General features: G+C 36.5%; 1 protein-coding gene and 1 long non-coding RNA gene across 4 annotated transcripts; one reads left to right on the top strand and one right to left on the bottom strand.

Annotated features, from left to right (window-relative positions):
* The first annotated feature begins 115,351 nt into the window (after positions 1–115,351).
* LOC132342942 (uncharacterized) lies at positions 115,352–215,367 on the top strand. Of its 2 annotated transcripts, none has more exons than XR_009491494.1 (3): positions 115,352–115,653; positions 163,216–163,309; positions 214,728–215,367. It is a non-coding gene; the product is annotated as an uncharacterized lncRNA (long non-coding RNA). The 2 variants fall into 2 exon arrangements; XR_009491495.1 differs by lacking the exon at positions 214,728–215,367 and adding an exon at positions 171,134–171,222.
* CALCRL (calcitonin receptor like receptor) lies at positions 156,327–285,047 on the bottom strand. Of its 2 annotated transcripts, XM_024975202.2 has the most exons (16): positions 284,839–285,047; positions 260,867–260,934; positions 207,829–207,919; positions 207,565–207,653; positions 206,253–206,344; positions 203,819–203,954; positions 200,773–200,883; positions 200,569–200,681; positions 199,104–199,195; positions 174,416–174,542; positions 171,199–171,352; positions 167,552–167,612; positions 167,402–167,468; positions 163,154–163,372; positions 162,956–162,997; positions 156,332–159,365 (listed from the first exon to the last, which is right to left on the bottom strand). In XM_024975202.2, the coding sequence occupies exons 5-16, from the start codon at positions 206,304–206,306 to the stop codon at positions 159,150–159,152; spliced, it is 1,392 nt and encodes a 463-aa protein (XP_024830970.1). In that variant the 5' UTR covers positions 206,307–206,344; positions 207,565–207,653; positions 207,829–207,919; positions 260,867–260,934; positions 284,839–285,047; the 3' UTR covers positions 156,332–159,149.
* Between the last annotated feature and the right edge of the window lie 3,311 nt (positions 285,048–288,358).

The raw sequence follows: 288,358 nt of genomic DNA, 5'->3' as shown, positions 1-288,358 counted from the left end.
TTTAAAAATTTTAAAGCAATATAAATACATTCTAGAATGATAGGAATAAGTTATATTAGTAAGACTAGTTCCAATTTTTCTAGCATTGTTTTAATGTAGCCAAATGGCTCGATTTAAATGTCTTTATCACTCAGTAAGTTATAGAGATCAAAACTTTGGATTACAACTACTTCCTTAAATGAGTTTAAGTGATTTTTTCATTGTTAATTAAGGGAATAGAATGTGTCAGAGAATGAGATATTGTTTCAACTTTCAGAGATCTTGCTCCTATACTTACTTAAAATATGCATATAGTAAAATTTACTAAACTATAAAACTGCAAATCCACAACCATCTCATCTTGCTTGAGACATAACTCTAAAGTGAGGTGGGTTGTTAAATGGGGAAAATTAAAAAAAATAATAAAATGTGTGCATATGTGTTTGGTTTAGTATGTGAGCTACTTTATATTTGGAATCATTTATTGAATAAAAAATCAAGTAAAAATAGAGCTTCAACATATTGTAAAACAGTAAGTATGACTCATTAGTATATGTCAAATGTATTACCTATTACATATACTCAGTACTTTTTAGGTTTTTAACTGAGGCCAAAGTCGATCTTCTGTGTACCTGTAAACTTACTGAAATTTTAATAAAAACTGTTTTGTGTCCATTAAAAATACATTTTCCTGGGAAAAAGTTCTTTAGATTTTATCAGCTTGAAAAAAAGGTTAGCGGTTACTACATTCTGTGTCCTGACTGTTCAATATCAATTAAAAAAAAAAAAAAAAAGCTAAAACATTGATGTGATCATTTCCAGAAAGTTAGTATTAAATAATAAGCTAATTAGAGTCTTTTTAAAACTGGAATGGAATTACTGAAATGTGCAATATAGAAGCAAATATTAGCCCATAGCAACATGGATAAAGTTTTCCCAGAAACCTAATAACCAAGGAGAAAAGGAATGTGATCATAAATTGAAAATGATTAAAGTGGTGGTCTCCAATGGAAAGAGACTCATTTTTACAATATTTTGTACTATTTCTATTGGAATTAGATTTTTCTGCCCAGTTTAATGTTGTGTTAGTTGTGGTGACCCAAGGACGAAAGAGCAGATAAAACCCAGGAGGGTCTTGGAATTCAGGAACAGAAAAAACAGAACCTTATTGTCCTTCCCTCCCCCATGTTGTAACTATTAATGGATTTCAGGTCCTCCTGAGCAGTATAACCTGTCTCCCCTCCTACCCCAAGGGAGAAGGTTATTCCCTTACTCTTCCCTCCACCCAGTATACGTGCCTCATCCAATCAGCAAATGACCTGCAAGACCCTATCCCACTCCTTGTACCCTGGGTATAAAAGTGGACTAAGGACCCTGTTCAACTCAGTTCTCCCTTGAGCTGGCCTGCTGTTCTAACAGTGTTTCCCACTCTAATAAACTTTATTCTCCTTTCATTCTGCCTCATGTCTAGAAATTCTTTTCCAACCCACTCCTGGACCACGACATTAATTTGTTGCACGACCAGTATAATCTGGAAGGAATATAAATGTGAAATTGTTGGTGATGATTAATTAGGTAGAGGTTGTCCTTTATTTGTTAGACTATTAAAATATGGAAACAAAGTTATGTTTTAAAAATGTGATTTATGGTTGCCAAATATGTTATAAGATGCTTAGTTAAATTTGAATTTCAGATAAATGGTGAATATTCCTTAGTACAATTATGTTCTAAGTATTGCATGGGACATACTTATACTAAAAACTTACAAGCTGTTTATCTAAAATTGAGATATAACTGTGTGTACTGTATTTTTATTTGCTAAATATAATAACCCTATATGTATATTAAATACTAAAAATCTTTTCAGAGGCAAAAGTAAATAACTTTGTTGTATTAAATCTTAAAATAAGCAGTATAAAGAAGAAATTCCCTTGAGAGTTAATATTCTTTTACCAAAATATAAAAGTAAATGCTTTCTATCTGTCTAAAACAGTACATTAATATATCCAGTAAAAAAAGTAACAACAAATTTCGTTTTTAAATAGAGATGTATTATTATGTTTGGGGAAGGAAGGATTCAAATGTTACATTTCATAGGACTCTACATCTTTTGCATTGTAAAAAGATGCCCTCTAAAACTGAAATTGATTTGAGGATTGGAGTTTTGTGTCCAGAAATGTTTCTGGTAGGTAGAATGCAAGAAAAGATGAATAAAATGTTGGACCTTTACTAAATAAGGATTGTCATGATTATATTTAAATTAGTGGTCATAGAGCTTTACATAGAACATGTAAAGAAAGGGAAGAAAAATGCATTGGAAGAGGAAAATATTGATGGGTACTTGAAAATTGAAGGAGAGAGAAGCTAAAGGAGCAAAAGAAAATCTTGGCATTGAAAGGGCAAGGAAAAAGGAATTGCAAACTCAAAGTTTAACAAGAAGTTAAATTAGAAAGTTGGATTGAGAATGTTTTATTTGAGAAAGAAGAGGAAATACATTTATAGAATTGCTCAAGTTTGAAGAGCCAGTTGAGAAAGACAGGCAGAAATGTGGAGGAGGGTCGGCAGCAATATTCATGCAGATTCCAGATGGGTTGTGTCAGATAGCAGCACGATGTGTAATTGCAGATCATACAGTTGAGGCTATAGTTGTTAGGAGGTGGGTTTTAAGTGAGTAATGTGATGAGCTGAATGTATCATACACACATGGCCTTAGTTGTTAGCAATAGTTTTGGTAAGAATATGTGATTATTATGGCCAGTTAGTGGTTGCTATGTGTGTATACCAAATAAAGCTGTTTTTATTGGATAACATAATACGAGATGTCTAAACTGCATGCTTGGCCCACTCTTTTGCACCTTGTTTGGGTGAAAGAAGGTGTGAGGGAGTTTTGTTCTTCTACACACAGAAGAGTAACCCTATTCAGTGAAAAAAATGTGGTGACCTCCTTAAAATTCTATGTGAAATAAAAGTTTTGTTTTTTTAAATAAAGAACTGATATAATTTAAAAGAGAATGAAACAAGCTTATAGAAACTCATACTGAGGTAATTCTAAAGAAAACACAAATCATTTGGAATAAGAAATTATTGAAGAGCTTATATATTTTGAAGAATTTGAAAGTAAATACCCCTTCACCTATGTTCCCAGAACTATCCAGCTGGTTGTAACTCAGATAGCTGTAACACATGTTCATTTAAATTTGATGTTTTTGAAGATATTCTTATCATTTTCTAGACACTATCTTTATTAGGAGTGCCTTGATTCTAATTTAACTCATTTATACCTAATATTGATGTACAAGGAAAAAATAAAATAAGATGCAAGGATATATATTTTTATGTTCTTTAGATGAGGAAAGTTTTAAATGTCTGACAATATCAAATGTTGGCAGATTGTTGGTGGATGAAAATTGCTGTTGCGAGTCAAAGTTTGTTCAACTATTTTCAAAGCAGTTGAGCTCCATTGTAAAAATATCTTTTGTACTTGTTCCTAGAAAGCCCTTTGTACAAGTGCACTGTAAAACATGTACAAGAATATTTTAGCTGCATAATTTGCAAATGGAAAGCACTGGAAGCAAACCAAATCTGCACTGACAAAATTAATCTTAAAAATTATAATGTTTTCACAAAACGGAGCACTTAAGAAAATGAATGAACTGTGGTGTTATGTGTAGTATGCCACCAGATTCTCTCAGTCACTGAGACACTCCTCCTTCCAGCTTCTAGGAGTACTAATTGCTCAGGGATAATAGCTGTATTGCTCCCAGGCAATCATCCTGGGTTGAAGATGGCTGCCTACCCAGAGGCAGTTCATCCTAAGAGGCTATGAAGACCCGGCAATCTTGTTTCCGTGTGGGACTTTTCTCAAGGGCCACCCTAACTTCAGAGCTTCCCTTGGGTTGACCCAACATCTCTGTTGCAACTGCATTGCAGTTCAATTTCTCTCTTACCCAATTCTCCTTTCCTCATATCTTACAGATGTGATTCTTGAGAGCATTCCCCAATATACCATTTTCATATAAATTTTTCCAGTCTGTTTTCTAGGAACTTGAACTATGGTAGATGGTATCAAGAGTAGTGTTGGAGATATACACAAAATGGGAATTTTGTAGCTGGATCACTAGTTGGTCAGTTGGCAATGAGGACCTCGTACTGGTAGTAGATGGAATACTTATACATCAGGCATGATATAGTGCTAAAATTGTTAGGTTTCACTGGCTTTGAACAGAAAATAGGGGTATCAGTGTATGAAATGTACTACAAATATAATATCTCAGTACTGAAAAGGTTCAGAGGAAGTATGAGTGAGTGTTAGTTGCTCAATGATGACTCTTTGTGACCTAATGAACCATAGGCCCCCAGGTTTCCCTGTCCGTGGAATTCTCCAGGCAAGAATACTAGAGTGGGTAGGCTTTCCCTTCTCCGGGGGATCTTCCTGATTCAGGGATCAAACCTAGGTCTCCTGCATTGCAGGCAGACTCTTTACCATCTGAGCCACCAGGGAAGCACTCAGAGGAAGTATAATAAATAACAACTATGGAATGAGAAGCCTGTTGAGGCAGGGAGTGATTGGTGGAAATCAGTGCATGGGAGGAAGAATACATTTATCCTTGAAAACTAAGACACTGATGAAAGAAATTGACAAAGACAAATGGAAAGATGCCTTGTGTCTTTGGATTGAACAAGTTAATATTGTGAAAATGTTCATACTACACAAAGCATTCTAGAGGTTCAATGCAATCCCTAAAATTCCAATGGCATTTTTCACAGAAATATAAAAAAATCCTAAAATTTATGTGGAACCACAAAAACCCAATAGCCAAAATAATCTTAAGAACAAAGTAAGAGGGATCACACTTCCTGATTTCAAACTTTATTACAAAGCTATAACAATAAAAACAATATGGTCCCAGTATAAAGTAGACACATAGAGGAATGGAATAGAAGAGAGAGCCTAGAAATAAACACACATATATGGTCAATTAATCTATGACAAGGATGCCAACAATGAACAACAGGGCATTCAATAAATGGTTCTGGGGAAAGTGAATATCCACATGCAAAAGAAGGAAATTGGACATTTGTACCATATATAAAAATAGACTCAAAATTGATTAAAAATTTAAATGTAAGACTTGAATCTGTGAGGACTTATATGAAAACATAAAGATAGAACCCCTTGATATTCATCTTGGCAATGAGTTTTTGGATATGACACCAAAATCAAAAGCGAAAAAAGAAAAAATAAACAAGTTGAACTTCCATAAACGAAAAGCTCCAGCACAGCAAAAGAAACAATCAAGAAAATGAAAACAGAGCCTATGAAATGAGAGAAAATATCTAGCAACCATATATCTCATCAGGATTTAATATCCAAAATATGTAAGGAACTTATACAACTAATAGCAAAAAAAGCAAATAACCAAATTAAAAATGGACGGAAGAACCTAGTAGACATTTTTCCAAAGAAGAGAAAAATGAATGGCCAACAGTTACATATGAAGATGTGCTCAACAACATAAAATGTAAATCAAACCATAATTAGATATCACCTCAAACTCGTTAGAATGGCTTTTCTCAAAAACACAAGATATTACAAGTGTTGCTGAGAGTATGGGGGAAGAAAGGAACAATGGTACATTATTGATGAGAATGAAATTGGTATAGCCAATTTGGAAAACAGTACAGGGCTTCCTCAAAAAAAGAGGAACTACCAAATGATCTAGCAATATCAATACTGGTCATATATCCAAAGAAAATGAAATCAGTATCTCAAAGAGATATTTGTACTCCCATATTCATTGCAGCATTATTTATAATAGTCAAAATATGGATGTCCTTTGTTGTATGAGTCCATAAGTAAAATGTGGTATATATGGAATCTAAGTAAGTCAAACTCATAGAACTAGAGAGTATAATAGTAGCTACTAGGGGCTTGGTAGTGGGGAAAATGGGAAGATGTTTACGAAAAGGGTGCAAACTTTCAGTTGTAAGATGCGTAAGCCCTGCATATTTAATAATAAGGTAACTATGGTTAATAATACTGTATTTTATAATTGAAATTTGCTGAGAGTAGATCATAAGTGTTCTTACCACAATGAAGGGGGAAAAATACATGTGTGAATTAACTTGATTGTGGTAATCATTTCACAATGTATGCATTTGTCAATCAATCATGTTGTACATCAAATATGTACAAATTTTGTCAGCTGTACCTCAACAAAGCTGGAAAAATTTTAAATAAATTTACAGTCTTACCCCAGGACTATTTAAAATTTTTCTATCCTCTGTCAGCTATAGACTGGATTTCTGTAAGACATCATTTTGGCTCATTATATGTATAGAATGATGATTATCTCCGCCCCCCCCCCGCCTCCCGTACACAACAAGAACTTTTGTAAGACACTTGCATGCAAGAGAGTGCGGTGTAGCCTAATAAAGATACAAGGGGCTGCTACAACACTAAAATTGGTGGGGAGTGGAGGGAATGTCCAGTGGTTTGGAGGATTCAAGGTCATCCTGGAATGAAGAATCTGGAATAAAAATAAATTTAAACTCTTCCTTAAATTCTTTGGTCATTCCTCTGGGTTACCAGTGAGCCTCTTTTTCTGGGGGGGCCTCTTCTAAGAGAAAGGTTAATACTGATAGAGGATCACAATGCAACTTGTGGGATAAATAGGTAATAAAAGTAAATAGGCAACAAACCCAAAGTTCTACAAAACAACTGAATTATACACTTAAAAAACTTTAAGATTATAAGATACAAGGAATACAGAAAAACGTACAGATTGAAGGAGAGTAAATGACATGACAAGTAAGTGCACGCATCATTCTGTACTGGGTCAGGAACTGTGCGTGTGTGTGTGCTAAGTCTCTTCAGTCGTGTCCGACTCTTCGCACCACATGGGCTGTAGCCCACCAGGTGCCTCTGTCCATGGGCTTCTCCAGGCAAGAGTACTGGAGTGGGTAGCCGTGTCCTCCTCCAGAGGGTCTTCCCTACCCAGGGATCGAACCTGGTCTTTCACGTCTCCTGCACTGGCAGGCAGGTTCTTTACCGCTAGCATTACCTGGAAAGCCCATGAAGCGTAGGTATTTAGAATCCCCTCCCTTTTTTCACTATGGAGAATATTATTGGAACAATTGCCAAAATTTGACTAAACTTGTGGATGAATGTTGGTATTATATCGATCTTGGTTTTCTGATTTTGATGCACTCTAGTTATGTAATAACGTATCTTTGTATTTTAAGAAATACATACTAAACTTTTTATTTTAAAAAATTTAGATATGCTTTATATATGACAATGGATTTGTTTCAGTGGTATAATAACATAATTTTATATTTGTATATATTACAAAATGATCATCACAATAAGTCTAATTACCACTGGCCACCACACACAGCTAAAAAAAGGACTCTTTTTCTTCCTGTGATGAGAGCTTTTAAGATTTACTCTTTTAGAAACTTTCAAATATATAATATAGCATTGTTAACTATATTCACCCTGCTTTATATTACATCTCCATGACTTATTTTATAACTGCAAGTGTGTACCTTTCAAACTCCTTCACACCTTTTACTCATTCCTCAATCCCCACCTATGGCAACAACCAATGTTTTCTATCGATGAGCTCAGCAGTTTTTTCGCTTATTTTTTATATTTTTTAGATTCTATGTATAAGTGGTCTGCCTACAGTATTTGTCTTTTTCTATCTTACTTACTGCACTAAGCACAGTACCCTCCACGTCCATCCATGTTGTTGCAAATAGCAAAATTTCATTCTTTTTACGGCTGAGTAATATTCCATTATATACAGTTCCACTCCACTCACTAGCAAAGTAATGCTCAAAATTCTCCAAGCTAGGCTTCAGGAATTCGTGAACTGAGAACTTCCAGATGTTCAAGCTGGATTTAGAAAAGGCAGAGAAAACAGAGATCAAATTGCCAAAATCTACTGGTTCATAGAAAAAGCAAGAGAATTCCAGAAAAATATCCACTTCTGCTTCATTGACTACACTAAAATATTTGACTGTGTGGGTCACAAAAAACTGCAGAGATGAGAATACCAGATCACATTACCTGCCTCCTCAGAAACCTGTATGTAGGTCAAGAAGCAACAGTTAGAATCTTACATGGCACAATGGACTGGTTCCAAATTGGGAAAGGAATACATCAAGGCTGTATATTGTCACCTTGCTTATTTAACTTATATGCATAACTTATTTAACTTATATGCATAACTTGTTTAACTTATATGCAGAAGACATCATGAGAGATGCTGGGCTGGTGAATTACAAGCTGGAATCAAGATTTCTGGGAGAAATGTCAAAACCTCAAGATATGCAGATGATACCACACTTATGGCAGAAGATGCAGAGGAACAAAAGAGCCTCTTGATGAAAGTGAAAGAGGAGAGTGAAAAAGTTGGCTTAAAGCTCAACATTCAAAAAACAAAGACCATGGCATCCAGTCCCATCACTTCATGGCAAATAGATGGAGAAACAGTGGAAACGGTGACAGACTTTATATTCTTGGGCTCCAAAATCACTGCAGATGGTGACTGCTGCCATGAAATTAAAAGACACTTCCTCCTTGAAATAAAAGCTATGGCAAACCTAGACAGAATATTAAAAAGCAGAGATATTACTTTGTTGAAAGGTCCATCTAATCAAAGCTATGGTTTTTCCAATAGTCATGTATGGATGTGAAAGTTGGACCATAAAGAAAGCTGAGTGCCAAAGAATCAATGCTTTTGAACTGTGGTGTTGGAGAAGCCTCTTGAGAGTGCCTTGGACAGCAAGATCAAATCAGTCAATCCTAAAGGAAATCAGTCCTGAATATTCATTGGAAAGACTGATGCTGAAGGTCCAATACTTTGGCCACCTGATGTCAAGAGCTGACTCATTAGAAAAGACCCTGCTGCTGGAAAAGATTGAAGGCAGGAGGAAAAGGGGACGATAGAGGATGAGATGGTTGGATGGCATCACTTACTCAAAAGACATGAGTTTGAGCAAGCTCTGGGAGATATTGAAGGACAGGGATCCCTGCTGTGCTGCAGTCTATGGGGTGGCAGAGTTGGACACGACTGAGTGACTGAACAACAACAATATATATATTGCTGCAATCTTGATTTCAGCTTGTACATCACCCAGCCTGGCATTTCACATGATGTACTCTGCATAGTAGTTAAATATACAGCCTTGATATACTCCTTTCCCAATTTGGAACTTGACAATATACAGCCTTGATGTACTCCTTTCCCAATTTGGAACCAGTCTATTGTTCCATGTCCTTTTCTAACTGTTCTTGACCTGCATACAGGTTTCTGAGGAGGCAGGTAAGATGATCTGGTATTCCTATCTCTTTAAGAATTTTCCACAGTTTTTTGTGATCCATGCCATCAAAGACTAGTCAATGAAGCATAAGTAGATTTTTTTAAAACATCCTTATATAAAATATATATATATGTAAATTAAATCTTTTTTATCTATTCATCTGTTGTTGGAGGGCTTCCCTGATGGCTTGGTGGGTAAAGGATCCGCTTACAATGCAGAAGACCTGTGTTGGATCCCTGGATCAGGAAGATCCCCTGGCTTCCCATGTGGTTCAGCTGGCAAGGAATCTGCCTGCAATGTGGGAGACCCGAGTTTGATCCCTGGGTTGGGAAGATCCCCTGGAGAAGGGAAAGGCTACCCACTCCAGTATTCTGACCTGGAGAATTCCATGGACTGTGTAGTCCATGTGGTTGCAAAGAGTCAGACATGACTGAGCAACTTTCACACATCTATTTTTGGGCATTTAAGTTGCTTCCAAGTCTTGACTATTATAAATAATGCTGCAATGAACATCAGTTCAGTTCAGTCACTTAGTCATGTCCGACTCTTTATGAGTCCATGGACTGCTTCACTCCAGGCTTCCCTGCCCATCACCAACTCCAGAGCTTGCTCAAACTCATGTCCATCAAGTTGGTGAATCCATCCGACCATCTCATCCTCTGTCATCCCCTTCTCTTCCTGCCTTCAATCTTTCCCAGCATCAGGGTCTTTACCAATGAGTCAGTTCTTCACAACATGGGGGTGCAGAAATTTTTTGTTTTAGTGTTTTTATATTCTTTGAGAATACAGAAATGAATTATTGGTAGATTATATAGTAATTCTATTTTTAAGTTTTTGAGAAACCTCTGCTGCTTTCTGTAGTGACTACACCAATTTACATTCTCACCAACAGCAGGCAAAGGTTCTTTTCTTCCAATACTCTGATGATTAGCAATGTTGAATATCTTTTCATGAACCTATTGGCCATCTGTGCCTCTTTACAAAAATATCTACTCAAATATTCTGTCCATTCTCATACTGAAATATTTAGCAGTAATAAAGCATCAAGTCTGCAACTTATGTTCCAGTGGTTTATAAAAATTATATAGGTATAATTTATGAAAATAATATGTAATATACAATTGTATACCATTTTATATTATAATAAGCATATAAAAGATGGGCAGGGAGAGAAAAAATCAAGTATTTTAAATGTTGACGATTAGGGGATTGTGTGATTGTAAAGGGAATTCTATGGGCTACTGTAATATTTCTATAAATTTACAATCATTTTAAAATAATTTAAAAAGTGAATTTCTTTAAAATGACATTTTAAAATGAGATTTAGAGACATTTAAATCTCATTTAAAGACATAGATGTATAATAATTTGAAAACTGAGATTCAGAACAACAAATGAGAGGTTAGATTTGATTTGTCTGTACAAGCACATAAGCTGGTGCCTTATTAATTTTTCAGTGAACCTCAAAACAGATCAGGCATTCCATTTTGCTATTGGAAAGCAAGACTATAGGATTTGGATTTTGTTCACGATATTATTTTGGGGTCTGTGTTTCTAATTCACATGCAGTTTCATAAATTCACCATGATACATAGTTTTTTGTTCATGTTTCCCAACTGATGAGACTAAGTTTATAAAATCTCATAAGTCAGAATTCATGAAGTGGAACCAAATTTGTTTACTGATTCCTTTATTTTACTGAGCCAAATTTAATATTTAGGACTGCTAAGTTTCTTTAAGTTAAAATTAAACATAAATCAAATTGAGGGGATACAAATGAACTTGGATAGAAATTGTCTAAAGAATTTTTGTGAACAAAACTACCAGCTCAGTTAAATAGTACATTTTAAAACAGCAAATATGAAGAACCAAAATAGTGACCATCTGCAGACTCCAATTGGTTCTGATTATGTCAAATCAACTATACAGCAATACCTTAAAGAAAAATACCTAAAATGAGTAAATTAATCCTACCATTTATCCAAATACATCTGAAAAGTTATTCAAGTAATATTTCAACCTCCAAACAGGAAACATCTCATATATGTCCAAGTCTGTAGTTTTTTGAAGACTTACTACTCTACAAACATCGATGGGAACCTTTTCCACAAGGTGCTCCTTCTTATTATTGGCAAAGACTCTCATAATTATCTTCCTCCTCCCCTCCCTCCCTCTCCAATTCCCCTTCTCTTCTTTCCCCTTTGTTTATTCTTCTCTTTCTCCCTTTAAGAATAATCTTATTTTCACAATAGCTGGGTCTTGATGAAAGGCATAGGATTAACATAATTGCCAGATTTATTTCTTTTATTGGATAAATCCAATATGGACTTGGAAATGGAAATTTCCAAATGGAATGGAATGGAAATGGAAAACTGTTGTTGAAGGTGGCTATAAATTCTCCTGATCTAAATTTCTAGTAAACTCTATGAGAAATGATGAATGCTTTGTTTGTAAGATTTGCATTGGTCTGCCTTTTCCAAAACCATATGAGTACAGAATAGAATGTTTACTTGGTTTATTAGATCAACAGAGGCAAAGTTTTTCCACAAAATGATATGAAAGGAAAATGAAAGTCATTCAGTCATGTCCAACTCTTTGGGAGCCCGTGGGCTATACAACCTATGGAATTCTCTAGGCCAGAATACTGGAGTGGGCAGCCTTTCCCGTCTCCAGAGGATCTTCTCAACCCAGGGATTGAACCCAAGTCTCCTGCATTGCAAGCAGATTCTTTACCAGCTGAGCCACAACGGAAGCCCAATCTTGGCTAGATTACATGGAGATTTCTATCAATTATTCCCAAATCTTTCACTGTACAGATATGGAACCTAAAAGAGTAGAAAATTTAGCTTGGAGCCTCATTGTGTATGTGTAGGGGTGTGGGGTAGAGGTGCAGCTGATAACCATACTGCGAAAGTTGATGAATAAGGTATCCAAAGAGCAGTGTCAAGGATGTTTGGCTGGAAACCAAGATTCATTAAAATGAAGTTTACAGTAAGGCTAGAGAAAAGTGACAGCAAGTATATTAGCTTTGGGTCAGAAGAGACTAGGTTTTTAATTTAGTTTTAATAACAAATGTGATATGTTAATGAAAATGAAAGTTAAGCAGGAGTCAAGGAAGATTTAAGGAGAAGAGGAAGTAGGGAGATAGGAGTCAAAAACACATTCCTCCAAGAATTACTTATAAACATTGATTAGTATTTTTTTTCTACAGGATTTTATCAAACAGTGCTTATCTATGAACCTTAGTTACTTACTCATATTATTCTAAACCAAATTACTCTCCCTCTCTCCAGTGCTATAAAAGAGTTAAACATAAATTGTGTACATCACCCTAGTAAACATAATTTAAAATGTGCACTAAAGGAATGTCTTTCTCTTTTTAACTTTTCAAGTGAGTCTCTACTAGGGGAAAAAAATCAGTGAGAATGTAATCCATATGAAAAATGTGCCTGAGAAAACAATTACACAGTAACTATGTTCAAAGAGTTGTGTGTCTCATCTTAACATTTTGAGCAGCTTTGATTTATTGGGGAGTTGACCAGTAAATCATGACAATGGTAGGAAGTACGCTGGGATCAGAGGCTCCTCCAGTGTTACTGTAATTCCTACAAAGTGTTTCCTCTTTCATACTACTTGTTTGTGACAGATAGTTTAAGACTATTCATTGCTTCAGGCATAGCAAATAGAGTTCCCCCATTTCTTTTCCAATTCCTTAGAAGAAACTTTCTTAATAATCTCTGATTGTTTAGTAAATGTTAGTTCATGTGACAAAGTCTGGTTTATTCATAAAGTACTTTAGCCTCTATTTATGTGTTAGTTTAAGCTTTATTGAAGTTTGATGTTTTAATGATCTACATATTTCTGCTTTCACTCTTAACCACATTCTATCTTTGGTTACCTTTATTTCTTCTTTTTAGATCTTCTACCAATGAAGAAAAACATGGCATTTTTAATCCTTTTTTAAATGGCAAAGTTCTGGGGGTTACACACTGGTAATAAACCCATTTGGGAAATGAAACTGATTTTGTGAAAACCTGCCACAAATTTGTTTTAGCCTGCTGCTGCTGCTGCTGCTAAGTCGCTTCAGTCGTGTCTGACTCTGTGCGACCCTATAGATGGCAGCCCACCAGGCTCCCCCATCCCTGGGATTCTCCAGGCAAGAACACTGGAGTGGGTTGCCATTTCCTTCTCCAATGCACAGAAGTGAAAAGTGAGAGTGAAGTCGCTCAGTCATGTCTGACTCTTAGCAACCCCATGGACTGCAGCCTACCAGGCTCCTCCGTCCATGGATTTTCCAGGCAAGAGTACTGGAGTAGGGTGCCATTGCCTTCTCTGTGTTTTAGGCTAATGCCTTTTAAATAATTCAAAATGAGAACTTTAAAACTGAATCTTGTAGATCCCTTTTGAACTTTGTTATGGGAGGGTAAAATAATCTGATTCTGTGAGCTAGATACTATGTAACCCTAGGCCTTTATACACTCTGGTCCTCACTTGATTCACAGAGTGAGAAAATTAGACTACGTGATCCCATGTAGCTCTGTAGCTCTGTGAGTCTATAATTTGCCTCTTACAGCTTCATGAGCATGATTCTAATATGTTTAAGCAAAAACATGTCAAAGGTATAAATTCACGTCTAGGACATTGTGAGATACTGGTATTAATAAATAGCTGAATAAATCTATAAAGAGTACTTTGAAAGGGAATCAATATAATTTAAGCCTGTGTCTTTGAGCTTGTTTTTCTCTCTACTTGGAATTCCTTTCCCCCATTCTTTACATGGCAGATTCGTTGCAGTTCTAATATCACTTTCCTCTATGTTGCCTTTTCTGGCCACCTGTCCCAGGTAAATTGTGAAAAATACTTTATAAAGGTTCAGTTATCCCCTGAAAAATGCATTTGTAAAACTTCTCCAGAAGGTTTATTTTAGGAAAGTTATTTAATGATTCTTATATCTACAACATATTACTTGAATATAATGAGTAAAAGAGTGTACTAGAAGAAACTGAACATTCAAATGTAATGAGTTTAATTGATAAAAGAGAGTGTTCTTTTGGGATTAAGCAGTAATTTCAGATGTTGAATTCACTGCTTGAAAATGTGTGTATATTCAAGGGACTTAAAGTTTGAAAGCATTTGATTGATTGTTAAACACTGTCTTAGAATTGATTCAATTCATTTTTGTTTGGTCCAGCACATAACATCTATAAAAAAGAATGAATACATTAATAACTTATTTAAGTAGTAATTTTATCCTTATAATGTTGAGGGAGTAACTCTGATAAGCGTTGGAATATTCTAGACTGTGAATTTCCTAGTTTTTTGATAAACTTGCAGTTTTGAGGAGTGCTGGTCAGGAATTTCATAGAATGTTTCTCAACTTGAGTTTATCTAATGTTTTTCTCATAATTAGACTATGGCTATTAGTCTCAGGGAGAATGACCAAAGAAATGAAATGTCATTTTCACATAATAGAGGTATTCTGTTCATCCTGATAAGGCATCATTCTATATAATTATCTGATATTATATATATAGACTACATATTATTTATATCAGAGATTTTGTTGATAAATTTGTTATCTGCTTCCAATAAAACAGAAGGTCAGATCCACAAAAACAACTATTTGGCTATCTTGCTCATCACTTTGTACCTAGAGTCTTGAAGAGTGTGTTTATCTAATAGGAGTGTGATAAACATTTGTTGATGAGTGAATAAGTGAATGCATGTATCTAACGCATAGATAGCTGAATTTCACCTCAACTCCAATCATATTCTGTGGCTAACATACAGAATAACATACTATGAAAATGACTCTGTATTTGGGTATAATGTCAAGAAGAAGTAACACTTTGAGCTTTAAAACAAATTAATACATAGTAAAAGAAAGACTTGTTTGGTAGTCCAGTGGCTAAGACCCCATACTCCCAATGCAGAGGGCCTGCATTCAATCCCTCATCAGGGAACTAGATCCCACACATCACAACTAAAAGTTCATGTGCTGCAACTAAAGATTCTGCATGCCACCATTATGACCCAGTACAGACAAACACACACACACATATACACACACACAGTAGCAGAGTTTAGTCATCTATCAGTTTAGTTCAGTCGCTCAGTCGTGTCCGACTCTTTGCAACCCCATGAATCATAGCACGCCAGGCTTTCCTGTCCATCACCAACTCCCAGAGTTCACCGAAACTCACATGCATCAAGTCGGTGATGCCATCCAGCCATCTCATCCTCTGTTGTCGCCTTCTCCTCCTGCCCCCAATCCCTCCCAGCATCAGGTTCTTTTCCAATGAGTCAACTCTTCACATGAAGTGGCCAAAGTACTGGAGTTTCAGCCTCAGGATCAGTCCTTCCAATGAACACCCAAGACTGATCTTATTTAGGATGGGCTGGTTGGATCTCCTTGCAGTCCAAGGGACTCGCAAGAGTCTATAGAGTACCCTAATGTAAGACGTGGTTTTAGATTAGCATATTTTTCCCTAAATCAAATCAGGAATATCAGGGTTTTCTCAAATTTAGTCAGAGAGAACAATGAGTATACTTTGGGAGGTGTATCAAGTTAGTATCCAATAAGAACAATGAAAACAGAAGTAACTTAATACTAGAAATTGGCTACTAAGATGTTAGAAGTTTAAAAAATAAACAAAAAGGTGAAAATTAGGAACATCGGGATAATGTTATTCCATGAAGCTGGAGAAGCAACAGGGAAAACTTTATTATCCATTGCTTGTGATCTCTATGCTAATGAGACTGTTGTTCCTGGAGCTGAACAGTCTGTGAGGAAGCCTGGAATACATACTGTATTTGCCTGCTATTGCTGTTTCTGCTTCCACTGTAGCCACTGCTAAAGGCACTGCCAGAGCCGGAAAAACGGCTTCTGCCTTCTTCCTACCTTTCAATCTTCTGTCAGTGCCTCTGTAGACAAGTGACTGACAGGTAGTCATATCTGGCAAGGGGTCTAGGCAGTGCATTTACAGGCTTTCTGTGACAAGAATACACAGAAAGCTTAGGTGAGAGGCACTAATCACAATGTACACTGGAGGAAAGACTGAATCGAGATTTTATAAAGTCAATAAGGTCATTAAACTACTGAACAAATATGAAAAAGGTACACAAAATGTAAACAAGATGCCATGCTAAAAGTTTGGGAAACCCCAAACTTTTATAAGATTTATAAAGCCAGGCTTATAAATATATAAGATACAAGCCCTGGCTGCTATTAGTACTATTGTAGCAGGAACAGATACATTCATAATTAAAAATATGCAAGGCAGATAGTAACAAATAGTCCACTAGGAATGTAAAAAAAGTAGTAAATGACAAAAAAGAAAATCACTAGCTGGGGAAACCTTTTGTTCAAAGGGTGGAAGTATATATGTAATCTAATTGTATTGGTTGAAATTCCGATTCTGCTGTTTCCTTTCTATATGACTGTAGGCAAGATTTTCAACCTATTTATGCTTCACTTTCCTCCTCTGTAAAATAAGAATAATACTGAAAATAATAGTACTAATTTTCAAAAGATTATGAGAATAAAATATGGTCATCCATATAAAGCTGAAAATAAAGTATAATAACAGTCCTGGGACCAAATAAAGGTCCATAAATATTTATTAGTTTCATGTAAATATTTTGATTATGAGTTTAGAAAAGAACAAAGAAAAGGAAATGGATATTTTCCAGTGATCTGTGTGCTTCCCATATGACCTGGGGACACACTGTTTTGATTGTTAAATGCAAGTATTCTAGATTCCTAGGCATAGTGGAAAATCCAATTTTACAAATAAAAAATCCAAATTTGACATATAATAGACAATTTATCTTTAGATCTGTGATTTTATTTTTGCACAACATCGTAGGTATATTGAAAATCTAACTCTGGTTTCTCCCAGTACATTTAATATTGAAGATATCCTGTTGTATTTCTTTAAGGTTGAATAAAATAGCTGCTAAGTATATTGTGAAAATTGTATATTTTGTGTAAACTTGTGTAAATTGTATATTTGTATATTGTGAAATCATGAAATTATAGATATACACAAGCTTCTAAAGATTATTGTCCAATTTTACTCTGCTCCCAAAGCTCAGAAAAGTGAAGAAGCATTTCCAATAGCTAGCAGCTCTTTAGCTAGGCATTAGCAAAGCTCAGAGCACATGGAAGTGTGAAAGTGTTACTTGCTTAGTCATGTCCAACTCTTTGTGACCCCATGGACTGGAGCCCACCAGGCTCCTCTGTCCATGGGATTCTCCAGGCAAGAATACTGGACTGGGTTGCCATTTCTTCTTGTAGGGATCAAACCTGGGTCTCCTGCCTTGCAGGCAGATTCTTTACCATCCGAGCCATCAAGGAAGAACCAGAATAGATGAGGTCTCCCATTTTCTGTAACTGTGGGTCTTCCACTTTTTAACCTTCTCACTGCTTGTATTTCTTTCTTTCTAGACTGGAAAAGTTTCCTTTAATGATCCTCTGACTATGAGTCTTCAGTTCAGTTCATTTCAGTTCAGTCGCTCAGTCATGTCCGACTCTGCGACCCCATGAATCACAGCACGCCAGGCCTCCCTGTCCATCACCAACTCCCGGAGGTCACTTAAACTCATGTCCATCGAGTCAGTGATGCTATCCAGCCGTCTCATCCTCTGTCATCCCCTTCTTTTCCTGCCCTCAATCTTTGCCAGCATCAAGGTCTTTTCCAGTGAGTCAACTCTTCACATGAGGTGGCCAAAGTATTGGAGTTTCAGCTTCAACATCAGTCCTTCCAACGAACACCCAGGACTGATCTCCTTTAGGATGAACTGGTTGGATCTCCTTGCAGTCCAAGGGACTCTCAAAAGTCTTCTTCAACACCATAGTTTAAAAGCATCAATTCTTGGGCACTCAGCATTCTTCACAGTCCAACTCTCATATCCATACATGACCACTGGAAAAACCATGGTCCGCCTTGACTAGACGGACGTTTGTTGGCAAAGTAATGTCTCTGCTTTTGAAAATGCTATCTAGGTTGGTCATAACTTTCCTTCCAAGGAGTAAGCGTCTTTTAATTTCATGGGTACAATCACCATCTGCAGTGATTTTGGAGCCCCAAAAAATAAAGTTAGCCACTGTTTCCCCATCTATTTCCCATGTAATTTTTCACAACTCTGAATTATAGGAATTATTTTGCCTTCCCCTAGTTGAAGTGAGGGGCTATGCTTCTCAAGAGATAGAATACCCATTCTCTGCATTCAGAAGTCAAGCAATTCTAGCACATACTTACTGTCTTTTCTAGAATACTGTTGTGCATATGGCAGGATGCCAATTAATTTTCTATTTATACTTAAACATAATTACAATGATAAAAGTAAAAATTTCCCACATCTCGGGTAAACTGTATCTTAAGTCTTAAACTCAATAGTCAGTAATAGAGGTTAAACACATTATTGGAAATGTAAATTGACACATAAATCCATTTCATAAAGGCATGTTAATTTTTCAAAAGGAATAATTTTGAATATCACTCATTTTATTGGTATTCAGTAAGGACAGCTTTCAGTGACTTGAGACAGCTGTAATAACCAGGAATGTTTGGCCTTTTTAAATATGAAGAATAAGTGAAGAAACAATGTCACTTAGGAATAATTTTACTAAAATAATGAAGGCTTTAGATGTGTTCAAATAAAGTATTTGTGAAGCACAGTGAAGTAATGTTTTTTGAGGGGAATGGCAAATAAGCTAAAACATTTGTGAACAGGGTTGACTAATAATTCAAACATCACTCCCTCTCTCCACCTCCATAAAAACTTTCTTCACTGACTTTCCTATAAAGAGTAAATCTTTATTCCTTGTGACACTATCCTACTTTTGAATTACGTCCAATGTACCATGTATCACATTTATTTTATTTACTGCCTCTACCTTTCTCACAGGTGGGGAGGGCACTAAGGACAGATATGTCTTTCATTCATTCATCTATTCACTAGTACGTCCATCCATCCAGACATTCATCCATTTCTTCTTGTGTTCAGAAGATATCTTTTGAGGCAGTTGGGCAGACAAGTTGAGGCTCATTGTACATACTTGGAGTTTGAAGTCTATAACTTACAAAATAGGATCCAGGAAATAAAAATGGAGCACACATTTCAGGTAGTTGCCACGGTTCACTACACATTATTTACATGACCCACTGGTCCATCCGTCCCATCGCAGGAAAAACAAAACAGTGAACTCCATATACTCTGAGATGCTCATACGCTAAGCTTCTGCTTTTTGTGACAAGCACTATCATACTAGAAAATGAAATCCAGAAATACTCAGGATACTTAGAATCCAGAATGTGTACCCTGGCTGTGGAAGGCTTTTCGATACTAGAAACCAAAGGAATTTTCTACATAGTAAACTTGAATTATACCCTGCATAATTATCATATGTGTCTATTTGCTTTCAGGGCCAGAGGCTAGAGAATTTATTGCTATCGATCAAATTGCACTGAGCATTTTGAGAAATTAATTCCTCTCCTCCCGCTGAATCTTACCTTTTTTCACTATTGACCTAATTCAGGGTGAAAGTAACATTTTCTCATGCTTGCTCCTTCTATGATATCTTTGTATGAATTATAGTGCCCCTTGGAATTCTAGGTGCCTAAAACCTCATTCAGGTACAGTATGGAGACAGCTTTTCAGACATTCTTGTGTCAATTTGAACATTCTGTAATGCCCTTTAAACTGTGTGATGTCTTGGCCATATGTCAAAGTTTCAACCTTTGAATTGAGGATTGCTAGTAAATCTAGAATATATCTTGATGTTTCTCCTCACAGAAAAGAAGTGGATATTTTTGTCTCACAAATAACCACTTACCTTGTTGGTCATGAGAGTTAATAGTAATTCGATTTCTGGCCCAACACTGTGCCTTTAAAGGCACAGAGGTGGCGTCCTCCATACACCTTTATCTAGCCGACATAACTATTTCTTACTAGACAAAAAATCTGTTAGACAGGAAACCTCTGGAATATAAAATATTCAGTGGTTTCAGAATGTGTTTATCTATGTTTCATTTGTCTCCTCTTACTACTACTTTTCGACTGTACGAAACAGACCAACATGCTTTCACAATAAATGTAAAAATTTAATGTACCTTGGCTATGCAAGGATTCAAAATCATATCCCAAATTCCACCATTATATCATAAAAACATTTATACAAAAAAAAAAAAAACTTGATTTATAAAAAGAGACCTATGTATCAGACACTGTTCTTCAATAAATTAAAATGCTCCATTTTATGAAAGAAGTTGATTAGATATCAAGAGTACTTTTGAAGCATGGAGCCATTAATTTTAAAATGTGACTCCATGACAGTGAAATCTGGAAAATAAAATTTAGGAGATTTCAGATAGACTCAAAAGTTCAGAAACCCTGGAGGATATTGAGCAGGAAGTGGCATGAACTGACATGCTTTTGTTGCATAAATTTTAAGGGCAAAGGAAATTTATGGAGGCTATTATAAAATTATTAAAATAATCCAGGTCAGAGATGTGAAAAGTGGTTGGGTCCTAGGTTTGTTTTGAAGGTAAAGCAGACAGGATTTACCAATGGATTGGATGTAAGTGAAAGGGAAAAGGAGAAGTCAAGAATTACCACAATCTCTAATGGCTTAAGCAACTGAAAGATAGAGGCTGCCATATTTTACATGGAGAAGATGGTAGAAACAAAAGTTTTTAAGGATAGCTTAGGATTTCAATTTTGGACTCATTGAGTTTGTTGTGGCTATTAAACATGTAAGTGAAGGTGTCAAGTGGGCATCTGAATGTGGGAGTCAAGTTCAGAGTCATGATCTGGACCAGATGTATACATGTGATAACTGCTAGAATATAGCCGGTATTTAAATCCATATGACCCAAAAAGATTACCTAGGGAGTGAAAGCAGATGACATAACCCTTATGGAAGAAAGTGAAGAAGAACTAAAGAGCCTCTTGATGAAAGTGTAAAAAGAGAGTGAAAAAGTTGGTTTAAAACTCAACATTCAGAAAACTAAGATCATGGCATCTGGTCCCATCACTTCATGGCAAATAGATGGGGAAACAATGGAAACAGTGACAGACTTTATTTTGGGGGGATCCAAAATCATTTCAGATGGTGACTGCAGCCATGAAATTAAAAGATGCTTGCTCCTTGGAAGAATAGTTATGACCAAACTAGACAGCATGTTAAAAAGCAGAGACATTACTTTGCTGATAAAGGTCCATCTAGTCAAAGCTATGATTTTTCCAGTAGTCATGTATGGATGTGAGAGTTGGACTATAAAGAAAGGTGAGAGCCAAAAAATCGATGCTTTTGAAGTGTGGTATTGGAGAAGACTCTTGAGAGTCCCATGGACTGCAAGGAGATCCCACCAGTCAATCCTAAAGGAAATCAGTCCTGAATATTCATTGGAAGTACTGATGCTGAGGCCGAAACTCCAATATTTTGTCCACCTGACATGAAGAACTCATCTGAAAACACCCTGATGCTGGGAAAGATTGAAGGTGGGAGGAGAAGGGGACAACAGAGGATGAGATGGTTGGACGGCATCACTGACTCAATGGGCATGAGTTTGAGTAAACTCCGGGAGTTGGTGATGGACACGGAGGCCTGGCGTGCTGCAGTCCATGGGGTTGCAAAGAGACAGACACGACTGAGCAACTGAACTGAACTGAGGGAGTGAAAGTAGATAGGAAAGTTTAGAGGATGAGAAGTGAAGCACTTTGCAACTTACAGGTTAGAGAAATGAGGGAAAATCAACAAAATGGATTGAGGAGAAACCCGTAAAGTATGTGGACAACTAAAAGAGTGTGGTGTCTTAGGATCCAACAGCACAGTCCAAGGAGAAAGGAATGATCAATGGTACCAAATGCTGCTACTTTAGGTTTAGTGAAGAGAGAGAATTGATCATGAAATCCAAGTTATTGCTGTATAGTTTAGAGCATTATTATAAATTTTAAACTACATGTATCTGTGGACAATTTTTTTCATAGAATTGGCTATGATCTCAACAAATCCTTTTGTCATTTTCAAATATTCTGAATAACAGAATCTTTTCAAGTATTGCTATAGTCAATATTTAGACTGTGAACTTAACCTATTACAATTAAGATTTTGGTATCAAAGAACAAGTCCTGTGTCTTAGAGAAAGCTACATTATCATGGCTTGTTTCTATCTGGTTAGATTATAGATTTCAGTAACATGAAGAAGAAACTTTTTTTTCCCATAAAATGACCCCCACCCCCCACATTTGCTTGAAGGTTTACTACTGCCTTTTTCAATTTGATTTAAGAAAATTTTCTGTTTTAACTAATTACCCTAGGAACCTCAAGTTTCGGATAGTCCAAATTATTTATATTCAGTATTCCTTTGGCAACTCTAATACATAGAATTAGATGTATATATTTTTCTAACAAATGGTCCTGAGCTATATATAAAATCTCATTTATATAAATGCAACTGTGATGAAACCCTTAAGCATGACATAAATGGTGTATTTAAAACTAGAGATGCTATATAGAATATTTACCCCTATTAAACAGTTAAAATATTGTATAACATAGGTAGAAATTTTCACAATTAGAAATTTAGGGAAAATCACATATTTTAAATTTAGTTTGAAACGCCTATTTTATCTTTTATTATTTGTCAAAACTATATTTATTTGTTCAGTCACATCAGTAATGAAATACATACATTTGCTTGTTTTTATTTTCTTCTTTGGGAGACATGGCTACAAATGGAGAAGTGAGTCACTTGAATATTTTATGCAAGAATAAATTTTGTGGATGCAACTAGAGATTATCATAGTAAGTGAAATAAGTCAGAAAGAGAAAAACAAATACCATATGATATTACTTAAATGTGGAATCTAAAATATGACACAAATGCACCTATCTATGAAACAGAAATAGAATCAGAGACATATAGAGTAGGCTGGTGGTTGCCAAGGGAAAGTGGGGTGGAAAAAAGTTGGATTGGGATTTGGGACTAGCAGATGCAAACTGGTATGTATAGAACAGATAAGCAAGGTCCAATTGTATAGCACAGGGAACAATGTTCAGTATCCTGGGTCAGCAGATGCAAACTGGTGTGTATAGAACAGGTAAGCAAGGTCCAGCTGTACAGCACAGGGAACTTTGGTCAATATACTGAGATCATACATAATGGAAAAGAATGTGTAACTGAGTCACTTTGCTGTAAAGCATTAATTCACATAACATTGCAATTGAACTATACGTCAATTAAAAATGAATTTAAAAAAGAATAAATTTTGTAACCTCAAACAATGTTAAAATATGCTTTACTTTTATCTGTTGTTGTCAATTTGTGTAATTAGGGCATGGAGACACAGGGCAGAGGACTACATATATGTAAATAATTAATTATAACATGGAAGACCTATTGTATTGCTATGGGCAGCATTTTATAATATTCCAGTTGATATCTGACCTTAGGTTCCTCCACTGAGGAATCAGTATAGAAAGGTAAGGCCTTATTTCAGGGCTCCACCCAAAGCTACTAATGATTCCATTTTCAAAAGATTTCCTCCACAGATTTTCCACTGCCTTCACAGGAGCTCTGAAGCACTTGGGATGAGACACAATTTCCTTTATTTACGGGAAGTGTTGCTAAGTTGGGGCCTCTATACTTACCATGACATTTTGCTTCAGAAAGATAGCAGAAAGAAAAATAACCAAGACTTTTGGCAGATGGTTTCTGCATGATTATACAGCAGAGTTACCTGAGAAGTGATGTGTCCTAGGAGAATAGCAAGAGTAGAAACAGGATACTTACAAGGTAATAATTGTTTCTAGATATTCTAGACAACTTTTAATAGAGGAATTTCGAACTTTATTTCAAATACCATTGTTATAATACTTTAAATAAACTGTTGCACAAATATGAGGTAGTATTAAATTATGGTTTCCTATGAATAAGGCAATGACTCATTAAGTCAACTGACTACTCTTGATTTCAGCTACATCTGAGAAATGACACGAGAGGCCAATCAGGAGACCAAAATCAACATAGCAAAAAAATTACATTTCTTCCCATTTGAATCTTCTATTTGCTCTAAAAATGCATAGAAATATTTCATTGCTTAAGGAAGAACTTCTACACAGATATTTGGAAAACCCAAGGATTATCCTTCCTTTGTATTGTGCATGTTTTGCTACATGTCAATACTACTTAGCTCAAATTATTCTGCCCTGGAGGACATTTGGGTTTAATTTTGGGATTTCCAAAGAAATTATTAGCAACAAAAAATAAATTGTGAAAACAACAGTCTTTTTTTTCCACTGCTATTGCTAAGTCACTTCAGTCATGTCCGACTCTGTGTGACCCCATAGACGGCAGCCCACCAGGCTCCCCATCCCTGGGATTCTCCAGGCAAGAACACTGGAGTGGGTTGCCATTTCCTTCTCCAATACATGAAAGTGAAAAGTGAAAGTAAGGTCACTCAGTCGTGTCCGACCCTCAGTGACCCCATGGACTGCAGCCTTCCAGGCTCCTCTGTCCATGGGATTTTCTAGGCAAGAGTACTGGAGTGGGGTGCCATTGCCTTCTGCATTTTTTCCATAAAGAATTAATAAAATTGAAGATGACATTTAAAATTTCTATTTAAAAGAAATTCAACTCGTATATTTTATTTTTGCAGTAACATGAAATAATACTTATTTTTACCATAATTATTAAAAATACAAAAATAATTGCTAAAAGGATAAAATTTTGTATTTAAATAAACTCTTCATTTGTCATTTACTTAACTCTAGATCTAGTACAAGAGTTCATACTACATAGTGGAAAAGAAAAAAAAAAAGGAATTTGATCTACATAGTGATAAGACCAGATTTTCTTGAACACAACTGAGAGTGATTATACTAACATAGTTCAGTTCAGTTCAGTTGCTCAGTTGTGTCCAACTCTTTGGGACCCCATGGACTGCAGCAGGGCAGGCCTCCCTGTCCATCACCAACTCCCAGAGTTTACTCAGACTTATGAGTCAATGATGTCATCCAACCATCTCATCTTCTGTTGTCCCCTTCTCCTCCCACCTTCAATCTTTCCCAGCATCAGGATCTTTTCAGATGAGCTCTTCACATCAAGTGGACAAAATATTGGAGTTTCAGCTTCAGCATCAGTACTTCCAATGAATATTCAGGACTGATTTCCTTTAGGATTGACTGGTGGGATCTCCTTGCAGTCCAAAGGACTTTCAAGAGTCTTCTCCAACACCACAGTTCAAAAGCATCGATTTTTTGGCTCTCACCTTTCTTTATAGTCCAACTCTCACATCCATACATGACTAATGGAAAAACCATAGCTTTGACTAGATGGACCTTTATCAACAAAGTAATGTCTCTGCTTTTTAACATGCTGTCTAGATTAGTCATAACTATTCTCCAAGGAGCAAATGTCTTTTAATTTCATGGCTACAGTGATTTTGTGATCATCATTTGCAGTGATTTTGGAACCCTCCCCCAAATAAAGTCTGTCACTGTTTCCACTGTTTCCCCATCTATTTGCCATGAAGTGATGGGACCAGATGCCATGATCTTAGTTTTCTGAATGTTGAGTTTTAAGCCAACTTTTTCACTCTCCTCTTTCACTTTCATCAAGTGGCTCTTTAGTTCTTCTTCACTTTCTGCCATAAGTGTGGTGTCATCTGCATATCTGAGGTTATTGATATTATTAACATAACTTTTAAAAACCTAAATGGCTAGAAAATATATAAAGACAAAAATTAAGATTACTTACTGGAGAGACTACCAAATGTACTCAAAATAGATTTATTTAACCTCTCCTACATTATGTTATTTAATTTAATAAAATAAAATTTAATAAAATTTAAATCACATTAGCACTGAGAGAAATGACTTGTACTAATCGAAGAACCAATGGAAACTTCTAAGTCACTGGTGTGATGAATGACACATTTGACTGGAGATGAATTGCCTAATGATCATTTGGAAGTTACTAAAAAACATCAAAATTATGTGATAGAGCAGAGATAACACATACAAATGAGAATACACAATTATTCAGTGACCCAAATCCACCTGTAAAATTATCTTTTTTCCTAGAAAAATATGTGAATAAACTAATCCTAGTTTCCTTGAAATACAAAAATGACTAAAAGCATTTTAGTCTTTTAACTAGACTTCTGGAGAGAAGGAAGAGAAGATTAAAGAGAAGAAAGAATTACAATGAGAGGAGAAAGTTACACATAGCAAGAGAGAAGACTAAAAGGAGACAGAAAATGAGGTGGAAAACTCTCAAGTGTGCCAGATACAGAGTTCTAAGTGAAAGAGTCAGGAGAGTACCAAAATTTAGGAGGAAAACACAGGGGAAATCTAAGTAGTTTCAAGATCAGTTTAAGATCAGTCAGTGTTGTTTATTTGGACTTTGTACTTTTGAGAGCATAATTGATAAGCACTGTTCATAATAATAAAGATGGTGATGATTAGAGCTAACCTTTCAAAACATTTACTGTCTGAGGAACTGCACTGAGTACTTTACATGTATTGTCTCTTAGAATATTTACAATAACTGTATAAGAGTCTACAGATGAATAAACTAATGTTCAAAGAGATTAGGAAATTTGTTCTTGGCCACAAGGCTAGTACGAGTTTATAAAGAGAGATTACACAAAACCTGGGTCATTATGCTTTTGTTACATCTCTCCAAAGGTTCTTCAAAGGAAAGGGCCTGTCCTAAAATAAATAATAAATTTAACCCATGTATTTTTTTTTTTTCCTTTTAGAATGTTGAAGCACTCATGCCTCTAGCTTTGGTTGACAACAGAATTACAGATCAGAGGCAAATGTTTGCACACCTCTTTTATAAGGTATCCCTGAGGGTTACACCTGAAAGGATGTTTGTAAACAGGAGGGGAGGCAGGGCAAATAGGCACTCAGCTTTGCAAAATGATGATAGGAAGAAAGGCAAAGGAGGGAAAAGCAAGAGAGAAGAGGACAAAAAGAAGGAAACCAAGGCAGTGAAGCGAAAGTTAAAAAAAAAAAAAAGATATTGAAAATTATTTGAATGGTAGAGATATTCTCTAATAAGAAGAGGCTTGCATAACTGAAGTTTGATACCAACAGTGCATAGTTATGTGAGATAAAGAATATCTATGAAATAATAGCAAATACCTAATACATAAATTAGATACTTTCCTAACTTTTAAGAGTATTAATCAGTTTAAAGGAAATAAATACTATAAACTGGGTCCTACTATGATTCCTACTTAACAGAGAAGGAAACAGTATCTCAAAAAGACAGCCATCAAAGAGACAAAGCTGGGATATTAAAACTGGGTTGGCTTCAGAGTTCATGGTCTAAAAAGGCCCTACAAAATATAAAAATGCAAATATTAATTACTGCCAATAAATCTCTTTATTCCCTCCACTCAAGCATAGTAGGTTTGAGTGGGGCTAGACCAATTCTTTTCAAATATTAATATGTATGTAAGTCACTTACAGACCTTGTTATAATCCAGATTCTGATTGATAAATCTCGAGTGGGGCCTAAGATACTGCATGTCTAATAACCTCTGTTAAAAAATAACTAAAGAAGACATTTTAGGCAATATGAACAATCTGTAACACTTCATGAAACAGATTGTCCTTTGGGAGAATGGCAAAACAGAGCATAAGGCAGAAACCTTTTATATGATAAAGAATAAAGAACAAGAAAGAGACAAGAGAAAATATCTGATTGCCTGGGGGCCACAGATCGACTTTGTTTAGAGTAAGAAGGAACAGGGAAATAAGTACAGAGCCCAGAGTCGGCTTGGTGTTTGGGGATTGGCTGACTGGATATACTGCACTTCTGGTCAAGTGGAACACTACTATAAAGGCCTGAAAGTTATTTAAGTTTCAGTTTGCTGATGTGGCAGCCGCTGACAGGAGCAGCTCCATCTTGGTTCTAGAGAGTTTTGTTCAGCAGTTCCTATTTGATTCTGATGCTGTTGGTCCCCACACCAACACTATGTCATGAGGATTTAAAACTCTTCTGTAGGCTCCTGAAAGGAATGGGGTGAGGGTAATGTGAAATGACAGGGAAAATGGTAAGGAAGGATTCGAGCACCAAGATGCAATTAAAACACACAATAATTCATAGATCTTTAGAGATGAGGTTATCACATTGAGTAATTTATTCTAAGAATAAAGTCATGCTTGAAGGGACCTCATTGGTTAACACAGCAAGTTCCTCAGCCTTTGTTTATTTTGCTGCAGCAATTCTGAAAGATGTCACTCTCATGGTATGACTTAACAATTAAGGAGGATTAATCATGCCTACTTTTTAAAAAAAGGATTTGAGAACCTTGTCTTTTAATCTTCATTAAAATATATTTCTGATTTGAAGAAATGTGGTTATAAAGGAAAGGAAAGGGTGTTGTATTAGAGTTCTTCAGAGAAACAGATGCCTCCCCCCACCCCACAACACAGACATCTATGCATACACATGCTCACATACAAAGAAATTTATTATAAGGAAATGGTTTCGGCAATCGTAGAAGCTAAGAAAGTCCCAAGATCTGCAGTGGACAAGTTGGAGACCTAGGATTGAGAAGGCTTAAATTCCAGTGCAAAAGCAAGCAGATTTGAGACCCAAGAAAAACTGCTGTTTTCAGTTTGAGTTCAAAGTCCAAAAGAAACCCATGTTGCAGCTCTAAGCAGTCAGTCAGGTGGGAGGAGTTTGCTCTTATTCTGGAGAGGGTTAGACTTTCCCTTCTATACACGCCTTCAACTAACTGAATGAGAAGGACCCACGCTGGGGAGGACAATCTGCTTTACTTAGTCTACTAATTCAAATGTTAATTTCATCTAAAAACAAAACAAAACAAAAAAAACCCTTACAGACACACTCAGCATAACCTTTGATCTGAGTACCTTGTGGCCCAGTCAGATTGCCACTAAAATCATTCATCACAGGCTTTGGAAATTTGGCTTAATATATTAGAGACAGTTTATGAAGAAATTTGTCAGTTTTGTAGACACACTTAAGTCTTGGATGAACCAAGGCTATAAACATCCTGACAAACCATACCTGTCTAATTCCATGACTTGTGAGCCGTCAGCCCTGGGAACATATTCTTGTTCTTCAGGTGCCCAACAGGCGATGCTGTGCATTAATTTACTGTTAAGAGTGCTAGGGCGGGGATGATTATGCTGGTGACGATGATTTACTTGCCTCTTTCTGTGAAGAAAAATAAATATAGTAACCTTAGTTTAGCAATAAGTTGAAAAACAAATTATTCATAATCCAGTAGCTATTTAAGTCTCAGTTTTCCTACCTCGAAGCTCTTTGACTTTATAGGAAAGTTACCTCACCTCTGAAATTGTAGTTTATGCCTCTTATAATGTGGAAGATAAATAGAACCTTTACCTTGTGATAATTAATTGATACAGTACATAAGAAGGCCCCATCCCAGTGTCTAGTACTTAATAAAATATTAGCAAATGCCACCAATTGCTGCTATCATTTCTAATTTTTTTTATAAAATAAAGTACTCTTCTCATATTTAGCATATATGGCATATGCTTTCTTTAATATATGCTTCACATTTGAAAAAAGTCCTCAAAGAACTTCTACCTGAAGAAAACATATTAAGTTGTTATATTCACTAGTAAGAAAGATCTTTTTGAATAAATTTCTAATGTGTTATATAGTATTTTACATGGATATTTTATAACCAGCTCTTTAATAATATCTCATTGTTAGTATGTACTTTGCATTTAACAAACTTATACTTGTGTGTAGATTCTTTTATCCCTTACTCTTGCCATTAGTGATTTAATTCTGTTCATTCTGCTTCTGAAGGGAAAATCATAATGATAAACTTGAAATGAATAAGAATATGTGATTTAGGATAACTTTGTGTTTGGCATTATTTAACCATGACTATTCTTGCTACAGAGAAAGCAATGGCACCCCACTCCAGTACTCTTGCCTGGAAAATCCCATGGGCGGAGGAGCCTGGTAGGCTGCAGTCCATGGGGTCGCTAAAGTCGGACACGACTGAGCGACTTCACTTTCACTTTTCACTTTCATGCATTGGAGAAGGAAATGGCAACCCACTCCAGTGTTCTTGCCTGGAGAATCCCAGGGACGGGAAGCCTGGTGGGCTGCCGTCTATGGGGTCGCACAGAGTTGGACACGACTAAAGCGATACAGCAGCAGCAGCAGCATTCTTGCTTAAGAATTCTGAGGATGAAGACTGCCAATTTGTTGAAAAGAATAATTATCATGTTAAATTCCTCATGAAATATCCTATAGATTATAATTAAAATGTTAAGCTAATGACATATTATATTTCTGCTCTTCTGTTAAATTTATCAGTTAATATGGCAAAAGATATTTACTGATAAGAACTGATTTACTTTGGCGTCTTAGCAATATTCCAATGTGGCACTGAGTTTTTGTCAGAATGCCCTAGAACTCTAAATATTTGACAGTAACTATTGTTTTATCAGAGCTTCCCTTGTGACTCAGATGGTAAAGAACCTGCCTGCAATGTAGGAGATGTGGGTTCAATCCCTGGCTTGGGAAGATCTGGAGGAGGAAATGGCAACCCACTCCAGTATTCTTGCCTGGAGAATCCCGTGGACAGAGGAGCCTGGTGGGCTACAGTCTATAGGGTCGCAAAGAGTTTGCTGAGCCGCTTTCACATCACATTATTCTATCAATGACTTTTAATTATAAAGGAAGTCTGTATCTGCTCATTTGGCATTTAACAAAAGACATTGCTATATTGTAACCAAGTCCTGTGTTCTTGCCTGGCAAATCCCATGGACAGAGGAGCCTGTCAGGGCTACAGTGCATGGGGTCACAAAGACTTGGATACGACTTAGCGACTGGGCAACGACAACAACTGATCCTTCAAGAAAAGAGCAGAGTGAGATATATATCTGAAAGCAGTCCTATGGTTGAGGACTGAAAAGTGGATGACGAGCTAGGGGTTTCAAATTCCAGTTGGCCTAGGCAACTCTCTTACATTTTGACGTTGAATAAAAACTTCATTATGTGCCTAAATGTCCCCCATTTTAAAGAGATAGATCATTATCAACAGCATACACTGGGAATGTAAACCTACCTTCCTAGCTACCTAAGTCCCTTGGTTTAAAAAGAAAACATGTATTTTATGAAGACTAAATCCCTAGTGAGATTGCAAGAAAGTCTCTGGACCACAAATGTTGAAACCATTTGAAGATATGGATTGATGAAGGAAATCATGGCCCTAAATTCATAAATGAATGTCTACTTAGGAGGATTTCTGTGGCTTTAGGTGCAGTTCATTCATGTCTTAAGGACAGTGATCTTGAAAGAAAGAGGATAGTCTTAGGACAAGGATATTGAACTGTATATATTCATGTGGAGAGCACAGATAAGATCCCTCCCATACCCAGGCTCCAATCGTTAAGATGAACTGTTTTCTCATGAGGTGAAACACGGAGTCTGAGCATTTGGATTCACTGCCCCAGACACTCAGTGTCCCAGAAGGAAGCGATCTCCAAAACAGAAGATAAGCTATTGTCTCAATTTTCCAATAGAATATTCAACTTGTCTACATTGTCACAGGGGACATGCTACTGTAAACAAAATCAGTATTCACAAAAAGGGAAATGCGTATTCTCAAAATGATATATCGACTAAATCAGTGTCGTGAACTATTTGAAGAATGCAGTGAAAGAGAGAGACAACTAGGGCTATTCCCAAGACAATCCACTGAATAGACGATGTTAAAATTGTGTGTCTACAAGAAAAGAACAGTTAGAGATCCTAGAGATAAAAAAAATAAGATCATTAAAATTAGGGTTTGAAAGAAGGGCTAAAAGGAATAGTTATAGATGCTGAGTAAATTATTAATTGAAAACTGAACTCTAGGCACCTCCCAGAACAAGTTAAAGAGGTTGGCAGTGTGGCATGAAAGTTAAGGGAAGTGGAGGAAATCTCTAAAAGTTTCAACATACCTCTAGGAGGAGTTTCAGAAGGGAATAACAGAGAAAAATGGTAGACAAGAAACAAATAAATCATAGAAGACATTTCCCAGGACTGAAGAAAGATTAAAAGGCATCAACTTTTGAAAAAGGAGGTTGAACATTGTCCTGAGCAAGTGAGTGAAGTATTAGGCCACAACAAACAAAAGGAGATATTCCTAATAGTTTTCAGAAAGGAAAATCAGGTTACCTACAAAAAATAAAAATCAGTTTTGGCATCAGATGTCTGATCATTAAGACTAGTTGTTAGAACACAGTGAAGCTGTATCATCAAAGCACTAACAAGAAATTACATTGGACCTCATTTCTCATGCCCAGGAAAACATTAGCATTCGGGTGAAATGGAAAAATAGATATGTCTCCAGAGTTTACCCACTCTCAGGCCTTACTTGATATAATTACATAAGTATGCACACCAATAAAATGAAAACTGAATTAAAGGCTGAGGATGATGTATTCTTGGAAGTGTGGTGGACAACAGCAACAACAAATGAACTGTAAAATCAATCTGTGGTTAAGTCTAAGCTACTACTGATGCATAGCATTAAAACAACACAAGGCAATGACTAACAACTAACATCTTGGTAGTTTTAGCACAGGAGTACATGTATATGCCTAAATGTGTACAGGTATGAGTGTGGAGTGGGGGATTTAAAGGCCCAAGAAGACTCTGATCCTGTTTAATGCGAAGTCAAAGACTGATTAACGGTAGATTTTGATAGAAAATATAATATTAAATGAGTGTGAAAAGTTTTAGCATAACCACTGATCAAGATCGAAATAGAATATTTCCAAACTATTGAGGTGCAAGAGCCAAAATACTTCAAACTGACTAGAAGAAACCACACAGAAGATATTCTATAGGATACACATAAAATAGGATGGCTAGAACTAATGGAAATAAGTCGGTATTCACAATAAAAAAAAGTGGACTGCTTAATTCCCACAAGTCAATAAACCTTACGTGGGATAAAATTATAAACTTGGTTATTGGTTTTTAATAGGCAGAGTTAGTCCAGGAAAATGTCATTTTATACCTGGTGCTATATTTTCTTCATAAAAGTTCTGTACCTTGGGGAAGTATTAAACAGCTTATGAAAGAGAGGAAAGTTTCAATATTTGCACATTAGCAAGGTCATTCTGGCAATATATGAAGGAAGGATTGAAGAAAAGGACAGTTAAAATACTCTAGAAGTTCTGAAGTTATTGTTTCACTCAAAGATCAACTAAGACAGTATATTGAATCACAGTAATACTGAGTTCCATGAAAACAATTCTGTTAAATTCTATGGTAGAAAAGTATGGTATGTGGCTAAGTGCTGTGCTGTACTTAGTCACTCAGTCATAACTGATTCTTTGTGACCCCATGGACTGTAACCCGCCAGGCTTCTCTGTCCATGGGATTCTCCAGGCAAGAATACTGGAGTGGGTTTCCATGCCCTCCTCCAGGGGATCTTCCCAACCCAGGGATCGAACCCAGTTCTCCTGCATTGCAGGTGGATTCTTTCCCATCTGAGCCATGAGGGAAGCCCAAGAATACTGGAGTGGATAGCCTATCCTTTCTCCAGGCTATGATATATGAAGAGGGACTATAATGACCTGTGGGTAAAGAAAATTTCCCGGAGAATGTAACTTTAGATTGTTTCCTTCATAATTCACAAGGATTAGCTGGGGGACATGGGGTTGAAGAAGAAAGCAGAGTGCCCTGGGAAAGGGAATAGGACATGGAAAGAAACACGGTTCTGGAACAGAAAAATTACCACTGTAATGGTAGGAGAGATAGGCAGAGTTTCAGTTAAGGATTTTTTTACCTTAAATTTATTGACGCATAGTTGATTTGCAATGTTGTGTTTCTTCTGTGTAGCACAGTGAATCAGTTATGCATATACATATATCCACTGTTTATTAGATTCCTTTCCAATATAAGTCATTATAAAGTAGTGAGTAGAGTTTCCTGTGCTATATAGAAGGTCGTTATTAGTTATCTATTTTATATATAGTGTGCGTGTATGTCAATTCCAATTTCCCAATTTATCCCTGCTCTTCTTTTCCCCTTGATAATGATAACTTTGACATTGCCAAAGAATGCTCAAACTACCACACAATTACACTCATTTCACACACTAGTAAAGTAATGCTCAAAATTCTCCAAGCCAGGCTTCAACAGTAAGTGATCCATGAACTTCCACATGATCAAGCTGGTTTTAGAAAAGGCAGAGGAACCAGAGATCAAATTGCGAAAATCCTCTGGATCATAGAAAAAGCAAGAGAGTTCCAGAAAAACATCTATTTCTGCTTTGTTGACTATGCCAAAGCCTTTGACTGTGTGGATCACCAAAAAATGTGGAAAATTCGGAAAGAGATGGGAATACCAGACCACCTGACCCGCCACTTGAGAAACCTGTATGCAGGTCAGGAAGCACAGTTAGAACTGGACATGGAACAACAGACTGGTTCCAAATAGGAAAAGGAGTACGTCAAGGATGTATATTGTCACCCTGCTGATTTAACTTATATGCAGATTACATCATGAGAAACACTGGGTTGAATGAAGCACAAGCTGGAATCAAGATTGCTGGGAGAAATATCAATAACCTCAGATATGCAGATGACACCACCCTTATGGCAGAAAGTGAAGAAGAATTAAAGAGCCTCTTGATGAAAGTGAAAGAGGAGAGTGAAAAATTTGGCTTAAAGCTCAACATTCAGAAAACGAAGATCATTGTATCTGGTCCCATCACTTCATGGCAAATAGACAGGAAACAGTGGAAACAGCGGCTGACTTTTTTTTTTTTTTTTTTTTTTGCGGGCAGTGGGGGGAGCTCCAAAATCACTGCAGATGGTGCCTGCAGCCATGAAATAAAAAGATGCTTACTCCTTGGAAGAAAAGTTATGACCAACCTAGACAGCATATTCAAAAGCAGAGACATTACTTTGCCAACAAAGGTCCATCTATTCAAGGCTATGGTTTTTCCAGTAGTCATGTATGGATGTGAGAATTGGACTATAAAGAAAGCTGAGAGCCGAAGAATTGATGCTTTTGAACTGTGGTGTTGGAGAAGACTCTTGAGAGTCCCTTGGACTGCAAGGAGATCCAACCAGTCCATCCTAAAGGAAATCAATCCTGAATGTTCATTGAAAGGACTGATGTTGAAGCTGAAATTCCAACACTTTGGCCACCTGATGCAAGGAACTGACTCATTTGAAAAGACCCTGATGCTGGGAAAGATTGAAGGCAAGGGGAGAAGGGGATGACAGAGGGTGAGATGGTTGGATGGTGTCATCGACTCGATGGTCATGAGTTTGGGTAAACTCCGGGAGCTGGTGATGGACAGGGAGGCCTAGCGTGCTGCAGTCCATGGGGTCACAAAGAGTTGGACATGACTGAGCGGCTGAGTTGAACAGAAATGAAAAATGATAGCTTATGGTGAATGATGTCAGAGTCGTGATCTCTGAAGATATAGCTTTGGGACCAGGGACCAGGCTTGATCACTCTAGAGCTTTTGTGTAGCAGAGTTTTATTATAGAATGAAAAGGGACTGAGAAAGCTTCTGACATAGACATCAGAAGGGGGACGGAGAGTGCCCCCCTCGCTAGTCTAAGCAGGGGCAGTGGTGGTGGTTTAGTCACTACTTCGTGTCCAACTCTTGCGATCCCATGGACTGGGAACCTTCCAGGCTCCTCTGTCCATGGAACTCTCCAGGCAAGAATACTGGAGTGGGTTGCCATTTCTTTCACTTTTTAAATTAGTTATTATAATAAATCAAAAGAATGTCTCAAGGTTGTAAACATTTTGCCAGACCCACTCTCACAATTTACATTTTAAGATGACAGGATTAGTCACAAAGTTTTCAGGAGTGAGAAACTGTCCTCAAACAGGATACATTGTTGTTATATAATCCTTAGTATAGAGTTTAAAGTGACTTGTTTTTTGTGTAGTCATTAGTTCCGGACTTAAAGAAAAAAACGTTTTATGTGACTAAGACTAAGGAACGTAGAGAGAGAAAAAAAAAGACGTTTGTCCTTTCCTCCTCCTTGAGAGTTTCAGACCCCCATCTCCTCTTCGAGAGCCCCAGACCCTCTCTCCTCCTTGGGAAGTCCGGACTTCTTATCAAAGTGTTAGTTGCTCAGTCGTGCCAGACTGTTTGCAACCCCATGGACTGCAGCCCACTAGGCTCCTCTGTCCATGGGATTTTCCAGGCAAGGATACTGGAGTGAGTTGCCATTTCCTTCTCCAGGGGATTTTTCCGACCCAGGGATTGAACCCAGGTCTCCTGCACTGCAGGGAAATTCTTTACTGACTGAGCTACAAGGAAGCCCTAAAGAATTGAGAGAGGAATTGAGTCTCTCAGTAACCATAAGTTTATTTTCTACATCTGTTGAAAAAATTGTGCTTTGAAAGTAATGAGAAGTAATTGTAGGTTTTAAAGCAGAGGAAGTTTGATAAGAATAGAATTATGTCTTTAAAAAAGACCCCCTAGTTTCTATGTAAAGAATAGACAGTTAAGAGGATATGTCAGCAGGAAATTTGAAGTCTAGGTGAGAAAAGATGGCGACTTAGATCAGGATGGTGGTTAATGAGATGGAAAGTAGACAAATTTGTAAGTACAGAATAGAATCAACAGAAATTGGTGGCGTTGGGGTTTGAGTATGCTAGTTTTCTATTGCATAACAAATTACCAATTTAACAACCTAATACCCATTTGCTTGCTCACAGTTCTGTAGGTCAGAAGTCCAGCATGTTGTGGCTGGAAATTTTATTTAGGAATCACAAGGCTGAAATCAGGGATTTCTTAGTTCTTATTTGGAGTTTCTAGGGAAAATGCACTTCCAAGCTCGCTCAAGTTGTTGGCAAAACAACTTTTCTCAGGGTTCTAAAATTGAGGCCCCATATTTTACTGCCTGTCAGTTGGGGACTGTTCTTAGCAACCAGAAGGTGCTTGAATTCCTTGCCAAGTAACAACTGTATTTTGAAACCTACAGTACAGAATCTCCCTCCTGTGGAGTGTCCCTCTACACTTCAGATCACTTTTGGCGCAAAGTTCCTATCCTTGTGAGGATGGTCTCCCTTTCTCACAGTCAACTGTGCCACACAATATAGCATAATCATGGAAATAATATCTCATTATACTAACTGGTTCTTCCACAGTCTCAGGAAGGAGATTTGAAAAGGGCCTGGGTCATCTGGGACATTTTAGAATTCTACCTGCCACAGTGAGATTTAGGGACACATCAAGGATAACAGCAAACCTCTGGCCTTGGCTCATTGATTAAATGATGGTGACGTTTTCTGGGATATCATTTGATAGCATGAGTCAGTGTGGGACATTTTTGAATGTGAGAACATTTGTCTATAGAAGTGTTCAGGTGGTCATATTGGTATGAATATGTGAATCAAGTGCTTGGAATGCTAATGTGCATTATGAATATTCAAGTGTATACAACCTTTTCCAAACACATTTGATTAAAGAAACTTGATTTCACAGAGCTTTGAAGGACTAGTGCTATATGGGGAAAATCACCTTGAGGTATACTTTAGAAGAGTGAATACAAGGAAAGTCATCAGTCACAGGGAGACTAAAGATTATATGTCTATAAAGGAAATGAAGCAGAGATGCTATGCTCTATCACAAGAAGTTTGCAAGGATACTGTATAATTTAGACAAGAAGTAATCGCTCAAGAAGTTTATTGTCTTTTGCATTATCTTGGTTTATAAAGTAAATATAGTTCCAGAGTTTATTTCACTGGATGAGTTTGAATACCATAAAATTTTCCGAGATTTTAGAGTGAAAGAAATTTTTGGCTTTTTTCTTTCCCTTTTAGGAAGCTCATATTTGTTATTTAGTATGGCTTTTTATATGTAATTGCTGACAATTAATGGAAATATGCTGAAGTGAAAACAGAAAAACAATCCTAAAGGATACGTCTTGTTAATTAAGAGAAATGTATAATGAGTGATATGGAACAAAAGAAACCAAGTAAGAAGAAATAAGAGTTCAGGGATCTGTTTACTCCCCTTAAGTCAGTAAAGTTTATGTAGGAAAGAAAAATAATACACACAGATAAAGGAGAGGATGTCCAACAATACTTGAAGTGATGTTGGCTTTTATGAGTATATGAGCCATGAAAGTCCATGGGGATGTAAATTGTATGATTTATATCCTTTACACATCTGAATACAAATAATAGATGGTATCAGGGAGAGTGAAAGTGCACCCTTGATAGGAATATAATGCGGCAAGGAAAAATGAACAAGTTCTCAATCCCCCAAACAAAGAGATGTTTTCTTCAATTAAAATTAGATAAAGTCAGTTAACATTCAAAAATTGTAAATCCAATGACTGTGTTCAATGTAATTCTTCTGTGCTTTATGAGGAAAACATTTAAAAATTAACAATATATATGTATGGTCATAGTTTTTCCTCTGTCATATCATGGATGTTGTTGGCTCAGATGGTAAAGAATCTGCCTGCAATGTAGGAGACCTGGGTTTGATCCCTGGGTTGGGAAGATCTCCTGAAGAATGGAATGGCTACCCACTCCAATATTCTTGCCTGGAAAATTCCATGGAGAGAGGAACCTGATGGACTACAGTCCATAGGGTCAAAACTGAACGACTAACACCTATACTTTTCACTTTCATCATGGATGCTAAGCAAACAAGCAATACAAAATCATGTGATTTGTAACTCTTCAGTCTCTGACTCATGTCCAATTATTTGTGACCCCATGGAGTGTAGCCCACCAGGCTCCTGTGTCCATGGGATTTCCCAAGCAAGAATACTGGAGTGGGTTGCCATTTCCTTCTCTAGGGGATTTTCCCAACCCAGGGATCAAACTTGCATCTCCTATGTTGGCTGGTGGATTCTTTACCACTGAGCCACCAAGGAAGCCCAGTTTATGACTCTATTATTCTTAAAAGCCAATGAATTGAGAAGTGTTGAAAATTAGTTTATATTAGATAGCCACACTTTCGTTATAAAACTAGAAAAAGGTATGTGAATTCACAAAGTTATTTTTCACAGTTCTGGGGTTTATGTCTGTAGATGACTACTGTCGTATTTCACTAATGTGTCATTCACAAGTAGAATTGGTCATGACTTTGTTGAATGAGTAGTCTATGCCTGTCTGCCTAAGCACCATTGGTAGGCTCTATCCATGTTAAAGGAGGTGATGCTGTTGATTCAATTTCATTTTATTGAATCAAGTAATCAAAAATCCTGCAAGCAGTTTTAACTCCTGTGTTAATGTGTGCCCAACTTTTTCCTTCTTAACAGAAGACTAGTATTTCTGTGTCTTAATGAGTTGTGACAAATTAGATTAACTGAGACTCTTTCTCCTTTTTCAACAATTGAATAATTCGATAATAATTTAGGCCTTAGTGTTTCTGTAAGTATATTGACCTGGGCAAGAAAAGAACAAAAAATGGAAAATATGTCAAAGATTTTGAGACCAGCAGATTATATTGAATTACTGATGTGAATCATCCTGTAGACAGGTCTCTATTTTATAGCTTAGAAAGATGCTTTAAGCAGGAAGGTCAATGCTTTGGTATTTATGCTGTTGTGGGTGTGCAAACCTTGTAGAAACAGTAGTTTTATCAATGTTATCTTCTTTGAACAGGTGCTATTCAGTGTGGGTAGAAAAAGATTGTGGCCTCAGGTAACTACAACTTGTGTTTCAATTGTTGAAGCTGCATTTACAATTTGTCTAAACTTATGAAATATTCTTAGTCTTTAAGGCCTAGATTTCTTTGCACTGAATTTGGAGCTCAAAGGTTGCTATAGGAAATAAAAAATAGAGGAGGAGAGCCAGGAATATAGTTATGTACAATAATGATCATTATTAGAGACCAGTTTTTTATCTTCAATATACCATGCTTCTCATTCTACACAGTTTTCCTGGGTAATTATGTGTAAATCTAAACCATACATATTTTTTATAATATTCAAATTTATATCTTAGACCCAGAGTGCTAAGATTCAGACTCTTATTTGCAATTTATAAATTTTCATTTCTTTATAAACACCTTTTCTTTTTCTAAAAAATTAATAGTAACGATGTTTTTTGTTGTTGTTGTTGTTATTTATTTGTTTGTCTGTTTTGGTTAGAGGAAAGGCCCAGTCCATCTTATGAACAGTATCCAAAGTTTTCTAGAATGTTCATTGAGATATCCCACTCGGGGTAACAGAACTGCATCTTCATGCCTACATATAGCTTTTTAAAAAATATTCTGTCTATATATTTTCTTTCATACTAGAAAACCTGGATCTCTTCTGATTTCCTTAAGTCCTTCACCATTGTACTCAGTCACTGTCATTTGTTCAATGATGCATCTGTGGTTTTTTTTTTTTATAACCAAAGAAAATCTCAAGAGTTTTGTGAAATTTCGGTATAAAAATGAAGCTCCTGTTTTATATATGTTTAGAATTGCAAGATTGTGAGAGTGGAGCTCTGTCACTACATCGTTGCTGTTCAAAGACTAACTCATATCTGACACTTTGCTACCCCATGGACTACATCATGCCAGGCTTCCCTGTCCTTCACTATCTCCTGGAGTTTGCTCAAACTCACATCCATCGAGTCAGTGATGCCATCCAAACATCTCAACCTCTGTCACCCCCTTCTCCTCCTGCCCTCAATCTTTCCCAGCATCAGGGTGTTTTCTAATGAAGTCAGCTCTTCACATCAGGTGGCCAAAGGATTGGAGTTTCAGCTTCAGCATCAGTCCTTCCAATGAATATTCAGGATCGATTTCCTTTAGGATTGACTGGTTGGATCTCCTTGCAGTCCAAGGGACTCTCAAGAATCTTCTCCAGCATCACAGTTCAAAAGCATCACTTCTTCAGTGCTCAGCCTTCTTTATGGTTCAACTCTCACATCCATACATGACTACTGGAAAAATCATAGCTTTGGCTCTATGGACCTTTATTGACAAAGTGATGTCTTTGCTTTTTAATATGTTGTCTAGGCTTGTCACAGTTTTTTTCCCAAGGAGCAAGCCTCTTTTAATTTCATGGCTACACTCACCATCTACAGTGATTTTGGAGCCTATGAGAGAGAAAAAAATATGCCTGAAGATAGAGCTAAATTGGGGGAAGCATATTTGGGATTTGGAGCCAAAGCAATGCATGATGGTGTAATCATTAGTACCCCTTATCAATTTGTGCTTATACTCAGGCTTTTTGTTCCTGTTTTGCTTATGCATTTTGGATTTGGCTCTCTGGCACTTGAAACAGTAATTCCTGACTCATTTGCATGAATCTCTATTTCCATCATTTTTGCTTTAGTTCAGGATTTCATCACCTCTTCCATGGATTGATCTAAAGCCTCCCTCTTGATCTACCCTGTTATCATACTTCTTATCAGCTCTGTACTCCACATGGGTCTCAGAATGACTTACCTAGCCCACAGCCATGATTGGGTCATATATCTGCTTAAAACATATTTTCTGGTTATAGAATAATGGCCAATATTTTTAACTTTGTGTGTGAACCTCTGTAAGATGAAGACCCCACCTAACTATGACCTAATTTATTATCCTATTTCCCTTCTTAATATTTGTATGTCATCAGCAAAGAACAGCTAGTATATTTCCTTTATATACACATTGTGTGTTTTTCATTGATTTAACCTTATTCAAGTTTTTCTTTTATCTAGAATACTTTTTCATTTTGCCTGTTGCAGATTCTAACTACTACAATTTATTCTCCTGTTAAGAATAAGATTACTTATGAAAACTCTTCTGACTTAACTTGTACTCCTCCAAACCTGGGCAAGATGCTCTTAATCTGAGTTTTCAGAGCCCATATGTTACTTTCATTATTGGATTCACTATATTATATTCTAAGCATCTGCTCATCTCTAATGAACCCCCTTTCTCCAACCATCATCTAACCCACATATATGACCAAGTCCTATTTTTCTTTGAATCTTTATACCTTTTTAAGTTCCTAGCAATTTAGCCCAATAAATAATTACTGACCAAATGAACATGTAAGAGAAAAGCACCACCTTGCTACTTGGATCCTACACTAAAGGACTTTGTTGTTGAGCAGAGACCATAGAAATATATTTCCAAAGAAAAAAATATTAAGAGACCCAGATAATCATGATGGTGTGATCACTCACCTAGAGTCAGACAACCTGAAATGTGAAGTCAAGTGGGCCTTAGGAAGCATCACTACAAACAAAGCTGGTGGAGGTGATGGAATTCCAATTGAGCTATTATAAATCCTAAAAGATGATGCTGTGAAAGTGCTGCACTCAATATGCCAGCACATTTGGAAAACTCAGCAGTGGCCACAGGACTGGAAAAGGTCAGTTTTCATTCCAATCCCAAAGAAAAGCAATGCCAAAGAATGCTCAGACTACTGCACAATTACCCTCATCTCACATGCTAGTAAAGTAATGCTCAAAATTCTTCAAGCCAGGCTTCAGCAATACGTGAACCGTGAACTTCCAGATGTCCAAGCTGGTTTTAGAAAAGGCAGAGGAACCAGAGATCAAATTGCCAACATCTGCTGGATCATAGAAAAAGCAAGAGAGTTCCAGAAAAACATTCGTTTCTGCTTTATTGAGTATGCCACAGCCTTTGATTGTGTGGATCACAATAAACTGTGGAAAATCCTGAAAGAGATGGGCACACCTGACCTGCCTCTTGAGAAACCTGTATGCAGGTCAGGAAGCCACAGTTAGAACTGGACATAGAACAACAGACTGGTTCCAAATAGGAAAAGGAGTATGTCAAGGCTGTATATTGTCACCTTGCTTATTTAACTTATATGCAGAGCACATCATGAGAAATGCTGAGCTGGTTGAAGCACAAGCTGGAGTCAAGATTGCTGGGAGAAATATCAATAACCTCAAATATGCAGATGATACCACCCTTATGGCAGAAACCGAAGAGGAACTAGAGAATCTCTTGATGAAAGTGAAAGAGGAGAGTGAAAAAGTTGTCTTAAAACTCAACATTCAGAAAACTAAGATCATGGCATCTGTTCCCATGACTTGACGCAAATAGATGGGTAAACAGTGGAAACAGTGTCAGACTTTATTTTTTGGGGCTCCAAAATCACTGCAGATGGTGATTGCAGCCATGAAATTAAAAGATGCTTACTCCTTGGAAAAAAAGTTATGACCAGCCTAGAGAGCATATTAAAAAGCAAAGACATTAGTTTGCCAACAAAGGCCCATCTAGTTAAGGCTATGTTTTTTCCCGTAGTCATGTATGGATGTGAGAGTTGAACTATAAAGAAAGCTGAATGCTGAAAAATTGATGCTTTTGAACTGTGGTGTTGGAGAACACTCTTGAGAGTTCCTTTGACAGCAAGGAGATCCAACCAGTTCATCCTAAAGGAAATCAATTCTGAATATTCATTGGAAGGACTGATGTTGAAGCTGAAACTCCAGCACTTTGGCCACCTGATGTGAAAAACTGACTCATTTAAAAAGATCCTGATGCTGGGAAAGATTGAGGATGGGAGGTGAAGGGGATGACAGAGGATGAGATGGTTGGATGGCATCACCAGCTCAACTGGCATGAGTTTGGGTAAACTCCGGGAGTTGGTGATGGACAGGGAGGCCTGGCGTGCTGCAGTCCATGGGGTTGCAAAGAGTCGGAGAGAACTGAGCGACTGAACTTGTCTGACTAAACCTCAGTATACAAAATATAGTATCAAAAGAAGTTTTTCTGTCCCAAATCACCTTAGAAACTGTCATATATAATTCTTCAGAAGAAGAGAATTAAATATGCTGGCCCAGTTTAACAGAGGTTGAATTTGTGCATCAACTTAGAAATGAAGTTTACACTAATTTTCCTTTGTAGATGAATATATATTCAATATTCAATCTATTAAAGTCAAAATGACACTTCTGTTTTCTATTGAGGTAATGTATTGCATTAAAATTTCCTAAATTTATTATAACTTACTGGCAGCCTAATGACTAGTATATTTCAATTTTATAAGAACGGAAAGTACAGGAGGCTTTTCAAATTTTTATTTGATATACCTCTTTCCAGATGGCCACAAGAACTACATTTTCCCTTGTTGTTCCAGTGGGGAATTTTTTTCCTCTTCCTTTTTAGTTCCTCCTTTCATTTACAGCAAAAGCCACTGCTACCCTGTCTCCAGTTCTCCCAAATTTCCACCCATAATACATCCAATCCTTATTCTTCACTTGATCTCAGAATTATTCCAGCACACTGGATTATTATTTCAGACATTGGATTAGGATGCAATGTCAAAGGACTTGCAGGATTCTGGGTGAGGAAAATGTGGAACAAAGTCTGTGTGGTGCTTGATCCTTGGACTAATCTTTCCTCCAATAGAGCCCCAGTCGGACTGCAGTGCTAGAGCCACTGGCATCATTCAAAACACCACTCTATCTCTTTGCATTTTGATTCTTAGATGTTTGTAGATAGACAAATGGAACTCTTAAACTAAAATCAACTGAGATCAAAACATGTTCTCCCTCTCTTTTCCCGTATTATTATTGCAAGCTAGATATTTATTCCAGATTCTTTGAACTTTAGGAAAAGAAATTTCTCTCTCTTTGTGCCTTTCTCTATTGCTGCTGTTTTATCTCCTCATTCCAGTCAAAAGCTGTGAAAACATAGACTCATACCTCTCCTCTTTTTTCTTTCATCCATCCTTTTATCATTAATCTTATTGTGAGATATAGACTACATAAAAAGAGTGTAGAAGACATATATGTTCATTTGAAAAACAACCATAAAGAAAACACCATGTTACCACCATCCTGGTCAACATGACAACGCCCAGCATGCTGGAAGTTTAAGGTGCCTCTCTGCAATCATGAAGCCCTATTCCTTCTAACAGTTATCCACTATTTTGATTTTCATAGATTTACTACATTGTATATATACATAAAATAGTTATTTTTATGTTTTATACCAATGTAGTCAAAGTATATGCATTTTTCACACCATATAATGTTTGTGACATTCACCAATGTGTCCTATATTGCTATATTTGTTCATTTTTACTTCTGCACATCTTACTAATGATGGAAAAGATAAATATCTTGATATATATTCGGTTTCATGTTCAAAAGTTTCTTTTGATTATACACCTAGAAAAGAATTGCTGCCTTTTCCAAAATGTCATGTAGTTGGAATCATATATAGCCTTTCAGACTAGTTTTCTTAGCAATAGACATAGGTAATAGCAATAAGCACAAGACTCCTCTATATTTTTAAGGCTTGACAGCTCATTTCTTTACAGAGGTCACTAATATCACATTGTCTAAATGTGCCACAGTTTGTTTATCCATTCACTTGTTGGCAGTGAATGTTGGCTTCCAGTTTGTGACAATTTTGAATAAAGCTACTATAAAAAACACATGTGCAGGTTTTGAGTGGACATCGTTTTCAACTCAGTTCGATAAACACATGGTGGTGCAATTGCTGGATCCTGTGGTAAGACCCAGTTTAGCTTTATAGTTCAGTTCAGTTCCTTTCAGTAGCTCAGTCATGGCCAACTCTTTGTGACCCCGTGAATCGCAGCACGTCCCTGTCCATCACCAACTCCCAGAGTTCACTCAAACTCACATCCATCGAGTCGGTGATGCCATCCAGCCATCTTATCCTCTGTCCTCCCCTTCTCCTCCCGCCCCCAATCCCTCCCAGCATCAGAATCTTTTCCAATGAGTCAACACTTTGCATTAGGTGGCCAAAGTACTGGAGTTTCAGCTTCAGCATCATTCCTTCCAAAGAACACCCAGGACTGATCTTCTTTAGAGTGGACTGGTTGGATCTCCTTGAAGTCCAAGGGACTCTCAAGAGTCTTCTCCAACACCACAGTTCAAAAGCATCAATTCTTCAGTGCTCAGCTTTCTTCACAGTCCAACTCTCATATCCATACATAGCCACTGGAAAAACCATAGCCTTGACTAGATGGACCTTTGTTGGCAAAGTAATGTCTCTGCTTTTGAATATGCTATCTAGGTTGGTCATAACTTTCCTTCCAAGGAGTAAGCGTCTTTTAATTTCATGGCTGCAATTACCATCTGCAGTGATTTTGGAGCCCAGAAAAATAAAGTCAGCCACTGTTTCCACTGTTTCCCCATCTATTTGCCATGAAGTGATGGGAATATGCTGTCTAGGTTGGTCATAACTTTTCTTCCAAGGAGAAAGCGTCTTTTAAGTTCATGGCTGCAATCACCATCTGCAGTGAATATGGAGCCCCGCCCACCACCCCCCGCCCCAACCAAATAAAGTCAGCCACTTAGCTTTGTAAGAAATTGCCAAAATGTCTTCCAAAATGGTTATACCATTTTCCATTTCTCTCAGCAATGAGTGAGTGTTCCTGTTGCTGTATATTTTCACCATTATTTGTTTTTGTCAGTTTTATGGATTTTGGCCATTCTAATAGGTGTGGTCTTCCCAGGCTGCTCAGTGGTAAAGAATTTGCTTGTAATGCAGAATGTCTGGGTTTGATCCCTGTGTCAGGAAGATACCCTGGAGAAGGAAATGGTAACCCATTCCAATATTCTTGCCTGGGAAATCCTATGGACAGAGCAATCTGGTGGGCAACAGTCCATGGGGTTGCAAAAGGGTTGAATGTGACTGAGTACACACACACACACAGGCATATGTAACTGATTCACTTTGTTGCACAGCAGAAACTTATACATTAAGAAGTATAAACTATAGTATAAACTATACTCCAATAAAGCCTTTGACTGTGTGGATCACAACAAATTGTGGAAAATTCTTAAAGAGATGGGAGTAACAGAGCACCTTACCTGTCTTCTGAGAAACCCATGTGCAGGACAAGAAGCAACAGAACTGAACATGGAACCGCAGACTGGTTCAAAATAGGGAAAGAAGTATGTCAAAGCTGTATACTGTCACCCTGCTTGTTAACTTATATATTGAGTACATCATGCAAAATGCCAGGCTGGGTGACTCACAAGCTGAAATCAAGATTTCTGGGAGAATCATCAACAACTTGATACCACGCTAATGGCAGAGAGAAGAGGAACTCAAGAGCCTCTTCAGTTCAGTTCAGTTCAGTCACTAAGTCGTGTCCGACTCTTTTTGACCCCATGAATGGCAGCACACCAGGCCTCCCTGTCCATCACCAACTCCCGGAGTTTACCCAAACTTATGTCCATCAAGTTGGTGATGCCATCCAACCATCTCATCCTCTGTCGTCCCCTTCTCCTCCTGCCCCCATTCCCTCCCAGCATCAGGGTCTTTTCCAATGAGTCAACTCTTTGCATGAGATGGCCAAAGTATTGGAGTTTCAGCTTCAGGATCAGTTCTTCCAATGAACACTCAGGACTGATCTCCTTTAAGATGGACTGGTTGGACCTCCTTGCAGTCCAAGGGACTCTCAAGAGTCTTCTCCAACACCACACTTCAAAAGCATCAATTCTTCAGCACTCAGCTTTCTTCACAGTCCAACTCTCATATCCATACATAGCCACTGGAAAAACCATAGCCTTGACTAGATGGACCTTTGTTGGCAAAGTAATGTCTCTGCTTTTGAATATGCTATCTAGGTTGGTCATAACTTTCCTTCCAAGGAGTAAGCGTCTTTTAATTTCATGGCTGCAGTCACCATCTGCAGTGATTTTGGAGCCCAGAAAAATAAAGTCTGACACTGTTTCCCCATCTATTTCCTGTGAAGTGATGGGACCAGATGCCATGATCTTCATTTTCTGAATGTTGAGTTTTAAGCCACTTTTTCACTCTCCTCTTTCACTTTCATCAAGAGGCTTTTGAGTTCCTCTTCACTTTCTGCCATAAGGGTGGTGTCAATCTGCATATCTGAGGTTATTGATATTTCTCCCGGCAATCTTGACTCCAGCTTGTGTTTCTTCCAGCCCAGTGTTTCTCATGATGTACTCTGCATATAAGTTAAATAAGCAGGGTGACAATATACAGCCTCAACGCACTCCTTTTCCTATTTGGAACCAGTCTGTTGTTCCATGTCCAGTTCTAACTGTGGCTTCCTGACCTGCATACAGGTTTCTTAAGAGGCAGGTCAGGTGGTCTGGTATTCCCATCTCTTTCAGAATTTTCCAGTTTATTGTGATCCACACAGTCAAAGGCTTTGGCATAGTCAATAAAGCAGAAATAGAAGTTTTTTCTGGAACACTCTTGCTTTTTCAATGATCAGCGGATGTTGGCAATTTGTTCTCTGGTTTTTCTGCCCTCTCTAAAACCAGCTGGAAAATCTGGAAGTTCACGGTTCACGTACTGCTGAAGCCTGGCTTGGAGAATTTTGAGCATTACTTTACTAGAGTGTGAGATGAGTGCGATTGTGTGGTAGTTTGAGCATTTTTTGGCATTGCCTTTCTTTGGAATTGGAATGAAAACTGACCTTTCACAGTCCTGTGGCCACTGCTGAGTTTTCCAAATGTTCTGGCGTATTGAGTGCAGCACTTTCACGGCATCATCTTTCAGGATTTGAAATAGCTCAACTGGAATTCCATCACCTCCACTAGCTTTGCTTGTAGTGATGCTTACTAAGGCCCACTTAACTTCACATTCCAGGATATCTGGCTTTAGGTGAGTAATCACACCATGGTGATTATCTGCATCGTGAAGCTCTTTTTTGTACACTTCTCCTGTGTATTCTTGCCACCTCTTCTTAATATATTCTGCTTGTTAGGTCCATACCATTTCTGTCCTTTATCAAGCCCATCTTTGCATGAAGTGTTCCCTTGGCCTGAAATCAGGGAAGAAGGCTGAGAAGAGCAACCCCACGTCCAAAGAGTGGTGGCTGTGCACGCAGGTGCAGGGGGGCCGAGAGGAGCTACTCTACATTCAAGGTCAGGAGGGGTGGCTGTGTGGAGGTACCCCTCGTCCAAGGTAAGGGGCAATGGCTGAGCTTTGCTGGAGTAGCCGTGAAGAGATACCCCACATCCAAGGTAAGAACAATCCATGTAAGATGGTAGGTGTTGCAAGAGGGCATCAGAGGGCAGACACACTGAAACCATAATCACAGGAAACTTGCCATTCTGATCACACGGACCACAGCCTTGTCTAACTCAATGAAACTAAGCCATGCCGTATGGGGCCACCTAGGACAGGCGGGTCATGGTGGAGAGGTTGACAGAATGTGGTCCACTGGAGAAGGGAAGGGCAAACCACTTCAATATTCTTGCCTTGAGAACCCCATGAACAGTATGAAAAGGCAAAATGATAGGATACAGAAGGAGGAACTCCCTGGGTTGGCAGGTGCCCAGTATGCTACTGGAGATCAGTGGAGAAATAACTGCAGAAAGAATGAAGGGATGAAGCCAAAGCAAAAACAACCCAGCTGTGGATGTGACTGGTGATAGAAGCAAGGTTCAATGCTGTAAAGAGCAATGTTGCATAGGAACCTGGAATGTCAGGTCCATGAATCAAGGCAAATTGGAAGTAGTCAAACAGGAGATGGCAAGAGTGAATGTTGACATTCTAGGAATCAGAGAACTAAGATGGACTGGCATGGGTGAATTTAACTCAAATGACCATTATATCTACTAGTGTGGGCAGGAACCCCTTAGAAGAAATGGAGTAGCCATCATTGTCCACAAAAGGGTCTGAAATGTAGTACTTGGATGCAATCTCAAAAACAACAGAATGATCTCTGTTCGTTTGCAAGGTAAGCCATTCAATATCATGGTAATCTAAGCCTATGCCCCAACCAGTAACGCTGAAGAAGCTGAAGTTGAATGGTTCTATGAAGACCTACAAGACTTTTTAGAACTAATACCCCAAAAAGATGTCCTTTTCATTATAGGGGACTGGAATGCAAAAGTAGGAAGTCAAGAAACACCTGGAGTAACAGGCAAATTTGGCCTTGGAGTATGGAATGAAGCATGGCAAAGGCTAATAGAGTTTTGCCAAGAGAATGCACTGGTCATGGCAAACACCCTCTTCCAACAACACAAGAGAAGACTCTATACATGGCCGTTACGAGATGGTCAACACTGAAATCAGATTGATTATATTCTTTGCAGCCAAAGATGGAGAAGCTCTATACAGTCAGCAAAAACAAGACCAGGAGCTGACTGTGGCTCAGATCATGAACTCCTTATTGCCAAATTCAGACTTAAGTTGAAGAATGCAGGGAAAACCACTAGACCATTCAGGTATGACCTAAATCAAATCCCTTATGATTATACAGTGGAAGTGAGAAATAGATTTAAGGGACTAGATCTGATAAAGCGCCTGATGAACTATGGACAGAGGTTTGTGACATTGTACAGGAGACAGGGATCAAGACCATCCCCATGGAAAGGAAATGCAAAAAAGCAAAATGGCTGTCTGGGGAGGCCTTACAAATAGCTGTGAAAAGAAGAGAAGTGAAAAGCAAAGGAGAAAAGGAAAGATATAAGCATCTGAATGCAGAGTTCCAAAGAATAGGAAGAAGAGACAAGAAAGCCTTCCTCAGTGATCAATGCAAAGAAATCGAGGAAAACAACAGAATGGGAGACTAGAGATCTCTTAAAGAAAATTAGAGATACCAAGAGAAAATTTCATGCAAGAGCCTCTTAGTAGGGGTTAAAGAGGAGAATGAAAAAGCTGGCTTAAACCTCAACATTCAAAGAAAGAATATCATGGCATCTAGTCCCATCGTTTCATGGCAAATAGATGTGAAAAAGGTGGAAACAGTGACAGATTTTGTTTTCTTGGGCTCCAAAATCACTGCATACAGTGACTGCAACCACGAAATTAAAAGAGCCTCTTGATGAAAGTGAAAGAGCAGAGTGAAAAATTTGCCTTAAAGCTCAACATTCAGAAAACTAAGATCATGACATCTGGTCCCATCACTTCATGGCAAATAGGTGGGGAAACAATGGAAATGATGACAGACTTTATTTTCTTGGGCTCCAAATCACGGCAGGTGGTGAATGCAGCCTTGAAATTTAAAGATGCTTGCTCCTTGAAGAAAAGCTAAGACAAACCTACGCAGCATATAAAAAACCAGAGATATCACTTTGCCACCAAGTTTGCTAGTCAACGCTATGATTTTTCCAGTAGTCATGTACAATGTGAGAGATCATTCATTAAGAAGGCTGAATTCTAAAGAATTGATGCTGGAGAAGACTCTTGAGAGTAAACTGGATGACAAAGAGATCAAACCAATCAACCCTAAAGGAAATCAACCCTGAATATTCATTGGAAGGACACATACTGAAGCTGAAACTACAATACTTTGGCCACCTGATGCAAAGAGCTGACTCATTGGAAAAGACCCTGAGGCTGGAGAAGGGGACGACAGATGATGAAATGGTAGGATGGTATCATTGACTCAATGGACATGAGTTTAAGCAAACTCTGGAAGATGGTGAAAAACAGGGAAATCTGGTGTGCTCCAGTTCATGGGGTCACAAAGAGTCAGATACAACTTAAGGACTACACAACAAATACTCCAAAAAAAAGAAGAAGAAGAAGAAAGCCTGGGAAAGTGTTAAGGATAAATTGCCAAAATAGGAAATGAAAATGCTGTAAATGGAAATTAGAATTATAGTAAGATGTGTCATCTCTACCCTCTGCAAATAAAATTAAGACCATAGTTCATAGTTACCATCTCTGTCTTGCTCACTATCTAACGGAGTAACCATTTAATTGTTCATCATGAACCCTGTAGGTTTTTAATAGGTAGATAGTTTTTAGTTTAGTAAATAGTGTTAGTAGAGTTTACCAAACTAAGGAAGTTCCATCGTATTCTCAGTTTGTTTCTTTAGTCACTATTGAGCATTGATTTTTATTATTATTCATTTTGTATCAAGTGAAATAATCATACCTTTTTTTTTTCTTTTACTCTGTTAATGAGGTGAATCCGAGTTACTGATGTTCAAATGCTGAACAAGCCTTGGATCAGTGAGATAAACCCCACTATTTATGAAATCTTTCTAGGGTCTGTAGATTCAATTTCCTATTTTTAAGAAATATTTGCATCTATATAAAAAAGCATATAGATAAGCAAACTTACTTTTGTTATATTGTTTTAACATTTGGTATCAGAATTTTACTGGACTTCTCAGTTCAGTTCATTCAGTTGTGTCCAACTCTTTGTGACCCCATGGACTGTGGCACACCAGGCTTCCCCGTCCATCACCAACTCCTGGAGCTTGCTCAAACTCATGTCCATCAAGTCTGTAATGTCATCCAACCACTTCATCGTCTATTGTCCCCTTCTCCTCCCTCCTTCAGTCTTTCCCAGCATCAGGGTCTTTTCCAAGGAGTCAGTTCTACACATCAGGTAGTCAAAGTATTGGAGTTTCAGCTTCAACATCATCCCTTCCAATGAATACTCAGGATTGATTTCCTTTAGGATTGACTGTTTGGATCTCCTTGCAGTCCAAGGGACTCTCAAGCATCTTCTCCAACACCACAGTTCAAAAGCATCAATTTTTTGGCTCTCACCTTTCTTTATAGTCCAACTCTCACATTCATACATGACTACTGGAAAAAACATAGCCTTGATGAGAAGGACCTTTGTTGGCAAAGTAATGTCTCTGCTTTTTAATATGCTGTCTAGATTTGTCATAGCTTTTCTTCCAAGGAGCAAGTATCTTTTAATTTCATGGCTACAATCACCATCTGAGTGATCTTGGAGCCCAAGAAAATAAAATCTGTCACTGTTTCCCCATCTATTTTCCAGGAAGTGATGGGACTGGATGTCATGAACATTCAAAAACTGGACTTCTACAGAGTTTTTAAAAAATTGGAAGTGAATAGTTCACCACAAATACAACTTGCACTAGATTTTTATATTTGGGAAGTTTGTAAATTACAGAAGTAATTTACTTATATTAATATTAAGACTAATTATATTTTAAATTTCTTCTTTTGTCAATATTCAATGTAAATTTGCTCAATAATTTATTTTTCTTAAACTATTGTTTATTAGAGTATGGCAGATTAACAATGTGGTGATAGTTTCAAGTGGACTGCAAAGGCACTCAGCCATACGTATATCTATATCCATTCGAATAAAGTTTAGTAATAAATGAAATTTGTTATCTTTATTGTTTCTAGTTTAATTCTATTATGATTAGAGAATATAGTTTGTATAATTTCATTTCTTTGAAAAATTTTGAGGCTTGCTTTATTTGCCAGCATATGGTCCATTTTAGCAGCTATTTGGTATATACTGGGAAGGAAAAAAAATATTGCTTTGCTGTTATTGAGTGTTGTATGCTATATATGTCAACTAAGTAAAGTTGGTAAATCATAATGAACACACTTTTATCCTAGCTAAGTTTTGTCTGCTTATTCTGGAAATTGCTGAGAGAAATGGGATAAAATTTCCAATGATGTCTATTATACAATCTTTGCTTTTAATTACATTAACATTTGCTTTAAATTTTTTGAGCTATATGAAAATTTCTTTTATCTTTAGTGTTATGTATTGCTTTAAAGAACAACACAATGCAATGATCAACATAAACTTTTCTAGTCTTACTTCATTCCATTCATTTGTTGTTTGCATATATTAGCACATTTAATAATTACAACAACCCTATGAGATAATTGTTTTCAATATTTCAGTTCTACAGATAAGTTAACTGAGGCCCAGAGCAACTTGCAATTTCATGTAAGTCGTGGGTAGTGGCAATGACATTTGAACCCAACTAGTCTAGATTCAAATGGTTTTAATGGCTCTAGAACACTGACTTACATTTTCATGCCACATTAAAAAAAATACTCTAAAATCAGCTTCTGGAAAACTGTTTTTGTTGTTATTAAGGGCCAAAAAATAAATACTTTAGGCTTTTGTGGCACATGCAATTTTTTTTTAAAAGACACTTTAAAAATATAAAAACATTCTTAGCTCACAGACCAGATGAAAATAAATTGTTTGCTAGGTATATTAATATTATGAACAACTTTTAACTGGAGGGAACAGACAAACTACCATCTACCCCGTATGATGCTGCTGCTACTAAGTCGCTTCAGTCGTGTCTGACTCTGTGTGATCCCATAGATGGCAGCCCACCAGGCTCCCCCATCCCTGGGATTCTCCAGGAAGGAACACTGGAGTGGGTTGCCATTTCCTTCTCCAATGCATGAAAGTGAAAAGTGAAAGTAAAGTCGCTCAGTCGTGTCTGTCTGATCCTTAGCTACCCCATGGACTGCAGCCTACCAGGCTTCTCCGTCCATGGGGGTTTCCAGGCAAGAATACTGGAGTGGGGTGCCATTGCCTTCTCCGTCTATCCCATATACATACACACACACATATATATATATATATATATATATATATATATATATATATAGCAACCCAAACTGTAGGATATCCAAAAAGAGAGAGGAAAAAAAAAAGAGCGAGAGAGAACTTTCCCATGAAAAACTCTAACCTAAGGCACTGCTGGGCCGCTCATAGAAAATGATTGAGCTAATACCAGGGGAGAGTTACCCAGCTGCGGACTGGCCCATCCCCCACCAGAGGCAGGCAGGCAACAGCCAGAGGCAGAAGGCAAGGGGCATCTTGGCCCCAGAGACAGCATCGTCTACCAACAGGGAGCAGGCTCCCAGTTGCTAACCAAGTCTTCCTGGGATCCTGGACGGTTGACATCTGCCAGGAGGGCTGCAGTCAGAGATCAGCTCTCCAGAGGTGATACATGGCACACCTGAGACGGCGCTCCCACTGCGCACCCAGGAAACCGAGCGGCTGGAACTGGGGAGGCAACAAGAGGCACCTCACAACTGGGGAGACTGTGCTCACCAAGCACCTGGTTGCCTGAGTTGCTCACACATGGGAAGGGCACAAAACTCAGGCCCAACTGAGTCTGTGCCTTTGTGGAGTACCTGAGAACCTGAACCTGAGCAGCTTAGACCTTGGAAGGGCATGCAACCCAGGGCCCGCTTTAGACAGTTCCCCTGCAGAGACACCTGGAGCCTGAACAGTGTAGACTGGGAAAGCACGCACGCCATGAGCGGGGGCAAACTCAGTGTGGCCCAGACACTGCGAGCACTCCCCACACACGCCAGTGATATTTGTTTGCAGTGTTCCTCCCTCCCCACAGCACGACTGGGCAAATGAGCCTAAATAAGTGACCACCTTCGCCCCCTTGTGTCAGGGCAGAAATTAGACACTGAAGAGACTTACAAACAGAGGAAGCCAAAATAAACAAAGAGGGAACCACTTTGGAAGTGACAGGTGCAACAGATTAAAACCCTGTAGTTAGCACCGACTACATTGGAAGGGGCCTATAGACCTTGAGAAGAAGTATAAGATGGAACAAGAAACTATCAGAAAATGAACTGACCCCACATTGCCCTCAACAGTTCCAGAGAAATTCCTAGATATATTTTACTATTATATTTTTTTAATAAAAATTAAAAAAAAATTTAAGTTCTTTATTACTCCTTTAATTATCATTTTTATAACCTACTACTACTTAAATCTAGAGGTTAGACTCAAAAATATAATATTAAAAAAAATCACAAAAAATTATAAAATATATATATGAAATGTGCTTTAAAAATAAGGTCTCTTTCTTTGCAAAAAAAGACCTTATTTTTAAAGCACATTTCATATATATATTTTATAATTTTTTGTGATTTTTTTTTTAATATTATATTTTTGAGAGTCTAACCTCTAGATTTTTAATCTTTGCTTTTTGGTATTTGTTATAAATTTTGTACCTTTAAGAATACAATCTTCAGTACCCATTTTTACTTAGGAGTGTGATTACTGGCTGGACTTCCCTCTTCCCCTTTGGACTCCTTTTTCTCCCCCAGGTCACCTCTATCTCCTCCTTCCCCCTTCTCTTCTCTACCTGACTCTGTGAATCTCTGGGTATTCCAGGCTGTGGAGAACACTTAGGGAACTGATTACTGGCTAAATCTGTCTCTCTCCTTTTGATTCCCCTCTTCTCCTCATAGTCATCTCTGTCTCCTTCCTCCCTCTTCTCTTCTCCATGTAACTCTGTGAACCTCTCTGGTTGTCCCTCACTGTGGAGAATCTTTTCTCCATTAATCTACATGTTTTATCATTGGTGTGGTATGGATGGAGAAGTCTTGAGGCTACTGTAATAATAAGACTGAAAACCAGAGGCAGGAGGCTTAAATCCAAAACTTGAGAACACCAGAAAACTCCTGACTCCAGGAAACATTAATTGACAAGAGCTCATCCAAAAGCCTCCATATCTACACAGAAACCAAGCTCCACACAAGAGCCAACAAGTTTCAGAGCAAGACATACCAAGCTAATTCTCCAGCAACTCATGAACTTAACCCTAAGCATTAAAATACAGGCAGCAAAAAGTCACACCAAACCCATAACAACCTCAAAACTCACTACTAGATACTTCATTGCACTCCAAGAGAAGAGATCCAGCACCACCCACCAAAACACTGATGCAAGGTTCCCTAACCAGGAAACCTTGACAAGCCACTCATCCAACCCCACCCACAGGGTGGACCTTCCACAACAAAGAGGAACCACAAACTTCTAGCATACAGAAAGGCCACCCCAAACACAACAATCTAAACAAGATGAAAAGGCAGAGAAATACTCAGCAGTAAAGGAACATGATAAAAGCCAACCAAACCAAACAAAAAGGAGGAGATAGGGAGTCTACCTGAAAAATAGTTTAGAATTATGATAGTAAAAATGACCCAAAAATTTCAAAACAAAATGGAGTTACAGAGAAATAATTTGGAGACAAGGATTGAGAAGATGCAAGAAAAGTTTAACAAGGACCTAGAAGAAATAAAGAAGACTCTATCATTAAAGAATAATCCAATAACTGAGATCAAAAGCACTCTGGAAGGAACTAACAGTAGAATAACTGAGGCAGAAGATAGGATAAGTGAGGTGGAAGATATAATGGTGGAAATAAATGAAGCAGAGAAATAAAAAAGGAATTAAAAGAAATGAGGACAACCTCAGAGACCTCTGGGACAATATCAAACACCCCAACATTCGAATCATAGGAGTCCCAGAGGAAGAAGACAAAAAGAAAGGTAATGAGAAAATGCTTGAGGAGATAATAGTTGAAAACTTCCCTGAAATGAGGAAGGAAATAGCCACCCAAGTTCAAGAAACCCGGAGAGCACCAAACAGGATAAACCCAAGGTGAAACATCCCAAAACACATTTTAATCAAATTAACAAAGATCAAACACAAAGAACAAATATTAAAAGCAGCAAGGGAAAAACAACAAATAACACACAAGGGGATTCCCATAAGGATAACAGCTGATCTTTCACTAGAAACTCTTCAGGCCAGAAGGGAATGGCAGGACAGACTTACAGTGATGAAAGAGAAAAACCTACAACCCAGATTACCGTACCCAGCAAGGATCTCATTCAAATATGAAGGAGAAATCAAAATTTTACAGACAAGCAAAAGCTGACAGAATTCAGCACCACCAAACCAGCTCTTCAACAAATGTTAAAGGATCTTCTCTAGGCAGGGAACATGGACCAGATCAGATCAGTCGCTCAGTCGTGTCCGACTCTTTGCCACCCCCATGAATCGTGACATGCCAGGCCTCCCTGTCCATCACCAACTCCCGGAGTTCACTCAGACTCACGTCCATCGAGTCAGTGATGCCATTCAGCCATCTCATCCTCTGTCGTCCCCTTCTCCTCCTGATCCCAATCCCTCCCAGTATCAGTGTCTTTTCCAATGAGTCAACTCTTCACATGGGGTGGCCAAAGTACTGGAGTTTCAGCTTCAGCATCATTCCTTCCAAAGAAAGCCCAGGGCTGATCTCCTTTAGAATGGACTGGTTGGATCTCCTTGCAGTCCAAGGGACTCTCAAGAGTCTTCTCCAACGCCACAGTCAAAAGCATCAATTCTTCAGCGCTCAGCCTTCTTCACAGTCCAACTCTCACATCCATACATGACCACAGGAAAAACCATAGCCTTGACTAGACAAACCTTTGTTGGCAAAGTAATGTCTTTGCTTTTGAATATGCTATCTACGTTGGTCATAACTTTCCTTCCAAGGAGTAAGCATCTTTTAATTTCATGGCTGCAGTCACCATCTGCAGTGATTTTGGAGCCCCCCAAAAATACAGTCTGACACTGTTTCCACTGTTTCCCCATCTATTTCCCATGAAGTGATGGGGCCAGATGCCATGATCTTCGTTTTCTGAATGTTGAGCTTTAAGCCAACTTTTTCACTCTCCACTTTCATTTTCATCAAGGGGCTTTTGAGTTCCTCTTCACTTTCTGCCATAAGGGTGGTGTCATCTGCATATCTGAGGTTATTGATATTTCTCCCAGCAATCTTGATTCCAGCTTGTTTCTTCCAGTCCAGCGTTTCTCATGAAGTACTCTGCATATAAGTTAAATAAACAGGGTGACAATATACAGCCTTGACAAACTCCTTTTCCATTTTGGAACCAGTCTATTGTTCCATGTCCAGTTCTAACTGTTGCTTCCTGACCTGCATACAAATTTCTCAAGAGGCAGGTCAGGTGGTCTGGTATTCCCATCTCTTTCAGAATTTCCCACAGTTGATTGTGATCCACACAGTCAAAGGCTTTGGCATAGTCAATAAAGCAGAAATAGATGCTTTTCTGGAACTCTCTTGCTTTTTCGATGATCCAGCAGATTTTGGCAATTTGATCTCTGGTTCCTCTGCCTTTTCTAAATCCAGCTTGAACATCAGGAAGTTCACGGTTCACATATTGCTGAAGCCTGGCTTGGAGAATTTTGAGCATTACTTTACTAGCGTGTGCGATGAGAGCAATTGTGAGGTAGTTTGAGCATTCTTTGGCATTGCCTTTCTTAGGGATTGGAACGAAAGCTGACCTTTTCCAGTCCTGTTGCCACTGCTGAGTTTTCCAAATGTGCTAGCATATTGAGTGCAGCACTTTCACGGCATCATCTTCCAGGATTTGGAATAGCTCAACTGGAGTTCTATCACCTCCACTAGCTTTGTTCATAGTGATGCTTTCTAAGGCCCACTTGACTTCACATTCCACGATGTCTGGCTCTAGATCAGTGATCACACCATCGTGATTATCTGGGTCATGAAGATCTTTTTTGTACAGTTCTTCTGTGTATTCTTGCCATCTCTTCTTAATATCTTCTGCTTCTGTTAGGTCCATACCATTTCTGTCCTTTATCGAGCCCATCTTTGCATGAAATGTTCCTTTGGTATCTCTGATTTTCTTGAAGAGATCCCTAGTCTTTCCCATTCTGTTGTTTTCCTCTATTTCTTTGCATTGATCACTGAAGAAGGCGTTCTTATCTCTTCTTGCTATTCTTTGGAACTCTGCATTCAGATGCTTATATCTTTCCTTTTCTCCTTTGCTTTTCGCTTCTTTTATTTTCACAGCTATTTGTAAGGCCTCCCCCAGACAGCCATTTTGCTTTTTTGCATTTCTTTTCCATGGGTATGGTCTTGATCCCTGTCTCCTGTACAATGTCATGAACCTTATTCCATAGTTCATCAGGCACTCTATCTATCAGATCTAGGCCCTTAAATCTATTTCTCACTTTCACTGTATAATCATAAGGGATTTGATTTATATCATACCTGAATGGTCTAGTGGTTTTCCCTACTTTCTTCAATTTAAGTCATGGAAAAGGTGTATAAACTCGAACCCAAAACAACAAAGTAAATGGCAATGGGGTTATACTTATCAATAATTATCTTAAATGTAAATGGGTTGAATGCCTCAACCAAAAGACAGAGACTGGATGAATGGATACAAAAACAAGATCCCTATATATGCTGTCTACAAGAGACCCACCTCAAAACAAGGGATGCATACAGACTGAAAGTGAAGGGCTGGAAAAAGATATTTCACACAAATGGAAACCAAAAGAAAGCAGGAGTAGCAATACTCATATCAGATAAAACAGACTTTAAAACAAAGGCTGTGAAAAGAGACTAAAAAGGACACTACATAATGATCAAAGGATCAATCCAAGGAGAAAACAGCAATTATAAATATATATGCACCCAACATAGGAGCACCGCAATATGTAAGGCAAATGCTAACAAGTATGAAAGGGGAAATTAGCTGTAACAGAATAATAGTGGGAGACTTTAATACCCCCACTCACACCTATGGATAGATCAACTAAACAGAAAATTAGCAAGGAAACACAAACTTTAAATGATACAGCAGACCAGTTAGACCTACTTGATATCTATAGGACATTTCACCCCAAAACAATGAAATTCACCTTTTTCTCAAGTGCACTCGGAACTTTCTCCAGGATAGATCACATCCTGGGCCATAAATCTAACCTTCATAAATTAAAAAGAATTGAAATCATTCCAAGTATCTTTTCTGTTCACAATGTGGTGAGATTAGATGTCAACTACAGGGGGAAAAATAACTATTAAAAATACAAATATATGGAGGCTAAACAACACGCTTCTAAATAACCAACAAATCACAAAAGAAATCAAAAGAGAAATCAAAATATGCATAGAAACGAAATGAAAACACAACAATCCAAAACCTGTGGGATTCATTAAAAGCAGTGCTAAGGGGAAGGTTCATAGAAATACAGCTTACTTCAAGAAACAAGAGAAAAATCAAATAAATAACCTAACTCTACACCTAAAGCAACTAGAAAAAGAAGAAATGAAAAACCCCAGGGTTAGTAGAGGAAAGAAATAATAAAAATTAGGGCAGAAATAAATGGAAAAAAAAAAAAAAAAGAAAAGGTGACCATCGCAAAAATAAACAAAACTAAAAGCTGGTTCTTTGAGAAGATAAATAAAATAGACAAACAATTAGCTAGACTCATCAAGGAAAAAAGGGAGAAGAATCAAATTAACAAAATTAGAAATGAAATTGGAAAAATCACAACAGACAACACAGAAATACAAAGGATCATAAGTCACTGCTATCAGCAACTATATGCCAATAAAATGGACAACTTGGAAGAAATGGACAAATTCTTAGAAAAGTATAACTTTCCAAAAATGAATCGGTAGGAAGTGAAAATCTTAACAGACCCATCACAAGCACGGAAATTGAAACTGTAATCAGAAATCTTCCAGCAAACAAAAGCCCAGGACCAGACGGCTTCACAGCTGAATTCTACCAAAAATTTAGAGAAGAGCTAACACCTATCCTACTCAAACTCTTCCAGAAAATTGCAGAGGAAGGTAAACTTCCAGACTCATTCTATATGGTCACCATCTCCCGAATACCAAAACCTGACAAAGATCCCACAAAAAAAGAAAACTACAGGCCAATATCACTGATGAACATAGATGCAAAAGTCCTTAACAAAATTCTAGCAAACAGAATCCAACAACATATTTAAAAGGTCACACATCATAACCAAGGGGGATTTATCCCAGGGATTCAAGGATTCTTCAATATTTGCAAATTAATCAATGTGATACACCATGTTAACAAATTGAAAGATAAAAACCATATGATTATCTCAATAGATGCAGAGAAAGCCTTTGACAAAATTCAACATCCACTTATGATAAAAACCCTCCAGAAAGCAGGAATAGAAGGAACATACCTCAACATAATAAAAGCTATATATGATAAACCCACAGCAAACATTATCCTCAATGATGAAAAATTGAAAGCATTTCCCATAAAGTCAGGAAGAAGACAAGGGTGCCCACTCTCAGCACTAATATTCAACATAGTTTTGGAAGTTTTAGCCACAGCAATCAGAGCAGAAAAAGAAATAAAAGGAATCCAGATTGGAAAAGAGGTAAAACTCTCACTGTTTGCAGATGACATGATCCTCTACATAGAAAACCCTAAAGACTCCACCAGAAAATTACTAGAGCTAATCAATAAATACAGTAAAGTTGCAGGATATAAAATTAATACACAGAAATCCCTTGCATTCCTATACACTAAAAATGAGAAAACAGAGAAATTAAGGGAATAATTCCATTCACCATTGCAATGGTAAGAATAAAATACTTAGGAATAAATCTACCTAAAGAAACAAAAGACCTATATATCGAAAACTATAAAACACTACTGAAAGAAATCAAAGATGACACAAATAGATGGAAAAATATACCATGCTCATGGATTGGAAGAATCAACACAGTGAAAATGAGTATACTACCCAAAGGAATCTATAGATTCAATTAATCCCTATCAAGCTACCAACGGTATTTTTCACAGAACTAGAACAAATAATTTCACAATTTGTATGGAAATACAAAAAACTTCGAATAGCCAAAAGAATCTTGAGAAAGAAGACTGGAACTGGAAGAATCAACTTGCCTGACTTAGTTCAGTTCAGTTCAGTCGCTCAGTCATATCCAACTTTTTGCGACCCCATGAATCACAGCACACCAGGCCTCCCTGTCCATCACCAACTTCCGGAGTTCACTCAGACTCACGTCCATCGAGTCAGTGATGCCATCCAGCCATCTCATCCTCTGTCGTCCCCTTCTCCTCCTGCTCCCAATCCCTCCCAGCATCAGAGTCTTTTCCAATGAGTCAACTCTTCGCTTGAGGTGGCCAAAGTACTGGAGTTTCAGCTTTAGCATTATTCCTTCCAAAGAAATCCCAGGCTGATCTCCTATAAAGCTACAGTCATCAAGACAGTATGGTTCTGGCACAAGGACACAAATATAGATCAATGGAACAAAATAGAAAGCCCAGAGATAAATCCACAAACCTATGGACACCTTATCTTTGACAAAGGAGGCAAGAATATACAATGGAGAAAAGACAATTTCTTTAACAAGTGGTGCTGGGAAAACTGGTCAACCACTTGTAAAAGAATGAAACTAGAACATTCTCTAACACCATACACAAAAATAAACTCAGAAGAATTAAAGATCTAAATGTAAGATCAGAAACTGTAAAACTACTTGAGGAAAACATAGGCAAAACATTCTCTGATGTAAAGCACGGCAGGATCCTCTATGACCCACCTCCTAGAATATTGGAAATAAAAGCAAAAAGAAATAAATGGGACCTAAGTAAAATTAAAAGCTTTTAAACAATGAAGGGAACTATGAGCAAGGTGAAAAGAGAGCCTTCAGAATGAGAGCAAATAATAGCAAATGAAGCAACTGACAAAGAATTAATCTCAAAAATACACAAGCAACTCCTGCAGCTCAATTCCAGAAAAATAAACGACGCAATCAAAAAATGGGCCAAAGAACTAAACAGACATTTCTCCAAAGAAGACATCCAGATGGCTAACAAACACATGAAAAGATGCTCAACATCATTCATTATCAGAGAAATGCAAATCAAAATGACAATGAGTTACCATCTCACCCCAGTCAGAATGGCTGCTATCAAAAAGTCTACAAACAATAAATGCTGGAGAGGGTGTGGAGAAAAAGGAACCCTTTTACACTGTTGGTGGGAATGCAAACTAGTACAGCCACTAGGGAGAAAAGTGTGGATATTCTTTAAAAACCTGGAAATAGAACTGGCGTATGACCCAGAAATCCCACTGCTGGGCATATACACTGAGGAAATCAGAACTGAAAGAGACACGTGTACTCCAATGTTCATTGCAGCACTCTTTACAATAGCCAGGACATGGAAGTGACCTAGATGTCCATCGGCAGACAAATGGATAAGAAAGCAGTGGTACATATACACAATGGAGTATTACTCAGCCATTAAAAAGAATGCATTTGAATCAGTTCTAATGAGGTGGATGAAACTCGAGCCTATTATACAGAGTGAAGTAAGTCAGAACAAAAAACAGCCATACAGTATGCTAACACATATATATGGAATTTAGAAAGATCGTAACAATGACCCTGTATGTGAGACAGAAGAAAAAGACACAAATGTAAAGAACAGTCTTTTGGACTCTGTGGAGAAGGCGAGGGTGGGATGATTTGAGAGAATAGCATTGAAACATGTATATTATCATATGAGAAACAGATCGCCAATCCAGGTTCAATGCATGATACAGGATCCTTGGGGCTGGTGCACAGGGATTATCCAGAGGGATGGGATGGGAAGGGAGGTGGGAGGGGGTTCAGGATGGGGAACGCATGTACACCTGTGGCTGATTCATGTCAATGTATGGCAAAAACACTACAATATTGTAAAGTAGTCAGCCTCTAATTAAAATAAATTAATTAAAACATATATATGGAGAAGGCAATGGCACCCCACTCCAGTACTCTTGCCTGGAAAATCCCATGGATGGAGGAGCCTGGTAGGCTGCAGTCCATGGGGTCGCAAAGAGTTGGACACGACTGAGCGACTCCCCTTTCACTTTTCACTTTCATGCATTGGAGAAGGAAATGGCAACCCACTCCAGTGTTCTTGCCTGGAGAATCCCAGGAAACATTTTATAATTTATACAAATTATCTATAATTTCTAAATTATTTTGTACTCTTCTTTATTGACCTTGCCAAAGAGTCTATTATTATTTTCCAAGAGAGATTAATTTTGGAGAATTCAATTTTTTTTTCATTTTATGAGTTTGAAATTATGTATTATTTAGTTATTTCATTCTAACTGAGGGATAAGGGCAGAGAATAAATTCTGTGTAAAATCAGTTCTCTGAATTTTGCTGAATGTTGTTTTATAGCTTATGCTGACCAAATTTATATTATATGTTTGTTTGAGTTCAAAAGTATCATATAGATATTAGATAGTATTCTATACATATCTGTTGATCAAGAATGCTAATTGTGTTATTCATGTCATCTATAGTCTTAAAATGTGAAGTCATTTTCATACAAAAATTGGTTATCCTTCCTCAACATTAATTTGATCAAACTGCAAAATATTTTTGCAATTATTCACAAATGAAGGAGGCATTGTATAATTGGCTTTTAATGTTTTTTATTGTATAGTTATTTAATGTTTCCAAGTTTCATTATTGTTGATATTTTTTGTGATGTCAGTAATTGCATTAAATTTCCAAAATGTATAAAATGGCAAAATTGATCCTTTTTGGTGAAAAATATAGATCATGGTTTATTTTTTCATGAGTTAGCTGTTTTAGATATCATTTGTATTTAGTTTTAAATATTGGAGATTTATTATTGTCTTAAATTTATACTACTAAGGTTTTATCATGAACTATTTTAACCATTGATTATATCAAGATTGAATGGTTCTTCTTGAGAGTTATTCATTAAATCTATTAATGAGATGAGTAGTCAATTCAAGCTTGAAAGGAGACAAATTTGAGATATCTACAATTTTATGTCACTCTTCTGCCCAGAGCCCCAGAACATTTTACAAAGGACAAATACAGAGCAGCAGAAGATTAAATGTAGAATTCAATAGTTTAACAGCCTAAGAATTCTGAAAGACATAAAATATATCACCTAAACACAATACATGTCATTATAGAAATAAGAAAGCAGGCTGGAGCATTGATGCTAATAATATCTTTTATTGAGCATGACCCTGCCCATCAGAGCAAGATCCAATTTCCCCTTCAGTCAGTCTCTCCCATCAAGAAGCTTCCATAAACCTCTTATCCTTCTCCATCAGAGAGCAGACAGACTGAAAACCACAATCACAGAAACTAACCAATCTGATCACATGGACCACAGCCTTGTCTAACTCAATGAAACTATGAGTCATGCCATGAAGGGCCACCCAAGATGGACAGGTCATGGTGGAGAGTTCTGACAAAATATAGTCCACTGGGGAAGGGAATGGCAAACTACTTTAGTATTCTTGCCTTGAGAATCCCATGAACAGCATGAAAAGGCAAAAAGACAGGACACTAAAAGATGAACTCCCCAGGTCAGTATGTGCCCAATATGCTACTGGAGATCAGGGGAGAACTAACTCCAGAAAGAATGAAGAGACAGAGCCAAAGCAAAGCAACATCCAGCTGTGGATATGACTGGTAATGGAGGTAAACTCTGATGCTGTAAAGAGCAATATTGCATAGGAACCTGAAATGTTAGGTCCACGAATTAAGGCAAATTGGAAGTGGTCAAACAGGAGACGGCAAGAGTGAATGTCTACAGTGTAGGGATCAGTGAACTAAGATGGATTGGAATGAGTGAGTTTAACTCAGATGACCATTATATCTACTACTCTGGGCAGGAATCCCTTAGAAGAAATGGAGTAGCCATCATAGTCAACAAAAGAGTCTGAAATGCAGTACAGCCAGGCTTCAACAATACGTGAACCATGAACTTCAAAGGCAGAGGAACCAGAGATCAAATTGCCAAAATCTTTTGGGTCATTGAAAAAGCAAGAAAGTTTCAGAAAAACACCTACTTCTACTTTATGGACTATGCCAAAACCTTTGACTGTGGATCACAACAAATTGGAAAATTCTGAAAGAGATGGGAATACCAGGCCACCTGTCCTGCCTCTTGAGAAATCTGTATGCAGGTCAAGAAGCAATTGTTAGAACTGGACATGAAACAGCAGACTGGTTCCAAATAGGGAAAGGAGTACGTCAAGGCTATACTATATATTGTCACCATGCTTATTTAACATATATGCAGAGTACATCTTGAGAAACGCTGGACTGGATGAAGCACAAGCTGGAATCAAGATTGCTGGGAGAAATATCATAACCTCATATATGCATATGACACCACCCTTATGGCAGAAACCAAAGAAGAACTAGAGAGCCTCTTGAAGAAAGTGAAAGAGAGTGAAAAAGTTGTCTCAAAACTCAACATTCAGAAAACTAAGATCATGGCATCTGTTCCCATCACTTCATGTTAAATAGATGAGGAACCAGTTGAAACAGTGACAGTTTATTTTAGGGGCTCCAAAATCACTGCAGATGGTGACTGCAACCATGAAATTAAAAGACAGTCCTTTGAAGAAAAGTTATGACCAACCTATACAGCATATTAAAAAGCAGAGATATTACTTTACCAACAAAGGTCCATCTTGTCAAAGCTATGGTTTTTCCAGTAGTCATGTATTAATGTGAGATTTGAACTATAAAGAAAACTGAGCACCGAAGAATCGATGCTTTTGAACTGTGGTGTTGGAGAAGACTCGAGAGTTCCTTGAAGTGCAAGGAGATTCAACCAGTCAATCCTAAAGGAAATCAGTCCTGAATATTCATTGGAAGGACTGATCCTGAAGCAGAAACTCCAATGCTTTGGCCACCTGATGCAAAGAACTGACTCATTTGAAATTACCCTGATGTTGGGAAAGATTGAAGGTGGGAGAAGGGGACAACAGAGGATGAGATGGTTGGATGGCATCACCGACTCGATGGATATGAGTTTGAGCAAACTCCAGTGGTTGGTGATGGAGATGGAGGCTTGGCATGCTGCAGTCCATGGGGTTGCAAAGAGTTGGACATGACTGAGTGACTAAACGGAACTGAACTTAAGGGACTTCCCTAGTGATCCAGTGGTTAAGAATCCATTCTTCTATTGCAAGGGTGGTGGTTTGATCCCTGGATGGGAAACTAAGATCCCATATACTGTGTAGTGTAGCCAAAATAAAATAAAATAAACTTTGAAAATAAATACATTAAATAATGATAAATTCCTTCATCAATTTGATATGTTCTTAATTTTGAAAAATATTATAGGACAAGAAAGATTGTTGAACTATAGTATTGGGAAATTACCTTATCGAAAAATAATGTCTGACAATAAAAAATGAGTAATACCCTGGCCAGCCTTATTGTGTTTTAAATGTGTATTGTTGCATAAATTATTTCAGTCACATTATTTCCACTTTCTTGAACTCTTGGCCAATTTATCTTCTTTGTTACTTTGCTATGCTGAATAATCTAAACCACATTCTGGTCAACTTTCCTAGTATTATATTACACTAGAGCGTTTTTGTGCATCTCATTCTCAACCCAAAGTGAATTGCTTGATGCTCCCTGTTTATATTTCCTTCTCTTTTCTGTTCTTGCGCCTGTTTATACTGTTCTTTTGTGGCCTTTGAAATGATCTTCATCTTCGGTTGTTTTTGTCTTTTCAATATTTATCTTAGATATCACCACTTTCACAAAAGCTTTTTTTGATTCCCATTTGGAGACTTGGAATCTCTTTTCTTTCTCTAACTTGTATAATATTTTAACTAGATTCATGTAATGGTATAAGTTCCATTTTCATGTGTGCATGCTCTGTCACTTCAGTCATGTCTGACTCTGCGACCCCGTGGACTGTAGCCTGCCAGTCTCCCCTAACCATGGGATTCTCCAGGCAAGAATACTGGAATGGGCTGCCATTCCCTCCTCCAGGAGATCTTCCCAACCCAGGAAGGTTATTTAGAAAACATCAGATCTCCACTACTTGATTTGCTGTTCCTTCAAGGCAAAATAAGTGTCCTGTTGTTTTATCACTCATGGTGCCTAGTATCTAGCACAGGCTCAACAAATATGGTTGATTAAATGAATGAAAAATTTAAAGTCATACATTATGGTATATTGAAAAGGTTTCACATTCAAAACAATTACGTTAATCAGTGTAAAGAAACTGAAAAATATAAAATTTAACATTATTGAAGACTGTATTAATTAGATTTCATCAGCTGGGAAAAGATGCTCAACATCACTCATTATCAGAGAAATGCAAATCAAAACCACAAGAGGTACCATTTCACGCCAGTAAGAATGGCTGCGATCCAAAAGTCTATAAGCAATAAATGCTGGAGAAGGTGGGGAGAAAAGGGAACCCTCTTACACTGTTGGTCAGAATGCAAACTAGTACAGCCACTATGGAGAACAGTGTGGAGATTCCTTAAAAAACTGGAAGTAGAACTGCCTTATGACCCACAATCCCACTGCTGGGCATACACACCGAGGAAATCAGAATTGAAAGAGACACATATACCTCAATGTTCATCGCAGCACTGTTTATAATAGCCAGGACATGGAAGCAACCTAGATGTCCATCAGCAGATGAATGGATAAGAAAGCAGTGGTACATATACACAATGGAGTATTACTCAGCCATTAAAAAGAATACATTTGAATCAGTTCTAATGAGGAGGATGAAACTGGAACCTATTATACAGAGTCAAGTAAGCCAGAAAGAAAAACACCAATACAGTATATTAATGCATATATATGGAATTTAGAAAGATGGTAACGATAACCCTGTATGCGAGACAGCGAAAGAGACACAGATGTATAGAACAATCTTTTGGACTCTGTGGGAGACGGCAAGGGTGGGATGATTTGGGCGAATGGCATTGAAACATGTATAATATCACATGTGAAACGAATTGCCAGCCCAGGTTCAATGCATGATACAGGATGCTCGGGGCTGATGCACTGGGATGACCCAGAGGGATGGGATGGGGAGGGAGGTGAGAGGGGGGTTCAGTATGGGGAACACGTGTACACCCATGGCAGACTCATGTTGATGTATGGCAAAACCAATGCAATATTGTAAAGTAATTAGCCCCCAATTAAAATACATAAATTTATATCAAACAATTTCATCTGCTAAATTAATAGGTATTTAAAATTCATATGGTATAATTGCATAATTCAGAATTTTGCAACTCTCATCTTTTAAAATTTGTAAGGCCTATAAAAGTACTTCAATGTTATTATTTTGTGATAGTTTTAGCTTTCCCTGACTATTGAACTTTAAACCACTAGATTTCACCCCAAGTGATTGCTTAAACTCAACAGCTTTATATAAACAATTTATAAGAAATTTCAAGTCCTTCATCAAGCCTAGAAATTGTTTAATATTCTCTTAGTCCATCTAAATGTATTTTCAGAATTGTTTTCCAAAGAAAATGTTGTAATAGTAATTATGAATTTAACTAAAGCAAATATAAACAGGAAAATCCCTCCTCTAGGAAAAGAAAATAAGTCTGTATTTGAGAAAAATTGCTTTTTTCATTCTAAAATTGACTTACCATTAAAAGTTTAATGCCATTGTAGGTCATGTATTTGGAAACAAAACAAAAGAAATATAATAATCAAAAACATTTGTGAAATGTGAGCAATTATTTTTGAAAGCACATCCCAGTAAATAGAGGATTGTAGGGGACTATTTTATAATATTTCTCAGGCTATAATGTTTTATATGTAGTGTTAGAAATAATTTACTATTCTTTAGATAAATGGAAAAAATCTTCTAATGAATTATATTTTTAAATGTCAAAATATATGACAAATCATTATCTTAAGATTACTTTGTGATGTTATTTTATTATTTGCTCCTATTGGATATAATAAACAAAATTCTTTTAAAAAGTTATTGCTTTATATCTCAAACACAAAGGTAGGTATTCTGATTTTTTAAATTATGATGTTTTACATATTACTGGCATTAGAAAATGTTGTCTGAGCTACCAAAAGGAGCTTCTGCCCTCACTTTCAAACCTACTGTCTGAGAGAATTCCAGCCAAATGCAGCTTTGTTAACTTTGCCAGATTTCTTTAAGCTTTGTGCCTTAGAACTGCTCCAGATAGAGCCTCCACTGTATACCTGGGTTGGAGCAGTAAATTCACTGATTCTTAAAGTCACTTAACACTAGAAAAGTAAAAAATCAGATCTTTTGAATTCCAGTTTGTTGTTTTTCTACATCCAAAGTCTCTCACACTATAGAGTCTGAGGAAAATTATAAAGTCAGAGAGAATTAGTGTTTTGTATTTAACTAAGCAAGCCATAAATCAAATGATTTGATAATAAAAATCCCTTGGCACTAGATTAATGAATCAGTAGCTACTAAAAAGATGCATTGTGATAAGATCCATAATGAGATTCAGAGTGAAGAAAGATGCAGTCTATTCAAATGGTTCAGCTGTTCCATCAGGGACAGTAGATAAAAGGATTTACAAACATTGGTTCTTGGACTGACTGTCGTTTCATTCAAGCAACTGGACCTCTTGATCTCTTTAAGACTGGCTTTTCTGTACCTTCAGTGGACATGGACACAGGGAGGATATTAATGTGAATATTCTTGTAACTAGAATGTGATCAAGTGCTGACGTAGAAATATGGTTGCTTCACAAGAAATTTTAACATCCCTGAATAATGTATATCTAAGAGTTTTGAGTTAAAAAATCATGGCCGGAAGTTTAAAATGTTTCATTTTATTTTATATTTCTTATGCAATTAACTGATATTTTCTAAATCCCTTAAAATTCACATTTTATGCAAACACTTCTATATTTTCTATACTGTTCTCATAACAAGGAATTTCAATCATACATGTTAGTACAGGATTAGTGAAATAAAAGCTCTAGTCCAAAGACTTGGGGAGAAAGTATTAAATTTAAACAGTTTTGTTCTGGTTTTAAATACTGATTATTAAAAACCATTTTTAAAAATTAAATATGGGTGGTGCTTAAATATTTTATTTGTCATTTCAGATATAGTAATATATACTCTTTAGGTGTCCATAAAGATTCTTAATATTCTTTTTGATTAATAAGTTTCCTTTCTGCTTGAGTGATATTTTGTGTTCCTTACACAGGCTATTGGTGTTTCTATTGTTAAATTCAGATGAGTTCAGTCACATAGTACTGTCGGACTTTTTGTGACCCCACGGACTGCAGCATGCCAGGCTTCCCTGTCCATCACCGGGAGCTTGCTCAAACTCATGTCCATCAAGTTGGTGATGCTATCCAACCATCTCATCCTCTGTTGTCCCCTTCAGCTCCCACCTTCAATCTTTCCCAGCATTAGGCTCTTTTCTAATGAGTCAGTTCACATCAGGTGGCCAAAATATTGGAGTTTCAGCTTCAGCATCAGTCCTTCCAATGAATATTCAGGATTGACTTCCTTTGGGATGGACTTGTTGAATCTTCTTGCAGTCCAAGAGACTCTCAAGAGTCTTCTCCAACACCACAGTTCAAAAGCATCAATTCTTGGGCGCTCAGCTTTCTTTATAGCACAACTCTCACATCCATACATGACTACTGGAAAAACCATAGCTTTGACTAGATGGACCTTTGTTGGCAAAGTAATGTCTCTGTTTTTTAATATGCTTTTTCTTCCAAGGAGCAAGTGTATTTTAATTTCATGGCTACAGGCACCATCTGCAATGATTTTGGATCCCCAAAAAAATAAAGTCTGTCACTGTTTCCCCATCTATTTCCCATGAAGTGATGGGACCAGATGCCATGATCTTAGTTTTCTGAATGTTGAGTTTTAAGCCAACTTTTTCACTCTCCTCTTTCACTTTCATCAAGAGGCTCCTTAGTTCTTCTTCACTTTCTGCCATAAGGGTGGTGTCATCTGAGGTTATTGATATTTCTCCCAGAAATCTTGATTCCAGCTTGTGCTTCATCCAGCCTGAAATTTTGCATGGTGTACTCTGCATATAAATAAGCATGGTGACAATGTACAGCCTTGACATACTCCTTTCCCTATTTGGAACCAGTCTGTTGTTTCATGTCCAGTTCTAACAGCTTCTTCTTGACCTGCATACAGATTTCTCAGGAGGCAGGTCAGGTGGTCTGAAACTCCCATCTCTTGAAAAATTTTCCACAGCTTATTGTGATCCACACAGTCAAAGGCTTTGGTATAGTCAATAAAGCAGAAGTAGATGTTTTTCTGGTATTCTCTTGTTTCTTCTATGATTGAACAGGTATTGGCATTTTGATCTGTGGTTCCTCTGCCTTTTCTAAATCCAGCTTGAACATCTAGAAGTCACGGTTCCTGTACTATTGAAACCTAGCTTGGAGAATTTACAGCATTCCTTTGCTAGCATTGAGATGAGTGCAATTGTGAGGTAGTTTGATCATTCTTTGGCATTGCCTTTCTTTGGGATTGGAATGAAAACTGACCTTTTCCAGTCCTGTGGCCACTTCCAAGTTTTCCAAATTTGCTAGCATACTGAGTGCAGCACTTTCACAGCATCATCGTTTAGGATTTGAAATCACTCAGCTGAAATGCCATCACCTCCACTAGCTTTGTTCATAGTGATGCTTCCTAAGGTCCACTTGACTTTGCATTCCAGGATGTCTAGCTCAAGGTGAGTGATCACACCAACGTGGTTATCTGATTCATGAAAATCTTTTCTGTTTAGTTATTCCGTGTATTATTGCCACCTCTTCTTAATATCTTCTGCTTCTGTTAGGTCATACTATTTCTTCCCTTGTTTGTGCCCTTCTTTGCATGAAATATTCTATTGTAAGCCATGGTTATTTGTTTTACTCTTTTTTTTTTTTCAGCTTTTCTGTTAAACCTTCCTCTTTTCATCTACTTCTTACCTCAGGCTTATCTTTTGATTTCTCTATAGAAAACCATTTATTTGTTTGAAGTTCAGATAGATTCTTATTTATGAAGTCTTCACTTATAATTGAAAGTTAATTTAATTCAACAGGATGTGTTGTGAACATTCTGTAATTTATTTTTAATTATATTCAGATTACCACTCCATTTTATGCAATCTTGCACTGTGCTATAATTCTTCCTTGTACATGTGTATCTTCTTTTTCAAATAAGATTACCAGTAATTAGAAGTTTGAAATTAAATTAACAGCATTCCACATACATCTTATATTTACAGATGTGCTTGACATATTGCAGATAATTTATTTTACCCCAGAAATAGTTTTATTTTAGACTCTTTTTTGTGCTTTGTATATGTTTCTGAAACATACTTTTGTAGAAAATTTACTTAGCAGGTAACATCAGCAAAATGGTGGAGTAGGAGAGACCATCCGTTGTCCACACACACACAAAATTAATTAGATGGCTATCTAATAAAAAGGAGTTCTATAATGATAGCTAAAAATTGTTAAATTCAGTGACAAGTATTTTGAGGTCTTGTTCTTTGGTGGAATTGAGAATTCTCTTTTTCATAGACTTGTGCACAGAAATGCCATCTAACAACACTTGTATTTCCTGTTAGTGAGTTTATAAGGTTAAGTCCTACAAGGATAAAAGTCCCTTGTTATTTCAAAGGATTTGCCCACAATATATGCCACCTTTGAAAATGTACATGGTTAGAGAATGATCTGTTTTAACACTGTGACAAGCAAATGATATCTGTGAAACCACAACTTTGATATACTGGTCTTATTTTTGAATATACGTAAAATAAACATATAAATAGTATTATAGTATTCATCCTTTTATTCCCCAAAATTATTTTATTCTTATATGCATTATAACAACCATAAATGTTTATTAGTTTTATTCATCTGATAGTTGAAGAAATGTGATTTACTCATTATATTCATTTAACGTTTCCCAGTGGAAAGTAGATTCAAGTTAAGTGAGATACAGAATCAACGATAACAAATAGGGCTTCAGTTCAGTTCAGTCACTCAGTCATGTCCGACTCTTTGCGACTCCATGAACGGCAGCACACCAGGCCTCCCTGTCCATCGCCAACTCCTGGAGTGTACCCAAACCCATGTCCATGAGTCAGTGATGCCATCCAGCCATCTCATTCTCTGTCATCCCCTTCTTCTCCTGCCCTAAATCTTTCCCAGCATCAGGGTCTTTTCAAATGAGTTAGCTCTTCACATCAGGTGGCCAAAGTATTGGAATTTCAGCTTCAACATCAGTCCTCCCAATGAACACCCAAAACTGATCTCCCTTAGGATGGACTGGTTGGATCTCTTTGCAGTCAAGGGACTCTCAAGAGTCTTCTCCAACACCACAGTTCAAAAGCATCAATTCTTTGGCGCTTAGCCTTCTTCACAGTCCAACTCTCACATCCATACATGATCACTGGAAAAACCATAGCCTTGACTAGATGGACCTTTGTTGATAAAGTAATGTCTCTGCTTTTTAATATGCTGTCTAGGTTGGTCATAACTTTCCTTCCAAGGAGTAAGTGTCTTTTAATTTCATGGCTGCAGTCACCATCTGCAGTGATTTTGGAGCCCAGAAAAATAAAGTCAGCCACTGTTTCCACTGTTTCCCCATCTATTTTCCATGAAGTGATGGGACCGGATGCCATGATCTTCGTTTTCTGAATGTTGAGCTTTAAGACAACTTTTTCACTCTCCTCTTTCACTTTCATCAAGAGGCTCTTTAGTTCTTCTTAGCTTACAGATACCTTATTTGAGACAAAAAACCAATTTTGTACTCTTAATCTTCTAGTTCCTTAATGTCTTAGCTATTCAAGTTTGTGGAATGGCTTGCTGTGCATTGTGGTTTGAGGACTTTGAGGACCTCAAATTAATCTCCAAATATTTGTTTTCTAGATCTAGGTAATGCAGCTGTTCCACCCCACATGGCCTGACGGCTTCCCCCTTATAGCAAGTAGATAGTGAAATATAAGAAAATATTTGTATTAAGGAATGGAAATGAACATGGAAAGAGATTTTGGAGAAGTTGAGGGCATTTTTAAAACATGGTAAGTTATGGAGAAGGATTTCCCTTGAGATACAGCTTGGAAACAAATTGAATGGTGAGGTGACTAGAAAGGGGGATTGAAAGAGCAGCTCAGGAAAACTTTTCATCAGGCTGGATGCAAATCCTGTACTAAGGAAACATTTCTTTCAGACATCTAGGATACTTAACATATTCAGCTCAGGACCTTTAGGCATACTGCTTTAGGGACTAGCCAAACTAACAGTGATTGATTGAACTAACAGGGCAGAATGTCTTAAGCATCATCTTAGGCATCACAGGTGAAATAGCTGGGGCAAAGCATTGTACTGTTTATTTCTAGGAGATATAAACTTTGTCTCTCTTCTCTCCTTGGGCAGGAATAACTTATGTTCTACACTGTATGTATCTTGTGTTTCAGTCAGGAGAGAAAGGCGTCTTTAGTGCTCTAGTACTATAGAGAGTTCTCATGGGAAAAGAAAACATTGGCCCAGGGAGTTAGAACAGCCAGATTAAATGATTAAAATCTATTGTATGACTTTCTGAGTCCACCCAATTATGTCATGGGACAGGAAATACATGTGTATACAATGGAATCAGTATTTATTATAAGCATTTCTTTCTTCTTTTTTTTTCTTGACTGTTTTCAATATATAAACAGTAGAGGTTCATTTGTGTGTGTGTGTGTGTGTTTGCTGAATATGTACACAGAGATTACTGCAAAAAAAGATATAATTCAATATAGTATATACTAGGTCAAAGTGTCATTAGAAGTTTTGCTCCTTCCAAAATTATAAGTGTGAACATTTAGAAATTATATTGGACTGGTCTTGAAATATTCATATTATACTTTAAGATTTTCATGATGAACAATGGTATTAACAGTACTTTTCTTTCCTGGCTATATCAAGAGCTTTTGTTCTTTTCTATCAGATGGAAAGAGCAAACAGGCTGTATTTCAGCTTATAAAGCTGTTAGTGCATAATTTCACATCATTTAGAAGTACATAAAAGTTGTCAATTTATTTTTCTGTCATCTTTTTCAGCTTAGTTTTAAAAATCTATGCTAAAAGAATGTTATATAGTGGTAATGGTGACAGTATTTGTACAATATGGTATAATTCCTAAAACTATATTTTTGTTTCTTAGAAAGGTAATGTTTCCCTAGATTTTATCTAAGTAAATTATTATTTGTCATTCTGTGTTCTGATACCTAAAATGCATAGAAAGTCTTTTTTTTCCCCATGCTTTGTGGCTTGTCAGATCTTAGTTCCTTGACCTGGGATCGAACCCGGATAGTGAAATCACAAAATCCTAACCACTGGACTGCCAAGAAATTCCCATCAAAACTCATTTTAATTAAACTTTTAAATTTTATTTATTTTTGGTTTCAAGAAACTAAGTCTCAATTAATTTTGGAGACTATAGGTTTGTTGGAAAGACATATATCCATAGAAAATCCAGAAAAAGCTGGATACATAATATCTTGTTAAAATTGAGCTACATATAGATCTTTGAACCAGTAACATTTTTTTGCCATAAATTAATTGAGACACAGCTCCACATTTCCATATTCCTGTCTCTATTCCTTGGTTTCTTTTATCCGCTTCTCTGTATCTTTTCTCTACCTCGTTGGTTTTGCTTACTTATAATTTTGATAGCCTTATAACTTCGGTTTATCAAGCCATTTACAACCCAGTTGTCACTCTGCACTCTCTTCCTTAATACTGTTTAGTTTTTGCATCTATTGATACCCTCATTTGATACACTTGGGCCCCAAACCTAATAAACTATTGGCTAATCTCACCTTTCATTCTAGACTCACAAATGGCTGTTTAATCTGAAAATTATTTCCTTATTGTAGGAATATTTAGATAATATTAATTCTTCCAATTTGAGAGCACTGAATATCTTTCCATTTCTTTGTATCATCTTCAATTTCCTTCATCAATGTTTTATAATTTTCAGCATATAAGTCCTTCACCCCCTTGGTTGTTTATTGAAAGTGAAAGTGAAAGTCACTCAGTCATGCCCAGCTCTTTGTGACCCTATGGACTATACAGTCCACGGAATTCTCCAGGTCAAAATATAGGAGTGGATAGCCTTTCCCTTCTCCAGGGAATCTTCCCAAGCCAGGGATCGAACCCAGGTCTCCCACATTGCAGGTGGATTCTTTACCAGCTGAGCTATCAGGGAAGACAGGGAAGCTATCAGGGAAGATTGTTTATTACTATATATTTTTATTTTTTTATGATTTTAAATGATTTAAAAAAATTTGATTCTGTTAGTTCATTATTTATATATAGAAACACAGTAAATTTCTGTATATTAATATACATCACTACAACTTTGCTGAATTCATTTGTTAGTTCTAATAATTTTGGGGTGGAGACAGTTTTTTAAAGTATCACATAATCTGCAGATAGTGACACTTTTACTTCTTCCCTTCCTATTTGAATGCCTTTTATTTCTTATTCTTATCTGATTGCTGTGGATAGTATTTCCAATGCTATGTTAAATAGAAGTAGCAAGAATGGGCATCCTTATCTTGTTCCTGAGTTTAGAAGAAAAGCTTTCAGCTTTTCACTGTTGAGAAGGATGCAGCTTTGCCATAATGCGCTCTATTATGTTGAGAAATGTTTCCTATATACCCACTCTGATGAGAGTTGTAATCATGAGTGAAGGTTGAATTCTGTCAAGTGCTTTTTTTGCATCTGTTGAGAAGATTATTAGATTTTTATCCTTCTTACATTGATTGATTTGAAAATGTTGAACCATCCTTTTGATCCTGGGATAAATCTGACTTGATCATGGTATATGATCTTTTAATACATTGCTGAATTTGGATTGCTAATATTTTGTTGAGAATCTTTTGCATCTATATTCATCAAATATATTGGCCTGTAAGGGAGGCAAGAACATACAATGGAGAAAAGACAAGTGGTGCTGGGAAAATTGGATAGTAGAGATTAGAACATTACCTGATACTATATACAAAAATAAACTCAAAATGGTTTAAAGACCTAAATATAAGACCAATATAGATCATAGAAATATTTTTTTGGTTCTGTCTTCTAAGTCAAAAGAACTAAAAGCAAAAATAAACAAATGAGATCTAATTACACTTAAAAGCTTTTGCACAACAAAGGAAATCATAGACAAAATGAAAAGGAAACCTGTGCTATCAGAGAATATATTTGTAAAAGATACAGCTGATAAAAGGGTTAATATTCAAAATGTATAAATAGTCCATGCAACTTAACATCAAAAATAACAATTACAAAATAGGAAGAAAACCTGAACAGATATTTTTTCAAATAGAATAGATATATAGATGGGCAATAAAAACATGAAAAGACACTCAGTATCACTAAGTCTCAGGGAAATGCAAATCAAAACTACAGTTAGCTATCACCTCACACCTATCAGAATGGCTATCATCAAAAAGAGTACAAATAAGAAATGTTGGAGAGGATGTTAAAAAAGGGAACTCTTGTACACTGTGGGTGGGAATGCAAATTTGTGCAGCTACTATGGTGGTTTCTCAAAAACTAAAAATAGAACTACCATGTGATCCAACATTTCTATTCCTGGTTATATATCTGGAAATAACAAAAACAACTAATTTGAAAAGATATGTGCACCCTGATGTTCAAAGCAGCATTACTTAATAGCCAAGATATGGAAAAACTCCAAATGCCAATCAACAGATGAATGGATAAAGAAGATGTGATATTACTCAGATTATGGCTAAGTAATATTCCACACAGACTGGAATACTGCTCAGCCATAAAAAGAATGAGATTCTGCCATTTTCAGCAAGATGAGTGGACCTAGAAAATATTATGCTTAGTGAACTATATCAGAGAAAGACAAAAGGTCTATAACACTTATACATGGAATCTTAAAAATAATACAAATGAATGTATATGCAAAAGAGAAACACACTCACAAATATAGAAAACAAACTAGTAGTTACCAAAGAGGAGAGGGAAGTGGGCACAAATTAGGGGTATGGTGTTAACAGATACAAACTTCCATGTATTAGATATATAAGCAACAAAGATATATTCTATAGCACAGGAAATTATAGCCATTATCTTGTAATAACTTTTAATTAATCATAATCTGTAAAATATTGAATCACTATGCTGTATATCCAAAACTAATATAATACTGTATATTAACTACAATTATAAAGTTGAAGACTGGCTGCCCTAAATCATACATTTATTTGCCATCCAAACTGTGGCAAGGGCAAGGTCATGTGAGTTTAAATATGAGTGAACTTTTTTTTGGTGGGAAAGCTAAGGGCTTTTTCCTTTAGGAGAAACTATGCTTGAAGGCACAATAATTGGAACATCTGAGATATTATAAAAGATTCTGTCTTTTATAATATCTTAATTTAGTCTAAAATGTATTGGATTTTATAACTCTTCCTAATCCAAGAAAAAGGATACTTTATAAGAGTTGATTAAGTGATAACTTTATCAAAGTTATCAATGAGACTGATGGATGATATGCCCCCTGAAAACCAGGTCATATGAGCTTATATTCTACATTTTATAGGATGATTGCCTCAATCCCATCTATTATCATTAGGAACTTTGCCTGCTGGTAGGCATGTATTTCTTTAAGGATCAAACTCTCCTTGGTATATTGCATTCTGAGTATATCAGTAATGACTTTTACATGTGCCTTGGTGCAGTGGAAATTTTGTGTTTTTTCTACTCCAGGGTTTTCTTGGTATATTTGGGCATGACACTACTGTTGACATTCGGTTCAGTTCAGTTCAGTCACTCAGTTATGTCTGACTCTTTGCGACCCCATGAATCACAGCACACCAGGCCTCCCTGTCCAACTCCTGGAGTTCACCCAGACTCACGTCCATCGAGTCGGTGATGCCATCCAGCCATCTCATCCTCTGTTGTCCCCTTCTCCTCCTGCCCCAATCCCTCCCAGCATCAGGGTCTTCTCCAATGAGTCAACTCTTCGCATGAGGTGGTCAAAGTATTGGAGTTTCAGCTTCAGCATCAGTCCTTCCAATGAACACCCAGGACTGACTTCCTTTAAGATGGACTGGTTGGATCTCCACTGTTGACATTAGTATCACATTTTCTCATCTTAGTTTTAATTTCTATATGTTCTTGATATTCATTGCTACAATGAATTTTTTAATAATCAGTAGATGACAGTTTTTAATTGTTTGCTTACTTATTTCCCATAAAAGAGAAAATAAGTCCTCTATGTGATATGCATTCTGATAAGATTTATATTGATGATGAAGCTACATAGCTATTTTTAGCAATTGGGTGACATTCTAATCTTCGATTGTATAAATTAAACTTATTTTAGAGCATTAGATGTGTTGTACAGTTACTTTAAAGTTTTAACATAGAAACTGTAAACATATAATCACCTAATTCAACATTATCAAATTTTAACCTGATTTTATAATTATGATCTCAATTTGCAATTCATTCATTCACTGGTCCCATAAATATTATTTGAAACCCAATTATGTTTTGGGCTCTTATACTAGATGTTGGAGATACAGATGTTAAAATAAGTATTCCAGAGTTTTCAGAGGGATTCATAATTTCTTTAGTGCTTGGCAAGACGATAGAATAAGTGTTATGAAAAGAGTTAATGTGTGTTATATGGAAGTTCACATATGGCCACTTAGACCAGGGAGAGAAGAGTTGATGAAGAGCTTCCATTTGGAATCATTTTTAGTCAATTTATTGGGGTATAATTTATGTACAATAAAATGGATTAATTAACTCTACAGTTATCTGACAAACATACACACTTGTGTAAACTCCACCCAATTAAGATATAGAACTTTAAGTATTCAACAAAATTCTCTTGACTCTTTTCACTCCTTCCTTGCAGACCTTTCCCCATTGCCCTCCTAGCATCCGTAATTTTTGAAATGTGTTTTTAAGAGGCCTGTGAGTTGTTATTAACAATTAACCATGTCAGAAAAAGGAGAAGGGAAAGCACTTGACTGAAATTAGGGCTTCTATCACAAGAGTGTAGAAAGATGAGGCTAGAGAAGTTAGAATTAAATTATAGAGACCCTGAAAGCCATTTTAAGGTTTTCAATTTTATCCTTAGGGTAAAGGAGAGTCTTTGAATAAGTGAGTCATAATAACAGTGGTCAAGTTAAAAGTTAATGATTCCCCAGGGGAGGCACTGGGCACCGGGTGGGGGGATCCAGGCTCTTAGCCACGTCCAGCCAGCCCGGGCAGGTGCCAAACAGGACTCTGACCTAGAGGTGGGAAAACGCAACACTGCCACGCACTGTCTTTTAGGGCCGCGTAGCCATCGGCTACTAAATGGGGAGGCTGCTCCATCCACTCCTGGGTCTGCGTGCTGATATTTGAGTTTATGGACCTGCTTGTGTAATTCCTTCTCCAGCTTCCAAATAATGGGTAAGCACTTAACATGCAAGAGTTAATTTAACTCTGTAAAGGAGGATACTTATCTAATCCAGTAAAAATGTGAGAAGGTAGAACCTCAGAAGTATTAAACGAATTACAGATTCAAAATCAGAAAGAACTCCTGAGAGGATTTTACACAAAAGCCCATGTCATTTCACTTTCAATATAAAGTGTTTTAAAAACATTAACAGTAAGTGGAAAAATTGAAATCAGTGGGGATAGTAGCAAAAGTAAAATACAAATGAGAAATAATGAGGCCTGTACACTGGAGGAGAGAAAATGTCCAATTTCAGAGCTAAATAGGAGATGGAATCTATAGGACTTAATCATAAACGGTGGGGGAAGGATACAGTGAATAGAGTACTGAGGTGGTGTGATAGAATAGTGTGATTACCTAGAATACTGAGGCTAGAAAAAGAAATGGCAATGCAAATGATGGCCTGGCTGATTTTAGGTATCTATATGACTTCCAAGTCTTAAAGTCTGGCTGCTGCTACTGCTGCTGCTAAGTCACTTCAGTCGTGTCCAACTCTGTGCGACCCCATAGATGGCAGCCCACCAGGATCCCCTGCCCCTGGGATTCTCCAGGCAAGAATGCTGGAGTGGGGTGTCATTTCCTCCACCAGGGGGTCTTCTCGACCCAGGGATTAAAGCCATGTCTCTTGCATCTCCTGCATTGGCATGCACTTTATCTTTGCATCTTTACCACTTGCATCACCTGGGAAGCCCTAGTCACTGGATAAAGTGACTGAGTGTAGGTTGGAGAGCAGGCATTTGTAGTTGAGACAATTTTCCTAACTCTGTGTTTATGGCAGGTCAGAGTATGACTGTCCTCCTTTGGTGGTGTGGGGTCGGGAACTGCAAGGAAAATCGTGCACTCTGAGGTTCACTTAAGGAAAGTATGGTGGGCAGCATCCTATAATGAGGTGCAGAGTTAGAGGTGATATTTATGATGAAATTAGTGCTACAGAAGACACAGTGAAAGTTTTTTGAGAAGGAGGATCTGTTCATTTGGATCCTTCTGTTTTAAAATCTTACTCCATGAAGCATCACTTCCAAGTGCAGAAACCTAGGTGGCCTCTAATTGTTACTAATCACTTCTCAAGAGCAGTACCTGCTTCCTCCTATTAAGCGTGTGTTTGTGCATGTGCTATTCTATTGCTTAGACTATTTTCTGTGGCTCTTCCTATTGCTTTTTCATTGAAATTTTGTATCTTTGCTCACATTTGTTTCCTTGTGATAGACCAGAGCTCAGGCGTCCCAAATCCTTCAGTAGCTAACTACATTATACTACTTTTGCTGAAAACATTTTTGTTTGTTTAGTTTGGGGGAAGAGCTGCCAGTAAACTTTTATCTTCTGTCACTTTTTCTTCCTAAAATTTTAATGCTGACATTTCAGATAACATGGGCAAGAGTTCATAGACCCGTTTTTTTTTTTTTTCCCCCTGATTTTTAATATATGTAAACAACATGGTTCAGCAGGTAAAGAATCCATCTGCAATGTAGGAGACACAGGAGATGCTGGTTTGATTTCTGGGTCAGGAAGATCCCCTGGAGATGGAAATGGCAACCCACTCCAGTATTCTTGCCTGGAGAATCCCATGGACAGAGGAGCCTGGTGGGATACATGTCCTCGGGATTGCAAAGAGTTGAACATGACTGAGTGACTAAGCACAGTACACACAACAGAAAATTAATGGTTAGACTTATACCATAAATTCAAGAAGTTAAAAAAGAGCACACACTTCCCAATAAAATTTGAGGAAATTTAAGAGCTTAGTTTTCAATTCCAGTGGGAAATATTCTTTTTGTGAAATAGACAAAAGTTTTCTGTGACATGTAAAGTGAACTGCTTTTATAAGCATGGGAATAGATTTTATAGTAACATAAACATCATAAAATAAGTAGAATACAAAATCATTGTATGAGAAAGGTCAGTGCCAGTTAGAAATCGTGAAAAAAGTTAACTTATCCAACTAGATCCTCTGCTTTATTAATTTAAAGGATTCAGCTAAGTTTTTAATTTTGGTTATGTAGTCTTCTCAGAGCAGAATGGGTTTCTTTGCTTTTGAGAGCAGGCAAAGATTTCACAGTATATTCATAAAACATGATACAAGCTTTTCTATTCAAAAATAGGGTAATTCTTTAATAGTGTACACATTTGTTTGAAAGTATCTGCAATTTTAAGAGTGATTATGCTTGAGACGTATAGTGGGTATATAGAAAACAATTGAGAAAGAGCCCTCCATCAATTCCCACCCTTTTTATTTATCACTTCTATGGCAATTCCTCACAAGATTCTTGTTTTTCTAAACAATAGTACTCTGATTTATTTATTTATCCTCAACATTTAGCACAGTGCCCATGAGGTAATAAATTCTCAACGAATGTTTGTTGGATAATGAATCAAATTGGGGCAAAATGTTCTAATTCAATTTGGCAAGTTTTTAGGTAGAATTTTTAGAGATGAATGAGATTTGATTTTGAGTCTTGGACAAAACAAAACTTAATTAAAACAATGTCAGTTTTTAAGTTGTATCTGAAAATGTTAATTACATAATTAGTTCATGTTCAATTCAAAGAACAGCCTATTTTACTAAACAGTGGTTACTTGTTTGGAAACAGGAAACTATACCATTTCTTTTGGAGTGAAAGTCCTCACTGAACTGTTATAACTTTTCTTTACTATGAACAATGCCATAAAAATACTATATACGCAAGTGTGTGTGTGCGTCTATGTGTCTGCTCAGTCATGTCCGACTCTTTACTACCCCATGGACTATAGCCTGACAGGCTCCTCTATCCATGGGATTCTCCAGGCAAGAATACTGGAGTGGGTAGCCATGCCCTCTTCAAGGGATCCTCCTGACCCAGGAATTCAACCCTTGTGTCCTGCATCTCCTTCGTTGACAGATTGTTTACTGCTAAGCCACCTTGGAAGCCCATATATATGCTATGTCCTCATATTTCCAAATACTTCATTTCCAAAAAGAGATTTTCTGGGAAGAAGAGTTTCCCATATTAATGTTTTTGATGCACATTTGGTTGGCAAGGTCACTTTTCTTTGCTTTTTCAACCAACAGTTAAGTAGGGAAAGACCCTAGAAAATCTTTATTACTACCTTTATTTCCCCATCAATGAAGTGACACTCATCAATTCTGTCTGAGCTTCGATAAATTCTGTGATAGAAAACTAATTTGCATGGACATGACATTTTTGTTTATTTTAAATGATGACAATTCTGCAGTTTGATGGTAAGAGGTATCAGTTAGGAATAATAAATGATTATATAAAAAATTCTTGTTTAAAAATTGAACTATTGTAATTGGTCTCCTGTTATGACTTTTCTTGTTTAAGTTGCTAAATTATTTAACTTTAAACTTGTAAAAATCTTCATGAAAGAATCCTATTTTATTATGACCTTACATTTGTAATGGGTTGCCCAAAATGTGTTTGTAAAAAAATGAGCTTTTTAGCCAATCCAATGTAAGAAAATTCCAGAAAAAGCATCTTCTTTGGCTTTAATGACTATGCTAAAACCTTTGACTGTGTGGATCACAACAAACTGTGGAAAATTCTAAAGAGATTGAAATACCTGACCACCTTACCTGTCTCCAGAGAAAGCTGTATGCAGGTCAAGAAACAATAGTTAGAACCTTTCATGGGACAACTGACTGGTTCTAATTGGGAAAGGAGTATGTCAAGGCTGTATATTGTTTCCTTATTTACTTAACTTACATGCAAAGTACATCATGTGAAATGCTAGACTGGATGTATCACCAGCTGGAATCAAATTTCTGGGAGAAATATCAACAACCTCATATATGCAGATGATACTACTCTAATGGCAGAAAGTGAAGAGGAACTGAAGAGCCTCCTGATAAAGGTGAAAGAGGAGTAAAAAAATTGGCTTAAAACTTAGCATTTAAAAAACTAAGATCATGGCATCTGATTCCGTCACCTGATGGCAAAAAAGAAGGGGAAACATTGGAAGCAGTAACATATTTCATTTTCTTCATCTCCAAAATCACTGCAGATGGTGACTGCAGACATGAAATTAAAAGACGCTTGCTCTTGGAAGAAAAGCTATGACAAACCTAGACAGCATATTTAAAAGCAGAGACATCACTTTGCCGACAAAGGTCCATCTAGTCAAAGGTATGGTTTTTCCAGTAGCCATGTACAATTGTGAGAGTTGGACCCCTAAAGAAGGCTGAGCACCAAAAAATTGATGCTTTTGAACTGTGGTGTTGAAGAAGACTCTTGAGAGTCCCTTGGACTGCAAGGAGATCCAACTAGTCCATCCTAAAGGAGATCAGTCCTGGGTGTTCATTGAAAGGACTGATGTTGAAGCTTAAACTCCAGTATTTTGGCCACCTGATGCGAAGAACTGACTCATTGGAAAAGACCCTGATGCTAGGAGGAATTGAGGGCAGGAGGAGAAGAGGACAACAGAAGATGAAATGATTGAATGGCATCACCGACTCAATGGACATGAGTTTGGGTGGACTCCGGGATTTGGTGATGGACAGGGAGGCCTGGTGTGCTGCGGTTCCTGGAGTCGCAAAGAGTCGGACAGGACTGAGTGACGGAACTGAATGGAACTTTTAATCTTTTTAATCCTTTGTTCCCTTTCCTGGACAGTCCCTGGTGCCTGATTGGTTTTGCTGTATGCAATTAGGGCATATGCCAGAGACCAATCATGGAAGGTGGTTTGTTGGGCACATTTGCTGTCATGTGTCAATGTCACCTTCACACAGGTGCATTGTTTTTCTTTTCCTTGGTTTTTTCTCCCTTTCTTTGTTCACCTGCTGCGTGTGTGATCTCTTAGCCACCACTTCCTATGACTGCCATTTTGAACCCCTTTCCCCTACTCTAACTGCCTACAATTCCAAAGTGAGATATACCTTATGATTTTAGGTTTTCAAGGCTTCCATTTCAAAGAGCTTTAATCCCAGGAACTATAGTGTTTCATACATAAAGTATTGCTAAACTGACATTTATAATATTAGTTGTAATGATATTGTTTTTCACACTTTAAGCTATAAAATGGAATATTTCAAAGTGGTTTATAAGAACAAATGTCTACAGCATCAGTTCCCAGTTGAGTAAAGAGTTTTGGCTAATGGGTGCACATCATATCAATTGCTATTCTTGAGACAAAATGAAAAAAAAAAGGAAAGAGAAATTCACTTTCTTAGTATGTCATTGTCAGATAGAAATTGTACTGTGTTTGTACATTTCCTAGTATTTTATGAGTGATTTCCATTGTTCTTTTCCTAAGCCTTTAAGAAAAATATTTATGAATTCTCTATCCCAAATAAAAGCAATAAATCCCACCTAAAGATTAATTCTGGGCGCAATGAATTTCTCTTCTTTCAAGATAAAATCATGACAATTTTGTGTGCAATTAAAGAATGGTTTTCTATACTCGAAAGAAAGTGTGTTAATATATTTAGATAGCATTTTAATTTATGATTTAAAATCAAGTGAATAATGATATCTAAAATTCAAAATGATGTGAGGCGGAATATTATCACATATGATTTTAATCAAACCAGGAGACTAATTGGATCCATCCCTCAAATCTTAGTTGATTGCTTCTGACTTCTGAAAGAGCAAACACAGTTTTTAAAGTTCTCAGTTGGAGGAAGAAGTATTCTTATTTAGTTTTATTATCACCATGGAAATTGGATCAGAGGTTGAGATTAGAGGATCAATTATTTTTCCTGTCTTGTGGTTACAAACATATACTGCAGTAGAATTAATACCAACCTTGGAATCACAAGAACAGATTCAAGTTCCCAGTCACATTTTATGAAGTGCATAAGCTTAAAACACAAGTCACTTTTAACCTTCGCATTCCAGTTTCTCATCTGCGAACTAATGAGAATAGTGCCTATCTCATAATAATGAAACTAAATTAGTACCTTTTATTAAGTCGGACACGACTGAGTGACTTCACTTTCACTTTTCACTTTCATGCATTGGAGAAGGAAATGGCAACCCAATCCAGTATTCTTACCTAGAGACCCAGGGACGGGGAGCCTTGTGGGCTGCTGTCTATAGGGTCCCACAGAGTCGTACATGACTGAAGCAACTTAGCAGCAGCAGCTGTAGCATAATTAATAATATTATACAGAAATAAATTATTATTCTGTAAGTCTCTGAGTTCCTGTAAATGCATCTTTTGCTTGAAACAAGTTAGATTTTTGTAAATCATAATATCATATTGCTTATACATGATGTGTGGAGAAATGAAATTTTGCACAAAGCTGTTTCAAAGCACAGAAAACTTGAAAAACATGACTGTTGAGAGTGATGCAGTGCCCTTGTTTATGGGCACCGCATCCTAATCAAGAAGATGAACTTGATTCTACTTTATTGCCATCTTTAATCAATTTGATTCTATTACAGCAAGGGATATTGGGATTTAATTAATCTGAAAAATAATGTGAAAACCCTGGCTCAGGATATCTTTTCCTTGTTTAATCTTTCCTGTGTTGGTACAGAGTCCAAGCAGAAGCTATACTAAGTATGATGTTTTTCTTCTCAAAACTTTTTAGAATGATAGAGATGACCCCAGCTTTTTCTATCCCCAGATTTCCTCTAATAAAGGTAGAATAATATGCTAATTTGAGAAGGATGTTTGATTCATAATACCTGGTCATATGTCTACAAGTTAAACTTCTCTTACATGCTAAGCACGTAAGAGAAATGTCTCTTCTCTCCTTAAACATTCCCCTGTGTCCTTTTCCTTCATCTCTTTATCAGACTTAAAGAAAATGGCTAATCTTTTGATTTTGATTCACCTTTTAGTTAACTTCTCTAATCCTATTTTCTTTTGAATTCATTAGGCCAGGTTTCTTCTTATCAGGATCTTCAACTTCTCACTCTCCAGTTCTCTCTTTTAAAATTAAACCTGTTTTTAAGAGTCTCATCCTATAAAAATATTTTTTGTTTATTCTATAATTTTATTTATTTATTTTTTTGGCCTCACTGTGAGGCATGTGGGATCTTAGTTCCCTGACCAGGGGTCAACCAGAACTACCTGTATTGGAAGTGTAGAGTCTTATTAAACACTGGAATATCAGGGAAGACCCTGTCTATGATTTTTTAAAAAATGATTCTGTGTGTAAACTTTTATTTAAGCCTCTTGATAGTCTATAGTTACTTGTCTTGCTTCCTCACAAATCATAAACAACTTGATTTTGGCTTTTACTGTCACTTCTCTAGTGAAATCTATTTATGAAAGTTTAAGATGCTTTTTGCTTGAAACAAGTTAGCTTTTTGTAAATCATAAGGATATCATATTGCTTATACATGATGTGTGGAGAAATGTTGCACAAAGCTGTTTCAAAGCACAGAAAACTTGCTTTCAGTTATCATCCTCTTTGAATTGTTAACAGCATCCGTTACTGTTAGCTGCTTGATATGTGCTTTGATGGGCTTTGATAATATTTAAGTAGATCTCTGAATCCTGCTTTGCCAATCACCCTTCTTGATATTTTCTAAACGAGCAAAATCTAATGAATGATAGTGAATGGGAAACAGATTATTACATTAATTTAGCTAAATTAGTGCCAATAATTTCCATTTCTAAGCACGTATGTATTATTATAATTTCCATCCCTATAGGCTATATGCATGTGTACATGCTCAGTTGCTTCAGTCGTGTCTGACTGTGACCTTATAAACTGTAGCCCATCAGTCTCCTCTGTCCATGGGATTATTTAGGCAAGAATACTGAAGTGGGTTGCCATGTCCTTCTCCAGGGGATCAAACCTGCATTTCCTGCATTGCAGGCAGATTCTTTTACTGCCGAGCCACCAGAGAAGCCTCCAATAGCCTATAATCACCTCTTTTTATGACTCCAAGCTCAATAGAAAAAAAAAGAAGAAAAAATCCCAAATATCACATAAAGATAGTAAAGTTCTCAAAAAGAAACTTCTCTTCTTTGGATAAAGTTCCAAACTAACTAAAATTCACTCTCTTTTTCTTTCTGTCTTATTTCATTCATCCAGACAGATTTTCACTCAGATATCTGGGTGGTCTGAATTCCTTCTATACCATTTGCAACAAGGGCCATTTTCACTGGAATTGGTGTGGCCATTTCAGTACATCCAAATTTGATTTATTTATTCCCATTTCTTATGTGTTCCACTTTTCCAGAATTTCAAGAATAACCAGATTCACAAAAATATCCCTAAACTCAATAAATTTAGAATGCAAGAAAGAAATGCAATATATAAATGTATTATCTAAGCTCCAATTCTAGTCCACCAGGGAAAAATAATGTACCCAGGGCCAATAACTAGTACATGCTCTTCTTGTTTTAGTCAATCATAGACCACAGGTAAGGCTCAAAGTTATTTGGAATAAAGAGGATACACAGAGCACATATAATACAACAATAGCAACAGCACCAACAATCCAAAGAAACAAACTCTAAAATCTTCTTGGTTTCTGCTTCTTTGGGATAATGGTCAGTTCATGCCAGTTTTCCAAAAGCCATGATTTGTGGACTTAAACTACACTGGTGGAAGTCTCCCTTCAAAAAGTTGATGATCTTTTTATAGAAACTTTTGTTTTTCTCAGCTTTGAAGGGATATCCATAGAAATATTTGAAATCTAGAGACTCAGAGGAAATTCCAATGAGAAGTAGCATTACATCCTTCCAAAATCTGCTTATCAGAGTTTTAATTACCTAGGTCCTGATTACTTTTCAATATGACAATCTTTTTCCATCATCTTTTCCCCCCCTTCAGTTACAGAATCTCATGTTCTAACAGAGAAAAATAATATTCCTTATGTTGCTCAGTTGCTAAGTTGTGTCCAACTCTTTGCAACCTCATGGTCTGTAGCATGCCAGGCTCTTCTGTCCTCCATTATCTCCTGGTGTTTGCTCAAATTCATGTCCATTGAGTCAGTGACACTATCTAACCATCTCATCTGCCCCCTTATCCTCTTGTCTTCAATCTTTCCCAGCATCAGGGTCTCTTCCAATGAGTTGGCTCTTTGCATCAGGTGGCCAAAGTATTGGAGTTTCAGTATCAGTCCTTCCAATGAATATTTAAGGTTGTTTTCCTTTAAGATTGACTGGCTTGACCTCCTTGCTGTCCAAGGGACTCTCAAGAGTCTTATCCAGCACCATAGTTCGAAGTATCAATTCTTTGGCTCTCAGTCTTGTTTATGGTCCAACTCTCACATCCATACATGACTACTGAAAAAACCATAGCTTTGACTACATGGACCTTTGTTGACAAAGTAATATTTCTGCTTTTTAATACGCTGTCTGGATTTGTACTATGTCTGAGCTTGAACTGGTTCATTGGTGAACTAGTTCCTGTGGGGGTAAGCCTACCCTAGATGGAGTTAGTTCGTTTGTTTTATAAGGTAATTTTATTAACCTGAGTTGGGAACCAGTTCAGTTGGAACCAGTTATTGCGGAACTAGTTCTTGTGGGGTCAGCCTACCCTGATTGGAATTAGTTCTTTGGTTTGTAGGGTAAGTTTTGGGAGTTAGGAACCAATTTATTGGTGTATTGACGCTGTAATATTTTGTGGGATTTTTTATATTGGAATTTGTATGCATCTTTTGTGTTGTGTGGTCATCCTTTTAAAAATGAGAAATATTCCATCTATAAATGGGAATTACTCCATCTATCTTGAAGGAGAGCCCTTTGGGGGGTATATAATGGATAAATGGGCAAAGTATAATTGTAAGCCTATGACCATGCTATTGTAATAGGGTCTGGACCCAATATATACTAGGATCAGAAGAGCAATGACCTCTGAACGACTCACTCAACTATTATGCAATCTCACAGTTGGAAGTGTTTTATAAAAGAGCAGGGAAAAAAGATGAGATACCATATGTAGAAGCATTTATCCTATTGTATCAGGAGAAAAAGGTGTCAGGACTACCACCTTATGGTACAGAAGTCTGAGAGAAAACCCAGTGGGACACCTAGACAAAAGAGCTTAAGTTAAATTCAGGAGATAAAACCAACTAAGGATCCATCAGAGTTTCTAGAAAGGATTTATCAAGTTTATAGGTGCTATACAGATACAGACCCCAAGGCTCCTGAGAATGTAAACATGATAAATATGACCTTCTTCAGGCAAAGTGCTCCAGAGATTAAAAAATTATAGAAATTAGATGATATATTTGAAATGAATACTTCTCAATTAGTAGCTGTTGTTTTTAGATTATTCAACAACAGGGAACAATGGCAGAAGCAAGGAGATGCAAAACAGAATGCAGCTTTTCTGGTAGCAGCACTAAAAGTGAGTAACCTAAAGCAGGGCTCCAGGTGGCTCAGGGGTAAAGAATCTGCCAGCCAATGTAGGAGATGCGGGTTCGGTCCCTAGGTCGGGAAGGTCTCCTGGAGAAGGAAATGGCAACCCACTTTAGTATTCTTGCCTGGAAAATCCCACGGACAGAGGAACCTGGCAGGCTATGGAGTCCATGGACTATAGGAGCTCCTATGGGCTATAGGAGTTCATGGACTATAGGAGCTCTTAGGGGCTATAGGAGTTCATGGAATCGCAAAGAGTTGGACATGACCAAGACTGAACACAGCAGATTTGTCATAGCTTTTCTTCCAAGGAGCAAGTGTCTTAATTTCATGGTTGCAGTCACATGAAGTAATGGGATCAGATGCCATCTTGGCATAAGTCCTTTTGGAGGAGGTCGCCTTAACTGCCATTACCCTTACCATAGTTTGGCCTCAGGCCAAACATCCATACATGATTACAGGAAAAACCATAGCTATGACTATGCAGACTTTTGTCACAAAGTGATGTCTCTGCTTTTTAATTTACTGTCTAGGTTTGTCATAGCTTTTCTTCCAAGGAGCAAGCATGTTTTAATTTAATGGTTGCAGTCACTGCCTGCAGTGACTTTGCTGTTGTTTTTCAGTTGCTTCATCGTGTCTGACTCTTTACAACCTCATGGACTGCAGCAGGTCAGGCCTCCCTGTCCTTCACCATCTCCTGAAGTCTTCCCAATTTCATGTCCATTGCATCAGTGATGTCATTCAGCCATCTCATCCTCTGATGCCCTCTTCTCCTCCTGCCCTCAACCTTTCCCAGCATCAGGGACTTTTCCAATGAGTCAGCTGTTCATATCAGGTGACCAAAATACTGGAGCTTCCACATCAGTCCTTTCAATGAGTATTCAGTGTTGATTTCCCTTGAGATTGACTGGTCTGATCTCCTCACTGTCCAAGGGTGATTGGATTGCAGTGATTTAGGAACCCAGGAAAATAAAAGAAGTCACTGATTTCACTTTTTCTGCTTCTGTTTATCATTAAGTGATGGGATCAGATGCATGATCTCAGTTTTTTTGAATGTTGAGTTTTAAGCCAGCTTTTTCACTCTGCTCTTTCACCGTTATCAAGAGGCTATTTAGTTCTTCATTTTCTGCCATTAGAGTTGTATCATCTGCATGTCTGAGGCTGTTGCTGTTTCTCCCGGCAATCTTGATTCCAGCTGGTGAGACATCCAGCCCAGTCTTTCTCATGATGTACGCTGCATAGAAGTTAAATAAGCAGGGTGACAACATACAGCCTTGTTGTATTCCTCTCCCAGTTTTGAACCAGTCAGTTGTTCAAGGTCCAATTCAAACTGTTGCTTCTTGACTAACATACAACTTTCTCAGGAGACAGGTGGTAAGGTGGTCTGGTACTCTCATCTCTTTAAGAATCTTCCACAATTTGTTGTGATCCACACAGTCAAAGGCCTTGCTGTAGTATATGACTATTCCTTTAGTCCTATGTAAATACTGAAGGAAATTTTTAAAAAAGAGAGAAACTATCTCAAGCAAACTGATCTTGGAGCATCCATTCTGATGTTTCTTATCAATTCACATCACTTATTGAGACGCTGGTTAAAATCTCATGACCTAGACTTCGGCTCAAGATTAGTCAGTGTGGACAGCAGCTGTTGTTGAGAATACATCTGTAAACTAAAGATAGGTATATTTTAAGATAATCATTCATTTCCTTAGCAAGGTCTTAACTTTTCTACAGAGGGCTGCAAAATCTTGAAAAATGGAGTGCCTCCATCAGTACTCTTTTACCACAAATACTAACTGCAATCACACATAATTCTCTTTTTAACCCAGAGCTACTAAACATTTTGGGCCTTAAATATACCTATGTAGTACTGGTATGCAGATAGTAGTCTATGAATATGACATTAGAGAGTCTATTTAGATATATATGAGAAAAAAGGGTGAGATTTTGATGAAATTTAAGCTAAGAATTACTTCTATATGCTGGATAGTGTGTCTTGTCTCATGTATAAATGATTATCCATTTATACTCTTTATCACTGGGCCTGGAGGGTGGAAAACTAATTTAACACTACCTAGTTCCAAGCTCTTATGTTTTTCTAAGAAAAGGAGAGGAAATAACAGCTCTCCAGCATCTCAGCCTCAGACTTGATAAGCTTTTCTCCTTTTTCTTTTCCAGCACCATTTATATCATTTGGTCTTTCCCTGCTACCAAAAGCTTTGTAACAAATTTTATTACTTAAATCATCACTGTCTACTGGATTTGCTATTATTATTTTCTCCTGACTGAACATTGATCAATAGAGTTCTTGGTATAAGAAATGAAACAAAGAAACGTATCCACGCAAAAGATAGGCATCTAGGAATTGTGATTTGATCTAATTGGATTTAAATGTAGTGATGATCTTACTGCTAGTGGAAAATTGGAGGCTGGTGGTCAAAATCATGCAGTGGAAAAATAGTTATGCAAATAACTTTCTGTGGTTGTCTTGTATTAAGTTCCTAATGAAGAGAAAATCTGGGGAGACCGAGAGTCTGCTGCACTTGATTGTAATCGAGTAAAAGATGACTAACTGGAGGGTTAGGCAATTGCCTTTGACTCAACCTGGGAGACTATGGAAGTAAAATATCAAGCTGACTATTTTAATCAGCTCAAGTCATTGTCAGACAACCAGAGAGCTTCTAGAATTGCCCTAAAATTATTTTTCCTCTAATTGCTGCAAGGCTGCTGAAGATAGAAATAAGGCTCCAAACTTGATTCTGTGGATAAACAAAAACAATGTAACTTGAATTCACAGCATTGCAAGATTTTATTTGAAGGTGTAAACCTAGGAAGATGTAGATTATACACAGTATAATGGCACTAATTCTGTAAGCAAAAAAATGCCCAATTTTTATTTTGGTAGGAACTTGAAGAATACGTACAGGAAATTTTTTCTAAGGCTATTACAACAAAGAGAGTAAAACATGGAATTTGTGTCAAATTTATCAATATTATCATACTACCCAGAGATTCTTGGATTAATATGTTATCGTGAGCAGCAGTTCTAATATTTTGCTCAGTTGACTGATTGAAACTGTAACCCATTTTCAGTGAGGTTTAGCTCCCTGAATTTGCTTCTATATAGCACTTTAGATTAACAAAAGAGTCTCCTGAAGCCTATGATCATAGGAGCATTAGAATGAATTTATCATGTGTGACATTCACTGTGATCCACAGCAGGTCCAAAGGGCATTCCATTCACCAGTGAATTAAAAAATCTTGAAAATGTTTTTATCGCTTGAAATTTGATGGTGAAAATTCAAGGTCAAGCTAAAAAAATATATTATCTGATTTCAACAGAAATGGTAGAAATGGCAAAGCCTAAGAAATTGTGGTATTTAACTGAGAAGAGTCATGGTAGGAATGGTTATTCCAAAGGACAGAATGGATTGGATGGCTACCAGAATTTAAGAATGATATTTCCGTTAGTACTGGCTAATTGCTCAGTTTCTAGGACTGAAATAGATGAACAGCCTTCTGAAATACTGTGTGTGTGTGTGTGTGTGTGTGTGTACTTAGTGGCTAAGTCATGTCTGACTCTTTATGGTGCCATGGACTGTGGCCCACCACATTCCCCTGCCCACGGGATTTTCCAGGCAAGAATACTGGAGGGAGTTGCCATTTCCTCTTCCAGGGGATCTTCCCACCCAGGGATCAAACCCGAATTTCCTGCATCTCTTGTATTGGCAGGTGGATTCTTTACCATGAACCACCTGGGAAGCCCCTCTAAAATGTTGATCTATATTTTTAAAAACCAAAAAACACAACTAATTCCAGGCTTTACTTCTATCATAAAAACCGAGATAGTACAGTTTCAAGAACCTAGCAATTTTACAGACATTTGCAAGAATGAAGACTCAGAATCTCTCGAATGAAGGTGAGCCTAACACTTTGAAAATGGATGTGAAATATCATTACAAGTATGTACCAAAGACCTACAATTTCTTTTTCTCCACTTTCTTCAATTTGAGCCTGAATTTTGCAATATGAACCTCATGATCTGAGTCAGAGTCAGCTCCAGGTCTTGTTTTTACTGACTGTTTAGAGCTTCTCCATCTTTGGCTGCAAAGAATAATATCAATCTGCAAAGAATATAATCAATCCAGATGAACCTAATCACCTTAAAAATGGATGTGATGTATTGCTACAAGTATGTACTGTTAACTTTTCTCTATGCTTTTCCCAAAGGGTCTAATGACCATATTTCAGAATTATTTTTATAGTGCAAAAATGGAAATATACCTTAATTGGAGCACTAGAAACTTTGAATTGGTTTTAATCACTGGAGGTCTGAAACATCATTATGATCCACTTGTCAGAGAGGGGAACAACTGATGGAAGTGAAAGTCCCTCCATCATGTCCAATTCTTTGAGGCTTCATGGACTGTAGCCCACCAGGCTCCTTTGTCTGTGAAATTCTCCAGGCATGAACACTGGAGTGGGTTGCCATATACTTCTCCAACAATTAATGAAGGATAATAAATGTCAATTGGAATATAGTGGATTCAGTGCATCTATGAAAGAAAAGTATGGCTGTTTTCCTTATCTGAATTGAAGTGTTGACAACATGTATCTAGAGACAGGCACAATGCCCATGTGGCTTCCCAATCTGTGGAGTAAGAGCTGTTACAAAAAGACTGATCGTTTAAAAAGTTTTGAAATGACCCTTCCTAACTGAATAATGATAATAATGATGCCTGCAGCATGCCTCTTTTCTACCTCCGTCCTGTATTTAAGTGATGGGGACTGGGCTGCGTTACAAATATGCCATTTTTTAAAAAAATTCAACCAAAAAAGATGTAACCATAAACAATAGTCTCTCCTGGGTGGAACTGAGAAATCTGTACCCATCCTTGAAATTTGAAAGGTGCATGTACGATTACAATCAGATTTTAATTTACGCAGTTATTTAGCATGCAAAATAATTACCTGCAAAATAAATATATTAAAAGACGTCTTGAAAATTGCATTTAACAATCACAAAATTAGTCAAATTATGTATGCTATTCCAAATATGATTTCTTTACTAGACAAATCAACACTGTCTTATTTGTATGTGCTGTTTTTTTATTCCCATGATTCTATCAAGATTCTTGCCTGGATCACAGCAAACTGTGGAAAATTCTTAAAGAGATAGCAATACCAGAACACCTAACTTGCCTCTTGAGAAATCTGTATGCAGGTCAGGAAGCAACAGTTAGAATTGGGCATGGAATGACAGACTGGTTCCAAATAGGGAAAGGAGTACATCAAGGCTGTATATTGTCACCATGCTTACTTATATGCAGAGTACATCGTGAGAAATGCTGGGCTGGATGAAGCATAAGCTGTAATCAAGATTGCTGGAAGAAATATCAATAACCTCAGATATGCAGATGACACCACCCTTATGGCAGAAAGTGAAGAGGAACTAAAAAGCCTCTTGATGAAAATGAAAGAGGAGAGTGAAAAAGTTGGCTTAAAGCTCAACATTCAGAACACTAAGATCATGGCATCTGTTCCCATCACTTCATGGAAAATAGATGGGGAAACAGTGACAGACTGTATTTTTTTGGACTCCAAAATCCCTGCAGATGGTGACTGCAGCCATGAAATTAAAAGATGCTTGCTCCTTGGAAGTAAAGTTATGACCAACCTAGACAACATATTAAAAAGCAGAGATATTACTTTGCCAACAAAGGTCCATCTACTCAAAGCTATGGTTTTTCCTGTAGTCACGTGTGGATGTGAAAGTTGTACTATAAAGAAAGCTGAATGCCAAAGAATTGATGCTTTTAAACTGTGGTGTTGGAGAAGACTCTTGAGAGTCCCTCAGACTGCAAGGAGATCCAACCAGTCCATCCTAAAGGAAATCAGTCCTGAATATTCATTGGAAGGACTGATGCTGAAGCGGAAACGCCAATCCTTTGGCCACCTGATGTGAAGAACTGACTCATTTGAAATTACCCTGATGCCGGGAAAGATTGAAGGTGGGAGGAGAAGGGAACGACAGAGGATGAGATGGTTGGATGGCATCACCAACTCAATGGACATAAGTTTGAGTAAACTTTGGGACTTGGTGATGGACAGGGAGGCATGGCGTGCTGCAGTCCATGTTGTCGCAAAGAGTCGGACACGACTGAACGACTGAACTGAACTGAACATGATTCTATCTCCTGCATTCTTGAACAGCACTAGTAGCAGAACCTCCTTTTGCTCAGACATGTCTCTGGATAGTCTAGCTGAAGCTATTTCTTTTGTATCCCCCTCTCTGTTTTTGCACTTTATTATTATTATATTAATTTCCTTGCATTTGTAAAATATTTCACAATTTGCAAAGAGTTCTCTCATGCATTCGCTTTGTCTTTAAACTTATTTTGTAGTAGATATTTGATTTTCCCAATGAGTAGTACATATATAAAATCTCCTTCATAGTTTTCTCATATAGATTTAATAACTTTCCTAAGAGCAAAAGTGTAGCTAACTAAGAAGAAGAAACTTCAATTCAGATTTTCCCAAGTGAATCCAGATTCTGTGTGTGTTCACTGACAAAAGAGCAAAGGGCAGGTGAGAGGTGCACTGATGCCTGCACCCTGCCTTCAGTAGAAATACATCTCCCTATGGAATTACAAATTAGGAAGAACCAGAAGGACTTCAAGGATCCAACCCACTCATTTTACAAACAAAGAAACTGTTATAAGCAGTTTGAAAAGCATGACAAGTAAACACTAAGAGGACAAAAATTTCTTTTCCTAATCTAGTATATAAAACTCTATAAGAAAACAAATGGTTGATTTTTCAGTGATTCTGGTATATGGCTCTTATTCACAAAGATAGTATATTTTAATAATATGTCATCCCTAAAATATTTCTTAAGCTTCAGTTATTATTATTGTTTTGGCTATTTCTAACTCTGTGTAAGTAAAGCAATATAAGTGGCACTGAAGAGATCAAAATAAAGTAAATACAATTAATTTTTGTTGTTCAATATGTCAGGATCCTCAGTGATGAATTCAGACCTCTTTCCCTCCTGAAATAGTTGCAAGAAGCTAAGGCAAACAAATGGCAATTAAATGCTATATGGATTCAAGACAGCTGTTATTTGTTAACAGTATTCACAGGTCATATTAAAGTCAGTGGGAAGAAGCAATGGGTGGGGAAATTTCTTCTTTCCAGATGGCTTCTGCAGCTTAGCCTGTCATAATTAAAGCCTGATGATGGAATATGAGTGTGTACATTAAGGCTTGAAGCTTTGAGTGGACAGGAAGATGTTCCCTAATACCTTGGGCCCGTTTTTTATATTGTTTGTCCGTTGTGGAAAGAACACAGAAATTAGCATGCAAAGACTTAGGTTCCATTCCTGTCTGTGTGGTCTTGAGCAAGTGCTTTCTACTTTAGGCAAAGGAAAAGAAAGAAAAAAAATAAGATTAGTAGAAATATTATGTGCCTAAGGTTAGATAGTGGTTGTGAAATTGTGAAATATTAATTATCTCTTAAAATTTAATTTAATAAATGTTGCATACCCATATGTACATAATGGATACACACTAAGGATGCATCTTTTCTAAGTATTTCAAATCTATATTAGCAACTTCTAAAAATAATTGAATTGCTAGTTGTAGTGGCTGCCACCATAAATAATCTAAAAATTGGAGTTAATGTTAAATAATTGTTTTCAAATTTTGAACAAAAATTGCAAATATATCTAAGATAAAGGAAACAAAAGGGATAAACCCCAGAAGAGTTGGTTTTCTGGATGCACTTTCTAGATGTCAGCACAGAGATGGAAAGTCCAAATAGGAGAATAGCGATCATGCTGAACAAAGGAAACAGGCTGGTCATTTAAAGTATTGAAGTGGCTGGAATTGGTGGGATAAAGAGTAAAGAAAACTTTGTAGAGGAACAACAGGAGAACTGAGAATAGGAAGTAGTCAACCACTGAGTCTGTAACTTGCTCTAAGTATTTAAATCAATCACACACCATAAAAAGAAATCTACTTGAACAATTTTTTGTTTAGTCATCACCGAGATACATCAGAATATCCGGTCTTCTGATTCTTTATGGATTTGGGACATCTAAATCTCAATTCGTCACTCCTACTTTGACTTTTGAGAAAATCTCATACCATTGTTCTAAAAAGAGAAGCATACGGTGAAAAAAATAATCTAAGTCTCTGGGTCCAAAGGATGGCTGAATCAGTATGTTAAACAATCATAATTCAGATTTTCTTATGAAAATACTCAAAATCTTAGTTTTCATGTCTCTTAAACTTGTGCTTCTGTGAAATAGTACCTGTGTCATGAGTATGAGTGTCATGACAAATGGCTATTACTAATCTTTGTATTCACAAACCATAACATCAAGTGCCAAAGCTTCCATGTAAATATTTTAAAATTATTTTTCAATTAGCTAACATTTATGTACTGATTTTTCTATTTTCATGTTCATTAAAAAAATATGAACTACATCGAGTATACAAAGAAGTAAAAGAGGAAAAATAAAAAACAAGTTTCATAATGCAGTGATTAAGAACAAGGCCTCAAGAGACAAAATGCATGGGTTTAAACCCAGTTCAACCTTTATTTACTGTGTAATTTTTAGGCAGCCTATTTAATTCTCCTGCCTCTGTTTTTGTTCTATAAAATGGAAAGAACACAGTACTTTTCTTATGCGTGCATGCATGCTAAGTCACTTCAGTCTTGTTTGGCTCCTTGCGACCCCATGAACTGTAGCCCACCAGGCTCCTCTGTCCATGGGATTCTCCAGGCCAGAATACTGGAGTGGGTTACCATGCCCCCTTCACTTTTTTTATAGGTTGTTCTAATAATAGACATAATGCAATTAATGGTATTAGTAACACTTCAGTAGATAGGAGGTGTTTTAATACATAATAGTTTTGTCAAATTTTTATACTTGGCTGTATTTGTTTTAGATACCTGTCTCATTTTTAAGAGTTAAAATATGATTTGTATTTTTCCTCCCACAGGTAGTAAATGAATTTGGCTTTCATCATTCTCATGACCATTGTGATTTTTATATATTTATGAAACTATAATTAATATATATTGTTTTATATACTAAATTTAAAATTCCACACTTAGTGCCAGTTTTAATAAATGAGAATCCTGATTTTTCAAAATGTGTTTATATCACCTTTAGAAAGGAAAATCATACAATTGTATCTTCTATTGAGCAAAGGTACAGCTTTTTATAACTTGATGTACCAAAGAAAAGATCAGAAAAGCAAACAGTCTTATGTTATTTCTCAAAGTGTATGTTATACTTTTCATTTGTTAAAATGTCCCACAGTTACAAAGTGATTAAATTCTAAGCACAACTTAACTCTTTAGTGACTTAGAACTGGAAAGCATTTGTTTTTAAATGATCTTGGACAAATACAATTGATTCATATCAAGCTGAGAAATGAGGTTTCAGTATTGAGGTTCACATGAGGAACTGATGAGAAATTGGATATTGCTAACTGAAAAAAAAATCAATTACATACTGTAATACTTAAGTAATAGCTGCGAGAGAGAAGGATAGGAAGAGGCAAGGTGAAAGGGGAGAGAAAGAGAGAAGAAAAGGAGAAACAGCTTCAGCTAGACTATCCAGAGACGTGTCTTAGCAAAATGAGCTTCTGTTACTAGTGCTGTTCAAGAATGCAGAAGATGGATATCATGGGAATAAAGAAAACAGTGTCTGAATGGTGCATCAGTTTGACTTGATGGACCCCTAGGGCTTTCTTGTTCTTGTATGAGAATGTGCTTCTGTGTTCATTCATCAAAGGGGGTGCTATAGCGTTTCATCATAACAGAAACATGGTATTTTAAAATTGAGCTCTCATGGAATCTGTTATAAATGGTCTCTTCATAAGACGCATATGGTTTTCTGTTTCTGTTTCCAAGGTGATTGTCTTATGTAACTCACCTTGAATTTCATTTACCCTACTTAACCACAATCACATAATATATGGGATTTTACATGCCAGAAAACACTGGCCTAATGAGGTCTTAAGAATCAAAACAATGAAAGCTTCAAGCCAACACACATTTCTTGTTTCAATTTTTCCCATTTGAATGATTTTAAAATTAGTATTTTTTCCTTCTTCTATCTCTTCTTTTTTCTCTTTCTCTCCCACACTGTTATTATTTTCTGAAAACTGTTTTAGACAAAGACTTGTGCTAGGGAATTGAAATGGCTAAAATAGCAAATTATATACACCATGTATTCAGGTATATTTTAATCTAAGCATAGAGGGTTCAGGCAAACACATAAAGAACTGTGCATATAACTTAAAGATATTAAAAATCTTACTAGAGAATAAACAAACTAGTATGAGAACACTGAGAAGGGTAAGGAACATGCACTGATCATAGTATAGGACTGAGAAAAAACCAAAACTAAGATAGTTCAGAAAAAAATTGTAGAAATTCAGTAATTGCAGGTGGATGAGAAGTAGGACCATCCATGGTGATTTTAGATAGTGGTGATGAAATCCACTTTGGCTGCTGTAAGAGTTGTGAGGAGTAGCAGAAAGAGTAAAATAAAAGCTGACCTAGGGAATCCTAAACACTCAAAGTCTGAATTTCACTGGCCAACAGGAAATATTCTAAGAATTTGAATAGCTAATAGGATAAGCTTTAGAGAAAGCTTCCATTTTGAAAATATTTGAAATTTTCTTTGTGTCTTTAAAATTTGGGAAATTGCATGTTTATGTATGGATGTGGAATAATTCCAGAAATGTCTGTATTCTGTTCATTATTTTGGTACTGGTTTCTAGTATATTGCATTGTGTGATATTCAATATGCAATTCTGATCTCTCCCCTTGTTTTCCACTTTCTACTGTTTCATTTAAGACTTAAATGTACCTTGTAGATATGTCTCAATTATTCTGCCTTCTGATCCCCTAGTCTAATTGCCACTGTCATAGCATCCTCCACTTTAGCCTATCAGCCAAGCAGTAGTTAGAAATTCTATTCTAAAATGCTATTTTGATCTACTAACAATCATATAATGATTGCCCCTTGCTTACTTGCTTACAGGTTTAAATCAAGGTCTTTTTAACAAGAATTCAAGTACCTTTATTATCTGACTCATCCCTTTCATTTCAGCCTCATTTCCTATGTCTCAGAATTTTTTTTCCCTATGTAATGGGCATGAAGAAGTTATTCTTTCGATGGCATGCATTTATGTCTTTGAATTTGCCATTGTCTCTATCAAGAGTGTTTTTATCCTCTTTGCCCTTATATATATTATATCCTTCCTTGTTAGTGCACTGTATCCAGGAGGGATTTTTTTTCTGACTTCTGTAGGCACAATTACTTTACCTTCCTCTATAATTTTTTCACATAAATCTCTGATCACTTTGGTTTTTCATATGCAACTATCTGAGGACCTATGTATCTATTTCACTAGATTATAAACTCTTTGAGTCAATGCCTTCCTTATTATAGGATAGTAGCAGATATAGAGAAAACAAATTTTTGTTGATTGAATGAATGAATAAATTATCCATTCTAGAGGATAGTATTGGGTACATAATAAAATAAATATCTGTTGAGTGGATGAATGACATGTTAGGATTTTTGTACCCCCCTAAGTAAAAATCTTATGTTGGTTATTAGTATATATGCCTATTTATATTTTCATCTTGAATCCTCATTTAATTACAGATCATTTGTGAAATTTGTCATAGTTGAACTGGTCATGGAAATAGGATAACTTTTCTGCTTCCATAAATTTAGATAATTACAGTGCTTTATCCTATAATTGTATATTCAGTATGCTTCAGCACAATGCAAATCGCAATTATTAATATAGACATGGATATAAAAAAATGGCAGTAGTAGAACCTGAAAAGAATTAATTCTAGAGAGTATAAAAATTGATTCTTTTATGCCAGATCAAAACCATGACAGTAGGTCAGAAAAGGGCAGCAAAGTACAGCCCAGGTCAGAAATCTAGACGTGACAAAATGGTCTGCAGTGATGAGAAGTATGTCTGGACAAACAGTGGAAGGTGCATGTAACATTTCAGTTCAGTTCAGTCGCTCAGTCGTGTCCGACTCTTTGCGACCCCATGAATCGCAGCACACCAGGCCTCCCTGTCCATCACCAACTCCCAGAGTTCACCTAGACTCACGTCCATCAAGTCAGTGATGCCATCCAACCATCTCATCCTCTGTCGTCCCCTTCTCCTCCTGCCCCCAATCCCTCCCAGCATCAGAGTCTTTTCCAATGAGTCAACTCTTTGCATGAGGTGGCCAAAGTACTGGAGTTTCAGCTTTAGCATCATTCCTTCCAAAGAAATCCCAGGGCTGATCTCCTTTAGAATGGACTAGTTGGATCTCCTTGCAGTCCAAGGGACTCTCAAGAGTCTTCTGCTTACCACATTCTAATTTTGAAAAATTCTGTGTGGTATAGCTCACTAGAAAGACATAATACTCAAAGAGGGAACCACTGGGAAAGAAAAGAGCCAAGACTTTTCTCAGATAGCCCAACTAAGATGAAGGTAAGGAAGTCAGATGGACAGAGGTAGAGACAGTAAGGTGTCAACATAGAAGGCAAGGGCCAAGAACAAGGGCCCAGTTAGAAGAAGCAAAATGAGTGACAGGAGGCTATAATTGGGATACAGATGGAGATTCTCCATGCAAAATAGCTTTTGTAAAGGGATGGTGGGGATGGAGTCTGAAGTCTTGGATAGCATTCTTCCCGGTTAAATATGCTTTGTTATGCTCAGAATCGGTGTAAGATCTTGTCTGGTTGGAAATCAAATCTTTTGACATCTCTTCAATGCCCATAGTTGCACAGCATGGCAGTAATGTTGAGTATAATTTTTTAATAACTTAGCCATCTAAGTCCCAATGCTTTCTTCCTGTCTGGTGCACCTACAATATTTTACATAGATTTTTCTTGTATAATTTTAAACAGTATATTAAATTTTATGAAACATCTCCTGTTTCTTGTCCTGTCATCCCTTACCAAGTTTGAGCTGCTCAAGAATGGAATAGTACAGTATAATAGGCTTCCCTTGTAGCTCAGCTGGTAAATAATCTGCCTGCAATGTGGAAGACCTGGGTTCAATCCCTGGGTTGGGAAGATCCCCTGGAGAAGGGAAGGGCTCCCCACTCCCGTATTCTGGCCTGGAGAATTCCATGGACCATATAGTCCATGAGATCATGAAGAGTGAGCATGACTAAGAGACTTTCACTATAAAAGCAATTTTTGCTAAATGCATACTCATCTAATATAGATGCTTTTTTTTTTTTTTAGCACTGTCATAGAGTAGAAAGTTTTGTAGTTTAATTGGCGTTCTCCTTCTACTGGTTAACTAAGGTGATCATTACAGCCAAAATTGGTGTAATTCTTTTCCTGTTGCAATGGTAGAAGGATTCTCTGAATTGGAGCCTTTTCTTAGAAGAAGTAGGTGTTGAGAGGCTTCATCTACTGCATAAGTCTGTCAGAAAACTGCCACTGTAGAGACTTTCAAAATTTTTGCCATCATATTTACAGTTACACAAGGGTGCAGTCAGAAGGCCACTCTGAAAAATACACATTGTGGGTACTTTCCTACCCATCTTTCCTTCCCTTCCCCGTTTCTTTCCCATTTTCTCTTTCTTTAATTTTTTGAAGCCCTATAGGCAAAAGCGAAATTTTTTCTTACCAAATAAAACTGTCATCATTTCCCTTTTATTCATAAACATTTTTCCCTTGGACTACAGGCAATGTAAATATTTGCTTTCTTAATTATTTGAGTTACATTTTGTGCTTTCTAATTATTCACAATTTTCTATATCTTAAATTTAATCAATGTATATTATACCCAGCAAAGCAGCATGTCTAACTCTTATTGTGAGATTGAAAATCAGTGTTGCTCAGTTAGAAGAATTAATTATTGAAGACAGTTTTATTCACTCCATTGCTCATTCTAACTGACTTAATAGCAAGCTCATATACCTATATCATGGTTGAAAGGCTTATATGAACAATATTATTTTAACCATTCAATACAAAAAGTTTACCACCAAAGTCATTGTCTAATTTTGTATCTTTATTTTTAACACATATCATAGTATAGTATGGATTCATCAGTTTCTCTAAGGAAATTTTCTTTTGTTTCTAGCTGTTATAACACAGACTTCTGAAATTACTAAAAAGTAATCATTTTAGTGGAACAAAAAACAAAATCTGTTTCTAATACTTGTACTTTAATCAAGTCTGTAGTTCTTTTAAATAATTATCTGGACAATGACCATGTAATTAAAATTTTCAAATGACAAAACCAAAATCTGCATGGTTTAAAAAAAAGAATTTTCAAATTCAATAACAATACATCTATAATGTGTGCTTAATCATGGAATGTTCAAGCACAATCCCTACAATTTAGTTGGCAAATTGAGGATATATATATGTGTGTGTGTGTGTCTTTGGGAAATAGTATAATTTCTACTTCCAGAATATAAACATTGGAAAAAAATGTTTCCAACTAGAACTAAAATATTTTATATTTGATTCCAAAATTTTCTATAGAGAATCATCTAGTAAAATCATATTTCTACTAATTTCAGAAATATATATTAACATAGAAAAATAACTTGAAATGAAAATAAAAATTTGACCCAAGGAAAGAAAAATAATTCTCTTTAAGTTTTTTTCACTACATCTTTTGTAATACTTTAATTTTTTTTTCTGTTATTAGGGGGAAAGAATGGGTAAATATTACAAACGTCGTGTTGATATTAGAAACAGATATCCATTCACTACAATGTGTATTATTTTTAGAGCTTTGATTTGGCAAGGCTTTTTTGTAGTTTTTTAAAAAAGCAAAATATTATTTAGTGTATGCATGTGGACAACAGCACCTCCATTTAGAAACAACACAAACAAGTGATCCTCGAAGAGTGCCTTTCTGTGTGTGCTAGCTCTGTATGGCGAAAGTTCAAAAACAGCAGGACTCTCCCATCTGTTTGCAAGCTGCCCTGGACAGGTTGATTCACAGAAATTCCATTTTCTTTCGGGAAAGAGCATTTTTTTCCAAGATCTGAAGAGAAATTTCAGTGATGCTCAGAAGGAGAAATAGGTAGAAATAGTAAAACTAATAATCCTTTATTTGGTAATAATAATCATTTTACTTTAAAAACAAAATATAATCACCAATAGTGTTATTGATTGAAGAACTCAGAAGAAGCAAAAAAAAAAAGAATGATTTGGGATCATTTGAAATCACAGTATTCATGTGATAAAATGTATTACAAAATATGTAGAGGATTCAGTCAATCATTGACAGCTTTTTGGAGAGATGTGTGCACACGCACACACACGGACACACACACATTTCCTTTACACAGTGGAAATATTGCCCTTGTATTTAGTACCCAGTTTTATCCCATTGTTTTTGAAGACCAGGATGTGATTCATTCTAAAAATAGCCCTCTTTGGTATAAAGTGTCTGAATATAAATAGATTGTTGTTATATTCAGGAAATTCTAAAGACCTTGTGTTTGTGTGTGCCTGTGTATGTGTATGTGTGTTAACACTCAGCAGCCTCATAACACTGCTAAAAATTAACCAGGTAGTGAAGTATTACACACAGAAGAATCACTTAAAGACTTGAGATGTTAAGGACATGAATGAAATATGTTGGTTTTTAGATATGGTTTTCTGATTTATGGATCAGTCTTTTCTATTAACAAATAATTTATTTCACTTTAATGCCTTTTAATAATAATAACCTGGTCATATTTTACATAAACTTTTAAAGTAATACACTTTTTCCCCTTTTAATGTATTTTGTATGTTTTGATGTATCAGCAGTCTCCAACCATTTTGGCACCAAGCACCAGTTTTGTGGAAGAAGATTTTTCCATGGACTGGGGCAGGGGGCATGGTTTGAGAATGACTCAACTGCATTACATTCCTTGTGCACTTTATTTCTGTTATTATTACATTAGCTCCACCTCAGATCATCAGGCATTAGATCCTGGAGGTTAGGGACCCAGAATTTAGGTGAATCAATATCCCACTAGAGAATGTTTCCACATTTAATGTTTCTTAAATATTTAATGTTCCTACATTTAATGTTTCTAATGACATTGTTTATTATATGATTTTGTAATGATTCTTTATTTTCAACAACTTTTTATAAAAGAAAAAGACTTCATGGCAAAAGCAAGGCAAAGAAAATGAGAAATTACTTGACTGTGAGTACTTCTTGTTGTGTTATTTTATTTGTTTATTTTGTTTTAAATGAGATTGTACTTAATTTTATATTACACCAAGAGTTTTTTTGAGCTTTGTTTCTGAATTCAACAATACTGTTTACCAAATGTCTCAATTATGTTAAATAAAATATCCATATAGTAGTTTTTTAAAAGCTTTTCATCTCACCCAGGAATCATAATTTACCTGAAAAAAAGTTCTACTCAGCAAAACAAATAACAACTTTAATGTTATTAAGAACAATGTGTTAACAATGAAGCGTATCTTATTTTCAGTAATTCAGTTCTGTTCAGTAGCTCAGTCGTGTACGACTCCTTGCGGCCCCATGAATCGCAGCATGCCAGGCCTCCCTGTCCATCACCATCTCCCGGAGTTCACTCAAACTCACGTCCATCAAGTCCGTGATGCCATCCAGCCATCTCATCCTCTGTAATCCCCTTCTCCTCCTGCCCCCAATCCCCCCCAGCATCAGAGTCTTTTCCAATGAGTCAACTCTTCGCATGAGGTGGCCAAAGTACTGGAGTTTCAGCTTTAACATCATTCCTTCCAAAGAAATCCCAGGGCTGATCTCCTTTAGAATGGACTGGTTGGATCTCCTTGCAGTCCAAGGGACTCTCAAGAGTCTTCTCCAACACCACAGTTCAAAAGCATCAATTCTTTGGCGCTCAGCTTTCTTCATGGATTACTCCTTGGAAGGAAAGTTATGACCAACCTAGATAGCATATTCAAAAGGAGAGACATTACTTTGTCAACAAGGGTCCGTCTAGTCAAGGCTATGGTTTTTCCTGTGGTCATGTATGGATGTGAGTGTTGGAATGTGAAGAAGGCTGAGCGCCGAAGAATTGATGCTTTTGAATTGTGGTGTTGGAGAAGACTCTTGAGAGTCCCTTGGACTGCAAGGAGATCCAACCAGTCCATTCTAAAGGAAATCAGTCCTGGGTGTTCTTTGGAAGGAATTTTCTGAGATTAAATTTTTTGAATGATTTTTATAATCACACTGTTTCATACCTCTTCAATCATTTTTCTTCCTCCTCTTTACAGGTGTTTTCTTTCAGTAATACCCTACTAGTGTAATTCAGTTTTCAAACACAGAAAGCAATCAGTAAGAGCTGGCCAAATTGTCATATATTAAAAGAGCTGAAAGTTTTCCTTGTCATTCTATCTTTGCAAATAGTGATGAATATTCATTAAGCTAGAGAAAGACTTGCCAGCTACAAATCTTTGCAAGGTACCCCAGTTCTCCAAGCCAAAGAGAAAACAAAAATGATAAAAAGTTTATTTATGTGCATCATAAAGTATGAAGAAAATAATCTAATAAAATATTCTCAGGGAAGAAGAATGTTCTATCTCATATATTAGAGGAATATGTACATTTTGTATGAAACTGTGATTTTCAGGTATTTTTCCCCAATACCATCTTAGAATGACAAAATGGGAAGGATATTTTATAATTATACTAACACTTAATTTTACCTCCCTTCTGTTATACTATAGGGATCGAGATAAAGACTAAGCTTTTGTGTTTTTCTTAACAAATTGTGAAACTCTTCAAAGTAGCCAGCACCTTATATTATATTTAGCCAATGTGAATGAGGATGGTACACTTCTGCCTTATAGAAATCTGTGTTAAATTCTTGAATATTAAAATATTTGAGTTAATTTTGTATCTTCTTCTGGTGAAATGACCACATTTAAACTGAAAAGAATTACTCTAATATGTTTGAAAAATGTTGCATGTATTTATTTTGAATCAAATGTATTTTCAGGATTTATACTTCTTTAGCTAAGAATGCTCCTACATTTTAATATATCAACCTAAAATGCAAAATTTAAAAATTTTAGCTTCACTTTTCTCTATACTTCAGTGAGTCTATTATCTTTTAAATCTATGTTAATTTGAATTAAATCTGTTCACTTTATGTCATAATGAGGAGTAAAACTATTATTTTGTTCTCAAAATTTTTATTTTTTAATGAAAGTTATTAAAAAGCTTTCCTCTTAGAAAACAAAAAACAATAGTTTCCCACAACCAACAGTAGCTTACTGATTGCTTGGAGCCATTTGGTTATACCACATCATTCCATGGTCCAATTTTTGACAATTTGCATTAAGACACTTATATAGAACTGGCAATGTCTGTTTTCCTAAATAATTGCTGTTCAATTGGTTATTCTTGCTAAATTGAATGTGAAAGTTGCTCAGTCGTGTCCGATTCTTTGCGAACGGATGGACTATACAGTCCATAGACTCCTTTAGGCCAGAATACTGGAGTAGGTAGCCTTTTCCTTCTCCAGGGGATCTTCCCAACCCAGGGATTGAAACCAGGGCTCCTGCATTGTGGGCAGATTCTTTACCAGATGAGCCACAAGGGAAGCCCAAGAATACTGGAGTGGGTAGCCTATCCCTTTTTCAGTGGTTCTTTCTCCACTAAAAAAAATCATTGTGATGTAATTTATATAAAACATTGTGCATGTTTAAGTTATACACTGGTGGATATATTGTATATTGCAATGTGATTTTCATCAAAGTAATAGCTGACACTTCTTTCATGCCACACAATCATCTTTTTTTTTCTTTTTTGTAGTGGGAACAATTAAGATCTTGTCTCTTAGTAAGTTTGAATTTATATTACAGTGTTTTTCTCTATCATTACCATGCTTCATATTAGATCTCCAGGACTAATCTACTGGTATGAGTTGGTACCTTAAATAATATCTCCCCAATTCCCCCAAATCCTACCACTGCCAGGATAACCACCATTCTATTCTTGTCTCTCTTTTCATGATTTTTGACTTTGATAAATTGATCAGTCTTAAGGACAGATGTTCAAGTTGGCTTTAGAAAAGGCAGAGGAACCAGAGATAAAATTGTCAACATCCGCTGGATCATTGAAAAAGCAAGAGAGTTCCAGAAAAGCATCTATTTCTGCTTTATTGATTATGCCAAACCCTTTGACTGTGTGGATCACAATAAACAGTGGAAAATTCTTAAAGAGATGGGAATACCAGACCACCTGACCTGTCTCTTGAGAAACCTATATGCAGGTCAGGAAGCAACAGTTAGAACTGGACATGGAACAACAGACTGGTTCCAAATAGGAAAAGGAGTATGTCAAGGCTGTATATTGTCACCCTACTTATTTAACTTATATGCAGAGTACATCATGAGAAACGCTAGGCTAGAAGAAGCACAAGCTGGAATCAAGATTGCTGGGAGAAATATCAATAACCTCAGATATGCAGATGACACCACCCTTATGGCAGAAAGTGAAGAGGCACTAAAAAGCCTCTTGATGAAAGTGAAAGAGGAGAGTGAAAAAGTTGGCTCAAAGCTCAACATTCAGAAAACTAAGATCATGGCAACTGGTCCCATCACTTCATGGAAAATAGATGGGGAAACAGTGGAAACAGTGTCAGACTTTATTTTTCTGGGCTCCAAAATCACTGCAGATGGTGACTGCAGCCATGAAATTAAAAGACGCTTACTCCTTGGAAGCAAAGTTATGACCAACCTAGATAGCATATTCAAAAGCAGAGACATTACTTTGCCAACAAAGGTCCGTCTAGTCAGGGCTATGGTTTTTCCAGTGGTCATGTATGGATGTGAGAGTTGGACTGTGAAGAAAGCTGAGTGCCAAAGAATTGATGCTTTTGAACTGTGGTGTTGGAGAAGACTCTTGAGAGTCCCTTGGACTGCAAGGAGATCCAACCAGTCCATTCTAAAGGAGATCAGTCCTGGGTATTCTTTGTAAGGACTGATGCTAAAGCTGAAACTCCAGTACTTTGGCCACCTCATGCAAAGAGTTGACTCACTGGAAAAGACTCTGATGCTGGGAGGGATTGGGGGCAGGAGAAAAAGGGGATGACAGAGGATGAGATGGCTGGATGGCATCACTGACTCGATGGACGTGATTTTGAGTGAACTCTGGGAGCTGGTGATGGACAGGGAGGCCTGGTGTGCTGCAATTCATGGGGTCGCAAAGAGTTGGACACGACTGAGTGACTGAACTGAACTGAAGGAGAATTCTCTGACTGCCTATCATTTTGTGCGAACTTGAAGTGTCAATATTCTACCTTCATGAAAATGAAAAACAGATCCATTTCTGGGAAGAGTGGAGATTTTCTGTTTGTAAAAGTATGCTCCATGTTCTAAGATTCTATGATTCATTGGCTATAAAATCACAGTTCAATTAGGTTGAAAGGGCTCTTAACCTATACTTGGAAACATTTTTATTTTTATAGATTATATGGAAGATACTGCTGACAATTTTTTTTTTTTTCCTCTATAATGTACTTGTGGCCTTCCTGGTTGGCTCAATGGTAAAGAATCCACCTTCAGTACAATAGATACAGGTTCATTCTCTGGGTCAGGAAGATCCCCTAGACAAGGGAATGGCAACCCACTCCAGTATTCTTGCCTGGAAAATTCCATGGACAGAGGAACCTTGCAGGGTACAGTCTATGGGGTCACAAAGAGTTGGACATGACTTAAACAATAGCAATGTACTTGTATATATGCATAAATTTTTAGAGAATCATTTTAAATATAGTACAGAATATGTAAAATAGATTTCAAATTTAACTGAATTTCCAAATCTAAATCACTCTTCTTGGAACAATCTCCCTGCTGCCTCTTACCTGCTTGTTTGGCTTCCTTAGAGCTCACTCTGTGACTTTCACAGGGAGTCTTTGCTATCCTCCTTTCCCCTTTCCAAGCCTAGGTGAGATACCACCTGTATTTCCTTTTTAATAGTACATGATACAATCTTTATTGTTTGGTTGGTACTTATAATCCACCCTTCCCACAAACACATTGTAATGATGGTATTTCTATCCATCTTACCCATGCTGTATCTTGAGCACCTAGCCAGTTGACTGACATGAAGTACTCAATAAGCATTTGTTGAGTCAATAAGTAAATGCATGAACTTTTTAATTTTACTGTTGAAATAACTCAGTTATATTGATTTTTAGTTTCATGCTCACATAAGTTACCTGATTAGCATATCTTTACAAGTTGCCTCCAGTAACTGGTGAAACAAAAAGTAGGTAGACAATTATGGCCACAGCAGCAAATTAGAATAACAACAGCTAACTAAACAAGTCTTCCATATCATTATCACCAGTCATTATTACGGGCATTCATCCGTTCATTTGTTTAAGCAAAGCTTACTGAGCATTTATCTCTAAGCGCGAGGGAGACCACTGTCTGAAGACAGAAAATCTCCCTGACCTTATGGAGTCCACATTTCAGTGGACGCAAACACACCTTTAATATGTAAGCAAGTAAATGAAAAGATAAAAATGATTGAATAAACCAAACAGGCTAACAGGATGATGAATAACTAAATAGGGAAAAGGAATGGGAAGATGCTTTGAGAGACTGCTTTGAGGAAGTGATATTTGTGCTAATTCACGAGGAGTTAGTCAATAAACTTGTTATATCAAAAAATTCTACTTTTTTCTAAGATCTTTAATAAAATAGCTGATGGCAGGAGACACACCTGAAAGACATTTTAATCATTCATTCATTTAGTCCACAAACTATGGTTTTTCAAAATAGGACCTTGAGAGTAATTATAAATTTAAAACTATTAATTAGTTTGTAAATTAAATTAAGTAAAAAAAGTTCATTTTTTTTTCGGGATCTTATCAAAGAATTTGAGAGATCTATTTTTTCTTTCTCTTTTTTAGTATTTCCTCAATGGCCATGTTATCATCCATAGGAGAGGGCAATGGCAACCCGCTCCAGTACTCTTGCCTGGAAAATCCCACGGACGGAGAAGCCTGGTGGGCTGAAGTCCATGGGGTCGTGAAGAGTTTCACTTTCATGCACTGGAGAAGGAAATGGCAACCCACTCCAGTATTCTTGCCTGCAGAATCCCAGGGATGGGAGCCTGGTGGGCTGCTGTCTATGGGGTCGTACAGAGTTGGACACGGCTGACGTGACTTAGCAGCAGCAGCAATGGCCATGTTATCATCCATAGGAAAATGTTTTTCCTTACAGACAATTGAAAATAATGATGTTATCATTTATGGTACTTGCTATGTGTATTGGTCATATGAAAAGGATAGAAGATGGAAAAGATAATCTGGTCAGTTTAGTTACTGCCAAACATGGGAAAACCTTAATATGGAGTTAATGGAATTAATAACATCAAAGGAACTTCTCACAATTTCTAACTCAGAGAAGAACTGAATGGTAAAATGTCTAATATTTGCTTGGACTCTAAGTTTTATTTATGAATAAAAATTTAAATGTTAGCTAGCATGTTTCAAGTCTGTCATTTATGTTTAGCAAGAACAGTTTTTGTAAGAATCATGTCACTTTTTAATGTTTTTAGTTATATCTACATAAATTGTGATTCAGAATTTTTATATCATTATTGCAACATAAGGAAGAAGCACCAATTGATAAAGAAATACAGTGTTAAACATGAAACTGCATCTCTGTACTCTCAGAAAGTGAGAAAAAAAAAGCTGGAATGGTTTATATGACTATTTATAGCTGGTATTAATTTCACTGATATTTGTATTTTCAAGAGTTACAATTCAGACTGTATCAGAGAGCAAAAGGGCATCTTCCTCTCTTTGTCTTCCGTTTGTCTGCATATTTAGGTACATTCACCCTTTGAATGTTTAAAATTAGACATTCTCACAGTCTTTCTTGGCATTTCAGTGTTCGATATGAAAATATCAATGGTAGTCAACGGTGTTCTTAATTTAACCACTCTTTGATTTGATAGTTGCAATCTTTTCCCTTACCTGTGATGGATTCATTTTGATATTTGGCAAAACTAATACAATTATGTAAAGTTTAAAAATAAAATAAAATTTAAAAAAAATAAAATAAAATAAAAAATAAAAATCGTAAAATATGAATATAAATAAGCTGTCTCTGTGTTATGTTTTGTTTTGTTGGTAGAGGTTGGGTTGCAAACAAAAATACCCACTCCTTATCCTGTTTAATTTACTGTTTCTTTAAATGGTCAACATTTTCTTTACTTCAGACCTCTGCAGGCTTGTAGAACCATGACAAGGGTACTAAGTCTCCTTTATTAAGTTGCACAAAGTCAGTACAATGTATTTACTGATAGCACAGGCTCCAGAGGCAGAGGACCTCCATGCAAATCCTGGATCTGTTGACTGTATCCCTGGAAACTTCTGAAAACTACTTACCTGCTCCGTACCTTTCTTCACTCGTCAGTAAAATGAGGATCATACTGTGGCATTCACTTCATTAAGCTGCTGTGAGTACTGACTGAACTAATGTACGTAGAGTGCTTGGCAATAGCCTGGTGTAGAGAAGCACTAACCTAAATGCTTGCTGCTGTTATTGTTCTCACTTCCCTCCATTGGCAGGAAGGGACCTATGTAGAGCATGCTATCCCATTTCTATTGGTGGGCCTCTGGGTAATTAAAGGACACATGAGGGAATGAAATTGTATTAACAGAGAAATTGTCAAGATTATGTTGTAGAGCACTTAGAGGAGTACTTGATATGGAGAACATGTAAATAAATGTATTTGCCTATTTTTCCTTAGTGTATATGTTATGGATTATTTTTTATTGAAGGATAACTGATATGTCCACTGTGCTGTGCTGTGCTTAGTTGCTCAGTCATGTTCCATTCTTTGTAACCCCATGGACTATAGCCCACCAGGCTCCTTTGTCCATGGGGATTCTCCAGGCAAGGATACTGGAGTGGGTTGCCATGCCCTCCTTCAGAGACCTTCGCAACCCAGGAATCAAACCCAGGTCTCGTGCATTGCAGACAGATTCTTTACCATATAAGCCACGAGGGGAGCCCAAGAATACTGGAGTGGGCAGCCTATCCCTTCTCCAGGGGATCTTCCCTACCCAGGATTCAAACTGGGGTCTCCTGCATTGCAGGCGGATTCTTTACTGGCTGAACTACCAGGGAACCCTAACTGAATATAGCATTATATTAATTTCAGGTGTGCAAAGTATGATTAAATGTTTTCATGTATTAAAAAATGATTATCATAGTAAGTCTAGTTAATATCTCATCATAGTAACAAATATTTTCTAACTATGTATAGATCATTTTTGATTCATTTACTTTTTAACTAAAATAGTGTAGAGTTGAATGGTGAACAAGCAGCTGAGAGATTTGATTTTTCTGTTTATTTCAGAAAGGTCTTTCAGCATTGATTGACCTAGGAATTTAAAATATATATATATATATTGAATGTTTCTGGCCAGTCATCTCTGAGATGGATGCCTGTGCTATTTCCTAGTTATGTGATCTTTGACAAAAGCTCTGTGAACCTGTTTCCCATCTGCAAAATGGAGACATAATAACTGAAAAATGTATTGTGAAGATTAAAAGAGTAGATTTAAAAAGCAGCATCATGTCAGGCACTTAGAGTAACACTAACTAAGTGATATTAGCTGTTTTCTAATTTTTTTCCTAACGTCTAAATGATACTTCACTGTCTAGTTGACCTCCATTTTTCTTTTTTTACACGGCCATTCTTCTTCCCTATCAAGTCAAATGAGGTAACATGCCCATGAAAACACTGGTGACATAAAATGTACTATACACATGTTATAATTTTTAAATTAGCATTAATAACTTCTCTACTATGCCTATTTTCATGTTTGACCTTAGACCATCTGTTTTCCTTTAAATGTTCTTTCACTATTCTGTCCCTTGCATGACTTCAGTGATCATCCTTCCAGGCCCTTGGGCATAAAATTTCAGTCTTCCCCTTCTCCTCCTTCTCTCTCTTTTCATAATAAAAATCTCACAAAATATTTCTTTGCATTTGTCTGTGAAAAATTTTTATTCGTTCCCTTTTATCTATTCTAGTAGGATAATCCTTGGTGAAAGTTTTAGTCACATCATGCAAATTTCTTTCCAATCAATGCTCTTTTATTCTTGATAAAAACCCTCCACCAAACCCGTTGATTCTTATTCTTGGACTTACAAGTTCATTGCTGAGTACCTCAGAGTCCTATACTTCCTCCTTATCTATATGACTTTTCCCTTTCTTTTTGCCTCCACACATACACACACACATACCTTTATCCTTCAGTTTTTTTTTCAGAGAATTGAGTAATTTTAAGTTCATTGAAATTATTGATCATTTTCTATTATCATCAGTGGTGTAAATATGATTTTAATTTGTATTGAATAATATTATTAATATTTCTTTGAAAATTGAGAAATATAAAAATCAACAATTTTTATTTGTTGAAATCTAGTAAAATTCTAACTCAAGACACAATCATTTTAACATTAAATATCTCTCAGAAACTGTTGTCTAGAATAAATGTACATGAATATATTTATAATGATGTAATAACCACAGTATTTAAGCAAAACTAAAGAACATGATTTTAATACACATGAAAAGCCACATACACAAAAGCAAAAATGTTTTCTGGCTACATATGTGTTTGTTGAACTCACTGGACAAACAGTGGCTGGGAAAGTACAATTCAATCTGTGATCCCTTTAAAATTGGGAGTGATTCCAATTTGATGAAAAAAGAAAGGGGAGTAGGGGATATGAAAAGTTTGAAAAATGTTTTTCCAGTGGCATTTTACTTCATTGCTAACCTTAATTTTTGCTACAACAGATTCATAAACATGACATTGTGCGTTGGATTGAGTTCAGCTGTTTAGAGGAAAGTAATTATGACTATTGTCCTCAAGCCAAGATAACAACACACCAATTGTGACTCGCCAAGAAGGCTGGAATTCACAAACCGCCTTATATTTATTTATTTCTTAATGTTGGCTATTTATCAGAAAGTGACTTCAGTAAAGATGAGCTGTAATTCATTTATTAAGTAAACTCTCAAAACTCTGAGAAAGATGGCACATATTCTATATTCAAAAACTACTTTCTCAAAATATGTAGGTGTTATTGCATGTAATTTGACTTACACTTTTTAATCACTTAAAAAGTGATTAAAATCACTTTTTTGATATTTTAAAAAATCACTTGAAAAATAGATCATGATATGAGTGAATTTATTTTTTTAATTTCTGTTTCTGAAACACATTCTTGATCTATATAGAATACTTAATTTACGATAGTAAATATAATTATGATATAGAATACGAATCATAATTTCAGGCATCCTTAAGAGCAAAATTCAAAGTAAAGTTTATATGAATAAACCAAAGACAAATCTTGACTGAGATGACTTTGATAATTGTAGATATAAAATACCTTCCCAAAAGTTGTTTGTAGCAATTGCTAAAACATCTAAACGACAGGGGAAGTTTTCTGTTTCAGTTACCTCTTTATCTCTATTCCAAATAGTAAACAAAATAGCAGCATTTTTGAAAGCTAATTATATTTGTAAATGTTCTATTTAATTTTAGAATTCTACAAACAAAAAAAAATTGGCTCTCAAAAGTACTCCTAATTATTGCCTTGGAAATGTTTTATTTCTGATTTTGTTCTCTCTCTCTCTCACTCTCCTTTTTGGGTTCTTAAACTTCTGGATAATTATAGGTTCCTTGGAGAATCTGATGATTGTTATCAACTCTTTTTCCATTAAAAATACTGCAAATTATTTTGTGTCCTAAAACCAATCCTTGGGGCTCACATTAAGTACCCTGGTTTTTCTGTCTCACTCTTCTTTCTCATCTTTATACCTAAATGCATATTAGCAAACAAAATAAGGTCTAAGAACTCACCTCTAACACCCTACTTGCCATAGGGCAAAGAGACTTGATGATCATATGCATTAGAATTGCCTTGAAAACTGTACTTCTTCTTAAGAGTGTCTGTGTACAGTTTGGGACTGTATTTTACATGTATATTCACACTGTCAGGGAAAATTTATTTGGAGGCAAAGAATAAGAAAATAAAATTCCTTTACCTTTTATATATTTCTAATATGAGTTTATTGAATTTGTCAAAGTTGCTTTTTCTTTAAGACAGATAATCTGGTGGTAAAATCTTATAAGTATTAATAAGCCACTCACCTCCTATATATGCTTTAAAACCATCATGCCCCACTTATTTATTTTTGATGTTGTTTAGTTGCTAGGTTGTGTCTGACTCTTGCAACTCCACGGACTATTGCCTGCCAGTTTCTTCTGTCCATGGGATTTCACAGGCAATAATACTGGAATGGATTGCCATTTCCTTCTCCATATGATATTTCCTGACCCAGGAATCAAACCCACATCTCCTGCATTCGCAGATGGATTCCTATTTGTTACTTATTTATTAGCTATTTTAACTACTGAATTTCCTAACTTTTTTCTCTTTCATCACACATAGCATACGGCACACACACATACATAAAACATTTTCTTTTATCTGAAATTCTGATTAATAATAAGGCTTTTTTAAAATTTAACTTTTCATTTTATTGGGGTATAGCCAATTAACAATATTGAGATAGTCTTAGGTGAACAGTGAAGGGCTTGGTCATACATATACATGTATCCATCTCCCCCAAACTCCCTTCCCATCTAGGCTGCTATATAAGATTGAGCAGAGTTCCCTGTGCTCTACAGTAGGTCCGTATTGGCTATCCATTTTAAACATAGCAGGGTGCTTTCCAGGTGGTGCTAGGGGTAAAGAACCCACCTCCCAATGCAGGAGATGTAAGAGACTTGGGTTCAATTACTGGGTGGGAAGATCCCCTGGAGGAGGGCATGGCAACTCACTGCAGTATTCTTGCCTGGAGAATCCCATGGACAGAGGAGCCTGGCAGGCTACAGTCTATAGGGTCACACAGAGTAAGACACGACTGAGGGAACTTACCACACAAGGTGTACTATTGTTGTTTTTCAGTCACTCAGACATGTCCGACTCTTTGAGACCCCATGGACCGTAGCACGCCAGGCTTCCCAGTCTGTCACCAACTCCTGGAGCTTGCTCAAAGTCATGTACATCAAGTCAGTGATGCCATCCAACTATCTCATCCTCTGTTGTCCCCTTCTCCTCTTGCCTTCAATCTTTCCCAGTATTAAGAGCATTTTCTAATAAGTCAGCTCTTCACATCAGGTGGCCAAAGTATTGGAGCTTCAGCTTCAGCATTCAGGGTTAATTTCCTTTAGGATGGACTGGTTTGATCTCCTTGCAGTCCAAGGGACTCTCAAGAGTCTTCTCCAGCACCACAGTTCAAAAGGATCAGTTTTTCAGTGTTCAGTCTTCTTTATGGTCCAACTCTCACATCCATACCTGACTACTGGAAAAACCAACCATAGCTTTGACTATGCAGACCTTTGTTGGCAAAGAAATGTCTCTGCTTTTTAATATGCTTTCTAGGTTAGTCATAGCTTTTCTTCCAAGGAGCAAGTGCTTTTTAATTTCATGGCTGCAGTAACCATCCAAAGTGATTTTGGAACCCAAGAAAATGAACTCTGTCATTGTTTCCCCATCTATTTGCCATGAAGTGATGGGACCAGATGCCATGATCTTAGTTTCTTGACTGCTGAGTTTTAAGCCAGTTTTTTTCCCTCTCATCTTTCACCTTCATCAGGAGGCTTTTAGTTCTTCTTTATTTTCTGCCATAAGGATGGTGTCATCTCCATATCTGAGATTATTGATATTTCTCCTGGCAATCTTGATTTCAGCTTGTGTCTCATCCAGCCTGGCATTTCACATTATGTATTCTGTATATATGTGAAATAATCAAGGTATAGATATAGAGCCTTCACATATATTAATGACACATTTATTTGGTAATAAAATGCTTTACAAATCTTTTGGCCAATAGACCTAATAATATTAATTTGTTGTTCAGTCACTAAGTCATGTCCAACTCTTTGTGAACCCTTGGACTGCAGCATTCTAGGCTTCTCTACCCTTCCCCATTTCTCAGAGTTTGCTCAAACTCATGTTCATTAAGTCAACGATGCCATCCAATCATCTCACTTTCTGTTGTCTGCTTCTCCTCCTGCCTTCTATCTTTCCCATCATCAAGGTCTTTTCCAATGAGTCAGCTCTTTGCATCAGGTGGCCAAATTATTGGAGCTTCAGCTTCACCATCAGTCCTTCCAATGAATATTCATGGTTGATATCCTTTAAGACTGACTGATAATATATAATATTAAATGAAGACTTTAAATGCTGTGAAGGACAGGTATCCTGATTGTCTTTTTTCACCATTGATTGCATCTCTTGCACATTATCTTGTACAGTATAGAAACTGAATAAATATTTTTTTGGATAAATGAGAGAAGTATAAAGAACACAATTACAAATCAGGCAGGATATTTCAACTGCCACTGAATATAAGTTGGTTACCATAGTGACTTCCCTGATGGTCTAGTGGTTAAGACTCTGCCCTTCCACTGTAGGGCATATGGGTTCTATCTTTGGCTGGGGAACTAAGATCCCACATGCTGCATGGTGTGATCAATTAAAAAAAAATTATTATTGTTTTTCTTTTTTTTTAATCTTTTTTTTTTAACTTTACAATATTGTATTGGTTCTGCCACACACCAAAATGAATCCGCCACAGGCACACATGTGCTCCCCATCCCGAGCCCTCCTCCCCTCCCCTCCCCACACCATCCCCCCGGGTCTCTTTTGCTGTCTTGTATACAGGGTTATTGTATACAGGGTAACAATAACCCTAAATTCTAAATTCCATATATATGCGTTAGTATACTGTATTGGTGTTTTTCTTTCTGGCTTACTTGACTCTGTATAATAGGTTCCAGTTTCATCTACCTCATTAGAACTGATTCAAATGCATTCTTTTTAATGGCTGAGTAATACTCCATTGTGTATACGTACCACTGCTTTCTTATCCATCCGTCTGCTGATGGACATCCAGGTAGCTTCCATGTCCTGACTATTATAAACAGTGCTGCGATGAACATTGGGGTACATATGTCTCTTTCCCTTCTGGTTTCCTCAGTGTGTATGCCCAGCAGTGGGATTGCTGGGTCATAAGGCAGTTCTACTTCCAGTTTTTAAAGGAATCTCCACACTGTTCTCCATAGTGGCTGTACTAGTTTGCATTCCCACCAACAGTGTAAGAGGGTTCCCTTTTCTCCACACCCTCTCCAGCATTTATTGCTTGTAGACTTTTGGATCACAGCCATTATGACTGGTGTGAAATGGTACCTCATAGTGGTTTTGATTTGCATTTCTCTGATAATGAGCGATGTTGAGCATCTTTTCATGTGTTTGTTAGCCATCTGTATGTCTTCTTTGGAGAAATGTCTATTTAGTTCTTTGGCCCATTTTTTGATTGCATCATTTATTTTTCTGGAGTTGAACTGCAGGAGTTGCTTGTATATTTTTGAGATTAGGTGTTTGTCAATTACTTGATATACTATTATTTTCTCCCATTCTGAAGGCTGTCTTTTCACCTTGCTTATAGTTTCATTTGTTGTGCAGAAGCTTTTAAGTTTACTTAGGTCCCATTTGTTTATTTTTGCTTTTATTTCCAATATTCCAGGAGGTGGGTCATAGAGGATCCTGCTGTGATGTATGTCGGAGAGTGTTTTGCCTATGTTCTCCTCTAGGAGTTTTATAGTTTCTGGTCTTACATTTAGATCTTTAATCCATTTTGAGCATATTTTGGTGTATGGTGTTAGAAAGTGTTCTAGTTTCATTCTTTTATAAGTGGTTGACCAGTTTTCCCAGCACCACTTGTTAAAGAGATTGTCTTTAATCCATTGTATATTCTTGCCTCCTTTGTCAAAGATAAGGTGTCCATATGTGTGTGGATTTATCTCTGGGCTTTCTATTTTGTTCCATTGATCTTAGTAAACATCAGTATTCCTAAATATAACTTGTTACCCTTGCAAGGAAGTAGAACAGACCTTTAAAATACCCACAATATCTTCCATAAAATTCTATCACTAAGGCCATAGATTTTAATTTCTGAGAGGCCAATAGATTCTTTCTTGAAAGCATTTATTATTTATAACACAGTTGTAACTTATGTATAATACTCAAGCCAAATCAAATTTTAAAATTACAAAAAATAGACTTAAATTTGTAGATTTACAAGAGAAATCAATTAATAACCTATCATGTAGGCTGACACAGGAAGATGAAGAAGCAGATTTAGGGTAAGAGATGGAATTCGTATTGATGAGTCTATGTATGCCTGAAATGTGACATGCAGTTTATATTAGTCATCAAGATTTCTAAAAATACAAAAATATTTAAATAGCTCATTAATTTTAAATAATTAAAATTATATTAGAGTGTATCAAAATTTTGAACTAGTTAAATCATTATTATACTGACCATCATTACATTAAGTTCAAAGAACAAAATGAAATAATTTCAAAAGAATATGAATGAAATTGTAGCTTGTAAATATTCATATATGCATGCATAAATTCTAATCACTGTATGGTTTTTATATTAGGGATGGTGACATAGATGAATACAGCAGTGTATTGGAGAAAACAGATATCAAAACCAATTTCTAGTGTAGCATGTAACCGCTGATATAATCACTGTGTGAGCATGACTCCTTTGGGAGAGGAAAACAGAACAACTACTTGCCTGAGGGAGTGAGGAAAGGCCACGGATGAGATTCATTTGAACTGGCACTGACTGAGGAGCAGGAGTTTGCCAAGAGGAGGAGATGGAGTGGGGTATTCCAGGCACAACATTCTCAAAGCATGTTGTGTGTTCAGGGAACAAGGAGGTCAGTGTGCTTGGCACAAAACCATAGAGAAAGGAGGAAAAGGTTGGTGTAGAAATAGATTTTAACATTCTGTGCAAAAGATTTTGAACTTTATACTGCAGGTAATGTTAGGGCAGAAGTTTTAGGCAGGAAAAATGAAATGACCCAATTTGATGTGGTTAAAAAAGATTGTAAGTGGGGAGTAACATGTAGATAACTACCTAAAGAGAAGTGAGATCAGCCAAAGGAGGCCAGACAGGAGGAAGAGATAATACTTCAAGTGAAAGACTTTAAGGGACTGAACTAAGGTATTCAAAGAAAATCAGAACAATATTCGAGACATTAGTAAGAAAAAATTAATAAGCAATGGAGATTGATTGAATATAGATAGACAAAAAGGGGACTGTATTAGAAGTATTCTTAAACTTTGAACGTAAGCAAAAACAGAAGATAACAATGCTCATTAAATATAAAATACTGGGGGAAGATGATTAACAGGAAAGGTAAGTAGTTCTACTTTCAGGTCAGTTCAGTACCGTTCAGTTCAGTCGCTCAGTCGTGTCCGATCTTTGCAACCCCGTGAATCGCAGCACGCCAGGCCTCCCTATCCATCACCAAATCCTGGAGTCCAAACAAACCCATGTCCATCGAGTCGGTGATGCCATCCAACCATCTCATCCTCTGTTGTTCCCTTCTTCTCCTGCCCCCAATCCTTCCCAGCATTACGGTCTTTCCAATGAGTTAACTCTTTGCATCAGGTGGCCAAACTACTGGAGTTTCAGCTTCAACAAACTCCTTCCAATAAACACCCAGGACTGATCTCCTTTAGGATAGACTGGTTGGATCTCCTTGCAGTCCAAGGGACTCTCAAGAGTCTTCTCCAACACCACAGTTCAAAAGCATCAGTTCTTTGGCCTTCAGCTTTCATTATAGTCCAACTCTCAAATCCATACATGACTACTGGAAAAACCATAGCCTTGACTAGACGGACCTTTGTTGGCAAAGTAATGTCTCTGCTTTTGAATATGCTATCTAGGTTGGTCATAACTTTCCTTCCAAGGAGTAAGCGCCTTTTAATTTCATGGCTACAATCACCATCAATAGTGATTTTTGAGCCCCCCAAAATAAAGTCTGTCACTGTTTCCACTGTTCTCCCATCTATTTTCCATGAAGTGATGGGACCAGTTGCCATGATCTTAGTTTTCTGAATGTTGAGCTTTAAGCCAACTTTTTCACTCTCCTCTTTCACTTTCATCAAGAGGCTTTTGAGTTCCTCTTCACTTTCTGCCATAAGGGTGGTGTCATCTGCATATCTGAGGTTATTGATATTTCTCCCAGCAATCTTGATTCCAGCTTGTGCTTCTTCCAGTCCAGTGTTTCTCATGATGTACTCTGCATATAAGTTAAATAAACAGGGTGACAATATACAGACTTGAGGTACTCCTTTTCCTATTTGGAACCAGTCTGTTGTTCCATGTCCAGTTCTAACTGTTGCTTCCTGATCTGCATACAGGTTTCTCAAGAGGCAAGTCAGGTGGTCTGGTATTCTCATCTCTTTGAGAATTTTCCACAGTTTATTGTGATCCACACAGTCAAAGGCTTTGGCATAGTCAATAAAGCAGAAATAGATGATTTTCTGGAACTCTCTTACTTTTTTAATGATCCAGCAGATGTTGGCAATTTGGTCTCCGGTTCCTCTGGCTTTTCTTGAACATCTGGAAGTTCACAGTTCACATATTGTTGAAGCCTGGCTTGGAGAATTTTGAGCATTACTTTACTAGCATGTGAGATGAGTGCAATTGTGCGGTAGTTTGAGCATTCTTTGACATTGCCTTTCTTTGGGATTGGAATGAAAACTGACCTTTTCCAGTCCTGTGGCCACTGCTGAGTTTTCCAAATTTGCTGGCATATTGAATGCACCACTTTCACAGCATCATCATTCAGGACTTGAAATATCTCCACTGGTTTTCCATCACCTCCACTACTTTGTTCGTAGTGATGCTTTCTAAGGGCCACTTGACTGCACATTCCAGGATGTCTGGCTCTAGGTCAGTGATCACACCATCGTGATTATCTGGCTGCACTTTGCTGGAGTTCTACTTTAGACGTATTGATATGAAATCATTGTGGGATACCGGCTGGCTCTTTGCACTAGCCGGTTTCCCTCCCTCCCTCCCTCTTTTTTTTACTTCCTCTCTTCCTCTTTCTTTCTTTATCTCTTTTCCTTCCTTCCTCCCCACCTCCATTCCTTCTTCCCTTCCTTCTGTGTTTCTCTCTTTCTCTTTAACACCTTCCCTCTCCCCTTTTCTATTTCTTCAGTATAAATAGAATAGTTGAAGCCATGATGCTAATTGGGTCACTTAGAGAGAATGATTATGATTGAAGAAGGTAATTAAGGCCAACCTGTAAAAGCTTGCACTTCTGACATGTGTAGAAGAGGAACAGTCAGTAAAGGTGACAGGGAAAAACTGATCAGAAAAGTAGGTAAGGAAACAAAAACATCAAAAACATCATAAAACTTAGAGTTTAAAAAATTCAACTTTTCACACAACAGTTGGGAGAGACTGAGAAGTAAGAGGATATTCGTGTCATTGGTAAGAGCAGTAAGTGTGAAACATTTTAATTAATCTATTCATTTAGTCATTTAATAAGCATTTTCAAAGGTATTCTGTGTGCTTGCTTGGCACACAGTTATCAGCCATATGTGTCACATTGTATGTCAAAGTGCAAGTCACTCAGTTGTGTCCAGCTCTTTGCGACGCCATGGACTGTAGCCGACCAGGCTCCTCTGCCCATGGGATTCTCCAGGCAAGAATATTGAAGAGGGTTGCCATCGCAGTGAAATAAGGAGATTTCTGCAGCAACAATAATTTTGTTAGCCAAATAGTCCATTATGGGTAGGCCATCATAGTTACATTCAGGTTTTACACTGCAATCCTCTTACTAAGAATGACATTTCTATTAAAGATGCATTTCATTATAGAGCTTCTAATATCATTATAGAGCTATCTAATATCTGATACATAACCTCCTTTTGATGAATCAAAAGCATGAACTAAATAAGATTTAGTTTGATCAAAATGGGAATTTCTATCCAAAGGCTTACCAAATACCTGATTACTTGAAATGACAATTCTACAAAAAAATTCTCCCAGTCATCCTCACCACTCATCCATTATCAATAGCCACACATCAGTATCTACAGTTCCTATAGAAAACAGGATTTGCATAAGTAAATTTTTTAATTCGTCAATTAGAAACACAAATGTTCTTTTCATATTTTAACTATTGATCTCTAAAAACAAATGACACATCCAGTTGTAGACAGTATGAAAGTCTGGCACCAGATATAATCCTTCACTTTCAAATTTATGACCACATAACTTTTAGACAAATGACTTAATTTATCCACAATTTCACAGTCTGATCCTATCACTTCATGGAAAATAGATGGGGAAACAGTGTCAGACTTTATTTTTTTGGGCTTCAAAATCACTGCAGATGGTGACTGCAGCCATGAGATTAAAAGATGCTTACTCCTTGGGAGGAAAGTTATGACCAATCTAGATAGCATATTGAAAAGCAGAGACATTACTTTGCCAACAAAGGTCCATCTAGTCAAGGCTGTGGTTTTTCCAGTGGTCATGTATGGACATGAGAGTTGGACTGTGAAGAGAGCTGAGCACCGAAGAATTGATGCTTTTGAACTGTGGTGTTGGAGAAGACTCTTGAGAGTCCCTTGGACTGCAAGGAGATCCAACCAGTCCATTCTGAAGGAGATCAGCCCTGGGCTTTCTTTGGAAGGAATGATGCTAAAGCTGAAACTCCAGTACTTTGGCCACCTCATGAGAAGAGTTGACTCATTGGAAAAGACTCTGATGCTGGGAGGGATTGGGGGCAGGAGGAGAAGAGGACGACAGAGGATGAGATGGCTGGATGGCATCACTGACTTGATGGATGTGAGTTTGAGTGAACTCTGGGAGTTGGTGATGGACAGGGAGGACTGGCGTGCTGCGATTCATGGGGTTGCAAAGAGTTGGACACAACTGTATGACTGAACTGAACTGAACTGAAACTATAGCTTAGTTTATAATTAAATAATAATTATAATTATTAAATTATAATGCCTATCTCACAGAGTTTTGAATTAAGAGGAAATGAACTAATATGAAATAAATAGCTAAGAAAGAGTTTGACAACTTTAATTTTGATATAGTAATTATTTGAGCTTCCCTGGTGGCTAAGAAGGTAAAGAACCTGCCTGCAATGCAGGAGACCCATGTTTGATCCCTGGGTCAGGAATATTCCCTGGAGAAGGGAATGTCAACCCACTCCAGTATTCTTGCCTGGGGAATCCCATGGACAGAGGAGCCTTGTGGGCTACAGTTCATGTGGCTGCAAAGAGTTGGACACCACTGAAGACTAATACACACAGCACACATAGTAATTATTAGGGCTTCCCATGGCTCAGTGGTAAAGAATCTGCTTGCAGGAGATGCACGTTTGATTCTCAGGTCAGGAAGATCCTTTGGAGCAGGACATGGTAACCCACTGGAATATTCTTGCCAGGAAAATTTCATGGACAAAAGAGCCTGGCAGTCTCCAATCCATGGGGTCACAAAGAGGCAGACACAACTGAGCATGCACCCATAATAACTATTAATAATAATTAATAAATTATTTTATAAATAATATTTATAAATAAATGAAAATAATAAAATAAATAAAAATTAAAAATATATAAATAATATTATTTATGTATAATAAAATATATAAATAATATTAACATTATTTTAATTTTAGTTATTTATTAATATGTATTAATTTTAATTAATAATATTATTAATATATATTATATATAATATTATTATAATAATATAATATAATATTAATAAATAATATTAATAATATAAGATAAAGTGTCCAGCAAAATACACAATACACTATTAGCTATTCACCAAGCTTAATCCTAAAATTATATTCATTGAAGTAGACTCCAGTTCTTAGCACCCCACCAGACATAAAAACCTTAACCAATTTGATCCATACACAGTCCAAAAGTTGCTATTCTTGCCTTCTTGCTGAGGAAAAGACCTAAAAAGGTATAATCCAAGTTAATCAAAGTGTTCTAAGGTAGAAAATGACAGAACTAGAGTGAGCATTGTGACCTTTGTAACTAGAATTCTGTGCAGCTGAACACTACATGACCCAGCCTGCTTCTCCTTTAAAACTCCTCACCACTCCCTCCATCTTTTCATATAATTTGTTTTCTTATATTATGCATTTCCCATAAATTTTTACCAGGCATCCAGAAAAACCATTGATTTTCTGAAACTCCTTTAATGTGCTTGCTCCCAAGATCAGTTACTTGGAAAACCTCAGTTTCCCATTTCCCATAGGGGCCCTGTACTCTAAAATCCCTCTAGCAGTTTCAGTGATTTTTATTAGATTTATTAAGATTTTTTTTAATCTCACAATCAAAATCTTTTCAGCAACACTGAAATTTTTCTCCCTTTCTGACAAAGTATCTCTTTATTTCAAGGAAAGCAATCACTCTAAAAAGTGGATCCCATTGACAAGAAAAAGGGAAACTATGAACTTCTTGTTGTTCAGTTGCTCAGTGATGTATGACTCTTTGCGACCCCATGGACTACAGCACGCAGACTTCCCTGCTCTTCACTATATCATGGAGTTTGCTGAAACTCATGTGCATTGAATCAGTGATGCCATCCAACCATCTCATCCTCTGTCATCCCCTTCTCCTCCTACATTCAATCTTTCCCAGCATCAGGGTCTTTTCTAATGAGTTGACTCTTCGCATCAGGTGGCCAAAGTATTGGAGCTTCAGCTTTAGCCTCAGTCCTTCCAATGAATACTCACGACTGATATCCTTTAGGATCGACTGGTTTGCTCTCTTTGTATTCCAAGGGACTGCCAAGAGTCAAATGATGACTAACCCCAGCCATTAGTGATGCAAATTTCAGAGCTACATTATCTTCTTCTTACTTTTGACAAGAAAGAGAATGACATCAAATTAATCAAGTGATGGGCTATTATTATTTACTACTTAATAAGTTCATCCTCTCTCAAACACTTGAAACTATTAGAGGTGATAATAATTCTACTAATGCTTTTCCCAAGATGCTTGTTCTCTGAGCTAGAATAATCTTGGAATGTGTTAGAGATCTTGAATGCTAAAGTAAACTTTCATTTATTTTGACAAAAAGGAAACAAAGAAGTAATTTTTCTTTATAGTTTAGTATCTGTATTTCTATAATTTTCCTTGTTGCTTCTTTTGTCAGTAAAAAATCATGTTTAACAGTGATATGACTCTGGTCTTATCCTTTAAGAAATCTAATTTTCTACTTGGGATTCTCAAATTCTAAATTCTTGCATTCAAATTTGTTAGGACTTATTTGAATTTACTAAACTTTTTTCTTACTGATTTTCCCACATATTTATTGATGTATCTTCACTCTGAGGTCTGAAAACTATCCACCATCCTGGGAGTATTGTTTGAGTGTACACATTTCCTTTAACATCCATTAAGGCTAGTCCCTCATATTTTTTCTCACTCTAGCTCCCTCTATACTCAGTCAAATATTACCTTCTCTTTTAATGTGTAAGTTAAATCTGAATGAAATGGTTGTATAGACAAAGAGCTTGTGTACATTGGGTCCAGGAGAATGCGGAATGATGTTAGAATTCTGGGCTGGACACGAATTTCTAGAACATAGTGTATAGAGAATACCACGTATATTGATTTGCAGTCGCACCGTCTTTTTTTCCTTTCATTCTTCGTGTATCTGTTTTTTCCTTTTGCTATGAAGAGTTGCTAAATAGATAGCCTAATCCATCAACACACATATAACTCAGTAGCTAATATTACTTAAAAATCTATAGTCACAAGGAGAAGAGGCTGTAAAACAAGAGTTTATCACCACACAACTTTTAAAAATACCTTTGCCTGAGATGGACATGCTCAAGAGGAAATTAGACTCCAGAGACAGTTAATCTAATTTGGAGCAAGACTAACTCTGAATTATAAATAGAAAGTCAACCTTCAGAATTTAAATGAATTATAGATGTAAAGATCCCTTCACTATTCATTAGTTTATATTAAGTTTCATAATTGGTTTTAAAAATTTCCTGTCTTGGATAGGTTTCTGAAAAGTGGCCTGGGTAGGAATAAGGGATAGAATGAGTTCTGTATCCTTACAATGGATCATTCATCACTCAGATATGACACTGAGTTTTGAAGGATATACATTACCGAATACATCTTAACATGCAGATTTCTTTCTTTGATTCAAGTAAAAATGCATTTTATCTTTGATAATGGTGTTGATATTTCCCATTGATTTATATTGATATTGTTATGATAGGAAACCTGCTGTTTAAGATATACATTTTCATACAGTGGATTTGCTGTGCTCTGATAGCAAGAAACATCCTGGAATGTGAAGTCAAGTGGGTCTTAGAAAGCATCACTACGAACAAAGGTAGTGGATGCGACGGGATTCCACTTAAGCTATTTCAAATCCTAAAGGATGATGTTGTGAAAGGGCTGCAGTCAATATGCCAGCAAATTTGGAAAACTCAGCAGTGGCCACAGGACTGGAAAAGGTCAGTTTTCATTCCAATACCAAAGAAAGACAATGCCAAAGAATGCTCAAACTACCACACAATTGCACTCATCTTACACAGCAGCAAAGTAATGCTCAAAATTCTCCAAGCCAGGCTTCAGTAATACATGAACTGTGAACTTCCAGATGTTCAAGCTGGTTTTAGAAAAGGCAGAGGAACCAGAAATCAAATGGCCAACATCCTCTGGATCATGGAAAAAGCAAGAGAGTTCCAGAAAAGCATCTATTTCTGCTTTATTGACTATGCCAAAGCCTTTGACTGTGTGGATCACAATAAACTGTGGAAAATTCTGAAATCTGGGAATACCAGACCACCTGACCTGTCTCTTGAGAAACCCGCAGGTCAGGAAGTAATAGTTAGAACTGGACATGGAACAGTAGACTGGTTCCAAATAGGAAAGGGAGTACTTCAAGGCTGTGTATTGTCACCCTACTTATTTAACTTACATGCAGAGTACATCATGAGAAACGCTGGGCTGGAGGAAGCAAATGCTAGAATCAAGATTGCCAGGAGAAATATCAATAACCTGCAGATGACACCGCCCTTATGGCAGAAAGTGAAGAACTAAAAAGTATCTTGATGAAAGTAAAAGAGGAGAGTGAAAAAGTTGGCTTAAAGCTCAACATTCAGAAAACAAAGCTCATGACATCTGATCCCATCACTTCATGGGAAATAGATGGGGAAACAGTGGAAACAGTGGCAGACTTTATTTTGGCGGGGCTCCAAAATCACTGCCGATGCTGACTGCAGCCATGAAATTAAAAGACACTTACTCCTTGGAAGGAAAGTTATGACCAACTTAGGATATTAACAAGCAGATACATTACTCTGTCAACAAAGGTCCATCTAGTCAAGCCTATGGTTTTTCCCGTGGTCATGTATGGATGTGAGAGTTGGACTATAAAGAAAGCTGCATGCCGAAGAATTGATGCTCTTGAACTGTGGTGTTGGACAAGACTCTTGAGAGTCCCTTGGACAGCAAGGAGATCCAACCAGCCCATCCTAAAGGACGATCAGTCCTGGGTGTTCACTGGAAGAACTGATGTTGAAGGTGAAACTCCAATACTTTGGCCACTTCATGCATGATTGATTTGAAAAGACCCTGGTGCTGGGAAAGATTGAGGGCAGAGGAGAAGGGGACAACAGAGGATGAGATGGTTGGATGGCATCACTGACTCAGTGGACATGGGTTTGGGTGGACTCAGGGAGCTGGTGATGGACAGGGAGGCCTGGCAGGCTGCGGTTCATGGGGTTGCAAAGAGTTGGACACAACTGAGCGACTGAACTAACAGATAGCAAGAAAATTCATTTATGCATTTCTTTAATGTCTGTGATTTTCAAGTTTTTCTGAACTGTTCATCAACAAAATCCTTATAATATTTTTAAGCAATTGATTTGTTTTGATTTAAGAGCTACGCATCCTTTCTTCCCAGTAATGCTGCTACATTCATTTAAAAAGTGTAATCCTTGGACCAATTGAATCAGCATCACCTGGGAACTTGTTTGAAATGCAGATTCTCTGGTCCCCCCAGACTGACTGAATCAAAAGGTCTGGAGATGAGGCTCTCTGGGATTCTGATACAAGCTCAATTTTTGTCAACTACTGCTCTTCTAAACTATGGCATTTCACTGTTTTGTGTATTTTTTGACCTCTTTTACAGCATGGTAAAGTGTCTTTTTTCAGAATAATATTTTTAAATATTTGAAATAAAATATATCGAGTACAAAAAATAGGTATATTAAGATTTAGTTATCCAAATATTAAAGACAAATTTGTGATTCCAGAATACACATGTTCTTTATTAATAAATTTAAGAAGATCCAAGGGCAATCTAGTAACTATATAGTTTCAAAATATTGATGATCAAAATATTATTTCCAAATATCTGCAACAATCACAATGTGATATGACTGGATCTGTGATTTATATTGATGACAAAGTCACAGATATCACTAATGCTATTTTGGTGTATGCCTACATTCCTAATTGAAGGAGATATCAAATGTCATCCAGGGGGGAGGAGCCAAGATGGCAGAGGAGTAGGACAGGGAGAACACTTTCTCCCCCACAAATTCATCAAAAGAGCATTTAAAAGCTGAGTAAATTCCACAAAACAACTTCTGAATGCCGGCAGAGGACATCAGGCACCCAGAAAAGCAACCCAAGTCTTCTAAAGGAGGTAGGAAAAAATATAAAAGACAAAAAAAGAGACGAGGGAGGGACAGAGTTCCGTCCCGAGAAGGGAGTCTTAAAAAGAGAGAAGTTTCCAAATATCAGGAAACCTCACTGCCGAATCTGTGCCGAACTTTGGAAGCACAGAGGGCAACATAACAGGGAGAAAAAATAAATAAACAATTAAAACTCACAGATAGTGAGACCTACGGTAAGTCTCCCAGCAGAGAAGCAGCGCAGACACCTGCACACGCCATTAGCAAGCGGGGGCTGGGCAGGGAGGCGCGGCGTGGGCTGCATCGCTTAAAGTAAGGACCTGGCCTGAAAACCCTGAGCGCTATCTGAGTGAAATAATCTGGGCTAGCAAACCAGACTGTGGGATATCTACCACGTGAAAAGCCAGCCCTAACCTAAGACACCGCCAGGCCCGCACATGGAACAAAGGACTGAACAGAGATAGCTGGCTGGAGACCTTCCCCTTCCGGTGACAGGCAGCCAGAGCCGGAAGGGGGCAATCACAGCCCCAGAGAGACATTATCTATAAAAGTGTAAGCAGGCTTCTTTGCTAACTAAAACTTCTTGGGGGGTCTGGACGGTCAACATCTCCCTGAGAAGGTGTGCCAGTTGTACACCTAGATAACTGAGCGGCGGGCAGGCGATAAGTCGCAGCAATCGCGCTCGCTAAACACCTCATCACCTGAGCTGCTCAGACCTGGGAAGGGCACAAAACGCAGGCCCAACAGAGTCTGCGCCTCTGAGGACTACCCGAGTGCCTGAACCTGAGCGGCTTGGACCTGGGAGGTGCAGGCAGCCCAGGGCTGGCCTCGGATGGTTCCCGGCGGAACAACCTAGAGCCTGAGCAGTGTGGGCAGGGAGGCTACACGCGCCGTGAGCGGGGGCAGACCCAGTGTGGCTGAGGCACTGCGAGCACACGCCAGTGTTACTTGTTTGCAGCATCCCTCCCTCCCTCCCCATGGCGCGACTGAACAAGTGAGCCTAAAAAGAAAAAAAAGAAAAAGTGTCCTCCACCGTCCCCTTTGTGTCAGGGCCGAAACCAGACACTGAAGAGTCCAGCAAACAGAAGAAGCTATAACAGAGGGAACCTCCTTGGAAGCTACAGGCAATAGATTAAAACCCTGTGGTTACTACAGACTACATAGGAAGGGGCCTATAGATCTTGAGAAATAAAAGTCAGACCAAGGAACTAGCCAAAAATGAGCTGAACCCACAATACTCACAACAAAACCAGAGAAAGTCCTCGATATATTTTTACTATTTTTATGATCATTCTTTCTTTCTTTCTTTCTTTTTTTAAATTTTTTTAAAAAATTTTAAGTCCTCTTTTATTCCTTTAATTTTCACTTTTATAACCTATTACTTTGCAAAAAAAAAAAAAAAGACCCTATTTTTTTTCCTTCAGCAAACTTCATATATATATATTTTATAATTTTTTGACCTTGGTTTTTTTTTTTTTCTTCTTCTTTTCTTTAACATTGTATTTTTGAAATTCCAAACTCTACTCTAGGTTTTTAATTTTAGCTTTTTGGTATTTGTTATCAATTTTGTACCTGTAGTTTTTTTTATAATTTCTGTGACTTTTTTTTTGCTCTGTTTCTTTCTCTTCTTCTTTTATATAACACTGTATATCTGAAATTCCAAACTCTACTCTAGATTTTTAACTTTTGCTTTTTGGTATTAGTTAACTATTTTGTACCTATATTTTCTTTATAATTTTCACAACCTTGTTTGTTTTTGTTTGTTCGTTTTTTCTCTCTTTCTTTTCCTTCTTCTTTTCTTTAACATCGTATTTTTAAAATTCCAAACTCTACTCTAGATTTTTAATTTTTGCTTTTATGTATTTGTTACCAATTTAGTACCTTTAAGAACCCAATCTTCAGTACCCATTTTTTACTAGGGAACGAGATTACTGGCTTACCTGCTCTCTCTCCCTTTGGACTCTCCTTTTTCTCCACCAGGTCGCCTGTGTCTCCTCCCTAACCCCTCTCTACTCTACCCAACTCTGTGAATTTCTGTGTGTTCCAGACGGTGGAGACCACTTAGGGAACTGATTACTGGCTGGATCTGTCTCCCTCCTTTTCATTCCCCCCTTTTATCCTTCTGGCCACCTCTGTGTCCTTCCTCCATCTTCTCTTCTCTGTATAACTCCGTGAACATCTCTGAGCAGTCCAGTTGTGGAGTGCACACAAGGAAGTGATTACTGGCTAGCCCACTCTCTCCACTACTGATTCCACCTCATCTCATTCAGGTCACCTCTAACTCCCTCCTCCCTCTTCTTTTCTCCATGTAACGCTGTGAACCTCTCTGGGTGGCCCTCATGGTAGAGAAACTTTTCATCTTTAATGTAGATATTTTATCAATGGTGCTGTATAGAAGAAGTTTTGAAACTACTGTAAAAATAAGACCAATAACTGGAAGCAGGAGGCTTAAATCCAAACCCTGACTCCAGGGAACTCCTGACTCCAAAGAACATTAACTGACAGGAGCTCATCAAACGCCTCCATACCGACACTGAAACCAAGTACCACACAAGGGCCAACAAGTTCCAGGGCAAGACATACCAAGCAAATTCTCCAGCAACAAAGGAACACAGCCCTGAGCTTCAAGATACAGGCTGCCCAAAGTCACCCCAAAACCATAGAAATCTCATAACTCATTACTGGACACTTCACTGCACTCTAGAGAGAAGAAATACAGCTTCGCCCACCAGAACACCAACATAAGCTTCCCTAACCAGGAAACCTTGACAAGCCACCTGTACAAACCCATACACAGCGAGGGAACACCACAATAAAGAGAACTCCACAAACTGCCAGAATACAGAAAGGACACCCCAAACTCAGCAATTTAAACAAGATGAAGAGACAGAGGAATACCCAGCAGATAAAGGAACAGGATAAATGCCCACCAAACCAAACAAAAGAGGAAGAGATAGGGAATCTACCTGATAAAGAATTTCGAATAATCATAGTGAAATTGATCCAAAACCTTGAAATCAAAATAGAATCACAGATACTAGCCTGGAGACAAGGATTGAGAAGATGCAAGAAAGGTTTAACAAGGACCTAGAAGAAATAAAAGAGTCAATATATAATGAATAATGCAATAAATGAAATTAAAAACACTCTGGAGGCAACAAATAGTAGAATAACAGAGGCAGAAGATAGGATTAGTGAATTAGATAGAATGGCAGAAATAAATGAATCAGAGAGGATAAAAGAAAAACGAATTAAAAGAAATGAGGACAATCTCAGAGGCCTCCAGGACAATATTAAACGCTACAACATTCAAATCATAGGGGTCCCAGAAGAAGAAGACAAAAAGAAAGACCATGAGAAAATACTTGAGGAGATAATAGTGGAAAACTTCCCTAAAATGGGGAAGGAAATAATCACCCAAGTCCAAGAAAGCCAGAGAGTCCCAAACAGGATAAACCCAAGGCGAAACACCCCAAGACACATATTAATCAAATTAACAAAGATCAAACACAAAGAACAAATATTAAAAGCAGCAAGGGAAAAACAACAAATAACACACAAGGGAATTCCCATAAGGATAACAGCTGATCTTTCAATAGAAACTCTTCAAGCCAGGAGGGAATGGCAAGACATACTTAAAATGATGAAAGAAAATAACCTACAGCCCAGATTATTGTACCCAGCAAGGATCTCATTCAAGTATGAAGGAGAAATCAAAAGCTTTTCAGACAAGCAAAAGCTGAGAGAATTCAGCACCACCAAACCAGCTCTCCAACAAATACTAAAGGATATTCTCTAGACAGGAAACACAAAAATGGTGTATAAATTCGAGCCCCAAACAATAAAGTAAATGGCAACAGGATCATACTTATCAGTAATTACCTTAAACGTAAATGGGTTGAATGCCCCAACCAAAAGACAAAGACTGGCTGAGTGGATACAAAAACAAGACCCCTACATATGTTGTCTACAAGAGACCCACCTCAAAACAGGGGACACATACAGACTGGAAGTGAAGGGCTGGAAAAAGATTTTCCATGCAAATAGGGACCAAAAGAAAGCAGGAGTAGCAATACTCATATCAGATAAAATAGACTTTAAAACAAAGGCTGTGAAAAGAGACAAAGATGGTCACTACATAATGATCAAAGGATCAATCCAAGAAGAAGACATAACAATTATAAATATATATGCACCCAACACGGGAGTACCACGGTATGTAAGACAAATGCTAACAAGTATGAAAGGAGAAATTAACAATAACACAATAATAGTGGGAGACTTTAATACCCCACTCACACCTATGGATAGATCAACTAAACAGAAAATTAACAAGGAAACACAAACTTTAAGCGATACAGTAGACCAGTTAGACCTAATTGATATCTATAGGACATTTCATCCCAAAACAATGAATTTCACCTTTTTCTCAGGCGCACGTGGAACCTTCTCCAGGATAGATCACATCCTGGGCCATAAATCTAGCCTCGGTAAATTCAAAAAAAACTGAAATCATTCCAAGCATCTTTTCTGACCACAATGCAGTAAGATTAGATCTGTTACAAGAGAAAAACTATTAAAAATTCCAACATACGGAGGCTGAACAACACACTGCTGAATAACCAACAAATCACAGAAGAAATCAAAAAAGAAATCAAAATTTGCATAGAAACGAATGAAAATGAAAACACAACAACCCAAAACCTGTGGGACACGGTAAAAGCAGTCCTAAGGGGAAAGTTCATAGCAATACAGGCATACCTCAAGAAACAAGAAAAAAGTCAAATAAATAACCTAACTCTACACCTAAAGCAACTAGAAAAGGAAGAAATGAAGAACCCCACGGTTAGTAGAAGGAAAGAAATCTTAAAAATTAGGGCAGAAATAAATGCAAAAGAAACAAAAGAGACCATAGCAAAAATCAACAAAGCCAAAAGCTGGTTATTTGAAAGGATAAATAAAATTGACAAACCATTAGCCAGACTCATCAAGAAACAAAGGGAGAAAAATCAAATCAATAAAATTAGAAATGAAACTGGAGAGATCACAACAGACAACACAGAAATACAAAGGATCATAAGAGACTACTATCAACAAATATATGCCAATAAAATGGACAACGTGGAAGAAATGGACAAATTCTTAGAAAAGTACAATTTTCCAAAACTGGACCAGGAAGAAATAGAAAATCTTAACAGATGCATCACAAGCACGGAAATTGAAACTGTAATCAAAAATCTTCTAGCAAACAAAAGCCCAGGTCCAGACGGCTTCACAGCTGAATTCTACCAAAAATTTAGAGAAGAGCTAACACCTATCCTGCTCAAACTCTTCCAGAAAATTGCAGAGGAAGGTAAACTTCCAAACTCATTCTATGAGGCCACCATCACCCTAATACCAAAACCTGACAAAGATCCCACAAAAAAAGAAAACTAGAGGCCAATATCACTGATGAACATAGATGCAAAAATCCTTAACAAAATTCTAGCAATCGGAATCCAACAACACATTAAAAAGATCACACACCATGACCAAGTGGGCTTTATCCCAGGGATGCAAGGATTCTTCAATATCTGTAAATCAATCAATGTAATACACCACACTAACAAATTGAAAAATAAAAACTATATGATTATCTCAAGAGATGCAGAGAAAGCCTTTGACAAAATTCAACATCCATTTATGATAAAAACTCTCCAGAAAGCAGGAATAGAAGGAACATACCTCAACATAAGAAAAGCTATATATGACAAACCCACAGCAAACATTATCCTCAATGGTGAAAAATTGAAAACATTCCCTCTAAAGTCAGGAACAAGACAAGGGTGCCCACTTTCACCATTACTATTCAACATAGTTGTGGAAGTTTTGGCCACAGCAATCAGAGCAGAAAAAGAAATAAAAGGAATCCAAACTGGAAAAGAAGAAGTAAAACTCACTTTTTGCAGATGACATGATCCTCTACATAGAAAACCCTAAAGACTCCACCAGAAAATTACTAGAACTAATCAATGATTATAGTAAAGTTGCAGGATATAAAATAAACACACAGAAATCCCTTGCATTCCTATACACTAATAATGAGAAAACAGAAAGAGAAATTAAGGAAACAATTCCATTCACCATTGCAATGGAAAGAATAAAATACTTAGGAATATATCTACCTAGAGAAACTAAAGACCTATACATAGAAAACTATAAAACACTGGTGAAAGAAATCAAAGAGGACACTAATAGATAGAGAAATATACCATGTTCATGGATGGGAAGAATCAATATAGTGAAAATGAGTATACTACCCAAAGCAATTTATAGATTCAATGCAATCCCTATCAAGCTACCAACGGTATTCCTCACAGAGCTAGAACAAATAATTTCACAATTTGTATGGAAATACAAAAAACCTCGAATAGCCAAAGCTATCTTGAAAAAGAAGAATGGAACTGGAGGAATCAACCTGCCTGACTTCAGGCTCTACTACAAAGCCACAGTCATCAAGACAGTATGGTACTGGCACAAAGACAGAAATATAGATCAACGGAACAAAATAGAAAGCCCAGAGATAAATCCACGCACATATGGACACCTTATCTTTGACAAAGGAGGCAAGAATATACAATGGATTAAAGACAATCTCTTTAACAAATGGTGCTGGGAAATCTGGTCAACCACTTGTAAAAGAATGAAACTAGAACACTTTCTAACACCATACACAAAAATAAACTCAAAATGGATTAAAGATCTAAACGTAAGATCAGAAACTATAAAACTCCTAGAGGAGAACATAGGCAAAACACTCTCTGACATACATCACAGCAGGATCCTCTATGACCCACCTCCCAGAATATTGGAAATAAAAGCAAAAATAAACAAATGGGACCTAATTAAACTTAAAAGATTCTGCACATCAAAGGAAACTATTAGCAGGGTGAAAAGGCAGCCTTCAGAATGGGAGAAAATAATAGCAAATGAAGCAACTGACAAACAACTAATCTCAAAAATATACAAGCAACTCCTACAGCTCAACTCCAGAAAAATAAATGACCCAATCAAAAAATGGGCCAAAGAACTAAATAGACATTTCTCCAAAGAAGACATACAGATGGCTAACAAACACATGAAAAGATGCTCAACATCGCTCATTATCAGAGAAATGCAAATCAAAACCACTATGAGGTACCATTTCACACCAGTCATAATGGCTGTAATCCAAAAGTCTACAAGCAATAAATGCTGGAGAGGGTGTGGAGAAAAGGGAACCCTCTTACACTGTTGGTGGGAATGCAAACTAGTACAGCCACTATGGAGAACAGTGTGGAGATTCCTTAAAAAACTGGAAATAGAACTTGCTTATGACCCAGCAATCCCACTGCTGGGCATACACACTGAGGAAACCAGAAGGGAAAGAGACACGTGTACCCCAATGTTCATCGCAGCACTGTTTATAGTAGCCAGGATATGGAAGCAACCTAGATGCCCATCAGCAGATGAATGGATAAGAAAGCAGTGCTACATATACACAATGGAGTATTACTCAGCCATTAAAAAGAATACATTTGAATCAGTTCTAATGAGGTGGATGAAACTGGAGCCTATTATACAGAGTGAAGTAAGCCAGAAAGAAAAACACCAATACAGTATACTAACACATATATATGGAATTTAGAAAGATGCTAACAATAACCCTGTGTATGAGACAGCAAAAGAGACACTGATGTATAGAACAGTCTTATGGACTCTGTGGGAGAGGGAGAGGGTGGGAAGATTTGGGAGAATGACATTGAAACATGTAAAATATCATGTATGAAACGAGTTGCCAGTCCAGGTTCGATGCACGATACTGGATGCTTGTGGCTAGTGCACTGGGATGACCCAGAGGGATGGTATGGGGAGGGAGGAGGGAGGAGGGTTCAGGATGGGGAACACATGTATACTTGTGGCGGATTCATTTTGATATTTTGCAAAACTAATACAATTTGTAAAGTTTAAAAATAAAATAAAATTTAGAAAATAAATAAATAAAACTAAAAAAAAAAAAAAAGTCATCCAGCAGTTAAAGAAATTAAATGTAGTTCTGTGCATCTGAATTCATGCATACCCTGAATTCTATCCACATACATTACCTCAGGGGAATAGAAACCTTGCACGATGTGTGATTTTTAGCCCATGTAAAATACGCTTACTTTTTAATCTGATAAATATAATACATTGTAAAACAACATAGGAGACAGGATGTGAATCAAATGTGGTCCAAAAGCCATAGAATAGATTGTTCTCCCTCAGGGTGCCTTGTGACCTAACGCCTGGGATGGTTAAAGCAGCGCTGATTTGAGAGTTTACTGGAAATTACAGCAGTACTACATATTTTCCTGCTTAATCGTACAAGACCTTCATATTCATTATAGTTTACAGTTACTTTTCACAAGCTTTGCACATCTTTACCTGTCACTTTATGTCTTAACTGACACCTCTGGTTTCTTTAGAACCTTTTAGAAAGGGTGAGGTTTTTGTCTTGTCACTGCTAGCTCATTTGAGGAAATGGATACTCAAAGATCACATAAACAGGTAAAGGTTACGGAGCACAGTTCAGAGTCGTGACTTCCACTTGTTCCACATTTTGGGTCTGTGTTCTGACCTTACTGGGCATGGCTGTAGAGAGTCAGCAGCCAATGAGACCTGCTCTGGCCACCATTTGAGATCAGTTGAATGAAAAGAACAACAAAGGATCCTTTCTATTTCAGCCCCTGATGACTGAGTGCTCAAAGAGGAAATAATCAGAGTATGAAAGGACGCATCTACTTTCATCATGAGATAGAAAAGACAATAGACTGCCAGGAAAAAAAAAGTGTTCCTAATTTGTAGGTGGAACATTTTACAAAAGAATTTTTGCCAATTCCTTATTTTGGAAGCCAAGAATTGGATATGACTGAGTGACAAACACACTCAACGTATTTTAAAACCATGTCTTTGCCTTTCAGCTCTCTTATTTGAGATTCTTCTCCCAAACCCTGATTATCAAATGATGGTAACAAGTCTTCTGAGGGGCTTTCTTCTAAAATATTTTTTTCTGTATTGTCTCTTTTTGTTATGAACAGTTTGATACTGTTTTTAGTATCAAATACTGATGCTGATTTCTAGTCTAATTTTATATTTTGGAAACAGTATGACATTGACATAGGTTTACAAAGGCTCAATTTTATTGATAAACTGAGGATCACATTTGCTTTACTGATACAAATATATTCCTTTTTTGTCTGTGTGTGTGTTTTAATTTAAATTTATTTATTTTAATTGTGGCAGAATCAAATATATTTCTTAATAGACAAGGGAAGAGAAACCATTATTTGTTGAGTTCCTACTATGTACCAAATTCTTATAATATAGAGGAAGGAGTCTAATATAGCAAATAAAGTAACAGATGGAGGAGGAAATGGCAACCCACTCCAGTGTTCTTGCCTGGAGAATGCCATAGACAGAAGATTCTGGCGGGTTATAGTCCATGGGGTCACAAAGAGCCAGACACGACTGGCTGACTAACACAATAACGCTGTCTGATTGGGCAGGAAGAGTAGGGGAAAAGGAAGTCTCTGCAGTTGTTACGCTGTTCAGAGAGCCAGAGGTAGCGAGGAGGCATGAAACAAAGAGCCTACCATGCAGAAATGGCCTGTGAGCATCTTAGTGGGGTGTAAGTGTCTGCACAGGATTGGCAGTAGCAGCAATTCAGTAAAGTATTTTGGCCATGCAGTGTACTAAGTCTCCGTTAGCTTTAGTCAGGGATATAGAAACGTCTGCAGACAGCTGCAGAAGGAAAGTTTAAGAAAGACAAAGGGCAGGGCAAATCTGTCCACATGGAACAGAAGTGAGTGGATTTCTACAGCAGAAAGAGAGGGAAATCAGTCTTTTTTGTTCTTTCTATTTATCATGCATAATATCTACATTTGGAGGCTGAACAAAAGCAGAGGGAGGAAAACTTTCAGTTTCTCTTCAGGAGAGAATGGGAAGATCCTTAGAATAAAAAAGACTTCTGCTTAAGAACACTTGCTTCCAGAGAAAGAACAATGAACCACCCCTCTCCCCCAAACTCTGATGTTTAAGTCAATGTTTGGAAGACAGTAGATATGTTTTATTATATTAATGCCAGGAAATAAAGAACTTTCAATGATCTTTAGAACAGCCATGAATATGGGTTTAAAAATTTATCAGCAGAAGAAACCTGACTTCTGTTGGAACCCTACTGCAATTCCATTTAGCAAGTCAAAGATTGTTACCTTCAGAAGTGGCCCATGCTTCACAGAACCTGTAAGGTATAATATTTGATCAATAGAGTTATTAGAATAACATGATTAAAACTAGCTGTTTTCATGGTTATTGCTGAGAACTATTCTTATGACTGGTTGAAAATAATGCGAAAATGTAGGGTTTAAGGTGCATAATAAAAGCATGAACAACATCTATGTGTAAAAAACAAAAGGAAAAAAAAAAACAAGAAAAGTTCAACCGTTTAATAGCTACTTTTAAAATGAGGTCAGGGAAGGTTTAGAGTAGAAGTGAATAAGGGAACATATAATTCATTATCCAAACTAAGAAGTGTTTATTCTAGGAAAATTACCAAGACTCTTCCCTAGTATCTGTGGAGCCTGAGGCAAGGGTACAAATTAAAGCCCATATATTTGACATAACCCAAGTTTATAAAGGAAGCCACACACTCTTAGGTAACTTTTGGTATCTTTACACATAAATACTCAAAACACCCAAGAAGATACATTTCAAATTTCAATTTCTCAGGATTCTTAGGACTCTTGGAGTTTTGTTCAGGAACATGCTGGTACAGCATGAAGTGGGCCCCAGCCCCCAGAAGACCCTTTTTGGGCCATCCCAGTTCCTTCACATGTGGGTTTAGGCGTTCATTTCAGCCTGCCCATTTGACTGCTTTCAACTTCTTAGTGTAAATACCCTTCCTGTGGCCACACCTTGAGACTAGCGATGGGCACAGAAGAGGCCAGATCCATCATCTGAAAGGAGAATCCAGCCAAGTGACTTGTGCAGTCCCTGAGTGTGAGCAGAAGCCATGCGGGCAGGAAGCTCTGCGGTCCCAGCGTTCTCAGGATGATTAGAATAGGAGGTTTAAGCTTTAGGTGGACATGTTTCCCTGTCTCAGATAACTCCTCAACTCATGAAATGTAAAGTCAGAGTCTCTAAACTGCCAGGAGAAGAACACAGCTCCTTTCTCATGGATCTGAGGCCAGTACTGCAAATGCTAAGCTGGAGTTGATGCCAGGAATAAACAACAAACCTAGACTCGAGTAAACAAATGTATATAGTTACCTTGAATTTATTGGAGTGTAAACTGCAGCCTCAGAAACTGTCCTGGGTGTGCAGACTTGGAGAGGTTTTGTTTTGTTTTGTTTTATAGCAAGAGCTCTTTGTATATCCTTAGAGATGAACATTCCTACACAGATTTTTTTATGACTAAGTAACAGTGAAAATAAGACTGATACAGCAGGGTAAGCTTCCCGGACACAGAAGCCAAAGGAGAAAAATGACTGGTCGCATTTATTACATGAATACAAAGAAATAAAAGTGTAAATCAACCAAAATTAACCTTAAAGGAAAGAGAATTTTGAGGCTTGTGAGGAAACTGGTTGTCTCATGAAGAAGATCAAGAAGATAGCTATCAGAAACTGACTGGAAATAGACTTAAACAAAGACAATTTTTGCAAAACTCATTTCAGAAAAGGGGACACTATCTGATTTGTAGGAGGAATGCAATATTAGTCTTGTTGTTATGTTTTGTCTGCCTTATTATGAGGTAATTTGTTATAGACAGAGAACTTGTAATGAAATAATGGAGTGTTATGCACTGAATGTTTGTGTCCCTCGCAAATTCATATGTTGAAACACTAACCCCCAATGGGGCTACATTTGGAGATGGAGCTTCTAAGGAGGTGAAAAATAGAAAAAAATGAAAGTGTTAGTCCTCAGTGGTATCCTACTCTTGGGAATCCCATGGACTGTAGCCCACCAGGCTCTTCTTTCCAAGGAGTTCTCCAGGCAAGAAGTGGGTAGCCATCCCTTCCCTAGGGAAACTTTCCAACCCAGGGATCAAACACAGATCTCCTGCATTGCAGGCAGATTCTTTACTGAATTAAGTTTAAATGAGATCATAAAGGTGGGGCCCTGAAGATTAGGATTAGTGTCCCTATAAGAAGAGACACCAGGTAGCTCAGTCTCTCCACATATCCAAAGAAGAGGTCATGTGAGCACACAGCCAGATGGCAGCTGCCTACAATTTAAGAGAAGAGGCCTCAGGATGAAAGTTTAATCTTGGCACTTTGCTGGAATCTTGAAACTGGGCTTTCCATCCTCCAAAATTGGGAGAAATAAATTTATGTTGAATAAACCACGCAACCTATGGCATTTTCGTTATGAAAAGTGACATGGGATAAACTAAGACATGGGATAAACAATAAGAGACTGGGGATTAAGTATATAAATGTGTTTTCAGAAAATTTTGGAAACTGATAGATGGAATATAATATATAGACTTAGGTAAGATAAAGGAAAAAAAGGTCAGAGGAAAGTTAAAAGTAAACAGAAATTGAAATGGTAAAACTATGTAAGAAACACCTTAAAACCAAATTGTCTGATGAAAGTATTTGGCTCTCAGAAAGCCAAAGAAATGCCTGCTAGCTGGGGTCTGAGAGAAGAAAATATAAGTAGAATTTAGAAGCAACATAATATCCATTCAACATTGCTGAAAATGTAAGCTAAGGATATATGTGGAAGGTTAAGTACTCCTAGGTCATCCACAGGTGTAGTTTGGTGTCCATGATTCTATGAAATCACTGAAATTATATGCTAATAGCTGGGACTTGAGGTTAGTTATTAGCTGTAACTTTAACTAGCATCACACCTTTTGCACCATGCAAAAATTAACGAGGAGGATGGCTTTTTTCTATAGACTTTTACACTTAACAGGTGATAGTTTCAATGTGTTTGCTGTTTTAAGGCCAAGAGAGCAACCATTACCAACTATGCCTATTTCTTTTACTGGTGGCACATTTCCAAAGAAGAGAAAATGAGAAAGGACAGGAATGAATGGTTCTCTGGGTGATAATGTCATTAAACACCCCATTCTTTTTTTCATTTATATATATGTTCAGTTCAGTCACTTGGTCATGTCCGACTCTTTGTGACCTCATGGACTGAAGCACTCCAGACTTCCTGGTCCATCACCAACTCCCGGAGCCTACTCAAACTCATGTCCACTGAGTCAGTGATGCCATCCAAACATCTCATCCTCTGTCAGCCCCTTCTCCTCCCACTTTAATCTTCCCCATCATCAGGGTCATTTCTAATGAGTCAGTCCTTCACATCAGGTGGCCAAAATATTGGAGTTTCAGCTTCAGCATCAGTCCTTCCAATGAATATTCAGGACTGATTTTGTTTAGGATAGACTGGTTGGATTTCCCTGCAGTCCAAGGGACTCTCAAGAGTATTCTCCACCATCACCATTCAAAATCATCAATTCTTCAGTGCTCAGTTTTCTTTAGAATCCAGCTCTCACATCCATACATGACTACTGAAAAAACCATAGCTTTGACTAGACGGACCTTTGTTGGTAAAGTAGTGTCTCTGCTTTTTAATATGCTGTCTAGGTTGGTCATAGCTTTTCTTCCAAGGAGCAAGTGTCTTTTAATTTCATGGCTGCAGTCAGCATCTGCAGTGATTTTGGAGCCCCCCCAAAATAAACTGTCACTGTTTCCATTGTTTCCCCATCTATTTGCCATGAGGTGATGGGACCAGATGCCATGATCTTCGTTTTCTCAATGTTGAGTGTTAAGCCAACTTTTTCACTCTCCTCTTTCACTTTCATCAAGAGACTCTTTAGTTCCTCTTTGCTTTCTGCCATAAGGATGGTGACATTTGCATATCTGAGGTCATTGATAATTCTCCCAGTAATCTTGACTCCAGCTTGTGCTTCATCCAGCCCAGTGTTTCTCATGATGTACTCTGCATTTAAGTTTAATAAGCAGGGTTACAATATACAGCCTTGATGTACTCCTTTCCTGATTTGAAACCAGTCTGTTTTCCATGTCCTGGTCTAACTGTTGCTTCCTGACCTGCATACAGATTTCTCAAGAGGCAGGTCAGGTGGTCTGGTATTCCCATCTCTTTAAGAGTTTTCTACAGTTGTGATCCACACAGTCAAAATCTTTGGCATAGTCAATAAAGCAGAAGTAGATGTTTTTCTGGAACTCTCTTGCTTTTTCGATGATCCAACAGATGTTGGCAATTTGATCTCTGGTTCTTCTGCCTTTTCTAAATCCAGCTTGAACATCTGGAAGTTCACGGCTCATGTACTGTTGAAGACTAGCTTGGAGAATTTTGAGCATTACTTTGCTAGCATGTGAGATGAGTGCAATTGTGCGGTAGTTTGAAACTTGTTTGGCCTTGCCTTTCTTTGGGATTGGAATGAAAACTGAACTTTTCCAGTCCTGTGGCTACTGTTGAGTCTTCCAGATTTGCTGGCATATTGAGGGCAGTACTTTCACAGCATCATCTTTAAGATTTGAAATAGCTCAACTGGAATTCCATCACCTCCAAATATATTTAATTGGAATACCCCATCCCACCCCTCTAGGTAGTCACAGCATACCAGAATGAGCTCCCTGTGCTATACCAAAACTTCCCACTAGCTATCTACTTTGCACATAATAGTGCATGTTTCACTGCTACTCTCTCAATTTGTCCCACCCTCTTCCCTCCCCTGCTATGTCCACAAGATATTTTCTGTCTGCATCTCCATTTCTGCCCTGCAAATATGTTCATCAGTGCCATTTTTTCTAGATTCCGTATTTATGTGTTAATATATTTATTTTTCTCTTTCTGATTTACTTCACTCTATATAACAGGCTCTAGGATCACCTGCCCTAATAGAACTGATTTGAATTTGCTCCTTTTAAAGACTGAGTAATGCTCCATTGTATATATGTACCACGACTTCTTTATCCATTCATCTGTCAATGGACATCTAGATATCTTCCATGACAAGGCTACTGTACATAATGCTGCAATGAGCATTGCACTCCCCATTCTGATTACTATTTCTGCTTTAAAGAGTGCTCTGCATACACATTTCTCCTTCTCCTAGTCTCTGTCCTTATCATCATGTACTGTTACCACTGTTTTAATTATTGGATTATATATCTGTTGGGGCTTATCTCCTAACCCCTGCTATTTAGAAATGTCATAACTATTTACTTTTACTCTAAAGTCATCCTTCTGTACCTGAGGTTAATGTATCTGCAGAATGGAAACCAACCTTGAATGGAAAAAGACTTCTAGAAAGTCCTGAAAAGCAAAACTTGAATTTGCCACCTGCTGCTGCTGCTGCTAAGTCGCCTCAGTATTGTCCGACCCTGTGCGACCCCATAGACGGCAGCCCACCAGGCTCCCCCGTCCCCAGGATTCTCCAGGCAAGAACACTGGAGTGGGTTGCCATTTCCTTCTCCAATGAATGAAAGTGAAAAGTGAAAGTGAAGTCGCTCAGTCGTGTCCAGCTTGACTCTTTGTGACCCCATGGACTGCAGCCCACCAGGCTCCTCCGTCCATGGGATTTGCCAGGCAAGAGTACTGGACCTGGCAACTATTTACATAGCATTTACATTGTATTTACTATTTATGTAGTATTTACATTGTATTTGATATTAACGTAATCTAGACATGATTTAACATATATATAGTGTGTGTAGGTCATATATAAATATTATGTTGTTTTATATAAGGGACTTGAGTGTCTGTAGGTTTTGATATCAACAGGGAGGAGGAGTGCCCTGGAACTGATCCTCCAATAATACTAACGGTTGACTGTATATGAAATTTAGAATCAGGACATCTTGTTTCAAAGTAAGTATCTACTATTTTTATTTGGATCATAAATACTTTATAATTTATTTAGGGGCCAAATGACATCTTTAAGATGTTTCTCTTATTCAAGAATGTGGTGTCTTTCCATGAACTGTTACTCTCTGTTGTGATCATTAGTAATATTCAAAATGTATTTCACTTATTTCTTGTTTTATTTGTCCTTATATATTTTGTTTCTCTTGATGCCATAACAAATGACATTTGCTCCTTTTTTCCCCCACTGAATCTTCTATCTGGCTGTTATATGTATTTACAAAAAATATTGATTGTGCACATTTATTTTGTATGTGTCTACATTTCTGAATTCTCTTATTGCTTAGATTAGCATTCCAGGTATGTCCATATCTATCATTAGAAAATTTTGATAGTATTCTGCACCCTTCTGTATTTTTTAACCTATAATTTATTTAGTTTTATCTTGTTTTGCATTGTCAAGTTACATTGGCTGGTTCATCTAGCTGGATAGTAAATAATGGTGGTGCCATGCAAACATTTACATCCTGATCCCGACTCTGGGGACAAAGCTTCCAATATTTTTCTATTGACATGATAATCATTTGGAGGCTGAGGCATCTTTTGTCATGTAAATGAAGTGTCTGTATATAAATTCCTTATTTATTTACAATTTTAAAATTAAGTATGTAATTGAATGTTGCCAAATGCTTCTGCACTATCTTGAAGATAATTATTAGATTTTTTTCTCCTTAATGCTATTAATATGGTGTATTAAGGTAATAGATTTCTAAATTTTGTTTCATTCTTGTGAATGTGTGTGTGCTCTGTTGTCTTTGACTCTGTCTCATGGAGCTTGCCAGGTTCCTCTGTCAATGGAATTTTCTAGGAAAGAATACTGGAATGGGTTGCATTCCCCGACTCCAGATTCATCCTTGTAGACAAAGATATTCTTCCATGTAGAAAAATAATTTTTAACAAATATTTCTGGGACAAAATGCTGAAAAGTGAAAGTGTTAGTCACTTAGTCACGTCTGACTCTTTGCAACCCATGGATTGCAGTCCACTGGGTTCCTCTGTCCATGGAATTCTCCAGACAAGAATACTGGACTGGGTAGCCATTCCCTTCTCCAGGGGATCTTCCCGACTGAGGGATTGAACCTGGGTCTCCTGTATTGAAGGCAGATTCTTTACTATCTGAGCTGGGGAAGCCTGGCATAAATGGATAGCTATGTGCAAAAGAATGGATTTGGCCTCTTATCTCACACTGTGCTAAGTTTTGTCAAGAGAACACAATGGACATGGCAAACACCCTTTTCTAACAATACAAGAAATGACTCTACACATGGACATCATTAAATGGTCAATACTGAAAACAGATTGATTATATTCTTTGAAACTGAAGACAGAGAAGCTCTATACAGTCAGCCAAAACAACTCCTGGAGCTGACTGTGCCTCAGATCATCAGTCCTATTTGAAGTTCAGGCTTAAATTGAAGACAGTAGATAAAAACCACTAGGACTAAATCAAATCCCTTATGATTATACAGTGCTGTGCTTAGCTGCTCAATCATGTCTGACACTTTGCAACTCCATGGACTGTAGCCTGCCAGGCTCCTCTGTCCATGGGAATTCTCCAGGCAAGAATATTGGGGTGGGTTACCATGCTCTCCTCCAGGGGATCTTCCCAACCCAGGGATGGAACCCAGGTCTCCCTCATTGCAGGTGGATTCCTTACCATGTGAGCCACTTGGGAAGCACAAGAATACTGGAATGGGTAGCCTGTCCCTTCTCTAGTGGAGCTACCCTACCCAAGAATTGAACCAGGTCTCATGCATTGCAGGCAGATTCTTTATCAGCTGAGCTTCCAGGGAAGCCCATGATTATACAGTGGAAATGACGAATAGCTTCAAGGGATTAGATCTGGTAGAAATTGCCCAAAGAACTATGAAAAGTGGTTGGTAATATTATACTAAACATTAAAGCTAAAGACAAAGGAGAAAAGGAAAGATACACCCAACTGAATGCCGAGTTCCAAAGAATAGCAAGCAGAGATAAAGTGTTCCCCAGTCATCAATGTAAAGAAATAGAGGAAAACAATAGAATGGGAAAGACTAGAGATTACTTCAAGAAAATTAGAGATACCAAGAGAACATTTCATGCAAAGATGGGCACAATAAAGGACAGAAATGGTATGGACCTAACAGAAGCAGAAAATATTAAGAAGAGGTGGCAGGAATACACAGAAGAATTATACAAAAAAAGTTCTTCATGACCCAGATAACCATGATGGTGTGATCATTCACCTAGAGCCAGACATCCTGGAGTCTGAAGTCAAGTGGGCCTTAGGAAGCATCACTACGAACAAAGCTCATGGAGATGATGGAATTCCAGCTGAACTATTTCAAATTCTAAAACATGATGCTGTTAAAGTGCTGCCCTCAATATGACAGCAAATTTGGAAAACTCAACTGTGGCCACAGGACTGGAAAAGGTCAATTTTCATCCCAATCCCAAGGAAGGGCAATTGTAAACAATGTTCCAGCTATTATACAACTGTGCTCATTTCATATGCTAGTAAAGTTATGCTCAAAATCCTTCATGCTAGGCTTCAGCAGTATATGAACCAAGAACTTCCATATGTACAAGCTAGGTTCAGAAAAAGCAGAGGAACCAGAAATCAAATTGCCAACATCCACTGGACCATAGAAAAAGAAAGGGAATTCCAGAAAAACATCTACTTCCACTTCATAGACTATGCAAAATTCTTTGTGGATCACAACAAACTGTGGAAAATTGCTAAAGAAATGGAAACACTAGACTACTTTACTTGTCTCTTGAGAAACCTTAATGCAGGTCAAGAAATAATGGTTCAAACTTTACATGGAACAACTGACTGGGTTCAAAATTGGGAAAGAATTGGGAAAGCCTATATATTGTCACCCTACTTATTTAACTTATAGGCAGAGTTGCTGCTGCTGCTGCTAAGTCACTTCAGTAGTGTCCGACTCTGTGCAACCCCATAGACGGCAGCCCACCAGGCTCCCCAATCCCTGGGATTCTCCAGGCAAGAACACTGGAGTGGGTTGCCATTTCCTTCTCCAATGCATGAAAGTGAAAAGTGAAAGTGAAGTCGCTCAGTTGTGTTTGACTCTTCGCGACCCCATGGACCACAGCCTACCAGGCTCCTCTGTCCATGGGATTTTCCAGGCAAGAGTACTGGAGTGGGGTGTCATTGCCTTCTCTGATAAGCAGAGTACATCATGCGAAATGCCAGACTGGATGAACCACAGGCTGGAATCAAAATTGCCCGGAGAAATATCAACAACCACAAATATGCAGATGATACCACTCTGATGTCAGAAAGTGAAGAGGAACTAAAGAGCCTCTTGATAAGAGTGAAAGAGGAGAATGAAAAAACTGGCTTGAAATTCAACATTTAGAAAACTAAGATCATGGCATCCAGTACCATCACTTCATGGCACATGGAGAAAAGTGAAGCAGTGGCAGATTTTTTTTCTTGGGCTCCAAAATCACTGTCGATGTTGACTGCGGCCATGAAATTAAAAGATGTTTGCTCCTTGGAAGGAAATCTTTCATAAACTTAAACATTGTATTAAAAATCAGAGACATCACTTTGCCAACAAAGGTCCATCTAGTCAAAGCTATGGTTTTTCCATTAGTCATGTATGTGGGAGTTGGACCATAAAGAAGGGTGAATACCAAAGAATTAATGCTTTTGAATTGCGATGTTGAAGACTCTTGAGAGTCCACTGGACTGCAAGGAGATCAAACCAGGAAATCCTAAAGGAAATCAATCTTGAATATTCACTGAAGGACTGATATCTGAAGCCCCAATACTTTGGCCATCTGATGGAAAGAGCAGACTCCTTGGAAAAGACCCTGATGCTGGGAGAGATTGAGGTCAGGAGGGGAAGAGGCTGACAGAGGATGAGACTGTTGGATACCATCATGGATTCAGTGAACATGAATTTGAGCAAAATCTGGGAGATAGCAGAGGACAGAGGAGCCTGGCATGGTGCAGTCCATGGGGTCACATAGAGTCAGACATGACTTAGCGACTGAACAACAACTCACATGGTATACAAAAATTAACTTAAAATGGACCAAAGACCTAAATATAAGATCAAAAACTATAAATCCCTTTGAAGAAACGAAGTAGATCTTTATGATCTTCAATTTGGCAAAGGAGTTTTAGATAAGAAAATGAAAGCCCAAGAACCAAAAGAAGCAATAGATAACTGAGATTATAGATTATAGACTTCTGTGTTATGAAGAGCACCACTAAAAAAGTGAAAATATGACCCACAGAATGAGAGAAAAGCTTTGCAATTGTATATCTGATAGGGACCTGTATCTGGAATACATGAAGAACTCTTTTAATTCAATAATAAAAAGAAAAAATTCCAATTTAAAATGGACAAGGTGTTTGAATGCTTCTCCCCCCAAAATATACAAATGGGCAAGAAAAATATGAAATGGTGTTCAACATCATTAGCCATCAAATAAATGCAAATTAAAACCACAGGATACCATTTCACACTCTCTAGGAGAAATATCAATAACCTCAGATATGCAGATGACACCACCCTTATGGCAGAAAGTGAAGAGGAACTAAAAAGCCTTTTGATGACAGTGAAAGTGGAGAGTGAAAAAGTTTATTTAAAGCTCAACATTCAGAAAAGGAAGATCATGGCATCTGGTCCCACTACTTCAAGGGAAATAGATGGGGAAACAGTGGAAACAGTGTCAGACTTTATTTTGAGGGGCTCCAAAATCACTGCAGATGTTGACTGCAGCCATGAAATTAAAAGACGCTTACTCCTTGGAAGGAAAGTTATGACCAACCTAGATAGCATATTCAAAAGCAGAGACATTACTTTGCCAACAAAGGTCCATCTAGTCAAGGCTATGGTTTTTCCAGTGGTCATGTATGGATGTGAGAGTTGGATTGTGAAGAAAGCTGAGTGCCAAAGAATTGATGCTTTTGAACTGTGGTGTTGGAGAAGACTCTTGAGAGTCCCTTGGACTGCAAGGAGATCCAAGCAGTCCATTCTGAAGGAGATCAGCCCTGAGTGTTCTTTGGAAGGAATGATGCTAAAGCTGAAACTCCAGTACTTTGGCCACCTCATGTGAAGAGTTGACTCATTGGAAAAGACCCTGATGCTGGGAGGGATTAGGGGCAAGAGGAGAAGGGGACGACAGAGGATGAGATGGCTGGATGGCATCACCGACTCAATGGACGTGAGTCTGAGTGAACTCCAGGAGTTGGTGATGCACAGGGAGGCCTGGCGTGCTGCAATTCATGGGGTTGCAGAGTCGGACACAAGTGAGTGACTGAACTGAACTGAACTGAGGAAGAATAAAGTAGAAAAGACTGCTGCTGCTAAGTCGCTTCAGTCGTGTTTGACTCTGTGCGACTCCATAGACGGCAGCCAACCAGGCTTCCCCGTCCCTGGGATTCTCCAGGCAAGAACACTGGAGTGGGTTGCCATTTCCTTCTCCAATGCATGAAAGTGAAAAGTGAAAGTGAAGTCGCTCAGTCGTGTCTGACTCTTCGCGACCCCATGGACTGCAGCCCACCAGGCTCCTGCGCCCATGGGATTTTCCAGGCAAGAGTACTGGAGTGGGGTGCCATTGCCTTCTCCGAGAAAAGACAGATAATAACAAGTATTGGGAAGTACGTGGAGAAAGAGGAACCCTCAAATATTGCCAATGGGAATATGAAATTATCCAGTTGATTTGAAAAGCAGACTGATAGACCTCAGACTGCTTAATATATGACCCAACATTTTTACTTCTGGAAATATAACCAAGTAAAATTTACATAAGTATTTGTAATAGCATTATTCATAATAGCCAAAAAATCAGAAAAACACAAATGTCCATCAACACAGATGAATAAACAAAATTTGGTAAATCCATACAATTTAATAATTCAGGCAAAGAAAGGAATGTAATGATGAGACAATTTAAAACATGATGAACCTTGAAACAATTACAGATGAAAGCAGTCAGTCACAAAACAGCATATTCCATATAATCCCACTCATGGGAAAGTCCAGAATAGGGAAGTCTACTGAGAAAGAAAGTAGGTTTGTGTTCTTAGGGCTCAGGTGACAGCAGGGACGGGATGCTAGAGGTGATGGCGAAGGACAGGTGGTGAACTCCTGAGGTCATGAGAATGTACTAAAACTGACTGTGGCCACAACACTAACACAATACACGAAGGACACCTGGAAATGAGTGAGCTGTACACTTAAATAGTTTAGAGAAAGAACTTTAGAGAAATAGTTCTTTAGAGAAAGGAGACAAATCTCTGCATTTTCTTATCCCTGGGCATCTTTTCCTTTCTTTCAGTCTTAGAAGGAATTTGTATACATTGCAGTTTGTTTAGAATTTTCTAGCTTACAAAACAAATTGATGATTTGTAATAGAATGTATAATGTATAATGTATAGAATGATTTATAGCATTATGAAAGACTTCAAAGAGGGTGATTGAGATATACTCATCAATTGTAAGTGTTTCAGTGGTTGCTATAAAGAATTAAAAATCATTATAATTTAAATTATTCAGCACTGCAGTAAGCATGAGTGAAAATCAACTTTAGCTCATACCTTTAATATTTTCATACAATCAAAATATAGAGATATACATTAAGTAGGCATAACATGAGTTAATTGAAAAGAATATCTTGGGTATGTTTTAGAAATAAAAGAAATGATAGTTTTTATTAGCATATTAAAGCCAAGTGAAAATTAAAATAAGTTCACATTGTAAAAAAGTTATCAAGCAATAAATACAGCACTACAGCTACCACTACTATGTACATTGAATTACATAGGAACAAACACTAAATGCCAGAATGTATATTCTATGAATAAACACAGTAAATAAATTTAGAATTTAAAAAAATGACAGACCAGAATTTTTAAAAAATTAAAATGACTTTCGCAAGTACTTGCAGAAAAGTAGCAGATTTACATTTTAAAAGTTAGAAATTCCCCAGTAAGCTTTTAGATACCAAAGCAGTTTGTTTTTAAAAATTATATGTTTTACTTTTTCTTCATGAGTAAAATACAAAGGAGATCTTAATTATTAGTACTTCAGCTTTAGAGAAGTCTAATATTTAAAAATATTACTTCCAAAAATATATGGGTACAAAACTAACACTCATTAATCATGGACTGTCTACGCCTAAAGGTGGTACAATAGATAAATCCTGGCCAAAAAGGAAATCTGATCTAAACTGAATATGATAAAAGCACAGTAAAAATACTTGAAAGTTACAATGTATTTTTAATATGACTCTTGCGGATAATTTGACATTTTCTATTGTCATTTATGGTTGAGACTTGATAGTTTGTCTGGTAGAATGCTGAAACATATAAACAGTGCCAGCAAAGGACTTGAATCTGTGTCTTTGAATAATAGCTAAAAGTAAGTTTATTTAAAGGAATTATATAATTTAGCATTAGAAAGACCAGAACAGCCTGCATATCTTTTTATGACAACTTATTTTGAAATCCATAAATCTGAGACTAACAATACAGCTTTTACCTGTGTATAGGTAAATCATAAATCTATTTATCAGTCCTTTTAATAAGTGAATTCTTATTAATTTAGATGATTTTCCTGGACAACTTCAGAGGCCTTCTGAACTTACCATTTTACAGCTTAAGAAAAAACCTGTGATGACTAAGTCATTAGTCTACTCTATTTTAAGCAGATTGACACACCACACACAAAAAAGAAAAATAATGAATTCTCCTGCCAAAATTGACTTATGAATTTCAAAAATTTCAGTGGAAAATGACATTAGGGAAAATGAATCCCATTTCAATATCACTTTAATTCATTAGGGAAGATTTTTTCCATCTTAATTTCATTATTCCATAAATGTTCCAATACTGTATTGTATTATCATATATACTATCTCTATTAAAATATTAAAACATTGTATATGATATGTATTTGTCTAGTTTTAAAAAACAGCCTGGAGTATTTCCAAAACTATATATCATCTTATAGTAAGTCAGAAAAGTAATATTTTTAATGGGATAAAAACCAAAAGAGTAACAAACAGGCATTTGTTACAGAAGTCATTTAAATTTTCTGGATTAGAATGAAAATTCATCGTCAAAATAAAAGGAAAAATATGTCAAACATACGTATTATTAAGATTTGAATCACCAAAGCAAAAATATTCAATAAAACAATGGCCTTGAGGGATATTTAAATAAATATTTTATATCTTATCATAGATATTTCTCAAACCTAGTTCTCAAACTTCTGATGCTGACATCTGGTTGTCTTTAAAATATTTAACAAATATAGAATTCCAGATTCTATTTTATTATAAAATTAGCCCAGAGACAGTATCAGATATTAGCATGCACACTTTGTTACATTAAGCATTTGTTTTTAAAAATTATGTAGATTGTATATATTTGAGGCTATAAAATAGAATGAAAGAGTATTTACAAGCTCATTTTTCACAATTTTTTACAAACTTTTGAGGAAATAATAAACCCTTCATTGATTTCCTTCATGTAAAATAATTGCTAATTTGTCCATATAGTAGAAATGGAAGGGGCAAGGTTTCTATTTACAGGTACATGGACATGAATTCCTTCCCATATGTGTACTAATATAGGAAAGTAGTTGACAACATGTTTTGTAGTATCAACCAAGATGTCTCCCTAATAATACCAAAGCAGGATTGCATGTCATATATATTATTCATCAAGTCTTAAAAATGCATATGACAAAGGGTATAACTGTGATGAATCAGCAAATAAGTAGCCAACAGCAATTCTGCTCAATATTTTTCCTGGGGGAGAAAACAGTAAGCAAAGAGGAATAATTAATTATCAGGTTCACTTTAAAAAATAAAAACAAAAGAGCTAGAACATTTTCTGGGTAAAAAATCAACTGCAGCAATGAACTTGGGGAAAAGATTTTCAAATCCAATGAAAGGTCATTTTCCCTCCAAATCTATAAGCCTTCACTAGGCCTCTTTAGGCAATAGGGGTGGAACTGTGCCCGCCGTGTCTGTGAACTTTTATAAGTATTTGTGGATTTATGCAGTAGTGTCCTGGAGGTGGCTCAAACCAACCCACAGGAATAGAATGTGCTCATCTTTACCCAGTTCCACATGCAGTGATGTTAAGTTGATAGCTGGAAATCAGTCATGGTGGGAGTATTTACAACCTAAAAACTGGAAAAAATCATAGATCGAGACAATTTTCCCCCATGGAGCTAGTGCGAAACATTTATCAACACCCTACTGAATTCATGAGCGTTTTCTTTGTCACCTTCAAATAATTCATCTAATACTGAAGTCTTGTGGTTGTAAAGTCATGGATCCAAATCCTTGAGTTAGGAGTGGCAAAAAATAGTTCAGCAGTACACCCTCTATTATCAATCGTATAACTTTTCGGGTTTTATGACCACGTTGTCAGTATCGTGGATGCTTTTTCCATTTAAGTGTTCACTTAGACAGTCGTGACTGTAACCTGTACCATCGCTGATTGTTGAAACCGTGTAAGATGCACTACGGAGAGTATCTGAGTGGGAAAAGTTGTTTCCAAATTGGATTTTATATTGATTCCAGTTTCTTCTCAGAATTGCTTGAACCTATTAAACAGAAAGAAACAGAAAGGGCAAGAGCAGTTAATTAAATCAAATGAAGATAATATGTCTAATAGTACAACAAAATTAATTATATACAAAAGCTTTTCTTTAAAAAAATCACTGATATTAATGGGTAAATAATATTGCTTTCTTTTCTTAATTAAAATATGAAATTGAGTAAACCATCTTTATATTAGGAAATGATTGTAATTACTTTGTTCTTTAGTACAGACTACAGAAAAATTTATTTTACTTTCTATGCTTTCTCTTTGAAGCTAAAATGCACATGAATGTCTAGCTGTTAAGTAATTAATCCCCATTCTCACAAGCTGGCATGAGCAACATTTAGTTCTGTATCAACATTTTATTAACAGAATGAGATAATTGGAGATGAGAAAAGAGATAAAAGAAAAAGAAGTTAGGGATACAGGAAATATAATAAATCATCATCAACAACATCAGTAGCACTCACTTTATTAAGTGATTACCATATGACAGATATGTAGCTTAATAGCTACATTCTGGGGAAAAAAATAAAAGAAGAACAGAGTTTTTAGTCCTCATGTAGCTTTTCACCCAGCGGGAAGAACATGTTGAACGGAAAATTACAAATGGGATGAGCATTTAAAAAAAAAATAGGAATTTGCATGTGAAAAAAAAAATATTAGGAATGTCATCACTCCACTTTTTTTGTATTTAGATCCCTCTCTTCTAAATTTGAAGTTTAATTACTCTTCCTTCTGTTTGGTGCTAGGGACCAGAGCTAGGTAGGCCGTATACAGTTACTTTGGCCATGTGTGCTAAGTCGCTTCAGTTGTGTCTGACTCTTTTGTGACTGTACGGACCATAGCCCTCCAGGCTCCTCTGTCCATGGAATTCTCCAGGCAAAAATACTGAAGTGGGTTGCCATGCCTCCTCCAGGGGATCTTCCCAGACACAGGGATGGAACTTGCGTCTCTTATGTCTCCTGCATTGGCAGGCGTGTTTTTTTTTTTACTACTAGCGCCACCTGGGAAGCCCATATAATGACTTTGGTGTTAATTTAACATAAGACACAGATGATTTTCTTTATATTGAGTCAGTAAGCATAAACGAGAATATTCAAGCACACCTCCAACTCCAACATCTGTACATTTCCATGTCTGATGAGGGCCCTCCCAATGACCAGAGTCCCTAGTGTATGCTAATGGTGCACATTTTTTTGATTGAGTGGACTTGAGATGAAAGCAATCTGAGGACTTGTCAAGCCACATTATTTAACTAGTGACAAATTCAAATAAGAATATTTTGGCTGAGAAATAAAAATAAAATGTGAGAATAAAAACGTAAATAGAGATGTTAAGACAAAGACAAGCTGTTTGACCTAATGTGGAAAGCAAGAAGGAAATTAAGCCTGAGCAAGTGATTTTTTTTCTTTTTTTAAAATATAAATTTATTTATTTTAATTGGAGGCTAATTACTTTACAATATCGTATTGGTTTTGCCAAATGATTTTAAGAAGTATATGACATAGTTGGAACCACACAAAATGAATTTGACAGCATGCCTTGTGTTAAGAGAAAGGGAAAAACTAGAGGCAAAGAGACAAAAAAAGAAGGGTTATAGTATTTCTTAAGATGAGAAATGAATCATACACAAGCAGGTATTATATCTAGAGATGAAGAAAGGGGGACAGATATTGGAGATGTTGTGGGGAGCTAAAGGATTTGGTAACAACTTGGCTCAAAAATTTTATATTATTATAATTTTCTAATGCCAAAATTTTCAGACATGGCAAAATATCAAGGCCTGTGTCTCTATTGCTTACGTAGATAAAGTGCAGTTAGAGAGTTATGCATTAGTTTAAATATTCCCTGAGCACTCTTTCTAAATATAAAGGTCAATTTGAGATTTGATTCCAATATGAGTAATGAACCCCTTTATATATATATTTTTATAAATGAGTGATTTGACAGACCTAATAAGGAATCTTTAATGTACTATCTACTGAGGTTGGAGCATGGTGCTAAAAACTTTATAGTCCTAGTTTACATTTATCCCTCTGAGATTTGTGTTAGGAGCTTGCTTTTATATCCTTTGAATAGAAATACACACTGGGACTCCTTGGGGTTCAGAGTATTTCCCATGATGTTACAGCCAGGAGCAAAGTGGCATCTTTGGGTTTAAACGCACTATTATGTCAGTGCCTTTATTCTACACTGCCTTCCATCACTAAATATTTTACTAATGATTATGATTTGTACTTAAAAAAATGTCCATTATAAAAATAAAATTCGCTCCTGCAGATGCAAAGGTATATCTTTCTTAGTTCATACATGTTTTATGTCATACTGTAGTTTTCTTACCTATATTTAATTGTAAAATCCTATATAGGCAGAAATTGGATTGTCTAATTCAGTTTATATAATAATAAATTTATAGTTACACAATAAATACTATTTGAATTTTATTATCAAAACAATGTATCTATTCTTCCTAATTGCATTTTCTGTCTCTACTTCTTACTTCAGAAAAAGTCACCCTTGTCCTCTACACAGCAGAAGAATCATGAAGAGACCACTTAAATACGTTTGATACTTCTATATGCCATTATAAATAAATATATATGTATAATAAAATCTATATTTAAAATTAAGAAATAAAATATGAAATTATGTGCTAAGTAAAGTATCACATAAATATTTTATAGTTTTTCATGACATGTACATGATTTCTGACATTGATTAGTTGCATAGAAATGATTCCTATAAAGTTATGTTAACTGGTTCCATGTATTGCCAGTCTGAAGCTTTGTGATAAGTTTCACAGTTACAAGTGTGTAAGTCTTATCATTTGCTGTCTGAATTTCTAAACTTTGCTGAATTTTGCCAAGCTCCTCCAATAGGTTAACACTGTCAAGTAGATTAAAAACATATAAAGAGCTAAAGCAATATAGCCCAAACCACTGAGCTATATAGTTCTATTCACATGCATAAGAAATGTGGTACCAATTTCTAAAATGCCTGAAACTTTCCAATTAGGAAAGCCTTGGATAAAAATCCTGAAATATCTCAGATCACATTGCCATGTTATGAATTAGAGACCTCGATTATGTTTCCTAATCTGCTGCCACTCTTCTGTGCATAACTGGGTTTAAATTTTTAGAAATCTTTTTTATTCGACATAAAAATGTTTCCAAAGACCACAGTGTGGACAAGGCCAACAGAGAAAGAGGGAAAATTAAAATGAGGCAATTTTATTTCCCATTAGAGTGTATGTTCAATGAAGATAAGGATAGTCTAACACTGCCTAGGACCAATTCCAGAATTAGTAGGATTAGTTCAAAAGGTAAGTTGAAAGACTAGATGAATAACAGTCATTGACAGAATATTTTAAAGTGAGTCTGAATTTGCCCTAACCTCAACTCTAATTTGCCCTGAACTTTTGGGAAGAAGAATTGCATATATTCAAAGAGCCTCTACGCTTCTTTTTTCTGACAGAGATGGAATTTAAAATACTTATTCCTAGGGGATTTATAATTCTGTCTCTTTTTTAAAGGAAAAAAATGGATTACAAACACAAAATGATAAAAGGAATAAAATCAGTCACCATACCTCTCCATTAAAGAAGCAGAAAATTGTAGATACCAAGAGACCCTGTAAAAGAAAAATAGAATTATCTGATTCCAAATAGAAAAGGTACATTTTTTAGTAATCAATTTGCTGTATAGGTAGTCAAAAATGAAGCCAACGCTACATGTAAATTTACATCCGAACATCACAAGGTGCCTTCCTGATGCAAGAACACCATACCTGATAGTGCATGAGGATGTTTATGATGTAATCATATATCTCTTCTGCAATCTTTCCTTCAGGTCGCCATGGAATCAGCACAAATTCAATGCCAAGCAACGGCACCAGGATAAGCGTAGCTCTCACAGCTTTCATGTACAGATTGGATTCTGCTTGGTGAGTAACTTTTAACTTGGTGATAAGAACACGTACAATATTTAATAGGAAAAAAAGATTCACCTAAAAGAAAATAAAATGGCATATGGAAATTATTTCATATTAAGAATCTTTACTGAAGAATCACTGATTTTATAAATCTTAGAATATTTTCAGTACACAAGAATATGTTCTACTGAAAAGAATACTTGCTTAAATATTAATTTTTATTTCTGCTGTTGAATTTTTCTTTTATTTTTTTCTCCAGCTTTACTGACACATAATTGACACTATTTAAGTTTAGGTTGCATAGCATAATGATTTAATCTCACATATATTGTGAAATGATAACCACAATACATTAAGCTAATGTTAACCATCTCATACAGATACCAAAAAAGTATATATGCATGTATATATATATATACATTTCCTTATGCTGAGAACTTTTACAATTTATTCTCAGCAATTTACATATATATCATACAGTGGTGATAACAATAATCATCATGCTGTACATTACATTCCTTGTTCTCCTTTATCTTATACCTGGAAGTTTGTGCCTTTTGACCATCTTCATCCAATTCCTCCATCCCTAACCCCTAAGGGCAACTGCAAATATGATCTCTTTTTTTCTATGAGCTTGTCTATTTGTTTAGATTCCACATGTAAGTGAGATCATACAGTATCTGTCTTTCTCTGTCTAACTTATTTCACTTGGTGTAATGCCCTCAAGTTTCATTCATGTTGTCTCCAGTGTCAGGATTTTCTCATTTTTTGTGGCTAAATACTAATGTGTGTGTTTGTGTGTGTGTGTGTGTGTGTATCCTTCTTAGGTTGTTTCCACGTCTTAGCTATTGTGGATAATGCTGTGATGAGCATGGGGTGCAGATATTAATATATTTATTAATATGTTTTTGTTACCTTTAGATATTGGAATTGTGATTTATTAATTTAAAAAGTACATCAATTTTAATGGACTTATATCTTAAAAAACAAAATTATGGTGGTGTTATTGTGGACCACATTCAATTGAGTAACATCGGATTGTTTTGTTTAGTTTATTTTCTTATGCAATATTTTAAAATCCTGCTATGATTAAGAAAACCAAAACTTTGAATATTTTAATCCCAAAGAAAGGAAACAATTGTTTGTAACAAAGGCTAATTATTTTAAGTCTCTACTCTGTATTAGTGTCCAAACGAGGTACTTTCCAAATACGTGTGTGTGCGCTAAGTTGCTTTAGTCTTGTCTAACTCTTTGTGACCCCATGGACTCTAGCCTGCCATGCTCCTTGGTTCATGGAATTTTCCAGGGAAGAATAATGGAATGGTTGCCATGTCTTCCTCCAGAAGATCTTCCTGACCCAGGGATCAAACTGTGTCTCACGTCTCCTCCATTTGTAGGTGGGTTCTTTACCCCTAGGGCTACCTGGGAAGCCCATCCAAATATGTATTATATCACAATAGCCATTTTCATATTTTTTGTTTTTCCTTCCTGTGTTATTTGTGTGTAACAAAAATCATCCCAACTCCCCATCATAGTACTATAATCTTCTTCATCCTTACGAAGAGGCTGAATCACATACTTAAACTAGTTGATATTCAACCTAGATCATCCTAGGGTTAAAAATATTTTGGCACCCAGCAGAACCTTTTGTTAATTACTTTCTGTGATTTTTAAAGTCCTATGAATTAACAACTTTCCCGAAGAGAAAATGTTCCCTTTGAAAGGGAGACATAAAACTTCAAAAATATAGTGTTCAGGAAATGAGCAGAGTTCTACAGAAATATATTTCTCTCTCTCTCACTCTTTGGCTGAATTATACTTTCTTTCTTATCTTCACCCATGCCAATATCTGTTATTTTGTCTATTTCCTCTATGCCCATTCCTATGCCTTCCATAGAACTACAGATGTTAGCTCCAGAAAAGCCGCTTAGGGGTCTTTTTCTAAAATGCTGTTCTCTTTCCTTTTTTCCCACCCTGACTTTTAGCATCTGTGCTTTGTTTAATAATCTAAAATTTTCAAACTGCATACTAATAAGCAATTTATATCTTATATACTTCTATTAATTGGAAAAATAATGATAGTATCTCACCTAATATAGAAAGCAATGGACAAATAACATACATTTGCTGATTTAAGGCATGTATTATGAAAATAACTGGGCATAAAAATATTCCACTACTATTCTTTTAGAGAATTCAATGGAGCATATGTTTCAAAAATAAACAGCTAACTATAGTCCTGATGGAAACACATCTATGAAAAGAAACATGGTTACAGACATAGGAATGTCTCTGTTAAAGACAAAAGCCACATAAGCCACTTCAACAGGTGTAAAAATGAAATGTGATGAACCAACACATCAGCTGCTATTCCACCTATCCTACTGTATTCCCTCCCAGGGCATTCATTATTATTTTAAAACATTTGACTAAGTGGAAATTACTACCAACCCATAGAAGAAGAGTATAATACCATTTTATCTGTTTATAAATTTAGAATATTTTATAATCCTAATATACAAAAATCACAATTATAAAAATCAGTATAAATGTTGCTATTTAGATGCCCATTATAAGAAAACTTCTAAATGCAAAGTGCTTCTCCAAAATGCAAGTCTGATTTAAAATGTAAAACTAGAAATGAGAATGTCCTCCTGATTTTCTGTAAATACTTCCACTTATTTTAAATACAAATAGAGAAAAAATTGTGAAGTTTAGATGAATTACATCTGAATCTCATTTATCTTAGAGAAAAACTAAGTAAGTAAAAAAAGAAGAAATATATTAACTCCAACACCCATAAAGCTCACGTAGGTGGTAGGTACCATGGGACATTTTTCACACCATGATACCACCTAGGGTCACAGCAGGAAGCCTGAGCTCAGTGGCGACAGGATTCCTGAAAGTACTCCCCTACTAGATTAGCCAGCAATCACTTACTATGCACTGAAGTGAGCTAAACGTTTCTCACTAAACACAAATTAAATGCATCCTCTCTTAATTTCCCCTTAGCAAGATCTCAAAAGTGCTGTAGCCATTCAATTACCACCCTGCTCAAGGGGAAATGTGGCAGAGGACGTCTGAGTGGAAAGAAACTGATTGTGGTTGAAATATTTTATTTATAAAAATTGTGCAAAAAACATGTGACCATATAAACAATCGCTAGAGCACCTCCCAAGACCTTGGAATTGCCCAGTGGGAAGACCCAGAGCTTAAACAAAGGCAGAACATTTTATCCTGGCAGAAAAAAAAGGGCTCCTAATCTTTTGTCAGGCCAAAAAAAAAAAAAAATAGAAAAAGGGTTATGTACATAATGTGGATTTTCACTTCCTTTCTTACTGAGCAGCTAGATGGGCTATTATCCTAATACACCACGTTCTCTTTCCTCCCAGCGTTGATGTGGACAAGCTCTTTCAAGAACTGTGCTAATTGCTGTTACATTTCTCACTTGTTAAGTGCATTTATTATTTCCTTAACCTTCTGATTTAGAGTTTTGATTGCCACCCACACTCACTAGATCCCTCCTCTGCCCTCCTCTGTTGTGCTCGGCACCCTGGAGGCTCTGAGGCAGCTCTGAGGACCACTTCATCACCAGACTTTCTTGCCCTCAGACTTTTGCTGCATTTGGTCAATGGGAGGAGCCAGGAGATCAGAGCATGGGCAGAGAGAGAAGTTTGAGTGTTTCTTTCTCCTTTTTCCCTGTTAGGCTGTGGTTTTGGCAGTAGCTGCATTCCTCTACCCAAGGCCACACTTCCTTCTGGGCCAGCCCTCCTCACATTCACCCAACCCAAGGAACACTGTTCTGTCCTCTCCTCTTCTCTTCAAGTCTAGCCATGATAATAGCATCCCACTGTTGGCCCCTGCTACCTCACCATCCTTGTGAATTAGTTCCTTTACTCTTTTTGCCATCACTTCAAATAAGTCCTCCAGTTATTTAAAAAAAACAACTCAAATAAACCAACACCTTCATTAAACCCTCTTCAATCAAACACTGTGAGTATGCTATGTCCACTGAAATCCTAAAGGATACCATAGGCTAGATGTTTCAAGAAATAAAGTTGCGCTATGAACAATGATGGGAAAAGGAGCATTTTAATTACATACCAATAAAGCAGCACAAATTGGGCCATGGATAATGTAGAGGAGTTGCGTATCAGAACTGATCCAGCAGCTAGGGGAAAAAGCAGGGAAATTAGGTTGAATATTTTCATTCTACTTACTTCCAATCGAAATAAAAAAGAGAGATTATCTTACTTGTCATTGTAATATAATCTTCTGGCAACAGCGTGAATACAAGCAGGAATCAATGGAAATCCTGTAAATGTCAAACAGAAAATAAATAGGCAACTTTCTCTATAGATGGAATTCCTAAAATATATTATGAACCTTGGAACTCAGAGATATTCTAGGAGCAAAAATAACTGGCCATTATATGCTTATCAAGTAACTATTATCTGTCTAGTTGAACAGTAAATTTGGTAAAGTATTATGTATCTATATTTTCAAGTATTTGTGTGTATAGTTTATTCTAATATGAGTCATTATGAATCAGTGGACTCCAGAGCCTAAGTTCATAAATGTGCTGCCTATTCTCAGAAGCTTAGAAGAAATTCAGAATCCACACATTTTCTGTAAGATGGAATTAGACAATATTTTGTAGATAATCAGATGTGGGAAGAAGTTGACACTGACTATGTGAAGAAAAAAGGAGAGAGATGGTTTATATATCAGAAATTTTGCATGCTCTTAGCATTCTAAATTAGATATTTCAAAGATAAAATGAGGATAGCTTTTATAAAGGCAACCTGGATACACTAATAGCCTATATACATGGGCTTCCAGGAGGTGCAGGGTAAAGAATCCACCTGCCAACGCAGGAGACACAAGAGATGAGGATTTGGTCCTGGGTTGGCAGATCCCCTGGAGGAGGAAATGACAACTCACTTCGGTATTCTTGCCTGGGAAATCCCACGAACAGAGGAGCCTGGGGGCTACAGTCCAAGGGGTTGCAAAGAGTTGCATACAAATGAACATACACACATACACACATGCAGGTAACTGAGCAAAAATTGCACTGACTTGGGAAACATATATCTGATATTTTTACTATCAAAATATCAATCAATAGAAATAAAATTTATTTCAGTGAAAAAATAAAGATGGTGTGTTTATCAGTTCAGTTCAGTCGCTCAGTCATGTCCGACTCTTTGCCACCCCATGAACCGCAGCATGCCATGCCTCCCTGTCCATAACCAACTCCCGGAGTTCACTCAGATTCAAGTCCATCAAGTCAGTGATGCCATCCAGCCATCTCATCCTCTGTCGTCCCCTTCTCCTCCTGCCCCCAATCCCTCCCAGCATCAGAGTCTTTTCCAATGAGTCAACTCTTCGCATGAGGTGGCCAAAGTATTGGAGTTTCAGCCTCAGCATCAGTCCTTCCAATGAACACCCAAGACTGATCTCCTTATGATGGACTGGTTGGATATCTTGCAGTCCAACGGACTCTCAAGAGTCTTCTCCAACACCACAGTTCAAAAGCATCAGTTCTTTGGCGCTCAGCTTTCTTCACAGTCCAACTCTCACATCCATACATGACCACTGGAAAAACGATAGCCTTGACTAGACGGACCTTTGTTGGCAAAGTAATGTCTCTGCTTTTCAATATGTTACTAGGTTGGTAATAACTTTCCTTTCAAGGAGTAAGCGTCTTTTAATTTCATGGCTGCAATCATCATCTGCAGTGATTTTGGAGCCCAAAAAAGTAGTCTGCCACTGTTTCCACTGTTTCCCCGTCTATTTCCCATGAAGTGATGGGACCGGATGCCATGATCTTCGTTTTCTGAATGTTGAGCTTTAAGCCAAATTTTTCACTCTCCTCTTTCACTTTCATCAAGAGGCTTTTGAGTTCCTCTTCACTTTCTGCCATAAGGGTGATGTCATCTGCATATCTGAGGTTATTGATATTTCTCCCGGCAATCTTGATTCCAGCTTGTGCTTCATCCAGCCCAGTGTTTCTCATGATGTACTCTGCATATAAGTTAAATAAGCAGGGTGACAATATACAGCCTTGACGTATTCCTTTTCCTATTTGGAACCAGTCTGTTGTTCCATGTCCCGTTCTAACTGTTGCTTCCTGATCTGCATATAGGTTTCTCAAGAGGCAGGTCAGGTGGTCTGGTATTCCCATCTCTTTCAGAATTTTCCACAGTTTATTGTAATCCACACAGTCAAAGGCTTTGTCATAATCAATAAAGCAGAAATAGATGTTCTTTTGGAACTCTTGCTTTTTTGATGATCCAGCGGATGTTGGCAATTTGATCTCTGGTTCCTCTGCCTTCTCTAAAAGCAGTTTGAACATCTGGAAATTCACAGTTCATGTATTGCTGAAGCCTGGCTTGGAGAATTTTGAGCATTACTTTCCTAGTGTGTGAGATGAGTGTAACTGTGCGGTAGTTTGAGCATTCTTTGGCATTGCCTTTCTTGGGGATTAGAATGAAAACTGACCTTTTCCAGTCCTGTGGCCACTGCTGAGTTTTCCAAATTTGCTGGCATATTGAGTGCAGCACTTTCAAAGCATCATCTTTTAGGATATGAAATAGCTCCACTGGAATTCCATCACCTCCACTAGCTTTGTTCATAGTGATGCTTTCTAAGGCCCACTTGACTTCACATTCCAGGATGTCTGGCTCTAGGTGAGTGATCACACCATCGTGATTATCTGGGTCGTGAAGATCTTTTTTGTAAGTTCTTCTGTGTATTCTTGCCATCTCTTCTTAAATATCTTCTGCTTCTGTTAGGTCCATACCATTTCTGTCCTTTATCAGGCCCATCTTTGCATGAAATGTTCCGTTGTATCTTTAGTTTTCTTGAAGAGATCTCTAGTCTTTCCCATTCTGTTGTTTTCTTCTATTTCTTTGCATTGATCACTGAGGAAGGCTTTCTTATCTCTCCTTGCTATTCTTTGGAATATATCTCTGCATTCAAATGAGAATATCTTCTCTTTTCTCCTTTGCTTTTCACTTCTTTTCTTTTCACAGCTATTTGTAGGGCCTCCTCAGACAGCCATTTTGCTTTTTTTGCTTTTCTTTTCCATGGGGATGGTCTTTATCCCTGTCTCCTGTACAATGTCACGAACCTCCGTCCATAGTTCATCAGGCACTCTATCTATCAGATCTAGGCCCTTAAATCTATTTCTCACTTCCACTGTATAATCATAAGGGATTTGATATTTATGGTACCTCTATATCTCTACTTCTATTATCTGATTGGGTAAATAGATAGATGGATAGATACATAAATATAATTTCAGTTTTGTTTCTGGAAACTAGTTCTATTGCATTCTTTTTAATATTTTATGTTTCTCTTTATTCCAGTTATTTAAGAAATATGCCAAAAATGTATTATTTTTTGCTTTGTGAATAATAACACGTCAGATGATTGTGTGGAAAAAGATTTTTTTGGCTGTCAATTCAATTACTGAATCCTCTACTCTTAAAATGATAATTTTTTTTAAAGAAGCCTTTTCATAATGGAAGTTCAAAGCTAGTTAAGACCAATGCCCTCATTTTGTACATGAGGAAAAAGGAAATTCAGAATAGTGCAAAGACTAGATCCTTTCATTTATAATTCTATTGTTTTAGTCACTACATAGTCAGCCAAAACATACACTGGAATATTAAATAGAAAAAAAATACCTGTATCATTAATTGTCCTGTAGTTACTGAAAACAGTGAGTCAGTGGTACTTTAAATATTTTAATTTACAGCAATAAGCAAAGGTTAATCAGTTGATATTGTTTTAAAAATGATTAATCATAAGTATATTTTTATTTCAAAGGAACTCTGCATCCTTCAAAAGCTTTTTTAAAAGATGGATCAGTAGATATGCATAATGGCACGTACCCCAGCCAAGAAAATAATACCACATCAAGTGCTGCTTCTCTGCAAATACAGCCACTACAACAAGCGTGTGTAGGTAAATGCCTTCACAAAGCATCCAAAAGTAGTTACAGCCCATCAGGTAGAGATGGATGAACTGGGACACTTTACAGCTAACCTGTGAGGGGAAAAGAAAGTCATATATACGTTATACACCCATACACACACATACACACATATGTATATGTCTGTTTTTTAGCTGTGTCACACACCTTGGGAGATCTTAGGTCCCTGACCAGGGATGGAATCTGGGCCCAAGCAGTGGAAACACAGGCCTAACCCCTGAACCACCAAGGGAGTCCCAGAAGGCAATCAATATTTAGTTGTTTATAAATGAACATGTAAAGCAATATTCTAGTTTAGTTTAGTTGTACAGAAACACAGACTTTTCTCTCCTCTACACCAGATTTTTCCCACTAATGATTCAGATTTGTAAAGGCCAGTCTTCATTCCTATCTAATGGTGCCTCCTTAAAGGATTTAGCCACTGACTCCAGAGATTTATGATACATCTCCCAGGAAATATGCAAATTCCAAACTTACTACATTTAGTGGATGTGTATTTTCTTAATATTGTTCTAGCTATTGTGTAATTACAAGTAAAAAAGTTTACCCATGAATGACTTTATGTCTATTTTAACTATGTCATCATGAACTCCTTGATTGTTACATTCTATTGGAAAACTTGTAATAATTATATTCATAATTTTAAAAGCATTCATGAAAAGCGCCAAATACTTGAGGAAGCCCTGCATGCTACCAGTGTGTATGCTTATTAAATAATATCTAATTAACCCATTCTTTTTTTTTATTTAAATACAGGATTTGAGGATTTCATGTAGGTAAAAGAAGGAAAAGCTATGCTTTTCCCTTCTCTTTTCCTGAGGTCTTCACTTTCTTTTTTTCTTTTTTTACTCTTAAAGAGACAGGAAGAGATGTTTAAATATTGCATAAAGAAAACATGAAGGAGTAAAAGATATTATTTACTCCGTCAACAAGAGGAATACATTTAAAGCTCTCCCAGAAATACACAGCCAGTTACTACCATCAACTCCGATTTTCAGACTGGATCTCAAATAGTTAGTGTGTATTATCATTGTTTTTAGAATAAGAAGCTTTTTGCACTGAAAGGAAAAGTGGAAATTAGATGCACTAGAAAATAAATAGTAGATTATCATAGAATACTAGTAATAACATTAGTTAGTGCATTGAGCTGGCTTAAAAATATTTTTGTGTGTATTATTTTATGTAATCCCCAAAGTAATTCTGCGAGGCATGCTTTACATCACTAGTCACACATTTTATAGACAAAAAACTGAGTATTGAAGAAGTTAAATTATTTGCTAATATTCATACATCAATCAAAAACTACAAAAACATCAATCAAAGCTACACTTTGAACACAATTTTGTTTTCTCGATCAAATGTTATACCTTCTGACCGAGGATAATTAAAAAACTATTCTTTTATTAAATACATCTGCAATATGTAAATGTTCTCTCAAAAATATAGCTGAGTTATTTAACTACATACCTAGAAATAATAAGCCTCATATATAAAATTTTATTTGTATAGTTTTTAGATACACGTATCTAATTGGGACAATTCCCAGGTGGCTCAGTGGTAAAGAATCTGCCTCCCAATGCAGGAGACATGGGTTCGATCCCTGGGTCAGGAAGATCCCCTGGTGAAAGAAAGGACAACCCACTCCAGTATTCTTGCCTGGGATATCACATGGACAGAGGAGCTTGGCTGGCTACAGTCCATGGGGTCTCAAAGAGTCAGTCAGGAGTGAACCCACAGAACATACAATTGGGCTTCCAATTCCTGATTTCATTAAAAAATTAATCTACAAACTATTATGATAAAAAAGCATGCTGCAGAAAAACATTTTTATGACAGAACTGGAGTTATAAACAGATAATAAATTTTCCAAGAATATATTAAAAGTAACTACATTACATTTTGCAACTTATGTGTTAAACAGAACATCCTTGTATATAAGCATAATATTTAGAGTCTCTTTCTCTGAAGCTTTATGACAAAACTCTGAATCTCCTTGCTCTAGAGAAATGCACTCTAAAATGGCAGGATATTCGCCAATTTTTTTGTTTTGCTAATTATACTCCAGTGTTTTCTCACCCAGTGACTTTAGAGTGGAACATATACAAGATTAAGCAATCTGGATGCACATGTGCAAATAATGCAGGGAATTTTAGAATTTGCAAGTCACCCTAAAAGCACACATAAAACACATATGAGAAGATTGGTTATTGGCTCATCGTGTGAAAATTCCTTCCCTTCCTTCATTTCAATAACTAGATAATCTTTAAAAAACTACTTTATGTATGCATATATACATATGCATACAAATCTACATCCAAAACTGTAGTATAGATGCTACAAATATTATAAAAGCAGGCAATTAAAAAACTCAAATTTATGATTGCTATTTATGCAGATATTTTAATTTAAATATAGCTTAAATGCCCATAGAGTTTGCAGAAAATGTATACCTTTATATAAGTAAACATCAGGTTATGTTTTTAAAATATAGTTTTTATGTTATGATAGTTTCTATGCTTATTTTGTATGTCTTTTGATACTTATCATAAAACCTGTGCTTCCAAAGTGATTGTAGGGAACAGTTTATAAGGCTTGCTGAGGCTATTAGGGTTGCGTAGAGTATTTTAAAACTTTTATGTTGGTAAAATTTAACATTATACACATATAAGTCATTTCTCCCCTGGTTTTTTTAACTCTTTTAAGTCAGCCTGATATCAAGCATATAATTTACATTTTCCGTTTTCATGTCCTGTCTTTTTCTAACTACACAGAGTTAGTTGCTTTGATTTATTTTTTTAAATTTGATTGAGTAAATATTATGTCCCACCAGCAGCAAGATTCTAACCATAAAATGAGGTGAAAACATGCAACATATTGATAACTGAAACAAAGTATTTTTCCTTTTGCTGTTCAATATTTATACCTTGGGGAATACTGAGATACATTTACTTTTCTCGATTGGAATATAGCTACATATACATACTCTTTATGTGTCAGACATAAACTATGCATATATTAGTACTTAAATGTATACATATACATGTATGAACCCCTGCTCCCTACCTCTCCTATTTCTTCCCCATTAACCCCCGGAACTTAGACCTTATTTTACTTACAGGATTTGTGGCCACTAAGGCCTGGTTGTTGGCCACTGCAGTGAGATGAATGATGGTTATGACAGAATTACAAACGAAAGAGAAGAACAAATTTTTGTGCAAGGTAATCCTTTGGCAACTTAGGCTCCTAAAAGGCAAGAGAAAGCAAAGTGTGTTGAAGTCATAAAATGTTTCTACATTTTGTGTTAACAATCATTCAAATGAGATACATTCACAATTCATAGCAGCTGCTTCAAATTTGGAAGAAGTATTTTTTCTCCTCAAGATTTACTCATCTTAATTACTCATCTTAAAATCTTAATTAGGGAAAACCTAAAATTGCTTAAAACATAGAGACACATGAGTTGGTTCAGTACAGGTAGACATATATAAGGACAGGAAATTTGTACAAGGACTCTACATAAATTTCGTCCCTTAATCTCTCATCATGATTAATATTCTAATTCATTCTGAAGATGTAGAAACTCATATTTAGTGTAGGTAACTAATCAAAAATCATGCAGCTAATTAATTTGAAACTTTGAATTTGTCATCAAATCTCACATAGATAAGGTTCTTTTCATTATGCCACATAGGCAGTTCTATTTATATAGTCTTTTTATGGTTATTTATGGTTCTGTTTGTATACCTCCTGTATGGTAGCAGTGATTATGTAGACCAATCATGAGAAAAATAACATTGTATTTAGAAGAGACGAGTTTTTGCCATACATTGACATGAATCAGTCACAGGTATACATGTGTCTCCCCATCCTGAACCCCAAACCAGCACAATATTATAAAGTAATTAGCTTCAATTAAGACAAATAAATTTAAAATAAAAAAAGAAGAAATGAGTTGATAAAAATATAGATTTAGCAACCAATGAGATTAGGTCAGCTTTACTGAATATTTTTTTAATTGGCCTAGCCATAGGTAAGACATAAAAGGCTGCAAGTTCTCATGTGTAAAACAAAATTTAAAAACTGGCTAGATGGAGTTCATATAGAAATAGATTTCAGGAGCAGACGTCATTAATGACAAGTACTGCTGCTCTTTAGCTTGAATTCACATCTGCTCTACAAGCTTGTATATGGCTGCCTTACCTATGATCAAATACCATCTAAGTACTACCTCTTTTATGAAGGATTATTATGGGTAAAGTTTTAAAATAATAGACAAGATTCCACTAGAAACTGAATACTTAATATCAAAACAGAACATATATGTAGGAAGACATGAGAAATCATTTCATTAGAAAGACTTAAAGCTCATTTTCATTTTTATACAATTATGCAATTAAGATGATCAACCTAGATAATCCACCCTATATAACTCAAGCCAATGACTTCTACTTTGGAAACTTTAAGAAGGTTTTAACTATCACTTTATATTAAATAGACTGTGTTCCCAGGATATTATAGTTAGGCTGAGATGCCAAGGTTCTTTTCTATATTTTAAAATGCAAAGTTTAAGCTATATTGTCTCTGAAATCTCTTGCAGCTATAAGTTTATGATCCTATGTATCATTCTAGTAATTTAAAGGATTTGAAAGTAAATCCAATCCAAATCAAGATTTATGGAATTTCAATGCATGCCTTTCACAGAAGTGAGTGCTCTCAGGGAAACTTCTCTGAAAGGCTTCATAAACAAGATGGCCCACAGATCAATCACTGTGTGTGAGACAGTCACAGACCTACAACTGTGGAGTCCGTCTGGAGTCCATCAAAACAGAAGCAGCTGAGCGCTGCTGGTGTTTGCATATTAGAGAGTCCTTAATTTGACTTGACTTTGCAATGCACGATAGTAGTGGGAAGCAGACAGGGATCAAGGAACAGTGTAAAAATGATACTCTAAAGAGAAGAACACTCTTTGAAAGCTAAGGAGTGGCATGAGTCCTGCTATTTCAGTGAAGACATCACTGGGGCAAAGACGGCTCTATTCTTGAGAAAAATGCCACAGCAGTGACGAGTGTTTTGTGTTCAGTGAGAGTGAAGAGAATTGATGAATATGAGGAGAAGTCTAACAAAAATATTCTTTTCAAATCATTTATGCACATTATGTATAGTTTACTTCTCTTAATTTAGAACTCTTCTATGTTGAAAATTATGAACACAAAGAATTTGTCCACATGGTCTTATTTTTAAATGCCTGTCTTGAGTTTACCCTGTGTCTATGGAATACCAACTATTATTTAGGGAAAGACTGCTTACCCATGCAAATATAAAATGCCCGTGCTCTTTTTTAGTAACAGAATTTAGATAACTCAGCTACCATCATGGGAAAAAAATGTTTTCCTTAACTGGGTTGTTTTGCCCTTTTCTGCTGAACACACTTATATCCAGGCCATTGGTTAAGATATATATATATATATATAAACAAAATTTCATAGTTTTCAAATTATGACCAAAAGAGTAGGAGGGTTTGCTTAGACATCATCAGAAATATTTTTTTTAGGAACTAAATTGGAATGAATGAAAACAAACATTAAAAAAGGTTTTCAAAAATAGCTATTCATGATAGAAGTAGGAGCTGAAAGATATGAGCTGAGGAACATAAAGCAAACAGCATTTATAACTGTTGATGTTTATAGCATTCACATGTGAAAAGTGAAAGTAATAAAATAAAATGCCAACTGCAGTTAGTTGGAAAACAAATTTAATTTTTCATGTGTTCATTTAAATTTCCTTCTTTTCTCTATGATAGTTTGTATTTCTGTTTCTCTGAGAATTCCCACTTTGCTAATGACTCTACTACCTCAATCTAGCTTGAAAGTTAAAAATTTTAAAATGAGCTGCTGGTATCTATTCTTGTTTAAAATTGTGATTATTGTGAATACAGACCAAAAAAAAAAAAACATGTTTCTTATTCTTTTACTATGTGATAAAAGAATATACCGCATTTCCCTCTAGACCCATAGGGGGCTTCCCCAACGGCTCAGCAGTAAAGAATTCATCTGTACTGCAGGAGACTCAGGAGACATGGCTTCAGTCCCTGGGTTGGGAAGATCTCCTGGAGGAACGCATGGCAACCCACTCCAGTATTCTTGCCTGGAGAATCCCATGGACAGAGGAGACCAGTGGGCTACAGTCCATAGCGTCTCAAAGTGTCAGACACAACTGAGTGACTAAGCACAATACCATAGTATGGGAAAAATTTTGAAATGATAAAATGAAACTCTGCTGTAAATGAATTATTGAAATCAAAGCCAAATACTTGAAAGGACACATGAAATCATTTCAATAGACACGTAAAGCTTACTTTGAATGTTTTACAAAATTATGTTAATAATATGGTCAACATGATAACCTGCCATATATAACTCAAACCATATACTTCTGTTTTAGAAATCCTGATATTCTATTTACTCTCTATATTGTTGTTACATAGTGAACCATTGCCAAATCATTTTCAGTTTGTTTTGTATAAAATATGCCCTACTATCCATAACATTAGCCTATAGCTTTGGTTTCTTCTATTTCTTCCTCCAGGTTCTGTGCAACTTAAATGTAGACAAATGCTATCTGACATGATTTATATCAATGTCTAGTAGTAAAAATGGTTCACATTTTTCTAGTGATGCATACTATTTTCTTTTAAAATCATTCATTAATACATATACATACATTAGGCCAAATAAAATCAACTTGAAAATAAAAACCAAAATACGTATTTGGCAAATACAGTGGTTTGTTTAAGTGAAATACTAAAATAGTTGGGTATTTTTTCAAATGCTAACCTGCAACCAATATAACCTATTCCAAATTTTTAAATGTGATTATTTAACTCTTTTTATCTCTCTCTCTATATATAAATATATATATATATAAACTGTTTTTATATATATATATAACTGGCTTAGAGATTGTTTTATGAAAATCTCTGTCTGCTTTCTTTAAATGTTATCCTAGTATAACCACAGAATAGAAAATGTGGTTTGTGGGTCTGGATTGTTTCCATTTCATATTCTCTACATATAATTATTTCAGAACACTACTTCAATATGCACTTTTGACAGAGTTATATGCACTAAGTTATATGCACATATGCACTAAGCAGAGTTATAGAGGCAGTTGGCATAAGTGTGTCAACAAATCCATTATACACCATGTGTAATGGAACCATGCCTTTCAATGCTCTCTTGGATCAACTAGAAGCAGGTAACATCAAGTCAGAGTGGCTTTTGAAGCCTGACCTGAGATTAAATCTGGACTGTGCCACCTACTGAAAGTGTGACTTTGGACAAGTCATTTAAAATCCATAATCTTCTGTTTCTGTTTCTTTTCCTTTTCTATAATATAGGATAACAATAGCACTACATAGGATTGATTGGAAGGTTAAATGAGTTAAATCATGTCTAGTGCTTAGTATAATATCTAACCTATAGTGAATATTCCAAGTTAGGTTAACTATTATTTTTAACATAGGTTTTCATATGGCTAATTTTAATTAAATTCTCTAATAGTTTTCTCTCACAAATAATAAAACAGCATCGTTTTGTTTGAGAAACATAAAACTACCCATGTTTTAAGTAATGCAATAAAATGGTGTATTTTCACCTTTTTATTAAAAACACAAGAATTTAGCATCAGAAAAACAATTTCCATGTGACAAAGGGCAATGGGTCAAGCAACGTAACTTTTCTTCCTTTGGAATTTTATCCTTGCTAGCATTGTCTGCAAATTACCACTTTCCTTACGATGCTGACCCCAGGTATCATGCTGTTCTATAGTCAAAGTTATTGTTGTCACAGTATGAACAAAATACTTGCCTTTGTTTCCCATTTTTGTGTGTGTGTGTGTGTGGTTTCTTTTTGATTGTTTTTTAATCTCAGTTTTATTTATTTATTTATTTAACTGTACAATATTGTATTGGTTTTGCCATACATTGACTTGAATCTGCCATGAGTGTACATGTGTTCCCCATCCTGAACCCCCCTCCCACCTCCCTCCCCATCCCATCCTTCTGGGTCCTCCCAGTGCACTAGCCTTGAGCACCCTGTATCATGCATCGAACCTGGACTGGCGATTTGTTTCACATGTGATAATTTACATGTTTCAATGCCATTCTCCCATATCATCCCACCCTCGTCCTTTCCTACAGAGTCCAAAAGACTGTTCAATACATCTGTGTCTCTTTTTCTGTCTTGCATAAAGGGTTATCGTTACCATCTTTCTAAATTCCATATATATGCATTAGTATACTGTATTGGTGTTTTTCTTTCTGGCTTACTTCACTCTGTATAATAGGCTCCAGTTTCATCCACCTCATTAGAACTGATTCAAATGTATTTCTTTTTAATGGCTGAGTAATATTCCATTGTGTATATGTACCACAGCGTTCTTGGTTTTATGAGATAGAAATTTCCAAACTACTGTACTCAGTGCTAATCCTGAGCAGAACTATTCATGGAAGAAGAAAATACAAGCAATGAAAGAATCGCCCACTCTACGGTATACTGCTTCTTTATGCTAATTTATCTAATTTAATTTCCCAAATGCTCAACTTTTCCCACAAGAAAACACAAACCATGTATCTGAAAGGAAAGCCTGTGCCGATCAGAATAGTGCCAAAAACAACAGGAAGAAAGCAATAAATATATGCAAAGAATAAGCAGTATGGCTACTTTTTGTCTACTGTATACAGAACCTTGAGTTGATGGAATTACTTGGTTATATATGACACAAAGTAGACATAACCGCTAGCATTAACTCTCTTTGGAGGCTGCTGGTGATTCATTTGGCCAGATTTAGAAAGAGTCCAAGAGTGTTTCAACCAAGGTGCCCAATGAAGTCCTGCTAGAGAGGTCTCCATCACGGGCCCTCCTCCCATGCCTTTCAAGATTGTTCATTTAGTGTTACATGTAAGTACAGGCTGCATAAGGAATAGACATGCTCATTTTATGTAGCCAAATAGTTTGTTCTGAAGTGCCCCAGTGTAAATGGACTTCCTGGTCTCCTAGTGGGCAGAGAATTAGAGAAGAAATAGTCTGGCCTTCTAAATGTCTGTGATTCTTGCACAATCTCCTGCCCCTCAAAACAAAAAAACAAGCAAAACCGAAAAAGACCCACAAAACTGCAAAAATAAAAATCAAACCAAAAACAACCCTTTTAGAGATAAAACTCATAATAACAGCAGACATCATAACATAGGAGCCTTTACAATATTCCAGTCACAGAGATGAGTACTTTACATTCATTATCTAATTTAACAATCCCTTGAAAATATCATTATCCCTTAATAAAATTAAGGTAAGTTGCTCCAGGTCACAATCTTATTGAGTCTCTTAATATTCATTTAGTTATTTACAACTATTTTTGATGCATAAAATATATTTTTTGTGCACAGTTTCTAGATAACCAGGGAAGCAGTTGTGAACAATATAGAGCAAGATCCTGATCTCCTGTTACTCATGGGACAGCGGAGGGTAAATGGGTGTACATACATTCAGTTCAGTTCAGTCACTCAGTCGTGTCTGACTCTTTGCGAACCCATGAAAAGCAGCATGCCAGGTCTCCCTACCCATCACCAACTCCCCGAGTCCACCCAAACCCATGTCCATTGAGTCAGTGATGCCATCCAACCATCACATTCTCTGTCGTCCCCTTCTCCTCCTACCTTCAATCTTTCCCAGCATCAGGGGTTTTTCAAATGAGTCGGCTCTTCGCATCAGGTGGTCCAAGTAATGGAGTATCAGCTTCAACATCACTCCTTCCAATGAACACCCAGGGCCGATCTTTAGGATGGACTGGTTGGATCTCCTTGCAGTCCAAAGGACTCTCAAGAGTCTTCTCCAACAGCACAGTTCAAAAGCATCAATTTTTCTGTGCTCAGCTTTCTTTATAGTCCAACTCTCACAGCCATACATGACCATTGGAAAAACCACAGCCTTGACTAGATGGACCTTGTTGACAAAGTAATGTATCTGCTTTTTAATATGCTGTCTAGGTTGGTCATAACTTTCCTTCCAAGGAGTAAGCGTTTTTATAATTTCATGGCTGCAATCACCATTTGCATTACATAATGCAATTCTAGGTAGCATTATACGCTTTTTAGAAGTTAAAATAGGATTATGAGATTGATAAAGACTGTACCTTTTTATACAGTTCATAAGGTTCTAAAAGCAAGGATACTGGGGCGGTTTGCCATTTCCTCCTCCAGTATAACGTCTCTGCTTTTCAACACACTATCTAGGTTTGTCATAGCTTTCCTGTCAAGAAGCAATCGTCTTATGGTTTCATGGCTGCAGTCACCTTGTGCAGTGATTTTGGAGTCCAAGAAGAGGAAATCTGTCACTACTTCCACTTTTCCTCTTCTGTTTGCTATGCAGTAATAGGGGCGGATGCCATGATTTTATTTTTTTTAATATTTAGTCTTAAGCCGGCTCTTTCAGTTTTCTTCTTCACCCTCATCAAGGGGCTCTTTAGTTCCTCTTCGCTTTCTGTCATTAAAGTGGTATCATCCACATATCTGAAGTTGTTGATGTTTCTCCTGCCTATCTTGATTCCAGCTTGTAATTCATCTAACCTGGCTTGTCTCATGATGTGATGAGTGTATAGGTTAACCAAACAGGTGACAGCAGACAGTCCTGTTGTATTCCTTTCTCCATCTTGAACCTATCAGCTGTTCCATACAGGGCCCTGACTGTTGCTTTCTGACTTGCATACAGGTTTCTCAGGAGACTGGTAAGATGGTCTGGTATTTCCATCTCTCTGAGTTTTCCACAGTTTGTCATGATCCACACAGTCAAAAGGGTTAGTGTAGTTGATGAAACAGAGATCAGTGTTTTTCTGAAATTCCCTTTCTTTCTCTATAATCCAGCGAATGTTGGCAATTTGATTTCTAGTTCCTCTTCCTTTTTTAAACTGAGCTTGGACATCTGGAAGTTCCTGGTTTGCATAAGTTAAAAGACCTTCCTAGCATGGGAGATGAGTGCGATTGTCTGATGGTTAGCACATTCTTTGGTACTATGCTTCTTAGGAACTGAGATGAGGATTGACCTTTTCCAGTCATGTGGCCACTGCTGGGTCTTCCAGATTTGCTGACACAATGAATGCAAAACCTTGATGGGATCATCCTTTAAGGATTTGAATTGTTCTGCTGGAATTTCATTGTATCCACTAGCCTTATTAACAGCAGTGCTTCTTCCCAGTGGTCATGTATGGTTGTGAGAGCTGGACTGTAAGGAAGGCAGAATGCCAAAGAATTGATGCCTTTGAGCTGTGGTGCTGGGGAAAACTGAATGTCCCTTGGACAGCTTGGAGATCAAACCAATCAATCTTAAGGGAGATCAACTCTGAATATTCACTGGAAAGACTGATGCTGAAGCTGAATCTCCAGTATTTTTGTCATCTGATGCAAACAGACAACTCATTGAAAAAGTCCCTGATCCTGGGAAAGATTGAGGGCAGAAGGAGAAGAGGGCATCAGAGGATGAGATGGCTGGATGGTATCACCAATGCAATGAACATGAACTTGGGCAAACTCCAGGAGATGGTGAGGGACAGGGAAACCTGGCATGCTTCAGTCCCGGGGGTCACAAAGAGTCTGACATGATGGGGCAACTGAACAATAAAGACTATGGCCAGAGTGAGGGATATACTAAAGATAGAACTGAAACTGGAGAAGATAGGCGAGAAAAACATTCCAAACAGAGAAGGCATCTGAATCGAACTTTTTTGTTTTACAAAGTTAAAGCTTAAGGTTTTTGAGCAGTAAAAAGGACAGAAAATGTGAATAAAGCACAAAGAAAAACCCCACACTGTTTTTTTTAATTTTTATATTAAAATTAGGAAAATTAAAATCAAACAGCATAAGTTACTAAATGACTTTTTGATTCTGCAGCTCATACTTTTATGTTATGTCTTAATGTTCCATCAGCAAATGCTAACTGGATAAGTAATATCCAATCATTCTTGGGTTTTGTTTTTCCTAACTACTAAGAAGATGCTATAGATGGAAGGGCTTATTTTGCTTTCTCTTGGTATCTAGTCATATCAGTGAATATGGTCAAGGAAAGTCTACAAGAGTAGAAGGTTTGTTGTTGTTTAGTCACTAAGTCATATCCAACTCTTTGTGGACTGTTGTTAAATGGACTGTAGCCTGCCAAGCTCCTCTGTCCATGAGATTTTCCATAGACAGAATACTGGAGTGGGTTGCCATTACCTTCTTCAAGGGATCTTCCTGACCCAGAATTGAAGCTGCATCTCCACTGGCAGGAGGATTCATTACCACTGAGCCAAATGAGATTGCAAATCATATTACGATTTGGGGAAGAAAGATGTTACTTATGTGCCTTCTATTTCAAATTATGAAGTTTTAATCCATTCAAATAACAGTCTAGTTTTTGTACCAAGCAGCAGGCCATTTGCATTCTTAGAACAATTTATCATTTTGTTCCCATGAAAATTTACTTATTCTTAAATAGTAATTATGTTTGAATATACTTTATAAATACACTTATAAATTGTTTCATATTTATAAAAAATATCAACATAAATGTTATCTTTAATATATAGTTGTAGTTTAAATAATAAATTTACTCTTTAAAAAAGTCCAAATTCTTTAATTCAGTTATTTACTTTCTATTTCCATACTTGGACTCCTCTATAAATTAGTACTAGCAATTACGTTATAGAGGAACTGGTTTTTGTTAGAGTAAATCCATTACTTCTTGTAACAGTTTGTCCTTATTTAAATCTGATACTCTAATGTGGAAATGCAATGCTTTTATTATATAATTACACTGGACATATTTAAAAACCTTTCCAGCCAAGACTAACATTACTAAATAGGAATATTTCACCTCTCATTACATTCATTTCGAGAGGGAAGTATTTTTCAGCACATTGATTAAATTAATTAATTTGGAAATGCACTCACTGAGCATGCCCTAATAAAACATTATACGAAAAACCATTTAATTTAACAACATCCAGTGTTAAGCTGAAAGAAGCCTAGGATACATACAATAGAATAGAATGCATCTCAGAACTGTAGGCACAACAAATTAACAATGAATACACTCTTATCACAAGAGTGGAGAAAACAAGGATGGTCCTGGGCAGGCACTCAGAGGGATGTTACTCAAGGACTACTACATGTCTATTTCTGGACTCAGCCACTGTCAAACTTCATTTTTTTTAAATTTTAAATTATTTTAACTGGAGGCTGATTACTTTACAATATTGTGGTGGTTTTTGCCATACATTGACATGAATCAGCCACAGGTGTACATGTGCTCCCCATCCTGAACCCCACTTCCACCTCCCTCCCCATCCCATCCCTCAGGGTCATCCCAGTGCACCAGCCCTGAGTGCCCTGTTTCACATCGAACCTGGACTGGAGATCTATTTCACATATGATAATATACATGATTCAATGCTATTCTCTCAAATCATCCCAGCCTCGCCTTCTCCCACAGAGTCCAAAAGTCTGTTCTTTACCTCTGTGTCTCTTTTGCTGTCTTGCATATAGGGTCATCATTATCATCTTTCTAAATTCCATATATATGCATTAATATACTGTATTGGTATTTTTCTTTCTGACTTACTTTACTCTGTATAATAGACTTCTAAACAGTGCAGTTTTTCCAGATTTTCCACAACCTATTTAAGCCATAGTTCTGATTTGTAAAAACAGGTACATCAGTTTACGGATTGTAGAAGACTCTCTTTTCTCTGTTTCAATGTAGGGTTTCTTTAAATAGTTAGCTTTGTTCAAAACCAATTTAAAGATTCAGTCATAAATAGTTTTCAGGTGAAAAATTACAGCTTAAAGAGGAAAACCATATTTGTTCAAATTTCAAGAGATATATGAAGAAACTGGAAATGAGATAAAGGTTCACAATATTGATTGAATATTTTCATATATGATAAAAAAAAGGTGAGCATTTGTGACACTTGCCCTGAAAGAAGAAATGTAAGCATTAAAGGATTGTTTTATTAAGCTGAGAAAGCTTTGGTCTATCAACTGGATAGATTTTTTTTTTTTTTTTTGCTGAATTTTATTCAAGACATTATCTCAATTGCCTAGAAATGATATCATTGTCTATATAGGTGCAAATATGCAACTTGGCTTTAAAATTATTTAGAAGCACTCCCTGAAATGTCAGCAAAATTAAGATGATTAAAAAAAAAGCTACCTTTTTCCACATGCAAGTTTCATGTGCTCTTTTATTTCCTTTGTCTAAGTTAAACATAACAGCAAGATTTTCTATGCTCTCAGATATTAAACAGTAATTAAAATTTAATTTATAGCTAATTCCAGTAAAGCTTATTTATTTTTTTATCTAAAGGGTTCTGCTTTGTTTTTCCAAGGATCATTATGAGTAAGAGCCTCTCAGGGCTTGGCAAATCCTAAAGTTCTGTCTCTCTCTCTTCCCCTCCCTTTCTGTTTCCTTTCTTTTTATCTCCCATTCTCTTTGCTTTAATTGACTCTAATATAAAACTGAAGTATATCTGGTAAATAGTGTTTCATGTTCTCTGTTTCTAATTTAAAGCATGGCCAAGTAGTAGACCTTTCTTTTTTCTCTCTAAATAAAAAGTAACAAACAGCACCCTAAATCAACTTTTTTGTCCCAGTCTTGGTTTTTATTAGGATGGACCAGTGACCTTCAATTAACAAACGAAAAATAAAAAGCTGCCTCTACCCTCTACTAAGCAAGAATGACTGCAGTTTGAGGAGCTGGGTTCAGAAGCAGAAGTGAGCTATTGATAGATTTTTGTACACACAATGATTTCATGTGAAACATCAGCTCCCCAGGGAATTGTTTCCAGGTTAGTTGGAAAAAAGCAAAGATTTCTATTGCCCCTGACTGTATGAACACGCTTTATTAACTATTCAGTTAAGCATTTTCTGAGATGTCCTTGGTCTTCTTTGGATCTAGCTGCAGGGTATCCTCTATTATTGTACACAGATACTTCTACTGGTTAGAATTGTAGAGTCTTAGTCTAATGCCTTTCTTTGTTGATGGAGACAACAGAGGCCAGACAAATTCAAGGGACTTGTCCAAGGTCACAGATAAGTCATGGGAAAGTGCATCCTACAAAAATGTTTCCAAATCCATTCATGTCTTCATTCCTTAAAAATATGTTAAGTGCCTACTATGCACAAGATTAGATACTAAGCCCTGGAACATGTAAAGAAACAAGCAGTGATGACTCCTGCTCTCATGGCGCTAACTTTGTCATGTCCTTTCCATTATTTCTTATTTTAGCACACAGTTGTTTTGTGTTGATAGTGGCTTTTCCTATTTTAATAGATAGTTCTGGGGAGTATGTAATAAGAATGCATTAAAATCAAAGACTACAAATTCAAGTACTGAGTCAGCTATGTGGTATATTGTGGACATAGAGTTTTATTATTTTCAACTAATTTATTAATACTTAATCACAATTTTTACTGATATAATTATACAAAGAACTGTTCATTCATTGTGTATTGATTTTGAGGTAGGAGATAGATGGGCTCCAGGCTGGACATTTGCAATCAACCAGCCTCACTACTGCCTCATCAAGATCAGTTTTTCTATGGGAATGTTATAACAATTTCTGTTAAAAATGTGGCACACATAAAACTAGAAATTGTGTTCTTTAATTATATTTTTAAAGAGCTCACTGTTAAAACATGCCCATCAGGGCTAAATGTTTATATAAACTCTTTCCATGGACAAATAAGAGAGAGCAAAAGTGAAAACTGTGCCAGTAATAGTGTTTTCTAAATGAGACTCGTTACTTAACAATGCATGCATATCATCTCAGTTACAATATAGATACTAATAGAATCTGCATTTTAAAGATGTGAAATTGATGATTAGAGAAATTAGAGAAGTTATTGGATGCTAGGCACCAAGAAGCTGATGAAGGTAGAATCTGACATCAGATATGCCTGTTTAGAGAACATACTCTTAACCACTCACCTGTAATGAAGAATGTCGAAAACAGAAAAGGGCATTTAGAATGCTATATCTAGGTCAAACTTGACCCCGGTTTCTCATGTTTTATCTAAAGCCTGAGTTTGTCTAATAAAAAAGAAAAATGAATCTGAAGCTTTGCTTCTTTCTGGTCAAATACTCCATTTTTAAAAGATAAAGACAAAATTACTAAGCCAAACAGAAGGACACAGATGGAGAGGAACCCTTGGTAACTTAATTAATTATGTAGAATATAAGTAAAACTAGGCATTGACTTAGATAATCTCTTCATTTCTTATCTTACAGTTACTGTTTGTTCAAGTTCTGCCGTTTATTCAGCACTTGTTTCATTGAGTTTATCACCTTAGGAAACTTCTGATTCTATGAGTCAAATGAGTCTTTCCTTCAATGTCTTCCCACAGCTCTTTGTTGTTCCACAAGAATTTTTTATTGTTTTTGTTTTTTATTTTGTATTACTGACTCTATACATGGATATCACCAGATGGTCAATATCGAAATCAGATTGATTATATTCTTTATAGCCAAAGATGGAGAAGCTCTATACAGTCACCAAAAACAAGACCAGGAGCTGACTGTGGCTCAAATCATGAACTCCTTATTGCTAAATTCAGACTTAAATTGAAGAAAGTAGGGAAAACATAAGACCATCCAGGTATAACATAAATCAAATCTCTTATGATTATACAGTGGAAGTGACAAATAGATTCAAGGGATTAGATCTGACAGACCGAGGGCCTGAAGAAGTATGGACCGAGGTTCATGACATTGTACAGGAGGTTGTGATCAAGACCATCCACAAGAAAAAGCAATACAAAAAGGCAAAATGGTTGTCTGAGGAGGCCTTACAAATAGCTGTGAAAAGAAGAGAAGTGAAAGGCAAAGGAGAAAAGGAAAGACACACCCATTGGAATGCAGAGTTCCAAAGAATAGCAAGGAGAGATAAGAAAGCCTTCTTCAGTGATCAATGCAAAGAAATAGAGGAAAAAAATAGAATAGGAAAGAGTAAAGATTTCTTCAAGAAAATTAGAGATACCAAGGGAATATTTCATGCAAAGATGGGCATAATAAAGGACAGAAATGGTATGGACCTAACAGAAGCAGAAGATATTAGGAAGAGGTGGCAAGAATACAGGAAAGAACTATACAAAGAAGACCTTCATGACACAGATAACAATGATGGTGTGATCACTCACCTAGAGCCAGACATCCTGGAGTCTGAAGTCAAGTGGGCCTTAGGAAGCATCACTACAAACAAAGCTCATGGAGATGATAGAACTCCAGTTGAGCTATTTCAAATCCTAAAAGATGATGCTGTGAAATTGCTGCCCTCAATATGCCAGTAAATTTGGAAAACTCAGCAGTGGCCATAGGACTGGAATAGGTCAGTTTTCATTCCAATCTCAAAGAAAGGCAATGCCAAAGAATGTTCAAACTATCACACAACTGCACTCATCTCACAAGCTAGCAAAGTAATGCTCAAAATTCTCCAAGTCAGCCTTCAACAGTACGTGAACCATGAAATCCAGATGTTCAAGCTGGATGTAGAAAAGGCAGAGGAACCAGAGATAAAATTTCCAGCGTCTGTTGGATCATCAAAAAAGAAAGAGAATTTGAGAAAAACATCTACCTCTACTGTATTGACTATGGCAAAGACTTTGACTGTGTGGATCACAACAAACTATGGAAAATTCTGAAAGAGATGGGAATACCAGGCCACTTTACCTGCCTCCTGAGAAATCTGTATGAAGGTTGAGAAGCAACAGTTAGAACTGGACATGGAACAACAGACCGGTTCCAAATCAGGAAAGGAGTATGTCAAGGCTGTATATTGTCATCCTGCTTATTCAACTTATATGCAGAGTACATCATGCAAAATGCCAGACTGGATGAAGCACAAGCTGGAATCAAGACTGCCAAGAGAAATATCAATAACCTCAGATACGCAGATGACACCACTCTTATGGCAGAAAGTGAAGAAGAATTACAGAACCTCTTGATAAAAGTGAAAGAGGAGAGTGAAAAAGTTGGCTTAAAACTCAACGTTCAGAAAACTAAGATCATGGCATCCAGTATCATCACCTCATGACAATAGCTGGGGAAACAATGGAAACAGTGACAGACTTTATTTTCTCGGGCTCCAAAATCACTGCAGATGGTGATTGCAGCCATGAAATTAAAAAATGCTTGCTCTTTGGACAGCATATTAAAAGAAGAGACAGTACTATGTCAACAAAGGTCCGTCCAGTCAAACTATGGTTTTTCCAGTAGTCATGTATGGATGTGAGAACTGGACTATAAAGAAAGCTGAGTGCTGGAGTATTGATGATTTTGAACTGTGCTGTTGGAGAAGAATCTTGAGAGTCCCTTGGATTTTAAAAGATCAAATCAGTCAATCCTAAAGAAAATCAGTCCTGAATATTCACTGGAAAGAGTGATGCTGAAGCTGAAACTCCAATACTTTGGCCACCTGCTGCAAAGAACTGACTCAGTGGAAAAGATCCTGATGATGGGAAAGATTGAAGGCAGGAGGAGAAGGGGTCGACAGAGGATGAGATGGTTGGATGGTATCACCGACTCTATGGATGTGAGTTTGAGTCAGCTCCGGGAGTTGGTGATGGACAGGGTAGCTGGGCATGCTGCAATCCATGGGGTAGCAAAATGTCGTACATGACTGAGCAACGGAACTGAACTGAACTATTATATAGATATAATATTAGATGACTAAGTAAGTATAATCTACATGCGTACATGATTGATACAGTCTAAGGGCAAAATTTGTTCCTTTTACCATTTATTGGAATATCACTACATGCCAAGTACTTTCTGAATCTTTTCTGCCAATATTTCAAATAATGATATGACTCATTATAAGGAAACAGGCTAACTGAAAAGCATAAATCAGAATAAGTCCATACTATTAGTAAATGTGAGATGGTAAGATTTGCATCTATCCCATTTTTTAAATTACTGTATTTTACTATCCATTAAAATTGTGGCTGAAATCAAGTATATTGCACTAACTCATCATTAAAGAATCTTTTTTACCATTGCTAGCTTGATAGGGGTTGCATTGAATCTATAGATTGCTTTGCGTAGCATACTCATTTTCACTATATTGATTCTTCCAATCCATGAACATGATATATTTCTCCATCTATTTGTGTCATCTTTGATTTCTTTCATCAGTGTTTTATGGTTTTCTATATATAGGTCTTTTATTTCTTTAGGTAGATTTATTCCTAAGTATTTTATTATTTTTGTTGCAATGGTGAATGGAATTGTTTCCTTAACTTCTCTTTCTGTTTTCTCATTGTTAGTGTATAGGAATGCAAGGGATTTCTGTGTGTTAATTTTATATCCTGCAACTTTACTGTATTCATTGATTAGCTCTAGTTATTTTCTGGTGGAGTCTTTAGGGTTTTCTATGTAGAGGACTGTGTCATCTGCAAACAGTGAGAGTTTTACTTCTTCTTTTCCAATCTAGATTCCTTTTATTTCTTTTTCTGCTCTGATTTCTGTGGCCAAAACTTCCAAAACTATGTTGAATAGCAGTGGTGAGAGAGAGCACCCTTGTCTTGTTCTTGATTTTAGGGGAAATGCTTTCAAATTTTTACCATTGAGGATAATGTTTGCTGTGGGTTAATCATATATGGCTTTTATTATGTTGAGATATATTCCTTCTATGCTTGCTTTCTGGAGGGTTTTTATCATAAATGGATGTTGAATTTTGTCAAAGACTTTCTCTGCATCTATTGATATAATCTTGTGGTTTTTATCTATTAATTTGTTAATGTGATGTATCACATTGATTGATTTGTGAATATTGAAGAATCCTTGCATCCCTGGGATAAAGCCCACTTGGTCATGACGTATGATCTTTTTAACATGTTGTTGGATTCTGTTTGCTAGAATTTTGTTAAGGATTTTTGCATCTATGTTCATCAGTGATATTGGCCTGTAGTTTTCTTTTTTTGTGGCATCTTTGTCTGGTTTTGGTATTAGGGTGATGGTGGCCTCATAGAATGAGTTTGGAAGTTTACCTTCCAATTAGAACAAATAATATCACAATTTGTATGGAATTACAAAAAGAAATGTCGAAGAGCCAAAGCAATCTTGAGAAACAATGGAACTGGAGGAATCAACCTGCCTGACTTCAGGCTCTACTACAAAGCAACAGTCATCAAGACAGTATGGTACTGGCACAAAGACAGGAACATAGATCGATGGAACAAAATAGAAAGCCCAGAGGTATATCCACACACCTATGGACACCTTATCTGTCACAAAGGAGGCAAGAATATAGAATAGAGAAAAGACAATCTCTTTAACAAGTGGTGCTGGGAAAACTGGTCAACCACATGTAAAAATGAAACTACAACACTTTCTAACACCATACACAAAAATAAACTAAAATGGATTAAAGATCTAAATGTAAGACCAGAAACTATAAAACTACTTGAGGAAAACATAGGCAAAACACTCTCTGACATTAATCATAGCAGGATTCTCTATGACCCACCTTCCAGAGTAATGGAAATAGATGAAAAAATAATCAAATGGAACCTAATTAAACTTAAAAGCTTTTGCACAAGGAAGGAAACTATAATCAAGGTGAAAAGACAGCCTTCAGAATGGGAGAAAATAATAGCAAATAAAGCAACTGACAAAGAATTAATTTCAAAAATATACAACCAACACCTGCAGTTCAATTCCAGAAAAATAAGCAATCCAATCAAAAAATGGGCCAAAGAACTAAACAGACATTTCTCCAAAGAAGACATCCAGATGCCTAACAAACACATGAAAAGATGCTCAACATCACTCATTATCAGAGAAATGCAAATCAAAACCACAATGAGGTACCATCTCACCCCAGTCAGAATGGCTGCTATGAAAAAGTCTATAAACAATAAATGCTGGACAGGGTGCGGAGAAAAAGGAACGCTTTTACACTGTTGGTGGGAATGCAAACTAGTACACTCACTATGGAGAACAGTGCGGAGATTCCTTAAAAAACTGGAAATAGAACTGCCATATGACTCAGCAATCCCACTACTGGGCATACACACTGAGGAAACCAAAATTGAAAGAGACACGTGTACCCCAATGTTCATCACAGCACTGTTTACAATAACCAGGACATGGAAGCAACCTAGATGTCCATCCAGATGAATGGATAAGAAAGCTGTGGTACATATACACAATGGAATATTACTCAGCTATTAGAAAGAATGCATTTGAATCAGTTCTAATGAGGTGGATGAAACTGGAGCCTATATACAGAGTGAAGTAAGTCAGAAATAAAAACACCAATACAGTATATTAATGCATATATATGGAATTTAGAAAGATGGTAATGATGAGCCTATATGCGAGACAGCACAAGAGACACAGATGTAAAGAACAGACTGTTGGACTGTGGGAGAAGGTGATGGTGGGATGATTTGAGAGAATAGCATTGAATCATGTATATTATCATATATGAAATAGATCTCCAGTCCATGTTCAATGCATGAGACAGGGTGCTCAGGGCTGGTGCACTGGGATGACCTGAGGGATGGGATGGCGAGGGAGGTTGGAGGGGGGTTCAGGAATGTGGAACACATGTACACCCATGGCTGATTTATGTGAATGTATGGCAAAAGCCACCACAATATTGTAAAGCAATTAAGCCTCCAATTAAAACAAAAATAAATTAAATAAAATAAAAGCCGAAAAAAAAAGAATCTTTTTTAGTTCACTTCGGAAAATGAATAGTTCACTGTAGTTTCACAATAAACTCTAAAAATAAGCAATGTAATTAGTTGAAAATATTAATTTTTCTTTTATGTAGAGGCCAAGAACTAAACGATACATTGGCAAGATATTTATTTGCTAATGAGGTTTTGCCTATGTAGCATGCCACAATCTTTCTTTTAAAGCTTGGAGATTTGTAGCAATTAACACACACACACATATATATACATTACATATAGTATTCTTGATTTTTTTATAAAAGAAAACCTGATTTTTTTCTGAAAAAAATAAAGTTTATTAATATGTTGAACATGAATACAATATTTGGGACAACATTAATTTTTAACTTCTCTTTTAAAATGAGAAATGGGTCTACAGTAATTAAGAACTGACAGTTTATTTTGAGCAAGAACTTTTTGATAATTTGTTACAAATTATCTAGAGATTGTATCATAATTTCTGTTTTTGGAAACTTGTGCCTTCTTAACAACCTTCAATATGAATTATTTTGGGGAATTTTAATGGCAATTAAATTCAATTGGCAATTGAATTCAAATGGCAATTAATTTTAATGGCAATTTAAATTAAATTAAATTAATTGTAAATTTATTTCTTTAGGAAATTTTTTCCATATTTGAGGGTAAAAATTCTCTCCAATTTATTTTGATACATTTTTATACAATTTTGTAAGAAAGTCACATTTTAAAATGTACATAAATGTTGAATTAATTTTCTTCAGAGTGAAATTTTTTTAGTTTCTAATGATGCCTAATCTAATCACACTAGGACCACAGCCTTGTCTAACTCAATGAAACTAAGCCATGCCCGTGAGGCCACCCAAGATGGGTGGGTAATGAAGGAGAGGTCTGACAGAATCTGGTCCACTGGAGAAGGGAATGGTAAACCAACTCAGTATTCTTGCCTTGAGAACCACATGCACAGTATGAAAAGGCAAAATGATAGGATATTGAAAGAGGAACTCCCCAGGTCGGTAGGTGCCCAATATGCTACTGGAGATAAGTGGAGAAATACCTCCAGAAAGAATGAAGGGATGGAGCCAAAGCAAAAACAATACCCAGTTGTGGATGTGACTGGTGACAGAAGCAAGGTCTGATGCTGTAAAGAGCAATATTGCATAGGAACCTGGAATGTCAGGTCCATGAATCAAGGCAAATTGGAAGTGGTCAAACAGGAGATGGCAAGAGAGAATGTCGACATTCTAGGAATCAGAGAACTAAGATGGACTGGAATGGGTGAATTTAACTCAGATAACCATTATATCTACTCCTGTGGGCAGGAATCCCTTAGAAGAAATGGAGTAGCCATCATGGTGAACAAAACAGTCCAAAATGCAGTACTTGGATGCAATCTCAAAAATGACAGAATGATCTCTGTTCATTTCCAAGGCAAACCATTCAATATCACAGTAATCCAAGTCTATGCCCCAACCAGTAACACTGAAGAAGCTGAAGTTGAACGGTTCTATGAAGAACTACAAGACCTTTTAGAACTAACACCCAAAAAAGATGTCCTTTTCATTATAGGGGACTGGAATGCAAAAGTAGGAAGTCAAATTTGGAATACGGAATGAAGCAGGGCAAAGACTAATAGAGTTTTGCCAAGAAAATGCACTAGTCATAGCAAACACCCTCTTCCAACAACACAAGAGAAGACTCTACACATGGACATCACCAGATGGTCAACACCGATATCAGATTGATTATATTCCTTGCAGCCAAAGATGGAGAAGCTCTATATAGTCAACAAAAACAAGACCAGGAGCTGACTGTGGCTCATATCATGAATTCCTTATTGCCAAATTCAGACTTAAATTGAAGAAAGTAGGGAAAACCACTAGAGCATTCAGGTATGAACTAAATCAAATCTCTTATGATTATACAGTGGAAGTGAGAAATAGATTTAAGGGACTAGATCTGATAGACAGAGTGCCTGATGAACTATGGAATGAGGTTCATGACATTGTACAGGAGACAGGGATCAAGACCATCCCCATGGAAAAGAAATGCAAAAAAGCAAAATGGCTGTCTGAGGAGGCCTTACAAATAGCTGTGAAAAGAAGAGAAGTGAAAAGCAGAGGAGAAAGGAAAGATATAAGCATCTGAATGTAGAGTTCCAAAGAATAGCAAGGAGAGATAGGAAAGCCTTCGTCAGTGATCAATGCAAAGAAATAGAAGAAAACAATAGAATGGGAAAGACTAAGGATCTCGTCAAGAAAATCAGAGATACCAAGGGAACATTTCATGCAAAGATGGGCTCAATAAAGGATAGAAATGGTATGGACCTAACAGAAGCAGAAGATATTAACAACAGGTGGCAAGAATACACAGAAGAACTGTGCAAAAAAGATATTCATGACGAAGATATTCACAATGGTGTGATCACTGACCTAGAGCCAGACATCCTGGAATGTGAAGTCAAGTGGGCCTTAGAAAGCATCACTATGAACAAAGCTAGTGGAGGTGATGGAATTCCAGTGGAGCTATTTCAAATCCTGAATGATGCCGTGAAAGTGCTGCACTCAATATGCCAGCAAATTTGGAAAACTCAGCTTGGCCACAGGATTGGAAAAGGTCAGTTTTCATTCCAATCCCCAAGAAAGGCAATGCCAAAGAATGCTCAAACTACTACACAGTTACACTCATCTCACACACTAGGAAAGTAATGCTCAAAATTCTCCAAGCCAGGTTTCAGCAATATCTGAACTGTGAACTTCCAGATGTTCAAGCTGGTTTTAGAAAAGGCAGAGGAACCAGAGATCAAATTGCCAACATCCGCTGGATCATCGAAAAAGCAAGAGCTCCAGAAAACATCTATTTCTGCTTTATTTACGATGCCAAAGCCTTTGACTGTGTGGATCACAATCAATTGTGGAAAATTCTGAAAGAGATGGGAATACCAGACCACCTGACCTGCCTCTTGAGAAACCTATATGCAGGTCAGGAAGCAACAGTTAGAACTGGACTGTTAGTTAGCAACAGTTAGAACTGGAACAACAGACTGGTTCCAAATAGGAAAAGGAGTATGTCAAGGCTGTATATGTCACCCTGCTTATTTAACTTCTATGCAGAGTACATCATGAGAAATGCTGGGCTGGAAGAAGCACAAGCTGGAATCAAGATTGCCAGGAGAAATATCAATAACCTCAGATATGCAGATGACACCACCCTTATGGCAGAAAGTGAAGAGGAACCAAAAAGCCTCTTGATGAAAGTCAAAGTAGAGAGTGAAAAAGTTGGCTTAAAGCTCAACATTCAGAAAATGAAGATAATGGCATCTGGTCCCATCACTTCATGGGAAGTAGATGGGCAAACAGTGGAAACAGTGTCAGACTTTATTTTTTGGGGCTTCAAAATCACTGCAGATGGTGACTGCAGCCATGAAATTAAAAGACGCTTACTCCTTGGAAGAAAAGTTATGACCAACCTAGACAGCATATTGAAAAGCAGAGACATTACTTTGCCGACAAAGGGCCGTCTAGTCAAGGCTATCGTTTTTTCAGTGGTCATGTATCGATGTGACGGTTGGACTGTGAAGAAGGCTGAGCGCCGAAGAATTGATGCTTTTGAACTGTGGTGTTGGAGAAGACTTGAGAGTCCCTTGGACTGCAAGGAGATCCAACCAGTCCATTCTGAAGGAGATCAGCCCTGGGATTTCTTTGGAAGGAATGATGCTAAAGCTGAAACTCCAGTACTTTGGCCACCTCATGCGAAGAGCTGACTCATTGGAAAAGACTCTGATGCTGGGAGAGATTGGGGGCAGGAGGAGAAGGGGACGACAGAGGATGAGATGGCTGGATGGCATCACGGACTCGATGGACATGAGTCTGAGTGAACTCCGGGAGTTGGTGATGGACAGGGAGGCCTGGCGTGCTGCGATTCATGGGGTCGCAAAGAGTCGGACACAACTGAGTGACTGAACTGAAATGAACTGAATGATGCCTAGATAATGTCTTAAATCAAAAGTGCCATTAAAATTCCCCAAAGTAATTCATATTGAAGGTTCTTAAGAAGGCACAAGTTTCCCAAAACAGAAATTATGATACAATGTCTAGACTCGCTGATTTTGAACCCATGAAAGATAATCATTTAGTTCATATGTAATTTGCTGTACTTTGAATTGTGATGCACTGTGGGCTAAAAGCTGGTGTTCCAGTTAAAAGGGAACCTAACTTCCAATTATCTAATACTTTTTCGATTTGAATTATTTTGATGTGCCATTACTGTAGTCGGTTCTGAATCATGTTCCAAGATAATTGTTTAAGAAGATGAAGGAGGGGAGAAGGAGTAGGAGGAGTAGGGGGTAGGAAGAAGGAGAGAAGGGGAAAGAAGAGAGTAAGAGAGAGACAATGAGAGTGACGGTAGTGATGATACAATAAAGCACACTTACTGTTCACACTACATTCTGTAATCACTGCTGGTGATCATATTTATGAAGACCATGTTAATGTATAAGATAATGTATGCATGTTTTAGAATTTACTTTCCTATCAATTTAAAAAATCACAGCTAATGGACAGAATTAAGAAATTAGAAGAGGAGGGTAAAATGGGAATTTAGGATTAACAGATAACACTATTATACATAACAGAACAATAAGGTCCTACTGTATAGCATAGGGAACTGTGTTCAGTATTTTGTAATAACCTCTAGTGGGAAAAAATCTGAAAAGAATATATGTGTGTATATTGATGTTGTTCAGTCGCTCAGTTGTATTCAACTCTTTGAGACCCCATCCCATGGACTGCAGCATGTCAGGTATCCCTGTCCTTAATGGTGAGGGATGGTGTGTGTATATATAAGTATGCATCTCCTGGAGATGGTGAGAGATGGTGTGTGTGTGTGTGTGTGTGTGTATACATATGTATATATTTGGGCTTCCCTGGCAGCTCAGCTGGTAAAGAATCTGCCAGCAATGCAGGAAATCCCAGTTTGATTCCTGAGTCAGGAAGATCCCCTGGAGAAGAGATAGACTGCCCACTCTAGTATTCTTGGGCTTCCCTGGTGCTCAGACAGTAAAGAATCTGCCTGCAATGTGGGAGACCTGAATTCAAACCCTGGGTCGAATCTGAGTGACTAAGCACAGCACAGAACACGTATATATATTGTATATATACATGCATACATACATACAGGCTTCCTAAGGCGGGTGTTAGTGGTAAAGAAACTGCGTGCCAATGCAGGAGACAGACATAAGAGACATAGTTTGGATCCCTGGATTGGGAAGATCCCCTGGAAGAGGGCATTGCAACCCACTCTAGCATTCTTGCCTGGAGAATCCCATGGACAGGGGAGCCTGGCGGGCTACAGTTCATAGTGTCACAAAGAGTCAGACATGACTGAAGTGACTTAACACACATTGCCATATGTATATATATACACACACACACACACTGACACATGTATGTACATATAACTGAATCACTTTGCTGTATACCTGAAACACTGTAAATCAACTATATTTCTATTAAAAAATAAATTGGAACTGACTCTCCCTCCAGTTCCCAAAAGAATAAACTGCAAGTAAAATTCAAAGCATAATTTAACTATTTTAAAGATTATCCCCCCAACACCAGGAAAATTAACCTAACCACAAATATTGAAAGTATTATTTTTAATAGTATATATTAAAAGTCATTGTTATTTTTTGCACAAAATACAGTTCTTACAATGTACTATGTATGCTGATAGTAAAATTGACCAAGAAGTTGAAAATTTAATTGGGCAGACCTCTAATATTTCACAATTTCCAAAGCAAATACACATAGGTTTGCATATTGGTTTTGGTTCCTTTCTTACTGCATGACAAGTTAAGCTTCAGAGAGTTCATCAATCTCCTTTCACTACATTTTATAAAGTCAAGACAAAGTCAAAATATTTCAAATTATTTTAATAAATTTATTTTAAATATTATAAATCATCTATATTTCATGTATTTTATCAGCACATGACATAAACATGGATATGACACTGCATTCACCAAAGATAATCAGTAAATTAAAAAAAGATTTTCATGTACTTACTTGAAATAAAAGAATATGCCAAGTGAGATAAGCAGTGATGCAATAGATAATACATGTCCAATTATAGTCAGGTAAAACAAATTCAGTGCAGTCTGTAATTTGTATGAATAAAAAATTAATTAATGCTAATATCAATGCTATACTTCTACATGTGTATAAGCCGCAAATCAATAAAATAATATCTGTTTTTAAAAACATGTGATCTGATAACCTAAGCCTTTAGCAAGCAAGCCAGTAAGTATTTGAATACATCTTGAATGAAGAATATCTATAAAAATTTATCAGGTGATACCAAAATTTATAAATTGCTATTTTTATTTAAGACATTAGAAATCATATTAAACATATGAAGAAATAAATTTATTGATCTAGGTTTATAAAATGTGAAACCAGCATTTTAAATTTTGGAAGACATTGACAATTTTCACTCCATCAGTTTTGCACCTTAAATTGATGATTTGTTTGTTTAATTTGAATGCCAGGTAAGGCTTCTTTCCCAACTACGTTTCTTTTTTCCATTTGACAAACTTGATACTCCAAAACAAATCTCAATTTAATAATGTATAGGGGCCTCTGATCTGTACAAATAAATTATTTTTCTTGGTTTTAACTTTATCTCTTTGATTTTTGTCTTTATTGTAACTTAGCATTTTAATGTGTATTTATATATATATATGTTCAAACCCTTCTCTAAATAAATAAAGAGTACATGATTTATAATGAGAGCTGGCAGTTATCAAATGCTTACCATAGGCTTGTTAGTTTTCTAAATATTTTACTTGTATTTAGTCAATTCCTATGAAAACCTTGAGGATGGGTTCATTATCCTCATTTTAGACAGGAAGGGACTGAGGCAGATGTTCTAGTTTGCCCAGGGTCACAGTGGATAAAGAGCAGAAACAGGAAGTGAGAAACCAGAACTCAGTTTTAATCACTGTGACAAAGCCTCCACACACAGACGCGTGCAGATATGTGCAGGCACTTTGTATCGAAACTGTATTGTGACGAACTATGCTAACCTTGACTTTAATGTATGATGGACGTTAAAAGTGAGAATGCCAGTGAGGGTGACCTAACAGCCAGTCAGGATGAAAGTCTTTGGCTGGGATGGATAGGTCTGTTTAAACCCCCCTGGGCTTGTCTTGTTCTCTTGAGCACAATTTCTGAGTGTAACTATAGGAGTTCCACCACAGATGAACATTTCTTTTTTCTTACTTTTAAACTATGTTTACTTTGGAAAATTCTAAACTACAGTACTGAGACATTGACTTGTAAATAGAAACTACTTAGCTGGATTGCTTCTTCAGTGTAATGACTAAATCTGTAATTATTATTATTATTTTTAATGAAAAGGCTTTACAGTGGAATGAATGAACACTAGCTAAATTTTCTCCGATATTATATCAGTAACTAACTTTTACAGTAGATAGTGTAAATTCAGTTTGAATTTATAATTATTACGTACCTTCACTTTCTCATGTGTGTTAACATTACATTGGGTATAATTTGTCCATGTTCTGTTGCTTGCTGGATGTCTAAACCAGTTTCCATCTTGGTCACAGATTTTTGTAACTTTTTCTTTAAAATTGAAAAGGAAATAGTAATTTAGTTAAATGAGGGTTTATTAAATAGATGTCAAAGAGATTTGTATACACATTTCTGCTCTTACCTGAAGGATCAAAATCTTGAAAGTAATCGGGGCAGTGCTGCATTGACTCCGTGCCCGCAGCGACGTCGTTCCAGCACAGCCACCCATCCCAGGTTCTGTTACAGTAAATGCCTTCAGGAGAAAGCAAACATCAGGCTTACTAACCTCCCTCTAGTTATACAGAAACCCCTGAAGTCCTCATGGTTGACCCACACTAACAGGGAATACAGACTATCTACTGAAAATGAAGACATCATATAAAATCTTTATAACAAGTACTTGGATTATTTACAAAGTAGTTATTAGAATAACTAATTGTTAAATTTAGAAATATCTAAACAAATATATATTTAGCTTTAATTCTCATTCTCAAAGGTAGCTATTTATCCAATAAATTACATGGTCTTTGCTGGTTTTCCATAACCATGAAGTATTGGTTAATTCGTGTCCCTATTTTTGAAATTCAAAAATTTGGGAAATTGGAAACGTGTTTTATTTTAGAAACTGTGTTCTTAGGGCAAGTTATAGTATTTTTTGAGGTGCACAAATGAACATTCCAATATTTCCTATTTTACCACATTAACCCTGACACACACTTATTTAGAGTCCTTCACCAAATTCTAACTCTTATTTTCCTTCCTTTTCTTTTCAAATGAAATAAAAGTGTTTAATCTCACATTCTTTTCTTACCTACATTAAGAACAAGAACCTTTTACATGAAAAAAAGTTTAAAGGCATAGAGAAATAAAATGACTAAAACTTTCTAAAGTTATATAACAGTCTGTAATCAAAGACGGTAATTTTTTGCCATAAGCACACATAGATAGAAACTTGAATGTTGCATGAACTGTTTATTATTATTAACAGATTTGCATAGCAATCTCAGAATCAATCTAGGCCTCACAGAAGTAGAAAACATTCTATCGGCCTGAAAATCTAAATATTTCTAATTAAAAATAAAACTCATATAGTCTGTTTTCCCTCCTGTGATTTTCAAACCCTTTATTTAAATAGCTTGCATCCACATTATTACCAAACAAAATGCATTTTGAGGCCTGTCAGAGAAAATTTTCCTGATCCCATTTTAGAAAGCACTTTAGACAAGTCCTTACAGAGCTCCAAAAGATTCCACAACACTGACTACATGATAGAAAGGTCTAGAATTTTCCCAGCTGTGTTATATGGCATTTGAGTGAGACATGAAAAAGTTTTCCATTAAAAAAGTTTTTGTGGTCAAATAGATTTGGAAAACACAAAGTTAAACACATTTCTTTACTATAGGATTTTTTACAGTATTTAAAATTACAGAGAACGTTATGAATCTCCAAGAGGAAGATTTATTATGTAGTGATCCTGAACTTTATCACAAAATTATTTGATTATAAAACCCTCATAAATATATTCCTATTATTAAGAAATTAGATTTGAAGCTAGCTTGCACACATATCTAGATCATTTGGAAGGCATTAATTCAAAAATTTAAAGCTAATAACACTTAGACTTTAATGGAATAAAGTGAGAGGCCAGATCGGTTAGCACAGAATTTGTATACAGATTTTAACTATTTGATAATTCAGTTCCTACTGAACTAATATCAGATAGTTTGTCATTGTCTGACATATTTTAGAGATACTGGATATATATTGTAATAAAAATATTTGGACAGATATATCAAATTGCTTCGATATATATCGGTTAGATTAAGATTCCAAGAGTTGATCAATACAGACAAATTGTTTATTTTCTCTTTCTCACAAGCAAGTTAATTTTGACACTTACAAATATTAACAGTAACGTACTTTTAACATATCATGTATATAACAAGCATGTTTTATACTATAAATATTTTCTCCCCAAATTAAATTATTTGTTTCTACTGATTTAAAAATATCTAAAGTCTACGTTTTTCTTTGTTTCATTATGAGTTTTGCATTTTATATTTTAAAGATAATCCTGTCTTTAAGGTTGCCAGATAAAAAACATAGTGTTTTCGTGCTTTGGGTTTTGTTTTTGGTTTTGCTAAATTTGGCAACTCTACTTGTTGCCAGAATTAAGAATTACGGCATATATGTGACACTTAGTAGGTCTTCAATAAATCTTTCAAAAATACCTTAAAAATATCTAATGAAAACAGAAATTCATGGATTTCATTAGCTTTGCTACCAAATGTACTATACATAGTATGTGTTATGCAAAAAATTGTCATTTTATTAAGCTCCTATCAAGAAGTTTGTGAAAAAAAGAAATATAGAGCACATAAACTGAAGATCGACTATCATTGATTTGATTCAAGACATTTTTTATTTTAAATATCTTTATACTATACAAAAATACTAAAAATATCCCTGTCGCATATATTTTTATTAGAATTTTTAAAAATAGGTAAGATAAATTGGGGCTTCCCTGGTGGCTCAGATGGTAAAGGGTCTGCCTGCAATGCGGAAGACCCGGGTTTGATCCCTGGGTCGGTAAGATCCCCTGGAGACGGAAATGGCAACCCACTCCAATACTCTTGCCTGGAGAATTCCATGGATAGAGGAGCCTGGTAGGCTACAGTTCATGGGGTTGCAAAGAGTCGGACACGACTGAGCAACTTCATTCACTCACTCAAGATAAATTACATAATAAGATGTTCTTCACAAATAATTAAAACTGTACATATACTAGAAATACTAGCAACCAACCCACTTTTCGGAGAAGGCAATGGCACCCTACTCCAGTACTCTTGCCTGGAAAATCCCATGGACGGAGGAGCCTGGTAGGCTGCAGTCCATGGGGTCGCGAAGAGTCAGACATGCCTGAGCGACTTCACTTTCACTTTTCACTTTCATGCATTGGAGAAGGGAATGGCAACCCACTCCAGTGTTCTTGCCTGGAGAATCCCAAGGATGGGGGAGCCTGGTGGGCTACCGTCTATGGGGTCGTACAGAGTCGGACACGACTGAAGCGACTTAGCAGTAGCAGCAGCAACCCATTTTTAAGAAGGAAACTAAGAGACCTGCAATGATGTAATGGGGTAGTTTTCTTATAATCTATATCAAATGTATTTAAAATTAGTCATGTTTACCTTCTGTTTGTTGAACAGGGTCTTGCATAATTTTTTGGTAACATTCATATTGAGCCGTCATGATTTTATTTCTAGTAACACCCAGCTGAATTAAGTCATCGGGGTTCTCTTCTTCGGATTCTGCTATAACAAGAATCTAAGGATTTAAAGAAAATAAAATTTCAGAATTGTGAGAATGTTAGAGACAGTCTGTCACAGTGAAAAATATAAGTACATCGATGTGCTGCATGATCAACAGGCTCTGGGGGGCACTTCCTGACTTTCAGTGTTTGCCAGTTTCCACGTTGTAAATATCCCCACCTCGTCCAATATCCAACCACCACCAAGAGCTGCCAGTGGCATCACTGGGAAGTACAGTCCACAGTTCCCCCTCAGAGCCTGTAGGGGCCGGCTCCAGGCCAGCTTTCTGGAATGCAGACAGCTCTATTCAAACTCCACCTCTACCTTTTAACCTGGCAATGTAGAAAAGATATTTAACCTCCACCCCACCACACAATCCCACCAAAACCTCTGCTTTCTTATTGTAAAATGGGTTAAAATAGTATCAAGATAACAAAGGGGAAGTATCTGGCACATGGTAAATACTCAAGCTTGTTGCCATTTTTATATTTACATTTTGATAAAATAATGCAAGTTCACTTATGTTGTTGGTTAATAGAGTTTTAATTGTATGCACATCAATAAATGTTTTAGATAAGGTCTATATTTATATTCTTCCACTTTAGTAGCATTATTTTAAGCTTCACTTACACTTTAATTTCCACATGACTTTTTTCCTTGTTTCATAGCATGAAGCCTATATACATCTCTCTCCAACTTTATTTCTTCTTAGCTTTTGCATTATTCCTATTTTCCATAAACGGTTATCTTTCTATTCCTGTGTTGATTCCTTAATTTTCTTACTGCTGTTCTCTAGCAGTAAGTTGAATTTAATTTAAATGTAAAATAAATAGTAATAGTCCCTCTGTGTGACACCACTCTAGTTTCCCATCACCTCACCATCATTCAACATTAACTTTTTCATTCCTAGTTTGGTTTTAATTTCTTAACAAAGATTTATGCAGTTGTTGCATATATATGCAGTGCTGCACATATTAAAAATGGAAATTTACAACATCAAGGAAAAATATTTTTCTCCTGTTTTCAGTTTTTATAATTGCATAAAACCAATATCATTTTTATTCTTACTTTAAAAGCCAGATATGCATGTTGTCTGAATGAATTCAAGAGAAACGGTCACAATTCCTTAAATTACAATAATCAGGTTGGTAATCTCTTACAGAATTACCTGCAGGGAACCAGCTTTGGCCCGTGCAGCTCATTGGCAGGCTTAGTTGAGGCTGGGAGCCAGAGAAACAGGAGTCCTGTTTCTTGAATTCTAGTCTATTTACCTAAGATAACATCTGAGAAGCCTAGAATTTGGACTGCTCTTAGACTTGAGAATGTTTTTAAATACAAATGCTAACAGGAATGTAGTCGTGCTTTTTTCCCATTTAAGTTTTCTATATTTTTCTTGAGTCTCTTTGCTTGACTCTTCCTGGGGTTTACTTGGAAACACCACAGGAAAATTATTTGCTGGCACAGAGTTAGACGAGATTGTATCTCTCTGTTTCTCATACATATGATAAGAGTATTTGTTGTTGTTGTAGTAAGAGTATAGTCACTGCTTTAATAAGGGAGAAAAAATGGGAACAAAATACTTCTGTAAACAAAAATAACATTAACTGTATAAAGCATACAGCCCCTCTAGTACAGCAATTGCTTTTTGGTCATCCTCAGTCTACCCTCCACTTCCAGCCCCACCTCCCCTGCATATACATGCAGAGGCTTGCAGGAGAGCACATACTCACATACACATCTGCCCCAACTTAGCCTCAATGCCTGTCAGAAAGCGGACATTTAATACTGATTTGAATGAATGGATGAGGAAATTAATTTAAAACACAGTGATTGGTTCCAAAATGCTTTTCGGTCAATACAAGTCAATCAGTTGGCAGAATGGGAAGAAAATCAACAGGCTGGAATTGCTTTTTTAACATAGCTAACTCAGAGTCAGCAGGTCTGATTGAAAATATTTCATCTATTATGTATGACTGGGCTATACAGCCATTCCATTTTTTTTTTCAAACTCTGGTAATTACTTTCTTCTGGTCTGCACTGCTGTATCTCTCATACTTCCTCACTTTGATACCACCCCTCCCAATGCAACATAATACTAGGGTGCCTGTTACAGGACTAAAAGCCTAAAAAGGTACACTGGAAGAAAATGAATTATTGCTGTGTTGATTAGATATAAAAGAGTACTTTATTTACGTATCAAATAACTATATGTATGTAATTTTGTGTTATTAACCTTTATCAATGGTGGGTATATTAGAAGTTAAAACAGAAATAATCATAGGAAGGGGGATACATTTGAGAAATTTATGCTTACCATGAAAAAAGGCAAGAGGAACAGAAAAGACAGGAAAAACTTTTTCTCCATCATTAAAGCCAAAATGAAATATGCTATATATATAAATCAAACTGCAATAGAAAATAAAAAATATAATTCAGCAATATATATGAAATAAATATACATGGCTCTTAATAGGAATTTCTTTTAAACCTCATGATAAAGAAACAACAAAAAATAAAAACTACACGATAATTTTGCTTTAAGGATTTGATTAACAGTTTTATGCATTACAAATATTATAAGCGTCATAGTTTAAAGTACTAAAAGCTAAATTAAATACGTTTTAATTTAATTTAGTTAGCTTTTCAAGCAGGAAAGCCTCTTACAGATGTAATTTTAAATAATCAGAAATCATCTTTTTGTTTGTTTGTTTCTGTCAAACATCAACATGATTCAGCCATAGGTGTACATATGTCCCCTCCCTCACGAACCACCCCATTCCACCCCTCTAGGTTGTTACAGAGCCCAGGTTTGAGTTCCCTGTGTCATACAGCAAATTCCCACTGGTAATCTACTTTATATATCCTTAAATTTACCAAAATTTGGATAAAAAAATTAGAATAAAATGATAAAAAGTATCAAAGTCTCATAAGACATAAAAGCACAACTTTTGATAGCATAGTTTACTATTAAAGCTTATTTATTTCCAATAAGTATTAATCTTATTTTTAATTTTATGACTCTTTAACAATTTAAAGGAAAAACTGAAAGCTAGCATCCATAAGTCATAAAAAATGGACTTTTACTTTAATAGAAATTACTCTTCACTCCAGGATTCACTTTTTATAATAAAAATAGTTCCCTAACCCATCTATATTATTAAAATAAGTTTAAAGGATATGGACAATAGCAAATAAAAGTATTTCTGTCAAGTGTTTGTAATGTTGGATATAGATCCCTGCTAACTTCTTAATTCTAAGAGGCAAACATTGCAGGAATAAAGTGTATGGCACTTACTCTCCAAAAGTTCCATCACCAATCTACTCTGGTAGCATTTTTATGAAATATAAATGACCATGGTTTATCATAAAATATATTTATTTAGCTGAATTAAAAACATTTTTCAAAGGAGATAAAAACTAATCAATACATATTTGCCAGTGAACTATGAACTTAGATTTAATTTCATTAGGAAATGTGATTTCTATTACAGGGCAAATGTTAGAATAAGAATTATAAAAATCTTTTCTTCATTTTACCTATCATTTGTATTATTGCATGCGATGAGAGTGCACCATTAACAAACACACAGAATCCATGCCACTGCTTGACCTCATCAATGACTTACCTAAAAGAAACTTTTCTTTATATTGTAGCAATCTTCCAAATAATGTTTTCTTTTCAGTCAGCTACACTGGGATTTTAGGATTAGCTGATCTTAAAAAAATACAATGAAAAAACAAAGTATTACATTAATTTTAGATTTAAAAAATCATGTTGTAATAGAAAGAAAACAATGAATCAAAGTTTTTGCAATTTAATGATTAATGAGTTGATATTTTAGTTTTTATTACATTGTACCATGAGAAAAATCTAATTTTCTGATACTTACAATCACAATTGTCTCCAGACTCAAATCACATTTTCTCTTGGATCCTATTCAAAATTGTCTTGAAGAATGTCTTAAATCTGGAGGTCATGACCTGAAATATTGATATAATAATTGTATTTCAATGAACAAAATAATTTCCATGATAAATTAAAATTTTCAAAGAAAATGCCACTAGTAAGATGATATTTTTATTCAGCTACTCTGATTTTTAAAAATCTTTTGCTTACAATATTTGAGTTTTGTCACAAATATTTGTTGTTTTCCATTATATGGAGAAGTTTATGTCTATTTTCATTTATCCAGGATGGTTGAAACACTGAGCAATTGACTATTTTACTTAAGTAAATATCAAAAAACTAGAATACAATAAAAGAATTTTCAAATTAAACTGTTTTTTAAACTTCCTTTGAATAATTTGAGCTTTCCTGGTAGCTCAGATGATAAAGAATCCATCTGTAATGTGGGAGACCTGGTTTGATCCCCGGGTTGGGAAGATCCCCTGGAGAAGGGAACGGCTACCCATTTTATCTAATATTTATTGGAATGTGTTAGTCTTGGTTATTTAAATCTAATTCCCTAGCTGATGTGGTTCCTCACAGACAGAAACCACATTGATTTTTCTTTTCTTTGTGTCTGGAATAAATGAAAAAAATGAAGAAATAAAGTACTTTAGGAGCTTAAGCTTACAATCCAGAACACTAGTTGTAACTATTAGTGAATTATCATTTCTTTTATTAGAAGACTGTAAGTAGTGTTTGAATCTATACTGACACTGAAAATTGAGGGGAAACTTCAGCATGTTTACTTTTTTACAAAATTAAAGTCCTTTATTCTGTCTTTGAGTTCAGTGGTTGGTTGGGTATTTGGATTGAATAAACAGTAGTTTATCGTACTATCTTTGGAAGTCATAAAGCTTAAGCCAAATTTAAAACATTAGTAGCCCACATTTTTTCCGTATTAAATATGTATAAAATACAAAGTTGCAAAGGAATATGTAAAGGAATATTATTTTATTTGGAAATCAGATTTTTATGAAACAATGCTTTGATGATTTACACAATGCAGGATTAAATTATCCTCAATGCATACATGGGCTCAAAAATTGAAGGAAAAGTTGTCTCAAAAAACATGTTGGAAGTTTTCCTATATCCAACATATTTGAAAAACATTTCATGCAACACTAGCAGCTATTTTTGTTGCTAAGCTAATGGGTTTCAAAATCAGAGTTCCAAATAATATCTTAGTGAAATATCTCTTAGTGTTCAAAGGATCATTCTGGCACCAAAAATTAAGATGAGTTTATTCAACTCACAAAATATTGATTAGTGCAAGTAATAGCTTTTATAGCTTTCTTACTTCACCCTATTGCCTAGCAATTTGGAAAGTGGGTTACTAGGAACAAGATTATATTCTGCACTGTATATATTTGTAGCATTCCTAATCAAGGGATCAGGTTTATGATCCCTGGTTTTATCAAACTTTGAAGCAGCAAGTTTGGGTGGTAGTTTCTAAACAACATGGTGGATACTTACTTGTACTCTTTAGATCTGGTAATGTCTATTTCTTTGGAAAGAATGATGCTAAAGCTGAAACTCCAGTACTTTGGCCACCTCATGCGAAGAGTTGACTCATTGGAAAAGACTCTGATGCTGGGAGGGATTGGGGGCAGGAGGAGAAGGGGACGACAGAGGATGAGATGGCTGGATGGCATCACTGACTCAATGGACGTGAGTCTGAGTGAATTCCAGGAGTTGGTGATGGACAGGGAGGCCTGGCGTGCTGCGATTCATGGGGTCGCAAACAGTCAGACACAACTGAGTGACTGAACTGAACTGAATGTCTATTTCATGCAGTGATCCAATTTGCTTGAATCATCTACCCTACAAAGGATTTATCAAATTTCCTTCCTGGCAGACATATGGCATGAAAATGCTAGTGATGGAAGAATCACCCCTTTTACCAAGATTCTTACATCTTACATCAATTCTTACATCAATAATGTAAGAATCATGACTAGGCATACAAATAATGCCACTGCAGATACATCTGAAGGTCAGTTTAGGTTAAGCCTCATATTTATGAGTATAATGACACAATTATTGTCAGAAGTATGCTTAACTGTATGCCTCAGCTTACAATTAATCATACTTAACCAACTCACTGGTTCTTTGTAGACAGCTTCTCATATGTTCATTTAGCAAGCGTTTCTCTCCTCTATGTTTAGCTTATTCCAGATTTATCTTTCCTGAAGTTCACATTATATTAATTGATCAAAGGTGTTAAGTAAATCATTGTAAATTTCTCATACCTAGTTAAGTTATTTATTGACAATTGAGTTTCATGTTGCTTGCCGAAATATAGTAGGTCCCATTCAATTTTGAAGAGGTATCAGTCGTGTCCTACTCTTTGCGACCCCATGGACAGTAGCCTACTAGGCTCTGCTGTCCATGGGATTCTCCAGGCAAGAATACTGGAGTGGGCTGCCATTTCCTTCTCCAGGGGATCTTCCCAACCTAGGGATCAAACCCGGGTGTTCTGAATTGCAGACAGACGCTTTAACGTCTGAGCCACCAGGGAAGCCCAGTAGATAATTAAAGGAGGTCAAATTAAATGACTAATTCTGCCAGGGGATTTTTCCTAGTGAGCTCAGGTTTGTTTAACAGGAAAAGCGCTGCTTCAAAACTGAGAAAGCTCAAATTTAAACTCATAAGTGAATTTCTAATCACAGTGGTACTGGTAGTAGTTACTGCTGGCCTAGTCTCACAGATCCTAAAAATACTATTATCACATCTCAAAATTAAAATAGAAGATTCGGTTTTACTATTAGAAATAAAATAACTTTCTTTACTGTATACATGAAATAAAAAATAGTTTATAAATAATCTACAAGCTTCTTGCTTAAAGAATCACCAAAATAAAATTTAAATGACATATTTCATCACAGAAAGAACTCTGACTTAAGAACTCAAATAACTTTTGAAATATAGCTTCCTAATCACTCATTGCTTTGTGTAGCATCTTCTGGGTTCATTTCTTAAAATTGCAGTAGATCAGCAACACAAGGCAGTTCTCCCTTTTTTTAACAGTTTTGCATTTCCAAATCCACAAAATTTAACCAATCTTCTTGGCTTGATCAGTTTAAAAAAAATCTTTTATTCTACCTAAACATAATAAATCAGTGTGACTTAATCATTTACCAGAACACAAAAACATAAATCCAGTGCCTTTCAAAATTGCTTCTTATTTTCCCAAATTTTTATTATACATGTACACACTTCTCATAAATTTTTCTTAGTAAAAATTCTTATTTTTAGTTGACCCATCTAACCCTAATATTAAAAGTGTATGTTCACTCCAAAATTAAGACAAAAGACCAACTTTAATCTTCTACTCCATTTCCAAAATATCTTGGATTGTCACAGGCCCTAAGCCATGTTCTTTGCTCCATTTATTTATCTAGTTACTATAAAACTGGCTAACAGAAGCATTTCCCACAAATATCTAATTTGCCATTAAGTATCCCGAATCTTTGTGTGAGCAAAGTGAGGCTGTTTCCTATCCAAGTACTTTCCTTTATAGCATATTAAACAAGCTTCATTTTTCCTGATTCAAAACAAGGGAAAAGCACTCTTCACTCCCAATATCCTACATGTCTATGGCAAATGTCAACTTCTTTCTCTCATTCACACTATATGGAACAGATTGTGCCACTAGAAAAGTGTTCAAGTACAAGATCCTGGTTACTTTTTATTATCTTCTCACTGCTTATTTTTTGGCAAAACCTAAGTCTTTGTGCTAGAATGATTCCTGCTAATTACCATCTTTACTTGCACTAGAGTCTTTGAGAAAGAAATGCCCTTATTTCCCCACCCCCATCCTGACCTGGACTGTTCCTAACACTTTCAATACGTGAAGCAGTAAGAAAATTAAAATATAAAGTGACGTCTCTTTCTTGAAGATCTGTTACTGGAATGTAAGAAACTCAAATTATTAAGCCTTTGAATGAACAAGTAACAAATCATTGTTGTAACATACACCAGGGTTCCACCGAGTGTGGGTTAATGGATCACCTGTATCAGAATCACCCCCAGAACTTGCTGAACACATTAGAATGTCTAGGCCCCAGAAGAGAAACTCTGAATCAGAACCTTCAGAAGAACTTGGGAGTACTTTTTGTAAGCACCCGAGGAAATTCTTGGCCTGCTAAATTTTGGGAAGCACAATACAAACACATCATCCTCATTTGGCCGTGCTGAAACCTGGACACATTTATATTCCTCTGTCTCTAGGTGCTGGCCAGACTATTTTAAAAGTGTTATTAAGTATAAATCAAGCAAAATATTCTGCAGTGTTCCCAGGCACAATTACTACCTCAGAACTTCCAGAGCAAGTTATTCAAATATATATGTTTAATATATATATTTGACATTTCATGTAATATAATTATTACTCTATACTGTTCATGCTTCTGGATTGTGAGTACATGAAGAATAGGACATGCACCATATTTGTTAGGTAGTTAGGATAGGAAAACGGAGTCCAAAATAGCAAAGGCTAAAAGACAAAGAAGGGAAAAGCCCATGAAAGTAGAATAAAGGAATGTCCGAGGACCAGAGTAAGGACGTCAGGTGAAGCGAACAGCCTTCTGGTCAGCTTAATTTACGTAGGGCAGGCTCAAGGGGAGGAGACAAAAACATATAAAGAGAGGAGCCAAAATTGAACTGGGGGCTTCTCTTCTCTTCCCGTCTTTTGGGCCAGCCCACCCTCATGCCTCAAGGATGTATTTTCCTTTGCTTTCTAAATAAAACTGAGCCGTAACAGTGGTCCATCCATCACTTCAAATTTTTGCTGCAGTGACACAGAACCAAGGAAATTACTCCCCAGACATGTTCATCCCTGTGACTTCAAACCCTAGCAAAGTGGGGTATAAAGTGGGTACACAGTATGTTTTGAGTAGGTTATTTACAAAATGAATTCAATCGAGTTGAAGAAATCTGGTATTGTAGGATGTTCTCAGCTGTGTCAAACATATTATAATTTTCTGACACCTTTAAAAAGTCATTGCCTGGATTGTACTCCAAGAGATTCAGGTTCAGTGCCTCTTGATTGTGGCCAAGGGATAAGCTTTTTATCAAGTTTCCTAGGTGATGCAGAAATATGCAACTAGAGTTGAGAACCAGTGGTACAGACAGAATCCTGTGGTAGGCAGAATAACAAGCCGCCAAAGATTCCCATACACAGTCCCCAGAATCTGTGATTTTAAGGTAATGGACCTTAAAATAGAAAGATTATCCTATATTTTCATGAATTATCCTGGTAGGCCTAAACTAAGCCCTTCAAATAGAAGGGGAACATTGACGAGTCTGTCAGAGCAGTACAGCAGAAGGAAGGAAGCAGAAGAAAATAGCAACAAAAAGGAGTTGATCCACTGTTGCTGGCTATGCCATGCAGGAGCTCATGTGCAAGGACCAGAAACCAGACTCTACAGTGACAAAGGTGCCAGCAAGCAAATGTGCACCTCAACTGTACATCCTCAAGGAACTGAATTTTGCCAACAACCTGAATGCGTCCAGAAGCATATCCTCTCCAGGACCTTCAGAAGAGAACACAGCTCTGCCAACACTTGACTTTGGCCTTGTGAGACTTGAAATAGAGAAACTAGACAAGCCCACAGGGCCTCTGACCCATAGAACTGTGAGATAATAAACGTGTTGTTTCAAACTACTAAATTTGTGGCAATTTGTCAGAGCTGTGAGAAAAAACTAACTAGAAATCCTTACCCTTATAAAATATTAATTTTCCCATTAAAACTAAGTGGTAATTTTCTGCTTGCCAACTGGCCAGTCCTTCCTCCTAACTTTAGAATGCAGATCCTTTTCAATTAATAATGGGGCTATAGTTGACTCATTGGAAAAGACTCTGATGCTGGGAGGGATTGGGGGCAGGAGGAGAAGGGGGCGACAGAGGATGAGATGGCTGGATGGCATCACTGACTTGATGGACGTGAGTCTGAGTGAACTCCAGGAGTTGGTGATGGACAGGGAGGCCTGGCGTGCTGCGATTCATGGGGTTGCCAAGAGTCGGACACGACTGAGCGACTGAACTGACTGAACTGATGTCCTGATAAATCATAAATTGAAAATATTATAAGTGGAAAATACATTTAATACATCTAACATACCAAAAACCATAGCTTACTTTAAACTTACTCAGAACACTTACATTAGCCTGCAGTTGGGCAAAATCACATAACACAATTACTATTTTATAATCAAGTGTTGAATATCTCATGTAATGTATTGAGTGTGTGTGTTAGTCACTCAGTCATGTCCGATTCTTTGCAACCCCCTGGACTGTAGCCCGCCAGGCTCCTCTGTCCATGGCATTCACCAAGCAGGAATACTGCAGTGGGTTACCATTTCCTTCTCCAGGGGATCTTCCCAACCCAGGGATTGAACCCAGGTCTTCTTCATTGCAAGCGGATGCTTTACATCTGAGCTACTAGGGAAGCCCAATGTATTCAATACTACACTGAAAGTGAAAAACAGAAAGTTCTATGAGTACAGAATGGTTGTATCAGCTGTTTATCCTCATTATCTTGTGTATGACTGGGAACTTTGGCTCCTTGCCTTGTCCAGAATCACAAGAGAATATCATACGACATATTGCCAGCCTGGGGAAAGGTCACAGTTCAAAAGAAAGTAGGGTTTCTACTGAACGTGTATTGCTTTCACATTATCATAAAGTCAAACCATGTTAAGTTGGAGACTGTCTGTATATTCATAAATACTGCAAGGCAATCACATTAGCTAAGAGAATTTCTTTCTAGCTGCTCTTAAATTGCTGTATGATTTTGAGAAAATCAACTCAACTTTTTTCTGCATGTTTTATCCAACTAGAGCAGAGAGTGGATGGCATCACCGACTCGATGGACATGAGTTTGAGCAAGCTCCAGAAGTGGTAATGGACAGAGAAGCCTGGCGTGCTGCAGTCCACGAGGTCGCAAAGAGTTGGACACAACTGAGCGACTGAACTGAACTGCACTTACCCAACTAGAGAATAAATACTCAACTTAATCTTTAGCTTCTTTTTTTCTCTTGCATCTTGGTTAGAAGATGTATGCTGGAGTCAGAGAGCCATAACTACAAACTTAAACTCACTCAAGTCTATTTCTTATCCTCAACGTGGGTGTACAAGTAGTGGTGTAATCAATGCTTCCTAGAATTTTTTATCATAACTCATCAGTGTGTTAAATTGCATGATAATGTAAACAATTTGTTTTATAATAAATACCCAAAAAGCATTAGCTCTTGCTATTATCATTATTACTGAAAAAAGTGAAAATGTTAGTTGCTCAGTTGTGTCTTACTCTTTGCAACCCAATGAACTGTAGCCTGCCAGCCTCCTCTGGCCAAGGGATTCTCCAGGCAATACTATTGGAGTGGGTAGGCATGCCTTTCTCCAGCAGATCTTCCCGACCCATGTTATAACAATTTGTCACTACAACACTAATCTCAACTGAATGAACCAGGAAAAGTCCAGCATAAATATTTTGTGACTTGGCCAAGGTTGACCCTGTATCTGGGCCCCTTTGCCCTGGATGATAGTGACTCAGAGGATTGAGTCTTTTATTTGGATAATTAAGGATTAATAAGTGCAGAATACATTTCTACTTTGCTTTTTCAGTTATTTTACTTAACCATCCATTCATTGCATTGCATTTTATTTTAATTCATAAAACACATTTTCACACAATTTTTTCTTTTAATTCTTTTCCTTAGAAATGTTGTGACTTTTTTTAAACATACATTATTTAGAAATATTGTGATTTTTTTAAAACTTACATTAGTAAATAGCTTGACAATTCAGACTTGCCATTCTGCTAAAGTACCAAAATAAAAAGAATATGTATTGTCTCACTCTTAGGCACTTTAAAATGCAACTTAGATGACGAAATGCCTCTAGAAATTCAGTTTGTCATCTCACCCTATTTATTGAGTGATTACTTTCACCTAGTTGTATCGGGAGACAGAAGTGAACATAAGATTTGTGCTGTCAATGCAAATATTTATCAAGTTAGAGAGTGGTAATTTTATGGTGATTTTAGAGGCTTAGTTCAGTGCTTACACAAACAGTCCATAAGAAAAATTCATGAGGTTCTAAAAAGGAATGCTTTCACAACATTTAAGACAGGAAGCCAAGGCTGGGCCTTAGGCAGTACACTGTCAGTCAATGAGTCAGAGCAAGTTAAACACCTTCCAGGTGTCTCATTTGTAAAACAAAGGAGTATGATATGACAAACATTGAATAAAGGTTCAAAGTTTATATCTTAAAAGATAGTTAATATAGGAACAGTTTTGTTGAAAGTAACCCAAGTCCAAAATATTCTTGAATCAAAGTCATTCCTGACACTGTTTTTCCTGGCTCAGGAAGACTTTCCCCAGGACTCCTACCAATTACCCAAAAAGAGTGAGTTTGAATCTAAGGCCGTGGAAAGTGGACCACTTGGCTACATGCTTTTTCTTTTGTTATATGAGAATTCAGGGAAAACGTATCTAGGCCAAAAATAAATACAAAAGTCACATCTTGCTTTCACCTCTTTATATACTGCCTCTTTTTGAGAGCCACTATTACTTTTGAAAGGCCATTTACAAAAAAAAAAGTCTAGTTCTCTCTTCTGCACTGCACAAAATTGAAATTAGAAAAGCAAACATACTTCATAAGCCCTCTTGCCAGACTTCTCAGAATGGAACCTGATCAGTTCATCTAGGCCAAGCTAAACTTATTACCATCATCATTGGAATAGCCTTAATGCTTCTAATACTGGAAACCAACAATCTGAAATTTGGCTACATTGAGTTTTTATCTCTTTTTTCACTTAACAGAAAATGACCTAGGTAAAAATTTAAAAATCATAGGGTGCCAGAAATTACAGCATATGTTAAGGGTTGATTCAACAATATACTCAACAAGTTAATTAATGAAAGAGTAAGAAAGATTATTACGTTTAATTCATCAAAATCTTATGCATTACTTAGCATATAAAAGGACACCTAATATTTAAAAAGGCAATAAAAACTCTCATAAAAACCTCCAGAAAGTAGTTTTGAAGAGACGGACACGACTGAGTGTTTTAACACTTACTTTAATAGTAACTATTAAACTACAAATGCTAAGAAAACATATATTGTAAATATTGTCCCATTGACTAATGATACAGTTTTCCTTTTCCAGAGAGTGACTGAAATAAGGTAACACCCAACTGATATTTATAATTAGCATGATCGAGGAACATTGTGTGATTATCACTTACAAGCAGAGGCAGTAGCTATGCTGGCCACAAATATGAGTTAAAACTTTGTGATTTTAAAACCCAACTCAGCCTCACATTTGCAAGTTAAACAACTTCAGTAAGAATTGTTTTCTCATTTGCAAAATAGTTTTAAACCAGAAAACTATTGTGAAAATAAAATGAGATAATATACGTAAACATTTTACAATTCAATAAGTGTTAGCTGTTTTTATTATTATTACATTAAAATTTTTGAAATATAAATAAGTTTAAGTTATTTTGTTTAAGCTATTATAGGTTTAAGTTATTTGCTGCAATTTTAATAGCATTATAGGTGAAAATTAATCTTATATTTCAAGATGATTGTCATAAGCATCTTGACTCTTTATATTATGCAGAAATGTTTCTATTCTGTCATTTAAGTCAATTATGAAAATATCAAATTAAGTGAGTGATGACAAGTCTATTACCAAATATGTCCTAGTTAATAAATAACTGCATATTTCCTAATACTGCTGTAGCAAATTGTACACACTATAATCAGTCACAATGAAAAGAATATAACAAGTTAATCCAATTAAAAACAAGATACAAAACCTCTCAAATTTGACTTTAATTTTATGTTAACTTTAACAGCCTTTACTAACAATGTATTGGAACCAAAAAAGAAAAACATTGACTCTATGCTTACTTGCTTATCTAATGAACATTCCAGATTGAATAGCTGAATAACCATTAATGAAAGATAATATTGTGATTAAATTTTGGACTTCATTTTACACTCTGAAGTACTTACTCACAGGAATTATTTTCCCATTGTGGGTATAATGAGCCATTTCCGATGATTTTGGTCACCTTCTTTTTATTTGCAAGAGGCAAGTGGCCAAATATCAGCCCAATTAGTAAAAGGTGGGAGGGAACCTAAAAAAATGCTTTGTACTTGATGGGACACTTGCTCCAGGAGATTTAATATGGAAAGAATTGCTTGTCCAAGAGCATAGAAATGAAACACATCTTTCCAGCTCTTTGGATTACAAGCTTTATACCTACTTCTCCACGAAGTCAGGAGTCAAGTTCTATGCAAAAACATGTTTTCTTCCTCAAACAATAAAATAAAAAAGTACGCAATTCTGCTGAAATTTTAATTTAAATGAATATAGTAGTCCATCATGAATGTTATGGTATTTTTGTTTTTTGACGTTTTCCATTTCTCTCAAATCAAACATGCATACAGCATCTACTAGCATGTAGGAAGCACAGAAACTCTACTGATATGGTCAGTCCAGCACATTTCCTATTTTTTCCCTGATAAAATGACCCTCTATTTCCGCTGGAAAATCTATTCACTCTGGTTGAAGTGAGGCTGCCCTGCTGAGGTGGGAAGTGATTGAAAAGAGGTCAGATTAACACAATCCTCTGATTTAGGTTGATTTAAGCATGGAAATGTGGTCTAGGCTATACCATCAAAAGTATCCCCGGGACATTTATTTTAGTGTTATCTGCGAAGATTTTCTGTTGGAGTTGCAAAGCAAATAGTACATTGTTATTGGGCTGTCCTCACACATCCTTCTTGGCGAAGGAAATTCCTCCAGTATTCTTGCCAGGGAAATCCCATGGGCAGAGGAGCCTGGCAGGCTACAGTCTGTGGGGTCGCAAAGAGTCGGACATGACTGAGCATGCATGCATGCATGCACTCATGCATCCTTTTTATCACATGGAGAAAACCTGTTTTAAAAGTGAAGCCAAGAAGATAATCAGCTGAGAGCTGGAGATTGATAGAGAATCCCATGACATTTTCATTTTCTTACAGGAGTGAAAAACTGATAATTTATACACAAAAATGCAAATTTTTTATACCATTTGTGGCATGTTTTAATTGTGTTATTATAAGCTATAACAAAAAAGAAACAGCATACAGGAGAATTAGCAAGAAAAAAAGAAAAATTATTGAACTATAGTTCATTCCTGGAAATAAACCCTGGTTAAAATTCTTATATGACAAATATTTCCCTTTTATGAAGTTATTAATAGATTAAAAAAATGTGAAAGGAAAAAAGGAAAGAAGGAAGGAAAGGGAGGAAATAAGAAAGGGGGAGCAAATAAGGAAGGAAAGAGAAAAATCAATGTGTGTGTGTCCAAGGTAAATACATGCTTTATTTAAATTAACTCTATTTTTTCATTACTTTTTAAAATATCAAACAGAATGTTGATAATACTGAAACTTGTACCATTACAAGTTTCTTTTTCTCATAACCATTAAACATAATTCCGTCTTAATATTTTTAGTATACTCATTCATTCATTCAAACATTTATTTAAATATAAAATTTCTTTGTTTGAGATATATATTTCAAAACCTATGCCAAGTACTAGAGATCCAGAAATGCTTTAATTTTTTATCTTGAGGTAGTAAAAAATTTTATAGGGGAAAAAGATATACAAATGTCATTAATAAAGTGTGCATGCATGCTCAGTGACTCAGTCCTGTCCAACTCCATGGACTACAGCCTGCCAGCCTCCTCTGTCCATGGAATCTTCCAGGCAAGAATACTGGAATGAGTTGCCTTTTCCTGCTCCAGGGGATCTTTCCCACCTAGGGATTGAACCCATGTCTCCTATATCTCCTTCATTAACAGATGGATTCTTTACCACTGCACCATCTGGGAAGCCCAATAAAGTGTATAGATAGTCAATAAATATTTTTTAGTGTTTAAGCAGAGAATGGTGCATTTTACATGGGAGGAGTGAGTGTGTGTGCATGTATATGCATGTGCTGAGGGAGAAACATATGGTGTCTACTTAATATGACACTTAAGTAGAGTTTCAATAAATCTGTAATTTGATGGACTTCCCTGGTGGCCCAGGGGTTAAGACTCTTCCCTTTCACTGGAGGGCACATAGATTCCATCCCTGCTTAAAGAACTAAATCCTTCATGCTGTGTGGCATGGCCAAACATTTATTTTTCTTTTAATTTAGTAATTTGAAAGTGTCAGGTACTAAACAGATGCAAGTATACAAGAGGTAAGACCTTCTTGAAAGACAGGGATGCAAATTAAAGGTGGTATCTTCTGTCATGTTGAAGAGTTTTGATTTAATGCTGTAAGCTAGAGATGTTCATCTCTCTGCCCACTTTAATTGCTGGTGATGGCAGGGAGCACTCCTGCCCTGAGCAGTGACTGGGTTGAGTCTTGACTCAGTAAGCTTCCCTGAGGCATCGGTGATGTCTGCCATGGGCATCATCCTGAGTAGTCATGACATGTTTTCTAAAAATTTGCTAACCAAGCTGCAAAAAACTAATAATGATAATCATAGAGGAATTAAGTAGTAGAACACTATGTCAAGATTTTCCTTTTACAAAGTAGGAGGATTGATTCAAAGATGGTGACAAGGGCAGTTGTACAGAAACAGACGAATTAGAACACTGCAATGACTTCTAAGGAAATGAGGCAAGAAAATAATCATGGAGGCTGGGACTAGGATTGATAATGATGGGCATGGATAGGAATATTTAAAAGTCAGAGATATTCAATAGATTTAATCTATGAAGGTATGAGAATTCAGCTGAGTGTAATTAATGAAGTCCCTAATTGAAGTCCTTAAAGGAAGTCCCTCAATTCTAATATGAGTCTCTGGCTTCCAATAGGAATATAGGGAATACACAGAGGAAAATAGATGGTAGGGAAACATATGAGTATAGATGAGATATTTTGAGGAAGAAAGTGCCTGAGTATTTGTCTACATAATTCTGAAAATTAGTAAGGAAGGGCCTTGAAATAAAATGTTCACACTCATCATCATATAATGGAACAACTGCTGCTGCTGCTAAGTCGCTTCAGTTGTGTCCGACTCTGTGTGATCCCATAGACGGCAGCCCACCAGGTGCCTCTGCATCTGGGATTGTCCAGGCAAGAATACTGGGGTGGGTTGCCATTTCTTTCTCCAATGCATGCATGAATGCTAAGTCGCTTCAGTCATGTCCGACTCTGTGCGGCCCTACGGACAGCAGCCCACCAGGCTCCTCCATCCACAGGATTCTCTAGGCAAGAATACTGGAGTGGGTTGCCATTTCCTTCTCCCAATAGAACAGAAAAAGGTGCCATTTTGTCCAGAAAAGCTGTCCATAATGGGAAGAGAATAGACACTGTACTCTAAAAGATATATATGGAATTGAATCAGAGCACATTTCAAACACTAGTGGAATTTTAGTCCTTCTTTCAAAAGGAAAACTGTGTGTTAATAGTATAGGCAGAGGATTCTATGGACTAGGAACTAGAAACACAAAGCATAGGTTCTAAAAGAGCAAGGCTTGTGTGAGTAGGGTAGAGGTGCTGGCCTGCAGGAACTTGAGGTTCGTTAGGTAATTCATGGGGGGAACCTGGATATGTGACCTGAGACATTTCCTAGGCACCCTGTCCCATGATGCTCTCTACTACTGCTGTAATGTTGCACATACCAAACAACTTATTTTTAATTATTTAGTCCTGTGACTAAATCTGGGTTATAATTTAAAAATAGATTTTCCAGTGCAAGAGAAGTTGCACAGGAAGAAGTTCCTTGCTGAATTAAGCCATGCTTAAGTGAGAACGGCTGCTTAAGAACAACACGTTCCCTGTGAAAAATGATGGCAAGTCCCTTTCAGCGAGTCTAACCTTTACAGAGTGCTATTATCAACCCAATTGTATGTTTTTTCCTGTTTCACAAACATGTTCCCAAAAGACTTTTAAAATAGCTTTCTTTCCTGCTAAATTGTTGTGCCAAGCACTTTTTCTGAATCTTAGCCTTAACTGGACCAGGATGTGTTAAAGAAAGAAAAAAAAATGCCCTGTCACGCTTGACATGGTGTAATAGGTCTTAACAACATTAGTAAAGCACTTTTCTAACCTGACTATGCCTCCTGTCACTGAATCTTAAAACAGTGCATCTTCATGAAAATGCAAAATACCCTGAAGAAACAACAGAAGAGACAATTTACCAAAGCAAATCATCATTTTAAATCAAGTGAAAAATCTGTCCACTGAAGTAGGAATTTCTTCCAAATAAGAGAAAAAAAATCACTATGGAAAATAAATGTTTGTTTTGTAAAGTTAAAATAATCTAAAGAAAATAAATTAATCATATGGAATGGTTCTTTAGGTACCCATGTTGATCTTTTTTTTTCTTTTGGAGGAAAAGAAAAGAATCACAATATCCTGAAATCTGTCTTGGTCACTTCAAAACGAATTCCATGCATTGCTGGGGCCCGTCTGTCAAATTGCAACTCAGGTTGCTCTGCTGTGTGTGTCTGTCTTTCCAGAGAAAAGTGTTTCCCCAGCAAAAGTCTTTGTAAACAGTAATAAAAATAGCAATCTCAGAAAAGGAAAAAAAAAAAATAACAATAAAGAGGACGGGAAGAGAACTAGGAGGAAGAGGAGAAGGAATAAGAGGAAAGTAAATAAAAGATAAACATAGCTTGAAGGGCCACTTTGTTGGAGGTTATGTTAGAAAACTCACATGCAGCTTTCTGGGACAGGAGTCAATGCATCTATCGGGAGATTATGTTGCTTTTGGCAGCAGATAACAACTTTTTAAAACTAATAGTGGGGGACTTGGGGGAAAAAAGACAGGAAAATGGTAGAAAGCAAATGAAGGGCAGAGAGCACAGGTTTTTGCATCAGTGGGCTGATTTGAGATAGCAGCTGTAGTATTTACAAACTGGAAATGCAGGCAGAAACTAAATCTGCAGCCTCTACCTGGGTTTCTGTAGTTCTCAGATGAGCATAACATTTCTATCTTAAGTATACTTGTGATGATTAAATGTAATAACCCACATAATCACCTATTGCTATCTGGGAAGCTATAAGTACTATGAAAGTAGTGGTCTCTCTTCTCCCCTGCAGCAGAAGAGAATGCCATGGTTTGCTTTAATTGATCCCAATGATAAGACTTGCAATTTGGGGTAAAATTATACGTGAATATTTAACAATGCCAACTCTCTCTGCTTTCTGTAAAGGAGATTATTAGCCATCAAAGTCATGGGATTTAACACAGTCAAAAGGAAGTGACAATGAATACTATATCCAAAATCACTTATGTCTTATGAAAACTACTACTTTGCTCTCTACATAACACTGCTAACTCTTGCTCTGTTAGGAGGTGCCATTTCACGTGTATACACACACATTCTGTTGTTTTTGTTTAGTCGCTAAGTCGTGTCTGACTCTTTTGTGACCCCATGGACTGTAACCCACCAGTCTCCTCTCTTCCTGAGATTTCCCAGGCTAGAAGACTGGAATGGGTTGCCAATTCCTCCTCCAGGGGATCTTCCCGACCCAGGGATTAAACTTGAGTCTTCTGAATTGCAGGTATAATCTTCACCACTGAGCCCCCAGGGAAGTACCCTATTTTAGGGGGCTTTAAGGGGCTTCTGGGGTCTTCCCTGACAGCTGAGCAGTAAAGAATCCATCTGCTAATGCAGGAGCCACAGGAGATGCTGGTTTGATCTCTGGGTCAGGAAGATCCCATGGAGGAGGGCATAGCATAGCAACCTGCTCCAGTATTCTTGCCTGGAGAATCTCATGGACAGAAGAGACTGGTGGGTTATGGTCCATAGGGTTGCAAAGAGTTGGCCGTGACTGAAGTGACAGCATGCATGTATGCATGCATATATGAAAATATGTGTATGACATATATACATCGGGGTTTTATTCTGAGAAAATAATAAACACCGGCACTCAAGTCTCCTCTTTAGATTCCCAGGACAATATTATTAAGGAGGTAAAATCTTTTTTAGTTTGTCACAAATACATACCCTATGAAGATTTCTGCATCTGCACTATCAACTGTTGTTTTTAATTTTCTTAATTCCTTGACTTAAAAAAAAGAAAAACTGAAGGTGGCAGATATATTATCTGGAAATATCAGGGAGTTATTAGATGGAGACAGAATGGTGGAAAGATATAATATGTAAATGGCTGAAGGAGAAAAAAAATGCAGCAGTTCTTCATTAAGCTTATTTTGTGGTCAAAAACAAATAAAATTTAATACAGACATATAAACACAAAATAAATTAATAATTTATTATTTATTAATTGAATCATACTATTTTTGTTTTATAATATAATGTTCCCTTTTAATATAAAATAGTATAAATATGGGGCTGTAAGTAGCTGGACTTCATCATTTCCTTCTTATTGTCAAAACTTAATTCTGGACCACCTCAGGACCATCCCCAGCCAAAACAGAAAAAGAAAAGAAAAGAAAAATGTTGATATGTTTATTTGTGGCAAAGAAACAATAAATGCAATAATTTATTGTCTAAAATAATTTTAAGCTAAAAATAATTTGTTGTTCTGTTAAATTGCATATATTTGGATTTAACTCAACATCTGCTTTATTGACTATGCCAAAGCCTTTGACAGTGTGGATCACAACAAACTGTGGAAAATTCTGAAAGAGATGGGAATACCAGACCACCTGACCTGCCTCTTGAGAAATCTGTATGCAGGTCAGGAAGCAACAGTTAGAACTGGACATGGAACAACAGACTGGTTCCAAATAGGAAAAGGAGTACGTCAAGGCTGTATATTGTCACCCTGTTTATTTAACTTCTATGCAGAGTACATCATGAGAAACGCTGGGCTGGAAGAAGCACAAGCTGGAATCAAGATTGCCGGGAGAAATATCAATAACCTCAGATATGCAGATGACATCACCCTTATGGCAGAAAGTGAAGAGGAACTAAAAAGCCTCTTGATGAAAGTGAAAAAGGAGAGTGAAAAAGCTGGCTTAAAATCGCTTCTCGGCCTTTTGGCTAAGATCAAGTGTAAAGCTCAACAGTCAGAAGACGAAGATCATGGCATCCGGTCCCATCACTTCATGGGAAATAGATGGGGAAACAGTGGAAACAGTGTCAGACTTTATTTTTCTGGGCTCCAAAATCACTGCAGATGGTGACTGCAGCCATGAAATTAAAAGACGCTTACTCCTTGGAAGAAAAGTTATGACCAACCTAGACAGCATATTGAAAAACAGAGACATTACTTTGCCAACAAAGTTCTGTCTAGTCAAGGCTATGGTTTTTCCTGTAGTCATGTATGGATGTGAGAGTTGGACTGTGAAGAAAGCTGAGTGCCGAAGAATTGATGCTTTTTTGAGAAGACTCTTGAGAGTCCCTTGGACTGCAAGGAGATCCAACCAGTCCATTCTGAAGGAGATCAGCCCTGGGATTTCTTTGGAAGGAATGATGCTAAAGCTGAAAACTCCAGTACTCTGGCCATCTCATGTGAAGAGCTGACTCATTGGCAAAGACTCTGATGCTGGGAGGGATTGGTAGCAGGAGGAGAAGGGGATGACAGAGGATGAGCTGGCTGGATGGCATCACTGACTCGATGGACGTGAGTCTGAGTGAACTCCGGGAGTTGGTGATGGACAGTAAGGCTTGGCATGCTGCGATTCATGGGGTCGCAAAGAGTCGGATATGACTGAACGACTGAACTTAACTGATTTTATGAAAATTACATCTAATTGTTTGATTTAGCTCAGTATTTCATGAAAATTATATGTACTTAAAAATTGGAAATAAATTCATTTACTAATGAAGATGTTTAGAAGATTCCATTCACAATTCAAACTGAATTTTTCTGTTAAATATCTTTATTGTGAAGAAAACCTTATGGGGATTCCACCTCTATATAATGGTGGGTAATATTGATAAGAAAAAGGAGGAGGAAAAAAAGAGAAAGTATTTGTTATTTGTTAGTCTGCTTATTTGTGTGTATCTATGGTCTCTTAAAGTAATCATTGCTTGTGGGAGCTGGAGGAATAAACATTCCTGACTTCAAATTATACTACAAAGCTATAGTCATCAAGACAGTACAGTACTGGCACAAAACAAATACAGACGAGTGGAACAAGATAGAAAGCCCAGAGATAAATCCAAGCACCTAAGGGCACCTTATGTTCAACATAAGAGGCAAGAATATACAGTGGAGAAAAGACAGCCTCTTCAGTAAGTGGTGCTGGGAAAACTGGACAGCTACACATAAAAGAATGAAATTAGAGCACTTTCATCATACACAGAATAAACTCAAAATGGATTAAAGACATAAATGTAAGGCCAGAAACCATAAGCTCTTAGAGAAAATGTAGGCAGTACATTCTTTGACATAATTCACAGCAAGTTCTCTATGACCCACCTCCTAGTGCAACGGAAATAAAAACAAAAATAAACAAATGGGACCTAATTAAACTTAAAAGCTTTTGCAAAGCAAAAGAAACAATAAACAAAATGAAAAGAAAACCCTCAGAATGGGAGAAAATAATTCCAAATGAAGCAACTGACAAAAGATTAGTCTCTAAAATGTATAAGCAGCTCATACAGCTCAATATCAGAAAAACAAAAAGCTTAGTCAAAAAAAAAAAGGGGTAGAAGGCCTAAACAGGCATTTCTTCAAAGAAGACATATAAACACATGAAAAATGCTCAACATCACTATTAGAGAAATGCAAAAAAATAAAACAAACCTACAAGGAGGTATTGCCTCACACCAGTCAGAGGGCCATCATCAAAAAAATTTCCAAACAATAAATGCTGGAGAGGATGTGGAGAAAAGGAAATTCTCCTGCACTGTTGGTGGGAATGTAAATGGATACAGCCATTATGGAGAACACAATGGAGATTCCTTAAAAAAAAAAAAGCTAAGAATAAATCTACCACGTGCTGTAATCACTCAGTGTGTCTGACTCTCTGCAATCCCATGGACCATAGGCTGCCAGGCTCCTCTGTCTGTGGTGATTCTCCAGGCAAGAAGACTGGAGTGAGTTGCTATGCCCTCCTCCAAGGGATCTTCCCAACGGGGAAGGATAGGGTGGGAAGAATGGAGAAAGTAGCATTGACATATATAAACTATCATGTGGAAGTTGCTATTTAACACAGGGAGCCCAGCCTGGTGCTCTGTGATGAACTAGGAGGGTAGGGTGGGGTCGGGGGAGGGGAAGAAAGAGGGGATCTGTCTGTAATTATGACTGATTCATGACCTGACTGAACAGGAACAATGGCTGATTCGTGTTGTTGTATGGCAGAAACCAACACAACATTGTAAAGCAATTTTCTTCCAGTTAAAAAATAATTTTTTTCAAAAAAGTGAACGTTGCTTATCCTGTGTTTGGTACTTAAAATAAGCAAGTAATAACTTTTGAAAAAAGATGTGGTTTGGTCCGTGTGTGTGTGTATGTGTGTTCTTACATAAGAGAGAGAGAAAGAAGGAGAGGAAGAGGGAGAGAGATAGAGAGGGAGCAAACCCAAACTGGAAGATAGAAGGACAGGATTTCCATTTTATTTCCTACACAAGGAAGGGGTGCTGGAATTCACATCATTAAATACACACATTAACTAACCAACTGGAAAATCTTTTAGTCAGAGGATATAAGAAAAGCAGAATTCTGGGGGGGAAAAAAAAAACTGTTTTGTGCAATAATGCTAATGATGTTTTATGAAGGATCTAATTACTGTATTTTCAGGGCTTGACTTTGGCTCTCTCATCCTGAAGAAACCCTCTCTGAACTCCTTGTGTCCCTCATGTTCCCACCCTGGAGAGGCCACACCCTCTTAGGCCACACTATCACATTAGACTTAATTCAGTCTGTCTTCTTTCTCCCACCAAATGTGAGTGCTATTTGAAGTATTTGAGAGCCCTGCTTTACTAACCCTTGGGTCCCCAGGACGCTGCCTGGTGTGTAATAATCATTACCATTTTTCAAATGAATAAACAAATGAAATAAATATGCATCACAAATATGTCTAATTATAATGATTAACATCTTTTTAATGATCTATAAAGTCTGATCATAGCAAAATTCAAGTGTATATAGGAAGAGTATAAGACTAGTTAAAACAGTTTGTCTCATTCATTTGTCAAATAAAGAAAAGTACTTCAACTAATCCAAAAATGTTTTCTCTCATACTGTTAAAAAACTTTTAAAAAATTGGTGGGTGATAATATGGCAATCAAAACGGGCAAGTGGTGAACATTTTCAAATGAACTATTTCTTTTATTTCTAAAATAGTGGGCATATTCAAAAGGCTAGTAGTATATTTTTGCCTATTAATCCTAGAAATGTCTGCTGACTTTTATACTCTAAGAGACAAAAATCTAAATTTAAAAATAAAAGAATGAGAAATCATTGGGCATAAACTAAAGGCGGAGATACATACAGTGAGATATAAATATATGCTCAGTTCAGTTCAGTTGCTCAGTCGTGTCCAGCTCTTTGCAACCCCATGGACTGCAGCACACCAGGCCTCCCTGCCCATCACCAACTCCTCGAGTTTATTCAAACTCATGTTCATTGAGTCGATGATGCCATGCAACCATCTCATCCTCTGTTGTCCCCTTCTCCCGCCTTCAACTTTCCCAGCATCACTGTCTTTTCAAATCAGTCAGCTCTTTGCATCAGGTGGCCAAAGTATTGGAGTTTCAGCTTTAGCATCAGTCCTTCCAATGAACATCCAGGACTGATCTCCTTTACGATGGACTGGTTGGATCGCTTTGCAGTCCAAGGGACTCTCAAGAGTCTTCTCCAACACCACAGTTCAAAAGCATCGATTCTTTGGCGCTCAGCTTTATGTATAGTCCAACTCTCACATCCATACATGACTACTGGAAAAACTATAGCCTTGACTAGACAGAGCTTTGTTGGCAAAGTAATGTCTCTGCTTTTTAATATGCTGTCTAGGTTGGTCATAACTTTCCTTCCAAGGAGTAAGAGTCTTTTAATTTCTTGGCTGCGGTCACCATCTGCAATGATTTTGGAGCCCAAAAAAATAAATTCAGCCAAGTTTCCGCTGTATCCCCATCTATTTGCCATGAAGTGATGGGACCGGATGCCATGATCTTAGTTTTCTGAATGTTGAGCTTTAAGCTGACTTTTTCACTCTCCTCTTTCACTTTCATCAAGAGGCTCTTCAGTTCTTCTTCACTTTCTGCCCTAAGGGTGGTGTTATCTGCATATCTGAGGTTATTGATATTTCTCCCAGAAAACTTGATTCCAGCTTGTGCTGGCTCCAGCCCAGCATTTCTCATGATGTACTCTGCATATAATTTAAACAAGCAGGGTGACAATATGCAGCCTTGACATACTCCTTTTCCTATTTGGAACCAGTCTGTTGTTCCATGTCCAATTCTAACTTTTGCTTCCTGACCTGCATATAGATTTCTCAAGAGGCAGGTCAGGTGGTCTGGTATTCCCATCTCTTTCAGAATTTTCCACAGTTTATTGTGATCCACACAGTCAAAGGTTTTGGCATAGTCAATAAAGAAGAAACAAATATTTTTCTGGAACTCTCTTGCTTTTTCAATGATCCAGCGGATGTTGGAAATTTGATCTCTGGTTCCTCTGCCTTTTCTAAATCCAGCTTGAACATTTGGAAGTTCATGGTTCATGTATTGCTGAAGCCTGGCCTGGAGAATTTTGAGCATTACTTTACTAGCGTGTGAGATGAGTGCAATTGTGCAGGAGTTTGAGCATATATGCTACTTCATAGCATATAGCTATGCATATGTTTAGGTAAAACACTGCATTTAAAGCATTTCAATAGCTTTGAGTCGAGTGCTGAATAAATGCAGGGCTTTAAATTTGGTCAACCTGAGGATCACAGAGGAAAAGGAGCCTACAGATGTGACCTAAAGCTTCTTGTGCACAGTGCAATGCGATTACAAGGATTTTCACCTCTACATGTTGTCTTGGTTTCTGTCACTAAACAAGCTCTATATATTTTGAAGAAAATCATTCATCTTAGGTAGTCTCAATTTTTCTTTTTTTTTACTTTGTAAAGTAAGAGTATTAGACTAGATTTTTAAGGTACTTTGTTTAATTCTGATTTTCTGAGGGGGAATGCTATAGTTTTTATATCTCAGTAATGCTGTATTACTGCAAATCCATTAAGTATGGAAAGCTAAACTAAAGGAAAAGTTTCCTCATTAGTTTTTTGTAAACATACAACAAAATATTGCAGTTTGCAAAATAATGCTATTTTGAGATTTGATACTATCTTGATACATACATATATATGTGTGTGTATATATATATATATATATATATATACTTAGAAAGCTTATTTTTAGGTTTTGATTTATAGTTGTAAAAATCTACAGTGAGTAGATTTTTAAAAACTCACTAAAAAACTTCAGTGAATTTTTTTTTCTCTTCCTAATGCCTTAATAAATAAGGCAACACGTTTAAGAAGCATGACAGTATACATTAAAGTTTATTTAAAACAATTAAGAAATAGACAATCTAGGAATAAAACTCAAAGATGTCCATGTGATATCCATAAAATTACATTACATATTATATATCTTTCTTTTTAAAAGGTAGGATGATATGGAAGCCTAAACACCTACTAAATGCAGTAAATCAATGAATTCACTATACAAAAAATTCTAAACCTCCCTTCTGCGGGTTTTTTTTTTTTTTTTTCTTTTGTGATAATCCAGAACAGATTTTCAATTTTATTGTAATCTGTATACAAATCCTCCCATCTCAGAAAAGCTACCAAGAATATTGTAGTAAAATAATAATAATAATCTAATCACTGTAGAGTTGAGTGAAATGATTATACTACTCCAGTGACAGTTAAACAAGAATGTGACCAAGAAAAAAATAAGATTTACAAATGCAAGTTTTTCTTTAAATTTTTACTCTATTCTCTCTTCCTTCATGCTCTGCGTAGTTCATAATTAAACAACACTTTATGGAAATATAAAACTTGCTTTTTCCTAAAAATTAAGTAGCAATTACTTTTTCAAGAAAGTACAAACAAATTAATTCAGAACACATAAAATGTTTACCATTCCTCTTGGTTAGAGGTCTAAAGTCTTTTCCTTTCTTCCCTTTTCTTCTTCTCCCCGTTTTCTCCCAGGACTGTAGCAATACAGTGAGCTCTTTGTAAAGGGAAGTTTTACATGTGAATGCTTTTAATTGACTCTGTTTATCAAATAATGATGGATAATAGCCTTGATCTCTGGGAAAATGTTTACAACACTGAAGTCTTTTTTTTCCCCCCTTCTCCTCCATTGGATCAGCTTTTCAAACTTGTTTTGATTTAGGAAAAAACCTTAGTAGTGTCAGGATTTACCTCAGGAACAATAAAGGAGATACTGTGATCTAAGCATCTGTCAGAGAGAGAATGAGAGAGAGAGAGAATATTTCAAATAGGGGAAGGAACAAGTGCAAAACATTCTTTTAAAGATGGAGAGAAAAGCAGGAATATCAAATAGGCACAGTCTTAACCTCTCAGAATTTTGACTTTTAAATAGATTTTGAAATTTAAAGAAGTTTGGCCCTGGAGTACAAAATGAAGCAGGGCAAAGGCGAATATTGTTTTCCCAAGAGAACGCACTGATCATAGCAAACACCCTCTTCTAACAGCAAAGAGAAGACTCTACACACCAGACATCACCAGATGGTAAATGCCAAAATCAGATTGATTATATTCTTTGCAGCCAAAGATGGAAAAGCTCTATAGAGTCAGCAAACACAAGACAGGAGCTGCCTGTAGCTCAGATTATTAACTCTTTATTGCCAAATTCAGACTTAAATTGAAGAAAGTAGGGAAAAACACTAGACTATTCAGGTATGCTGCTGCTAAGTCACTTCAGTCATGTCCAACTCTTTGCGACCCCATGGACCGCAGCCTACCAGGCTCCTCTGTCCATGGGATTTTCCAGGCAAGAGTACTGGAGTGGGGTGCCACTGCCTTCTCCGAGACCATTCAGGTATGACCAAAATCAAATCCATTATGACTATACAGTGGAAGTGACAAATAGATTCTAGGGATTAGATATGATAGACAGAGTGCCTGAAGAACTATGGACGGAGGTTCATGACACTGTACAAGAGGCAGAGATCAAGACCATCACCAAGAAAAAGAAATGCAAAAAGGCAAAGTGGTTGCCTGAGGAGGACTTGAATATCTGTAGAAAGAAGAGAAGCAGAGGAGAAAAGGAAAGATATTCTAATTAGAATGCAGAGTTCCAAAGAATAGCAAATAAAGATAAGAAAGCCTTCCTCAGTGATCAATGCAAAGAAATAGAGGAAAACAATAGAATGGGAAAGACTAAGATCTCAAGAAAATTAGAGATACCAAGGGAACAATTCATGCAAAGATGAGCACAATAAAGGCCAGAAATGGTATGGACCTAACAGAAGCAGAAGATATTAAGAAGAGATGGCAAGAATACACAGAAGAACTATACAAAAAAGATCTTCATGACCCAGACAATCACGATAGTGTGATCACTCACCTAGAGCCAGACATCCTGAAATTCAAAATCAAGTGGGCCTTAGGAAGCATTACTACAAACAAAGCTAGTGGAGGTGATGGAATCCCAATTGAGCTATTTCAAGTCCTAAAAGATGATGCTGTGAAAGTGTTGCACTCAATATGCCCACAAATTTGGAAAACTCAGCAGTGGCCACAGGATGGGAAAACGTCAGTTTTCATTCCAATCCCAAAGAAAGGCAATTCCAAAGAATGCTCAAACTACCGCACAATTGCACTCATCTCACATGCAAGCAAAGTAATGCTCAAAATGTTCCAAGCCAGGCTTCAACACTCCGTGAACCATGAACTTCCAGATGTTCAAGCTGGGGATTTAGAAAGGCAGAGAAACCAGAGATTAAATTGACAACATCCACCGGATCATCCAAAAAGCCAGAGAGAATTCCAGAAAAACCTGTACTTCTGCTTTACTGACTGTGCCAAACCCTTTGACTACGTGGATCAAAACAAACTGTGGAAAATTCTTCAAGAGATGGGAATACCAGACGACCTGATCTGCCTCTTGAGAAATCTGTATGCAGGTCAGGAAGCAACAGTTAGAACTGGACATGGAACAACAGACTGGTTCCAAATCAGGAAGGAGTACATCAAGGCTGTATATTGTCACCCTGTTTATTTAACTTATATGCAGAGTACATCATGAGAAACACTGGGCTGGAGGAAACACAAGCTGGAATCAAGATTGCCAGGAGAAATTTCAATAATCTCAGATATGCAGATAACACCACCCTTATGGCAGAAAGTGAAGAGGAACTAAAAAGCCTCTTGATGAAAGTGAAAGAGGACAGTGAAAAAGTTGGCTTAAAGCTCAACATTCAGAAAACTAAGATCATGGCAACTGGTCCCATCACTTCATGGCAAATAGATGGGGAAACAATGGACACAGTGACAGACTGTATTTTTTGGGGTTCCAAAATCACTGCAGATGGTAACTGCAGCCATGAAATTAAAAGATGCTTACTCCTTGGAAGAAAAGTTATGACCAACTTAGACAGCATATTCAAAAGCAGAGACATTACTTTGCCAACAAAGGTCTGTCTAGTTAAGGCTATGGTTTTTCCAGTAGTCATGTATGGATGTTAGAGTTGGGCTATACAGAAAACTGAGCACAAAAGAATTCATGTTTTTGAACTGTGATGTTGGAGAAGACTCTTGAGTGTCCCTTGGACTGCAAGGAGATCCAACCAATCCATAGTAAAGGAGATCAGTCCTGGGTGTTTGTTGGAAGGACTGATGTTGAAGCTGAAACTCCAATATTGGCCACCTGATGCGAATAGCTGACTTATTTGAAAAGACCCTGATGTTGGGAAAGATTGAAGGTGGGAGGAGAATAGGACAACAGAGGATGAGATGGTTGCATGGCATCACTGACTCAGTGGATATGAGTTTGAGTAAACTCCAGGAGTTGGTTGGTGATAGACAGGGAGGCCTGGTGTGCTGCAGCCCATGAGATCACAGAGTCAGACACGACTAAGAGACTGAACTGAACTAAAACATTCACTCTGTTTTCCTTAACACTGTATGCTATTATATGTGATTACTGTCAGCTTTGGTATTTTAAACCTTTTATGGTAATTGTTATTTAGCTGATGGCTGCTCTAGCATAGTTTTTATATCATACTTTTTATCAGTTAATTAAATATTATCTCCCCCTCCAATATGAGGAAACCAAGAGAATGTTTTTCCATGATCCAGCAGATGTTGGCAATTTGATCTCTGGTTCCTCTGCCTTTTCTAAAACCAGCTTGAACATCAGGAAGTTCACGGTTCACATATTGCTGAAGCCTGGCAAGAGAGTTCCAGAAAAACATCTATTTCTGCTTTATTGACTATGCCAAAGCCTTTGACTGTGTGCATCACAATAAACTGTGGAAAATTCTGAAAGAGATGGGAATATCAGACCACCTGATCTACCTCTTGAGAAATTTGTATGCAGGTCAGGAAGCAACAGTTAGAACTGGACATGGAACAATAGACTGGTTCCAGATAGCAAAAGGAGTACGTCAAGGCTGTATATTGTCACCCTGTTTATTTAACTTATATGCAGAGTACCTCATGAGAAACGCTGGGCTGGAAGAAGCACAAGCTGGAATCAAGATTGCAGCAAGAAATTTCAATAACGTCAGATATGCAGATGACACCACCCTTATGGCAGAAAGTGAAGAGGAACTCAAAAGCCTCTTGATGACAGTGAAAGTGGAGAGTGAAAAAGTTGGCTTAAAGCTCAACATTCAGAAAACAAAGGTCATGGCATCCGGTCCCATCACTTCATGGGAAATAGATGGGGAAACAGTGGAAACAGTGTCAGACTTTATTTTTCTGGGCTCCAAAATCACTGCAGATGGTGACTGCAGCCATGAAATTAAAAGACGTTTACTCCTTGGAAGGAACGTTATGACCAACCTAGATAGCATATTGAAAAGCAGAGACATTACTTTGCCAACAAAGGTTCGTCTAGTCAAGGCTGTGGTTTTTCCTGTAGTCATGTATGGATGTGAGAGTTGGACTGTGAAGAAGGCTGAGGGCCGAAGAATTGATGCCTTTGACTTCTGGTGTTGGAGAAGACTCTTGAGAGTCCCTTGGACTGCAAGGAGATCCAACCAGTCCATTCTGAAGGAGATCAGCCCTGGGATTTCTTTGGAAGGAATGATGCTAAAGCTGAAACTCCAATACTTTGGCCACCTCATGCAAAGAGTTGACTCATTTGAAAAGACTCTGGATTGGGGGCAGGAGGAGAAGGGGATGACAGAGGATGAGATGGCTGGATGGCATCACTGACTCAATGGACATGAGTCTGAGTGAACTCCGGGAGTTGGTGATGGACAGGGAGGCCTGGCATGCTGAGATTCATGGGGCCGCAAAGAGTCAGACAGGACTGAGCGGACTGATCTGATCTGATCTGATCTGAAGAGAATGTTATAGGACTATAATATTATCTAAGACATTCACATACCAAGAGAACAGCTTGGAGCAGACGATGTTTTCAGCACATAATGAAAATTATTCTTCCTACAGGAAGAAAAACTCTCCTAAGTGTTAATAATTATTGTTGTTGTTCAGTCTCTAAGTTGTGCCCAACTCTTTGCCATCCCATGGACTATAGTACACCATGCTCAGGTGGCCAAAATATTGGAGCTTCAGCTTCAACATCAGTGCTTCCAAAGAATATTCAGAGTTGATTTCTTTAGAACTGATTGCTTTAATCTCTTTTTATTCAAGGGACTCTCAAGAGTCTTCTCCAGCACCATGACATGAAAGTATCAGTTCTTCAGTGCTCAGCCTTCATTATGGTCTGTTATATTAAACTCTGTCACTGTTTCAAAAATTTCCCCATCTATCTGCCATGAAATGATGGGACCAGATGGCATGATCTTCGTTTCTGAATGTTGAGTTTTAAGCCAGTTTTTTTCACTCTCCTCTTTCACCCTCATCAAGAGGCTCTATAATTCCTCTTTACTTTCTGCCATTACAGTGGTATCATCTACATATTTGAAGATGATTATTGATTTTTCTCCTGGCAGTGTTGATTCCAGCTTGTGATTCACGCAGTCTGACATTTCACATGATGTACCCTGCATATAAGTTAAATAAGCAGGGTGACAATATACAACTGTACTCCTTCCAAATTTATAACCAGTCCATTGTTATATGTCCCGTTCTAACTGTTGCTTCATGACCTGCATACAGGTTTCTCAGAAGGCAGGTAAGTGGTCTGGTGTTCCTATGTCTTAAACAATTTTCCACAGGTTTTTGTGATCCATACAGTCAAAGGCTTTAGCAAAGTCAATGAAGCAGAAGTAGATACTTTTCTGGAATTCCCTTGCTTTCTCTAATATCCAGTGAGTGTTGGCACCTTGATCTCTGGTTCTTCTGCCTTTTCTAAGTCCAGCTGGTACATCTGGATGTTCTTGGTTCAAGTAGTGTTGAAGCCAGGTGTGAAGGATTTTGAGAATAACTTTGCTAGCATGTGAAATGAGTACAATTGTACAGTAGTTCAGACATTCTTTGGCATTGCCCTTCCATAGGACTGGAATGAAAACTGGCCTTTTCAGTCCTGTGGCCATAGCTGAGTTTTCTAAATTTGCTGACATACTGAGGGCAGACTTTAACAACATCATATTTTAAGATTTGAAATAGCTCAACTGGAATTCCATGAGCTCCACTAGCTGTGTTCCTAAGGCCCACTTGCTTTCACACTCCAGGATGTCTGGCTCTAGATGAGTAACCACACTATTGTGATTATCCACGTCACTAAGACTTTTTAATGTAATTTTTCTCTGTGGTCTTGCCACCTTATCTTAGTCCCTGGTGCTTCTGCTAGGTCCTTACTATTTCTGTCCTTTATCCTGCCCATCCTTTCATGAAATATTCCCTTGATATCTCTAACTTTTTTAAAGAGATTTCTAGTCTTTCCCATTCTATTGTTTTCCTCTGTTTCTTTGTTTGTTCACCTAAGAAAGTTTTCTTCTCTCTCCTTGCTATTCTTTGCAACTCTGCATTCAGTTGGGTCTAACTTTCCCTTTCTCCCTTGTCTTTTGTTTCTCTTCTTTTCTCAGCTATTTGTAAGGCCTCCTCAGACAACCACTTTACCTTCTTGTATTTCTTTTTCTTGACCTTAAAATAATCTTTATCAAAGGTAAAACTTTTATGTTGACAGCACCTGAGTTGACACAAAAACTTATGATTTATGTCTCAGTAGATATATTAATAAAATGAGCTTCCCAGGTAGCACAATGGTAAAGAATCTGCCTGCCAATGCAGGAGATGCAAGAGACATGAGTTCTATCCTTGACTCAGAAAGATACCCTGGAGTAGGAAATGGCAACCCACTCCAGTATTCTTGGCGGTAAAATTCCATAGACAGAGGAGCCTCGAGGGCTACATTCCATATGATCACAAAGAATAGGATACAGTGAGCAACTGAGCATGAACATACAAGATACAAAATACCAGAGAAGGCAAGCCAGGTTTGTTTTCTCAAATTTACGACTTGGGGAAAGTGAAGAAGACTCTTATTATAGAGTTAGTCACATATTGATGATGTATTTCTTTGAGCTCTGATGTAAACTGACACTATACATCTATGTAACTTAGGCAAATCATTTTTTTCCCTCTAACTTTGATATCTTACATAAAATGTGAATAATTATATCCTATTTAGGGCTGATGTGTTAGTATGTAGCAAGCTAACATTTATTGACATATTAGTGTGTACTCAAAAAATGTGACTTATTATTATGATATATTTTAATATTGAATATCATTAATTTTCACACAGTAAGAGAAATGGGAAGTACCATATCTAAACAGGGACATCAGCATAGCAAATATTTTATTTATGCAAAATTTCATTTATGGGAAGAAAGTTCTCTTTTCTACCATGTTTTATTAGGGTCACAAGTCTGGAAAGTTGTATAAGTGTAGTTGCCTGAGGTTAATTAGCATATTGTTATACTAGGAGGTATTTGAATTCCTCAATGTCAGTCAATAATATTTCATTCCTAAATATAAAGTGAAAGTCACTCAGTTGTGTCCTACTCTTTGTGACCCTACGGACTGTTAGTCCATGGAATTCTCCAGACAAGAATACTGGAGTGGGTAGCCTTTTCCTTCTCCAGGAGATCTTTCCAACCCAGGGATCTATCCCAGGTCGAACCCAGGTCTCCCGCATTGCAGGCAGATTCTTTACCAGCTGAGCCACAAGGGAAACCCAAGCATACTGAAATAAGTGGCCCATCCCTTTTCCAGTGGATCTTCCCAACCCAGGAATCAAACCGGGGTCTCTTGCATTGCAGGCAACTGAGCTATCAGGAAAGCCCTCCTAAATATAAAAGTAACTTAAAAATTAAAGTTATAACTAGATGACCACATTTTAAACTCACTGCTCACATATTAATATAGGCAGCAGCATGTCATAATGAATTAATTTAAAATCTACTTTTCACTAAAAGAGATCATAATTATCAGCAGTGAGATCAACAGGATACTAAAAACATAATTTTTCTTTCATAATACAATTAATTTTATCATAATTGAATAAATAATGTTTAAATTCAAAGTGCACATGTGAATCTTGGTTTAAAATGGCATTTAAATGGCAACTTATGCACAAGGGCCTTTGTGACTCAGATGGTAAAGAATCTGCCTCAGTGCAGGAGATCCGGGTTCAATTACTAACTGTAGGTGTTTTCGTTTTTAAAACAAAACAATGTGAGAAATATGTATATTCTTTTTGTACTTCCCTATTCATCCAGAAATTTCATTTCCCAGAAAACAAGAAATACATTTTGTATATTGATTGATTGATTTGGTTAGGAGTAGACACTGGTGCTGTCTCAATAATCTCTATGGTTAAGGGTTAATCTCACAAGTCCAGCCCCATGGGGAAGGAAGAAGTGGCAAGAACCCTGGTGAAGAGGTTTTTATGCATTCTATTGGTCAAAGTGTGAGAGTTCCAAATGATTGGATATAAGACATGAGGCAATTCCACACTAGAAAAATCTAGATAAATGTTTTCTAAATATTGAGACTTGACTAAAAGTTATGCTTATCTGCTTTCCTTTAAACTTTGACATGAGAGCAGGTTTGATGAAGCCTTAGAAAACAGTGAGCATAAACAAGGGAAATTCTCAAGATGTCTTTTGGCAAGCAGATCTAACTTCAGGCTATGATGAGCTAACAAAATAAAATAAATTTTTTTTAAAGGGATAGCATTAAAAATATTGACTCACAAGAGAAAAGAGAAATCCTTCTGAAGAATCTGAGGAGGAGTATAGATTTGAAAAGTAAACTTATTAATATAAAAACATTTTTATAAGCCTCTGTGGTATCTAATAGTGTCTATGACCAGAAACTAGAAGTGTTTCTGACATTAACTTGACATTTAGCCATGAAAGATTCTAATTATGAATAGTTTATAAAATGTTTGGCTGAAAGTTATTATTGAAGGACTGAATACCAATAATGGGAAGTTACTGGTGTATAGAAAATATTGACTGTAAAAATTAATAAATAGAATCTCAATTAAAATAGAGCCAGGAGGCCAGAAAGGAGAGCTCTCATGCCCAAAATGATAGTAAAGCTCAAGAGGAAGAAGAAAGACTTCATCTTCTTTCTTGGCTCAGCCAACAAGAAACTATCACAACTTAGCCAATGAAAAGCCATGAACCCTTCATTTACTGTAGTCCTCCCAACTTCCTTTTCTCCCCTATAAAAGAGATCTCCTACCCATTTTTGGGGGGAACTTGCATAAAACCAAGCACCAACTGCAAGGTTTTTTCAGGGTAGTTAGTTATTGCCAAAATTGGATTCTAAATTTCTCTCTTATGACCAAACCTCTCTACGTTTTATTCAACAACAGCAACCCTGACCTGATTTTGTGGTTAAAAACTGGATGATACAATCTTTAAGGCCTTGAAGAAGAGTCTGATGAACTCACCTGCTCTAGGGCATCTCAGTGATCAGATTCCCTTTTTTTCTTTCTGTATACGAAAAGAAAGCAAATGTCCTTGGGGTGGTCACTCAAAAACATAGGGACCACCATTTACCCACAGGATACTATAGCCAGCAAGTAGACCCAGTGACGTTGGGATACACCTCTTGCTTTTAAGCCATTACTACCACAGCCATTTTGGTTAAGGCCACAGCCATTTTGGTTAAGGCTACTGAGAACATTGTTGTGGGATTTCTCCCTAACAATTTTTGTATCTCATGCTATAGTGGTTCTCCTGAATTCCCATCATACTTAACATTTCTCCACTAGTCAGCTCATCTCTTATGAAATCTTTTAAAACTACTCCTCACATAATTCTCTCATGCTGTAGTAATCTTAACCTTGCTACTCTTCTTCCCTCTGTCACTGACAAAATCCCTCACAACTGCCTAATACTGATGGATCACCTCCTGACTTTTCATGATGACCTGCAGGAAATTCCTTTGAGTAACACTGAAGTCTCATGGTTCACCAGTGATTCTTGTTTAAATGGTGACAATGGCAAATATTTTACAGAGTATGCTACTGGAACACATTTTGGTACTGTTGAGGCAGCATCTTCACCTATGTCTACTTGAGCCTAACAGACTGAATCATATGCTTTTACATGGGCTTGTACTTCAGCCAAGGGCAAATTTGTCAATATTTATACTGAGAGTAGACATGCTTTCAGAGTAGCTCATGATTTTGGAATGTTGTGGAAGCAATGTGACTTCTTTACTTCCAGAAAAAATAAAACAAAAAATGTTCCTTATGTTCAGAAATTACTGAATGCAATATTTTTACTTGCCGGTTTAGCTATTACTAAGATTCCGGGGAATTCTAAACTTGACTGTCCGGAAGTTAGAGGAAATCACCCTGCTGACATTTTTACAGGGGCTGCTTTCCTTAAAGGAACCAATGACAGCCAAACTGCTGTCATGGTCAAAAGTGATATTTTCCCAAATGATAAGTTATAAACTGGCTAGAAAAGCCCAACAATTGGCTTCAGGGAAGGAAAAAACAGAATGAAAATTCAACAGTTGTTGTTTGATCAAAAGAGAAGGCTCTAGCTTGGATCAAATTACAATCCAGTCTTTCTGTAGACTCTCAAATTTTCACTCCTCACCATTGAACATGCATTAAAACACCAGTTTACTGACAAAATAATAACATTCATGAATCAATGAGTGGGGAAACATTATCAAGGCTACAAAAAGTGCTCACTTCATGTGTCCCACTGTCCAAAATACAACCCAGGGTAGCCTGTCCGTATTGCTTCTGAACATTTTAAACTTCCTAATTTTGGGCTTCCCAGGTGGTTCAGAGGTTAAAGCATCTGCCTGCAATGTGGGAGATCTGGGTTTGATCCCTGGGTGAGGAAGATCCCCTGGAGAAGGAAATGGCAACCCACTCCAGTAATCTTGCCTGGAGAATCCCATGGATGGAGGAGCCTGGTGGGCTACAGTCCACGGAATCACAAAGAGTCGGACACTACTGAACGACTTCACTTGACTAATGGGTCATTTGAGGTCTGGTAAGTGGATTTCATACAACTTACTCTGTCTTATGTATATAAATAAGTTTAGTCAGTATCTGTATGTTTTTACACTGGACTGAACCCTGTAGCAAAGTCATTCTGAAAACAAAATTATCCCTACCCAGGGATTCCTTTCAAATTTCATAATGATCCAGGAACCCATTTTACTGATCAGTTACTTTAACAAGTCTGTGCTATTTGACCACTTTTGCAACATTTCCACTGCATTTACCACCCTTAATCCTCTGGTTTAGTTGAATGCACTAATGTCTCTATTATGACTCAATTAGCAAAGTATGTGAGGTCCTCCAACTACCTTGGCCAAAAAGCATTGCAATTGGCTTTTCTATACCTTAGATCCACTCTTTTGGAATTCATAAACTTTCACCCTTTGTGATAGCCACAGGACTCCCATGCGCTTGACTCCTGTCTCTTCTGACCCACAACTGATAAAAGAAAAGATACTCCAATATTACAAAAGTCTAATAGCTTCTATTTTTTTCAAAAAATCATGTTTTGGTTGAGCAATCTTTTCACAGTACACTCTCAGGAAATGAAGATCTTAAGTATAATACTTTGCAAACTGGAAATTTTACCAATTGGAAAAGCTACCTACAGAAGGCTCTCTTCAATCTCATTGGAAAGACCCCTATCAGGTACTGCTAACCAACTGCGGTACTGCCAAACTATAAGGAACAGACTCTTGGATTCACAGGATACATGAAGTCCTGACTAACAGGCATATCACCTGGTTAACTGGAAGAAAAGGTTTCCCAGAATTGAAGGGAACAACATCTGATGAGACAACTTTCCTCAGATATCCAGACCAGGCCTTTTGGAAGTTCACCTGCCAAACCATTGATTAGATGACTATGATCTTGAAAACAAATGGGCTTTAAATAAAAAGTACCTGAGAGCTCTCCCTTCTACCACTCCTTTTTACTTAAATATGATCTCAAAAGATCCATGCATTTTCCCTTTGACAAGGAATACTACACTTAGGAAAGATTCTTCCTGGCATTGAGGGGCAAAAAGCCACTGAAACTGGAAAAACCTGACTCCTAACCAGCCATGCTTTTAGAGAAAGACCTTGCTCAAAAAAGGGAAGTGTAGAAATTAATAAACAGAAGCCTCAGTTAAAATAGAGTCAGAAGGACAGAAATAGGAGCTCTAACACCCTGAAACTGTAACAAAACCTAACATGAAGAAGAAAGACTTCCTCTTTTTCCTTGGCAAAAGTTCAGCCAATAAGAGACTGTCATAACTCAGCCAGTGAAAAACCATGGACTCTATTTACTTTAGCCCTCCCAACTTCCTTTCCCCTACTATAAAAAAAAGCCACTTCTCCAGTTTTTGTGGGTGACTTGCATGTGACTTGCCATGATTTGTGTTTGTTTGGTCGCTGAGTCCTGTCTGACTCTTTTCAACCCCATGGACGGTAGCCCGTCAGGCTCTTCTGTCCATGGGATTACCCAGGCAAGAATGCTGCCATTTCCTTCTCCATTGCCATGACTGAAGACCCTGGATTGCAATTCTATGCTGATCTTGAATAAATCCATTTCATGCTGTAGAAGTAATTGGCAGGTATTTATTTTAGGTCAATGGGATGATTATTTTTTTACTTAGGGAATGAACTCAGTTATTACCTAGGATTAGTTGTAAAATTTCTACTAACTCCAACCGATTTCAACTCCATTTTCTTTGAAATAATTTCTTAGAAATTCTCAGTGTTGTGGAGTAAATTGTATCCCCTCCCAATTAATTTTGTTGAAGCTAAAACCCCTAATGTTGGAGATAGGGACTTAAAGGAGGTTATTAAGGTTAAATGAGGTAATAAGTGTGGGTCCTTAATCTGATGTCTTTCTGCAGAGAAAAAGAAGCTTCAGGGATGCTCATATACAGAGACAAGACTGTGGTAGAAACCATGAGAATGTGATCATCTGCAAGCCAATAAGAGAGCCTCAAGAGAAACCAAACATGCCAACACCTAGATATTGAACTTCCAGCATCCAGAACCATGAGAAAATTAACTTTTGTTATTGAAGCCTCACAATCTGTGATTCTTTTTTTTATGGTAGCCTTAGCAGAATAATACAGTTGGATTGAGTTAGTTCTCAGAGCTTGACTCTAAATAAAAACTGAAAAGAAAATTTTCTAAGAATTTTATAAAGGTATTTTAAATATTATCTCATTTTAACCATTATCTTGTTAATAAATAGACCATTTCTTTTTGTAAAATTAAAACAAATATATTTTCATTTGCTGAAGAGCTATTATTTAAATAAAATAGTTATTGTATGTCAGGTTAAATTAAAATGAATCAAAAAACCTTCCTTAGGTTATTTTAACTAGAAGTATAAATCTACCTCTAAAGGATCTATGCTATCTGCCTGATAGCATTATGAAGATGAATAGCATCATATTAAGCCATTAAACATAGAAGTTAAAAAAAATCCTATGATTAATAACTGTTAGTTCAGGAGCCACACACTACTCTTTCTGGAAGCAGAGACTGGCTCATATGTCAACTTAACCTGTTTGTCTTACTAATCATCAAATCTTCAGTTGCCACTGTCACAAAACTATACATTCCAGATAGAAATTACTCTAAAATCTACAAAATGAAGTAAGTGCTAACATTTCTAAAAAAGCCTTCATTGTAAGAGAATTAAAAATCGTTTTCATGTAGTGCTCAAAATTAGTCTGTTGATATTTCATATGTTTAAAGACTGCATCTTGGCCAGATGAATTTAAAGAGAAGTTTCTGTCTTTTGCATCAAGAATCAGTCTGATTAAAAGACTCATTTAATGAACTAATTCTGGAATAAATGGAATTTCTTTCATGAGCTTATTGACATACTCATCATGCATATCTTGGGCAACTCTTCTTTAATGAATCACTGTTTTTTCAAAGTGTAAAAATTACACTATAATGAAGCTGTTTGAAGGTAGAGCTCAATAGGCTAATGGTCATAATTATGTTTCTTCTTTTGAATTTTTTTGAAAGGAAAGAATTGGATCAATAGGGAGAGGCAGCTGTCCTTACGGTGAAGATCACTGTAGATGATTATTCTTTGCTAAGTTTCACCTATTTGTCTACAGCCACAAACAAAGCTCAGGACAGGCTAAACAATTTTTTAAAAAATTCGTTAAAAAGATATATTGTATGTATCCTAAAAATATCATATAACATCCCTTCTATGCAGAATCTAAAATGAAATGAGACAAATGAACTTATTTACAAAACAGACTTACAGGGAACAAACTTATGGTTGCCAACCAGGGAAGAATAGGAGTAAGAGATAGTTAGGGAGTTTGGGATGATACATACACACTGCTATATTTTAAATGGATAACCAACAAGATCCTGTCCATAGCACAGAAAACTCTGCTCAACTTTATGTGGCAGCCTGGAGAGGAGGGAAGTTTGGGGAAGAAGGGATACATGTATATGTATGGCTGAGTCCCTTTGCTGTTCACCTGACTATCACAACATTGTTAATCAGCTTTACTCTAATATAAGATAAAACATTTAAAAAAGGGGGATACACTGAAAGAAAAGTGAAAGTGAAGTTGCTCAGTCGTGTCCGACTCTTTGCGGGCCCATGGAGTTGTAGCCTACCAGGCTCCTCCGTCCATGGAATTTTCCAGGCAACAGTATACAAGTGGGTTGCAATTTCCTTCTCCAGAGGATCTTCCTGACCCAGGGATCGAACCTGGGTCTCCTGAATTGTAGACAGATGGTTTACCATATGAGCCACCAGGGGAGAAAGCAGATATGAATTCTTATAAAATACTGGCTGGAGGAAGCCAAATCATTATGGGCCTCATGCAACTTAATTTGAAATCTAAACTTGGAAGGAGATAACATGAATTTACGTTTCAGGAGTACATATGTTTGAGTGGTATCTTGAGTGAAAAGAAAGAATTTTGAAATGTACACAGAAGTGATATAAGAGAGTAGAGGTGTGGGGAAAGGCTAGTGTTCAGAAAAGAAGATGAAAGAAAGATAATTTCTAGTATCCAGTCTTGGATTATTTACACATAAATACAAGTAGCAATACATGTCTTAAAGTTTATTCTAAGTAGGCCTAACATATCAGAGGGAATCCCAGCTAGCTCAAATGGTGAAGAATCTGCCTGCAATGCGGGAGACCTGGGTTCAATCCCTGAGTCAGGAAGATCCCCTGGAGAAGAAAATGGCAACCCTCTCCAGTATTCTTGCCTGGAAAATCCCATCCATGGACAGAGGAACCTGGTGGGCTACAGTCCCTAGGGTAGCAAAGAGTTGGACATGACTGAGCGACTTCAACATATCAGAATATTGATTCAATATTCTGGGTTTTGAGAAAGGATTAAGTTAAGAGATCGAACCCAGAACTCCCACATTGTAGGTGGATTCTTTACCATGTGAACCACCAGGGAAGCCACAGAATACTAGAGTGGGTAGCCTATCCCTTCTCCAGGGGTTGCCATCCCTTCCTGACCCAGGAATTGAACTGAGGTCTTGTGTATTGCAGGCAGATTCTTTACCAGCTGAGCTACCAGAGAAACCCCAACTTATCAGAATATTGATGCAATATTCTGGGTTTTGAGAGTGGATTACGTTAATGATTTCAAAGTTAATTGAGAATTTCCTCTGAACACTCTAAAGGGAGGGTATCTGTAAATGCTGACTAACAAGAATTTACATGTTACCTTTCTTAGATAGAACTATCTGAGCCATGAATAGATTAATCCTTAGGTACACATAATTGATGCTTTTGAACTGTGGTGTTGGAGAAGACTCTTGAGAGTCCCTTGGACTGCAAGGAGATCCAACCAGTCCATTCTGAAGGAGATCAGCCCTGGGATTTCTTTGGAAGGAATGATGCTAAAGCTGAAACTCCAGTACTTTGGCCACCTCATGCGAAGAGTTGACTCACTGGAAAAGACTCTGATGCTGGGAGGATTTGGGGGCAGGAGGAGAAGGGGATGACAGAGGATGAGATGGCTGGATGGCATCACTGACTCGATGGACGTGAGCCTGAGTGAACTCCGGAAGTTGGTGATAAACAGGGAGGCCTGGCGTGCTGTGATTCATGGGGTCGCAAAGCGTTGGAGACAACTGAGCGACTAATCTGATCTGATACATAGATCAGTAGCAGTACCCTCCATGTGGAAGTAGCTCTATTTATTTTTTTCCCATTTGAAAATAACTTCATTAGGAACTATCACATACCTCCTTATTACCAGGTAATGCGTGTAAAAGCCCAAGGTACCTTAAATCAGCTAGGTAATCCTGTAGTTCACTTACAATTTTCATAATTTCAAACACTTTGAAACCTACTCTTGGCTCTATACTGTTTATCTTAATTATATCTAAATGAACTTTTCCATTATTATTCTTGTGGCTGAAATCTTGTTAGGTTACAAAAACTTCTGGATACTAAGTTATATTATCAATAACTCCCCAAATTTCTAATTTTGTCTCTACCTTAGAACTTGAAGCAATTTCTTACTATGTGCCCAGCATCATGATAGATCCTATAGGGAGGATAATAAAATGAATAATCCTCACCATTACTTACATTTAATTTTGATTCTTTGTTTATATTAAGAGCATTAAACTATACTTCAGGAAAAAATGAATGATATTAAATAATGCTATGTAATTTCTACCTTGCAATTGCTCAGTTACAGAAGACTTGAGATCTTTCTGACCCCAGAAAGATCTCTTTTTCAGAATTAGAGAAACAATATAAAACATGACTTTTGGAAGTATAAGCATTGTGAATTTATTATTGTTTAAATATCATATTTTTAATAATATAAAAAAGTCAATGTGGTACAAAAATTTACTGTATAGAGGACACTTAATACTGAAAAAGTGATATGTCTTGATTACATTCAATAATAGGTCAGATACAGAGACTAGAAAAATATCTCCTAGCTCCAATTCCTTTGGGTTTCCCTATGTTGCCTCTGGGAATTTAGCCTAGGTATGCAAAATCCTGTGAAATGAGTTAACGACATCCTCAAGATAAAGTATGAACACCCAATTATACACACAAGTGATCAAATGATCTTTATTATTGAGATTTCAGTTGCAAATTATTATTTTTAGACTAATGTATTTGCATGTAATTTCAAGCAAATTTAAAAGTCAATGACTCAAAAGAATTATATTTAGTGAACAAGGTGAGCTTTATCTTTGTTTTTATCTACTTCATCAGTGTTTGAATGATACTCTTGCTAAAACGTCCATCTTTAACTTGTGTAATAAATTATGTATTTTCTCAATCTTTTTTCAAGGTAAATACTTATTGCTTACTCAATTTCTTAAGGCCTTGGGGCTAAATAAGGGCCAACTTGCTATACAAAAAGAGAAAAGTAAAATAAAATGGCAATTGAGAGATCTCCTTTCAACAGGAGGCTTCCCTAGTGACTCAGATGGTGGCCTATAGACAGAGTGGATACAAAGACTCTAAGCACATGTGTGTCCCCTACCGTGGACATATCAGGATTTGAAGAGCAATTTCAGAAACATTTGATAGAACCAATTTTTTTTTTAATAGAAAATATCAATTGTACTATTTATTTGATCAGGTTTGCACTGAAACTGCATGAGAGATTTTGTAGCAATAGGTACACTGAAATTTAATATACATCAGCATGTTAGGTGATCCCAGTTAATGGACAATGGATAGGTCATGAATCCAAAGTGGAGTAGTTTTTTGACGTCTGGATTTAATAGTATGTGACAACATGTTTTAGGGCATCATGAAAGAAGATTTTTCAAACCTGTGAACAATAGCAATAATCTTGGAGTAAACAGCAAAAAAATGCTTTGTTAATTTCCAAGTTCAACATAAAAGAAGTTGTCCAGAAGAATATGAGTAAAAATTAAATTTATACCAAGAATTAAGTGTTGCTTATAGATAAAAGGGACATGGGCATAGGTAGTTTGAGGGCATTTCATAGAATAGTCAGCACAAATGTTTTAAAGAAAAATGCATACTAACTCTGTGACAACAGATTACTATTTTTTTTCTTTTAATCAGCTTTTTTATTTGCCTGCTTCTCAGTGTTTCATTTAAAAATAATCAGTTGTATCAAAAAACTATAAGGATCCATCTAGTCCTACAAAGAACAGCAAGGTGAGATAAGAAAGCCTTCCTCAGTGATCAATGCAAAAAAATAGAGGAAAGCAATAGAATAGGAAAGACTAGAGATCTCTTCAAGAAAATTAGAGATACTAAGGGACTATTTCATGCAAAGATTGGCTCAATAAAGGACAGAAATGGTATGGACCTAATAGAAGCAGAAGATATTAAGAGGTGGCAAGAATACACAGAAGAACTGTACAAAAAAGATCTTCATGACCCAGACAATCATGATGGTGTTATCACTCACCTAGAGTCAGACATCCTGGAATGAAAAGTCAAATGGGCCTTAGGAAGCATCACTAAGAACAAACTAGTGAAGGTGATGGAATCCCAGTTAAGCTATTTTAATCCTAAAAGACGATGCTGTGAAAATGCTGCACTCAATATGCCAGCAAATTTGGAAAACTCAGCAGTGGCCACAGGACTGGAAAAGGTTAGTTTTCATTCCAATCCCAAAGAAGGGCAATGCCAAAGAATGCTCAAACTACTGCAAAATTGCACTCATCTCACAGGCAAGCAAAGTAATGCTCAAAATTCTTCAAGCCAGGCTTCAACGATACGTGAACCGTGAATTTCCAGATGTTCAAGCTAGATTTAGAAAAGGCAGAGGAAACCAGAGATCAAATTGCCAACATCCGTTGGATCATAGACAAAGCAAGAGAATTTTAGAAAACCATCTACTTCTGCTTTATTAGTTACTCCAAAGTCTTCAACTGTGTAGATCACAACAAACTGTGGAAAATTCTGAAAGAGATGGGAATACTAGACCACCTGACTTGCCTCTTGAGAAACCTGTATGCAGGTCAGGAAGCAACAGTTAGAACTGGACATGGAACAACAGACTGGTTCCAAATCAGGAAAGGAGTATTTCAAGGCTTTATATTGTCACCCTGCTTATTTAACTTTTATACAGAGTACATCTTGGAAATGCCGGGCTGGATGAAGCACAAGCTGGAATCAAGATTGCTGGGAGAAATATCAATAACCTCAGACTGATTCCAAATAGGAAAAGAAGTATGTCAAGGCTATATATCATCACCCTGCTTATTTAACTTATATGCAGAGTAGATCATGAGAAATGCTGGGCTGGAGGAAGCACAAGCTGGAATCAAGATTGCCAAGAGAAATATCAATAACCTCAGATATGCAGATGACACTACCCTTATGGCAGAAAGTGAAGGGCCTCTTGAGGAAAGTGAAAGAGGAGAGTGAAAAATGTTGGTTTAAAACTCAACATTCAGAAAACTAAGATCATGGCAACTGGTCCCATAACTTCATGGCAAATAGATGGGGAAACAGTGGAAACAGTGGCTGACTTTATTTTTCTGGGCTCCAAAATCACTGCTGATGGTAATTGCAGCCATGAAATTAAAAGATGCTTACTCCTTGGAAGGAAAGTTATGACTAACCTAGACAGCATGTTAAAAAGCAGACACATTAGTTCAACAAAGTTGAACTTATCAACAAAGTTCCATCTAATCAAGGCTATGGTTTTTCCAGTGGTCATGTATGGATGTGAGAGTTGGACTATAAATAAAGCTGATTGCCGAAGAATTGATGTTTTTGAACTGTGATGTTGGAGAAGACTCTTGAGAGTCCCTTGGACTGCAAAGTGATCTAACCAGTCCATCCTAAAGGAGATCAGTTCTAAGTATTCATTGAAAGGACTGATGTTGAAGCTGAAACTTCAAAACTTTGGCCATCTGATGTGAAGAACTGACTCATTAGAAAAGACTCTGAAGCTGGGAAAGATTGAAGGTAGGAGGAGAAAGGGATGATATTGGATGAGATAGTTGGATGGCATCACCGACCTGATGGACATGAGTTTGAGAAAGCTCTGGGAGTTGGTGACTGACATGGAGGCCTGGCATGCTGCCGTCAGTGGGGTCACAAAGAGTCGGACACAACTGAGCAAATGAACTAAACTGGAGTCCTACAAAGCTATAAATTATTAGAAAACTGAATATAGGACTGCTTAAAGCTCTGTACTCAGAAATGGCCCACAAGATTTTCAAGCATCAGATCTGTAACAGAGAGAATAAAAATTACAATTTATATTATATTTAGTTGGAACTTGTAAGAGAAAAAAATAACTCTTCCCTGTTCACTATTGAAAATTTTTGAAGATGCAGTTAACCTTCAAAACAGTAATAGAGAATGATAGAATTAATAATAGAGTGTTAGAGAGTTGTTCTAGCTACAAGTATATACCTTTTCAAACTAGGCACTAGAAAATTTGAACCAAAAATTTAGTCTTATTCTTTTTAATATGTCTTTATAAACAAACACACTTGTTTGTCTTTATGTTCATTGCATGTTTTTTCCCTCAGAATATATTTGAATTTCAGCTATTGTGTTTCAAGCTACATGTATGTATGTATATATGTTTGTGTATATTCACATACAATTCCACCAAATATTCTAGGAAATATCAGGTAGAATATGAGAACTTATAAAAGCATACAGTGTCATTTTCCCCCAGTAAAGGAAACACAGAAACTATTTTAATAGGATATGTTGAGGAATATATTCATGATTTCGCTGAAAGATAAATTCTAAGATCTGCTATGGTTCAGAAAACTTGCTCTTTTGACAGTAAACTACATTCTAAAGTATTTTGTGGTTTTATGTGTATGCATGCATTAGTGTTTCTAGTGATATGGCAGTCTTTGTGTCACAGGATCCTTTATTTAACGTCCAAAGGCTTTGGGAAAAAATTGATAGAAAATAGGGAATAATAACTTTTCCAGAAATATTTAACTAAGATAGGCACACTGTATAAAATGGAATCCCAAATGATTTAAATTTAATTTGTTACTAATTATATAGCAGTAAATGTGAAAAACAAATTTATATGTGAGATAATAAAGAATAATAAATTCAGCATGGCCATGATTTGTACTTATAGATAGGCAGGTCTCTTGCTTAAAGCCTAATTAAAAGTGTAGCCAAATTTGATTTAAAAGCTCTGGATATGCCCAGTGAGGTCATTTTTACCTTTGGCAGTTGATGATTACTGTTTACTGGAATTTCTCTTACCTCAGGTGATATTTGGTATCACACAGAAAAACATTTGAAGTGTTCAACTTTGACCTGGAGGGTTTGGTTTCTCTAAAACTTAAGCCTAAAACAGTAAAAGTACATCTAAAGGCTTTCTTGAGTTATTGTTGCCAGGTCTACTTCCCAGACTCATTGAATCATAGCACCCATTTTCTTTAAATCCAGGATCTGTTTCTCACTGGCAGACATATTTAGATTCAACAGATTAAAAGCTACCAGTTATCTGTGTTGCATTTCCCTTTGTCTTATATCTAGTCTCCGAGAGAGCAAAGAACTTTTAGTCACAGCAGGAACTTCCTGTAAAATACAGTAAATGACTGTGTTTTCCTCATATGCCACACCCTTTATTCTTTCTAGGTGCTGGGCATTTCTCCGTTACTGGGCATTTCTCCGTTACTTTAGGTCACTTAAATAGAAGTCAATAAATGTAAATGTGTTTTCATTTATTTTCAATAACTAGTAGACATATAAATAATATAACATTAAATATATTAGCAAGACTTTACATTAAGCAAACACGCCACACAGTGGAAAGGCTTGTCCTGTTGCCGCTGCTGAGTCATTTCAATCATCTCTGACTCTTTGCAACCCTATGATCTGCCGCCTTGTCAGGCTCCTCTGTCCATGGAATTTTCTAGGCAAGAGTACAAGAGTGGGTTGTACCATGCCCTCCTCCAACGGACCTTCCTGATCCAGGGATTGAACCCAGGTCTCCTGCATTATAGGTGGATTCGTTACTGCTGAACCACCAGGGAAACCCAAGACTTGCACGTCTGAACATTTTAAGTATATTGTGACTGATGGGTTAATACAGACAGAAAATTAGATAATCTGGGAAAGTTATAAAAATGGGCAATTTAGGAAAAACTGGCTTGAAGTTAAAAACTAGCAAAATTATAATCCTGACAGGTATAAATGAACCGTGGCATAGGCTGATTGGAAATTTCACTTTGATGTGTTCATGCTTGGGTCTGCATAATTTGGGAAGAGGGAAAATTTTATCAAAACTGATCTATTCCATAAAAAGATTAACTTGTTTTGAAAAGAAGATTAAGGAGGACTTGGGAGATAGGATAGAAGACAAAATGAAACAATAATAAAGTATCTAAAGAAAAGAAACAGGGCTTTCTATTAGGGGAGAAGGGTGCCTTTTTTTTTTTTTTTTTAAATTGGGGGTTTTCCTACAGAGGGGAAATCCACACCCTAATGACTATTAGAATTAATCTGGAGTCTAATGAACTCTGCTGAGATTTGGTGGAGGGGTTTGATTCTTAATTGTAAGTATAGATCTATCCCACTAAATGACCTTTTTTGATATGATAAAAACCTCTTTCAAGATAGGTACTCTGTGTTCAACTGATTGCTTTTTTTATGGATTATTGCATCTTGAAAAAGACTAGGGTTTTCCACATCTAATGACAAGCTCTTTCGTTTTTGGAAATGCATAATATTCTTCATTATCAATCAATAAATGTAAGCTATTTATCCTAAACTACAAATATAAATTATTATATGTAGAAGTAAAAGCTCCAGTTGCAAAGGATCTTTCTTAATCTCCTTATAATTTATTATCCTTAATGACAAAAGAGAAACCCTATGGTATGTTCTAACCCACTATTTGCAAAGCCTTATATTTATCTTCTTACTAATAGCATCAAGAGCTCATTTCTATGTGATACATGTAATATCTCATCACCTTATCCCAGATCCAACACATCCTCCTGTAATTATGTCAAGTTAAGAACATGAGGTTAGTTGTTTTGGTTACAACTCCATGCTACAATGAAAGGTACGATATTATAATTCATCATATTTTCATAGTAAAATGTTATATGCATATTTATTAGTAAACTTATTTTAAGTGTACCTTTCATGGAAAAGGGAATGCAAAGATGAACTAAACATGTCAATCTAGTGCAAGTGTTCTTCTAACTTTTCTGTTGATGCTATTTCTAAAGTAATTTTAAAACTTCATCCATTTAAGTTACTAGATCATTTGCAAAGTGTAATATTTGGCACATTTTAAATGTTGATATTTTAAACTATAACTGCTATATTATTTTCAATGAAATATAAATGCAAGAACAATTTAATACCTACACAATCACTTGTAGATAAATGAGTGTTCTCTTGACAGCTGGAAATTTCTTAATCTCCTTGACATCATATTCCACTCCACTATCCACCTTTTGCTTACAGAATTTTATTCTATTGACATATATTTTTTTAGTTTTCCAATTCTTTTAAGTGACTACAGGAGAACCAGGAAAAGTCATAAGAGAGAAACAGTACGTGTAAAGACGGAGTGGAGCAAGGAAGATGGAGGGAGGAAGAAGCAGGTCATTGAGTGAGCAAGTGAGACTTAAATGCTATCATCTCGCAGCATCTTCCTTTTCCTGTGAAGCATTCTCATGGCTACTATGCAAACTTCTCCTAATCTTTTCCTAGGAAAATTTTCAATGAAGTCTTCCCTGACCAAACTATTTTATGCAACAAAACATATACCTAGGTTGAAATTTCAAAATCTTCCTCAATTGCTTGACCATTACAATTTTATTAGAATAATAATAATGATGGTGATGATGATGATAGTAGCTCACACAAGACTTACTCAATTCCAAGCCATGATCTAAGTACTAAATATTTCCACCTCTACTTCTATCGTGCTTTCCTGGTGGCTCCAATGGTAAAGATTCCGCCTGCAGTGCAAGAGATGTGATTTCAATCCCTGGGTCAGGAAGATCCCCTGGAGAAGGGAATGGCCATTCACTCCAGTATTCTTGCCTGGAGAGTTCCATAGACAGAGGAGCCAGGAAGGCTACAGTCCACGGGGTTGCAGAGTCAGACATGTCTGAGTGACTAAGACTTTCACGTTTGCAGAAACTTCTATCAGTTCTTATAGACAGTGACCACCAAGTCTGGAAACATCAATGATACATAATAGATGATGACCAATTTATAATACATAAAAATGTAATATTTACCTTTTCAATCTTTATGATCACATTATTAAAAAATATATATATAAGGTACTGTTTATCCCAGGTTTACCTATGTGGAAACTGAAGCACAAGTAGATTTATTAACTTAACCAAGTGATTAAAAACACTATTTGATTCAGGGTTTGAACCAAAGAGTTTGCCTCTAGACTTTATACTCTAGATCAGAACATAATAAATTCATTACAAAATTTGATACATAATTTTAAACACAAAGTAAAATTTTGTTAGAAATATATCAGATGAGATGAAGAAAGTAGAGAGGCCATGTGTACTTTCGAAAAAGGTTTGGCAAACATCAGTGTATCCGTTGTTTCTGTACTCATTTTTATGGCCTGGGAGATTGTTATGTCCTGCAGAAATACTTTGTATAATATTAATAGTGAGACTCAGAAGGGTGAAATAATATGTGTGTGTAAAGAAGTAAAAGGAAAACTATGAAAGAAAAAGTGGAAAGGGTGACTGGCTGGCAACTTAGACCTTAGGAATTTTGGATCTGGAAATCCAAAATTTCTGCCTACTCCTTAGGTATATTCATAAGCCAGTTTGTAGATCATTGATCTAAAGTATAAGACATATGAAACAAAAAAATGCAATCTTACCAAAAATAAAAATGCATTGCATTTGAAAACTATTAGGCTGAGCACTGTAGTCAGAAAAATGAATAAAACAAATTATAATTTAATGTAAAGCAAATGTGAACAGGAATAAACAGGTAAATGTATGAAAGCTTATAGTATCTACACTACATAAAGGGCTTCCCAGCTGGCACCAGTGGTAAAGAACCCACCTGCCAATTCAGGAGACTTCAGAGATGTGGGTTCAATTCTTGGGTCAGGAAATTTCCCTGGAGGAGGACATGGCAACCCACTCCATTATTCTTGCCTGGAGAATCCCATGGACAGAGGAGCCTGGTGGGCTACAGTCCACGGGGTCATAAAGTGTCAAACACGATTGAAGCGATGAAGCATGCATCCACACTACAAATAACAAGTACTGTGCTGTGCTTAGTCGCTCAGTGGTTTCAGACTCTGTGACTCTTTCGGTTGACATGCCCTCCTCCAGGGGATATTCCTGATCCAAGGATGGAACTTGCTTCTTCTCCTGTGTCTCCCGCATTGCAGGTGGATTCTTTGTCCACTGAGCCATCGGGTAAGTCTGCATATAATTTGGTTCCCACTAAACTTCAATGAAAACTTACTTTTACCTATTAAATGTTAAATAATTGTCATTATAAATAGATTGTTATCATAATTCATTACATAATTACCATTAACATTGATACCAGAATTTCTCTTACTGAAGGAACTATTTTTTGTATGTAAAATACATCAAAAATAACATATGATAGAGCAGATACATAAAAACAAACATTTGCATTTGCTTAAATATAAAAAGAAAAATCTCTTCTCCATGAATCAATGTTAGAAAGTGTATTATTTTCACTCCTATAAAGGAAGCAGGGAAATGAGTGATAAAGAGGAAGAGAGAGGATCCAGAAAGATGGAGAGGCTGGAAATAGATAAGATATTGGAAAAACCAAGTGATCTTTATAAATGACGATGTCTACCACTTGATCTTAAATTGTTTACATTGCTAATATGTGGATCTCTCCTGAATATTTCGTATGAAAATATTCAATGCAGTCTACTACATGCAAAACAATTTCTATGTCTGGAATTTTTTATAGAGGTCAAAAAAAGAACTACTTCGGGGATCAATACAAAAGAGAACAGCTTTATGCACTAAAATAGAGTATGATTAAAAGTAAGCTAACAAGGAGATTTCAGAGAAGTGTATTTTCAAAGAATACCACCATTTCTAGGACGCATTATAATATGGAAATCTCTTACAGCTTAGAATATTTGTAGATTTTTTGGCACTGAAAATGAGACCCCCAAATCACTGGATCAAGAACAATACTGAATTATTGAAGAGGTGTATTATACTTAGGTTCATGCTTTATTTTGCATGTGAGATATGTAAGCTAACATAAATGACAAGTATATATAGCAAATGTTCCTTGTCAGTTGTGCTAAACTCATTTTGTTGAATCCATAATTTTTATTTGAACGATTTTTATTGGAAACACAGTTAATTATACAGAAAGATAAGAACTGGTATTTTTTTGGATATTCCAACTATTAAAAAATTGCATCTTTTAACTCTTTAAAAAATTACACTTAAAATATATGCTATATATTTTTATACCTACTCTTTGTAAGAGGTCATCAATTACATCTTCTAGAACAATGATGTCCCCTAGTTTACCTGTTTTTAACTCTGAGCAATAAGACAGTGTGCTGTTCATTTTTCAAGGAATGGTAAGACAATTATACATGAAGTTGATCTACATGAATAATTTAATCACTAAATATATAATTTGGGGGGAACATTCTAATACAATTTGTAATACACTTAGCTGAGTTTACAGGCACTATAAGGTGTAATACACAGAGGTTTAAAATAGCTCTTTACAAATGCTCATTTAATGTAGCTCAGGGACAAGAAAGACAGACATAACAAATTAAAGGACAAAAGTAGAATGTAAAATGTACCCTTTGGAGATGATGATTAAGCCAAGAGCCAAAGTGACCAAGAAGAGTTAGAATTAAGGAGAATCTTAGAGTTTATTTTTATTTGAGCAACTTTCTCTCTCTTTTTTTTTTTCTTCTCAGATTTAATCTCCTATTTTTACAGATAGGGAGACCAAACTCCAATATATTTATGTGAAATGCAAAGTCAAAAGCTTAGCTAGGAGAGATATGCTCCACAATGGACCAGCCCTCAGTGGCCAGCCTCTCGAATTACACACCAGTGTCTCCTTTGCTCCTTGTGTAAGATGCAGTAACCAAATCACTGACAATCTGGGGACTTATACGCTATGGTCTTGGATTAGAGAAAATCAATGTGCTTATAAATTTGCTCTTTAAAAAACCACCAGATCATAAGTACAAAATTAAATCCAGGGTCCTGAAAGTGTCTTATTTGAGTTAAAGTCCTATAATTTGTTTCATTAGTTTAGTGGAATATCAATACTTTTTTTTTTTTTGTAAATTTACCTTAATTTGGTTCTCACTGTTCTAATCAACCTGACTCTCTCTTGATTCTCTGACGTATTCATAATATTTGCTAAGAAAACTTTCACATTGTTCTGTGTAAAAGTACACTCTGATCGTTAAGAACCAGGCATTACTCCTGCCTGAAGAGCCATTGAAGAAGGTGTATAATTATTTCATGGACATAAAATTATTTCTATTAAAGAGACATTTTTATTAATGTATATAAAACTAAAATGTATAGAGATGCTTAATTTTCCCCCAAATGATGTATAAATGTAATGCAATCACTGTAATGAATAATTTTAAAGGTCAGTTAAACAGCAATGATAAGACAAATAGACCCTAGAATCCAAACCAGTTTGTTAATATCACTTATCAAATAGAACAATTTAATTATGTTTTAAATCAGTAATAGAATGGATGCATTATTTGATAAAAAGCATTGCTACAACTGTCCATCAGTTTTGGGAAAAAATTTGTATGTGAGATTCAGTTTCAATTGGTTTAAGATTTAAATATGAAAATGAATCTATTAAATTATTATAAATTTAAAAGTTAATATTTTTACTACCATGCAGTCAAAGAGAACTTTCAGTAAGAATATACAATTTTAGTGATTAATAGAAATGGATCCTTCTGTTGCCAAAATTCAGCCTAGACAGAGACATTCTTGTTTTTTTTCCTCTTTCTTACCTTTTACCTATTTGTCAAGTTTCAGAGTCTACTGAATGATTATGTAAATAAAGAAATGAAACAATATTTGGAGTTAGAAGAATTGAGCTATTACAAATCACATTATTTATTACAAAGAATTTCAAATGATATTTTATTTCCAGCTCTTGTCTGTAATTCCGAGTGATTACAGTTAGAGGACCCAGAATTTCAGAGCTGAAATGGACCTGGATGTCTCACAGTATAACCTGTTCATATTATAGATTTAGAAGTTGGGAGTTCAGGAATGTTTGGTGATTTGCCTCATATCCCATAGCAGAGGCAGATGAGCTAAGACTAGGAGTTTTTTATCTTAAGTCTCATTTCTGGGCTTCTTATATTAGGCTAAAGTTAAACTGCATGTGAGTCAAACTAATATGATAGCAAACTGATTCTCAGTTATATTTTTTAATCTTTCCAGAGATCATTTTTTCAAACTCTTTCTTGCTAGAATTTAAATACATATTCACCTTAAACTCTCCATGCTAGAAATAAAAGTTTAAAAATTACTATCAGGGCTATTTGTGTCTCACAAAAAAACTCACCAATACACTGCAAGTCAGAGATCAATTTAATGAAGAGAATGCAGTTTAAATTCAGATCTTCCATTTTCAAGTCATTTCCAAATTATCTCCTTCAAACTAGCCAATATATGTTAGAATTTATAAGTTGGAAAGACAGAAAAGAATGGGTAATCCTCTTAACTTCCATATGAGGATGACTGGTACTCACAGATAGTGGAAGTTAAAGTCAGTTTTTGCCCAGTAAGTGAATCTTCTTTCATTTTATGCTCTTTCTTACATGTCTTCAATAAGCAAAATTGGGGCTTTAAAAAATTGATCTGGCACCACTTCACATAAAAAAGTTCAGGAAGAAAAAAGTCAACTGTCAGTTATAAGTAGGCATTTCAAGCATTCACACCATGCTCTAAGGAACAGTGAGTCATATGAGATTCAATGTGCAAAGGAAGCTGACACATAAAAGGATAGAACAACAATGATGAGTTCCCAAAGACACGCTGTAGGACAAAGAATAATTATAGAGGGGCTATTTTTGGTCCAACAGAATGACTTGGGAATTTAAAGTTAGAGTAAGGAATTAATTCACTCAGCTTTGAATTTAAGATAAAATAATCCACTAGCCTTTATTTTTCATTAATGCTATTATAGTTTATTGAGATGATGCATTACTGAATTGTTAAATACTTCGCAGTCTAAAAATAAGTGAGGACAGGAAAGCTACTTTAATTTTGTCAGGAAGGAGGATGTGAGGTATAATAATAATCACATAATTAATATTTTATCTGGTATGGAACTACAGTGCTAAATATAAAGTAAGAAGTGATATCTGTCTCAACAGTAATCTTTTTGGAAGCAACAGTGCCCTGAAACTTGAAATTAATGCCCATGATTGAAGTTGAAACTGCTTTGCCCGGGAGTTCTAAAAATAATAGCTCAGGCAACTTAAATCTTTAATTCAGCTAACCACCATTTTCCTGTTCCCTTATTTATAAATGATATCCTTTTACATTCCAATTATGGGAAAGGTTTATAGCCATTTGTAAGAATATAACAGTGATTATGTGAATCAGAAAACAAAGAACTTTACAGAGGAAAGGAATTTAGTTCAAAAGAGCAACCTAGCCCTATTACTTTATACATGAAACATAATTTGTTATATATATATATGCTGCTGCTGATGCTAAGTTGCTTCAGTCGTGTCCGACTCTGTGTGACCCCAGAGACGGCAGCCCACCAGGCGTCCCCATCCCTGGCGTTCTCCAGACAAGAACACGGGAGTGGGTTGCCATTTCCTTCTCCAATGCATGAAAAGTGAAAGTGAAATTGTTCAGTCCTCTCTGACTCCTAGCGACCCCATGGACTGCAGCCCACCAGGCTCCTCCATCCATGGGATTTTCCAGGCAAGAGTACTGGAGTGGGGTGCCATTGCCTTCTCCTGTTTTATATATATATATATATATATATATATTATTTATTTATTTATAGTTAAAACAAGAGTAACCATAGACGTTATATATTTGTGTGTGTTTGTGTTTTTGTGTGATGTTTGTGGCTAATACTACCAAATTAAGGATATTAATAAATCTTATAAGAGCCATTTGTATTAATTTAACATTCCTAGTCCTCTGGCCAAGGGAACAAAAACATGTGGGATAAGTTCATACCCAAAGGTCCCAAGGAAATGACTGTAAGTTTGACAGATGCCCATAAATCCATCTTTATTAGTAGTTTGTTAGATTGCCTTTCAAAGTTTTCCTTTATTCAGAAGTTATTTGGAGTTATATTATGTATCATTCTGTGAAATCTTTCTTATGATTGTTAACATATTCATATTGTCCTCAATATCACTGTAAATCTAACATGTTAGTTTCATTAAGGCGTGAGTGTCCTTTTGTAATATATTCATATGCAGTACCTGAAGGTGGGGCCATCCATAGTTTTGACTGGTGGTAGCACAAGTGGTTGGTGTATCATCGTAGGACCCTAGATGACAAGAGAACATTCTTGTGAATTTGGTGATAATATAAGTGGATAGTGGGATTTTACATAACTTAAAGTTATATACTAGTGTGCTTTCTGAAAATCACAAACATCTATTTTAATGGGAAGCTGGAAGGTATTGTTTCAGGTAATTTAGGTTGCCACCATTTTAACCTGAAAGTAATCAAGAACTTTGTTCTTGAACCTCATTTGTTAAGAATGAGGATTTTAAGGCACAGGCACATGGAGGATGGTGCCTGTTGTTCAAGATCTTAGCACTAGGAAGAAGTGGATGTCCTCAAATATTCAGGAGAAAAGTTGTTCCTGGAGGAAAGGGTAGCTTGGTCAATGATTCTGAAAATGGAATGACATGACTAGTTCAAGCATATAAAAAAAGCCAACATGATCAAACTGAAATGAATCAGGGGGAAAGAGTGACACAGATCTTGTCAAAGGAAGCTAGAGACTAGACCATGTCAGTAATGAGATTTAGAACTCCTTAAATATAGGGTATTACTAACAAGTGAGACTCATCCACTGCCAAACTAAGAGTTAACATATATAAATGTAGTTTACATGTCTCTTTTCAGACTCAAAATAATGTTTAAGGCAAGATATACCTTGATTTGCATTTACACAGTACTATTTGAACTTCTTTAAATACTTTAAAGTACTATTTGGGCTCCCCTTGTAGTTCAGTCAGTAAAGAATCTGCCTGCAGTGCAGGAGACCCAGGTTTGATCCCTGGGTCGGGAAGATCCCCTGGAGAAGGAAATGGCAACCCACTGCAGTATCCTTGCCTGGAAAATCTCATGGACAGAAGAGCCTGGTGGGCTGCAGTCCATGGGGTTGCAGAGTCAGGCATGACTGGGCAACTAACACTTACTTACTTACTTACTTACTTGTTTGAACTTATAGTACTTTAAGATGTCAAATTTGCATTTGCAAATTTTTATCTCCATTAATTTATATTGAGAGGGGTTTTTTTTAAATAAACTTGTTCTTATGAATCATCAATTTGCTGCTACTTCCAACAATAATTTCTGAATTATTGTAAAGGATTTTCATGAAGTCACTAGGGATCCTTGCATGAAAACCCAAAAGCATAAGAAGCTTATGTTAAAAGCAATCTCTGTAATAAAATCTTTTATATAAATAAAAAAAATTTGCATTAGTTTGTAAATTTTTATACCCTCACATACTTTAATAATTTATAATATATTATAAATGGTCTAGCATATATTGTCATTAGGATAGTGACCATATTAAAGAGATGTGTAGTTTTACATAAACAGACACTCTGCATATAGTTAAAATTTGGATTTTCTACTAGCTATTTTGGAAAAAATAACAAAAAGTCTTGTCAGTCTCAGACTTTACTGGCATTCATATGGAATTCACAAGGTTCAAAGTTGAAGTTTATTTTGCGTACTTTCCCAACTTGCTAGAAAATACCACTAGAAATAGACACGACCATTGGGTTTTGTTGTTTTTTTTTTCTGCATGGTTCTAGACATTTCATTTTTAACCCCAACTGAAAATGCTGTGAAAGAATATTTCCATCCTTTTGGTGATAAGCTTTAGTAGAAATCAAAAATGTCAACAATTACTTCGGACTACCAGTGAATATATTGATGAGATCATTTTGGTTAGTGAACATATTGCATATATTAATAAAATATAATGTATATGTCAACATGGTATTCCACTTTCCTCTGAAAATATCAGCATCTGCTGTACCAAAAAATACAAAGAAAATATTATAAAGCCTTAATTAAAATGATAAAGATACCTAGAAAATTCAAAAGAAAGTTAATCTTGTGCAAGCAGCACCAGACTGAAATGTTTAGACAATGAAATAAAAATCAACTAAACCTTAGAAACACAGTAAATAAATGAATTACATAAGAATGTTGGATAAACCTTCTTGAAGTACTGTTGCCATGGTGAAGCACAACAATGAAGTTAAAAGAACAAATACACAAACCTAAGTGTATTTATTAAGAGGAAATCAGAAACTTGAAGAAATATATTAGTTAAATTCAGCCAATGGGTACAAAGGCAATCAAGTGGTTTCCAAAATGAGGAATTACATGAAGACACAAACTGCAATGCCTTCTAGGATAACTTTATGTTTAAGTAATTTTACAACAGTAGAAAGAGAGATATGACCTCTTTCCGAGACTTGTAAGCACCATGAATGATTTAAAACAGTTAAAAGATTATTTTAAAAAACCACATAATACATGTCCTGATATATTTGTTATAATTCATAGAATGCATAACATCAACAGTGAATCATACAGTATTTTTTAAAAATTATTTATTTCTGATTGGAGGATAATTGTTTTACAATATTGTTCTGCTTTCTGCCATACATCAACATGAATCACCAGTAGGTATACAAATGTCCCTTCCTTTTTTAATCTCCCTCCCACCTCCTACCCCATCCCACCTCTCTAGGTGTCACAGAGCACAGGATTTTGAGTGGGTATGATCTGCCAATATAGGTTAATTGATTCTAACAAATGTATAACTTTCATGGGGGATATGAGTAATAGAGGAGGGGGTAGGAAGAGGGTTAGGTGGAAAATCTTTTATCTTCTACTCAGCTTTTATAGGAATCTAAAACAGCTCTGAAAAATAAAGTCTTTTTTCTAAAAAGCACACACACATCTGAATGGAATTATTCCCTTACCTCCTATTTTTAAAGAAGATATGTATTTGATGGGATTTTTGAATTAAAGGAATGGAAATTTGGAAGTATGATTCTAGGTATTATTAATCTATGTTCTTAGTCATGATGAGAAATGCCGCTCATCCATACCCAGCTTTAAAGCAATAAAAATTTCCCTGGATCCCCTAACCAAAAAGTCCTTTCCTCAAAAACATATAAGCAACAAGTGGTTTTACCATAATTCTACATCCAGTCGCTGCTACCCAATTAGAAACAAATGTTTCGGAGGAAAATTTTAATTTGTTTTACATGCAAATTTGCTGTGATTCATAATTAGGGCAATGCAAATTAAAACCACAATGAGATACTATGTTACTCCCACTAAGCTGGCAAAAATTTAAAAAAGTTTGACATTAACACAAAGTATTGGAAAGGATGTGATGCAATGGGAACCTCACACATGGTTGGGAGAATAAATTGGTATAAGAATTGCTGCTGCTGCTGCTGCTAAGTCGCTTCAGTCGTGTCCGACTCTGTACGACCCCATTGACGGCAGCCCACGAGGCTCCCCGGTCCCTGGGATTCTCCAGGCAAGAACACTGGAGTGGGTTGCCATTTCCTTCTCCAATGCAGGAAAGTGAAAAGTGAAAGGAAGTCGCTGAGTTTTGTCCAACTCTTAGCGACCCCATGGACTGCGGCCCACCAGGCTCCTCCGTCCATGGGATTTTCCAGGCAAGAGTGCTGGAGTGGGGTGCCATTGCCTTCTAGGATCCTTAAATCCTACTCATAAATGTATTCCCTAAAGAAACTCAGACATGTGTATCAAGGAAATATGTTAAAAAATGTTCATTGCCTCACTGTTTGTAATAGCAAAATTGTAGAAGCAATCCAAATGTTGTCAGCAGAAAAAAGATAAATGCATTGTGCATTCATACCAAGGAACACTGTACCAGTGAAAAGAACCACAATTACACACATTAATACAGATGCATCTTCAGAACATAATGCTGAATGAGAAGCAAGTCTCCAAAGACTATATTCAGAAGGATTCCACTCTCATAAAAGTAAAACTAAAAACACAGAACTAAATAATACATTGCTTAGAAATACAGATGATTATGGTCAAGCCATAAAGTAAAGCAAGAGAATGACTCGTACAAGTTTAGGCTAATGGCTAACTTCTGGGCACACACATGTGACTTAATTAGTGACAAATATGATGGACAGGATGGGTTCTGGGTATACAGGAATTTATTTATTTAAACAGTGCATTTTAATAATCTTTTATATGCATGAAAATTTTAAAATATAAAAAGGTTTTATAGGACAATGTGCAGAGTGTGATTCCTTACTATGGAATCAAGAACTTGTTATAGATCTGTGGATCAAAATATATAAAAACGCAATGTATTTCAGATAGGTCTTGGAGGTAGGGTGGGAGATGGAGATGACTCACACAGCACTGATCAATTTTAAAGTTTACTTCCTTTTGTCAGAATATTGTTGAGATCAGACCCCTTTTAAGATGTAATAGCTAAGTCATAATATATGCACAATTTAAACACTTTGTAAATTTTACAAATGTGATTTAGGAGTGTCAAAGAATTCTCTTTGACTTTAGGTTAGTTTCTTAGCTATATGGGAGAATTTTGAAAGACCAATGATGAACAACCTGTGAATCTGTGTGTATATTTGTATTTGTGTGTGTGTATACTACCCCTTGAGGCTAGTGAAAAAAGAAAGGATGAGTAAAGTTGTACTTTGGATTATTACTAAGTTTCTAAGACTTTTAAGTTATAATGATTCAGACATGGAAAATGTGCACCTCAAATCACAAAACTAATAATTCTCTAAGCAAGAATGAGAAGGGAAAGCAATAAGTATCTTGTTATATATGTGTAGTGCAGTGTGAATTTATACTTATTCTTTCATTGGTTAGAGAATCACTTGATTTAAACACATGCCTTGTTCACCCTAATTTTATTATAAATTTGCACTCAATCATATTATCATTTCTTATTCTCACAAAATCCAAAGTAAAGAGAAAGCAGTTTTCAGAGCATGCAGGACTCATTTCAGCATCACCTTCCTCTGTATGTTGAGCCACCTCAGATTGATTTGGTAGACTTGGAATGAGCTGAGAGATGCGCAGTTAACCAAACCAGGTCTGCTGTTTTAAACATGGTATGATTGCTGATGCTGCTGCTAAGTTGCTTCAGTCGTGTCCGACTCTGTGCAACCCCAGAGACGGCAGACCACCAGGCTCCCCCATCCCTGGGATTCTCTGGGCAAGGGAGCTGAATTTCTGGGCTGCCTTTTGAGAAGCTATCCTAGACAGACTAAGATGTCCCAGTGGGTCAGACTCTATGAACCCTTCACTTTTAAAAAGTAGAATCCTGAACAATTAGGCCCAACTTTTAGAACATGATTACCACTGGGGAGTGGTATTTGCTTCTCACAACTTCTTCATGAATACCTGTCACCTCTTATCAGAGGAGTAAGAGCTTAACACTCAATCCCATTCTTCAAACAAAAAGGCAGTTAAATTTTCCCATCCAACATGTTATACCAAACAGCTAGAAGGATTTGCATACTAAATTTTTGTCCACGGTCATGTATCCAGAGTATCTCCACCTCTTAATTGATGCGGTTCAGTGCTGGATTTTTATTTCCTAAACTTTCTGGCAAATAATATGTCTTATCAAACCAATTTATCTTCTTTTAGAGCCTCTCGTTTTATCTTCTCTCTCTTTTCCTCTCTTTATTCTGTTTACTCCCCTTCTCTTTTTCTGCTTTCTTTTACTGACAAATCACACCCCTCACTCTGGCTTTATATCACTTTTTTGACTCAGTAAGCAATGATACCTAAGTTAATTACATTTTTACAGATACATATAGATAGATAGATAGATATAGATATTTGGTCTCTAGATGAGAATTCTTCTGAATCTTTTCTGTTCTCCTGAGTAGTTCCTAACTCTAATCTTGTTTCTTTCATTTATGGTTTCATCAACTTCTGGTTGAATCTCAAAAGCTTTCACCTTGCCATTTGCCCAGATGCTGTGACCAGATCTGACCTGGTTTTACTTCAAGGAATAAAAGTTTAGGGTTTGTGTACTTTTTAAATTATATGTTTAAATATATACAATTAAAAAATATGATCCATGTAAACAAGGAGAGCACATCCACTCCTTTAGAAACAAGTGAGGTGAGGACCTAGTAAGAGGAATTAAAATAGAAATAATTAAAGGATTGCTAATAACATTTGCTTGTGGGAAACATCGTGGATTACCAAACTGATTTACAGTCATATTCCATGCTGTAGGTTAGCAAGCTATGCCTCTAGAAAAGACACTTAACAGAGTCAAGGAGATCCAGCATATGTAAGAGCTGAAGAACTGCTAAAACTGAAAATGAATTTTTGGCCTGTATCCTTAAATCCAGTATGCAATAAAGAGTCAATAATAATAATTGGAGAAATTATTTTAAGTTGATAGCAATTTTTTTAGACTTAATTTAGTATTAGACAACTATTCAGGCTTCAAAACAGCTTTTTCATTCTACAAGCAGCACTTTATTAGAAAAGGGTCTCAGGAATACATGGTACCTCTGCTGAATCTAAATGAGAGTAAACAAATATTTTGGCATTGCCTTTTGCTGAACAGGACTACTGGGAGTACCCATTTTTCATTGTAGGGCATGATTCTAGCTTGAGAAAGTGTGGTGTCTCTGCTCACTGTGAGAAATCACTTATTTTTGCACTCCAATTTTATGTGCCAAGTACCTGAACTGAAAATTCTATTATTATTCTATTATTATGTAAAGTTTAACTGCCCTTTCTACCATTTCATCAAGCCCTTCTTGATTAGTAAATTGTCACATTTTGGTCTTTTAAAAATTATTTTTGGTTTCAGCTTTTATTATTATTATTGTTTATTTTAAGCTACTTTGGAAAAAGAAAATATATTGTAGAATATTGGATTGTCACATTATATATGGGGCTTCCCTCATGGCTCAGACGGTAAAGAATCTGCCTGTCATGCAGGAGACCACATTATATGTAAACATATCATATATATGTAAACATATATACACACATATATATAAACATATCAGAATGAATATAGAATAATTCTAAAACAAAATACAATTTTTGTTAGGCCATTATTATTATTTATGCTTTATAATAGTAACTTTGTTATAAGTTGGTGTTTGTATGCTCAATTGTGACTGCCTCTTTGCAACCCCATGGACTGTAGCCCACCAGTTTCCTCTGTCCATAGGACTTCCCAGGCAAGAAAACAGGAGTGAGTTGCCATTTTCTTCTCCAGAGGATCCTCCTGACTGAGGGATGGAACCCAAGTCTCTTGTGCCTCCTGCATTGGCAAGTGGATTCTTTACCTCTGCACCACCTGGGAAATCCCTTTGATAACACCGCATTAAAGCCAGAAAGATGCTTGCTCCTTGGAAGAAAAGCTATGACAAACCTAGATAGCATTTTAAAAAGCAGAGAAATTACTTTGCTGATGAAGATCCATATAGTCAAAGCTATGGTTTTTCCAGTAGTCATGTATGGATATGAGAGCTGGACAATAAAGGCAGAGCACTGAAGAACTGATGCCTTCCAACCATGGTGGTGGAGTAGTCTTGAGAGTCCCTTGGACAACAAGGAGATCAAACAAGTCAACCCTAAAGGAAATCAACCCTGAATATTCATTGGAGGAGGCTTTCCTGGTGGCTTAGATGGTAAAGAATCTGCTTGCAATGCAGAATACCTGGGTTCAATCTCTGGGTTGGGAAGAGTCGCTGGTGAAGGGAATGGCCACCTACTCCAGTAGTTTTGCCTGGAGAATCCCATGGACAGAGGAGCCTAGCAGGCTATACATAGTCCATGGGGTCACAAAGAGCTGGACACAACAGAGCTACTAACACAACATTCATTGGAAGGATTGATGTTGAAGCTCCAATATTTTGGCTACCTAATGCGAAGGGTTGACTCATTGGAAAAGACCTTGATGCTGAGAAAGATTGAAGGCAGGAGAAGGGGACAACAGAGGATGAGACGGCTGGATGATATCATTGACTTAATAGCCGTGAGTTTAAGCAAACTCCAGCAAATAGTAAAGGACAGGGAAGCCTGGAATGCTGCAGTCCCTGGGGTCACAAAGAGTCAGATATAACTGAGTGACTGAACAACAACAAAAGTTAGAAATTTCAAAAAGACTTAAAGAACCCATTTCATAGCTTACTTTTATGTTTTGAGCAATACTCCTTTGAGTACATAGAGTTGTTTCATATAAACTAGTACGCGGTTTAAAATCCAGTCATACAAGATATGTTGAAGAACAGTAAAATTACAGCCTTGACAAGTGTAAATAGTCGTTCAGTCATATCTGACTCTTTGTGACCCCATGGACTGTAACCCACCAGGCTCCTCTATTCATAGAATTTCTCAGGCAAGAATACCGGAGTCGGTTGCCATTTCCTTCTCCAGAGGATCTTCCTGCCCCAGGAATCGAACTCAGGCCTCCTGCATCATAAGTAGATTCTATACCATCTGAGCCACCAAGGAAGTCACGGCCTTGACACATTCATATAAAATGTGTATATATACACATACTTTTTTTTTCTGAATACTATGGACATAAACCTTCGGAGAATCTAAATAGAAAGGAATTGTTAAAATTTATGACTTAGCAAGATATATTTTGTGAAAATTTATCATGAGCTTTCAAACAAATCATGATTCTATTTCGTGACAATTATATATTTTAATTTATAAAATAGTCCTTTGGCTTTAAGTTTAGAAAACTTGCAGAACTATACAATGATGAAAGGGCTCTGACACTTGGCACTCTTTTTAGAATTATCTTTAAATATTTATAAATCAATACTTAAAAGCTTGAGAAATTACAGATATAGAAATATGTAACTCATCAATTATTATAGAGATGTGTAATTTTTTGACAATCAAACAGGATTTGTATTCTACCCTATATGCTTTTTTATAAGATTAATTTACTTTCTTTCAATGTCACCACTAAGTGTTCTTTTTCTCCTTCTATAGACATTTTAGTGCTATTGTCCAAAAAGGCAACAAGCAATGGAGGAAGACTTTTGTTGGGAGGCAACAGTGGGCAAGTCTGCCAGTTTCAACAAGAAATTCTGCCAATTTCAGCCATTGTTTGGCCATTTAGGGAAATGCTTCAACATTCTGTATTAAAACACTGAGCAGCCTTCTCATTTTCCCCAGTTTGAAAGGTCACGCCTTGGAATTCAGTGAAACCTGAACAGTAAATACATTACCGAAAGCATCTTTATTCATTTATCTGTCTTTATAATGACAGTAAAGGGGTAAATATTAGGTTGACCTAAGAATAATAAGACAGTAATTAGTTTCTGAATATTTTCTCTTTGGCAATAGGTAGTGACTAACGTCTTCAGAATTTCAGCTCTGATACCTGTTGTGTACTGCACACAAAATCACAGAGTCACTATCCAGTTTTCTGTGGAAACTGGTAGAAAGAAACATTGATTCATTTAATCATTTATTCAACAGTTTTTAAGCACCTACTAATGTAGACACTTATCTAGGTGCTAGGTATCAGTGGGGAAGAAAAAAATAGAAGTGCAGTACTTGTAGAGCTTAGGGGTTAGTGTCATGGACAGAACATAAATAATAACAGAAAATATGTAAATTATAATAGATGGTTTGGCCAGATGATTGACTTTATAGTAAAAAAGCAAGGGCATGCTAAAACAGGTAAAGATGAGCAATAGGGTTGTAGTGGTGAGCAGTGTTGTAGTGTCAGTCACTCACTCCTGTCCAACTCTTTGGGAACCCATGGATTGTAGCCCACAGGCTCCAGTGTCCGTGGGATTCTTCAGGCAGAAATACTGGAATGAGTTGCCTTGCCCTCCTCCAGGGGATCTTCCAGACAGAGGGATTGAATCCCAGTCTCCTATATTGTAGGCAGATTCTTTACCATCTGAGCCACTGGGGAAGGGGTGTAGGTATAGGTGTAGGTTTATTTTAAATAGTGATTAGCTTAAGCCCCAAAGAACAGCTTTTATCTGAGCAAAGACTACAGGGAGGAGACAGACTTAGGCATATGGATATCTGAGGGAAAAGTGTTCTATGCTCCATAAAAGAAACTCAGATAAAATTTAATCTTATCTTAAATAATGTGTTGACCTTCCCTTAAACTTACACCAGTTGATATCAGAAGTACTAGCAAAGAAATCAACTTGTTTGGAGGTAAAGGACTCAATCAAAGAAAGAAGAGCTACTAAAATACAGACTCTAGGAACTATAGGCCCAGAAGTAAGAACAATTAGTGTTTTGTTTTGTTTTCATATTCTGGTGCTATAATGATGCATAAGTGATGAAGAGTAGAGAAAAGGAGACATAATAAACATTAATAGAAAGTTACTCAATTAATTCATTTAAATAAGTATTCCTTCATTAATTTTTATTATAATTTTATATCAATAAAGTAATATGATACACAATGATCTTCGTTTTATTTATTGGCCACACTATGTGGCTTACAGGATCTTAGTTCCCCAGCCAGTGATTGAATCTGTGCCCCCTACATTGAAAGTACAGTGTCTTAACCCCTGGACTGCCAGGGAAGTCCCTGATCTTTGTTTTTTTACCACAAATGTTAATTCCAAAGAGTTATTCAAATTGGAATTGATATACTGTGATAGCTCTCCAGACAGAAAAGCTTACATATTGCATTTACAGACTATTTCCCTCACATGATAATAAAATTATGCAACTATGTGTGGAATAAAAAAGGACAAGTGTGTGGGAAAAATGATTTAATGGTTTTGAGTAATTAGGAGCAGGGTGTTGTCTCAGTGTAAAAATCTAACTTTTTTTTTTTAAGAGCATATGCTATTTCAAGACCTACATCATAGTTACACTTAATGAAATCCTCTGAGGACACACTGAGCTGGAATCTCTTGCTTCTAAGTTTGGATCCCATAAACTAAATTTATTTATCTTATTCTGGCTTCTAGCATCAGAAACTACATGCAACATTGAAAGGTTTGAACATGTAGTCTTTTATGGTCTGTATGGTACTATAACTGAGAAAATTGAGATTTTGTAGCCTTAAATACATAATCTTTTATGGTACCAGACTTGAGACAGTTGAGAATTTTGTGAACTGTGAGCTTTCAGGGTTAATCTGAAAATTTACATAATAGTGAATTTTTGGATGTTTGACTTTCACAAAAACTCTAGTACAAGCTCTTTGATTTTGGTATATTTATTTTGAAAGAAGTAGGATGGAATCTGCTTCGTTAAATATGGAAAAATATTAATTTTATTATCAAAAGAGTAAGAATTCTAATCAATTTTGAACTGATAACATGGAACGCAATATGGGAAATCCTTTTGGAAACTGTATAATTAAGGAAGTTAATTCATGTGAAGAATTCAATTAATTAAAATATTAAACAATATTTAGGAAAATTATTTTATGGATTTCACCCTTGCCAGTTTGCTCTAGACCTTAAATCTTGTTTATATCTCATTTGAAGAACTTCCTAATCAAATTAGTGAGCCCATACATTCTTCAAAGCTTTATTCTTAATGATATCACTTTCTTTAACCACATTCTTTTTAGCCTAAAAAAATGAACAATTTCTGTTACACAACCATGATAGTTTGGGTGGATTTAGATGCAAAGAAACCTTTCTGTTAAAATTTAAAATGCCGAAGTTACATCAGAGCAGTAAGAAAATATTTCAGAATATCAAAACACATACAATTGTGAGCCGAGAAGAATCCATTAGATTATCCCTTATTTCAGGGTTTTTTTCTTCTAATCTATAATCCAAGGTTTCTTAAATATAATGAATATATGCAGAGTCAGAATTATATAAGTCTGACTCATAGATATATGTCAGAAAATATCTGACTCATCAGCTTTTATCATTTTAGAAAACAGCCTAGTTAAAGCATCGGTCCGGATCTTGGGACAAGATGAAAAATGGAGTGACAGCCAGCAGTATAGATTAAGAGTTAATAGGTTCTTCAGTCAGTGCTGTCTTACACTGTGCTGAGGCGGAGCTGATGTTGTCCAGACCTGGGTCTTGTCTTGCTCACCTTTAACCTCTAACATAGGGCCTGGCATATCATGGATGCTTGCAAAACTGAAGATCATGCTGTTTAAGCATGCTATTATAATAGCACCCTTAATAGCAATAATGGCACAGTCACTGAGTTAAACCACAGCTATCCTCTGACCAGATTAAATTCTGGTGTGAACAGAAATTTCCCCAAATAAAATATATGTCAGTGAGAACATATTTTAACTTGATAAGAGGAAGAGCAATCTGGGAAGGTCCTATGGGTATGTTCTTTTTTCTTAAAATGTGGAAACTTTATATCATGTCATATCTCTTTAATGTCCCCCATTCAGTCATATCTGACTTTTTGCGACCCCATGGACTGCAGCCTACCAGGTTCCTCTGTCCATGGAATTTTCCAGGCAAGAGTACTGGAGTGGGTTGCTATTTCCTTCTTCAGTTTATAATAAAAAATATTTTAATATTATAATAATATGTATTATATTTACTTTAAATATATCCTCAACATACATTTAAACCACACCAGACTGCCCCTATCATCCCTCTAGAGAAATCCCTGAATAACTAGAGAATATGTGCCATTCTAATGGCTGGATGGCATTAAGATGTCAGTTCTTGTCAATTTAACTAGCAAATTCACTATAGTTCCAGTTATTATTCCAGAAGGAATTTTCGAAGAACTTTCCAAATATAAAAATCTAAATCATTATGGAGAAAAAAGAGCAAATATAGATGAATCCCCCTAAGTAGTCATTATGGTTATTTTATGTGTTAATTTGGCTAGGCTATGGTGCCCAGTTGTTTGATCAAACAACTAATCGCAGCTAATCTAGATGTTGCTGTGAAGCTATTTTGTAGATATGATTAACATCTACCATCAGTCAAATTTAAGTAAAGCAGATGACCTTTGATAATGTATGTGATAAAGCCTTCCAATCATTTGAAAGCTTTAAGAGTAAATATTGAGGTTTCCTAAAGAAGAAAAAAATTTTCTTCAAGGTTTTTTCCCATGCTTGTCTTGACCATCTGCGGCCAGAAAGTAGCTGCTGAGTATTTGGTTTCGAGAAGGGTGAGGATAGGCAGGTGCAGGTGTGGGTATAGAAACAGTGAAAGGAAAAGGGAGAGAAGACAGAAAATCACCAATTGCAGATTCTACTGCTGTGTAGTTTTTCCCAGAGCAGTTTTTCATGCAGCATTGTGCTCTAGTTGATGAAAATAATCTTATAGGCCATTTGTTTCTCATTTTTTAAGTTTGTAGGTACTTATAAATGTATCTGAGGTATATGAAAAATATATACATATAATTTACTTCATTCTAGAAGAAAAGTTGTCACTTGAATTAATTAGCAAATTTCATAAATGAGATCCAAAACTCTTACTAGATCCATCAAAAAGGGAGGTCCCTTGAAACTCACGCAGCTATATGCAAAATGTGAGCCTCTATGACATTTATCTTATGAATATAGATTAGTTGGTTTTGTACAGGAGAAAGAGTTTGTAGTTTTCATTATATTCTCAATGCGGGTCATATATCATATAATATTCAAAAACAGAATAAATTATTTTAAACTAAAACGTAAATGAATGTTAACAATCTTATTGTACAGGTATTCTTTCATCATGTTTCTGAAATATAATACATAAGATAATGTAAGTGGGTACCATTAGACAGTAATAAAAGGCCCTTCAATAAAGACATTTTTTTAAAAATAAAATCACCACCAGAAACTTGGAGTTCTACAAATGACGTTTAACTTGATCATTCTAAATGTTCTTTAAATTTTGAGTTTCTACAGCTTCTATAAGTAGTCAAAACTAAAAACTTCTTGACAGACGTCTAACGTACCATATTTCACAAAGTCCACATGAGTAACATGATTAAATTTATTTGTATTATCTTAAGTTAGAGGAAACTGAGTTTGGATCTGGTGGATCATTATTGTTATTCAACTTTGTGCAACATTTGTAATAAGAGAGATCTAATACACACAAGTGCAACAAAATAGTTAGGATTCAGAATCACAGTAGACATACGTAAAAACCAGAGCTTTGTCAATGATGGCCATTTGATTTTGGGAAAACCGTTTACTTCATTGAACTTCATATGTAAAAGAAAGAAAAAAACAATAATTTCTATATAATATACATTTAAAATTATTAGCATGAAGATACCTTTTAAGTGCTCAAACTTTGTAGAAATGGTGGTTAGCAATGTCACTTTTATTAGGTTCTGGCATATATTATATGATTACAAAAGTGTGATTAGTCGAAAAACATTACAAATCACTCTTGATCACTCTCCCTGACCTATGAAGGGGCTGTATTCTAACTCTCTGTATGTTGATTGAAATAAGTTTTTGCAAAGACACAAGTTATGTCCTCAATTATTTCCTCTTGTTCACAGAAAATTTATGATGAGTACTAAAATGTGTTAAATACCTACTAAGTGCCAAGGGCTGTGCTAAACATTTTCAATGAATTGTTTATTGGATTCCTAACAAAACCTTATAAAGCAGTGTGATTATCACTTCCATTTGACACAAAAGGGAATTAAGTAGTGGTGAAGTTTGGGTTCATACGTGAGTAACCTAAACCCAAAGTCCATCACACTTCACATCTGTAATGTGGCTCATATTTTAACTGATATTATAGCTTTTTATTTTTTTGCAACTGATAAAGGTGGCAAATAAAAATTAAAAAAACTTAAAAATTAAACTCATGGAGTAACCTGGAAAGCTAAGGTTATTTACTCCATCACTGTTTTGAAAGAATTTCAATGCACTCTACACTTAATGTGGGTTGACATTGGCCTGCTGTAGGGTCAGGGGTACTGAGTGTGGCAGTGCTTGCATGGGATTTTTTGAAGAAGGTCTTCATTATCTTCATTACCTCCACCATAGTTTGGCCTCAGGACAAACAACAGGGAGGGAACACAGTTGTTGCCCATCAACAAAAAATAAGATTAAAGATTTATGGAGCATGGCCCCACCCATCAGAACAAGACCCAGTTTCCCCCTCAGTCAGTCTCTGCCATCAGGAAGCTTCCATAAGTCTCTTATCCTTCTCCATTAGAGGGCAGACAAAATGAAAACCACAATCACAGAAATCTAACCAACTTATCACATGGATCCTAGCCTTGTCTAACTCAATGAAACTATGAGCCATGCCGTGTAGGGCCATCCAAGATGGACAGGTCATGATGGAGAGTTCTGACAAAACATGGTCCAGTGGAGAAGGGAATGCAAACTACTTCCGTATTCTTGCCTTGAGAACCCCATGAACAGCATGAAAAGGCAAAAAGACAGGACACTGAAAGATGAACTCCCTAGGCCGGTAGGTATCCAATATGCTATGGGAGTTCAGTGGAGAAATAACTCCAGGAAGAATGAAGAGACAAAGCCACAGCCAAAACAACACTCCAGCTGTGGATGTGACTGGTGATAGAAGCAAGATCCGATGCTAAGAGCAATATTGCATAGGAACCTGGAATATTAGGTCCGTGAATCAAGGCAAATTGGAAGTGGTCAAACAGGAGACAGAAGAGTGAACACTGACATTTTAGGAATCAGTGTACTAAAATGGACTGGAATGGGTGAATTTAACTCAGATGACCATTAGATCTACTAGGGTGGGCAGGAATCCCTTAGAAGAAATGGAGTAGCCATCATAGTTAACAAAAGAGTCTGAAATGCAGTACTTGGATGCAATCTCAAAAATAACAGAATTATCTCTGTTCATTTCCAAGACAAACCATTCAATATCATGGTAATCCAAGTCTATGCCCCAACCAGTAATGCTGAAGAAGCTGAGTTGAATGGTTCTATGAAGACCTACAAAACCTTTTAGAACTAACACCCCAAAAAGATGTCCTTTTCATTATAGGGGACTGGAATGCCAAAGTAGGAAGTAAAGAAATACCTGGAATAACAGGCGAATTTGGCCATGGAGTACAGAATGAAGCAGGGCAAAGGCTAATAGAGTTTTGCCAAGAGAACGTACTGGTTATAGTAAATACCCTCTTCCAACAACACAAGGGAAGATTCTACACATGGAATGACCAGATGGTCAACTCCGAAATCAGATCGATTATATTCTTTGCAGCCAAAGATGGAGAAGCTCTATACAGTCAGCAAAACCAAGACCGGAAGCTGACTATGGCTCAGATCATGAACTCCTTATTGCCAAATTCAGACTGAAATTGAAGAAAGTGAAGAAAACCACTAGACCATTCATGTATGACCTAAATAAAATTCCTTATGATTATACAATGGAAGTAAGAAATAGATTTAAGGGACTAGATCTGATAGAGTACCTGATGAACTATGGACGGAGGTTTATGACTTTGTACAGGACACAGGAATAAAGACCATCCCCATGGAAAAGAAAGGCAAAAAGCAAAATGGCTGTCTGAGGAGGCCTTACAAATAGCGGTGAAAAGAAGAGACGCAAAAAGCAAAGGAGAAAAGGAAAGATATACCCATTGAATGCAGAGTTCCAGAGAATAGCAAGGAGAGATAAGAAAGCCTTCCTCAGCAATCAACGCAAAGAAATAGAGGAAAACAAATGAAAAGGAAAGACTAGAGGTCTCTTCAAGAAAATTAGAGATAGCAAGGGAACATTACATGCAAAGATGGGCTCAATAAAGGACAGAAATGGTATCGACCCAACAGAAGCAGAAAATATTAAGAAGAGGTGGCAAGAATACACAGAACTGTGCAAAAAAGATCTTCACAATCAGATATTCACTATGGTGTGATCACTCACCTAGAGGCAGGAATCTTGGAACGTGAAGTCAAGCGGGCCTTAGAAAGCATCTCTATGAACAAAGCTAGTGGAGGTGATGGAATTCCAGTTGAGGTATTTCAAATCCTAAAAGATGCTGCTGTGAAAGTGCTGCACTCAATACGTCAGCAAATTTGGAAAACTCAGCAGTGGCCACAGGACTGGAAAAGACCAGTTTTCACTCCAATCCCAAAGAAAGGCAATGCCAAAGAATGCTCAAACTACCGCACAATTGCACTCATCTCACACGCTAGTAAAGTAATGCTCAAAATTCTCCAAGCCAGGCTTCAGCAATACGTGAACCGTGAACTACCAGATGTTCAATCTGGTTTTAGAAAAGGCAGAGGAACCAGAAATCAAATTGCCAACATTCACTGAATCATCAAAAAAGCAAGAGAGTTCCAGAAAAGCATCTATTTCTACTTTATTGATTATGCCAAAGCCTTTGACTGTGTGGATCACAATACTGTGGAAAATTCTGAAAGAGATGGGAATACCAGACCACCTGATCTGCCTCTTGACAAACCTATATGCAGGTGAACAAGCAACAGTTAGAACTCGACATGGAAAAATAGACTGATTCCACATTGGGAAAGGAGTCCTTCAAGGCTGTATATTGTCACCCTGCTTATTTAGCTTATAAGTAGAGTACATCATGAGAATGAATCAGAAGCTGGAATTAAGATTGCCAGGAGAATTATCAATAACCTCAGATGTGCAGATGACATCAAACTTATGTCAGAAAGTGAAAAGGAACTGAAGAGCTTCTTGATGAAAGTGAAAGAGGAGAGTGTAAAAGATGGATTAAAATCAAAATTAAAAAAGCTAAGATGGTGGCATCTGGTCCTATCACTTCATGGCAAATAGATGGGGAAACAATGGAAACAGTGAGAGACTTTCTTTCCTTGAGCTCCAAGATCAATGCAGATGGTGACTGCAGCATTAATTTGAAAGATGCTTGCTATTTGGTAGAAAAGCTATGACCAACCTAGACAGCATATTAAGAAGCAGAGACAGTCCTTTGCCAACAAATGTCCATCTAGTCAAAGCTATGGTTTTTCCAGTAGTCATATATGAATGTGAGATTTGGACTATAAAGAAAGCTGAGTGCTGAAAAATTGAAGCTTTTTAATGGTGTTGGAGAAGACTCTTGAGAATCCCTTAGCCCATAAGGAGATCAAACCAGTCCATCCTAAAGGAACTCAGCCCTGAATATTCATTGAAAGGACTGATGCTGAATCTGAAACTCCAATACTTTGGCCACCTGATGCAAAGAACTGACTCAATGGAAAAGACCCTGAAGCTGGGAAAGATTGAAGGTGGGAAGTGAAGGGGATGACAGAGGATGAGATGGTTGGATGGCATCACAGACTCAATGGACATGAGTTTGAGTAAGCTCCAGGAGTTGGTGATGGACAGGAAAGCCTGGTACGCTGCAGTCCATGGGGTTGAAAAGAGTCGGACAACCCTGAGCGACTGAGCTAACTAACTACACTTAAGCTAAGATTCGAGGAACAGCATCCCTTTGCACTAGGGATGACATGGTATCAGCCACCAATTGGAAAGGGAAGCAGAGTTGTTCAGAACATGAGTCAAGGCCTTGTTTTGCCACTTGATAACTACATGACCTTGGGCACATTACTTAGGAGCTCTGTGCTTTAGTTTATGAGTTTCGTACATGCAAACAAGGATAATATTTGCTAGGGCTTTGAGATGAAAGGAGTTTATACATTAGTAATTAATAATGTCTATGGCACATAGCAAACCCTCAAAGAAATTAGCTAAGTCAGTAGCAGCAAGCCACCCTTTAAAATGGAGTTCTCTTGTACGAGTGCAGTGTGCACAGGTCACCTTCTCCTGACTTTGGGAGGGAATGCTGTAGCAGGGAAGGCAGATCCCCCTGTTGGAGGCTGTAGCAGAGGAGGCAGACTCTCCTGTAGGAATATTAAGATAGATTCATCCAATAACGAAGGCTTCCTCTTATGGCGCAGCAGTAAAGAATCTGCCTGCTGATGCTGAAGACTCCATTTGGATCCCTGAGTTGCGAAGATTCCCTGGAGGAGGGCATGGCTACCCACTTCAGTATTCTAGACTGGGAAATCCATGGACAAAGGAGCCTGGTGAGCAACAGTCCATGAGTTCCAAGAGTTGGACACTACTTAGCAACTAAACAACAACAAAATCCATCAGTGCATACTTCATTCAATAACACATCCTCATCTTACAATGTCAAGGATCAGAAAGCAAAGCAACCTAACAATAAATATATGTATTTACTCAAGTAAACCTTACAATTCCAAGATATTTTAGTTAACTGAGACTTTAATAAAATTTTGTTTAACACATTTAGAATGTAGCAATGTCTTTACTAAATATGATATGATTGTGGTCTAAAACATACTCCATTCCAGGGAACTGCTTCAAACAACAACTATATCTAAATTTCTAAAGCACAACTACAAAAGTTATATTTTTGCCTTAGCTAATAAAGTTTACTGTCATGTCATAAAAAAAGGTTTGAAACCAAAACAATTTCATTGAAATGATTTTTAAAAGAAATATGTAAATTGATTAATAAAATATTTAAGCCTGTTACCCTAATGTTAGGTTCGCATTATCTAATAAAAACAAATCTCCTATTTTGCCTCATATTTGAAATGAACACAATTGAGGAAAAAAAGATCAACAATTTTGTATTGCTGGCATTCTTTTCCCAGAGTTTTAATCCTCCTTATTTTCTGCTATCACATTATTTATTCTTCTCTAGTACTTAGTGAAGTTCCAATTTTCTCTTCAAATTATCCTTGGAAGGGAAGCAAAATTGAGGTTCATGCACAGATATCTGCATAATAATTGGTGTCAGGTTAATTAATGGTTATGGGTTCAAACTAATACTCATCTGTAAAATGTATCAAATCAGTGCATGGATTTAAGACAAATTAACTTAGTTTCCATTGATAAAAGCAAGTCTGTGTGCTCATGAATATGCTAACGACCCCCCAGTGACTCGGCTGGAAGGAGAGGGACAGGCACCTTGTAAACCTTCTAGCTGCTATTTCACTATACCACTTGTTCTCATGACTATGGTTTCTGAGAAGCACAATCGGGCCTGAGTTAACCTAAGTCGGAATAGAGAAATAATGACAGATTTATACAAAAGTTTATGCCATATTAACATTTTTTATTTAAAAAATATGTTCCATGTTAAGAGGGATAAGATTTCTCTGAAAATTGGGCTCCATCCAACAACTGCAATAAGGTATAAAACCTTAATACCACAGGGTTGGGTTGGTTAATTGTTTATTTAGATTTAGATTGGGTTGAGTTTTTGTCCTAGTAATTGGTTGTAAGGGAGAAAGCATATGATACATTTAATTAAACCATGAAGGAAGAAAAAGATTAAAACTTGATTTGTATTTAAAAAAATACACCCCTTTGACCATTTTTGCAAGCAATTATATATTGTGTTAGTTTTGCATGATACTGTCTTTTTTAAGTAAAGAAATTTAAGGGAAAAAAAGGAAGAAATATGTTCTGGTAAAGTATTTGCAACTTATCTGATAATAATACCAGTAACCTAATAATCATAGAACCTAACTCTGTCACAGACAATGATTCCATTTTATTTTTTAATATTAAAAAGACTTTTATTGGGTCTTTAAAATCCATTTATTCATTTTTTGTAAATAACATTAAAGTTAAAAACTAATTTGATTTTAAGTTAACTCAAATATGAAAAATACAGATTACTTAATTTAATCTAATTTAATGAACAATATTGTAATTCAAATTAGATATGAAAAGATAATAATCTGGATTTATTGAGGATGGAAAGTTTAAGCTGTTTAAGCTGGAATGACAATAGTATGTATAAAAGAATATCTTATTATTTAAATGGGTTTTGTTGATTTAATTATCATATATCTAATCATATGTTCTTTTTCCTTAAATCACACTAGATCAATATTTACAAATTTGTAAAATTTGTAAAATTGTAAAATTCCAAATTTTACAATTAAATGTATTCTATATTATGCAATTTTATACTAGTTAAGTCTATATAGCTTCAAAATTATATACCAACTTATAAGTAGATAAACTAAAATTAAGGTATGAAAACTATCCAGTTACTTTGAGTTGCATAACTATGGATTGATGAAAGAATTTGGGAGGCATGATTGTCCATGTGAATAAATGGGAAAATGTGTGAGATATCGCATTAGTATGCAGATCCTGTGTCTCTGGTAAACTTTTATTTTCTATTTAACTGCATCAGAGCATATTCTGGTATTATATGAGAGAATTTCTTAAATTTAATAGTGCAACAGCAACATGGTAGTAGTAATTTGGTAGAAAAAGAAAGATTTCCTAAGAAATTATAGACATTTATATAGTGCATCCCTAGACATCAAAACCAAACACAGGCAAATCTTTTAAACAAGTATATATTGACTTTCCATCTTAAGTTCATTCTCTGAAAGTCTGATTAAGTCAAGAACTAACAGATGCTACAAGTCTGACTCTCTAAGTGTCTGTCTTTAACACCACTGCAATGATATATCTCATGTTTATGGGTTAAAAGCTTCTCTGAATCGTAAACAAAGATAAGGAATGAAACTAATGACTTCAAATAATGTTCTTTAAATATATTTGTTTTCTGAAATGTTGACCATTATCATGGTATCTCTAAAAACAGAATTCTGTTTTTCAAGTTGTGTTCAATGTCATACATAAACAAGTTTTGTATAGTAAATGCATATTTTGATCTTTAAAGTATTTTGTTAATTGTTCTATAGCAATCACTAAGGCAAGTCTTAAAAATTAAGTAACTCTCAAATTTTAACTATGGAGGTAAAGGTTGGAAAAAATATTGCTATAATTGTTTCAGATATGATCTAAAATAGAAATATGTAATAATACTATTAACTGAATTTTGATTAGATTTTACATGTTTATCAAATTATTTTTCCATGCTAACATAGAGCTTATAACGTAAACTTCTTGTTCTGATATTATTTGAATTTTTTACTGAAGTAAATATCTGTTATGCGTAAAAGAATGATAAAATATGTACAAGTGAATCTGAAGGTTCTCATATGTGTTGACTCAATTTAAAGTTCACTATATCCTAGGCATCACCAATGAGAAAATTACATACACCTTGACCATTCATTTAGCATAGTCTTAAAATTACAGACCCAAGTCTGATTTCTTTTTAATATTTTGTGATTCATTTTTTTTCAAAGTGAATGAAAGATCTTATGTATTCTAGAAGTTTACATATTTTATCTAACAAAATTATATTTTGGCATGTGTCAAGATGGAGACTTGTAGCAATAACCAAAAGCATATTCTTAAAGACACCCAAATATTGCAGGTAAAACATATTTTAGCTCACATTACCCATGTAATTTCTCAACTCTATATTTTATCTTACATATTTAGAACCGGCATTAGATTCTGTGCATTCATTTTATGATCTAATAGGGTAATATCATCCAGAAAAATAAATTAATTCTTTATGGCTGAAAGCATGTGTCAGTGCTCTGATATTTCTTTACAATGAAAGAAAGCAAACTGTAGAATATAATAACATGAATTCTTATTTCAAATTTTCAATGATTTTCTCAAATAATAAGCCTTTGCCAAAAGATCCACAATATTCATTCCTGAATATTCCACACTATTATTTGAAAATAAAAATTATAAATCATTATAATTGTTACCAAAAATAAGCTATTCAAGAAAATTATGGGGTTTTGGTTAGCAATTAGAGATTATAGAATTTGAGGAAGTTTCTTATTATAAAATATGATATTAATTTTATGTAACACCTCCTTCTAAGAAAATAAACTAAAAGAACTGCTATTTTTAGGTTTTGTTACTATCCCATGACATTGGGTTAGGCATTTAATGTGTTCTTTCCATTTCCTCCCCTAATTATCTAATGGCTATTTACAAAGTTACATTCAAAAACAACATCCATTTCCACAAATGTGTCAGAGAACTTAGTACAATTAATGAATGACAGGAGATAGGAAACCAGTCATAATATTTTTTAAAGAATCACAAAAGCAAGACTTAATTGAAGTTTCCATTATTTGGAGAAATATATGGAAGAATTGAGTAGAAACTTATAAAGGAATTACTCAGAATGAGTTGGTGGTCCACTGTTAATGTGCCTGATATGGATGATTAAGTACAGAATTTCTCCATGGAAAGACATTTTGCAGATTTATCATTTCATTTGGGTATGAAAATATACTAAAATTATGTCAATCAATATAATTTGAACCCAAATCTGACATCTAATTTTCCTCAGCAATAAATTTGTCATGTCTCTATACAAACATCTTATAAAGTAGACACTCGTTTCTTAAACTGTCCAATTGTCTGTACTGTTGAAAGAAGCATTAACAGATGTTTCATCTCGACATTTCAGTAAGTTCTATCCTAGAAATTATTTTTTTTAAAACACACTTTAATTTCTCTTTAACAATCTGATATACCCAATTGGGAAATCTTTGCTATTTTCTTTGTTATCTCAATATCACACCCTCCCAAAAAAGCTTGCAGAGTGTTATCAGACAAATGGAAGCAACACATTCTATTACTTCTTAGCTATAAAAAGCTTTGAAATTAGAAATACCAACATTTTCTCAAGCCTAGTTGTTTTTTTTCCTCTGTTGCCCACCCCATGATCCAACACAGCGGAAACAGTTCAGGGTTAATAAAAGAGATTTAAACACATCTGGCAACATCGAACAATGAAAATTCCATTAGTTCAGTAGTTCGAGATGTATGTGTAAATAGAGGTAGAAGGCAAATAGAAGACAAATATAATAAATCCAAAGTTATTACTTTTCCTTAGATTCTCCATTGTGTTTAACAGCAGAGTGAGTGAGGCTCCAAGATCCCCATAAGTATTCTCTCATCCCCTTTTTAAAACAGTGATTATATGGAAAGTTTAAAGACTCTTGGTGGGGGAAAAATGTTTTCCAGCTGTCAAAATTTAAGCTTAGCTAATAGTAGAGCTAATTTTAAAAGGCATTGTTCCCTGATTAAGATATTTGTTCAGAAGTATGCCTTTAAATCCACTTAGATGTTTTATTACTTCCCAAATTTATTTTCTAGAATAGCACTGTACATAATATTATCTAGTAGTAACAGGTATTGTGTACATCTTGGGGAGATATACTGTCGTTTTTCTAACACATGAAGTAAATGAAAATTGTTTAAACATAATTTCAATGTCACTAGCTGAGTTCTATAGTAAAAACATTGTCAAACGACTTGAGAATACTACTCTGAATAAATATATTTATTTTGAATAATGCACTTACCCAGAACAGCTCCTAAGGAAATTCTTGGTGAACTATTCTTAGGATGGAATTTGATTTTCTGAGATTCCGCAGAGGAAATGTACCCCCAGGCAAGGTGGAGAAGGGTGAAAGCCTTGCAATATGATCCTGGAGGCAGAGTGAGGTCCAGTTAGCAGAGCTTGGTGATCCTAAGGCAGGAGGTGACACTCTGCTGGAGAGACTGTTGTTCTGAGTGGACTGGAAGAGTTGTCACATTGTATGTGCTCAGCAGCAGAAGGGAAACATCAGAGCTTCCTGTTACATCACTCTGACCCCGCCTGCAGTTAGTGTTAGGTTACTTTCTTTCTCAAATGGCATACCCCAGGAAAGCAGTACTCCTTTTTTATTCTGAGACAGGAGCAAGAAGCAGCCTGAACAGACACATCATATGCTGTATGAACACATTGTTAGCAGCAAAAGCTGGCTGGATTTCACCTTGACTGAGTTCTGTTAGAACTTGTCAAACAGAGCTGCCTATGGTTTGAAGGAAATCTGAATATAGTATTCTGCTCAAAGAATTAAAGGAGTTAGGGAGTGTGTGTGTGTGTGTGTGTGTTGAATTATACTTTACAAAGCATCAAGGGAATGTTTTAATGTAACATATCTTTCTTCATAGAGGAACACAGAAAAGTAATAACTATTTTTCCATCATAATTAGTTCTGTGATCTAATTCTTGTTAATTTGGACCTCGATAATCAGAGCTGTTCCCTCATCAGTTTTCCACAATTAAATGATGAAACTCTTTCCTGCAGGTTTTTTTTTAACATTTTTAAAATTTTGTTCATGACATAGGAATATGTTCCAACCAGAACCATTGTGTGTGTATGTGTTGTGTATCTATAGATATACATATATAATTATTTTTCAGTATATATGAATATATATTTTAGAGAAAGTAACCTTGAGAACACTTATACATGTAAATGTTTGCACATATTTTAAAATATTTGACTTATCACCTATGAAGTAAAAAAGTAATTAATACCTTGTACCTCAAAATAACCTTAACAAAAATGCAGATAGTTTATACATATAAATTTTGAAACAAGGTAAATTATGTAACATAATTTTACATTTTACAAAAAGGTTTACCTCAAAACGTAATTTTATTCTAAAATGTGTTTAATAAATCATTGGAAGTTATCAGGGAAGAAAGCTTTAAATGTGAAATGTACTTTTTTAAACAATATAGTATGTGTGAAATACAGCAATAGTTATAATTTCTGAAACCTAAACTGCACTAAAAGTCACTTGCTTTGTATGGATATCAATTTTCTCATCTGTAAACTAGAAGAGATGTATCAAATAATATCTAAAATTCCTATATTTTTAACATTTTCAATCAACAAATTAGGTAACATTTAGAAATAGAGATGATATCATGATGATTTCTCAATTCTGAATAAATTTGAGATCAGAGGCACTGAAACATTGGTATGTTACTGCAATTCCAGAACAAAATGAGATGCTCAAATTCCTTGTAGAATTAACAAAAGACCAGGCAATATAAATTAAAGAAGATTCACGTTTTTTAAACAGTATGTTCCTGCTGACATTTTTATTACTTGGATCTGCAGAAGAAACTTATTACATAATTGCTGATTTTATGATCAATAGGATCAAGGTCAGTAAAAATAAACACATATAAATATGATATGTACTAATCTCTATCAAATTATAGTTATAAAGCTTATAAGAAACTAACTTATGCCTATTTAGTTATTGGGAGATAGAAAATAACCAGAGGTTGAAAGGTTGTAGAATATCATTATTTGCAGTTAGGGCTTGGTTTTGCTTTGCTTTGGGAGGCTGCATTTTGAGTAATTTATTTCAGGCCGTGATAAAAAATAGTCCAAGTTGCAGACTATGACTGACTCCACAAACAGTGGTTCTTTAATCAGAATACTGACGTGGATATTGTCAGGAGAAAGTTTTCCTGAATTCTGCTGTGGAGTGAATACATTGTTCAGGGAACCACTAAGAAGACAGGAAAAGCACTAGGATTAGACCAAGAAACAAGAAATTCCAGTCCTGGTTCTGATATTTTCTAGTGCAGCCTTTGACAAAATTTGTCTTGCTGTTCCCATCTTAAAATTCATAGCAAAATAAAACACTAGACTTTATTATGTGCCTCAGTGGTCACTGTGCATGTCATCTCAACACTCATTCTTGGTTTATCATCTGACTCCTAGAAAGAGATCAATATATAGTTTTTGAATTTAACTTATGAAGAACTAAAACTTTTGCCAATAAGTTTGCAGATGGTAATTATTTTCCCTCAAGATTCACTGTTCATTTGCCCACTAGTAAACTCTAGTGAATGAAAAAACATCTATGCTGTAAATTTATGTCCTAAAATACTGAAACTATTACTCTTTCTCTTCTAGTTTACATCAAGTTCTATACGAAATAGGAAGGCTAATAGAGATCATAGCATTTATATTTAAATTATTGGTCAGGCATGCTTATACTCCATGATGTCCCTTGGATAATTTTTATTAGTTATCATTTAAAAGCCTCACTTAGAAATAACAGATAAACTGCACACTTCTAATCAAATTCTTCAGAGTTGCTGTTTTATAAATTCTAGTTGAATGGCAAGAGGACTTTCAGAGAGCCACTCTGGGTATGAAGGGACAGGCGAAAATATGGATCTTCACACTGAAACATGACATAAATATTTGGAAAAATGCACTAGAACAAAATGAAGATATTTAAATAATCAATGAGGTAATTCTTTGCCAGTGAGACATGAATCAATATATTAATTTAGCCCTATGCATTGTATTTATTTATAAAATATTTTTCCAGAACATATGTTTAATGACACTTGCAATCATTTAATTTCTAGTGATCAAACCTATATTTTGAGCTAGATACTGTACTAGTTGTGTTGGGGAATTAAGAAAAAATAGGATGTATTCTGTTGTCTAGTTGTTTACAGCACAGATTGTGTAGCACATGAAGAATCAAGTGCTGTATTCTCTTCAATTAGCAGCTAATGCTACCAACACAGTCTAGATGAAACCATGCCGAGCACTATCAATAAAGTTTTCTATAGAACTCAGGAATGACATCCAGTGAAGAATGGCATATATAATAGTAATTAATCATGCTTGTCCATTTCAGAATCCTACAAGAGAGATTGTGCTTACATTTTTGGTTCCATGGAAGGCTCACAAGAGCAATGGTCCTTGAGTAAGGAGTACTAATTACCACTTGAAATGCACTTTGACTGACACTCAGGAGGAGGCTATCTAAAAATCTCTGGATTACTGTTTATTTTATTTTACTCACTTAGTCATGTTAGACCAAAAATGTGGTTTGGTTTGAACTGACCACTTATTTTGAAATGGTGTGGCTACTGCCTTGGAGCATAGTTCTGCCCAACAAAACAAAACAAAACATTGTTAAACAAGACGTGTTATGGACAGACTGTCCCTGGTAAGAGTGTAAGAAAGAACTTTAAAAATTATTTCTATGAAGTTTTTCAGGTATTAT

The sequence above is a fragment of the Bos taurus genome, chromosome 2 (assembly GCF_002263795.3).
Source record: "Bos taurus isolate L1 Dominette 01449 registration number 42190680 breed Hereford chromosome 2, ARS-UCD2.0, whole genome shotgun sequence".
NCBI classification, from domain to species: domain Eukaryota; kingdom Metazoa; phylum Chordata; class Mammalia; order Artiodactyla; family Bovidae; genus Bos; species Bos taurus.
This window is presented reverse-complemented; position numbering and strand designations above follow the sequence as displayed.

Excerpts from the sequence above, each read along its gene's own strand:
- CALCRL (XM_024975202.2), bottom strand. The coding sequence starts at position 206,306 with ATGATGGAGAAAAAGTTTTTCCTGTCTTTTCTGTTCCTCTTGCCTTTT. Across the intron at positions 167,613-171,198 it reads GTATTATTTTCTTGGCTGGG|GATTTCCATTGATTCCTGCT; the intron begins GTACGTGCCATT and ends TGACATTTACAG. Across the intron at positions 162,998-163,153 it reads ACATCCTCATGCACTATCAG|GGTCTCTTGGTATCTACAAT; the intron begins GTATGGTGTTCT and ends TTTCTTTTACAG.